The following is a 288,358-nucleotide window of genomic DNA, read 5'->3' as shown; positions in this document are numbered from 1 at the left end:
TCTCAATATTATATCTTTTATTTATTTATTTATTTATAATTATTATAATTTTTCGCATCCGACCTAGTTATGGACGAAAAGGTCCCCTGTCGGTATGCTCCTCCTTTGTAATCCTTTGTAAAATCCTTTGTAAACTTTCTTCTTTCGCACACCCTCTCAAACTCCATCACTGAATGTCTTAACCCCTCCTCTGATCCTGCTACAAGCGCAGTGTCGTCAGCAAACAACAACTGGCTTATCTCATTTTTTTTTTCATTTTCTTTAACCATCTCCAATCCCTGGTCCATTGCCCTTGCGTTTACCTCTCACACCACCCCATCTATGTATAAATTGAATAGCCTGACGAAGTCCCACCTTTACCTCAAACCATTCACATTTTCCATTTCTAATACTAACACAGACTCTACGACTCTCGTAAAAACTCTTGACTGCTCTTAACAGCTTCCCTCCTATCCCATATATATGCATTATTTCTCACAGTTCCTTCCTGTTTGCCCTGTCATAAGTCTTTTCCAAATCCATAAAGGAAAAAAAATCCTTACCTTTTCCTAAAGCTTTCTCACATATCTGCTTTATAAAAAAAAAAAAAAAAAACGATCCACGCAACCCTTACCTGTCCTAAACCCACACTGTTCTTCACCAATTACTCCCTCTGTTGTTCTCCAAATCCTCTCAATCAAAATCCTCCCTTAAGATTTCCTAACTACACTCAACGAACATGTCCCTCTGAAACCACTACACACACCTGTCACATTTTTTTTTATTGTAAAACGGAACTATACAGGCACTCTTCCAGTCCTCCGGCACTCTACCCTCTTTTAGACATACATTAAACAGCCTCACCAACTAGTTCACCATCACTGTACTTCCTTGTTTTAGACACTTCGCATGACACCCATCCAATGCAGGTACCTTACCTGGTCTCTGTATTTTAATAACTGCTTTCACCTCACCTTTCCTTATTTCTCCTCCGTCTGCCTCACTCATCACTGTAATTTTCTTATTGTTTTCCACTGCAACTACCTTTCCCTTCCTATCCTCCTTCACATTTAGTAACTCCCTAAAATGCTCTGACCTTCTTCCTCTTACCACCGTTTCTTCCATTATTATTTCTCCATCTGCACATTTAGCCTTTTCTTCATTACTTGATTTACCGCCTCTTCCTCTCTTAATTTCCTTTCAAAACATATTTTTATTACCTTTAAAATGTTCTGTCATACTCTTACCCCATTTCACATCTGCTCTCCTCTTTGCCTCCTTTATTTTATGTTTTACTTCTCTTTTCTTTGTACCTCTCATATGATTCTCTCGTCCTATTTTGTAACAAATCTATGAGTGCTCGTTTCTTCTCTTTTACAACCTTCTTTGCTTCCTCATCCCATCACTCACTACCCTTCTTTCTATTTCCTCCCGTCCTCCTTATTCCACACACCAAATTTGCACACCTTGTGATTCCCTCCTTGAACCATCCCCATTCCTCCTCTACCCCTAGTTCTACTCTATCCTTCACTCCCTCCCACCCCTCTCTCAGCTTCTTCTTGTACTCCTTTTCTTTCTCGTTGAAGTAGTTTAGCCTAAGCACCTCCCTACCCTCTGTTCTTTTCCTCTTTCTCCATTTATCCTCCATTCTCATCTTATCTTCCACGAAAAAATATCTGATATTGCCTCACCCTTTCCCCAAAGAACATGCACATCCAAAAATCTTCCTACTCTTCTTCTGGTTACCACTATATAGTCCATTAAAACCATATGCACCACCCTTTCCCATGTATACTTAAGCTTGACTTTCTTCCTAAACACTGTATATGATAATTGGAAATCAAGGATACAGATCAAGTTGGAACTGTGCATGAATTTTAATCTAGGTAAGTTAGAAAATTAGAGAATAGCAGACGGGACCCAAAAGGTGTTGTTTTTTCTCTATACTACAATTAAGTAAATGCCCTATTAACTAGAAGGTTATGATTTTGTAGCTCATTCAGTTTTGCGGGGAAACGTCTTATGTCGCAAACGGATAGTTTTATTTATTTAGGGTGGATAATTAAAAATGCTCATTTGTCATACTGAATCCCAGAATGTTTCCTGCTAACCAGTTATTTTTGGAATCTAGATATCTTAAGTTTTCCAATAATACCAAATTTATAGAATTGTTGGAGGAGGGGGGTGGCAATGAACTCTGGCCCATGGCTCACTAAGTCAGGCAACATGTTTCTGATTTGAAGTATGTCAATATTCTTTAAGTTAAATTCTATGTATAGATTTTAATATATATATAAAATTATATTTTGGTTAACATGATGAATGGAATTAAAGAAAATAGGCACGGAAATAAAAAAGAACCACAAAACATGCAAAGTTTTCAAGTTTCTTAACATAAACATTGGACGAAAGCGCGGGAAATTGGTGTGGTCAACTTATTTGTGGTAGGTGGATTACTAAAGAACTTGTGTGTTATGACTCAAGACTTTAGGATTCAAAGAGAAGTGTGAATACTTGAATGTCTTCACTTTCTAATACAGGTATGCTTTGAGGTGCAAGTCAAACGAGAACCTCACTATATTCAATTGTTGTGAATCTCAATCTGTCATGATTTCGGTTCTTTTTTACTTCACTTTTGTGAGTTTATTCTCGACTCCCGCTTCGTCTTTCCGATGTTCTGGGAGTCACACCTTATGTCATCATTCAGATCGTTTATTACACTTTATAGAACTCACTAATTTGCATGTCTTGAGTGTAACTCACCAAATTAAATAGGTACGTTTTCAATTTCTTGAAAGTATCAACAATATTATTACTTTCCTTTATCTAGGTACCCCCACAAAATTTTCAAAAAACAAATAACCCTTGAATTATTGTTGCGTATGAAAGACAACTTTATTAGAAACAAAATGCTTTTTAAATTTTTGAAATAGCTTGAAAAATAAGGGAGATACGATTTTTTAAATTATTTTTTTAGCCCGCATTTTTGGCTAGACTTTACCATAACAAAGTGTTAGAATTAAGGGTGGTATTTTGTAAAGATTTCGGTAAAGAAATACACATTAACTCTAAACCACTGGTCCAATTTAATTAGAATTCGGCATACTTGGGTTTTAAGGGTTAACAAATCACATGAGCATGTCAAAAACAATGTGAGACATCTCCATCATACCATATTTGCCTTTTCATGGCAATCATGAAGCTGTCAATGGTGGGTCTCGCTAAGCGCCGACCGAAGTCAACCAACGCTGACCAAAACGACACAATAACGGTTTTTGCTCAAATGCATAATATATATATAAAAAATAGCATACGGTTGCATTATTTGACCTATTTTCTTTAAAATGTGTGATTTCCATGTAAAATGATCGAAGAGAAGTTACGCTTTTATCCTCTGTAAAATTACCAACCGGCAACCAACGCCGACCAAACCCAACCAATGACGGCTTTTGCATGACAAAAACGTAACTTCTCTTTGATGATTTTACATGGGATTCACACATTTTAAAGTAAATATGTCAAATAATGCAATCATATGCTATTTTTTATATATAAATTATGCATTTGGGCAAAAACCGTCATTGCGTGGTTTTGGCTTTGGTCGACGTTGGTCGGCAGTTGGCGGTTGGTAATTTTGTAGAGGATAAAAACGTAACTTCTCTTTGATGATTTTACATGGAAGTCACACATTTTAAAGAAAATAGGTCAGACAATACAACCATATGCTAATTTTTATTTAAAATTATACATTTGAGCAAAAGCCAGCGTTTTGGTTTGGTCGGCCTTGGTTGCCGGTTAGTAATTTTGCAGAGGATAAAAACGTAACTTCTCTTCGATCATTTTACATGGAAATCACACATTTTGAAGAAAATATGTCAAATAATGCAACCATGTGCTATTTTTTATATATAAATAATGCATTTAAGCAAAAACCGTCATTGTGTGGTTTTGGTCGTCAATGGTGGTGTAAACAAAATCAAATACGAACTGGACGCTTAAGATTCATGGGTGATATGCCTATATGTGCGGACCCTAGGCTCAAACATTAAGTGATCAACGCTCTTAAGCTTCTCATATCCGGGAGAAAATAGGTTGATAAACACGTTTATGTACATTTAAATAATATTTAGTGATACCTTACCTTAATATTTTTACTCGGAAAACTATGTTACCGAGTTTGATAACCAAATTTCCGTTCGAATCGCTGAAGACATTTTCTATTTAAAGAATTGGGCATATACTTGCAAAACAACAAGGTAATTTTAATTATATTGCGCATCCGCTGAACGCGGGAAGCATTCAAATTAACTAAACAGAAGCTGGTGGTCCGCAAGAAATGGCGACGTAAACATTACATGGTCGACAGTGGCGCCGCGCGCGGATTCCGGGGTACCTACATTATCTCTCTGGGAAGTCGGTCCTTGGGGGGCAGATGTCTTAAAGGCCCAAAATCCCATTTGAAGATTACATCTTAGTTCAACCAGCCTAGTGTAGGCCTAGTGTAGGCCTTATGGTCTTTTGCAGTCTCCTTTATTTCTTATGTTCTTATGTTCTTATAAAAGGATCATCACTATTTCTAAGTGTTACAGCTGATCCAGGTTGATGATCTTCCACCGAGTGTTTGCTTTAAGTAATCTGGTTTCTTATGTCTAATTGTCTGGTATACCATAACACAAATTTTGGAATATAATTCTGGCTTTAATATTTTGCATTGGATTGTTGGTTGTGTAAGTAGGTTTTGGTGTTAACGCCATGGCCAGTCTGGAGACGCACCACTCCCACATCTCTGCCCGAGCTTTACGTATTAGAAGAACTGGACTGTGAACAAGTTCCTTGTCATTCCTTATGAAGTTGGGTTATATGAGATTGGAGGTTCATCTGGGAAGCTGTCAAGGAATTTGTTTGGCCTTCTCTTGAAAGCCTCCATGTTGACAGTCATTAGGTCCTTTGTCTCTCTTGGCAGACAGTTGTCGTTGACGAATCTGGGGCCAGCAAAGGTGAAGCAGTATTATTTTAGTTATGCACACCTACGCGATATAGCATTAGAAAATTAAATATTAATTTTGTAAATTATAATACATGAACATATGTGATTTTCTTAGTGGAAATAATTAAAAACCTTACTACAAGCTAATTTACTAATGAACAAAACTGCGAGGATACATACTGCACACCATGTCAGTCCAGGGCCAGTTGAATTGAATTGAATTTTATTCGGATACAATCATACATACAATAAGTACAATACATACAAGACTCAATATTATACACAGTATATACAATTGTACATCCGAGGATGGCACAGAAAGTCAAAAGACTTATTTCCACTGTGGTCACTATCAGACGATGGCTTTCGTTGCAGGTGATGAAGCCTTTCCCATTAGTCTAGGTGATTGATTCCTTCTATGCAGCTGGTGAAGGTTCTTTGTTCAGATTCAAATTTAGTAATGTCCCCCAATATGTAAGGAGATACCACATCCTTCATTAGTTTTTTTTTTTTTTTTTTTTTTTTATAAATAAATGCACACCTGCATGATATAGCATTAGAAAATTAATTATTATTTCTGTTAATTATAATACGTCAATGTAATATACGCTTTTCTTGGCGGAAACCAATAACAAAAAACCTTGTCAAAAGCAAATATGCTACCAAATGAAACTGCGAACATAGCATCAAGACGCCATGTTGTTGTCTGTCCAGTCCAGTCAATATTAGTTAGGTGATGGCTTTCTCATTGTGCACTGGGTGTTCTCCAACTCTAGGTGATATTAATTTGTGCTTTACAAAGACAATAGGGCTTCTATCAAGCTATACAGCAACTCTATTCCCTGCGGTCCAGTCGAGTACTTAATCAGGCCATCAGCATCTGTAACAACGACGATGACCCAGATGATCTTTAGTTAGAATTACAGGTATCACATTATTAAATATAGCTTAGGTTATGTAGGTTAGGTGAGAATAGACAAATTTATCGTCTTTCATTTCTTTGACCTCAGCATCTATCAAAGCAAACATGTATCATTCAGCCACTGTGACTTTGTTCATTTGTAAATCAGTTTGAGCAACTTGTTTGTTATTAATTTCAGCCAAGAAAAATGCATATTACATTGATATAATTTACAAAATTAATTATGAATTTTCTATTGCTATATCATGTAGGTGTGCACTTCTAAAAATTTACCCTTCATTTTGTGATGGGTTTGGTGCTCTGCCTTTCAGGACTTTCCAGACATAAATCACTATATAGCAATCCCTACATTTCTGTAGTGAATAGATTTTAAGGATTTTCAGCCTCTCTCTGTAATTCAGGGATTCCTCTGGACCTGTCAGTTCTTGTATCTTCTTGATTTTGTGGAAACCATAGCTGGCATACATACTCCAGCTTTGACACTACCAGGGTCTTTCACAGAGGTAGCAAATGCTTGGGCTTCCTGGTCTTAAAGGTCTTTCCACCCACTCATTTTAAGAGCAGCACTAGTGGTGTGGGTGGCATTCATCAAAACCCCAAGAAAACTGTTTTGAGAATGCCTGCAAATGGCAGTCCTATAAGGTCCTATGTTTCCAAAAAAGACATACTGAATTTCTGGCATGGCTGTCCTATGGTTACACCTGCTCTAGTCCTGTTCACCAGATAATAGTCTCCCTGCTATCTATATACCAAAGGCTTTCTCCATTCTACTGTATGGGAGGTAGTGGCCAAGGCATGCACCCCACAACCATCCCCCTCCCATTTGTTTCCCTATTATCTAGTTCCTCATGGATGAAGGGTCGACACTGCCTCCTACCCAATGCCCATTTCATCTGCAATGAAACAAGAGAGTGCACCCAGAGCACCTCTTCATTTACATGGCAACCCTCCCTCTTCGTCCCTTCCTTGCTACCACCTTTAAAACTGGAGGTGCATGACACTCAGACCAGGCCCATAATCTCTCTCCATCAACTTTAACTTTATTCTCTTTACCTTGTCACATAAGGAGAGCGGACAATAAGTAACTGCACCCCTCCTACAATTACTACTATAAACCAATGACACAGAAACTGCTTTATACTGATACCACACAAACACCAGTCTAAAGTTTCTTTCTGGAGATACATATGGAAAGGCCCAGAGACCATTTACAGCCATTGTTGTGCTGTGCTATTCCAGGCAATAAAACTCAAGGCAACAATTATTGTCACTGTGGTATCTTTACACATCAGGTTCTAAAAACAAAATACATAGTACTGTTTGCACAAAATGATTTTTCTACATTTCAGACAGAACAGGAAATCAGAATGAAGTGCACAATCCCCGAGATTTCGTGGCACAATCGGGATCCAGTCTATACTGTTGACATACAATGGAATTCACCAGATGGTATCTACAGATTAGCATCTGGAGGAACTGATACACATGTTGTGGTAAGTTTTTTGCCCAATTTGCTGAGTTTTTATTCATTTACAGCATACAAGGATGCTGACATTTGCATCCTTAGGCATGAACAGACACCCACTCACACCTCGTGGTGCCTATATAGGTGTCATCGTATGGAAGAGGTTAACCCCAAGAATACGATGATGCCTGTGTAAGTGTCATGAGGCACAAGTGAGTATATGAGGATGCCAGTGTTGGTGTCCTGATTATATCTATTTTGTAGTTGTAGCTGAGTGAGCCCCGTATTCTGTGAACAGGCTTGATTGCAGATTCTGTGGTTATAAACATTCTGGGTTAAAGATAACGAGTATAACGTCTATAACTTTATATTTTATAATATGCATATTGTGATGCATCATTGTACATCAGGCAGCTAATGTGTGCACTAATATTTGACTTTCATTGAAGAGGTTAATGAAAAAGAAATCACTCTTTTTCCCATTAATTTTCTTTGTTTCTCTTAGCCTAAATTAAACACACTTATTCCAAGTCAGAAGGATAAAACAAGGGGCAGGACACTACCTCAACAGCTGATCTTGAAGTACCACTTCCAGGAGCGACGGCGTCTTCCATTGCTTGTGGGGGGTTGCTGGGCAAGGGGGCAAGAGTAAGAGCCAAGCTCCTCCTGCATGCTGTGTGCTCAAATAAACCTGATATCTGTCTGCCTGCAGGATTTGGCCTTTTTGGTAAGGGAGGTATTCATCAAAATCTGGACAGCCATCACCTCGGAAGCATTGCAGTGATCACTGCTGTCCACAAAGGAAATAAACTTAGCTATACCTTTGTGAACCTCCTTCCATGTCACTCTCTCCTTCTTCCCTTCATCAGAGTCTTGCTCAGGTGGGTGTTGCGGGTCGGGGTATGAAGTCTGCTGACTATGGCCTCATCAGTCATTTCTTCCACAATAGGCTCGTTGACTTCTGCTTGTAACCACTCTTCAATCTCCTCAGTCCCTTCTTGGCTAATAGGATGCAATGGAGAGTTATGACTAGCCAGCTGTCTCAGTTGTTCTGCTTGATGTCCTGAAGCTGAAGGCAAATCAAATCCTTTAAAAGGCCACTTCGTCATTGTCGTTGTCTTCCATCTTGAATACTATTTCTGGCCAAAGCTTATGCCAACACCTCTGAAACTGGGGCACATCAATGTCGGTATTCACAAGCTTGTGAATAAAGTCGTCCCTGTAGAAATGCTTAAAGTTCTGAATGATTCCCTGGTCCATCGGTTGAATAAGCGAAGTCACACTTGGAGGCAGGTAGGCAACAAAGATGTTATCCGAAACAAGTTCGTTGCAGGAGAAGGATAGGCCCTCCAATTGTCCAGTACAAAAAAAAAAATCTTTGGAATCCTCCCTCAACCCCAGCTGATGAAGATACTCCTTCACTTTCACTACAGAGGTGTGGAAGAACCACCACTTGTTAAGTTCCACTGTCATCCATGCATTGCTGTTGCCATTACAATAGACTGGCAAATGGACATTTTTAAATGCCCTGGGTTTCTGAGATTTACCAATTACAAACAAGGTAGGCTTGTGGGTTCCAGTTACATTAGCATATGGAAGAATAGTAATCCAGACATTGTTGCACTTGAATCCAATGGCCTCCTTTTCCTTGAATCCAGCTAGAGTTCAACTGGGCAAACATTGCCAAAAAAAGTGCTGTTTCATGGTCCATATTCGCATTATGTTCATGTATGAGACTAGGGAAAATTTTAGCATAATTTTCAGCTGCCTCATGATAGGCCAAATAATGTTCACCACTGATTTCCAGCTTCCTGATGCCATGACAAGTTTTAAAGTTTTGCAGCCATCCAATGGAGAAGTTACATTGAGTTTCAATCTCCAAATCTGCCAGTAGCTTCTTGGCCTTCTTAATGAGCATAGGCCTGGTGACAGGTTTACCTTCGGAGCGCTGAGTGGTAAACCAAATGTAGATAACCTGATCCGATTCATTATGCTTAGGTCTCTTCAAAAACTTCTGCTTGTCGATTAGCGATGTAAGGGCTTTTGTTTTAGCATCAAAAGATGGGAGCTTATATTTCTGTTTCTTGAGGTCATCAACTTGCTGTGGCTCTCTCCCTTCTTCATCCATTTTATGAACTCGCTCTTCTTTGGGAGCATCAGAACAAAGCACTTCCGCTTCTCCATGGTCTTATTCTGTGGTGGGGCCATGGTGAGATACAGTAGCTAGCACAGACATGCCAATATAAACAGATAAAGAGAAGACTAATGTGTTGGATGCAACAGGTAATATGGCAGCATAGCAGAAGGCTGTTCCCAGTAGTCAAGACAACTGCCACTACAGCTTTGTCGCCCTACCTGTGTAGTTCAGCTGTCGAGAGTGCACACGAAATTCAAATGTCACCATTGCCACATGTTAATATTTATATTTCATTTTATTACTAGGGCTTGTCAAAAGGAACTTGATTGTATATGTATAGTTTACATAAATTAACTTGGGAAATAACTACAGAATGCAAACCAGCTTGAAATTAATTCAGGCTTTAAAAAAGGAAAGCATTTTTCATTTTAGAATTACACAATGATGAATTATCCTTGAGCACAGTTGTAGTTAACATTTATGGTGACCCAGCCAGTTGGCCAGCATATAAAGATCAAGACATAAGAGATTATTTATTGATGAAAGTTCTAATATTCCAGTGAAGGACTTTCTATAAAATAAGAAGGGATTGTTCTTTAAAGCTTCAGTGTATGAGGAAATTTCCAAATGGGGAGTATGTTGAAAGACCATGGATTATGTATTGTCAGTCTGCTGATAGAAGTTATTGCCTTTATTGTAAGATTTGTAGTAAGAACACAACCAGTGCATTAATTATCAGCAAGTGAATTCAACAACTGGTCTAATCTTCATGCAAGGTTGTTTGAGCATGAAAATTCTAAAAATCATTTGGAAGCCACATGGAGTTTCTGGGAGTTACACCAAAGACTAGTTAACAGAAAATTAACAAAGAACTTGAAGTAATCATCAATGAACATGCAAAGCACTGGCAGGAAGTATTCAAAAGGCTAGTATTAATAGCCTAGTTCCTTGCTGAGAGAAATCTAACAATTGTAACAGGAAAGAGTTGGCAATGAGTGTACACAAAGGTCCCTGTTCTTGAAGAACATTTGCAAAAAATCAAAACCCACAAAACTCATAAATGCTATTTAGGAAAGATGCTCAAAATTAACTACAAGACATTATGACTACAGCTGTTTTGAATGAGATGCTGAAACATATAAAAACAGCTAAGTATTACGCCATAATTTTAGACTGCACACCTGCTAAGTCGGCAAGAGTAAATATCTCTTAATGGTCAAATACATGTCTGATGGTAACTTGGCTCCTTCAGGTGTTTATGAACAATTCATAAAGTTTTTGAAAGTTGAAAGCAGCACTGGAGAAGATTTATATAAAACATTATTAAACACTGGAGGAAATTTAGAGGTGAAAGTCATTTGAGGCCAAGGGTATATGACTGGTAGCAACATGAATGGTCACACATCTGGAGTACAAGCATGAAGGATAAGTCAAGAGCTTTCTTTATACCCTGGCCATCCCACAATTATAACCTTTTACTTTGAGATGTAGCCAAGTGTTGTCCAGATCATACATACATATACCAAAGGCTTTTCCCCCCTTACACGGGGGGTAGCCAAAAAAGAAAAGGCATAGAAACAACTCCCACCCATTCCATATCCTATATATCCACCCTCCTCCCTCTCTCTTATCTTGGCACCTCCTGGATAATGGGTCATCCCTGCATCCTGTCCACTGCCCTGGGTCAGAAGCAGTGTTGCAAGACACAGCACATCCACAGCAAGGCCGCTTCATAAATTTTCGGCAGCCCCCCCTCTCCGTCCAGATGATACAACATTTTTTTCTGATCTTGCAAAGGATCTACATATCACCATCAACTGACAGGTGGGCAGTTTTTAACAAACAATGTACCCATGTTATCAGTGAAACCCTTGAGCAATACAAGGTGGGAGACTAGGATTGATAGTGTTAGATCTTTTTGTTATGATGCACTTGTGGAAATACCAGAGAACAGATAGGCCCAAGGTAAAAACAGCTAAATCTTTAGCAAACCAGCTAAAAGACTACAAATTTTAGTTTCTTTAATATTTTGTCATGAAGTACTTTTTAAAGACTATATAAGCTAGTAACTACAAGGTGAAACAAAGGACAATAATGAAGGGATTGAGTCATTTGAAAACTTATTATCATGGCTAAGAATTAATAGAGGGCAGTTTTAATAATATCTTAAAAGATGCATATGAATTGTCTTAAGTTGTTGAATTACCATTGGAGTTTAGACAAAAAATGTAAGAGTGCTTTCATATGGGACAAAATATCAACCTTTAGATGATCCATTTGAAACATACAGACAAAGTTTTTCTAAACTAATTAAAATATATGGTCAACAATTTCACAAGAGACTGAACAATTTGACAATGCTATTAACAGAAAATAACATTACTAAAACCATTGACTTTGACATTATTTTTTATATTTGGCAGGAAAAAATACAGAAAAGTTTTTCAAAAATACCTATGCATGAACTGCAGTTGTCTTGTATTAGAAAATTAAAACTTCTATATGGCCTTTCAATATTTAGCATATCAAGCATATAATGGTTTTTGGCAAAGACTGGCATACTACATGAAAGTAAAATTCAGTTTTTAACTTAGTGAGTAGCAGCATGTTAAATGTAGGGCTACACTACCCCAATAGCAGATATAGCTTAGATTACACATTTTTAGAGAAAACTGGGTATGAGAGACTTGGGAGTTCTAGTGAGTCCTGACCTTAAATCCAGGAAACCATGTGTTAGCACCAGGAATAAAGCTAGCAGAGCATTAGGTTTCATTGCTAGGATGGTTACAAATAGAAGTGCAGAGGCAAACTCTATGTAGTATTAGTTAGATTGACTATGTGGGGCAGTTTTGGTCTCTGTCCTATAAAATGGACATCAATTCACAAGACTCAGTACAGAGGAGAATGGCCAAAATTATACATTTGATACATTGGTTCAGAAATTTACCATATGAAGAGAGGCTTAGGCACCTTAACTTACACTCTCTGGAAAGACACAGTGCAGGGTGATCTAATAGAGGTGCTCAAGTAGATCAAGGGTGACAACAGGGCAGGACTTGCAGTAATAGATTTAAATTGGACAAATTTAGATTTAAGAAGGAAATAGGCAAGAACTGGTGTACTAGTCTTATGGCAGTCCATCGTTGCTGATGACGACACTGTTCTGCACCCGTTTGTGAAGATGAATGGCATAGACTTAGTAACCATGTAGTGAGCACTGAAACAATGGGTTGCTTTAAGAAATGATTAGACAACTTTATGGATGGGGATGACAGGTGGTAATGGACATGGAACTGCCTAGTGTAGGCCTCCTTCATTATTATATTCTTATAATTTTTCTAATTGGAGCCCACAATTCCTAGCACTGGACCTGAGCACAAATCAGCTGCAAAGAAGAATATCTAAACATGCTTAGACAAAGTAGGATAGTGGCTAAGATAAGATAGAATGGAAGCCTCCCAGGCTCGGAAATGATGATGAGTGACATTGCTACCAGAGAAGTATGAATGAATGGGGTGATTCAGAGTGTAGAGATATTATCATGACTGCCTGAATACTTTACTGAAAATATTTTTCAATATTTCATATCAGTAGCACCTCAGGTGATGTACAAAAATATGTCAAAATCTTATTGAAGGGATCATTAAACACTACATTCTTTGTTTTTCCACTAGATTTGGCAGCTGCAAATTCTTGATAACGGTGGCATCAAAGTAGAACCACTGAGTGATCTTACAAGGCATAGTAAAGCAGTCAATGCTGTCCGTTTTTCACCAAATGGAGAATATTTAGCATCAGTTGATGATGGTAAGTGTACTTGTGTCTTAAATTGTTTGTTTATTTGGTCAAGATTCAACTAACACCACAGTCAGAAAAAAAGAAAAAGTTGAATAACCAAGTCTATATATTTCGACTGCCAACTGTACACTTCAGTAGTACAAAGTGCGAGGAAGATGCTCTTTAAAGACAGCATCCTCCCCCCCACTATAGAGTCACTTATTCAGCTCTTTCTTTTTTCCAATTTTGGTGTTAGTCGTGATATATAAGTAGGGTTATGCTAATAAACAATTTAGTCCACCACCAAGGAGAACACATGAATGTTAGACATTGTGCATCTCATGTTCTTTTAATGTAGATTAATTGATCAGTTGTTCAATGATGGTGTGCATCTCATGTTCTTTTAATGTAGATTAATTGATCAGTTGTTCAATGATGGTGTGCATCTCATGTTCTTTTAATGTAGATTAATTGATCAGTTGTTCAATGATGGTGTTGATAATGTATTTAAACATAACAGAGGCAGCCATTATAATTTGGAAGAAGCAAGATTTGGGGAATGACATATTTACTGATGAAGCAGAGAAGGAAAACAAAGAACATTGGACGGTTCACAAAATGCTGAGAGGACATTTGGAAGATATCTATGATGTGTGCTGGTCAAAGTGTTCTCAGTATCTTATAACTGGATCAGTTGACAATTCTGCCATAATGTGGGATGTTGTCAAAGGTAAGAAATATCATGTGTTGATGTTAGTGAATAAATTTGATTTAGTTTTATGTATGTGTATATATCTATACTTATATGTCCATTACAGTGAATTGTATTAGCACTGTAAATCCCACAGTGGGAGTGAAGGATAAGTGAAGAGATGAAAAACCTAAATATTTCAGCTGCCAGCTCCCTTGTCAGTAGGATACTGTTCTACAAAAAGTTCTTAAACTATATGTGCTCCCTCTACCAGCAGGGGGATCAGGAGGGGACCAAGTTGGCCATTAGAACAGACCAGGTGACCTGGATTAAGGGTCATGTGTGTGTGGGGTCAGTAGGGAGATAATTATTAACCAGAAATCTCATTGTCAAACATGATATTGTATCTGGAGAACATTGTCCTTTTGAGATTTTCAATCAGAGCTGATTGCTGACATGGTGAAATACAGCTGGGCTATCTTGTGCATATTTAATGGATTGATCATGTTCAGCCATTCTAGTGTTCAAATCTCTCTTTGGCCTATATAAACAAGCTCACAATCTTGGCAGGATAAACTCCTGGATTGTTGTTCCCTCTCAAATTTTGATGAATGTTTAATATTTGATTGTGTACAATGTTAGGATAGTTGTAAACAAGTTTGTAATGGTGCTTGGGGAAAAAATTGGTGGAAGAGTGAATGGTGTCCCAGTGGTTTGATGGTAATAGAATACATACATATACCAAGGCTTTTTCCCCCTTCCAAGGGAGGTAGCCAAAAAGGGAAAGGCATAAAAACACTCCCACCCATTTCATCCCCAAATACACTCCACACCCCTCCCACCCTTCCTCTCATCTGAGCACCTCCTGGATGACGGGTCATCCCTGCACCCCGCCCACCGCCCTGGGTCAGAAGCAGTGTCACAAGACACAGCACATCCACAGCAAGGCCGCTTCATTTAATCGGCGACCCCCCCTCTCCGTCCCCCTTTGCATATAAGGAGAGGACGGGGAGAAATCCCTTCGGGCTGCGTCAAAATTTACTCACACATACTACCCCACCCCCCACCCCCCCGCCCATTCCTCCTCATGCAATCACAACATCATCCATATACAACCATTCTCCACTCACCTCTGTCTTCCGTCCTCTCCCTTCCTTCCTCAACAGACATTCCCCTCTTCCCCAAAGCCCCCTTCACCCCATCCATCCACCTCATCCTAGGACGTCCCCTCATGTTCACTCCCTCCACATCTGCCTTCCATACCTCTTTTACTAGTCTTTCTTCACTCATTCTTTCCATGTGTCCAAACCATCCTAATATTCTTTCATCAACCCTCTCTCCCAAATCCTTTTTCACCCCTGTTCTCCTCCTCACCTCCTCATTTCTCACTCTATCTAGCCTAGTAACCCCCGCCATACTTCTCAGACACCTCATCTCAAACATATTCAAACTCCTTCTCTCTTCTTCTCTTATGTTCCACGTTTCTGCCCCATACAGTGCTGTTGGCACAATCACTCCTTCATACAGTCTCCTCTTCGCATCCATTCCCAAATGTCTATTTCTCATTACACTCTTTAAACCACCAAGGCATATACATACAATACAAGGTAATAGAATACAATAGAAATATTCCATATTCAAGTTAGCCACTCATTGTCACCTTTCATGGGAAATTTTTCAAATTTTGCTCAGCACATTGTATTACCAAATTACAAAATGAAAATGTACAAATTGTCAGGATGCTTAGTTTGGATATTGTTTGTTCACCAATGTCAATGTTGATGATTATTTGTCATTTTTTGGAATTCAAACTGCAAGCGTTTCAGGACAAACTCCCACTCCCAGTTACCAAAGTTCTCACCAAAGTACATTTACATTATGTGTGTCCTTTATTTTTGTTCCATCATGATTTTTATAAACAGAAGAATGGTTGCAGTATAGGTTCCAAACTTTTGCCTGTTTTGGCCAACTATATGGAAAAATTCAAAAGCATTCTGTTTGTTACCCATCATTAAACCACCTGGGAAAGTATAGTACAGGCATGTTGGGGATATCTTTTCAGCATGGGATGACAGGTGGGGGGCATTTGATTTATATATATATATATATATATAAGTTGAATCAGTTAGTCTCTTACATCGAATTCAAAATAGAATGTGAAGAAAGTCACCAAATTAAATTTTGGGGTATTTCAATGAAAAGGTTTGATTTTTTCTTCTTCTTCAGTATTGAGGTAGTTACTTTATAATTTCAGCCACCACTCAGACAATGTCAAAGGAAGTGTGGCCTCTGGTCTTTATCTGAGGGCTTTCAAGACTTGTAGTCCCCAATTCTTTGCCAGGGAAATCCACTTCATTAAATCCTAATTAATAAAGTTGACTTACCTGGCCTGGTTCTTGGACAAATCCTTCAGCAAAGCCAGAGCCACCCATGTTTAACCCATATATCGTCAGCCCAGTGTATAACTCAGGTACATGCTGGCATCATTACCAGGAGGTGCTAAGATAAGAGGGAGGGTGGAGGGGTGTGGAGTGTATTCAGGGATGGAATGGGTGGGAATGATTTTATGCCTTTTCCTTTTTGGCTACCTCCCTTGTAAGGGGGAAAAAACCTTGGTATATGTATGTATGTATGTATGTACATGCTGGCATCAACCAATTTAAAAAGAAAAAAATTGCATAATTTGTCGTAAGGTGTGTGTATTTTTTTCTTCTTTTTCTTCCCCATTTAAATGACTGCATGGAAATTGTATATTAATATATTAATTTTAGTACAACAGAGGACCTTCCCCTAGTCCTCCTCCTCCTCCTAATTCAATTTTCTTTTCCAGGCAAGAACATCGGAATTTTGAAGGACCACAAAGGTTTTGTTCAGGGTGTGGCTTGGGATCCCCTTGGTCAGTATGTTGCCACCATGAGTTCAGACAGGTTAGTAAGTTTATCAGTATTTAGTTGAAATTTTTTTAACAAACAAACACAAGTCAGGATTAGATTTGTGTATGTATATATCACACAGAGGAACCCACAGTTGAAGTGAAAGAAAAAACAGAATGTTAACTTTATATTTTATCTACTAGCTGTAGCTCTCTTCAGGAAAGTACAAGATAGGCAAAGTGGTAGGACATATATACTCCTCTGTCACAAGGAGGGGGATATAACAGGATCTCAGACAGCCTATATGAAAAGTTGCATTATCAGGAGGGAGATGATTAATTCCAAGGTGACTCACCCCTAAACGTGAATTAATGTATGGAGATCATTGTCCTTTAGAGATGTTGAAATTAGAATTAAGGCATTCTTCAATTAGTACAGACTCAACTATCTTCCTGAAACCACAACTGGACTTGAACATTAGTTTGGCCTTGCTCCAATCAATCCAGTGGTTTTGATGATTGACATGGTGGAAAATAGCTGACCTTGCATGGACATATTTAAGGGATCTCTTATGTTCAATCAGTCTAGTGTTCAAATCTCCCAGTTTGGTCTAGGTATACCAGATCACAATCATGGCAGGGTGAGCTGTAAACTTCAGGAAAGTCAATTCCCCAGAACATTCGGTGTACAATCATAATTTGCTTATGCACTGTGTTAGGATAGTAGTAAGAAAATGCGAGATGGTCCTTAAGAAATTAAGGATATCTGTACACAAAATATTGAATTTTTTTGACAAATTTGCAAAAACTTGTGGAAAAGTCATTGGAAGTATATGCAACATGGTGAAGTAAGTGCGATACGGCATCATTTACTATTTTTTATTAATTTTTTTAATAACTAATTCGAGCAGGCAATGTTCCTATTGAAAGGGACATGGTGTAAGGCTAGGTTTCTATTTGACATTTACATTTGATGGTTTTCTTGTTATATAAACTTTTAGAAAGGTATGTCATACATCTGTCACAATATATTGGCAGTGAGGTGTGAAGGCAAGACACACAAAGTAATAATTCACTGTATATTGATTAAGCGGCCTTGCTGTGGATGTGCTGTGTCTTTTGACACTGCTTCTGACCCAGGACAGTGGACAAGATACAGGGATGACCCGTCATCCAGGAGGTGCCAAGATAAGAGGGAGGGTGGAGGGGAGTGGAATATATAGGAAATGGAATGGGTGGGAGTGGTTTCTATGCCTTTTTCTTTTTGGCTACCCCCCATGTTGGGGAAAAAAGCCTTTGGTATATGTATGTATATTGGTTAAGTGTTGCTGTTGACTAGGGACTATTATGAATGTTGGGAAGTCACTCATCCCTGGTGAAGGGAAACACCAACATGAATCACTGTTTCTGTATTGTCCCAGTAAAATCCTGTAAAAAAAATTGAGATAAAGCAATGTACATACATATACCAAGGGCTTTTTCCCCCTTACAAGGGTGATACCCAAAGTCAAAGGCATAAATCCATTCCCTCTTTTTGTGGCTCCTGGATGACAAGTCATCCCTGCATTTCAGCCACTGCCCTGGGTCAGAAGCAATACAGCAAGACACAGCACATCCACATGAAAGGCACTTGATTTAATTGGCAAACCTCCCCTCCACCCCCATCCCCTCAGACAGAAAAGAAAAGATGGGAGAAATCCCTGCAGGTTGTCAGAATATCATTCATACATACTCTTTTCCATGCATCACAGCATCATCCATACATAACCATTCTCCACTCCTATCTTGTCTTCTCTCTTCCTTCCTCAACAGACATCCCCCTCTTTCCCAATGCCCCTTTTACCCCATCCATCTCATCCTTGGTCACCCCCTCATGTTCACTCCATCCACCTCTACCTTCCACATTTCAGTTATTAATCTTTTTTCACTCATTCTTTCCATGTGTCCAAACCATCCCAATACTCTTAACAACCCTATCTCCCAACTCCTTTTCCACCTCATGCTCTCCTTCTCACCTCTTCACTTCTCACTCTGTCCAGGCATTTAATCTTAAACACATTTAAACTCTTTCTATCTTATGTTCCATGTTTCTGCCCCATACAGTGCTGTCAGCAGAATCATCCCTTCATACAATCGCCTCTTAGCATCTATTCCCAAATGTCTATTTCTCATTACACTTTTTAATCCCCCAAGATATTTACTTGCTTCTCTCAATCTATTACACTCGTACTTGTTCCCTTTTCCCTTGTAGAGCAGAATTATACAGGCACTCCTCCAGCACTGTACCTTCTTTTAGACAAACATTAAACAACTTCATTTGCCAGTCCACCATCACTGTACCTCCATTTTTTATACACTTTGCATAACACCCATCAAACCCAGGTGCCTTACCTGCTCTCATCATCTTAATAACTGCTTTCACCTCATCTTTTCTTATTTCTCCTCCATTTTCCTCATTCATCACTGTCATTTTCATAGCACTTCCCACTGCAGCTTCCTTTCCCTCCCAATCCTCCTTCACATTTAGCATACATACATATATACATGTATGTATGTACATACATACATATACCAAAGGCTTTTTCCACCTACAAGGGGGGTAGCCAAAAAGAAATAGGCATAGAAACCACTCCCATCCATTCCATTTCCCATATATTCCAATCCCCTCCACCCTCCTCCCTCCCTCTTATCTTGGCACCTCCTGGATGACGGGTCATCCCTGCATCACATTTAGCAACTCCTTAAAATCCTGAAAGTCCTCAGAAAAAGACCAGAGGCAATAGTTCTTTTGACTTTAACTGAAGAATGCCCTAATATTAACCATTTCAGTACAAGTCCAATTCTTTCACACAGCATTGGCTGCAATATGTATGCTGCATCACATTACATTACAAAATATGAAGTCACTGCTGTATTACTTGTTCTCTTTTACCATGAGTAATAATAATACATACATATACCAAAGGCTTTTACCCCCTTACAAAAGAGGTAGCCAAAAAACAAAGGCATAAAAACCTCTGCCACCTATTCCATCCACAACATAACTCCACTCCCATCCACCCTCTTCCCTCCCATTTATCTTGGCATCTCCTGGATGACGGGTCATCCCTGTATCTCCCCCACTGCCCTGGATCAGAAGCAGTGTTGCAAGACACAGCATATCCACAGCAAGGCCGTGTCATTAAATTGGCAACCCCCCCTCTCCATCCCCTCATGCAGAAAAGAAGACTGGGAGAAATCCTTTAGGGGTGTGTCAATTTATTTTTCACACGTACTCCCTCATCCCCCTATCCCCCACCCACTCTCCCTCATGTATCACAGCATCATCCATATACAACCATTCTCCATTCACCCCTATCTTCTATCTTCTCTCGTCCTTCCTCAACAGACATTCCCCTCTTCCCCAAAGCCCCTTTTACCCCATCCATCCATCGCGTCCTGGGTCGCCCCCTCATGTTCGCTCCTTCCGCCTCTGCCTTCCACCCCTCATTTTACTAGTCTTTCTTCACTCATTCTTTCCATGTGTCCAAAACATGCCAATACTCATCAATCCTATCTCTCTACTCCCTTTCTGCCCCTGTACTACTCCTCACCTCCTCGTTTCTCACTCTGTCCGGCCTGGTGACCTGTATCATGCTTCTCGGGCACTTCATCTCACATTCAAACTCCTCTCTTATTTTCCATGTTTCTGCCCCATACAGTGCTGTTGGCACAATCACTCCTTCATACAATCTCCTCTTAGCATCCATTCCCAAATGTCTATTTCTCATTACATTTTTTAATCCACCAAGGAATTTACTTCTCTCAATCTACATTCTACCTCCACTTCCACTCCTCCCTTTCCTATTATATATGTATATATTTCAACAACTGTAATTTTGTGTATCTATGTGTGTGTGTTTATATATATATTATATATATATATAATTATAATATATGTGTATATATATATATATATATATTTTACATTATTGTTTATTCATTTACTTACCTTTTATTATATTTACAGAATCTTTAGACTCTATAGTATTTCTACAAAAAAGTTGGTGAGCAAAGTCCATAAGGGAAGTGTTTGCATTCCAGACCAGGATGGCAATATAACTGAAAAGGTAATTTCCAGCCCAACCTTTTTTTGCATTTTGGCTCCACATCATGGTAGAATACTTTACAAATTTCATAGAGCCCAGTGCCATTTTGTTTTATTGAATTCATTTGTAGATGCTGGACTGGAGAGTTGTGATTATTTGAAACCTTCCCCACCCCATCGGTCCACAGTTCTCACTATCGGTGTTGAGGAGAGTCAACATTACTGAGGCCAAATTTTGTAAAGTGTGTTGCCATGTGGGAGGAAGCCAATTATTGATAGGTTACATGGTCTATATGCAGAAAAACTCGTTTAATGTTTTGATGGATGTTGGTAGGGGACACGTGCCTGAAAGTGTATAGTTTTGACCAAAACCATCAGCCACTCCCTGTGTGCTGGAACTGAAGCAGGTAAGTTACAAAGATAGAAGTGGCAGTAAATGGGTTTTAACCACTACATAAAATATAAAGTCTGGATTATTACTCATTCTCTTTTACTCTGAGTAATAATAAACACTGCCCATCTTCCCTTTATTGCCCTCTCTTCCATTATCATCTCTCCATCTGCACCTTTTACCTTTTCTTCTCTACTTGATTCGCCTCCTGTTCCTCTCTTAATTTCTTTCCAAAACATCTTTTTATTACTTTCAAAATTTTCTGTCATACTCTTACCCCATTTCACATCTGCTCTCCTCTTTGCCTCCTTTACCTTGTGCTTTACTTTTCTTTTATTTTCTTTGTACCTCTCATGTGACTCCTTCGTCCTATTTTGTAACCAATCTGTGAAAGCTTGCTTCTTCTCTTCTACAACCTTCTTCGTTTCTTCATTTAAAGAGTTCACTCTAAGCACCACCCTACCTTTTGTCTATTTCCTCTTTCTTTATCTATCCTCCACTCTCAACTTACCATCCACCAAAAAATTATCTGATATTCCCCCACTCTCTCCCCTTCGCACATGTACTTCCTTAACTCTTCCTATTATACTCCTATCTACCACTACATAGTCCATTAATGCTCTACTCATGTACAACTACAAAAAAATATAATCAAGATGCCGACGTCAGCATCCTTGTGTACCCTCTCACGCCTCATGATAGCTGCATAGGCGTCATCCTATCAAAATGGTTAATGCTGTATGTACAAAGTGTGTATGCATGTGCATGTTTATTTACATAATTGTAATGTACAGGAAAGGAGGGACCAAGGACAGGTGCCTGCTTAAGGTGGTCCTGCAAGATGGACAGCAAAGTTTCCCATTTTCAAAACCTGTCAACCCTCTTGCCTCCATCGGAGACTCAGGGCTAGCATTCAGTCTCTGGACTGGGCCCAAGATCTCTCTCTATCAACTTCAACTGTATTTATTTTTTATTTTTATTTATTTATTTATTTTTATTTTCACACATGAGGAGCTGACATCTGGCCATGGCTTTCCTCTCCCTACCATTTTGAGCCAGTAACATAGAAACCATCCCACACTAATACTATACAGACAAAAGTCCGAAGTCTCCTTTCAGAGAGATCTCTGGGAAATTCCAAGGACCATCGCCAGCTACTGTGGGGCTCCAGGTTTTCCATTTGGTGAAACTCAAGGCAACAACAGATTGATTGATTGATACAGGAAAGTAGCAACACTCATGGGGCCCTGTCACTCTCCAACTTTTCATACTTAGCTTCAAATTCATGTATGGTTCCATACATACATACATATACTAAGGCTTTTTCCCCCTTCCAAGGGAGGTAGCCAAAAAGGGAAAGGCATAAAAACACTTCCACCCATTTCATCCCTAGATACACTCCACACCCCTCCCACCCTCCCTCTCATCTGAGCACCTCCTGGATGACGGGTCATCCCTGCACCCTGCCCACCGCCCTGGGTCAGAAGCAGTGTCGCAAGACACAGTACATCCACAGCAAGGCCGCTTCATTTAATCGGCGACCCCCCCTCTCCGTCCCCCTCTGCATATAAGGCGAGGACAGGGAGAAATCCCTTCGGGCTGCGTCAAAATTTACTCACACATACTACCCCGGCCCCCAACCCCCAACCCCCCCCCCCGCCTATTCCTCCTCATGCAGTCACAACATCATCCATATACAACCATTCTCCACTCACCTCTGTCTTCCGTCCTCTCCCTTCCTTCCTCAACAGACATTCCCCTCTTCCCCAAAGCCCCCTTCACCCCATCCATCCACCTCATCCTAGGACGTCCCCTCATGTTCACTCCCTCCACATCTGCCTTCCATACCTCTTTTACTAGTCTTTCTTCACTCATTCTTTCCATGTGTCCAAACCATCCTAATATTCTTTCATCAACCCTATCTCCCAAATCCTTTTTCACCCCTGTTCTCCTCCTCACCTCCTCATTTCTCACTCTATCCAGCCTAGTAACCCCCACCATACTTCTCAGACACCTCATCTCAAACACATTCAAACTCCTTCTCTCTTCTTCTCTTATATTCCACGTTTCTGCCCCATACAGTGCTGTTGGCACAATCACTCCTTCATACAGTCTCCTCTTCGCATCCATTCCCAAATGTCTATTCCTCATTACACTCTTTAAACCACCAAGGCATTTACTCGCTTCTCTCAATCTACATTCTACCTCCACCTTCACTCCACCTTTTCCTGCTACACTTGCACCCAAGTATCTAAAACTATCCACTTCCTCCAGTCGCTCTCCCTTAATGTTCACTTCCAGTCTACTGCCACTTTCACCCCTTGTACATCTCATCACCTTACTTTTACCCACATTTATCTTTAGCTTTCTTCTATCACATACTCTCCCAAACTCTGCCACCAGCTTCCTCAATCCCTCCTCTGACCCTGCCACAAGCGCAGTGTCGTCCGCAAACAACAGCTGGCTCACCTCCCACTTTTCTCCATTTTCTTTAACCATCTCCAATCCCTGACCCACTACCCTAGCATTCACCTCTCGCACCACCCCATCCATGTATAAGTTGAACAGCCAGGGCGACATAACGCATCCTTGACGAAGTCCCACCTTTACTTCAAACCACTCACTCTCTCCATTTCTAATCCTGACACAAGCTCTACTACTCTCATAAAAACTCTTGACAGCTCCCAAAAGCTTTCCTCCTATCCCATAAATCTGCATAACCTCCCACAGTGCCTTTCTGTCTACCTATCATAAGCCTTTTCCAGATCCATAAAAGCCCAAAAAACATCCTTCCCCTTTCCTATAGCTTTCTCACATATCTGTCTTACCACAAAGATCTGATCTACACAACCTCTACCTGTCCTAAATCCACACTGTTCCTCACCAATTACTCCTTCTGTTCCTCTCCTAATCCTCTTAATTAAGATCCTCCCATAAGCCTTCCCTACTACACTTAACAGGCTAATCCCTCTGAAACTACTACATTCACACTTGTCCCCTTTTCCCTTGTAAAGAGGAACTATACAGGCACTTCTCCAGTCCTCCGGTACTCTACCCTCTCTCCAGCAAACATTAAATAACCTCACCAACCAGTCCACCATCACTGAACCTCCCTTTTTCAGACATTCTGCATGGCATCCATCCAGACCAGGTGCCTTACCTACTTTCATCATCTTTACAACTGCCTTCACCTCATCCTTCCCTATTTCTCCTCCATTCTCCTCACTCATCACTCTCATTTTCTTCGCATTTCCCACTGCAACTATCTTTCCTTCCCTATCCTCCTTCACATTTAGCAACTCCCTAAAATATTCTGCCCATCTTCCCCTTACTGCCATCTCTTCCATTATCATCTCTCCATCTGTACCTTTTACCTTTTCTTCCCTACTTGATTCGCCTCCTCTTCCTCTCTTAATTTCTTTCCAAAACATCTTTTTATTACTTTCAAAATTTTCTGTCATACTCCTACCCCATTTCACATCTGCTCTCCTCTTTGCCTCCTTTACCTTTTGCTTTACTTCTCTTTTCTTTTCTTTGTACGTCTCATACGACTCCCACGTCCTCTTTTGTAACCAATCTGTGAATGCTCGCTTCTTCTCTTCTACAACCTTCTTCGTTTCCTCATCCCACCATTCACTACCCTTTCTTCTATTTCCCCCTGCCCTTCTTGTTCCACACACCATCATTGCACACTTTAAGACTCCCTCCTTGAACCATCCCCATTCCTCCTCCACACCCATCTCTGCTCTATCCTTTACTCCCTCCCACTCCTCCTTCAGCTTCTTTTCGTACTCCTTCTCCTTTTCCTTTTCATTCAAGGAGTTCACTCTAAGAACCTCCCTACCTTTTGTCCCTTTCCTCTTTCTCCATCTATCCTCCACTCTCAGCTTACCTTCCACCAAAAAATGATCTGATATTCCCCCACCCTCTCCCCTTAGAACATGTACATCCTTAACTCTTCCTATCATAATCCTATTTACCACTACATTAGCGCTCTATCTACCACCCTTCCCTCCACCACCCTCTCCCATGTGTACTTATGCTTGACTTTCTTCCGAAACACTGTATTTGCTATCATCAACTCTCTTTCTAGACACATTTCCACCATCAACTCTCCACTACGATTCTTTCCTGGAACTCCACACTTCCCAACCACTCCATCGATTGGACCATTTCCCACCCTAGCATTAAGGTCTCCCAGTACTATTACATTGACATTTCTTCCTAAACCCTCTATGCACTCATTTAAATCTATCCAAAAGGCCTCCCTTTCTTCCACGCTCTTCTCACTGCCAGGCCCATATGCACTTACAAAGACCCACATCTCCTTTCCCAGTTTCACCTTCATCCACATTATCCTTGAGGAAACCTCCTTCCACTCCACTACCTCTTTACCTATCTCCTCACTCAATAGAATAGCCACCCCTTCCCTCCCTCGCCCTCTCTTCACTCCTGATAACCTCCCACTTACATTCCCAAACTTACACTCACCCTTCCCTTTCAACTTAGTTTCACTCAAAGCCAACACATCCATCTTTCTTCTCACAAACATACTACCTATCTCTTCCCTTTTACTCTCATCTGTACCACATCCACGCACATTAAAAGACCCAAACCTTAGGGTGCTGGCCCGAGGCCCTCCAGCACCCCTTATGCCTTCACTTTCCAATTTAGGAATTTGCCCCGTGGGGCTACAGGGAGAAGGATGCCTAGTCCCTCTCCCCGTCCCTTTCTTCTCGCCTCTTACGATCCAAGTGGGAAACTTGGTGGCAGTATTCTTTTCCCCGACCACAGGGAATTCCCCCATTACAGAAAGAGAATACTCAGAGAAATGGTACAGGACAGCAACAAGGGGTTGGGGGACAGCATAACGGAGGGACAGTCGTAGTATAAAAGTGTCATCATTTCTCTATGAACAGAATTTCTTCTATCATAGACAAAATGATGTGTGGCTCTGGTCCGTAGGGGCGCCCCATATAGACCCTAAAGTATCGACTGCATGCTACTTTGCCACAATAACAAGCAGCCAATACTCCAGACAGAGTATGGTTCCAACTTGGGCTATATTCTTATTTTTCAGATATCATACTTAGATTTGCATTCATGTATTGTTCCCACTTGAGGTGTATCCAGGTATGTACATCTGTGTGGAAAACTATTTCTTCCTTTAGACATTTAGTCTTATCAATTTTTTCTCGTGACCTTTGAAAGCTCTCCCATCCCCAATCAAGAGATCTCTTCTATCATTGTAGTGTATCCCCTTTAACAACTCAATTTCAGTAATCACCTCTTTCTATTCAGTCTTTCATTGTTGGGAGATCCAGGGTTTTTTGTTTTCTCATATGGTTTAATTGCCAGACAGGGAACTAGTTCGGTTGCTTCCTTTTGTATTCTCTCAATCTTGTTTATAGCCTTCACACTGTGTGTGGACCATACCACTAATGAATATTCTTGTCTTCGTACACATCAGGATTTCTGAGATTTATCTCTTCATCTATATAGTTAAAAGCCACTTTATTCTCCTACAATCCAGTTAATATGTCTTATCAACACTCCCAAATCTTTCTCCTCTCTTTGCTCCTGTAATGTATTACTTCTCAGGTATACTTCAAAGGTGTGTGTGTGTATTTATGTAATTGTATATACAAAAGGAGCTTTGCTCATGGAGTCCCTTCATCTACACTCCAATTTATCATACCTAGCCATGGTCTCTATCTTTAATTTCCAATTATCATATTAAGATTTGAATTCTTGTATTATCCTAGCTTAGGTGCTGGTCCCTTAGGGACCACATCTCTGGGAAGTAAGTTGTTTCAGCTTGTGGATTTCCTGGACATCTCTTGCAAGTTCTCTGCTGGAAGGGAGGCCTTTCTCTTCTCATTGTCTAGAGCAGGGGTTCTCATTAGGGGTGAAATTCACCCCCAGGGGGGAATTTTGGGTTTTCTGGGGGTGATTTATGATCACAGTTTATGCGACAAGGAAAGCAATTATAGGTTTTGGCCTATCTGGCCTGTCACCTGGGCTGGAATTATACTAATATGGAAAAAATATATACTAATTTGGAAAAAATAAAAGGGTTTTTAGTAATATTTGCATATTTATTTAGAATGCACTTTTTGAAACAAGCCATCTTGGAAAGGAGGGGGGAATGACATTCAGACAAATGGTGAAAGAGGTGAATGGGCCAAGTAAGGCTGAGAACCCTTGGTCTAGAGACTCCAGCAATGCAGCTTCTCGCAGGGTAGACACAGCAAGACCACTAACCAATACACAACCAACTGGAGCTATAACCAACACAAGAAAACAATCCACCTACAAATACATCAAAACATACCCTAAGCATTCTAAGAAATACATGGAACTGCTCCACTTCCATACACATTGCATTCATCTCTTCCACCTTTTGGTCATCCACTCAGGTTCACTCCATCCATCTCTGCTTTCCATACACCATTTTGCAAATCTTCACATTCTTTTCATGTCCCTAAACCATCCCAATAATCTTTCATCAGTCCCATCTGTCAGTTCCCTTTCTATCTCCACACTTCTCCTGACCTCATTTCTTACTATCCAACCTTGTAATCCTCACTATACTTCTCAGACATTCATCTCAAACAAAACATCATCTCCTCTCATTTTTTCTCCCATCACAGTAATTTTCCTAGCTCCTTCCCTTACTGCCTTCAAATTTATTAAGATCTGTCTATCTACATGTACCTTTTTCTCTCTACCTGACTCACCCCCCTCATTCTCCTTCATTCTAAAGCCTTTATTCTTTTCAAAACTTTTTAACAAACCCTTTCCATATTTTACATATCTCCACTTTGCCTCCTTTATATTACATTTTGCTTTTCTCTTTTATATTTCTTGTACCTTTCATATCCTTCCCAAGTCCTACTTTGCAGCCAATCTACATATGCTCACTTCTCTTCACCTACTATCTTCACCTCATCCTCCCACCACTCACTAGCCTTCCTTTTATTCCCTTTCATCTTCCATCTTTGCACATTTTGTCATTTCATCTTTGAAATATACCTATTCTTTGTCTACTGCCGTCTCTACTCAATCCTTCACCACATCTCGTACTTCTCTCAGCTTGTTATTCCTTCTCTTCCTTTTCATTCTTATTGTTTATTCAAAGCACTTCTGTACCTTTCACCCTTTATGTATTGGTACAATGTTGGCCTTTTTCCAGTCTTCTGGTGTTTTTCCTTCTTTAAGTGAGTATCTTATATTATTTTGCCTGCCAATTCTTCTTTACACTCTTTTAGTATCTAGTTTGAAATTCCATCCAGGCCATGTGATTTCCTGACATGGTTTGTTGTTTGTCATCATCAAGGTTTGTTATTTGGTCCATTATTTCAATCAATGGAAAATGGTTGTATATGGATGATGCTGTGATGCATGAGGTGGAATGGGTGGGGGGATGGGGGGTGAGGTAGTATGTGTGAGAAAAAATTGACACAGCCCGAAGGGATTTCTCCCCGTCTTCTCCTTTTCTGCACAGGGGGACGGAGAGGGGCGGTCACTGATTTAATGAAGCGGCCTTGCTGTGGATGTGCTGTGTCTTGCGACACTGCCTCTGACCCAGGGCAGTGGACAAGGTGCAGGGATGACCCATCATCCAGGAGGTGCTAAGATAAGAGGGAGGGTGGAGTGTATTTAGGGATGAAATGGGTGGGAATGGCTTTATGCCTTTTCTTTTTGGCTACCTCCCTTGTAAGGGGGGAAAAGCTTTGGTATATGTATGTATATTTTTCTGCTTGTATTGCTATTATTTTGCCCATAGGGGGGATCTCTCTTCTAACCCTTCATCCCAGTGCCATACATTTTTTTCTAGTGAAAACCAACTTGAAATGTTAACTCATGACCTCACCCATTTCTATATCATCTGTGTATTTCATGTTCCCTTGGCGTAGTTTCTCTATTTCTTGCTTGTTTTTCAATTTGCCATTCACATATCTATAGAATAGTTTTGGTTAATCCTTACATTTTTTTTTATTATATCTTTTTCATAATTTCTTTTTTCTTTCCTGCATATTTTTACATATTCATTCCTTTCATTGATATATATTTGCCACCTAGGATTTTGCTCTCTTCATCTTTTCCAAGCTTTATCTCTTCACCTTGCTGCACCTTCTGTTAAACCAGCACTTGATGTACACCTTTTCCTGTTTTTGTCTTGGTACATTTGTCATCTTCATCATATATTTCCATCAGAGTCTGCTATTTTTCTACCACTCGTCTCTTCATTGTAGAATTCTACCCAACTCACTTCTTGAAAAAAATAGATTAAGTTTCACAAAGCCCATTTTTTATATACCAGTCTCTCTTTTCTGTATTTCTTATTTCTCTCCACATATATTTCCTTCTTTAATTCTAACTCAAGTGATATGTGGTCACTCTTCCCAATTGGTGTCTTGTATTCAGTATTGTTTACAATTTCAGGTTCTGACATTGAGAATAAATCTAGTCTCAACAGTTCTTCATTATTTCTATATCTGGTGTTTTCCTTTACCCATTGTGTCATTGTATGTTCCATAGTCATGTCAAGTAATACATTTCCCAATAATTCCTCTCCACCTTTCTCCGTCATCTCCCAACAGATTTCTTTGCAGTTAAAATCTCCCGTAAGTACCACCTTTCTTCCATCTTTCAGCACCCCACTTAATGAAAGCCGTGTATCTTCTAACATTGTAGAATAATCTCTTTCCAAGAACCCATTTTTGGAGGCACATAAATCACCACAAACACATACTTTTTCATGTCATTGCCTTCGACTGTTTATCATAATCATTTCCACACTGTCCCCTCCATTTGTAACTTTCGTCACATTTAATTTTTTCTTAACCAAAAACATGACTCCACCCTGTTTTTCCCCTCTATTTCTAAGCCAGTGATTATATAATCCATTTCCAACACTGGTGACAGTGGACCCCTTAATTTTGTATCTAAAATTCCTATTATGTCTGGCTTTGCTTCTGACAAATAATCATTAAACTTGGTTAATCCTGCAATTAACCACTTCACTCCGGAGCACATCTCACGTCTGGCAGCATTAGCTGCCCGACGTGCGATGTTGCGTCATAATAATCGCATTATGAAAAATAAAGTCGGTGCTCAATTGTTCGTTCTCTTTCACCTGTGTATTTTGATAACCATAGAAAATATGATGAAGCCAGTTTAGAGAGAATGGAGGTTACGTAGGTATGACTACAATAAATATAAGATGCCAACGTTGGCATCATCGAGTACCCACTTGCTCCTCATGCCGCCTACGTAAGCGTCACCGTTTGGAAGTGGTTAATCCGTTTATATTAGTATAGGCCACTTTTAATTTTCTGCACTGGCCATCTTGTTCTTTGTTCCTTTTGTTTCCTTTTCTTGACCATAACATTTTATCAGTCTTATGTCTAACACTCCAAAAGAACTTCTTTTTCTTGGTCTCCATTCTTCTCTCTCTCTCTCTCTCTCTCTCTCTCTTTTTTCTTTCTTTTTTCTACCTCCCATATAAGAGAGAAAAAGCTGTTGATGTATATACATACATATACCAAGGCTTTTTCCCCCTTACAAGGGAGGTAGCCAAAAAGGAAAAGGCATAAAATCATTCCCACCCATTCCATCCCTGAATACACTCCACACCCCTCCACCCTCCCTCTTATCTTAGCACCTCTTGGATGACGGGTCATCCCTGCACCTTGTCCACTGCCAGACGTGCGATGTGCCCCGGAGTGAAAAGGTTAATGCTCACTTCCAGTCTACTGCCACTTTCACCCCTTGTACATCTCATCACCTTACTTTTACCCACATTTATCTTAAGCTTTCTGTCACCAACATCCTCAGTCCCTCCTCCGATCCTGCCACAAGCGCAGTGTCGTCAGCAAACAACAGCTGGCTCACCTCCCACTTTTCTCCATTTTCTTTAACCATCTCCAATCCCTGACCCACTACCCTTGCATTTACCTCTCGCACTACCCCATCCATGTATAAGTTGAACAGCCAGGACGACATAACGCATCCTTGACGAAGTCCCACCTCTACCTCAAACCACTCACTCTCTCCATTTCTAATCCTGAAACAAGCTCTACTACTCTCATATAAACTCTTGACAGCTCCTAGAAGCTTTCCTCCTATCCCATATATCTGCATAACCTCCCACAGTGCCTTTCTGTCTACCCTATCATAAGCCTTTTCCAGATCCATAAAAGCCCAAAAAACATCCTTCCCCTTTCCTATAACTTTCTCACATATTTGTCTTACCACAAAGATCTGATCTACACAACTTCTACCCATCCTAAATCCACACTGTTCCTCACCAATTACTCCCTCTGTTGGTGTATGTATGTATTTTAATATTCTGCAGCAGTTCATGTGACAGGTTGTCTTTTATCAACACTTTGAAATCTTTCTTCTCTTAAGCTTTTGTAATAGGTTCTCTTTCCAGGCAATAGTTTAAGGGTGGAAAAAAAGAGAGAAAATGAAGAAACCCTGCTCTGTCCAAGATTAGAATATGCATCAGTGATGTGGTCCCCAGAGGGTGAAGGATATAAGCAAGATTGAGAGAATACAAAGGGCAGCAACAAAACTGGTTGCCAGCCTGGCAGATTAACTACGTTAGGACTGGATCTGCCAACATTGAAATTTCAAAGAGAGAGAGATGGCTTAAAGTGTTTAGGTTACTAAAGAGGATAGATTACATTGATAGAGGGATGAGAAGGCTTCAAGAGGTATGTGAAGAAATACATATAGAAAGATCAAAGAGAGAGAGATGGCTTAAAGTGTTTAGGTTGCTAAAGAGGATAGATTACATTGATAGAGGGATGAGAAGGCTTCAAGAGGTCGTGAGAACTAAAGTATATGAAGAAATACAGTTTTCCATACAGATGCATAAATCATGGAATAGGTTTTAAAGTTGTATAGACCAAGTGGAAACAATACGTGAATCATCTAATTATGATAATTGTGTTGTCAGCAGAATCAGGAGCATGCTAGTCCCACATTCACCTAATTGTGGGTTTGAATCCTGCATCCCTCTGTGACTCTAAACGATGATCGTTACCAGCCTCAGTAATCCAAACACATAGTATAAAGGTGACTGGTCCAGCCATAGCTACATGCCTCTTGGCATATGCTCCTCGCCACATATGCTGATTGCAAAATAAGGATACAGTACTACATCTCATTAAGGGACGTTAATTAGCTGTGTTTTCAGTGTTTTTGGTGCTGTTGTTTAGTGCTGTGCAATCACTATGCCACCCAAAAATCACTCCAAATCAACGGATTATTCACATCAATGGACACCGTTACCCCCCTTTTAGTCCATTAATGAGAGTTAGTACTGTATAGACCAAGTTGGAACCATCCTTGAGTTTGAAGCTAGGTAGGAATTGGAGAGACAGAACCCCAAAAGTGTTGCTACTTTTCTTTATACTACAATTAGGTACTTAGCCCCCAATAGTTGCTATCTCCATGTTTGTGGGTTCACAAATTCATGGATTGTACATCTCTACTGTACTTACAATGCATGGGTTTATTGGTGTAAGTCACTTGTATGATTAGGTTAAGTACAAACTGTTAGAATCTTGCCAGGTACTGTTATTATGAATATATATTTTTTTTTATCTAGGATGTGGTGAGGCATTGAAAATTATTGAGTTGATTACATGTAGTATTTCATTGCTTATGGCATAAGGGAGCTTTAAATTATTTACAGAAATTCCATATTCACATGGGTCTGTGTCCCTTAACCCCCAAGAAAATTGGGAATTGTTGTATGTCTGTACACCAAGGGCTTCTTCCCTTTTATAAGGGGAGATTAGCCAAGTCAAAGGGATGCACCCAGTTCCACTCCCAACCACCACCTTTGTTTCCCTCTTGTCTTAGCTCTTCATGAATCAAGAGTCATCTCTGTCCCCTTCCTGGGTCTGAAGCAGTGCAGCAAGGTCGCTTCACTTAAATGGTGACTCTGTCTCCGTTCCTTCGTGCGAAAAATAGAGATGGGGAGGAATCCCTTTTGATGCATCAAAGCATCATCCATACACGGCCATTTTCCATTCACCTCTATTCCCATCCTTGCTCAAAGCCCCTTTCAGCCCATCTGTTCATCTCATCATCTGTAGTTCACTCCATCCCCCTCTGCCTTCCACACTGCTGTTGCTACTCTTTCTTCGCTCATTCTCTCCATGTGACTAAACCATTCCAGTACTTTTGTTGGTGTATGTACATGCATACTAAAAGGCTTTGTTTCCTTTGCAAGGATAGGGCTAAATAGGAGTTTATACCCATCCCACACTCATCCTAATCTATTCATTGCCCCTCACATGTTAGCACCTTGTGGATAAATGGTTATCCTCATCCTTTGCCACACTGCTTAAGTATAGTAGGCTAGATATTTATTTAGTAGTTAGTGGTACATCACTTATTAATGTTTTATGTTTTGTTTATAAAAGAAATTGTTGTCATATACTTTATAACATGTACTGTATTATCCTTTGCCAGACAACACACTTGTTCCATGATGATACCCTGAAGAGTTTCTCCAGAAGACTTTGTTTTAGTCCTGATGGAGAGGTAATACTGGTGCCATCAGGAATCATAGAAATAGAAAATGACAAGACCACACATGTAACATACGTCTTCTCAAGACATTGTCCGTCAAAGTGAGTTTTACTATAATTTTGATTTAACTTGTTGTTTGTTGTATCAATTAACTTGGTGATTAACAGTTACGAAGGAAGCGCATGCCAACATGAGGCCTTTTGGTCTGTAACTAGGTAGGATGTGAAAAAATATATATTAATAAAATACATACATATACCATGTATGTTTGTATGTATGTATTTTATTAATATATTTTGATAGTGAGTTGAGGATCAGTTAACTAGGTGATTAACAGTTACGAAGGAAGCGCATGCCGACATGAGGCCTTTTGGTCCGTAACTAGGTTGGATGTGAAAGAAATATATTAATAAAATAGATAATGATAATAATAAAATAGATAATGATAAATAATAAATGAACATAAATGATGATAATTTGTAATAAAAACTGGTAAGTAACTAATGATAAATGAATAAAGTAAATGGCAGGCATTACAGCATATTGCATAGGTGTTTATTTAGATGAATCTTAAAACTTCGAACTGTACTACATTGCACTGCCTCTGCAGGAAGTTTATTCCATTCATTTACTATACTGTTGGTGAAGATGTTTTTCTACCCACTTCCAAATTAAATTTACTTCCTGACAGTTTGAGACCATTGTTGTCTAATTCACATTCACTGTGAAAATTTCATCACTTTTGATGTCAATTTCCTTTAGAATATTAAGACCTCTCAAATCACCCAAGTCAATGCTTTTTTAGGGAAAATAGATTCATATGTTTTAGTCTATTTTTGTATGATATTTGGAATTAGTTTTGTGGCTCACCATTGTACTTTTTCCAATCTGTCAAGGTCGTTAATGAGATTGGGTGACCATATGGATACAGCACAAACCAGATGTGGATGAATGAATGATTTATATAGGTTTTTAATGATAAGCTATCCCCTGTGAGGGGGGAGAATACTGCCACCAAGTCTTCCCAGTTGAGTTGTAAGAGGCAACAAAAAGGGACAGAGATAAAGACTAGGCATCCTTCTCCCTGTAGGCCCAAAGGTGAAATTCCTAAAAAAAAAAAAAATAAAGGCATAAAAAGGTCTAGGAGTTTTCCAACCAGTACCCTAAGGTGGGTCTTTTAATGTGCGTGGATGTGGTACAGATAGAGTAAAAGGGAAGAGGTAGGCAGTATTTTTGTGAGAAGAAAGATGGATTTGTTGGCATTTAATGAAACTAAGTTGAGAGGGAGGGGCAAGCATGAGTTTGGCAGTGTAGTTGGGAGGTTCTCCGGAGTGAAGAGAGGGTGAGGGCTGAGAAGGGGTGGCTATACTAGTAAGTGAAGAGATAGGTAAGCATGTAGTGGAGTGGAAGGAGGTTTCTTCAAGTTAATGTGGATGAAGGTGAAACTGGGAAGGGAGATGTGGGTTTTTGTAAGTGCATATGGACCTGGTAGTGAGAATAGTAGAGGAAAGGGAGGCTTTTTGGATGGATTTAAATGAGTGCATAGAGGGATTAGGGAGAAATATTAATGTAGTGGTATTGGGAGACCTTAATGCTAGGGTAGGAAATAAACCAATAGATGGAGTGGCTGGGAAGTGTGGAGTGCCAGGAAAAAATCATAGTGGAGAGTTGGTGATGTGTCTAGAGAGTTGATAGCAAATACAGTGTTTAGGAAGAAAATCAAGCATAAGTACACATGGGAGAGGGTAGTGGATGGAAGGGTGGTAGTGTTAATGGACTATATAGTGGTAACCAGGAGTATAATAGGAAGAGTTAGGAATGTACATATTCTAAGGGGAGAGAGTGGGGGAATATCAGATAATTTTTTGGTGGAAGGTAAGTTGAGAGTGGAAGATAGATGGAGAAAGAGGAAAAGGACAAAAGGTTGGGAGGTGCCCAGAGTGAATTGCTTAAATGAGAAAGAAAAGGAGTAGAAGCTGAGAGAGGAGTGAAGGATAGAGTAGAGCTAGGAGTGGAGGAGGAATGGGGATAGTTCAAGGAGAGAGTCACAAGGTGTGCAAAGATGGTGTGTGGAACAAGGAGGACAGGAAGAAATAGAAGGAAGGGTAGTGAGTAGGGGATGATGAAACAAAAAAGTTTGTAGAAGAGAAGAAACGAGCATTCACAGATTGGTTACAAAATAGGACAAGGGAATCATATGAGAGGTATAAAGAAAAAAGAAGAGAAGTAAAACAAGATAAAGGAGGCAAAGAGGGTAGAGGAATGAATAGTTCTGCCTTACAAGGGAAAAGTTGATAAAATTGAGTGTAGTATTTTCTGAAGAATCAGTTTGTTAAGTGTAGTTGGGATAGGTTATTGAAGGGTTTTGATTGAGAGGATTAGGAGAGGAACAGAGGGAGTAATTGGTTAGAAACAGTGTGGTTTTGGGAAAGGTAGCGGTTATGTGGATCAGATTTTTGTGGTAAGACAGAATTGTGAGAAAGCTTTAGCAAAGGTAAGGTTTTTTATGTATTTGGAAAAGGCTTATGACAGGGTTGACAGGAAAGAACTGTGGGAGATTTTTCAGATATATGGGATTGGGGTAAAGCTATTTAGGTCAGTTGAGTTTTTACAAGAATAGTAGGCTTAGAAATTGAGTGGTTTGATTTAAAGGTAGAACAATGACAGTGATGTCATGCTGCCATGGCTGTTCAATATGTATATGGATAGGATGGTATGGAAGGTAAATGCAAGGGTCATGGGAAGGGACTGGAGATGGTTAAAAAAAATGGAGAAAAGTGGGAGGTGAGCCAGTCATTGCTGACTACACTACTTGTGGCAGGATTAAGTGACAGAGTTTGAGAAGGTATGAGTGAGGAGAAAGTTGTTGGTGAATATAGGTAAAAGTAAGGTGATGAGATGTACAAGGGGATACCATGGCAGCAATTTGGAAGTGAGTATTAAAGAAAAGAGGCTGAAGTATATGGATAGCTTTAGCTGCTTGGGGTCGCATGTGGCGGGAATAGGATTGGAGGTGGAAGTAGATTGAAGATTGAGAGAAGGAAGTAAGCACCTTGTGGGATTAAAAGTGTAATGAGAAATAGACATTTAGGAATGGATTCTAAGGGGTGATTGTGCCAACAGCACTCAATGGGGCAGACATGGAACGTAAGAGAGGAAGAGTTTAAATGTGTTTGAGATGAAATGTCTGAGAAGTATGGTAGGGGTTACAAGGTTGGATAGAGTGAGAAATGAGGTGGTGAGGAGAGAATAGGGGGTGGAAAAGGAGATGGCAGATAGGGTTGATGAAAGAGTAATGGGAAGGTTTGGACACATGGAAAGAATGAGTGAAGAAAGATTAGTAAAAGAAGTGTGGAAGGCAGAAGTGGATGGAGTGAACATGAGGAGGTGACCTAGGATGAGATTGATGGATGTGGTAAAAGGGGTATTGGGAAAGAGGGGGATATCTGCTGAGGAAGAGAAATAGAAGATAGGGGTAGATGGAGAATGGCTGTGTATGGATGATACTTTGATGGAAGGGAGTGGTTATGATTAAATGATATATAAGAGGCTGGTAGAAAAGAAGGTAGAATATGGATTGTTGCAATTTTCTAAGTAAGTTGTTTATAAATAACAGCCAGAGTGAGCTGTCTGAGTCCTCTTTTCTGTTTTGTGTAGTTAATAGAATACTGTTTGTACATAACAACCCAGGAGCTCGAGTGTATATTTGCATGTTGCTGATATAACATTCCTTTGTAACCAAATTGAGAATTATGCAGAGACCCTAGATTATTCAAATTAAACAATATTGCCATAAAAACTAGAAACAAAAATCTTGATTGGTGAAAGGGTGGAGAAAATTCAATTAGTTCACTAAAACAAGATGAGGCCCTTTTGGGAAGATCTTAAATATAAAGTTAATGATCATTGGACTAAGGAAATCACTGCAAAACTCGTGTAGGATCTTGTATATGTACTCATGTGGGGATTCCTTGGAAGAACTCAGGGAGAGTGTGCTGTGTATGACAGAAGAAAAGAGAAGATTTGATTCACCCAGGCAGAAGATTAAAACTGGAGGAAACGAGTTGCCATATCCATAAGTGAGGGCAACAGGGGCAAAGACAGTGGTGACAGGAATGGAAAGAATGCATGCAAATAAAATGTCTCTGAAGAGAAGCAGAGCATTTTTGTCTCTGTGTCTTTAAACCTGGATTCACCCCTGTACCAAGTTGAGGCATCTCTCAGGAGACAGAGGAAAAGCAGATACTGGTTTCATGGAGTCCCCAGACATAAGCCCCACTAAAAAAAAAAAAAAAACTCCCATATTTGCATTCAGGACACCATCCAGCAGTGAAAAAAAAATACTAGCACATTAGCCCCACATTTGAATCCCCACATCAGTTAAAAACCACACTGCCATACATTCAGGACACCATCCAGCAGTGATAAAATACCAGCACATAAGAGGCCCAGCTATAGATTCAAACTAATCTACAGTTGCTGTAACTACCACACAGGACACAGAGAATCTCATGCTACAGTGTCCCACTCAATCAATCCCAAGACAACAAAACTATACAACTTCCCTTAGTGACATATGGCCCCACCCAGAGGCAATTGTTGGGTATCTGTGGGCTGTGCATCTCCCGCAAGAGACACCAGGGACAACATACCGATTGACTGATGGTGTGAGGACTAGACCCATTAATACACCCACACAAGAACACATTGACATTGAAATCACTAATCAAATTCTTCAAGACAGACCACCAAATGTAACACCCCCCCAGATATCATCCCCATAGAAAAATCCCCGTCAAGAGAAGTAAGAACCATTAGCATGGTTCCATTCAGGATATCATCCAGCTTTAAAACAATATCAACACAGAATCTAACTGTCCTATACACTACCACCACACAGAAGACGTGGAGCACTTCATTCTACAAAACCCTACACCAACAATTCTTGGACAACATTATTGCTTCCCATGGTGATTTTTGGGTCCACTCGATGGCTATAGTTGGTTACCTGGGGGCTCTGGGTCTCTTCCTAGAGAGACCTGTGGCAACAGATTGACAGACACTGATCTATAGATAAGCATCACTACTCTTAGTTTTATTCTGGCTAGAGTACATAATTAGCTTGGAAGAGCCTACTTTCATTAGAGTTAAAGGAAATAAGTAGGCCTATGACTTTAAAACTTATGATGATAAAGAATGTCTTCCATATGCTTTACATTTTAATTGATGTTAAAGTTGAAATAGACCTTGTATGTTTATTTAGTTTATCTTTTAATTTTGTTTCAGGCCTGTGATGTTCCTACCGTCTAATGATAAATATGCAATAGCTTCAAAATATTGTCCAATTCTTTTTGAGTTGAAACCCCTCCCAAAAGAATATGATGAAGAGAGTGTAAGTATGGGCTTTCTTTTGTGACAATATAAAAACTGTTGTGTGGATGGAGTGAACTTCATAGGAAGACCAAGAGTGAGGGGAATGGACAAGGTGAAGGAGGCATTGGATACAAGAGGATTGTCTGTTGAGCAAGGAAGAGAGAGTATAAAAAATAATAGTTAATGGAAAGGGGTTTTAAATGGAGAAAGGAATTAAGTGGACTATAATTTTTCCAGAGCAGCTTAGGTGTGTGTAGTGAGGGGGGTTCCATATAATGATTCCATAGGAGGATTTCTGCATCTTGGGCCCCCCTGTAGAAGTGTTATGCTTCTTATTGAATTGGCAGGGGCAGGTGTAGCTGGGGACTAGGCTGAATATTCATACAGGAAGTAGTTGGAAGATGAAATTGTTTTGGACTGATGTAAGTTAGCAGTATACTTTGAATTGACCACCCATTTGTGAGGATAGAAAGGGCTTTTAGTATATATGTATACCTAGAGTTTCATTGATTCAGAACCCACAGCAGATGGCAACAGTCTTTAAGACCTCTCATGTTTACTTCAGGAAGAAACTGAACTGATTCTCCATTATTTACTAAATTTTATTATATAGGAAAGGAACAATATTTGTTGGGTCCTGTCATCTACTCTCTAATTTATCATACCTAGCTTCTAATTCATGTACAGTACCCTCCTAGTGTATATCCTTGTTTTCCAATTATCATGTTTAGATTTAAATTCAAGTACTGTCCAGCTTAGGACACCTAAGCTATTCTAAGTACAGGAATACCTCGCTATATGACCGAGTGTGGTCACCCAGTACTAAAAAGAATATAAGGAAAATTGAGAGAATCCAGAGAGCAATTACGAAGATGGCCCCAACACTATCAGAATTGTTATATGAAAACAGATTGTCAAAAATAGAATTACCAGCTCTGGAACAAAGGAGAGAAGAGGGTGACTTGTTGAACATCTACAGAATTATGAGAGGTATAGAGGTCCTTGATACACACATATACCAAAGCCTTTTTCCTCCCATACAAGGGAGGTAGCCAAAAAACAAAGGCATAAAAAACACTCCCACCCATTCCATCCCCAACATACTCCACCCTCTTCCCTCCCTCTTATCTTGGCACCTCCTGGATGACAGGTCATCCCTGCATCTTGCCCACTGCCCTGGGTCAGAAGCAGTGTCAAAAGACACAGCACATCCACAGCAAGACTGCTTCATTAAATTGGCACCCACCCCCTTCTCCGTCTCTTCAAGCAAAAAAGGAGAAGAATGGGAGATATCCCTTTGGGCTGTATCAATTTATTTCTCACACATACTCCCCCATCCCCTTCCCACTCCCCCTAATGCATTACAGCATCATCCATACACAACCATTCTCCATTCACCCTTATCTTCTGTCTTCTCCCATCCTTCCATAACAGACTTTCCTCTCTTTCCCAATGCCCCTTTTACTCATCCATCCATCCATCTCATCCTAGCTTGCCCCCTCATGTTCACTCCTTCCTCCTCTGCCTTCCACACCTCTTTTACTAGTCTTCACACATTCTTTCAGTGTGTGTGTCCGAACCATCCCAATACTCTTTCATCAACCCTATCTCCCAACCCTCTTTCCACCCCCATTCTCCTCCTCACCTCCTCATTTCTCATTCTACCCAGCCTAGTAACTCCTGTCATACTTCTCAGGTACTTCATCTCAAACACATTCAAACTCCTCTTCCTTATGTTCCATGTTTCTGTCCCATTCAGTGCTGTTGGCACATTCGTTTCTTCATACAGTCTCCTCATAGCATCCATTCCCAAATGTCTATTTCTCATTACACTTTTTACTCCTCCAAGGCATTTACTCGCTTCTCTCAATCTACATTGTACCTCCAGTCTTCCCTTTCCCACCACATTCTCACCCAAGTATCTAAAACTATCCACTTCCTCCAGTCTCTCTCCCTTAATACTCACTTCCAGTCTGTTGCCACTTTCTCCCCTTGTACATCTTATCACCTTACTTTTACCCACATTTATCTTCAACTTCCTTCTTTTGCACACCTTCCCAAACTCTGTCACTAACTTCCTCACTCCCTCCTCTGATCCTGCTACAAGCATAGTGTCATCAGCAAACAACAACTGGCTTATCTCCCACTTTTCTCCATTTTCTTTAACCATCTTAATCCCTGACCCACCACCCTTGCATTTACCTCTTGCACTACCCCATCCATGTATAAATTAAACAGCCAGGGTGACATAACACATTCTTGACAAAGTCCCACCTTTACCTCAAACAACTCACTCTCTCCATTTCTAATCCTAACACAGGCACTACTACTCTCATAAAAACTCTTGACTGTTCGTAAAAGCTGACCTCCTGTCCCATATATTTGTAATACCTCCCACAGTGCCTTCCTGTCAACCCTGTCATAAGCCTTTTCCAAGTCCAGGTGAGTTAGGGGGCCACACATCAGGCGCAACAAAGTCAAGGAAATCGTCAGAGAGCCATTTCTGAGATTTTCTAGAGGTGTGACATGTTGCAGAGTCCTATTGCCACACACAGGGTCTACCAGCAGCCACTTCCTCTATCCACGGCTTCACATGGGCCTCTAGGATGTCGATGTATACTTCGGTGTTCACCCTGAGACCCGGGGGAAAGAAGAATGGGGAGATGACTTGGCCCTCCCTGCAGACTACCCCAAACACTATGACAGTTGCAGGAAACTTGGTTTTCATGACTCTCGGCACATCCTTGGGACAAACAGCCAACCGCCTGTTATTCTGAGAGTTGTGGGTCAAGTCCTGGCACAAGTTCTTTTCATCTGAAAAGGATCAAACCATGTTCTCCAGAGGGTGCTTCAGTTTGTTGAGAATCTTCTTGCTCTTCTTGAAGTGGTTCTCCTTTTCCGTTAAACATCTGTCCACCCGTGCCTGTTACCATTTCTTCTCTACTTTACTCACCTCCCCTTCCTCTTTTAACTTTCTTCCAAAACATCTTTTTATTACTTTTGTAATTTTATGTCATACTCCTCTGATATTTTACATCTACTCTCCTTTTTGCCTCCTTTATATTTTGTTTTGCTTCTATTCTTGAAGTACATACATACATATACCAAAGGTTTTTTCCCCCTTACACAGGGGGTAGCCAAAAAGAAAAAGGCATAGAAATCACTCCCACTCATTTCATTTCCCATATATTCCACTCCCCTCCACCCTTCTCCCTCTCTCATATCTTGGCACCGCCTGGATGACAGGTCATCCCTGTATCCTGTCCACTGCCCTGGGTCAGAAGCAGTGTCGCAAGACAGAGCACATCCACAGCAAGGCCACTTCATAAATTCGCCGACCCCCCCTCTCCGTCCCCTCATGCAGGAAAGGAGAAAGCAGGGGAGAAATCCCTTCGGGCTGTGTCAATTTTTTTCTCATACATACTTCGTCACCCCCCCATCCCCCACCCACACCCCCTCATGCATCACAGCATCATCTATACACAACCCTTCTCCATTCACTCCTATCTTCTGTCCTCTCCCGTCCTTCCTTTACAGACATTCTTCTCTTTTGTAAAGCCCCTTTCACCCCATCCATCCATCTCATCCTAGGACGCCCCCTCATATTCACTCCTTCCACCTCCGCCTTCCATACTTCTTTTACTAATTTCTTCACTCATTCTTTCCATATGTCCAAACCATCCTAATACTCTTTCATCAACCCTATCTCCCAGCTCCTTTTCCATCCCTGTTCTCCTCCTCACCTCCTCATTTCTCACTCTAGCCTAGTAACCCCTATCATACTTCTCAGACACCTCATCTCAAACACATTCAAACTCTTTCTTCCTCTCTCATGTTCCATGTTTCTGCCCCGTACATTGCTGTTGGCACAATCACTCTTTCATATAACCTCCTCTTAGCATCCATTACCAGATGATTATTTCTCATTACACTTTTTTTTTAAGTAGAGACAGAAAAATAAAAATGCAGTTTTTTTTTTTCTGGAGATTTCTCAGTCAGCATGTGAAGAAACAGTTTTGAAAAAGGCAGGAAGGAGATATAGCACAGTAAACACTACAAAAATAAGTAATATATATATATATACTAATGTAAATGGTTTCCTATCAACAAAGAGATAAATGATTACTTGAGGGTAAATCCTGACCACATGACAAATTTGTTTGTGTGTCTGTCAATCTCAGGATGTTGAAAGTGTGAAAGATGTATATCAAAATAATCTGTTTCATGTCTGCAACAAGAGGAAATTGAGTGGAATGTCATCTCTTAGTGATGAAAGTTAAGAAAATCCCTAGAAAATTAATAGTAAAAAAAGTTTCCTCAAGTCTCACTAAGTGGAAAACCTACAGCCCCACAACAGCTGGAGTAGTCACTGGTTGTCGGTTCTCCATGTGTGAAAAGGTGTAAGAAATACAGTCTGGAAACTGAATGTCAGCTGCTCAGGGCTCCACCTCTAGCTGGAGGTAAGGACACTGACATGTTTTAAAAATAGGCAGCTTTTCTGTATGTCTTGCAGGACCATCACTTCAAAGTGCAACATGTTTATTCTTTTAGAGTTACATTTGTTTGTCTCTTTGTCTACAGGAAGAAACTGAAGAACCTTGGCAAAGATATGCCAACCTGTTTAACCTCCCCTACAGAATGGTGTGTGCAATAGCAACAGAAAATGCAGTTCTCTTCTATGACACCCAGCAGCCCATTCCCTTCGCAAAAATTTCTAATTTCCATTACACAAGACTGAGTGATTTAGCATGGTATGTATGATTTAGAATTTATTGTACTTTGTTCTTTGTCTCTCAATCTACAGTTTAACACCACCCCAACTCTTTCGTTTCCTGCCACATGTGACCCCCAAATGCTTAAAATGGTTCAGTTCCTTGAGCCTCTCTCTATTAAGACTTACCTCCAACTTACTGCCATCCTCTGCCCTTGCATATCTCATCACTTTACCCACATTTACCTTCAACTTTCTCCTATTGCATACCTTTCCAAACTCCTTTCCCCCCTCTGACCCTGCCACAAGCAGTGTCATCCACAAACAACAACCGGCTCACCTCCCACTTCTCTCCATTATCTTTAACAATCTCCAGTCCCCTACCCCACCCTTACATTTACCTCCCATACAACCCCATCCATTGAACATCCCTGATGACATGGTGCAGCCCCTCCTCAAATGTATTGTATTACTGCAACTCTTCGATATAATACATTATCAAGATCATATGTGAGTAGGCTAATGTAAAAGATATATAAACTGCAGTGCATTCAGTAAAGTATAAATATTTGAGTACAGTGCATGTTAGGTGGTTGTCCTCTGCTGAATGAGCTGTGGTTCACAGCGGCTCACTCATAGGCTATCAGTGTACACAACATGAGCTAGACTGCATACCCAAAAGTAGCAACCAAGAGTTACGGATCAGAGCACCAACGGCAGCAGCCAATCAGTGCACAGTACTTGAGTTGGTCAGGCCTCCTTGAGCCTTGTGTGCTGGTATATAAGGGCCAACAGAACCTATCAGGAGTAATTAGCTCAAAACCCAACAAAGAACATATCCACCTCTCCCAGTATCCATCTCCCTCTTGCCACTTCCCCAGAGCCACATTCATCACCTTGGAACTTCTCCATTTCTCCCAGCTGCATGACACATGAACATTTAGCTCAGCAGCCATCTCATTCCACACCTGGAACAACCAGTCACTCCCTTTGGCATCCAACACCTGGTGAATCATCATATTCAAGCCACCATCCCATGGGCCACATATTACTACATACATACATATACCAAAGGCTCCTTCCCCCTTAATACTCCCAGTAATCATCCTGTACTTGCTTGAAAAGTACCAGTGTAGTCCTCACCTGCTCACTTCTGCAACATGTGGAACAGACTCCTAGCCTTTATCTGGATGGTTATAAGGCTTAGGAGGATGGGTTTCTAAATTTGGTCTTTAATCCACAGCATCAGTAATTTCTCCATTTTGTGAATAGGTCCTTGTTTGGTAAGTATCATTAATTTCATTGGTGCTGATCCTATTATAGCTTCCTGTATGCTCTCCTTATCCTTCAGGATTAAGGAAATAGTGGAGTGAGAGATGCAGGTCCTGTGCTATGATGTTCAACTTTTTTACCTTCTTGAAATTGCTTGACAGCCGTCATTTTCAGCTCCAAATGAGTAGTGTTCTTTTTCTTGGTATATCAGGAGAAGCACCAATCTTTTTTACAACATTAAGTGGTAAATGTTGAAACTTGATTGATTGTATAGTGTAAGCACAAGATACACATGGGACCATAGCTGATATAAGAGTACAGCACCATTGGCACTGGCAGGAAATGGTTGATTTAGCAAATTATATTACACTGAGCCAACAGAACTTGTTGAAAATATTTCATAATTTTTTATACTGCATGATAATTTGTTGGCCACCGGCTCTACGCAGGTGGCACCGATCCCCAAGAGGAGCTACGCCTACCTTGGGGAGTACCACTGCATGATAATAACTCAAAGTGGTTGTAAGTCAATAACTAGCTATATTATTTTTTAACCATTACTTTTTTCTTTAACAGCTAATACAGATTTAAGACAATGTATTAGTTTTAATTAATAGTATAATGTTTTGTTGTAATAGCTACGCTCGTGGTGTCCCACCTTTGCATCTTGCCGTGTCTAATTTGCTCTTAAATTCATGAATGTTTTTGCACACACTATTTTTTCATCCAGCTTGTTCCAAGTGTTCACCACTCTGTGTGGAAAACTGTTCTTCTTCAGATCTCTTCTATAACTATGTTTTTTGAGTTTCTTTCCATGTCCTCTTGTGTTTCTCTTGTCCCAATTTAACAAGTCCTCTCTATCAAGTATTTCTGTGCCCTTCATGATTCTATAGATGGTCAGTAGGTCGCCTCTCTCTCTCTCTTCTTTGTTCCAAAGTCTGTAACTCCAATTTAACCAGTCTCTCCTCATATGACAAGTTGGAAAATGCAGGAGCCATTTTTGTGGGTATATCTGGATTCTTTCAATTTTCTCTATATTCTTTTTGGTACTGGTGACCACAATGTCGCTGCATATTCTAGTGTGTGTGTGTATGTATATATATATATGTATATATATATATATCCCTAGTTTACCTAGTTGTATTTTGCAGGAAGGGGGGCTATGCTCATGGTGTCCCGCCTTTGTGTCTCGCAGTGTCTAGTTTGCTTTTAAACTCATGAATGGTTTTTGCACATACTATTTCATTATCCAGATTGTTCCAAGTGTCCAGTACTCTATGTGGAAAACTGTTTTTCTTCAGTTCTCTTCTGTAGCTATGTTTTTTTTTTGCATGTCCTCTTGTGTTTCTCTTGTCCCAGTTTAGTAAGTCCTCTGTGTGTGTGTGTGTGTGTGTATATATATATATATATATATATGTGTGTGTGTGTGTATGTATGTATTTTTTATGTATTGTATTTTCTTCTATTTATTTATTTACTTATTTATTATTTTTCTTCTCATGGGCAACTTAAGCAGTAAGATTGTATTGTCTTTTCAATATTTGCTAGTTAGAAAAATGTGATTAAGGTGGTACTGCCTTTATCAATTTTTCAAAAGCCTGGGGGCTAAAAATGTATACCTACTAATTGTATTAATTCATGAAGATCTCAGAGAGAATCATCTCTGCCATCTTCAAAACATAAAACTACCCACACCTCCATCTATGTGCAACCACAAGGGGCTGACACTTGGTTTCCATATTAGTTCCAAGTTCTCTCTTCCTGCTCATGTAAGCTGGGCTTGATTCAGAGACCAAATGTCAGGGGCTGGGTGTTGATGGATTTTGAAGTAAGATGGCAGGGAAATTATTCTGATATCCACTTTGATAACTACAGGTACCCATTATCTGCCTCTCCCACATGTACATAACAGACAACAATCTGAATCTGAAGGCAACAAATACTATTATTATTTAAGTGTCTTATGCTCTTATATTGCAGGTCAGATGATGGAAGAATACTAGTGGTCTCCTCAACAGATGGTTATTGCTCTCTTATATCATTTGCTGAAGGTGAGCTTGGAACTCCATATAAGGCCAAAACAAGTGAATGTCCAACAGAGAAGGTCATAAAGTTAACAAAATCAACTCCAGATGAAAAACAAGAAGAATCAAGGCTGCCACAAGAGGTGAATTCAGAAAGTAGTTCAGCAGCAACAGCTAAGAGTGAAACTGTGGTCGCTAAACCTATTGCTGTGAAGAGAATAAATGAAAAGTAAGTAAAGATTTATATTGCCATTTATCATGTGAAGGACATATTTGGTTAAGCAAGATTCTTGCTATTTGTTTTTTGATGTCAGTATTAAGTCATCAATATCCCCATCTAGGGTATTGGCTGCATGTTATTGTGGAGTTAAAAGCTGCCAAGTAGCATGCAGCTGATACTTTAGGGTCTATATGGGGCGCCCCTACAGACCATAGCCACACATCATTTTGCCTGTGGTAGAGGAAATCTCTATTCACTGAGAAATGAAGCTACTTTATTATACTGCAACTGTTCTTCCATTATGCTGCCCCCCACTCTTGTTACTGTCCTGTACCATTTCTCTGAATATTCATTTTCTTGTTTTGCCGAATCCTGTGGTGGGGGATAAGAGTACTGCCCCCAAGTCTTTCCACATGAGTCATATGAGGCAACGAAAATGGTACGGGGATAGGACTAGGCATCCTTCTCCTTGTAGCTCCAAAAGGGACATTCCTAAAAAAAAAATAGTAAAGATATAAAAGGATCTGGGAGGAATTCTCCAACCATTACCCTAAGGTTTGGGTCTTTTAATGTATGTGGATGTGGTACAGATGAGAGTAAAAGGGAAGAAATGGCAGTTTGTGAGGAGAAAGATGGATGTGTTGGCATTTAGTAAAACTAAGCTGAAAGGGAGGGGCATGTGTGAGTTTGGAAGTATAGTTGGGAGGTTCTCAGGAGTAGAGGATGAGGGAGAGAAGGGGTGGCTATACTGGTAAGTGAAGAGATAGGTATTCGTGTACTGGAGTGGAAGGAGGTTTCTTCAAGGTTAATGTGGATGAAGGTGAAGCTGGGAAGGGAAATTGGGTTTTTGTAAGTGCATATGGGCCTGGTAGTGACAAGAGTGAAGAGGAGCTTTTTGGATGGATTCAAATGAGTGCATAGAGGGATTAGGGAGAAATGTCAATGTAGTGATATTGGGAGACCTTAACACAAGGATAGGAAATGAACCAATAGATGGAGTTGTTGGGAAGTGTGGAGTTCCAGGAATGAATCATAGTGGAGAGTTGATGGTGGAGATGTGTCTAGAGAGTTGATGTTAGGAAATACAGTGTTAAAAAGTCAAGCATAAGTACACATGGGAGAGGGTGGTGGATGGAAGGGTGGTAGATAGTGTTTTGATGGATTATGTAGTGGTAACCAGGAGTATAATAGGAAGAGTTAAGGATGTACATGTTCTAAGGGGAGAGAGTGGGGGAATATCAGATCATTTTTTGGTGGAAGGTAAGTTGAGAGTGGAGGATTGATGGAGAAAGGGGAAAATGACAGAAGGTAGGGAGTTGCTTAGAGTGAACTGCTTAAATGAGAAAGAAAAGAACAAATACAAGAATAAGCTGAGACAGGAGTGGGAGTGAGTGAAGGACAGAGTAGAACTGGGAGAGGAGAAGGAATGGGGATAGTTCAAGGAGGGAGTCACAAGGTGTGCAAAGATGGTGTGTGTAACAAGGAGGATAGGAGGAAATAGAAGGAAGTGTAGTGAGTGGTGGGATGAGGAAGCAAAGAAGGTTGTAGAAGAGAAGTGAGCTTTCACAGATTGATTACAAAATAGGATGAGAGAATCATATGAGAGGTAGAAAGAAAAGAGGTGTAAAGCATAAGATGAAGGAGGCAAAGAGGAGAGCAAATGTGAAATGGGGTAAGAGTATGACAGAAAATTTTGAAATTAATGAAATGTTCTGGGGAAAAAATTTAAAAGAGGAAGAGGCAAATCAAGTAGAGAAGAAAAGGTAAAAGGTGCAGATGGAGAGATGATAGTGGAAGAGAAGGCAGTGAGAGGAAGGTGGTCAGAGTATTTTAGGGAGGGAAAGGTAGTTGCAGTGGGAAGTGCTAAGAAAATGACCGTGACGAGTGCGGAAAATAGAGGAGAAATAAGGAAAGATGAAGTGAAGGCAATTGTTATGATGAGACCAGCTAAGGCACCTGGGTTGGATGGATGTCATGCAGAATATCAGAGAAAAGGAGGTACAGTGATGGTTGACTGGCTGGTGAGGTTATTTAATGTTTAAGAGAGAGTAGAGTGCTGGAGGACTAGAGGAGTGCCTGTATAGTTTCACTTTATATGGGAAAAGGGGATAAGTGTGAGTGTAGTAGTTTCAGAAGGATCAGCTTGTTTAGTGTAGTTGGGAAGGCTTATGGGAGAGTCTTGATTGAGAGGATTAGGAGAGGAACAGAGGGAGTAATTGGTGAGGAACAGTGTGGGTTTAGGACAAAAAGGGGTTGAGTAGATAAGATTTTTGTGGTAAGAGATATGTGAGACAGCTATAGGAAAAGGTAAGGATGTCTTTTGGGCTTTTATGGATCTGGAAAAGGCTTATGACAGGGTAGACAGGAAGGCACTGTGGGAGGTATTGCAGATATATGGGATAGGAGGGAAGCTGTTAAGGGCAGTCAAGAATTTTTACGAGAGTAGTAGATCTTGTGTTAGGATTAGAATTAGAGAGTGAGTTGTTTGAGGTAAAAGTGGGACATCATCAGGAATGTGTTATGTCACCCTGGCTGTTCAATTTATACATGAATGCAGTGGTGGAAGAGGTAAATGCAAGGGTAATGGGTCAGGAATTTGGAGATGGTTAAAGAAAATAGAGAAAAGTGGGAGATAAGCTAGTTGTTGTTCGTTGACGTTACTGCACTTGTAGCAGGATCAGAGGAGGGATTGAGGAAGTTAGTGACAAAGTTTGGGGAGGTGTGCAAAAGAAGGAAGTTGAAGATAAATGTGTGTAAAAGTAAGGTGATGAGATGTACAAGGGGAGAAAGTGTTTACAGACTGGAAGTAAGTATTAAGGGAGAAAGACTGGAGGAAGTGGGTTGATATAGATACTTGGGTGCAAATTTGGTGGGAAAGGGAGAAGTGGAGGTAGAATGTAGATTGAGAGAAGTAAGTAAATACCTTGGTGGATTAAAAAGTGTAATGAGCAATAGACATTTGGGAATGGATGCTAGGAGGAGATTGTATGAAAGAGCGATTGTGCCAACAGCACTGTATGGGGCAGAAACATGGAACGTAAGAGAGGAAGAGAGGAGTTTGAATGTGTTTGAGATAAGGTGCCTGAGAAATATGATAGGGGTTACTAGGGTGGGTAGAGTGAGAAATGAGGAGGAGAATGGGGGAGGAAATTGAGTTGGGAGATAGGGTTGATGAAAGAGTATTGGGATGGTTTGGATACATGGAAAGAATGAGTGAAGAAAGACTAGTAAAAGAGGTGTGGAAGGAGTGAACATGAGGGGGCAACCTAGGATGAGATGGATGGATGGGGTAAAAGGGGCTTTGGGGAAGAGGGGAATGTCTGTTGAGGAAGGAAGGGAGAGGGCAGAAGATAGTGGTGAATGGAGAATGGTTGTGTGTGGATGATGGTGTGATGCATAATGGGGAGTGCGGGGGTATGTGTGAGAATTAATTGATGCAGCTCGAAGGGATTTCTCCCTGTCCTCTTTTCTGCATCAGGGGACAGAGAGGGGGAGCTGTCACTGATTTAATGAAGCAGCCTTGCTATAGATGTGCTGTGTCATGCAACCCTGCTTCTGACCCAGGGCAGTGGGCAAGATGTAGGGATGACCCCGTCATCCAAGAAATGCCAAGGTAAGAGGAGAGAAGGGGGTGGATGGGAGTGGAGTATGTTGGGGATGGAATGGGTGGGAGTGGTTTTTATGCCTTTGTTTTTTGGCTGCCTCCCTTGTAAGGGGGAAAAAGCCTTTGGTATATGTATGTATATTGCTTACTAGGTCATCCGGATAGACTGCAACTCCGGCAAATTTTTGGCTAGCTGGTCCAAGATTTGCAGGAAATATCTAGTAGCAGACTTGATACTGAATGGTAGCTATTTCCAGAAAAGAACACTTATACTTAGGGTGTATTTGGGCCCAGCTTAATTTGGTTGTACACACTGACAGAGGTGAGTGGAGAATGGTTGTATATGGATGATGTTGTGACTGCATGAGGAGGAATGGGTGGGGGGGTGGGGGTGGGGTAGTATGTGTGAGTAATTTTTGACGCAGCCCGAAGGGATTTCTCCCCGTCCTCGCCTTATATGCAAAGGGGGACGGAGAGGGGGGGGGTCGCCGATTAAATGAAGCGGCCTTGCTGTGGATGTGCTGTGTCTTGCGACACTGCTTCTGACCCAGGGCGGTGGGCAGGGTGCAGGGATGACCCGTCATCCAGGAGGTGCTCAGATGAGAGGAAGGGTGGGAGGGGTGTGGAGTGTATTTAGGGATGAAATGGGTGGGAGTGTTTTTATGCCTTTCCCTTTTTGGCTACCTCCCTTGGAAGGGGGAAAAAGCCTTGGTATATGTATGTATGTATGTACACACTGGCCATATAAATATTTTGTGAAATCATATCCACTTCTCAGCATACACATTAGATCCTTTGGAAGAGTTAGATGCTGGTGATATTCTTTCAGCTGCCATTTCACTGTGAGAGAATAATCACAACAAACACGTATTTGGACTTAATTCTGCCCTGAAAACAGTGTTTTATAAATGGGATTAACTGCCATACCATAATCATTGAACACTGTATGTTCCCATATTTCTTTAGCATTTCCATCCTCATATGCCTTTTCTAACTCTTGCATGGTTAAAGGTACTGGTTTTGGCTTGCAGAACATTAGTGACAACTGGTGATTGAACTCCATTTTGAGTACAAAGTTCTTGAGGCATCCCATTGCTGGCTGCCACAAATTCGACGATTCATCACAAAGTTTGCAGCATTGATCATGCAACTCATTGTCAGTGTTGATATGACTGAACACTACATTGCTTGGCAGTAGATTTAAGTCTGGTATCTGTAATTATGAGGCAAAATTCATTAACAAACAAACCATGCTTGTTGTCCAATTCATATTGACATGGGGGCTCATCCAATGTAGGTTTGTTAATATGAAGTTAGTAGCTGTATGATTTCCATTAGTCATGTCTGACTTTCAGTTTTGATAGGCACCTCCAAACTTGGCATTGCTTTTAATTTAGTATTAATTGGGTTGAGTGTAATGAGAAATAGACATTTGGGAATGGATGCGAAGAGGAGACTGTATGAAGGAGTGATTGTGCCAACAGCACTGTATGGGGCAGAAACGTGGAACATAAGAGAAGAAGAGAGAAGGAGTTTGAATGTGTTTGAGATGAGGTGTCTGAGAAGTATGGTGGGGGTTACTAGGCTAGATAGAGTGAGAAATGAGGAGGTGAGGAGGAGAACAGGGGTGAAAAAGGATTTGGGAGAGAGGGTTGATGAAAGAATATTAGGATGGTTTGGACACATGGAAAGAATGAGTGACGAAAGACTAGTAAAAGAGGTATGGAAGGCAGATGTGGAGGGAGTGAACATGAGGGGACGTCCTAGGATGAGGTGGATGGATGGGGTGAAGGGGGCTTTGGGGAAGAGGGGAATGTCTGTTGAGGAAGGAAGGGAGAGGACGGAAGACAGAGGTGAGTGGAGAATGGTTGTATATGGATGATGTTGTGACGACATGAGGAGGAATAGGCGGGGGGGTGGGGTAGTATGTGTGAGTAAATTTTGACGCAGCCCAAAGGGATTTCTCCCCGTCCTCTCCTTATATGCAAAGGGGGACGGAGAGGGGGGGTCGCCGATTAAATGAAGCGGCCTTGCTGTGGATGTACTGTGTCTTGCGACACTGCTTCTGACCCAGGGCGGTGGGCAGGGTTCAGGGATGACCCGTCATCCAGGAGGTGCTCAGATGAGAGGAAGGGTGGGAGGGGTGTGGAGTGTATTTAGGGATGAAATGGGTGGGAGTGTTTTTATGCCTTTCCTTTTGTGGCTACCTCCCTTGGAAGGGGGAAAAAGCCTTGGTATATGTATGTATGTATTAATTGGGTTGAGGAGACTATGCTTCACATCTTGTTTGGATGGCTTCATCTCCATTGCACTAGATCCTTTCTTACAGCATACGGTTCCTAAGTGACCCTTCACTGTGCTTGCAATAGTTACAAGTGGCACCCTTATAATGTCACTCGTTCACTTAGTTGTTGTTCTTGTTGTCGTTCCCTAGACTGTCTGTCCGAGCAGTCCCGTCTCCCCAAGGAATGCCACAGCCGAAACTGGATTTTCCCACAAAGCCTTTATAGAGTGTATGTTGTGTTGTTTGCATGCATGATTGTGTATAATGCAGTCTTCCATTATGTGTTGTATGGTATGGGGTGAAGTGTTACATCCTGGGCAGCTGTTCACAATGCGGTCATCCAGCCTCTTCTGGTAGCTTAGAAGTGCTGGGTGGTGGCCGCAACGCAGTCATACAAAACAAAGCCCTAAAAACAATTATAGGCTGCACAAATACAACACCTACAGACCATTTACACCATGAAACAAAAGTCCTCAAAGTCAAGGACCATCTCATTCACTTAAATGACTGCTTTGATGTTTAACCATAGACAGTTTCCTTGGTTACTTTGACAGTGTCCTCAGTATTAATAGCAACCTTAAAAGCATAGGCAAAATCCAGCTCATTGTCTTTGATCTTGAACAGATGAAGTGTGTGCATAGTACTTTGTTCTGAGGGTTCCTAACTGATGCAAAGTAGCATGTTACAGTGTCTCAACATATCTGGCCCACAAGTTCTTGAACTTTTTTGCCATTGCATGACACTCCAGAACTTGAAATGTACACAGAAATCACTTGCGGTCAAACTGTTTCTTCATGAACACCCAATTTCATCCAGTAACAGTTCATTGATATCTTTTGTTGGTGACTGATGTGCTGAAAGTTCTACCAATACAGTAGTTTGAAAGTAGTAGCTAACTGTTTTTTCAGAAATATTTCTGCCATTTTCTTGCCTGGAAAGGAATTTTTACCAAGAAATGTGTAGAACCTGGCATAATTGTCCAAAAAATGTGCAGTTGAATTGAATGGTGTGAAGCTTGTACTTGCCGTCGCCACATTTGTTGCAATTGGTGTGGCTGTGCTAGACTTTTATCTGGTAAAATGATCATTCTAAACAAGCAAGGTCCTCCTTTTGTTGGCATTCCATACTTTTAAAAATTTCTTTTAATGTTGCTTTTACTGCTGCATCTGCTGCCATAACAGGTTGATGAGCTCCATAATTTCACCCATTGGTGAAATCTGTGGTCGAAACACTTCTCCATAATACTGACCTACTCATTGTACCAGTAAATCCTGTTGTATTTTCAGGGTATCATAATCACTGTTGAATATATTATCATAGATATAAATACAGTGATAAGTAGAAATGGTCTACACTCCAGATTTTATTCAACACTAGGATAAACAGGACTAGTTTTCTGTCATACAGTGACATCTTTTTGGAATATTCTGTAGTGTCTGTTCATAACCAGGACCTTTTCACATGTAATGGAATATTCAAGAATTGATAATCAGCATAACAATCAAAATAACAATTGATTTTTATCAATAGAATAGTATATGTATGTGGTGACTTGATAACTACATGTGTCTAGTACATCCCATACCAGCAGATCCTCTGTATCTATTGTGTCTAACTTTCTCTGATCTAATTATCACTATTATGTCACTTCTCCTTTTGCAATGTGGCTTGGGATCATCTTGTTTCTTGCATGACTAATAGTTATAAGATTATGAGAAGGACAAAAGAGTGAACAAAGAATTTGTGTGCAAGTTTGGGTTGGAAGTTGATTTTGTGTATTATTGGATATCCTTTTTTATGTTAATTGTAGAGGTATGGAGACTAAGTAAGAGAGAAATTATAATGATAATTTTGTCTCCATCTACAGCAAACAAGGCAAGAGAGTGCAGCTTATCACCCTATCACGTACTGTGTCCGTGAAAGACGAAAACCATTTGGAATCTGGAACATTGAACCATAGGACGCAAACCACAGTTTCTTCAGAAGGGGACAAAAAGGTATGACCAATGTTATTCCTTGACCTCCACCCTCTATAACTTCTCCCTCTCACCTTCTAACTCCCATCTCATGTCATCCTCTTTTCCTATTCATATCTGCTTCCCTTCCTTACCCCTACATCTTCCTTCCCATCTTTCTGTCTTCATTCTCCCTTCCCCCTCCTTTCCTCCTTCCTTCCACTTCTCCTCCCCTATTTTCCTCCTTTCTTATCCTTTCTTTCTTTCCTCTTCTTTTCCTCTTCTTTCTTTCTTCCTTATTTTTTCCTCCCTCCTCCTCCCTCCTTTCCTCCTCACTTCCTCCTCCCTCCTTTCCTCCTCCTCCCTCCTCTCCTCCTCTTGTTCCTCCTCCCTTCTAGCTTCAGGCTTCTCTTATCTTCCTTTCTTCATCCTTCCTTCTTTTTTCATCACTCCTTCCTCCTCACTTCCTCTTTTCTTCCTTTTTCCAACATTCTTCCCTACCTCCCTTTTTTCTCATTTCCTGCATGCCTAACTTTCTTCTTCCTGCTCTTTCTCCCTGTCATCCCTTCTTCCCAGTCCACTCTTTCTCTTCTCTTATAGTCTTTCCATTCTTCAATTCCCCCTTCTATCTTGACTTCCCTCTCTTCCCTCCTTCCCCTCGCTTGTCTTGATTCCCTTCTTCCCAGTCCACACTTTTTCCTTTCTTCCTCCCTGTCTTTCCTTTCCATTCTTCACTGTTCTCATTTCTATTTTCACTTCCCTCTCTTCCCTCCCCTCTTTCAGCCTCACCTCCCTTGTCTTTAGCTATTCCTATATTTTCTGTGCATTTCTTGTTCCCTGGTACAATTTCTCTATTTCTTTCTTGTTTTTCAGTTTGTCATTCACATACAGAATAGTTTTGGTTGATCCTTACATTTTTCTATTATGTATTTTTCATAATTTCTTTTCATAATTTCTTTTTTCTTCCCTGCATATTTTTACATATATATATTTGCCACTTTCTAGGATTTTTCTCTTTTTTCCATCATTTCCTAGCTTTATCTTTGTCTTACTGCACCTTCTGTTAAACCAGCATTTAATATATTCCTTTTCCTGTTTTTGTCTTGGTACATATTTATCCACCCCTTCATTATAGATTTCCATCAGAATCTTCCATTTTTCTTCCACTCATGTCTCTTCATTGTGGAATTTTTCCCAACTCACTTCTTGAAATTTTTTCGTAAGTTTCACTAAGTCAGTTTTACTACACTAGTCACTCTTTTCTGTATTTCTCATTTCTATCTATATATATTTCCTCCTGTAGTTCTAGCTGAAGTAATATGTGGTCACTTCCCAATTGGTGTCTTGTATTCAATTTTATTCACAATTTCAGGTTCTAACATAAAGAATGAATCTAGTCTCAATGGTTCTTCATTATTTCTATATTTGGTGTTTTCCTTTACCCATTGTGTCATTGTATATTCCATAGTCATGTCAAGTAATACATATCCCCATAATTCCTCTCCACCTTTTGCTATCATCTCTTCCCAACAGATTTCTTTGCAGTTAAAATCTCCCATAAATATCATGTTTCCTTCATCTTTCAACACCCTGTTTAATGAAATCCTTGTATCTTAACATTTTAGAGAAATCTCCCTCCAAGAACCTAATTTTGGGGACACATAAATCACCACAAATATTTTTTTTCATGTCCTTATCTTTAACTCTTATCATGATAATTTCTACACTGTTCCCTTCATTTGTAACCTTTGTCACATTTAAATTTTTCTTAGATAAGAACATGACTCCACCCTGTTTTTCCTCTCTGTTTCTAAGTCAGTGATTATATTATCCATTTCCAACACTGTTAGGTGATTGTGGACCCCTTAATTTTGTCTCTACTATTGCCATTATGTCTGGTTTCATTTCTGACAACTATTCATTAAGCTCATTTAATCATGAAATTAAACAATTTATATTAGTATATGCCACTTTTAATTTTCTGCACTCTCCATCCCTTTCCTTGTTCATTTTGTTTCCTTTTCTTGAAGATACCATTTTCTCAATCTCATGTCTAACACACTCCAAAAAGAACTTTTTTCTCAGTCTTTTCTTTTCTCATTTTTTCTTTAGCTTCATTTCTTAATGTCTTCTCTCCCTCTTTCCTCAAGGTTCATATCTCTTTTTATTCATACATCTTTATAGTGCTCAGTATTTCCTAACTTACATATTCTTACTCATATCTCTTCTGCTGCCCTTTGTGACCTTAGTTTGATCTTTATGGGTCAATTTCTTTCTACATACTGTACCATTCTATGCACTTCCTCTGTTTCCTTTTCTAATTCTTGCTCTTTATCTTGTACTATTCTCAAAACATCTTTTGTTGATTCTCTTTGTCACAAATCTGTTTCATTTAGACCAAATACCAGTATACACTTCCTTTTGTCTACTGTAACTCTCACCAAAATTTCCTCTTCTGTGGTTACCTGAATGACTGTTTCCTTAGCACTCCCCTGCATTTGTTGCCAAACAATTTCCTTAAAAAAAAAATACCTTATCTTTTTCATGATCTTTCCATTCCTTCCTACTTTCTCCCAATTTTCTCAGTCATTGCCTTCATTTCTTCATTCACCTCTTTTATGGTCATATTGTTTGAGGTATCTTTGCTTTTCAGTTCCTCATTTTCATGTTTGATCTCAAATTGTTTCAGCATTTGCTTTCCTTAGTTCACTAATCTCTTTGTAATATACATCTTGTTGATCAATGACCCTTGAAACTAATTCTTTCAAAGCTCTCATTTCTTCTCTATATGTCCATAATTCTACTCAAGTTACCTCTTTTATATCATAATCCTGAAAATGGCCTTTCTTCATAGCTATTTAGTATAAAAGCCATAGACTGATCCCTAACAGTTTTCACCCTAATCATACATCTGCAATACCTCTTACCATGCCCTCCTGTCTGTCCTGTCATAAGCCTTTTCCATATTCATAACTTACCTTGTGCCAAAAACTCCTCACAAATCGGCTCTACCACAAAATTCTGATCTACGCATCCTATACCACAGCAATGACAGTTGTTGATCACATCACTTGCAGACAATACACAAGCACATGGATGTGGATAAAACAATACATACATACCAAAGGCTTTTTTCCCCCTCATAAGGGAGGTAGCCAAAAAACAAAGGCATAAAAACCACTCCCACCCATTCCTTCCCTAATACACTCCACACCCCTCCACCCCTCTTCCCTCCCTCTTATCTTGGCACCTCCTGGATAAAACAGTAGTGTATGCAAGAATTATACATGAATTTAAGAGCAAACTAGACACTGCGAGATAGAAAGACGGGACACCACAAGCATAGCTCTCCTTCCCGTAAGATACTAGGTAAATACATACCTACCTGTAACCTCACGCCCATCATCCAACCCCCAACCTGCATTCTTACCCACACCTTTGCCATCCACCACCCTCCTCCCCAACCACTCCAATACCTCCTAATCTTGATCCTAACCCTAATCTATCTTTACCCCAACCCCATATAGTAACCCACATGTACAGAACACATGATGTCAACATCTTACATTGATGGCCAAAAAAAACATGAACTCAAACACTTCCTCAAGCAACACAACATACACATTCCCATCATACAAGAAACAAAAATATAACTCAAAAAACACCTTAATTTCATAATTTCTTCACCATCAGATAAGACCAGACCAATGGCAACAGTGGTAGATTCATCATTGATTCACCAGCCCATCTCCCTCATTGACATAAATACCACTACCAAATCCCTCTCTCCCACAGACAGCACCACTGAAACCCAATCACTCCTAATCCGAACTGGTAACAAATCCACAATCACAATAGTTAACATGTACATCATTGTGTGTTGGAAAAAAAGGATTGTGGTACTCCCCCAGGTAGGCGTAGCTCCTCCTTGGGGATCAGTGCCATCTGCGTAGAGCTGATGGCCAGGGGTAGTTGCTGCTGATTGGCCCCCAACTCTTGGGGTTGGGGGGTGGTCCCACGACGTAGACGTTGCAGCTCCAGGACCTCATCTCTACATCAACAACACTCTAATACCACACACAAACACACCGAAAATTCTTGGTGTAACATACGATACATCCATGTCTTTCAAACAACACCTCACAAACATAAAAAACAAATGCACACCTAGACTTAACGCACTTAAGTCAATCACAGGAACAACATTTGGACAAAACAAAGAAACTAATATAACAATATACAAACAATGCATACGCTCAGTGATGAATTATGCGAGTCCTGCATGGGCTCCTAATCTCAGTGAGACACACCACAACACCCTTCAAATCATACAAAACAAAGCCCTAAAAACAATTACAGGCTGCACAAATACATCACCTACAGACCATTTACACCATGAAACAAAAGTCCTCAAAGTCAAGGACCACCTCGACATGAGAGGCACACAAACACTTGCTGCAGCCACCACAAACACATCACACCCGCTACACTACATAGCAGAACACCCACACACACCAAGAAACATTAAAACTACACCCAAAGACCTTTATTACGCACAGATACTCTCTTCTCTTCCTCCACAACCACCAAATACCAGCCTCCGGAAACATATTCATAATCATATCACTCACCGCTCCATTAACACACTTAAAGACAACACACTGCTGCATGCCAGACCCCCTGATATCCACCCTTCTGAATCCTCTCTCCCACGAAAGGACAGAGTCCACTTGGCCAGACTGCGATGCGGTCACCACCCAGCACTTCTAAGCTACCAGAAGAGGCTGGACGACCGTGTTGTGAACAGCTGCCCAGGATGTAACACTTCACCCCATACCATACAACACATAATGGAAGACTGCATTATACACAATCATGCACACAAACAACACAACATACACTCTATAAAGGATTTGTGGGAAAACCCAGTTTCGGCTGTGGCCTTCCTTGGGGAGACGGGACTGCTCGGACAGACAGTCTAGGGAACGACAACAACAACAACAACAACAACATGTACATCATCCCCAATAGTTCCCAATAACTTCAGGCCTAATGTCAACCAACTTGCCACCATCCCCAGCCTTATCGTGGGTGGTGATTTCAAGTCAAAGTCGTCAGCCTGGTTTGTCAAAAACAATGACATGGTCATAAGGCTTGATCTGCAGATGCAGTTTTTATTGATCATGAACAACACCCATAATCACAAACATATCCCACATCAAGCCCACTACACCCTCACCTCTCCTGACATCACCTTCTGTTCCCCCTGTTTAACCCCAACAACCTCTTGGAAAATAGTCAGAGCCCACAGATCTGACCATATTCCAATCATCACCAAAACATGATACACCCCAGCTGGCTACAGACATATACACCAGTTACAAAAGAACAAACTAGGAAGTTTTCACTGAAGAGACATACGTTTTCAGAGACTGAACAGTACATCAATCACAGACATACACCGCTATGTACACCTTCAGTACAACCATACAAAATGCAGACAAGAAATACATCCCCAGAGACAAAAGAAAATCACACAACCCAAACTTTACATCAGAAATCCAAAGCCTCATCAGTGTTACACACTTAGATACAATACCCCCAACACCTGTCCCTCAGAGCAAAACAGATCAAATATAAGCTCTAAACACTGAGATCAACAAAAGACATGAACAAAAATCACAAAAGTTGCAAACATTTGTCAACACAATCATGAAACACACCAAAAAACAGTACAAGACAACAGCATTACACTATCCAGCAGTAACATAACACACTCTGACACAGCAATAACCACAACAACAGTCAACTTACCCTCAAACAGACAACAAGCAAACACACTCAAAAATCATATTGCAAAGAGAAGCCATCTCACCCCTCCCTGATGACCAATGCATCATTTGATGCAAGAAAGACTTCCCCACAGACCCAGAATAAACACCATACACATCCAGACAAAGCATATAATCCATACTCTCAAGCATTCATCCACCTAAAACACCTTGGACCACATGACATAAAGCACTCACCAACATTGTAAACTGCAGCTATTCACACAACATTATACCCAGCATTTGGAAACATGGGAAAATCATCACAATCCCCAAACCCAACAAAGACCCATAAGTTCCAGCATCACACCACCCAATCTCAGTTCTCTGCACCCCCTACAGAGTAATAGAATGCCTCATACTACAGCTCATCACACTTCATACCCCCTTGCTGATTCACTGTTTTAGACCACTACACTACAAACATTCCATTGATAGATCTTAATTCAGATTAGTCCCCACACAGAACACTTCTCATAACACTAGATATTAGTAAAGCTTTTGATGCCATCCCCCCATCACAATCTCACAAACAAAATATATAACACAGACATGGCACTAATACTAAAAGATGGTTAGCCAATTATCTGGCAGGTAGAAATGTCCATGTGTCATGTAATGGCCAATCATTGCAAACCTGAAATTTTAAGAACTTAATACCATAGGGCTCAGTTCTATGCCCCATGCTCTTTAATCTATACATGCATGACAGACCCACACCTGACACCTCAGAAATACAAATATCTTCTTACATAGACAACATAAGAATTACATGCAAATATTGTAATGCATGCAGAGCTGGAGAAATACTACAAATATACCTCAACACACTCAACACCTGGTTCTCTACAAATACATACATACATACATATACCAAGGCTTTTTCCCCCTTTCAAGGGAGGTAGCCAAAAAGGGAAAGGCATAAAAACACTCCCACCCATTTCATCCCTAAATACACTCCACACCCCTCCCACCCTCCCTCTCATCTGAGCACCTCTCTACAAATAGACTCAAAATAACCCCAACCAAATCTACAATTACACATCTCACCAATTGGATAGTGGAACATATACATACCACACCTCATCAACAACACACTCATACCTCACATACATATACTCAAGATTGTTGGCATAACATACAATACATCCATGTCATTCAAACAACATTTCACAAACATAAGGAACAAGTGTACCCCTAGATTTAACAGGCTGAAATCAATTGCAGGAAAAATATTTGGACAAAACAAAGAAACTTATTACAGTATAAAAACCGTGCATATTCTCAATGATGAACGATGCAAGCCCCCCTTGGGCTCCTAATCACATATAGACACTCCACAACACACTGCAGACTATACAAAACAAAGCCCTAAAGACAATTACAGTAAGGATGATAGTGCTTATTGAGTACATAAAAAAATAAACACTTCAGTATTTGTTTATCAGTTGTATCACATTTTGGCAAACATCAGGTTATCGCCCTTTTAAAATGAGGCTACATCTTGGAGACAGACCACTGATCAGGAAGGAGACATTTGTGATGCAGTCTCATAGAATTACAGTAGATATTTTGGGCATGGACTAAGTAAACATCCTAGTCATTTTCCTTATTTTGGCTAAAGGTGAGTTTCATGTGAATCTTAACTTGTCAGAAGTGATGGCAAGAGAATTTGGACTATAGCAGGTTATTTTATGCTTATTTTCTTTCTTCAAACAATTTAATGAAATGGGTACAAGTAATATAGACTGCCATATATATCTATCATGTGCTGTTTTCTTACAGGTGGCGTCAATGGAAGTGGACAGTGGCACAGCACAGGAATTTGAAGATGCTCATAATAGTCCTGTTAAAGTTATGCCAAAGGAAGATTCATCAGCAAATAGTTTGGTCTCTTCTACAGTATCTAATAAAACACCAAGGAGGGTTCCACTCATTACTCTGTCCAGCCCCAAAAGCAAAAAATTTGGCAATACAGATTCAAGATGAGGTGTTGGATGTAATTTTTTAAGTACTAGTATGTAATTGAATTTATTTGATAAAGTCTTTCTTCTTCCCTCTATATATATGTATATTTATATATATATATATATCTTTATGTCTATATACCAAGAGCTTTTTCCCCCATATAATGGAGGTAGCCAAATCAAAGGTACGTACCTATTCTTACCCATTCCACTCCCATCCACTACCCATTCCCACCTCTCATCTTAGCTATACATGGATGACGAGTCATCCCTATATCCTGCCCATTGCCCTGGGTCGGAAGCAATGCAACAAGATACATTTCATCAACAGCAAAGCTACTTCACTTAACCTGCATTCCCCTCTCCGTCTCCACATGCATATACAGGTAAACGTCGACTTACGATGGCCGCGACTTACGATTGTTCGACTTTACGATGACGACGACGACGACGACGATATGATAATTTAACCCCTTCCATACGGTGCCGCACACGTAGGCGTCATGAGGAGCAAGTGGATTCGCGACGCTGCCATATCGGCGTCTTGATTATATTTATTGTAGTCGCCCCTGTGTTTTTACATTCTCTCAAATGATTCATTCTCTGTGGTTTTCAAAATTCGCGGGTGAAAGAGAGAACGATCGATATAAGCGGTGACTATATTTTATGATGCGAGTATTATTACGTCACGTCGTACGGCTGGCATTGGCTGCTGCCCGCGAGATTTAAGTTTCGTACTGAAAATACATATTATAGTGTTTGAATATGGTAAAAAGGATAAAAATAATTAAATAAACTACTGTACATGTTTAATAGGCTATATTCAGTATCTCTGGTGGTTAATATACAGGTAGGCTAGGTACAGTGACCACGGAACAGAGTGGGGATCGACTTACGATGAGATCGTCTTACGATGGCTCTATCGAAACCTAATGCCATCGTAAGTCGACGTTTACCTGTATATATATATATAGATATATACACACACATACATATACCAAGGGCTTTTTCCCCTCTTACATAGGAGGTAACCAAAATCAAAGGCATAAATCCACTCACACCCATTTCATCCCCACGTACTCCACTCACATTCACCACCCCTCTCTCCCTCTTTTCTTGGCTCCTGGATGACTGGTCATCCCTGCATCTCACCCACTGTCCTGAGACAGAAGCAATGTAACAAGACACAGCACATCCATGATAAGGCTGCTTCATTTAATTGGCAACCTCTCTCTGTCCCCTCATACAGAAAAAGAGAAGACTGGGAGAAATCCCTTAAGGCTGCATCAGAATATCATTCACACACACTCCCTCATCCCTCACCTACTCCCATGCATCACAGCATCATCCATACACAAGCATTCTCCACTCACCCCTATCTTCTGTCTTCTCCCTTCCTCAACAGACATTCACCTCTTTCTCATTGCCCCTTTTACCCCCATCCATCCATTCCATCTTTGGTTGCCCCCTCATGTTCACTACCTCCACTCCACCTGTGCCTTCTACACCTCATTTACTAATCTTTCTTCACTCTCCATTTGTCCAAACCATCCCAATACTCTTTCATCAACCCTATCTCCCAACTTCCTTTTCAGACTCAAAATACCCCCAGCCAAATGTACAGCAACACTTCTCACCAATTGGACAAATGAACACAAATACATACCTCATCTCTATATCAACAACACTATAATACCACACACACACAACAAAAATTCTTGGTGTAACATACAATACATCCATGTCATTCAAACAACACATCACAAACAAAAAATAAATGCACACATAGACTCGACACACTTAAATCAATCACTGGAACAACATTTGGACAAAACAAAGAAACTAATACTACATTATACAAACAGTGCATACACTCAGTGATGAATTATGAGAGTCCAGCATGGGTACCTAATTTCAGTGAAACACACAAAGGATTGCAAAGGTGGAGCATGCTGACAGGAGACCTTTTGGTCCATATCTAGGTCAGATGCAAAAAAAAAAAATAATAATAATAAATTAATAAATAAAAACTATAATAATGTAAATAACAAATGAAATATATAAATAAATGCATAGGTATAGTTAAATAATAAACAAACAGGTAAATAGTAAATAATGATAAATTAATATAGGTATAGTTAGATAATAAACAGGTAAATAGTAAATAATAATAAATTAGCATATAACTAATAATAAATGAAAATCAAACGGACAAATGATGACAAAATAAAAACAAATAATATAAAATAAATTATAATCATTACAGCATCTTGCTTAGGTGTTTATCTAAATGATTCTTTAAGCTTCAAACCGAAGTACATTGCACTGCCTCTGCAGGAAGTTTATTCCACAACACCCTTCAGATCATACAAAACAAAGCCTTAAGAACAATTACAGGTTGCACATGTACAACACCTACAGATCATCTACACTATGAAATAAAAATCCTCAAAGTCAAAGATCACAAACACCTGCTGCAGCCTCCACAAACACAGCACACCTGCAACACTACACAGCAGAACACCCACACACACCAAAAAACATGAAAAAAAACACCCAAATACCTATCTCACACACAAATACTTTCTTCACATGCTCCAAAACCACCAAATACCAGCCTCTGGAAACATATAATCACATCATTCACTGCTCCATTAACACACAAAAAGACAACACATTGCTGCATACCAGACCCCCTGATATACATCCCCCTGAATCCTCTCTCCCATGAAAGGACAGAGTCCACCTGGCCAGACTGTGATACAGCTACCACCCAGCCCTTCTAAGCTACCAGAAAAGACTGGATGACTGCATTGTGTACAAATGCTCAGGATGTAACATTTCACCCCATACTAACACATCATGGAAGACTGCATTATACACAATCATGCATGCAAACAACACAACATACACTCCATAAAGGATTTGTGGGAAAACCCTGTTTCAGTCATGGCATTCCTTGGGGAAATGGGACTGCTCAGACAGACAGTCTAGGGAACAACAACTCCCTTTCCACCCCCAGTTCTCCTCCTCACATCATTTCTCACTCTATCCATCCTAGCAACCCCTATCATACTTCTCAGGCACCTCATCTCAAATACATTCAAACTTCTCTCTTCCTCTGTTATTTTCTGTTTCTAACCCATACAGTGCTGTCAACACAATGACTCCTTCATATGATCTCCTCTTGGCATCTATTCCCAAATGTCTTACTTCGCATTACACTTTTTAATCCCCAAAGCATTTACTTCTCTCAATCTACATTTTACCACTCCTCCCTTTCCTGCCACATTTGCACCAAAGTATCTAAAACTATCCACTTCCTCCAGTCTCTCCTTTAATACTCTTCCAATCTGCTGCCACTTTTTCCCCTTGTCCATCTCACCTTATTTTTACCCATATTTATCTTCAACTTCCTTTTCTCACACCTTCTCAAACTCTGTCACTAACTTACTCAGACCCTTTGATCCTGCCACAAGTGTAGTGTCATCAAGCAGCAACTGGCTTATCTCCCACTTTTCTCCATTTTCTTTAACCATCTCCAATCCCTGACCCATTACCCTTGCATTTACCTCTCTCACTACCCCATCCATGTATAAATTGAACAACCATGGTGACATGACACATCCCAGGCAAAGTCACACCTTTACCCCAAACCACTCACTCTCTCCATTTCCCATTCTAACACAGGTTCTATTCTCATAAAAACTCTTGACTGCTCTTAACAGCTTTCCTCCCATTCCATATATTTGCAATACCTCCCACAGTGCCTTCCTGTCTACCCTGTCATAAGCCTTTTCCAAATCCATAAAGGCCCAAAAAACATCCTTACCTTTTCCTAAAGCTTTCTCACATGTGTCTTACCACAAAAATCTGATCCACACAACCCCTACCTGTCCTAAACCCTCCTTTATCTTATGCTTTACTTCTCTTTTCTTTGTACCTCTCATGATTCGTCCTATTTTGTAACTAATCTGTGAATGCTCATTTCTCTTCTACAACCTTTTTTGCTTCCTCATCCCACCACTCGCCTTCCTTTTATTTCTTCTCCTCCTTGTTCCATACACCATCTTTGCACACCTTGTGACTCCCTCCTAGAACCATCCCCATTCCTCCACTTCTATTTCTACTCTATTCTTCACTCCCACTACTTTTTCAGCTTCTTGTACTCTCCTTTTCCTTCTCATTGAAGCAGTTTACTTAAAGCACCTCCGTATTTTCTGTCCTTTTCCTTTTTCTCCATCTATCCTCCACTCTCAACTTCCTTCCACCAAAAAATTATTTGATATTCCTCCACTCTCTCCCCTTAGAATATATGCACCCAAAACTCTTTCTACTTTTCTCCTGGTTACCACTATGTAGTACATAAGTGCCCTATCCACCACTCTCTCCCATATGTACTTTTGCTTGACTTTCTTCCTAAACACTGTATTTGATATCAACAGCTCTAGACACACCTTCACCATCAACTCTCCACAACAATTTTTTCCTGGAACTCCACACTTCGCAACTATTGGTTCATTTTCTACCCTAGTATTAGGTCTCCCAATAATACTTAATTGACATTCCCCCCTAATCCATCTATGCACTCATTTAAATCTATCCAAAAAGCCTCCCTTTCCTCTACACTCTTCTCACTACCAGGCCTATTTGCACTTACAAAAACCTACATCTCCCTTCCCAGTTTCACCTTCATCCACATTAACCTTGATACCTTCCACTCCACCACATGTTTACCTATCTCTTCACTTACTAGTATAGCCACCCCTTCTCTCCCTCATCCACTCTTCATTCCTGAGACCCTCTCAACTACACTTCCAAACTAAAACTTGCCCTTCCCTTTCAACTTAGTTTCACTCAATGCCAAGACATCCATCTTCTCATCTGTACCATATCCACACACATTAAATAACCCAAACCTTAGGGTTCTGGTTGGAAAACTCCCAGACCCTCTTTTGCCTTTAAATTTTATGGGGGGCTACAAGGAGAAGGATGTCTAGTCCTATCTCCATCCCATTTTTGTTGCCTTTTATGACTCAAGTAGGAATGCTTGGTGGCAGTATTCTTTTCCCCCATCACAGAGTTAGTAATAGATTCCTGTTAACCAGTGTGTTTTTTTTACCAAGTCATTGTGTTCTCAATTGTTATGCTTACAGGACATTTCCCTAAGAATCTACTTTACCGCTTGCTTCCCATTTCTTCCACTTGACCTCACTGCAGTTAAGATCTCCAATAAGGACTAAATTGCTACTTTGTTCAGTAATTTTCTTTAGGAAAATAACTGTGTCCATTTACATATCTTGAGGTTCTGCTTCATTCCAAACTCTTGTTTGTGCCACCATGGAGTCTCTTATTCTGCTTTTTAGTACTAGTTTGACTTTCACTAGACACAAAATATCAGGTTTATATATGTGGCTGATAATAAACCATATTATTTATTTACCTTATTTATTTATACATATATATTTTTTCCTCTCACCTTATGACAAAATAATAATAGTATTTTGGTGTTTTATATTACTGAGCGCCAGTTCTTCAGTTGAATTCACGAGTGCTTGCATTACAGTAAGAATGAATATTGGATCATACAAAAAAAAAAATGTTTTCTATATGCCTCATTTAAAACCTTTCGTGTGGTATTGTATGCTTGAGAAAATAAAAAATCTTTTAAGGTGGGTCTTAAAAGTAGCAAGTGTTGACTGCCGCTTTACTCTAATTGACAGCTTGTTGTAAAGGTGAGAAGCTGCATAAGCAAAAGATCTCTATGCAAAAGCTCTCTCATTTACTGCCTTTGGTTCATAAAGTCTATAAGTGTCTTCACTGCTCTGCTGAGACATCTGTGTTTCAGTCTCAGGTCTGGGTACCATGTCAACAATATACTTAGGTTGTTTGAACATATGGTGTTGTAAAATAACAAGCAACTCTATGCAAGCTGTTACTACAGGGACCCAGTGCAACTCAATCAGGTAATGTGTGGTTGGAGTTCTTGGAGGAAGTGAAAATATCAATGTGGCACACTTATTTAAAATGGTCTGGATTTCCTTCAGAAAGTAATAAGCCAGTCCCAAAAATATAGAATTGCAATAGTCAACATGAGACATAATAAGAGAATGTGCAAGTCCAATGAGAGTATATTTAGATACTTCTTCACAGCATAAAGATTCCTTATATGGTAACTACAAGTTTTAACTAGATTATTTATGTGATATTATCCCAGGTTTTTTACTGGTGGACTGGGATACAGTTGTAGGTCTCCAAGATCCAGGACATCAAACTCCGTCTCAGTGTCAGCTCTAAGACCACCTTTGATAAGAAGAATGTCTTGTTCTCAATTAGCTCGAGTTTTCTCATAAGCATCCAGACTTTTTATACCATGAAGAAGGGCTACTATTTTTTCCTTAATGTCGGCTACATTGTTGATCTGTCATCTGCATAGAAGCGATACTGCACACTATGAGCATCTAACAGGTCTGCCAAACTGCTTGTGTATAAAATGAAAAGTAATGGACCAAAGATAAACCCCTGGGATACACTAAATTGCAAGGGTTTTTGGTTCTGATAGAGACTGTCCAATGACAACACACTGAAAGTGACCTGTTAGGAATGACTACATAAGCAAATATGCTTCACCTCAAATTCCAAAGGAATGGAGGTCACAAAGTAGGAAACCATGATCTGTTGAGTCAAAGGCAACAGATAAAGCTAATACATACATATATCAAAGGCTTTTTCCCCCTTACATGGGGGGTAGCCAAAAAGAAAAAAGCCTAGAAACCACTGTCATCCATTCCATTCCCTTCATATTGCACTATCCTCCACCCTCCTCCCTCCCTCTTATCTTGGCACCTCCTGGATGACGGGTCATCCCTGCATCCTGTCTATTGCCCAGGGTCAGAAGCAGTGTCGCAAGACAGCACATCCATAGCAAGGCCGCTTCATAAATTCAGCGACCCGCTCTCCGTCCCCTTATGCAGAAAAGAAGACGGGGAGAAATCCCTTCGGGCTGCATCAAAATTTTTCTCATACATACTCCCTCACCCCCCATCCCCCACCCACTCCCCCTCATGCATCACAGCCTCATCCATACACAACCCTTCTCCATTCACCCCTATCTTCTGTCCTCTCCCATCCTTCCTCAACAGATATTCTTCTCTTCTGTAATGCCCCTTTTTCCTCATCCATCCATCTCATCCTAGGACACCCTCTCATATTCACTCCTAAATCTAATAGAACCAATAAGAATGTTCTACTAGAGCATGTGGCTACAATAAGGTCATTATGGATCCTACATAAGGCAGTTTCTGTAGAGTGCAGTTCTTTATATGCAGGTCAGTATTTAGTTAAAATTCCAGCTTCCTCAATAAAAGTTTATAGTTGGTCAAATATTATACATTCAACAATTTTAGATAGGAAAGTAAGGTTTAAATTGGACGGGAAAAAAAATTGTACTCATTATCAAGGCCAGCCCTTTTACACTGTGAATGTAGGAGAGAGAATTTTTCAGATTCCACAAAAATACAATCTGCAAAGTATTGATCAAGACCCAAATATAACAGCAGATTCATATGCCCTTACAATTTTTTAAATACAGATAGGATGTGATCAACAAATCTTATTTAGCCTCCCAATACATTCTCTAATGCTCTGTTCATCTACAGGATGAAATTCATAGAATATTACTGGAGGATTTCTGATGGTTGGGGCCAGTATATAAATAAATAAAAATAATGAAGAGGAACAAAGACATGAAAGCTCTTAGAGGAAACCAAAGTAAAAATATATATAAATATGTGCGTAAGTAACCACTGGGAAAAGTAAACTAACGAAGCAGAGCGCTTTCGTATAATTACATCTTCAGTGCAGATACAAAGAAGGAATTATAAGATGAAGAAACAAGGTACAGAATATATGACATAGTGAAGAGGGCATTCGGAGAGGTAGTGGAAGAAGTACACATGACGGACGTTTGGGCCGTCCTGGTAGCCAACAAGTATGGGACGTTTGGGCCGTCCTGGTAACCAACAAGTATGGGACAACTGCTCAGTTGACTGGGATAACGCTAAAGTCATCACATACAACAACAACATAACAGAAAGAAATTTAATTGAATACAGTTTGATCAAATCTAGTAAGGGGATAAATGTTAATCTTCATCAAGGTTTGTACAAATTAGATAGTTTTATTTCTCATGAAATTTCAAAATTGTTTGAATTGTAATATAAATTATGAGCAGTTGTCCCATACTTGTTGGTTACCAGGACGGCCCAAACGTCCCATACTTGTTGGCTACCAGGACGGCCCAAACGTCCGTCACGTGTACTTCTTCCACTACCTCTCCGAATGCCCTCTTCACTATGTCATATATTCTGTACCTTGTTTCTTCATCTTATAATTCCTTCTTTGTATCTGCACTGAAGATGTAATTATACGAAAGCGCTCTGCTTCGTTAGTTTACTTTTCCCAGTGGTTACTTACGCATTTGTGAACACACGCTCCTAGTGTTTTTATTGCATATAAATATGTATATAGGAGGGCATAAAAACTATTCCTAACCATTCAATCCCCACATACTTCACTCCCATCCACCCCTCTCTCTTATCTTGGCTCCTCCTGGATGACAGGTCATTCCTGCATCTCACTCACTGCCCTGGGTCAGAAGCAGTGTCACAAGACACAGCACATCCACAGCAAGGCCGCTTGATTAAATTGGCAACTCCATCCCCTTGTGCAGAAATGGAGAAGATAGGGAGAAAGCCCTTCAGGCTGTCAAATTATTTTTTACACATACTCTCCCCATCTTCCACCCACTCCCTCTCATGCATCACAGCATCATCCATGCACAACCATTCTCCATTCACCCCTATCTTCTGTCCTCTCCCATTGTTCCTCAACAGACATTCCCCTCATTCCTAATGCCCCTTTTACCCCATCCATCCATCTCACTCTTGGTTGCCCCCTCATGTTCACTCCTTTCACCTCTGCCTTCCACACCTTTTACTAATTTTTCTTTTTCAATCAAATGGTGAATATTTTTCGTAGAAAGAAGATCCTATAATTTGTTACTTAGGCTTTCTCTAAGATCTTTTGTCCCTTTGTTCATTCCCCTTCATTAGCATCTTTCCTAATCCAAATATATATTTTACTTTTCCTCTCATGCTCTTCTCCAAGACTTGCTGATTATTTCATTTGCCATGGCTTCAAACTTAAACTTTTTCATCGGACCTGTGCCATCCCTCTTATACTGACCTAACCTACAAATGCTGTCAATCTGGTCTGTTATTGCCATCCCTCTTATACTGACTTAACCTACACATACTGTCAATCTGGTCTGTTGCTGCCATCCCTCTTATACCGACCTAACTTATGCATGCTGTCGATCTGGTCTATTATTGCCATCCCTCTTATACTGACCTAACCTACACATGCTGTCAATCTGGTCTGTTATAGCCATCCCTCTTATACTGACCTAACTTACGCATGCTTTCAATCTGGTCTATTATTGCCATCCCTCTTATATTGACCTAACCTACACATGCTGTCAATCAGGTCTGTTATATCCAAGTGCTTCCCTAGAGACATTCAGGTAATTTCACTAATCTTTTTGCATCTCTTGCTCTTGGCTTAGCTTCCAAAAGGTGACATGTTCTCAGCAACCAAAGAGTAATACATCTAGTCATGTCAATTATATCTCTGACAAGATTCTATATATATAAAACCTTGACTATTCCTTGTAGGGTATCTCTGCCCTGTTGCTCCATGATCTCTTTAAAGGTTACTCTATCCTATCCTCATTTGTTATTGAGCTCTCCATGGTGTTGATTTTTTTTTAATTTGTCAGAGTTTCTTTTTGCCTTTTCAATTTGTTAGTCTGCATTCTGCACCAGTTTTATTCCCTTGTGCAGATTTTTGCTCCAGATCTTGCAATTCATCCTCATGAGAGAGTTTTTTTTTTTTTCCTCTCTCCAGCACTATGATCAAGTTTTTCAATGGACTTACCTTTTTGGGTGTGAAACCTTCAAATTATACCAAGATACAACAACAAAATTGTAATATGTGTGTGTATAATATATATATATACATACATATACCAAGGCTCTTTCCCCCTTCCAAGGGAGGTAGCCAAAAAGGGAAAGGCACAAAAACACTCCCACCCATTTCATCCCTAAATACACTCCACACCCCTCCCACCCTTCCTCTCATCTGAGCACCTCCTGGATGACGGGTCATCCCTGCACCCTGCCCACCGCCCTGGGTCAGAAGCAGTGTCGCAAGACACAGTACATCCACAGCAAGGCCGCTTCATTTAATCGGCGACCCCCCCTCTCCGTCCCCCTTTGCATATAAGGAGAGGACGGGGAGAAATCCCTTTGGGCTGCGTCAAAATTTACTCACACATACTACCCCACCCCCCACCCCCCCGCCCATTCCTCCTCATGCAGTCACAACATCATCCATATACAACCATTCTCCACTCACCTCTGCCTTCCGTCCTCTCCCTTCCTTCCTCAACAGACATTCCCCTCTTCCCCAAAGCCCCCTTCACCCCATCCATCCACCTCATCCTAGGACGTCCCCTCATGTTCACTCCCTCCACATCTGCCTTCCATACCTCTTTTACTAGTCTTTCTTCACTCATTCTTTCCATGTGTCCAAACCATCCTAATATTCTTTCATCAACCCTCTCTCCCAAATCCTTTTTCACCCCTGTTCTCCTCCTCACCTCCTCATTTCTCACTCTATCTAGCCTAGTAACCCCCACCATACTTCTCAGACACCTCATCTCAAACACATTCAAACTCCTTCTCTCTTCTTATGTTCCACGTTTCTGCCCCATACAGTGCTGTTGGCACAATCACTCCTTCATACAGTCTCCTCTTCGCATCCATTCCCAAATGTCTATTTCTCATTACACTCTTTAAACCACCAAGGCATTTACTCGCTTCTCTCAATCTACATTCAACCTCCACCTTCACTCCACCTTTTCCTGCTACACTTGCACCCAAGTATCTAAAACTATCCACTTCCTCCAGTCGCTCTCCCTTAATGTTCACTTCCACTCTACTGCCACTTTCACCCCTTGTACATCTCATCACCTTACTTTTACCCACATTTATCTTTAGCTTTCTTCTATCACATACTCTCCCAAACTCTGCCACCAGCTTCCTCAATCCCTCCTCTGACCCTGCCACAAGCGCAGTGTCGTCCGCAAACAACAGCTGGCTCACCTCCCACTTTTCTCCATTTTCTTTTACCATCTCCAATCCCTGACTCACTACCCTAGCATTCACCTCTCGCACCACCCCATCCATGTATAAGTTGAACAGCCAGGGCGACATAACGCATCCTTGACGAAGTCCCTCCTTTACTTCAAACCACTCACTCTCTCCATTTCCAATCCTAACACATGCTCTACTACTCACATAAAAACTCTTGACAGCTCCCAAAAGCTTTCCTCCTATCCCATAAATCTGCATAACCTCCCACAGTGCCTTTCTGTCTACCCTATCATAAGCCTTTTCCAGATCCATAAAAGCCCAAAAAACATCCTTCCCCTTTCCTATAGCTTTCTCACATATCTGTCTTACCACAAAGATCTGATCTACACAACCTCTACCCGTCCTAAATCCACACTGTTCCTCACCAATTACTCCTTCTGTTCCTCTCCTAATCCTCTCAATTAAGATTCTCCCATAAGCCTTCCCTACTACACTCAACAGGCTAATCCCTCTGAAATTACTACATTCACACTTGTCCCCTTTTCCCTTGTAAAGAGGAACTATACAGGCACTACTCCAGTCCTCCGGTACTCTACCCTCTCTCCAGCAAACATTAAATAATCTCACCAACCAGTCCACCATCACTGAACCTCCCTTTTTCAGACATTCTGCATGACATCCATCCAGACCAGGTGCCTTACCTGCTTTCATCATCTTTACAACTGCCTTCACCTCATCCTTCCTTATTTCTCCTCCATTCTCCTCACTCATCACTCTCATTTTCTTCGTATTTCCCACTGCAGCTATCTTTCCTTCCCTATCCTCCTTCACATTCAGCAACTCCCTAAAATATTCTGCCCATCTATATACATATACACACACAAAGGATTTTTACCCCCTTGCAATAGAGGTAACCAGTGTCAAAGGCATAAAACCACTCCCACCCATTTCATTCCCACACACTCCACACCCATTCACCCCCCTCTCTTCCTTGGATGATCTTGGCTCCTGGATGATAGGTCATCCCTGCATCTTGCCCACCTCCCTAGGTCAGAAGCAATGTAGCAAGACACAGCACATCTACAGCAAGGCTGCCTCATTTAATCACCAACCTTCCCCCTCTACATCCCCTCATGTAGAAAAAGAGAAGACAGGGAGAAATCCCTTCAGGCCACACCAAAACACCACCCACACTCACTCCCCAATCCCCCACCCACTCCCTTCCTTGCATCACAGCAGCATCATCCACACACACAACCACCCACCCACACTCTCTGTTCCCCCATCCATCCATCCCACCCCCAGTCGATCTCCCAATTCCCTTTCCACCCCGGTTTCCCTCCTCACCACCTCGCTTCTCACTCCATCCAACCCAGCAACTCCTCACCACACCTTCCAGGCACCCCACCCTACACTCAAACTCCTCCTCCCCTCCCATGTTCCATGTTTCTGCCCCACACAGTCCTGTCAGCACAATCACACACACACACAACCCCCTCCCAGCACCTACCCCTAAACATCTACATCTTACCACACTTCCCAATCCCACAAGGAACCCACATGCCTCTCCCAATCCACACTCCACCTCCAAACTAAAATGAATTTTGATCTTTTGTTTCCTGTCATCAGCGAGTTCAGAGATGAAAACCACTATTTTCCCTCTCTGATTCTCTCCAAAAGCTGGAATCAGCAATGTTTTGCCTCTACTCAGACCCTGTATAGTTTTGCTTTATTCCTGTCCATACTGTCGGTAAGCATCTAGGAGCTTCACATTGCCCTTGCTGCTGCCATAATGTCATGATTAAAATTACAATTTTTCCTCCCTGACTCATCCAAAGTGTATTTACCTAATTGTAGTATACAGGAAAGGAACAACACTGGTTGGGTCAAGCCTCTTCTTCACTAATTTCTTATCATACCTACCCATTCATGTACAATTCCAACTTAATCTTTACCCTTGATATCAATTATATTTAGATTTGAACTCATGTATTGTTTGAGCTTAGGCTATATCACCTAAGCTATTCCATGTATTTACACACCTATATGGAAAATGTATTTTTTTATCCTTTAGGCATGTAGTTTTTCTTAATTTGCTCCAATGACCTCTTTCTCTTCAATCTTTCAAAGTTGGCAGACCCAGTGCTTTTAGTCTCTCCTCGTTTAGTTTATCTGCCAGGCTGGAGACCAGTTTGGTTACTGCATTTTGAATTCTCGATCTTGCTTATATCCTTCACTCTGTGTGGGGACCATACTACAGATACATATTTCAGTCTTAGACTGATCAGGGTTTATATGAGTTTTTTATTTCATCATCTCTTAATTTATATAGTCAAATGCCACTTTAATCTTCTGCATTAGTCTGTATGTCTTTCCCACAATCCTGCTGATATGTCTGTCACATGACAAGGTCTTTCATCAACCCTCCCAAGTTTTTTTCCTTTTTTGCTTTTTCAATGGGTTCACTTCCCAAGGAGTTTATGAATAGTTTTTTGCCACTATTGCCTATTTCCAGTATCTAATATATTTTTGGTATTGAACATTTTTTTCAATGGTATTGAACTTCATTTCTACATGACAAAACAGAGGTGGGGGTCGCCAATTATGTGAAGTGGCCTTGTTTTGCTGCATTGCTTATGACCCAGAGCAGTGGCTCGCTTGGCCATCGAGCCATAAATTCCATAAATCCAATCCAATCCAGAGCAGTGGCTGGGATACAGGGATGACCCATCATCTGTGAGCTAAGAGTAGAGGGAGGAAATGGTAGTGGAATAGGTGGGTGTGGGTACTTTTGACTTGGTTACCTCCTGTGTAAGGGGGAGGTCCTTAGTATATGGATAGATAGAAATAGAATTCCATTTCCCATTCTTTGCTCCATGCAATTTAGTGTCTAGATATTTGTGCAATAGTCTACCATCCTCCTTGATTTTCACTCTTTCTCTTGATTTTTGCGTCATCTGCAAACATGTTGGCATAGCTTGTTCCTTCCATCATGTCATAGACATAGACAAAAAACATTATTGGTGTGAGCACTGAGCCTTGTGGAACTCCACTTATTAATGCACTCCATCTTGACATCTTATCCTTTACTACTGTCCTCATGTATCTTTACTTCAAAAAGTCTTTCATCTATTCTAGTAGTTTGCCTTGCAGTCCTCCAGTATGCTCCAATTTCCACATAATCCAACTGTGAGGCATTTTATCAAATGCCTGCTCTAGGTCGAGGTACACACAGTCCATCCACCAGTCTCTCTCAATGACTCAAGTAAAAATTTCGTCACTCATGACCATCCAGAACTAAAGCCAAACTTTGTGTGTGTGTACAGAACCAAGGTCATTTGATACAGGCCCTTGCTGTTACCACTTATTCTTTTGGGTAATTAGGTTAGTAGGCAGCAGTTAAGAAAAAAAAAATGTAGTTGAAATGAATGTGAAGGAAAAGGTTTCTATATTATAGCTATTAGATATTTGAAATGGGTGTGAGATGCTTGAAGGCTGGGTGCTTGTTTTGGCTAGCTACTTTATAAAAGGGAAGAAGCCTGGTCTGTAGATAGAAATCTGTTTTCATGGTTGAAACAATCAGGAATGAAAGTAGCAAAGATGCCCTTCTCCCATGCCAAGCCACCTCACTGCTAATAATAATGTTAAATTGAAATGTGCTAATATCTAGTGCATTTCAGAAGGAAGTGACATCCTACGTAGGCATAAGAACAGATAAAGGAAATTTACTTGTTTCCTGTTGAAAATCTTATGGAAGAAACTATTTAGGTACCGCATGAAAATGTTTGTGCCTTAGGATTGAAGTTCAAATTCTTTTCAGAATAAATGTAGAACATTTATTTTAATTATTACTTATATACATACAAGGGTTTTTCACCATTACAAGGGAGGTAGCCAAAAATCAAAGGCATAAAATCCATTTCCACCCATTCCATCCCCACATATTCCACTCGCATCCACCCCCATCCCTTCCTCTTATCTTGGTTCCTCCTGGATGACTGGTCATCCCTGCATCTCACCCACTGCCCTGGGTCAGAAGTTAGTGTCACAAGACACAGCACATCCACAGCAAGGCCGCTTCATTAAATTGGCAACACCCTCTCCATCCTCTCAAGCATAAATGGAGAAGACAGGGAGATATCCCTTGAATTATTAAATTTATTCAAATGAATTTAAGAAAATATAAAAGTATTTATATGTATTAGTATGAAAATTAGGAGAGTGGATGTATAGGTACTTAAAAAAACACCTAAGAAGATGGAACTGCAGTGATTTCATTGATATTGGAGCATGTAGGATTGTGGTATAATAAACAGGTACCTGTTAATGATGGTGGTATTCATAGATGGATGATGTCCACTTTCTTAAGCTTTTAACCCACTCCCCTCCATCGGGAGATGCAGCCTTACAGGTCTTGACACTTGGTCTCCAGGCTTACCCAAAATTCTCTTAGCCTAAACCAGGAGTCACCAAACTACAGCCCACAAGGTCAGTTCATCCACCCCATTGCCAAATGTATATACATACGACCAAGGGCTTTTTCCCCCTTACAAGGAAGGTAGCCAAAGTCAAAAGGCATTATTCCACTCCCGCCTATTTCATTCCCACGCACTTCACTCCCATTCACCATCCCTCCCTCCCTCCCTCTTTTCATGGCTCCTGGATGACAGGTCATCCCTGCATCCTACCCACTGCCTTGGGTCAGAAGCCGTGCAACAAGACACAGCACATCCATAGCAAGGCCACTTCACTTAATCTCTGTCCCCTCATGCAGAAAAAGAGAAGACGGGAAGAAATCCCTTCAGGCTGTGTCAAAATATCGTTTACACATACTCCCTAGCCCCTCATCTCCCACACATCCCTATCTTGTCTTATCCCTTCCTTTCTAAACAGACATCCCCCTTTTTCCCAGCACCCCTTTTACCCCATTCATTCATTTCATCCTCGGTCGCCCCCTCATGTTCACTACATCCACCTCTGCCTTCCATACTTCTTTTACCAATCTTTCTTCATTCATTCTTTCCATGTGTCCAAACCATTCCAATACTCTTTCATCAACCCGATCTCCCAATTCCTTTTCCACCCCCACTCCTCTCCTCACCTTCTGGTTTCTCACTCAGTCTAGCCTAATAACCTCTACTATACTTCTCAGACCGTTCATCTCAAACACATTTAAAATCTTTATCTCTTCCTCTCTTATGTTTCATGTTTCTGCCCCATACAGTGCTGCCAACAGTCTCCTCCTAGCATCCATTCCGAAATGTCTACTTCCCATTACACTTTATCCTCCTTACATATATATATATATATATATATATATATATATATATATATATATATATATTTCATCAACTTTTTGGTAAATAGACATGTTTGTTGTCTTTATTTTCTATGTATTTTCTGAATTGGCAAATGAAAATTCTGGTTGTCTTTATTTTTTGTGTATTCATTGTATTGTATTAAACAAAATGGTTATGTGACCTGTGCTCATCATTCAGTTAACTGGCCCACTGAAAAAAAAAATTGTGACATCTGGTCTAAATAATTTCTTCCAATTTTTTGTGTATAAGCAAACAAACTGTAACTGACCATCCCTCATAAAGGGAAAGGGACCTTTTGGTATAGGTATTGTTATTCAAATAAGGGTAGAGAGCTGGCCGACAGGGTTGATCAAAGAATGCTGAGATAGTTTGGGCATAAGGGAAGAACGAGTGATGAAAGACAAGCAAAAAATGCAGAAAGCAAAAGTGGGTAAAAGGAACTTTTGCAGAAGACTGAGAATTAGGTGGATGGACGGGGTAAAGGCACTGGATGCAGGAGAACTGTTGGGCAAAGAAGGGACTGTTGGCATGATCTTCCTTTGTAAAAGATAAGAGTGGCTGGAGAATAGTTGTAAATGAATGAAGATATGACAGAGCCCAAAGGTTTGACATTCTTTGCTTTGTAAATTTCTGAAGTAGATAAGGTGGGGATTGTCATTGAAGTGGTGTGGATAAACTAGCACCAGCTGATAGACCCTGCTTTGGAGGAACTGTGTCATTGCCTCTGATCCAAGGAACTAAGATAGTAGGGACAATGAATAGGATTATGGTTGGGTAAAGGGTGTTTGCTATAACTCAGCCATCCTTCATATAAGAAGGATAAGGCCTTCCTGTGTATGTATGTATTATTATGTTGGCTTGTTACTTTTGTGTGTGTGTGTGTACCTAATTGTAATATAAAAGAAAGGAGCTACACTTGGGATCCTGTCTCTTTTTTTCCAACTATCATGCAAGCATTTAGTTTTGAATGTGCTTATGGGTTGAGCTTGTCAATACCATATTCTAAGCCAGTCCAGTTGACATGGCTGTATAGGAAACTATTTCTTGAGTTCCATTAGACATAAGGTCCTTATCAATTTGTTCCCGTGGACTCATGATTAATGGCCTAGACCAAGAGGTCTGTTTTATACCTATAATGATCATCAGAACACTGCTATCAAGTCTCCATATTTTCTTCTTTCCTTCAACATTTGTAGGTACAGTGTTTTTTATTTATCATCCACTTTAGGAAGAGACCATATCACCACTACATACTCTTTTTTTTTTTTTTTTTTTTTTTTTTTTTTTTTTTTTTTTTCCTGTCTCATCCTTATAGCAAAAATATATTTTCGGATTTGTCAGTAGTTTTTTTGATTCATTTATTAGTATTTCAGGTTTTGTTGAATGTAGAGGGGGATAGGGAGACTGATTATAGCAGTGGGTGGTTCCAGATAAATAACTGTGATTGGAGCTTGGTTAGATGGTTGTCACATGGAGTGTCTAATGAAGAGAGTAGTGGAACTGTAATGGCAAAGAAGGTTGTTTAATCTATGCCTGAGGGAAGGGTTCCAGTGAACTGGGGTGCATGTATAGTTCAGCAATACAAGGGAAAGGGAAACAAATATGATTGTAGTATTTTTAGATGGATCAGTCTGTTAAAGTGTAAGAACTTTGTAAATTAAAGGTGTCTAATTTTACTGGAATATGTTTTAGTACTTACCAAAGTCAATTGCTGATCCTATCCCCAAATTGTCGTCTACTTCATTCATTCTTTGTGCATCATCATTGTGTTTGATGAATAGTAATTGTGTTGATTGCCCCAAGCTGTTTGATATGAAATTTTAGAATTATAAAAAGGAAGAAACACCTACAGAGGAATGCACAGTTGGGAAGAAAAGAATAGGAGAAAATTGGTGGAGAATAATAATATATTAATAACATATAGATCTCAGAAAGGTAGAAGAAATTTTATGGTAACCACCCAGCAATAATGATATTCACATACAGAACATGCATGGGGAGCTAAAAGATGGGGTGAGATTCTCATAAAATTATACTAAATGGGCTTTTTTAAAACCTTATTCAAAACAAGTGATAGATATTGTTTTTTAATTTTTTATTAAATTTATGTGATAAGCCTTGAAAAATTAAGCCAGGAGAAATAATTAGGAAATAACAAAGAAGTTACACAGAATAAAAAAAAAAAAAAAAAAGAAGATAGGGCATACAGTATAGGAATAAATGCAAAAATACTGTCATTTGCTAGAACAGATTGGTATGTTATTAGTGAAGCTTTCATTTTTATACAGTGTATGAACAATCTAAAATAATGTATCTAACTTGTCAAGTAAAGAATAATTTTATCTCTATACAAATCGCCATAACCTTTTTACTAGTACTTGGGCTGAAATTAAAAAAAATATATACTTTTTTTATGTTGTAGATTTTTTTGTTTATGAAGCTGTCATCTAGGAGGCATGGTGTCAGTGTGCTGCAGTAGAGTATTTTGTGTATAAACATACATATATACATATACCAAGGCTTTTTCCCCCTTTCAAGGGAGGTAGCCAAAAAGGGAAAGGCATAAAAACACTCCCACCCATTTCATCCCTAAATACACTCCACACCCCTCCCACCCTCCCTCTCATCTGAGCACCTCCTGGATGACGGGTCATCTCTGCACCTTGCCCACTGCCCTGGGTCAGAAGCAGTGTCGCAAGACACAGCACATCCACAGCAAGGCCGTTTAATTTAATCGGCGACCCCCCCCTCTCCGTCCCCCCTTGCATACAAGGAGAGGACGGGGAGAAATCCCTTCGGGCATAGCAGAAATATTGAATGTGTCACATACCCTCTTTTTTTGGGGGGAGGGGCGACTGAAGACAATATTTCAGAACCAACATGCACACTGGTAAGTAACACTGATGCACCAATATGAAAACTTCAAAGAGATATTCCAGTTCAAATTTATAGCCCATAACTATGCTGTCTATCCACTCATCTTTCCTGCTGTCAGAAATATCTAGGGAGTAGAGACTTCTCTCAAAAGACAATGAAAAATTCTTAATATTGCTGAAGGAATTGTCATTTTCACTATAGGATGCTTTTCTGTAAATAGTAAACCTTGTATTAGGGTTGAAAAGGATAAGAGAGCATATTTTGTGGTGAAGGTGGGGCTACTTGAGGGTTGTGCAATGTTGCTGTGGCTGTTCAACCTGTACAGGGATGGGGAGGTGAGGTAAGTAAATGCAAGGGTGCTAGACCATTGGAGCTGGTGAAAAGAAATGGGATGTGATCCAGTTGTTGTTTGTGGATGATACTGCACTTCCAGCAGAGCAATAGTGTGATATGTAAAATTGAGGATGGTGGTGGTGATAGTAAAATTAGATTGGAAATGCCTACTTCACTCAACCAACATCAATTTCAGAAGGCCACTACCAGTACACAACAAATGCTGGAATGATAAAAAAAAAGCAATAATGAGAGCCATAATTGGTAGCCTATTAAGTTGGACTAGTAATTGGTTGAATGATCGAAAACAGAGTTGTTCTAAATGGCAAAACTTCTTGATGGAGTTCCGCAGGGTTCCGTTCTTGGGGCACTTCTATTTTTAGTATATATGAATTATATAGACCACGGACTAAAATACATTGTCTCCAAATTTGCTGATGATACAAAAATGTGCGGAGTGGCAAATAATCACTTAAACTGATTAGATATTCAAGAAGATTTGTATAACAGCTATGGTCTGAAAAGTGGCCAATGAAATAACACAAGTAAATGCAAGGTTATGCACATTGATAAAAATAACAGTACAATTACAAGTTAATTGGAAATTTGTTAATAAAAGTGGATAGTGAAAAGTATCTTAGCATAATTATCTTTAATAATCTCAAATCATCTAAGCAGTGTATTTCAGCCTCTGAGAAAGCAAATAAGATTCTAGGACTGATTGCATGATCTTTTGATTTCAAAAGTCCATCTTCCATTAAAAAGCTATATAAATCGTTAGTTCATCCACATTTGGAATATGCTGTTTCCGTATGGTCACCGAATCTCATTAAAGACATTGACAGATTGGAAAAAGTACAACAGCGAGCCACAAAACTGTTACCGAATATCAAAATTCATACAAAAATTTACCAAAACATATGAATCTTTTCCCTAAAAAAGAAAAGACTCAGAGGTGAATTGATACAGGTCTTTAAGATTCCAAAGGAAATTGACAAAATCAAAATTGATCAAATTTTCACATAATCCGACAAGAAACAATGGTCTCAAACTGTCAGGAAGTAGATTTAATTTGGAAGTGGGTAGGAACAAGTTTGCCAACCCTGTAGTTAATGAATGGAATAAACTTTCTGCAGAAGCAGTGCAATGTTGTTCAGTTCGAAGCTTTTAAGATTCGTTTAGAGAAACACCTAAGCAAGAAGTTATAATGCCTGCCATTTATTTTATATTTGTTGTTATTTGTCTTTATTATTATTTACTTGATTTTCACTTTTTACTTACCTGTCAATTTAGTATTATTTGCTATTTATCTGTTTATTATTTAACTATATGCATATATTTTATTTGCCATATTATTTACATTATAATTTTTATCATGTCTTTTTCTCATCTGACCTAACTATGGACTAAAAGGTCTCCTGTTGACATGCTCCTCCTTTGCAATCCTTTGTAAACAATCCAAAATTATAATTGAGACAGACATAACAATGACAATAAGTGGTTAACCAACTTTATGGCAGAGTAACTCAAAACAACCAAATCCTAGTGTAAAGCCAGAAATTATAGATTAATGTTATTTTCGTTTAACTACATTTTTCTAGAAGATTCTATAAGCGAGATCGTTAAGCATTATGGGTACGCTGTAGCTCCATCCCTCCGTGACGTCATTAGAACGCATTCGGATGTTAACGATTAGAAACCTAAGATTTAGGAGAATGAGAAAACTTCCCAACCTCCAATTCAAGATTTCATTAGAGGAATAATATAGGGAATTTATGTAATCTAGATATTCTATCAAGAAACGAGATAACGAAGTCTTGAGTGATAGTGTGAAGGGGTAGTCGGTAGTTTTGTACATGGATACGAACACGTTTGCTAGCCATGTTCTGTATCGTGTACGTAGCTTGAATCAGTCCCAAGCCTAAAGTCTCCTTCGTAACAGGTATGTCAATGTTCTCATTCAAGATATTGAAATATCTGAGAATACATTAATAAATATTAGTACAAGTTATTGAGTGAAGTGAGTCTCAACCCTGGAATCCCCATCATAACAGGGAGAAAATGGGTTGAGGGAGTTGAAAAATTACAAGTGAATGCAAAAACAAACTTGGGGTATTAGAGCATGTGATCGAAAGAATCTATTATGGAAAATGTGAAATCTGTAAAGTGTAATTGTGGCTGAGGGTGTTCTCTCCCAAAGATATTGAAAAGCGTTCAGGGCTGTAGCCAGGAATTATTATTATTATTATTATATATATTTTGGGGGCTGCCGCTGTATTGTGTCCACACACACACACACACACACACATATACGATATATAACATTTGATATGCCTGTAATGATAGTTTCAGTTTTATATTTTATGTTTATAAATCATGTATCACAAATTCATAAATTTAGCTTATTTTTTGTCTGGTTTTCCAGTGTAGTGTATTTATAATACTTGTGAGTAAAAATTAATTTTGTGGCTAATTGGATTTTTTGGTTTAGGTTTGATAGGAAGTAGGTGAAATAAACATTTGGATAAGTGCCCAGAAGGGATCGTAAAAATACATGTTCTAACCACGCCATTAGGCGTTGAATTATGTAACCTAACTACGTCATTAGGCGTCGAATTATATAAAGCTACAAAGTACATCATTGTTTCGAAGATAATCATCCATGATGGGTTTTAGTTCAGGTCAAACAATTTTAAATAAATTGTGACTAATTATTGAATATAAGACCTACATATATTTTTGTTACATTTTAACAACTGATTGAAAACTTGAAATATTCTTTAATTACCCAGCCTGGATACCGCTACTACAGGTAACATCAAAACGGCCTTAAAGGAGGAGAATGGAATAAAATAGTGTTTATTCAAAAAGTACTAGTCAATTTATGTTGTATTGTGGCAGCGTTACTACTAGAATAATTAGACTTAATATATTTCCCAAATCACCATTATAGTTGATTTTTCTCATAGGTGGTGCTCTTGAAGGAACACTGTTTTACAGAGGCGTTATGAACATTTCGTCCACCCATTCATTAATTGAATAAATGCCATTTTGGTGACACCATTGTGGCATTACAATTTTGCGGCAGCTGTGCCATGTTGGGCATTACAGAGTCATTTCATCGAAGAATGCTCAGAGAAGCTATAAACGTCAAATGGTCCAGGGAGATATCAAATGAACGACTGTACAAGGAAACAAATCAACAACAGTGGAGTGACATCATCATGACTCAAAGACTACGACAGTGCGGTCATCTGGAAAAACTGCCCGAAGAGACGCCTGCCAGAATAGTACTAGAAGAGACAAGGCGAACTGTAAAGAAAACAAGAGTGGTTCAAGCAACAACATGGCTGTCAACTATGAAAAAAAAGACCCGAGGAATTTGTCAGTAGATGATGCCAGTCATCTAACCCAGGATCGAAAAGAATGGAGAAAGGTAGTCTAAAGATCGAGAGCGCTGCGTTCACCTGAACTCGATGCGTCACAGTAGTAGTAATTGTTTGACGACTAGTTTGATCAATAAGCTTAGAGAAATAAAACCAAGAGAGATAATAAGTGAATAACAAAGATATTAAATAGAATATCTGTAATACTGGGATTATATATATATATATATAGGTTTAGAGGGTTAGGAGTATATCATGAATCAGGGTACTCGTGGATCTCATTAGACATAGGATGTATCAACCAAGGTCTAAATATACAGGTCAGACCGTTGGAATTCTTCTGCGCAGCTTCTGACGTCATTTGGCTGAGTCCATTTTCTCTTTGTGATACACTGAAGAAAACTGAAACGCCAAGGAAGACAGGAACTATAATATTTTATATATTATATATATATTATATATTCATATATATAGACAGGAACTATAATATTTTATATATATTTATATATATACTTTATATAATATTTGTCAGAATATAACTAATTGCGTGGAGCAGTGCGAGCGAAGGCAACGTCATTTTTGAACGACGGACCAGCTTCAACTGACAGCTATAGGACCCGCTAACCCCACTTTGAGCAGCCAGGTGACGTTCACGGGCCCGCTGCGCCAACTCCCTCGAAATTCGGTCGGAAGTGGTTAGACCTTATATTCTTAGATCTTGGTATCAACCCTGTGCGTCCCCTCCCTTACGTATGGTTATGGGCGCGGGATCGGTTTGTGTGGAAGGGGAAGAATGTCTGTAAGAAAATTAAAAGATAGCAGTGTATGAAAGAGGGCTATTGCCAATAAGCGCTTTTTCGTCGGCGATTAAGGGGCGGTTGATGGTAGTGGCTCGGGAGAAGCGGGCAGGGAACTTGGACGGCGGCGCCGACACCTGCGATTAAAATCACCATAAGTTGAGAAAATGGAAGAAGGCGTAGTAGTAGAGAAAGGTTGAGAAACTGAAAAATCTTTAGTGGAAAGTAAACTGAAATGAGATGTAGTACAAGAGAAAGAAAGGAAGAAAATTTTAGTCGAAAAAGTACATGTAGATGTGCGTGGGGCGTGGTTATGTTAGTGAGAGGTGTGTGTATGTATCTTACGAGAAACCAGGCAGCGCGTTCCTGTTTAACCCCAGGTGAGGTTGAGCGTTCCTGATTAACCCCAGGTAAGGCTGAGCGTTCCTGATTAAACCCAGGTGAGGCTGAGCGTTCCTGATTAACCCCAGGTGAGGCTGAACGTTCCTGATTAACCCCAGATGAGGCAATGGGCGTATGGCCTCTAAGGAGGCAATGGGCGATATCCAAAGCGTATTCAAGAGAGTGGATCCGACGGCAGTGCGAGGGGGCAGGCGGGCGAGTGTTGGTTTATCTCTTTTCTTCCAAGCACAACTCCGAAAGCAGAGAATTACGTGACTTGGGAAACGGGTGTATTTGTCTTAAGTGTAAACCCGCTTGCCAGCGTCAACGAAGAGGTCAGACGTGCGCCGGACCGGTCAGCGACCGGCAGGGCCGTTTCTAGCTTTGTGGGGGCCCTAGGCAAGAGGCAGTTAGGGGCCCTCAAAAGTTAGAGAGCTAGACAGATTGGTATTTCATTTATACCTGTGAAGTTTGCCAAACAGTAATTAAACGATTTCTATATCTTTTGATGGTGTTAAAGGATGCAAGTAACTATTACACCATATTTATTTATTTAAACATTTATTTTAACTTAACATCACAGTCTCTGAATACAAACCACACTTCAAAATATTGGTAACTTAACATCACAGTCTCTGAATACAAACCACACTCCAAAATAGTAGTAACTTAACATCACAGTCTCTGAATACAAACCACCACCAACTGCATTGTATTGGGCTCAAAATCTCTGCTTTCTGGCTTTTTTTTTTACTAGCAAAATCATCAATGATATCTTCATACAACACGTCTTTCCCCACTTCATGGTTGATGCTGATTATTGCAAGACCACTGAGTCGCTCCTGCCCCATAGATGATCTTAAATAGGTCTTGATGAGTTTCAGCTTCGAAAAGCTCCTCTCTGCTGAGGCCACAGTCACAGGCAGAGTACAGGCAATTCTCAGTGCAACCCACAGATTGGGATACAATTCCTCAAAATGTTTTTTGTGGATAAAGGTGAGGAGCTCAAGAGCAGTCATTTCGTCTGAGGGCAAACTTGGTAAGTGTTTAACTTCCATAGCCAGTTCCTTTCCATCAATGTCACTTTCATTTCCAGAGGTTAATGTCTTGCATAGTTTGTCACACTGGTTGTTCAATGACTGATCATCCAGTTTCTGGAAATTGAGCAGCACTCCAAATTGGTCTCTTACTTCACTCAGAGTTTTAAATCTATCAGTTAAGGATTGAATGGTAGTGTCAACAACAACATTAAAGAATGTTATTTCTAGCCTCTTCATTGCAGATCTCATCTGCGGCCTCATAAGCAAAGTGTCTTTTTGTACTTCTTAATCTCTTTTCTTTGAGTACAGCCTCTACATTCATTTCCTCACACATATCTTTAGCAGAGACTTGAGCTGAAGTGAATCCAATTCTTCTGTAGTTAGTCAGAGATGTTTTCGCTTTAGTAAGGAGGTCAACTGCCACATCAAGCTGCATTTTAGGAGACTGCAGGAGCTTACTGACATGGTTCACAATGTGTAGAATGTCATACCATATGACTGTGCAAATGATAAATCGGTATGACCCCACCTCTTCTGCCAGACTTTGGGCTTCAACCTTGGTCAGAGGATCAGACACTTCCCTGACCTTCAACAAAGCTTCCCTTATATTAGAGGCCTGATACCGCACAGCTTCTATGCTATTAATACGGCTCTCCCATCTTGTGTCACTCCAGGTCTTGAGTGCAACAGTGACATAATCTTTTAGGATTGCCCATCTTTGTGGTGAGGCTGAAAATAGGTTGTACAGTTTCTAAACAGTGCCGAAATAGCTAGTGGCATCTATTGAAGCTGTTGCTGCATCAGATATCATCAAGTTTAGGGAATGTGCTCCACATGGAACATAGAGTGCACGAGGGTTCTTCTCAAGAAGTCTGGCTTGAACTCCTTTGTTTCTCCCTTTCATGTTGGCACCATTATCATATGATTGTCCTCTGCAATCTTCAAGGAGAATATTCAGTTCCGTCAGTTTCTTTATAATTAGAGATGACAAACCAAGACCTGTTGTTTCAGAAGCTACAAGGAACCCCATAAAATGTTCCTTAATTTCTGGTTTCTTGTCCATTTTGACAGTCCTTATGACAACTGACATCTGTTCTTGATGGTTTACATCGGGAGTACAGTCCAAAATAATTGAATAATATTTGGACTGTTTAACTTCAGTCACCATTGTGTCCATTATTTTAGTACTGATTGAAGCAATAAGTTCATTTTGGATGATATTTCCAAGGTAGCTGGAATGACTGAACTGGCCACTCTCAACACGCTCAATGTGCTGCTTCATGACAGGATCAAATTTAGCAAGCAGCTCCACCTCTTTTAGAAAATTCCCATTATTCTGCTGGTGTAACGTGTTTGATGAACCTCTAAATGCAAGATTTCTCTCGGCTAAGGATTGGATAATGGCGATTAAGCGAGTCAGGACATCTCTCCAGCGCCTCTTTTCAGCCTCCAATAGTGTTCTTTCAGCTTGGTCTATTGTCTTTCCAGTTTGCAAACGGAGTTGTAAATCTTTCCAGGTTGCCATGTGCGCTATGTGTGCTGGACTGCTTTCATGACTTTTCAAAAGTGTGCCTATGTTTTTCCAGTCTGTCAGTCCTTCTGTCACTAACTTTTGTTCTTTGGTTGAAAATAATTTACAACAAAAGCAATAGAGAGCATTTTTTGTTTTTGAGTAGATAAGCCAAGTCCGCTTCATCTTTTCTCCATTAACCAATGTTCTACAAAAATAATGATAATGGAAACTTCTTCCGTCTTCTTTTTTTGGGAAATGTGAAATCAGAACTAATCTGAAATGGCCCTCTACCTACTGCATCCGTTCTAAATGCATCAGACAGAATGGTTGGCCAGTTAGCAGGATCTAGTGGTTTAGAATAAATGGGAGGCTGCTCAGAAGTAGATGATGCCTTCTGTGGTTCTGGGGAATGTGGTGGTCTTGGTGGCAGTACAGCTTCCTGGACAGATCCTGATGAATGTGATGGCACTGGAGCATCCTGTTCAGGAAGTTCAGAATATTCCTCTGGCTTGCTGTCTGGAGCTCCAATATATTTTAGAATTGATCCTGCAAAATTACAAATTTCCTTAGATGATTAGGCGTTAGTCTAAAATAATACTCACCATTCAGAAAACATAATAAAACCAAACTTTAATATGTTTCTTTAAATTATTAAATAAACGATAATGAATTACCTTTTTCTTTTGACCATTTTTCTTCGTCAAATTTCTTTTTCTTTCGTTTCTCTGCTCCGCTGAGATAAATTCGTTTTGATGCCATTACGGGAATGATGATTGGCGAGTCTTAGAGTCTAATGTAGGCCTAGCACAGAAATCTGTTAAGTGAAAACCTTATAAATACATGGAATCAATTTTACATACACGATATTCGAGTAGAATAAATATGATTATTTTTATCAGTGTAGGCCTAACACAGATATCTGTAAAGTGTAAACCTTTTAAATACCCCTTAATAAAAATAATTCTACATACACGAAATTCGGGTAGACCTGAAAGGTGAACAGATGGGTGACTGTTGAGCCTGTGGTTATCTTAATATTATATACGAACTAGAGAAACGGACCACACGACAAACGGAATAGAATTCATGTATTTCTGTCACTTCCTTTTGAGCTAACCTCGGTCCTGCCATCTAGTGTTTTTTTCATTAGGTAGGTGAAGTGAGAAAATAAATAATCATAATTTTGATAATAAAGAAATAAGCGAATAAATGAATAAGGGATTGGATAACATATCGATACAAAATCAACAAAATTGAACATATGAACATATATGAACATTGAATATTGAAAAAGGTGGAAAAGGTAAACATTCCATAGAATACAAACATTTCCTATTGTGCATACAAATATAATAAAAGGAATTCCAACTTACAGTCACAGAACACACAAACTTACAAATTTACACTATCAGAAGCTAAGCATGAAGCGACCAAAGAGTAAACAAGAACGCTGGTGATGCCAATTCCAGTGACAAATAAAGCCAAACAATTGGACAAAGAATAGTAAGCTAATGGCCAAAAAGAGTTTGTAATCAACAATTAGTAACATCTGTAGCCATAAGCCCTAGCTTAGTGAACACATAAATGAATAAATAAAGCCAATTAATGCTTACCATATTATATCTTTAGATTAAATAAGATATAGGTGATTTTTAACAAGATAGTATTTTTAGCAGACGATCAAAACATTTCAAACAATAACAAACACTGCAAGAGGCGTGTTGTTTATTTGCGTCGGCGAGCGGGAGAGGCACAGGCTCATATTTGACCTTCGGTAGCGTTACCTAGCCATTGGGCCGGCCGGGGGCCCCCTGGTAGGTTGGGGGCCCTAGGCAATCGCCTATACCGCCTATAGCTAGAAACGGCCCTGGCGACCGGCCAGCGAAGATTGATGGGCGCTGTTGAGAGAATTGGAGCGAAGAGCGACGTCTGACCTCTGCTGAGTCGATGTTGGTTATCGTACTGCATACGTGACTCTTCATACGTACAGGCCCACCTTTTCCGCCCTGCCACACCCTTTAGGCTTGATGGGTGACGAGATGTGTCCGTCTTGGTGTGTTTCCATTGTCCGAGTCCATGCATATTGAGCTAGGACTGACTCGTTGACAAAAAAAAAAAAAAAAAAAAAAAAAAAAAATCGCATTCTTAGAGTAACTGGGAAAGTGGGATATTCATATAAAACAGGAATTCTAGATGAATGATGACCCCCGAGGTGAGAAATTGGCTTGGGTAGGAGACGACATATAAGAGTTTAGGAGAACGAAACCAATTCCGGGAGTTAGGAATGGGAGAGCACTCGAGGAGGGTTCGCGCCATAAGAAGCATCGAAGTGTCATTATAAGCTGTGACGCCCTTCATGCAGGTTAGGCCTTATATGTGCTCCTCGCTTAGAGGAATTGTGAAATATTAACGATAAATTGTAATAAGATTAGTAGTCATAGAAGGATTTTGAGAATGGGGGGATTTTGTGCAATGTGGATTAGTGCAATATATAATTATAAGCTGTAACGCCCTCCATGCAGGTTGCCATACAGAATGCCAAGCGTCCCCAACACAACGCAGAACAGTCAAGTTTAGAGTTAGTACAGTTTTAGCCTCTGCTTGCCCACTGGTTAGTGATTAAGATACGAAGTTGTAGGAGTTCCGAGTGTGTGCGTTATATATAAATGATTAGGTTTAGAATTAACACAGTCGTGGTCTCTGGACGCCTACTGATTAGTTGTGGAATAAGATTCGGAGTTGAAGAAGTTCTGTGTGGCATTATATTATATATATATATATATATATATATATATATATATATATATATATATATATATACATATATATATATACGCGTGTGTATGTGTGTGTGTGTGTGTTTCACCATGGTCTTGGATCACGTGTTGGACTCGTGATCGACAGTTATTTCACTCCCGGGAGAGCTCGTATATGACCGATATATGGGTAATGTTGTGACCTTACACGCACACACACACACGCACACACACACACACACCACACACACACACACAACTCCCCGCCCACGAGAGCTGGAGTAACCACTCGCAGCGCAGCGATACTGAAATTGTTTCAGCCCTGGGCGGGATTCGAACCCGGACCTCCTTAGTGGCAGCCGGGAACTCTACCAACCGCGCTATCGAGTCGTGGAGTGTGTGTATAATTTTCTTAAGCACCGGTGGATCACAAATTAGCATAACGACCCACGATGCTCGTGTCCGTGCTTAATTGATTACTCATTTTTCTTATTAGTCATTTACGAGGTATGTCAGAAAAGTTCCAGGACAGGTGTCACAAAAGACTTGTTTCAAGCCCAAACTACAAAATAAGAGTTTTCCCTTTCAAAATAATCCCCCTGGAGTATATAACTGTGATCTCAGTTCTCTGCAGCCATTGAGCTTTTGTCTACATAGTTTTATATACATATCTTCTGTTTCAGGTCGTCAAACAATGAGCACAGAGCAATGAAAATACTTGAAGTTTCTGATCCGGTTGTGGAAAACTCCGTCAGAAGCACTGGGATTGCTGCGGCAAGTGCACGGAGATGAGACGATGTCATGCCCACGTGGTTTTGAGTGGTGCAAAAGATTTAAAGAGGGACGCAAGGATGTGGAAGACGACTCTAGGAGCGGAGGGTCTTCAACGAGCAGGACTGAGGCCGTCAGGCAGATGGTGCATAGCGATCGTCAGCTGACTGATCGCAGATGACTTGGGCATGACTCAGGATGTCCGGAAAATTATCACTGAAAATTTGGACATGCAGAAAGTCTGCGCAAAGATGGTGCTGAAACTGCTGAACGATGACAAGAAGGAACGACGAATGCAAGTGTGTCAGGACATCTTCGAGCGCCTTGAAACCGAACCAGACTTGCTAGGGAGAGTCATCATCGGTGATGAGTCATGGATCTTCGAGTACGACCCGGAGACCAAACACCAGAGCCTACAGTGGAAGAGTCCGACGTCGCCAAGGCCGACAAAAGCAAGACAGTCGAAGTCCAGTCATGTTGATCGCCTTCTTCGTTGTGAGGGGCATCGTTCACTGCGAGTTCTTGCCCCACAGGGCCAGACGATCAACCAGCATGTCTACAAAGAGATACAGTGGCGTTTACTTTGTTCAGTGCGCTAGAATAGGCGAGAGTTGTGGGAGGGCAACTCGTGGCTGATTCATCATGACAACGTGAAAACTCACAATGGCCTGGCCGAGAAGAATATGGCCGTTTTGGAGCAACCTCCCAACTCACCCGACCTGGCTCCGTGTGATTTTTTCCTTCTCTTCCGTAAGCTCAAGGGGACCCATTTTGAAGACGTGGACATCAAAAAGGCTGTGACGACGGAACTGCGGAAGATCCCAGTAGAATCCTTCCAGGACTGCATGCAAGCGTGGGAGAGAAGGATGGAAAAGTACGTTAGACTCCAGGGGCATTGCTTCGAAGGGGAAAAAACTGTAGTTTATAGTTTGGATTTGAAATAAATATTTTGTGACACCAGTCCTGGAACTTTTCCGACACACCTCGTGTACCTCTAAATAGCACGTTTTCAGGCCAGTGTCATATATTCTCGGTCAAGCTACCTACCGAAAGTTTATCCTATCATTGTGTTATAGGTTTACCTGTAATGTTGCGCTTCGCCCCAAATTTCTGTATTTGAAATAATAGAATAAAGGGTAATTCAAAAAGCTAGAAGTTTGTATCTTATTTTAATAATCATGTTATTTATTTGTTTTTGAGCTATCGACTTCGATTCGTTCCGCAACGGCTTGCCGGTGACGAAGTCCAATTGTAGGTCGTCTATGTCTTCTGGGGGGACATAGGACTGGTACCAGCGATCTAGCTCCTCCTGGAAAAAAAAAAAGTCCTGTTCGACTTCTCTGTATTCCAGCGTTGAGGTGTGGGAGGAGATCCACGACTAAAATCGGGACGAGAGCATAACGGTCACTAGTGAGCTAGGGGTCCACCATCCACCGAGCACGACAAGCCATGCACGTTAAGAACTGAGTGAGGACCAGGCGCCCTCCAAAGATGTGAGTGGATATTTCCCAAAGACACCACGTGGGAGCTTGGATGTTTGATTTCCAGCCAATAGCAGCACTCAGCTCTCTACGCAGCCAATCAGAACATCCTAGGATTAGGGGGTTTTGTGCAGATGACTCTGAAGCGACCAATACTGGCGGAACCATCATGGCGCCAAGAAGTCAACAAAGTTGCTCGTACATTTCGTAGCACGAAACCTATATTTTGGAAGGAAGTTGAAGATAAATGTGGGTAAAAGTAAGGTGATGAGATGTGCAAGGGGTGAAAGTGGCAGCAGCCTGGAAGTGAGTATTAAGGGAGAGAGACTGGAGGAAGTGGATAATTTTAGATACTTGGGTGCGAATGTGGCAGGAAAGGGAGGAGTGGAGGTAGAATGTAGATTGAGAGGAGCAAGTAAATGCCTTGGTGGATTAAAAAGTGTAATGAGAAATAGACATTTAAGAATGGGTGCTAAGAGGAGATTGGATGAAGGAGTGATTGTGCCAACAGCACTGTATGGGGCAAACATGGAACATAAGAGAGGAAGAGAGAAGGAGTTTGAATGTGTTTGAGATGAGGTGTCTGAGAGGTATGATAGGGGTTACTAGGCTGTGTAGAGTGAGAAATGAGAACGGGGGTGGAAAGGTGAGTTGGGAGATAGGGTGGATGGAAGAGTATTGGGATGGTTTGGACACATGGAAAGAATGAGTGAAGAAAGACTAATTAGTAAAAGAGGTGTGGAAGGAGTGAACATGAGGGGCGACCTAGGATGAGATGGATGGATGGGGTAAAAGGGGCTTTGGGAAAGAGGGGAATGTCTGTTGAGGAAGGACAGGACAGGACAGAAGACAGAGGTGAGTGGAGAATGGTTGTATATGGATAATGTGATGCATGAGGTGGAGTGGATGAGGGAGTATGTGTGGGAAAAATATAACGCAGCCCGAGGGGATTTCTCCCCCGTCTCCTTTTCTGCATGAGGGGACGGAGAAGGAGGGTCGCCGATTTAATAAAGCGGTCTTGCTGTGGATGTGCTGTGTCTTGCGACACTGCTTCTGACCCAGGGCAGTGGACAAGATGCAGGGATGACCCGTCATCCTGGAAGTGCCAAGATAAGAGGGAAGGAAAAGGGTGGAGGGGAGGGGAGTGTGATAGGGATGGAATGGGTGGGAGTGGTTTTTATACTTTTGTTTTTTGGCTACCTCCCTTATAAGGGGAAAAAAGCCTTTGGTATATGCATGTTTAATTAAAGAGCCAGCTGTTTTGTGTTGCTCATATAAATATGACTCCTTATACTTCCAATTCAACTATTTTCATTGTTGTTATCTATGAAATGTGCAAGCTGGTGTTGTTGGAAAATTTTAAAGGGACTTTTGTTTTTGTGAACATTTAAAGAGCCTTGTTTTGGTGGACATTTACAGGGCAAACTGTTTTGTTTTGATCATTTGAATACGACATCTAATACTACCAAATCAATTTTGGTGTTCCTGTTATCCATGAAAATTGAATGCTGATGTTGTTGGTGGTTATTTTTTAAAAGTACTTTTGTTTTGAGTGACATTTAAATTTGGGTGGACATTTAATGTAGGAATAATAGTGCTTGTGATGATGAATGTTTTGTATTATCTTTTGTTCTTTTACTTACATTACACTTCTCTAGTCCTGGTCCAGCCACAAGCCCTCCCAAATGAGGAGAAGGAAGAGGACTTATCTTCACTTCCCAGGAAGAAATCAAGGGTCTCCAAGAAGGCCCAACACAAGTGGATTTGGAAAAATTAGGATATCACATATCCTCCCCTAGCAGCATTCCATCATCCTCAACACCTCTGTGTCAGCGTTGAGTACATCTGGGAAATGTATGCACAAAAGAGGGGTGTCAGCTCCATCTTCTCCATTGATTGCCATGAACTCCTCATTTTCATTGAGATTATTATCTACATGGACAACACCTCCATGTCAAGCATAGAGAATTACTGGGCAACAGACAGTAGAGTCCCACAGGTGGCAAACTTCATGTGATCGAAGAGGTTTCATTTTATCAAGTCTGTTGCATTTCAACAACAACGATAATGCCCGCTCATCTATAGACTGCTTCTTCAAAGTAAGGCCTCTTTTTGTAGCAATGACTTCGCAGTTCCAGGAAGTAGCAGAGACCCCTCACCAGTCTATAGACGAAGTCATGGTGGCTTATAAAGGCAGGCAGTCTTTGGTAATGCATCAAGAACAAACCAGACAAGTTTGGGTATAAGTTGTTCTGCCGATGGATTCATCATTCACGTTCTTCTCTACCAAGGGAAATCGACATTCACAATCCATCACACCAAATTGACTGAAGAAGAGAAGCTATTGCCAATTAGCACCTGGGTTGCTGTTAAACTTGCCAAGATTTTGAAGAGACCCAATGAGTCTGCCATTTATGCAGACAACTGGCTTACCAACATAGACTTGGTGAAGTACCTGAGGGACAAATTTGGCACTCGGTATGTTGGTACTGCCAGGATCAACAGGATTGTAAATGCACCACTCCTATCTGTCAAGGAGATGGAGAAGACACAGAGGGGTTCCTATGAGTTCCTTTCAACCGATGGTATTCTGTCCACAGATGTTGGTGTGGAACCCATGAAAACAGCCAAACAGTATTACAAGACTCAGAAGGAGGTACCAATCCCTCGTCCTGATGTCATCAAGGACTACAATGGAAGCCATTGACAAGTCAGATATGCTGACATTTGTACAAGGCATTAATGAGGGTACAATGGTGATACATAAAGCTATTTGGCTATACTCTGGATCTCTGCATCTGCAATGCCTGGTTGCACTACAAGAGAGACTGCAAAGCCGGGAAGAAGAAGGACATGCCTCTGAAGCCCTTCAGGATGGAGATCTCCAAGTTTGCCAGGAGTCAGAAGAGCCTTGTCCAAAGAGTGACATGCCTCTCTTCAGACCAGCTGCCTGCAGTGGTGCCACTAGAGAAGGGCCAGAAAGCACAACTACCACATGAGAATATCCGGATAGGCTATGAGGGAGCCACATATGCCGGTGTATGTTAGTAATAGGCAGACCTGCAAGCACTGCTCAAAGAAGGATGAGAGTCACCGATCACGCAGGATGTGTACTGTGTGCCAGGTAACCTTGTGTTTGTCGGATACCAATAACTGCTTTCAGAGTTTCCATTGTGTGCCCTCTGCCAGTCTCAGCACACCACTTACTCCTGGGCCGAACCTCTTCTAGCATCTCCAGCCACTCTCCCACTACATCCTCCTGATGAGGGCCACAAGTGCCAATACACTCCATTCTCTATGGTCTTGTTTTCCAGCCCTTCCTACCGGTTCTTCAGCAATGGATATAAGTTGGTTGCATTTCATGTTTGCGATTCGTCCCTATTCATTATTGCATTTCTTATATATATATATATATATATGAATATATATATATATATATATATATATGTATATATATACATATATACATATATAGTAATTTTCCATAGTCATTGCATTGTCGTTGTAAATATATATCTACATTTTTGCATTTTTGTATAATAAATAGTACATATTTACGTTCCTCAGTATTTCTGTGGTTGCTTAAAAGGTTTTACATGTAGTGTTGATGAAGGTACAAATGGTTAAGAATTACAATCCTAAAAATTTTCTGAGTTGCAAAACATGAATCCCAACTGGCAAGGTATCCCTTACAGGCTTCTTATGGTTACTGGAAATCCGGTACGTCGATAGAACCCATACGGGATTAGCGTGATTGCCCGCGTTGCGCCGAGGTATCCTTATAGGCCACAACTCTGATGGAACATTGCACCACTTTAGTACACTCAAATGAAAAATTGTCAAATATAAAAGTACCTTAGAATTACTTTAAAAATAACATACTATTTTTTTCAAATTCCAAGTATTTCTATGGGTGCTTGAAAAAGTTAACATTGAAGAACAGTGAATAAGGCTTACAATTGATCAATTTCTGGTTATCTAACAAAAGAGAGAACACCTATGATAATGCGGACGCTACTTCGCGTCATCATTCATGGTGACCTCCAACCTGCCCGAGTCGTGTGCTCCCCCGCCGCTGGTTTGTAAGTCTTCCTGCAACTGGGACATTCTCGTGAGAAAAAAGCCTAACTCACGTCTTTATCTTATTATTTAATTTAAGAAAACTACTAATTAGTTGAATTTAACAAGCCGATATGTTTGTTTATTATTGTTTGCTTGATTTTCATTTATTATTAGTTAGATGTTAATTCATTTTTACTATTTACCTGTTTGTATACTATCTAACTATACCTATGCATTTATTTATTTATTTGTTTATTTATTTATCATTATTTATATTATAATTTTATTTATTTATTTATTTATTTATCATTATCATAATTTTTTTCGCATCTGACCTTTGTAATCCTTTGGCACCATATTCGCGTCTCTGTGTGTCAGTGACGCGTCATGGAACATGACAACCGCAGTTTTATAACCATTTCAGCACGAGTCAAATTCTCGCGCGCAGCATTGGCTGCTATATAGGCCTATACGATGCATCACACTACTCGCATTATAAAATATAAAGTCACTGCTATATTCTTTATTCTCTTTTACTCCAAGAATACAGAAAACGTAATCAAACCAGTTCACAGAATTTAGGGGTAACTACAAAATACATCTACAAAAATATATATATATAACTAGACGCCGACTCCGGAATGCTTGTGTACCCACTCGCTTCTCATGATACCTACACAGGCGTCATCGTACCGAAGAGGTTAATGAATAGTGTCAGTGGTCTTCTACAAATGAATATAAAAAATCACTAGAGTCAGCAACAGGATTAACTACAGAATAAGTTACAGAGCACATTTTAGTACATACATACATACATATACCAAGGCTTTTTTCCCCCTTCCAAGGGAGGTAGCCAAAAAGGGAAAGGCATAAAAACACTCCCACCCATTTCATCCCTAAACACACTCCACACCCCTCCCACCCTTCCTCTCATCTGAGCACCTCCTGGATGACGGGTCATCCCTGCACCCTGCCCACCGCCCTGGGTCAGAAGCAGTGTCGCAAGACACAGTACATCCACAGCAAGGCCGCTTCATTTAATCGGCGACCCCCCTCTCCGTCCCCCTTTGCATATAAAGCGAGGACGGGGAGAAATCCCTTCGGGCTGCGTCAAAATTTACTCACACATACTACCCCACCCCCCACCCCCCCGCCCATTCCTCCTCATGCAGTCACAACATCATCCATATACAACCATTCTCCACTCACCTCTGTCTTCCGTCCTCTCCCTTCCTTCCTCAACAGACATTCCCCTATTCACCAAAGCCCCCTTCACCCCATCCATCCACCTCATCCTAGGAAGTCCCCTCATGTTCACTCCCTCCACATCTGCCTTCCATACCTCTTTTACTAGTCTTTCTTCACTCATTCTTTCCATGTGTCCAAACCATCCTAATATTTTTTCATCAACCCTATCTCCCAAATCCTTTTTCACCCCTGTTCTCCTCCTCACCTCCTCATTTCTCACTCTATCCAGCCTAGTAACCCCCACCATACTTCTCAGACACCTCATCTCAAACACATTCAAACTCCTTCTCTCTTCTTCTCTTATGTTCCACGTTTCTGCCCCATACAGTGCTGTTGGCACACAAAAAAAAATATACAGAAAAGGGAGTGCATTGAAAATGTTCCAAATACAGATGACCCAAAAAAAAAAAATGCAATACTCGATAGAGCTATTAATTCTTGATCAGAGAAATTGAACAGTTACAAAGTTTCAATAACACATGTGGATAGGAGCAGGGCCCCGACATGGAGAAGTGCCGCCCCGGGGCAAGTCGAAAAATGCACCCCCCACGCACACACACACTACCACTACCACCACCATCCACATCTGATGGTCAATAGCACGATTCACATGTAACTTCATCCACAAAACAACGTTTATGTACGTATCATTCATACACACAACTCATGATAGATAATTCATGCATTAAAAGTACATAGGGGGAATTTGTTTTACCTTATTTTCGTCAAAAGTGCTGTCACGGCGAACAGTGACAGAAATTTTTTGTTGTTGTATATAGATCAACAATTCATATGCTACAGATGGCCACCCATATTCGGGATGTAGCAAGCGTTATTCCGCTACTCCTTGACTGCCAATGACACAAACCGAAGGATGAGGAGTCGTACTGTGCTGCAGGTTAGTCGTCTGGTAGAACATGGGACCTGTGGGTATATGGGTCCTACTCCAGCTTTCCATTCTTGGTTGAAAGGAAACTCGACCTTCTTGGTTCATTTATTCTTTCATCATTCTTCCAAAAGCTTCCCAAACCGGGGAAGGGAGGGAATTGAGAACTTGCGTCCCATCCGGTCTTCCAGACCGGTTCACTGGTTTTCAAGACCAGTTCCGAGACTAGTTCTGGTTTCCCATACTGGTTCCCTGTAAATTTACAACTTATTCAGAAAAAATACCACATCAATGTGAAAATGGAGTAGGGTATCTGAAAGATTCGTGAGGCAGAAGAAATCCTTACAAGACTAAAGCGAGGTAACATGAGGTTAATATGCCTCTTCCTGTAATATAACATAGGATAGGCCTCTTCAGAAATCTTTAAATGATCCTACTTACGGTTTACAAACGATTTTAGGCTATGCTATGGTAGGTTAGGTGTAGGCTAACCCCCTATACAGCAGCCATTTCGTGACACCCTAATGCCTAAAAAAATATATATAAATGAGAACTTTTGGCACAATTTTACTTTTCATAAAACAGAGTAACCTAGTTATGAGAACGTAAAGGGTTATCCAAACACATAGCAACAACACAAGGCATGGGTTATTGCCAACATCCGTGTAACTTGCATTCCTCTTTTACGTCTCATTTCCTTTCTCTATATCGGACGTGGGATCTTTATTTAAATTATAAAACTGGTTCTGACTTTAACTCTTACCTTTTAAAAGGGACAATTTGAAGAAATCATTAATATCTTTGTTAGGCCGTCTGACAGTGTTTACGTGGCATCTCTCTCTCTCAGACCACGTGAGTCTGATCAAAACATCGAAAACGTTTTTGATCCCTTCTTTCCGATAGAGAGTAGGAATATAAGTGACATAGTAACATTTTTACATGTGTTTGTTGACGAATACAGTCCTTTTTATGGATTTCATTATAATTAATTTTAATTATTACAATAGTAATTTAAAGATATTAGAGCTGGATGATGAATCAATTTCTAAATATATCCAAAATTATTAGAGGGATAGCTATTCACTCTGACAGTGCCGCCACGCAAAACGTGCCGCCCCGGGGCATCCCCCCCCCCCTACCCCTACTCTTGTCGGGGTCCTGGATAGGAGGGGAAGCAACACTATTTAGGGTCATAGTGGAGGCAATATATTACTGGTTCCAACTTTGGGAGAGAGTTAGGGAGGTAAAGTAGTTATTTTTCGTCTCCAAAATCGCTCATGATAAGAAACAAAAGATCAAATTTAATTTTAGTTTGTTTGCATTACATTCTTTTTACACTGATGATGGCAAAAACTGAAGGTTTCTAACCTACAGAGATGAATAATTCAAATGAAGAATTTGATCAATATAGTACAGGGAATAGATTAGATAAAATATATAGGTTTCAAATTGGATGCTCTTCCATGGAATCTAGCCTCTTATGAGGCTAGATTACATGATCTAGATCGAAAACTTGAGCAAGAAAAGGAAGGAAAACTGGCTCAAAGAGCAGAGATTGATAACTAAGCTAAGAAGGGGAAATTAAACTTTGACAAATGAGAGGAAATTTCCTTAACACCATGGGAAAAAGCGAGGATAGGCCAACAGCAAATGAGGATAAACAATATACGTACAGTAACATTTAAATAGATCATGGAGTAACAGAGAAGTGATGGCCTACAAGAAGGTATTGTGAAGGTTAAAAGAGAGAGAGGGAAAATCACCTCTTTTGTTAGAAATATAGTCGACAATTACTACTGCAGATGTGTCATACTCTTTGGTTGAGGAGAAAACCACATCACCTCATGGAAGTTACGCCAGAAACAGGAGATGCAAAAGGTCAGGAAAATTACCTATATGATTTTAGGGGAGGACTTGGACGTAACACACCAGATTGATAGTATGTTTAGATTAATTCAGTATAACAGAAATGACATGCGTCCAATGAAAATAAAACTCAAGTTTAAACCCATGGCAAACGAGATAATCGGCAAGTCTTGGAAGTTAGCACGAGAGGAAAAGTCTAAAAGTGTTTGAATTAAGAAAGATGCTAATAACGAGAAACGAGCAAAGACATGAAAGCTCTCAGAGGAAGCCAAGGCCATGGTAAAAGGAGAACGAAAGAAAAATATATTTATACATTTATTATTTATATATTTATTAATTTTTGAGAGAGAAACTTGTCGCCAGAATGTGAGGAAATTGTTTCTAAAAAAAGAAAAAAAAAAGTAAAGCAGTATTGCAAGAGAAACAATACAAGGAAACTTGGAGTAGTGTATACTAATGCTGATGGCTTACTACTGTCTAGGTTGGAGATAAATGACTATCTAAGGATAGACAAGCCAGATATTTTGTGTTTAGTGGAAACCAAACTCCATTTTTTTTCTATTTCTAAAGTTGTGGAACAATAGATAGTTTATAGCTTTAGGGAAGATACAGAAAAGATAAAATAGGTGGACAGGTATTGTTTGTTGTGAGAAGTTACATAAAGATGGAAGAAGCAATCTTGAGTGAAGGCAAGTCTGATGCAATCCAACTGAAAATTAGATCCAAAGGACAGAATAAAAGAGAATTCATAGTGTCATATGTTCCCCTTCCCCCAAAGAAAAGAGCTTGGAATAAAACTTAATATCAAGAAATGTTACTGGATACAACTCTTCTAAAGAAAAGTATCGAACAAATTAGCAAGTCAGTCCTTATTGGATATTTTAATTGCAGTGAGGTCATCAAACAAATTAGCAAGTCAGTTCTTACTGGATATTTTTATTGCAGTGAGGTCAACTGGGAGGAATGGGAAGCAAGTTGCAAAGCAGATTCATGGGGAAATACCCTGTTAGATATAGCAATGGAGAACACTATGACCCAGTGGGTAAAGGAAGTGACTCAGATAAAAGGATATGAAATTCCCACAAGAATACTCGTAGATCTGCTACTAACCAAAGAGCCAAACATCATCAGCTCCTTAAACTACCTTTGCCCCAAAGGAAAAAGTGACCATGTAACAATTGAATTTCAGATGGAGGGTGAGGAAATAGAGTCAAGGAATAAGTCACACAGGCAAGGTAAAACTCAATTTTGGGAAACCTTAGGGTTGAAAAAATCTTTGAGGAAGCAAACTGGGAGGAATTCATGAATGCAACGAGGAGGAAATATGAAATCTTCCTTGATATTTACAACCTGAGAGCAAACAAACATGTGCCAAAGATTAGTCGAAGTAAAAAGCAGAAACAGGACTAGTTCAACGAAAGGTCTGAGATTGTAGGAACGTGGCTTGTGGAAAATAAGGGATAAGAGGAAGCAATAATACAAAAAAAAGCTCACAAACAAGCTAGAAATGACTGTACAAGGATTCGTAGGAAGAGAGCAATTTTGAAAATTGTTTTGTAGATTAGAAAAATAGTAATAATTTAATCATATTAAGCTAAACTCGATGAAAACTAGATAACATTAGGGGCTAGAAACTCACCATCAGTTTGTTCCGTTTCTGTATTGATATGAATGCCTAGTTGTTGTTTTTTTTCTAATTCGCGTGATTTAGTCTTGTACCATTAATACAGTTTGTCAGTATTCACCACTAGCTACACGACTCGACGGGACAGTGGTAGCGCTCACAACCGCCACTCCAGCGGCCCGAGTTAGAATCCCGCCTAGTACAGAAATAATTTCAGTATCGCTGCGCTACGAGCCGGTACTCCAACTCTCGTGGGAGGGGAGTTTGGGTGTGTGTGTTTGTGTAAGGTCACAGCATTACCCATAGATTGGTCATATATGAGTTTTGAGCTCCCATCCGGAAGGGTAATAGCTGTCGATCACGAGTTCAACTCGTGATCCAAGAGCATGGTGAATCATAATGAGTTTATTTCTAGATTTATTCATAGATAAATGTAAGCTGGGATGCAACTTAATCCAAAGCATACGATGACGCCGACATCGACGTCATGAGGCGCAAGTGTGTATACGAGGATGCCGGGTTCGGAGTCAAGATTATATTTATTTTGTAGTTGTAGCTCAGTAGCCTCCATATTCTGTGAACGGGATCAATCGCATTTTCTGTTGATAACAACATTCATCTGTAACTTTATATTTTACAGTAAGTGTATTATGATGCATCATCGAATCCTTATACATCACTCAGCTTAACATTGCGCCCGAGAATTCGAATTGTATTGAAAAGGTACCGAAGAACTGAGGCTTCTGTACCTTACACTGTTCTGGAGAGGCACACAGATATCAAGAAGATCAACGGCATCCCTCAAATTTTTACTCAACCATTCTCCACTGAAGTGTTTATTAGTAACGTGTGATGCTGTGTTTGAACTTGTTTTGACTTATATATTGTAATAAACTCTTTTTTCTACATTTTTATTTTTTCTCCTTGTGTAATTAAAAATATGTACCAAGGGTGCCAAAGTTCAGTTTGTCCGGGGCGCCTATAGATAAACAGCTCCGCTAATTTTTCACTTTTCCCTAGCTTTCACGTAACTTATAACTAACTCAGGGCCCTCATATGGTGGGGGGGTGCATATGCCCTGGGTGGGCACATTTAGGGGGCAGCAATTCTAGTCTGGACATGCCGCCCACGAGGCTGACAAAATATTATAAAAAAGTGTCAAAGGAGCCCTGAATATTTTACCGTAATATACGAATTTTGAGTTAGAATCAACAGAATATAAAATATTTCCCTTATCCTTTCTGCAATAGGGACATTATTATTTCTTATTTTCTTTTTACATATGTATAATTATTCCGCAAGCCAATAGCCAAAATAGGCAGTAGAAGGTGGAGATAGGAAGTGGTGATGGGGGAGGGGGGAACGTCACCGAGAACTTTGCCCCGGGGCGGCACTTAGGCATGTATAAGGGCTTTGATCTAACTTCATTGATTTCTTCTGAATTTGTCTCAGCTAAATATTTCAATTCACAAAAGATATTCTTAGCCCTTGTAGCATCATACAACAATGCTAGTAAATCCAAGGTGTGCTTAGAATATTATTTGTTTTTACTTCTTTCAGGAATACAGTTTAAATGACGCCATCTTTCATGAAGTACGCATCCAGTCCACTTTGACACATTTACTGTAAAGTATCGTAACACTCTAAATACAAACTACCCACCCGCGTAGAACAGACAAAAACTAAAGCACTGCTTGGACATGTCTGCAGAAGTTATTGAAGACTTTTTCGGCCTCGATATCCTTTGGTCCAACACTAAATTTACCTGGTACTTCTAACATGATGTTGCCATACATGGTTATTATATTTTTCTATAAGCCTTTATGAGTACCTTCAAAAATATTTAGATACCCCTGCACTGAGGCACTCCTAGGGTTCTAATTTTCTCCACGACCACATTGAAACAAGGATACATCACCGGAAATCCTATGATAATGAGGCGAGAATATCAAGTTATAAAGAGTAGCCTACCTACATTGTTTGTTCCTTACATTTCATAGAATTAAATCAGTTTGTGAACAAGAAAGAAAATGTGTTAAACCGCTGGTACCACTGGCCTCGTAGTCACGGGGTCAGCAGATCGAGCCCCGTCCGGGCCTGTGAGCTTAGGCTGTTTATTGTTGAGGTTACTGCACGTGGCTGAGCACCACGGTAAAGGGTTGAGGCTTGCCTCGGCTGACGTTCTGAGGAGAGTCTTTAAGACTGATATCGAACATGAAACCCGGCAACTTTAACTTTATGTCCACTCCCATGTTATCTTGTCGTTCGAAAATCGCGGTCTCCTAAACAGCTGCAGCAGCAGGCCCAACATAAACAAGATCTCGTAGTCATCCACAGTCCACACTACCATCGCCACCGGGAAACGGCAAATGGCGGGTAGGCTGTGGCTCATTTTAGGCAAAATAAAAGAAGCAATAATTTGGAGTTGGAGTTATTTGTGGGCACTCTGGTTCATACTAGTTATCTGTGTCATATACTACCTCCGGGGACCCCTCAAAATTACGGATAACCTCGGAATGGGTGAGCTACTAACTGCATATTTCTTGTTGTTTACATTTGTTATGTCAATGTTTGATGACATAATATCATCGTGTACTTAGTCAGTGTTTACAGTTATGGTAGCGGAGTTCATGAAGAGTGCGAATTACATATTTGTGATGGTTCCCATCAAAGTTTTCTCGATAATAAATGGCATTTTGAAATCCAAAGTGATATCTTGCAAGTTTCAGTTGGGGTGCTTATATACTAACTGTTGAGTCTGATGCAAGACTATCAAGTTATTATTAAGTTATAAAGTAATTCATTTGAGAGTATTCACTTTCCTGTTACATAGTTTGACTTGCACATAGTATTTTTATGTTCAGGGAATTCAGTAAGGGGAAAAAGTGAACTTTCTGCAGAGGGCCACCCCTTTTCCCAATAAAAAAAAAGTCAAATTTTCTACAGTGTGATTCATGTAAACCTGATATATTGAATATTGATTTCTACTGCAAATAAATTTCCTTGTTTTAGTTTTTGCCCACTCCCTGGATTAGCCTGAAAATGAGTGAGTTTTAGTTGAAATAACACCATATTGTGTTTGTTGTGATAGTAATTTAATTTACTGTGTTTAGCACGGGGGGTTGCGAGAGCAAATTCTGTTACCAGAACACACAATCAATTTCTAGAATGATAAACAATACTTTCCTTTGTATTTTTCATAAGTGCACACCTATGTGATATAGCATTTGAAAATTAAATAATTATTATAATACATTAATGTAATATACATTTTTCTTGGCAGAAATCAATAACAGAAAATTTTGCTAAAAGCAATTCATAGACAAAAGGAGCCGTGGCAACTCCTTGAGACATAATTTTTGTTTTCATGGATTCAGAGGTTGAAGGTGACGACCCTCTAGAGCGGGGTTCCCAAAGTGGTCGATATCGACCCCCAGGGGTCGATGAGACCACCCAAGGGGTCAAAAGAGGGTCAGTAGATTACTAGGGGGTCGATGAAACCATCCCTGGGGTCGAAAGGGGGTCAGTAGATTGCTAAGGGGTCAGTAAATTACTATGGGGCCGAAAGGCAGTCTTTAGAATTAAATGGTTAGCATAAAATGATCCTGTTCTTTTCCCGTACTGAAAGAGTGAGAATAGTCAACCAAATAATATCTAAACTTGAAGAAAAACTGTGTCAGCTCACTCTGAGTCGAAAATCCTCCCCACTCTGTGCATGTAGGGAGAATCTCACATACACATAACCACATCGTGAATGAACATTAAGATGACGAACTTGTGTAATATTATTGGCTTGAATATTACTTATAATAATATAATAGAAAATATATGATACGACTCTTAAAGCTATTGGTAAATTATAAGTATAAAACTTGTGTTTATGTATATCTGAAAGTGTGTATCATTATTGGAATGCTGTTGCTTTGATGAATGTTGCCATTTGGCCCTTTTTTAATGGATGAAAATATAAATAAATAAAAATAAATTAATAGAATAAGTAAAATCCACAAACACGAAAATTGTGACTATGGTACTTTAGAATTACCATAAGTGACTTATGAGACCAAACAAGAACTACATTAAAGAATTAAAACAATAATAACAACAAAAATGATGATCATAGTGATGATGATAACACCATTGATAACTAAAATTATAATAATAATAATGATAATAGTAATAATAATAATAATAATAAAAATAATAATGATAATAATAATAATAATAATAACTAATAGTAAATAATAATAATAAATAATAATAATGATAACAATAATATTACTAGCATTAATAACAATAACAACACCAATAATATTAGTAAACTGACATAATTCAGGAATTAATAGTTTGGGGATCTATAGAAATTCTTAAACTTTACTAGGGGGTCAATGAGCTGAAAAGTTTGGGAATCCCTGCTCTAGAGTTACAGGTACTGCATTACTAAATATAAGTTAGGTTAAAGTAGACATTTACCATACTTTAATTTCTTCGACTTCCACATCAATCAAAACAAATATGGCATCGCAAGCAATCAATGTGGCTCCATTCATTTGCGTATCACTTTTAGCAGCTTTTTCTATTATTGATTTTGGTATTTTTTTTAGAAGTGCACACCTATGTGATATAGCCTTAGAAAATTAATTAGGGCTACCTCCTGTGGTAGGGGGAAAAAAGCCTTAGGTATATGTATATATATGTATTATTTTAGTTGTGCACACCTACACAATATAGCATTAGAAAATAAAATTAAAATTTTGTAAATTATAATACATGAAGGTAATAGGAGATTTTCTTGGTGGAAATAAAAAACAAAAAACCATGCTACAAGCATATTTACTAACAAAGCCACTAGGATATGGTACGGACGCCATGCCATTCCAGTCACTATCAGATGATGAATTTCACGTTGTGGACTGGGCATTCCCTAACTCCAAGTGATGTTAATAAGTGCTGTTACAAAGACAATAGGGCTTCCTTGGACTTTATGAGAGAACACAGGGTTCTGCCATCATCTGTTAATTGCCCGAGGGACAATAATAATCAGGCCATCAGCATCCGTGATGTCGACCCGGATGATCTTTAGAATTTGAGGTACCGAATTACTAAACATTGGTTAGATTACTTATGTAGGTAGGTTAGGTTAGGTAAGAATAGACTAATTCATCAGACTTTCATTTCTTCAACCTCAGCACCTATCAAAACAAACATGGCAAATCATTCAACTGCCATGACTTCGTTCATTAGAAAATAGGTTTTAGCAACTTTTTTGTCATTGATTTCCACCAAGAAAATTGCATATTACATTGATCTATTATTTACAAAATTAATTGATTTTCTATTGCTATATCGCGTAGGTGTGCACAACTAAAACTGTACCAATTGATTATTAATTTTCTGAATTATAATACAACATAATATATGTTTTTCTTGGTGGATATCAATAACAGAAAACCTTGCTAAAAGCAAATATACTACTGAACAAAGCTGCAAGCATAGCATTGAGACACCATGTTGTCGTCTGTTCAGTCCAGTCAATGTCTGTGCACATGGTGTTCTCCAACTCCAGTTGATATTAATAAGTGGTGTTACAAAGATAATAGGGCTTCCTTCAAGATATGCAACAATTCTATTCCCTGCAGTCCGATTTAGAAGTTAATCAGGCCATCAGCATGCATGACAATGACCTGAATCTTTAGAATTACAGGTACCACATTACTAGATACAGCTAAGGTTATGTAGTTAGGTAGGTAGGTAGGTTAGGTTAGATTAGAATAGATGAATTTATCATTCTTTCATTTCTTCAACCTCAGCATCTATGAAAATGAACAAGGTGTATCATTCACCCACCTCAACTTTATTCATTAGTAATTCGGTTTTAGCAACTTTTTTGTTATCAACTTCTGCCAAGAAAAACACATATTACATTGATGTATTATAATTTATAAAATGAATTAATTTTCTATTGCTATATTGCGTTGGTGTTCACTTCTAAAAAATGACCATAATTTCTGCTAAGAAAAATGTATATTACATTGATGTATTATAATTTACAAAATTAATATTTAGTTTTGTAATACTATATCATGTAGATGTGCACTTCTGAAAATTTACCCTTTCATTCCTCTTTATTCCTCTATCATTGTTTACATGAATGACCAAGGGAAGCAGGTATACTTTATGTACATTCAATTATAAAGCCAAAGAAGATTTATGTATTGAAAACCATACATTCCTTGAATATCTTCATTTAAAAATGTTTGGCCCATAGAGATTTATCATCTTCTAGTTTTGCATGAGGAGACAAGGAGGGAGGGTCACTATTTGAATGAAGTGGCTGGCCCTGCTATGGATGTATTCACCTAATTGTAGTATAGAGGAGCATGACCAAAATTACTCTTCTCTAGATCAATGGTTAACTTAATTTGGTCAGCTCTCTTAAAGAACTCGTGTAAATTTGCTACATGTTGTTCCTAAGTACAGGTAAACGTCGACTTACGATGGCATTAGGTTTCGATAGAGCCATCGTAAGACGATCTCATCGTAAGTCGATCCCCACTCTGTTCCGTGGTCACTGTACCTAGCCTACCTGTATATTCACCACCAGAGATACTGAATATAGCCTATTAAACATGTACAGTAGTTTATTTAATTATTTTTATCCTTTTTACCATATTCAAACACTATAATATGTATTTTCAGTACGGAACTTAAATCTCGCGGGCAGCAGCCAATGCCAGCCGTACGACGTGACGTAATAATACTCGCATCATAAAATATAGTCACCGCTTATATCGATCGTTCTCTCTTTCACCCGCGAATTTTGAAAACCACAGAGAATGGGATTTAGGGCACATTTGAGAGAATGTAAAAACACAGGGGCGACTACAATAAATATAATCAAGACGCCGATATGGCAACGTCGCGAATCTACTTGCTCCTCATGACGCCTATGTGTGCCGCACCGTATGGAAGGGGTTAAATTATCATATCGTCGTCGTCGTCATCGTAAAGTCGAACAATCGTAAGTCGCGGCCATCGTAAGTCGACGTTTACCTGTATTGCTATAAGTCACCACATTGTCTAAATATGACTTTATTTCGGGCAAAATGAATATTGATTTATTTCTAATTCTTTGAAAGGTAGCAGGGTCATTTCATAAACCAAAGAGAAGGATTTTGAATTGGCACAAACCTTCTGGAGTAACAAAAGCTGTTTTCTCTTGATCATCTGGGTGTATAGGTACATACATACCAATGGCTTTTTCACCCTTACAAGGGAGGTAGCCAAAGTCAAGGGCATAATCTTCTCCTGGTTACCACTATATAGTCCATTAAAGCCCAATCTGTCACCTTCTTCCATGTGTACTTATGTTGGACTTTCTTCCAAAACACTGTGTTTGCTATCATCAACTCTCTAGACACATCACCATCAACTCTCACTACAATATTTATGTGGATTAAATTTCATATACCAGTTTTCAGACCATTGCTTTAGTTGATCGAAATCTTTTTAAATATTTAATTGATTCAAGTAATCATTTGCTATTACACACAGCTTTGTATCATCAGCCGTATTGGAGACAGTAGATCCCAGTCCATTGTCTATATTGTGCCAAGGGAAGAGGGTAGAGGGGAGTGGAGTATGTAGGGGATGCAATGGGTGGGAGTGGTTTCTATACCTTTGTTTTTTGACTAGCTCTCTTGTAAGGGGGAAAAAGCCTTTAGTATGTATTTACCTAGTTGTATTTTTCGGGAAAGGGAGCTATGCTCATCGTGTCCTGTCTTTATATCTCGTTTTATCTAGACTATTTTTAAATTTGTGTATCGTTTTTGCACACACCACTTTCTCATCTAACTTGTTCCAAATGTCTATTACCCTGGGGGGAAAGCTGTTCTTTTTTAGGTCTCTTCTATAACTGCCTTGATTTTCTTTCCATGTCCTCTTGTATATCTGCCATTTCTATTTCCTCTGTGTATTCAACTCCTCCTTGTTGTAGTTTCTCTAATTCTTGTTTGTTTTTCTATTGTTTACAAATCTGTAAAATAGTTTTGGTTGATCTTTACATTTCTCTATGGCATCTTTTTCATATTTTCTCTTTTCTTCTCTGCACACTTGTACATATTCATTTCTATAACTAGTATATATTTTCCATTTTTCAGGTCTTTTGTCTTTTTTTTCCATTTTATCCAAGCTTTATCCCTTTTGTCTTTCAACTCCCTACATCTTTTGTTGTACCAACACTTTGCATATCCTTTTTCTTGTTTTTGTCTTGGAACATATTTTTCCACTCCTTTATAAATTTTTGTTAAACTATTCCATTTCTCTTCTACTGTTGTTTCCTCCTTGTGTATCCTTTCCCAGTCTGCTTTTTGAAAGAATTCTCTTATTTTATAAAAAAAAAATCCATACATCCATCTTCCCTTTCTATATTGTTCGTTTTTTTCCATGTATTTTTCCTCATTTAGCTCCAGTTCAACCAATATGTGGTCACTTTTACTTATTGGTATCTTATCAATCTTGTCCACTATTTCAGGGTCTGATGTGATTATTAGGTCCAGTCTCGATGGTTCTTCCTCTATTCTATACCTAGTATTCTCTTGTATCCATTGCGTCATTGTATGTTCTATACTCGTAATCATATCAAGTAGTACATTTCCCCATAGGTTGTCTCCACCCTTCACTGTTATCTCTTCCCAGCAGATTTCTTTACAATTAAAGTCACCCATTATAACTATTCTTCCCCTATCTTCCATTATCTTATTTAGTGTTATCCTCGTGTCTTCTAACATATTTTTCTGTTCTCTCTCTTCCCAAGAAGCTGTTTTAGGAGGCACTTAACTTACTACAAACTTCCTGCTCTTCCCATCCCTGTCCTCCACTTCCATCATAATCATCTCTACTCTATTCTTTCCATATGTGACATTCCTGACATTTATATCCTTCTTAGTCAGGAACATAATTCCACCCCCTTATTTTACCTGTTTCTAATCCAATAATTATATGCACCATGTCCTACACTGTTGGGTGGTAGTGGACCTTTAAATTTTGTCGCTACAATTCCCATTATGTCCAGTTCTTTTTCCTTCAGGTACTCATTCAGTTCGTTCAAGCCTGTTATTAAGCCATCTATGTTTGTGTAAGACACTTTTAATTTTCTGCTACTTCCATTGTGTTTTCTGTTTCCTTTCCGTTTTTCTCTGTTATGAACCATTTCCTCACTTTCATATTCACTACTCTCCAATAGAATTTATCTTTTTCTGTCTGTTTTTTCTCATTTTTTCTTTAGCTTCTAGTATTTTTGTTTTCTCATCCTCTCTTTCCTCTTTATTCATTTCTCTTTTTATCCATACCTGTTTATATTGATCACTGCTAGTTTTCCTGTTTTTGCTAAGATATTCTCTGCTGTCATTTGTGACCTGAATTTGATCTTAATTGGTCTGGTCTTATCTGTATTATATTTCCCTAGTCTATATAATTCTTCAATTTCTTTCCCTGTTTCTTGTCCATCCTCTTGAACTACTTCTAATATTTTGTTTACCTTTTCCTTTTCCTCTTTTACTCCTGTGGTCCTATTTGGATTATACTTCTCTTCCATCCTTAATATAATTATACGTTTCTTTTTGTCCGCTAAGTTTCTTACTATATTCTCCTTTTCTCTCATCACTTTAATAAATGTGTCCTTAGTTCTTTCATCTATTGTGTCACTATATCTCTTTAGAGACATTTTAGTTGCGTGTGTTCTTTCCCACGCTGCCATCACCACTGTAGCCCTCACTTTTAGATATGGCAACTCACTTCCTCCAGTTGTTAACTTCTGTCTAGGAGAATCAAACTCCCAAATTCTTCAGTATCTTTCTTCTGTTCAGATACAGAATACACTGCACTCTCTGAAGTTCTATCAAGGAATCCCCCCCAGAGCATGTATACAAGATCCTATGTGTGCTTTGCAGTGATGTAGTGATTTCTTAAGTCCAATGATCTTTAACCCCTTCCATACGGTGCCGCATACGTAGGCGGCACGAGGAGCAAGTGGATACACGAGGCTGCCATATCGGCGTCTTGCCTCCCCCTATCTCACATCCCTTTTCTTGCACTTAGAATGAGCTATCATTATTGGTGCCCAACATTCATGTCTAAATAAACAAATATTCTCTCCATCAGAGTTTGCCTTCAAACCAGCTTAACATTTGGCTGCCCAGTTTGGGGCAAGACTACCAGCTTAACAAAGGGATTGTTGATAGCAGTGGAATCTGCTAAGAAAATGACATGATGGGAGAGGAAAATGGAGAAATAAAAATAATGAGGTATCAGGAGTTTTGAAAATTATGAGAGCAGGTAAGGCACCTGGATTAGATGGATGTCATGCAATGTCTGAAAAAGGGAGGTACAATTTTAGTGGACTGGAGCCAGTTGTTTGTAGATGACACTGTACTGGTGGCAGGGACAGAGGGGGATTAAGGCAGTTAGTGACACTGGGAAGGTCTAATAGAATTGAAGGCAAATGTGGGTAAAACTAAGGTAATGAGATGTAAAAGGGGAGAAGATGGCAGAGAGTTGGAACTAAGTGTTAAAGGAGAGGGGCTGGAGGTATTGGAGGGTTTTAACCCCTTCAATACGATGACGCCTACGTAGGCGTCATGAGGAGCAAGTGGGTACGCGAGGATGCCGATGTCGGCGTCTTGATTATATTTTTTGTAGTCGTACCTGCATGACCCCCATACTCTGTAAACTGGCTTCATCATATTTTCTATGGTTATCAAAATTCACGGGTGAAAGAGAACGAGCTATATAAGTGGTAACTTTATTTTTTATAATGTGAGTATTATGATGCAACATCGCACATCTGGCAGCTAATGCTGCCCGCGAGATTTTGGCACGTAGTGAAGGGGTTAAGTATTTGGAGTCGCTTGTGGCAGGAAAGGGAGGAGTAGAGGTAAAGGTAAATTGTAGATAGGAGCAAGTAAATGCCTTGGGGGATTAAATAAGTGTCATGAGAAATAAGCATTTGGGAATGGATGGAAAGATATCACATGAAGGGGTGATTATATCAATATCACTGTAAGGGGAGGAAACTTGAGATTTCAATGAGGCAGAGAGAAGTTTAAATGTACTTGATATAAAGTGTGAGAAGTATGGTAGGGGTTACAAGTTTGGATAGAGTGAGAAACAAAGTGAGGAGAGCAGGGGTGGAAAAGGAGATGGCAGACAGGACTGATGAAAGAGTATTGGGATGGTTTGGAAAGAAAGAGTGAAGAAAGTTAAGTAAAAGAAGCGTGGAAGGCAGAGGTGGAGGGTGTAAACTTCAGGGGATGACTGAGGATGAGATGGATGGGTAAAGGGGCCTTGAGCAAGAGGGGAATGTCTATTAAGCAAGGATAGGAGAAGGCAATGGATAGGGGTGGATGGAAAATGACTGTATAAATGATACTGTGATGCAAGGAAGGGAGGGGACTAGGGAATTGTTATGTGTGAATGTTATTTTGACACAGCCTAAAGGTATTTCTCCTTGTCTTCTCTATATTCCATATGGGGGGATAGAGGTGGGTTACTGATTAAGTAAAGCATCCTTGCTGTGGATGTACTGTGTCTTGCTGCATTGCTTCTGACCCAGGGCAGTGGGCAGGAGACTGGGATGACCATTCATCCAAGAGGAACTAAGATGAGAGGGAGGAAAGGGTGGTGCATGAGAGAGGAATGGGTGGGATTGGGTATATGCCTTTTGAATATATATATATATATATATATATATATATATATATATATATATATATATATATATATATATATATATATATACTCATATATACCGGTAGATGGTTTCAAGGAATGTCAGCAAGGGTTTCATTCTCTCTCTATTGTTATTCCTTCTTGTAGGCTCTGGCAGGTAAGTGTTTAGTGTTGTAATGGTTCTCAATGGTTCTATTTTATAGGTGGTAGCTTAACAATCTCGAAAGCTTTGTTCTTGTCATCCCAATGTATGAATAAGATTTCGTCCTCATTGCTACAGTTGTGTTGGTAGATATGATTGTCTTGTAGAGGTGATAACAGTAGGAGGGACGATTTCTCAGTAAAGTTGTGACATGTTTCAGTTCTTGTAGTATGTGATAAATAATATGTTGTAGTATGTCATAAATGATATGCTGTTATCTGGGTCAGTGGTCTTGACATTTTTTTGGAGGTTGGCTAAAGATATCACTTGATACCCAAGCCATTGATACCATTTTTTTCTTGATAAGTATCAGCTGGTTTCAATTTTATGTATTAATTTTTTTTATTCTATTTTTATATGCACCTTGTTTCATCATACTTATTGGAAATATATTCAAGTCATTTAAAAACAAAGACTATATGTACAGCAGTGACATAGCTTGCTGAAGTGCTGCCCAGGTTGAGAGTCATATTGCTGCCCACTGGCTATCATTGTTTGATCACTTGTATTATATTTACCATCTATACATAATGTATCATGCCTTCATAATGATTTCCCCACATGAACTGAGTGGAATTTCCACACATGGCTCTGTGAGGAGAGGTGTAAGATATGGGTAAATCCAAATATAAATGTATCACTTGTTTACTTATGGAAATATAAAAATTTCCATTAGTAGAAAATCTATCAATAATTAAAACAGTCTATAGAGAAAGGAATCAGTCGATAATGAAGGTCTACTGTACACAGTGATATTTTCTTGTGTATGTTGGGCAGGTTTGCTAGAGTACCAGTTGTTTATAGCATGCTATGTTGCTTCATTAGTTAAATTATTGCTCTTATCTGTTGTTAATAAGGACCTGGGTTAATGTTTCCAGTTTAGTATGTATGTCTTTTCAAGTGGAGCACTTGGATATGGCATGGGATATGTAAGCATTAATAGTGGAGTTTAAATAGCATTGAGGAGATTCACTTTTGCTGTTGAGACAGTTTTTTAATGGTAAGTTATACATTAGGTCCTCGTGATACGGTACATATGCGTTCCTGAAAACCTTACCGCAAATTGAAATTACCATTTACTGAACCCATTATAACATGTAATAATAGGATATAACACACATACCTTCTCCCTGCTCTTTCCTCTTCAAAATATCTAGCAGATACTGTATCTGTGAATTTTTCTTACCGTAGATAGAATCGAGGGTGGTAATTACCAAATACCGTAACTGTGAATTTACCAGATAAAGAATTACTGTATAAGGAGGACTCACTGTACATATACAGAAATAGCATAATTCTTGTTGTTGTCATTCCCTAGACCAGCGATTCTCAAACTATGGGTCGCAACCCAAACATGGGTCACGAAGAGTTCAAGAATAGGTCGCGAGACCTTGTCAGAAAAAAAATATTTGTACCATTGTATTTTCATTTCATTGTGTTTTCAATAATAGAAGACTTTCGAAATTGCTTTTTGATGCTTGGGTCACCACATCTTCACCAGATCTGGATTTGGGTCGCGGCCAAAAAAAAGTTTGGGAACCACTGCCCTAGACTGTCTTGCTGAGCAATCCCATCTCCCTAAGGAACACAATAGCTGGAATAGGGTTTTCCCACATATGCCTTTAAGAGTATATATTATGGTGTTGGCATGCATGATTGTGTACAATGCAGTCTTCCATAATGTGTCATATAGTATGGGGTGAAGTGTTACACCCTGGACAGTTGTCTGTGATGCAGTCATCCAGCCTCTTTTGGTAACTTAGAAGGGTTGGATGGTGGTTGCACTCTGTCCTCTTGGGGGAGACCACCTTCCAAGATGTTGGGGTTAAACAGGTGGAACAGATGTTGATGTCAGGAGAGGAGTGGGTGTAAAGGGCTTGGTGGGAGATATGTGTGGCATGCAGCAATGTATTGTCTTTCAGTTTGTTGATGGAGCAGCGCAAAATATGATTGTTATATGCTTCTGGAGGCTGGTGTTTGGTGGTTGTGCAGGAAGGGAAAGAGTATTTGGGTGTGATATAAGGATGTGGGTGTTGTTTTGATGTTTCTTGGCATATGTGGGTGTTCTGCTATGTAGTGTAGTGGGTGGGCTGTGTTTGTGGAGGCCACAACAAGTGTGTTTGTGCCTCTTATGTCAAGGTGATCCTTGACTTTGAGGACTATCATTTCATGGTGTAGATGATCTGTAGGTGTTGTATTTGTACATACATACATATACCAAGGCTTTTTCCCCCTTTCAAGGGAGGTAGCCAAAAAGGGAAAGGCACAAAAACACTCCCACCCATTTCATCCCTAAATACACTCCACACCCCTCCCACCCTCCCTCTCATCTGAGCACCTCCTGGATGACGGGTCATCCCTGCACCTTGCCCACTGCCCTGGGTCAGAAGCAGTGTCGCAAAACACAGCACATCCACAGCAAGGCCGCTTCATTTAATCGGCGACCCCCCCTCTCCGTCCCCCCTGGGGTATTGGCTGCTTGTTATTGTGGCAAAGTAGCATGCAGTCGATACTTTAGGGTCTATATGGGGCGTCCCTACGGACCAGAGCCATGCATCATTTTGTCTATGATAGAAGAAAACTCTGTTCATAGAGAAATGATGACACTTTTATACTACGACTGTCCCTCCGTTATGCTGTCCCCCAACCCCTTGTTGCTGTCCTGTACCATTTCTCTGAGTATTCTCTTTCTGTGATGGGGGAATTCCCTGTGGTGGGGGAAAAGAATACTGCCACCAAGTATCCCACTTGGATCGTAAGAAGCGAGAAGAAAGGGACGGGGAGTGGGACTAGGCATCCTTCTCCCTGTAGCCCCACGGGGCATATATCCTAAAAACAAAAGTTGTATTTGTACACCCTGTAATTGTCTTTAGGGCTTTATTCTGTATAGGGAGTTGTGGTGTCTTAGTGAGATTAGGGGCCCATGCAGGGCTCATATAATTCATCACTGAGGGGTATATATTGTTTGTATACTGTACTGGTAGTTTCTTTGTTTTGTCAGAATGTTCTGCCTGTAAGTGATTTAAATGTGTTGGCCCTATGTGTGCATTTTGTCTTTATGTTTGTTAGGTGTTGTTTGAATGACATGGATGCATTGAATATTATGCCAAGAATCTTGGGTGTGTGTGTGTGTTGTGCGGGTGTTGTTGATAAAGAGGTGTATGTATTTGTTCTGGTGTCCAGTTGGTGAAAAGTGTGGCTGTGGATTTTTTTTGGGACTATTTTAAGTTTGTAGTGAACCAGATGTTGAACTTATTAAGGTATGGCTGTAGTATTTCTGTGGCTCTGTCTGCATTATAATGTGTAATGTGTGCATGTTATTATATTGTGTGCATGAAAAGAGAATTGTATTTCTGGGTTATGGGTATAGAGTGCATGTATAGGTTAAAGAGTGTGGGGGATAGGACAGCCCTGAGATACTCCATCTTAGAGTTTCTTGGTGTGTGATGATTGACCATTATATGACACTTAAGCATTTCTACCTGCCAAATAATTGGCCAGCCATCTTTTGTTATTATTGTGCATGTCTATGTTGGATATTTTGTTGGTGAGATTGTGATGGGGGATGGCATTAAAAGCTTTACTAATGTTTAGTGTTATAAAATGTTCTGTTTAGGGGCTTATCTGAATTGATGCCCTTGAAAACCCTTGGTGTGAGATCTGTTGGAACTGTTTGTGGAGTGTAATGGTCTTAAACAATGTTGTGATTTGGAAAGGGGGATATGTGGTGTGATGAGTTGTAGTATAAGGTATTCTGTGACATTGGAGGGGATGTAGAGAAGTGTGATTGGGCAGTGTGATGCTGGAACTGTTAGGTTTTTGTTATATTTGGAGGTTATGATGATTTTACCATGCTTCCAGATGTCAGGTATAGTGTTGTATGAATAGCTGTAGTTCGCAATGTTGGTGAGTGTGTGTGTAAGCCATGTGGTCTGAAGTATTTTAAGTGGATGTTACTTATGTTGTCAGGACCATAAGCAGAGTGCTTGAGGTTATGGATAATATGCTTCATCTGACTGTCTTTGAATTGTATGTAATCTAGGTCTATGGGGAAGTCTGTTTTACATTGGATGGTTCATTGGTCATCACTCATCAGGATGAGGGGAGAGATGTCTTGTCCATGCAAAATGATATACGAGTGCTTGTTGTCTGAGGGTAGGGTAACTGTTGTGGTTATTGCTGTGTGAAAGTGTGTTGTGTTACTGTTGGATAGTATAATGCTGTTGAGTGTCTTGTACAATTGTTTGGTGTTTGTTTTGTGATTGTGTTTACAAAAGTTTGCAGATTTAGTGTTTTTTGTTCATGCATTTTATTGTTGATCTCAGTATTAAATGCTTGTATTTGGTTTGTTATGTTCTGAGGGATAGGTGTGGGGGTGGCATGTTTTAATGTTTTGCAATTTCTGATGAGGCCTTGAATTTCTGGTGTGAAATTTGGCTCATATGATTTTCTGTTGTCTCTGGGGATATATTTCTTGTCTGTGTTTTATATGGTTATGTTGAAGGTGTGCACAGCAGTGTCAATGTCTGTGATTGGTGTACTGTTCAGTGTCCCAGTGTTGTTCTGTCTTTTCAGTGAAAGCTTCCCAGTTTGCTCTTTTGTAATTGGTGTATGTGTGTCTGTGGCCAACTGGGGTGTATTGTGTTTTGGTGGTGATGATGATTGGAAGGTGGTCAGATCCAAGGGCTCTGACCACCTTCCAAGATGTTTAGATTAAACAGGGGGAACAGAAGGTGATGTCAGGAGAGAGGGGTGTAAAGGGTTTGATGGGGGATATGTGTGTGATTATGGGTGTTGTTCATGATTGGTAGTGAGTCAAGTTGTGTCTGTAAATCAAGCCCTCTGTCCATGTTGGAGTTGTTGACATACCAGGCAAATGAATTGGCATTGAAGTCACCGCCCAGGATAAAGTTGGAGAAGGTGGTGAGTTGGTTGAGGTTAGGTCCAAAGCTGTTGGGAACTGGGGGATGATTTTGGATTTGTTACCTATTCAAATTTGGATTGATTGGGTTTCAGTGGTGCTGTCAGTGGGAGGGAGGAGCATTTGGTGGTAGTACTTTTGTCCATAAAGCAGATGGATTGGGGGATCAGGGTGATGTGTCCACTGTGAATGGCATTGGTCTGGTCTTGTCTAATAGCAGTGAAATTATCAAATGAGGGTGTTTTTTGTGAGTGTCAGTTTTGTTTCTTTTATGGTGGCAACATGTATGTTGTGTAGATTGAGGAAGTGTAATTTTCTTCTTATTATTATTTTTTTATGTGTGTTTTGTACATACTGTAGGTTCCTATATGGGGTTGGGATATGGGTGTGGGAGGGTTAGGGTTAGGGTTAGGAGGAGGAGGGGAAGTGGATAGGGGTAAAGGGGAGGGCAAGGGTCAGGGTGTGGGTGAGGATGCAGGCTGGGGATGGGAAGGTGAGGGTGAGGTTGTGAGTGGGGATGAGGAACAGGTCCAGGTGTTTGTGGAATGTTTTATGTCAGCAAGTGTTGTGGAAGTGAGTTGGGCCCAGTTTTTGCATAAATTGCATTGAATTGAGCCCTTTATCTCATGGCTTTAGGTGGTGGGTTTGGAGCATGTCTAACAAGTGTAATTTGTGATGGATCCAGGGTTGCTCTCTATATCTCTACCTAATAGGAGGAGGAAAGGGATTATCACTGGAGAATCACCCCTTGGTGTTGAAAAAATGTGAAGGTGTGCTTTTGGGTTATTTGTGCAACCCACAGGGGTTGCAAGGGTTTTTTGTGGCAGTCTGGCATGTGGCTGGTTACTAGGACATTAAGGAAGGGTTAGTGACCATTGTTCAACTCTTCACATGTGAAGTTAAGACCAGAAGCATTTATAAGGTGTTCTCTGAGCCTTTGGAGTTCATGAATATCTTTGGATCTGATGAAAACTTCATATATATATAGTGGCAATAGATGGAGGGATGGTTGGTGGTGAATGTGTTTTTCTCAATTGTTCCCATAAAAAAGTTTACGATAAGGAGAGCTAGGGGGCTGCCCATGGCAACTCCATTGATCTGTTTGTACATATTTCTGTGAGGGCATGTGAAGGTGCAAACTTTAGTATAGAGTTCTAATAGTGTGCGTAAGGCAGCTTCTGGGATGTTCAGGATTTCTATGAGGGCATGTGAAGCTGCTTTCTTTAGAGTTCTAATAGTGTGCATAAGGCAGCTTCTGGGATGTACAGGGTCAGCATTTCATCACATCTGTAGATTCTGTCTAGGATAAATTGTATTGTCCTATAGACATCTTAATTAGTAAATAAAATTTCTACATCCAACAATGTGATTTTCTGCAGGAGGAGCATTTGCTAGGATCACTGGGAATTCTTGTGTTGATGTTTGGGTGAAATCCTTAGGTATGTAGGGGTGAGAATTTCGTTCAGTCTATTAGGCACTGAATAAGTCACTGTGGAAATCAGAGATGATGGGCCAAAGGGGGTTGTTGGCAGGATTGGGTCCAAGTATTTGTACTTGTACTTGGAGTTTGGAAATTCAGTGGTACTTGTACTTATATCCAAAGTACTTGAAAATACTAAGTACAGTTACAAAAGTATTTACTCAAAAGTTATATACTGCATATAGATATTAGCAAACCTTATGATAATACTATTGCATAAATGCACTTATCTGTTATTCTTAATTATAAAACTACCAGGTACAGTATATTATTAATATAGAACAAGTTGCAAGTTTTAATGCCCTGATATACCTTTATATTCTGCATCAAAATTAGTTTTATTACTTGATATGAGAAGTATATGGATAGTCTTTTGCATTTGCAGCATGAGAATATTACTTATTCAAGTTATTCATAAAGTATTCTTGTTTTGAAATTCTGTGATAAAAGCAGTGATGTGCCAAAATAAAAGTAAATTTTTTCATTTACTTTTTTATATTGAATCCCACCTTTTAATAAGTGTACTCATCAGTGTGTGATATAACTCCAGACAGACATGTCAACAAATTAGTCAGTGAAACTTAATAAGTTAAGATCCATGAAAGTAGCCTTTGACTACATGGATGAAGAAATGGTAAAGAAATTACTAGTTACACTGATTTCTCCCCGTCCTCTCCTTACATGCAAGGGGGGACGGAGGGGGGGGTCGCCGATTAAATGAAGCGGCCTTGCTGTGGATGTGCTGTGTCTTGCGACACTGCTTCGGACCCAGGGCGGTGGGCAAGGTGCAGGGATGACCCGTCATCCAGGAGGTGCTCAGATGAGAGGGAGGGTGGGAAGGGTGTGGAGTGTATTTAGGGATGAAATGGGTGGGAGTGTTTTTATGCCTTTCCCTTTTTGGCTACCTCCCTTGAAAGGGGGAAAAAGCCTTGGTATATGTATGTATGTACACTGATAAGACCAAAATTGGAATACACAATGTCACTATGGACACCTAATACCTAAAAAACATAAACTAGAAAGAATTCAAAGAGCAACGACAAAGATGGCACCAATACTTTGCAATTTGACATATGAACAAAGATTGGATAAACTAAATTTACCAACCCTGGAACAAAGAAGAGAAAGAGGTGATTTGCTAACCATATACAGAATTAAGAAAGGGATGGAAATTCTTGATAGGGATGACCTGCTAAAATGGGATAGAAGAAATACAGGGTGTTGTCACTTGTGGAAAAGGTCAAGGGGATGGCGGTTCGAATTCTGCCACTGGCGAAGTTGAACCAAGGGCATGGTTCATTAAATTCCACGCTACAAAGTCCTCTGTGTGGGGCACCGTCCTAGCCTTCCAAGAGGGGGAGTTTGTGACGTTAAACCACATCATATGTATTATGTATACAGTAATTCCTTAGTTTTTATGGTAGTTACATTCTTATAACCCCTGCAAAACGCCAAATCTCCAAATACCTGTTTAACAACTGAATGTTGTTGAAAGCATGTCAACCTTGCTACTTTTCACTCCCAGAGTTGTATGCATCTGGCACTGCTTACAAGAGAAAAGTACACATAAAAAAAGCATAGAAGATAGAGAACAATGTAACAACCTAGACAATTATTTCTACATTTATTCATAACACAATAGACAAGTGAGGGAATACTGCAAGAAAAGTCTAAGGTATTGTCCCACCATGTTTCCACACAAAATTACACAAAAAGTCATTGTACACTGCATGAAGGCGTGCAACTTATCCAGTATCTGAAATATTCAGTTCTGACTATGGTGGGGTTTAGTTTTTTTTTTTTTTTTATGAAGATATTATGAAAAAGTTTGTAGGAACCCTGTATAACTTGCTTAACAGTCAGAAACATCTAACACTTACCGAAGGGCACAAAAGTGCACAATATATCCAATATCTGAAATATTCAGCTCTGAATTAGGCAGGGTGCAGTGTATCATTGAAATTTTTTAAATTTCAAATCCTTTGTTTTTTCTTTTATTTATAATATATGGGTGAATTTATTTATGCCAAAAATCCATAATGGGGCAAAAACCATGGATATATTACAAAAAATAAGGGATTACTGCTTGTATATATATGTATAAACACACACACACACACACACTTTCAACGAACGGACGGCTTGAAGAACGTTCTGAAGAAAAGTACAGATTGTGGATCCCAACGCAAAGAGAAGTGCCTTTTTGTATTTGCAGGGTGGGGGGAAATTGCTCGTGGGGTAGTGGGAAAGTAAGGAAAGAGGAGAGGGGGAGGGATTGCTGGGGAAATGGAAGGTAATGAGGAGGTGGAGGAATTGGCCCTAACGGGCCGCCGAAAGGTGGACAAGCGACCGCAAGACGAGCTGGAGGATGACGACATGTCTAATAGGAATGTGAAGATTAGAAGTATAGATAGGAGCAATACAGTAGAAAGTGATGAGAATATTTTCAAGGGATTTAAAGAGGGTGTGTCCCCCCCCCCCCGACTGACAAGACTAGAAGAGAAGGTCGATAAGATGAACGAGGACTTGGAGCGTAGGTTCGGTAATGTTGACAGTATGATACGAAGAATTGAAAAATTGGAAGAACTAGAGAGGGCGAACAAAAACTTAACTAAGGAAATTGAAGAATTAAAACAACAGTTAAAAGAAGTAAAAGATGAAAATAGCAAGGTTGCATTCACTGACATAATCAGACAGCAAATGAATGAACAAACTGAAAACTCAGTTATTAAAGTGATGAGACAGAAGGAGAATATAGTAAGAGACTTAGCAGACAAAAAGAAATGTATAATTATATTAGGAATGGAAGAGAAACATAACCCAGATAGAACCACAAGAATCAAAGAGGAAAATGAAAAAGTAAGAAATTTACTAGAATTAGTTCAGGAAGATGAACCAGAAATAATGAAACAAATCGAAGAGAAATTCAGGCTAGGGAAATATAGTACAGACAAGACCAGACCAATCAAGATTAAATTCAGGTCACAAACTATGGCTGAGAATATCTTATCCAAAACAGGGAAACTAGCAACAAGTGAACAATATAAAAAGGTATGGATAAAAAGGGAAATGAATAAAGAGGAAAGAGAGGAAGAAAAACAGAAAAGACTTGAAGCAAAGGAAAAAAACGAGATAAGAACGGAGTCAGAAAAAGAGAGATTCTATTGGAGAGTAGTGAATATGAAACTGAAGAAAGTCGACATACAAGAGAAAAACAAAAGGGAAACAGAGAACACAATGGAAGTGGCAGAAAACTAAGAGTGTCTTACACAAATATAGATGGATTAATAACAGGATTGAATGAACTGAATGATTACTTGAAAGAAAAAGAACCAGACATAATGGGAATTGTAGAAACAAAATTAAAAGGTCCACTACCACCCAACAGTGTAGGACATGATGCATATAATTATTGGATTAGAAACAGAGTGAAAAAGGAAGGGGGTGGAGTTATGTTCCTAACTAAGAAGGATATAAACGTGAAGAGTGTCACATATGGAAAGAATACAGTAGAAATGATAATGATGGAAGTAGAAGACAGAGATAAGAAGAACAGAAAGTTTGTGATATATTATGTGCCCCCAAAAACAACCTCATGGGAGGAGAGTGAACATAAAAGTATGTTAGAGGACACAAAGATAACATTAAACAAGATAATGGAAGAGGGAGGAAAAATAGTTATGATGGGCGACTTTAATTGCAAAGAAATCTGCTGGGAAGAAATGACAGTAAAGGGTGGAGACGGCTCATGGGGTAACGCTCTACTCGAGATGGTTACTGACCATACAATGACACAATGGATACAGGAGAACACTAGGTATAGAAATGAAGAAGAGCCATCGAAACTAGACCTAGTAATTACATCCGAACCTAGAATAGTGGACAAAATTGAATATAAAACACCAATAAGTAAAAGTGACCACATACTGATTGAACTGGAACTTAATGAAGAAAAATATATGAAAAGAAATGAACAATACAGAAAAGGAAGAATGATGTATGAAAAAACAAACTTTGATAAAATAAGAGAATTCTTTCAAAAGGAAAACTGGGAAGAAATATACAAAGAAGAAACAACAGTAGAAGAGAAATGGAATATTTTGACAAAAATTTACAAAAAAGGAGTGGAAAAGTATGTCCCAAGACAAAAACAAGAAAAAGAATATGTAAAATGCTGGTACAACAAAAGCTGTAGGGAGTTAAAAGACAATAGAGACAAAGCCTGGACCAGATGGAAAAAAGACAGAAGACCTGAAAAATGGAAAATATATACCTGCTATAGAAATGAATATGTACAAATGTGCAGAGAAGAAAAGAGAAAATATGAAAAAGATATCATAGAAAAGTGTAAAGATCAAACGAAACTATTCTACAGATTTGTAAACAATAAACTGAAAAACAAACAAGACTTGGAGAAATTAAGACAGGAGGTAGTTGAATACACTGAGGAAATGGAAATGGCGGAAATTATGAACAAACATTTTAAATCAGTGTTTACAAGGGAGAACATACAACCTGAAGAGAACGAATGGAAAGAGAAAGTCCCCCCTATGGAAGAAATAAAAGTAACAAAGAATGAAATATTAACACACTTGAGTAACCATGATGTCAGAAAATCGCATGGACCAGATGAAATAGCAAACTGGATACTAAAAGAATGCAGGAATGAACTGGCAGACAAAATACATAGCATACTAAATAGTTCCTTGAAAGAAGGAAAAGTTCCAGAAGATTGGAAAAAAGCAAACATAGTACCTATATACAAAGGAGGAAATAAAGAAGAACCTACCAACTATAGACCAGTCTCTCTAACAAGTACAATAGCAAAACTTTGTGAAAGAATTATCAAAAGTAGATGGGTAAAATATTTAGAAAAAAACAAAGTGTTAAATCCAAGGCAATTTGGATTCAGACAAGGACGATCATGCGTCACCAATTTAATATGTTTCTATTCAAGACTAATAGATATAATACAGGAAAGAGATGGATGGGCAGACTGTGCATTTTTAGATCTAAAGAAAGCTTTTGACAAAGTACCACATAAGAAGTTGCTTAAGAAATTAGAAACTGAAGGAGGAATACAGGGCAAGCTACTCAATTGGATGGAGGACTTTTTGCAAGAAAGAAAAATGAGAGTAGTGATAAGAAACCAGCACTCAAAATGGGATGAAGTAATAAGCGGTGTTCCGCAGGGAACAGTTCTGGCCCCAATAATGTTTGCTATATATATTAATGATATGGATGAAGGAATAGAAAGCTATATGAGCTTCTTTGCAGATGATGCAAAACTACTGAAAAGAGTGAAAACTGAAGAGGATTGTGAATCACTACAGAGAGATCTAAATAAAGTACAAGAATGGAGTAGGAAATGGGAGATGGAGTTCAATACAAAAAAGTGTAGTATAATGGAATTTGGAAAAAGCAAAAACAGAATAACAGGAGCATATAAATTGGGAGAAGAAGGAATAAAAAAAGTAGAAAATGAGAAGGACCTGGGAGTCATTGTTATGAATAATATGTCACCTGAGAAACATATAAATAAGATTTTCGGAGAGACTTATAATCTAATAAGAACGATCAAAGTTGCATTTACATACCTGGATGAAGAAATGGTGAAGAAAATCCTAATCACCCTGATAAGACCAAGATTGGAATATGCAGCAACGATATGGTCACCAAGTACAAAAAAATGTATAAAAAAAACTTGAAAGAATACAAAGAGCAATTACAAAACTGGCACCAACACTCTCAAAACTATCATATGAAGAGAGACTAGAAAAACTTGAACTACAGACACTAGAGCAAAGAAGAGAGAGAGGAGATTTGATAGCTATTTACAGAATCATGAAAGGCATAGAAATTACTGATAGAGAGAATCTGATAAAATGGGATGACAGAAATACAAGAGGACACGGAAAGAAAATAAAAAAAGACAGCTATAGAAGAGATTTGAAAAAGAACAGCTTTCCTCACAGAGTAATAGACAGTTGGAACAAGTTAGATGAGAAAGTGGTGTGTGCAAAAACAATACATGAATTTAAAAATAGTTTAGATAAAATGAGATATGAAGACGGGACCCCACGAGCATAGCTCTCCTTCCCGTAAAATACAACTAGGTAAATACATATATATATATATATATATATATATATATATATATATATATGTATTTTTTTATAGTTAGATATACAGGTAAACGTCGACTTACGATGGCATTAGGTTTCGATAGAGCCATCGTAAGATGATTTCATCATAAGTGGATCCCCAATTTGTGTATCACTCTGTTCCGTGGTCACTGTACCTAGCCTACCTGTATATTAACCACCAGAGATACTGAATATAGCCTATTAAACATGTACAGTAGTTTATTTAATTATTTTTATCCTTTTTACCATATTCAAACACTATAATATGTATTTTCAGTACGGAACTTAAATCTCGCGGGCAGCAGCCAATGCCAGCCGTACGACGTGACGTAATAATACTGGCATAAAATATAGTCACCGCTTATATCGATCGTTCTCTCTTTCACCCGCGAATTTTGAAAACCACAGAGAATGGGATTCAGGGTACATTTGAGAGAATGTAAAAACACAGGGGCGACTACAATAAATATAATCAAGACGCCGATATGGCAGCGTCGCGAATCCACTTGCTCCTCATGACGCCTACGTGTGCGGCACCGTATGGAAGGGGTTAAATTATCATATTGTTGTCGTCGTCATCGTAAAGTCGAACAATCGTAAGTCGCGGCCATCGTAAGTCGACGTTTACCTGTATACACACACACACACACACACATATATATATATATATATATATATATATAAATATATATATTCAATATACTAAGGGCATTTTACCCTTTACCAGGGAGGTAGCTATCTACATCCCCCACCTATTTCATCCTCACCCATTCCACTCCCATCACCCTTTCCTCTCCCTGCCCTGGGTCAGAAGCAAGACACAGCACATCCACAACAAGGCAGCTTCACTTAATCGGTGCCCCCTCTCTCTACCTCCTCATGCAGAAAAATAGCAGATGGGGGAGAAATCCCTTCAGGCTGCATCAAAATATCATTCACACATAACCATTCCCTAGCGCCCCATACCCCACCCACTCCCTTGCATCACAGTATCATCTATATACAGCCATTTGCCTTTCACCCTGATCTTCTGCCTTCTCCCTTCCCTGCTCAACAGGCATCCCACTCCAGCTCAACGCTCCAGTCACAACATCCATCTCTTCAGTTGCTCCCTCATGTTCACTCCATCCCCTTCTGCTCTCCACACTTCTTTTACTAATCTTTCTTTACTCATTCTTTCAAGTGTCCAAACCATCTCAAAATTCATCAATCCTATCTGCCATCTCCTTTTCCACCCTCACTCTCCACATTGCCTCCTCATTTCTCACTCTTATCCAACCTTGTATCCTTTATCATACTTCTAAGACATTTCACCTCAAACATATTTGAACTTTTCTCTCCCTCTCTTAAATTCCATGCTTTTGCCCTATACAGTGCTGTTAGCACAATCGCCCCTTCATATGATCTCTCTGCATCCGTTCCTAAATGCCCCAAGGCACTTAGTTGTTTCTCTCAATCTACAGTTTACCTCCACCTCCACTCCCCCCTCCTTTCCAGCCACATGTACCCCCAAGTACCTAAAGCTATCTACATCCTCCAACCTCTTTCCTTTAAAACTTCCAGTTTGTTGCCATCCTCTCCTCTTGTATATCTCACCACCCTACTTTTACCTACATTTATCTCTAACTTTCTTCTATTGCATACCTTCCCAAACTCCACAGTTCCCTTAATCCCCCTCTGACCTTGCCAAATCGCAGTGTCTTCAGCAAACAACAACTGGATCACCTCTCCCTTTCCACCATTTTCTTTAACCGTCTCCAATTCCCTGCCCATTACTCTCGCATTTAGCTCCTGCACCATCCCCATCCATGTACATATTGAACAGCCATGGTGACATAACACGTCTCGCCTGTACTGCAAATCACTCGCTCTCTACATTTCTAATTCTAACATAGGCTCTACTGCCTTTAACAGCTTTCCCCCAATCCCATCTATCTACAAAACCTCCCACAGTGCCTTCCTGTCCACCCTGTCATAAGCCTTTTCCAAATCCATAAAAGCTCAAAAAACTTTCTTACCTTTTACTAAAGCTTTTACACATGTCTTACCACAGAAATCTGATCCATGCAACCACTACGTTTCCTAAACCCACACTGCTCATCACCAGTTACTTCTAATCCTCTTAGTTAAAACCCTCCCGTATGCCTTCCCAACTACACTCAACAAACTGATCCCACTGAAATTACAATACTCACATTTGTCCCCTTCCCCCCTGTAAAGTAGAACTATACAGGCACTCGTCCAGTCCTGCCAGATAGTCATTTAATTCATTCAGTCCTGAAATCATGCCGTCTATGTTCGTATCATATGCTATTTTTAATATTTTCCTTTCTTGTACTTTTCTGTCTTTTATGTTTCCTTTTTTATCTATTTATTATTATTATTATTATTATCTTTATAAAACATTTTCTCAGCCTCAGGTCCAGCACTCTCAAATAAAACAAAAATAGATAAAAATAAATAAAATAAAATAAACTCATTCTATTCAGTCTCCATTCTTTTTTAATTTTTTTTTCATTTGCTTCATTACTAAGTGCCTTTTATCTTTGTCCTCATCACTCATTTCTTTTCTTATCCATACATTTTTGTAATTTTCACTATTTACTAGTTTTGTTGTTTTAGACAGTATTTCTGCCATCATTTGAGACCTCAGTTTTATTTTTAATGGCCTATATTTCCTTTAGAGTATTTTCCCATCCTATGCACTTCCTCAATTTCTTTGTCCATAGCCTGTCCCTCTTCTTGTATCTCCAGAATTGCTTTAGCAATTTCTTTCATTTTTTTTCTTTTTGATATTTAGGTATATTATGTTTTTCTTTAATACCATAATCTATAATGCACTCTTTTTATCCACTGTGTCTCTGACTCAATTTTCTTTTTCCTTAATTACTTCGATTACCATTTCTTTGGCATTTTCTTCCACTTGTACTATTTCTTAGAAAGTTAACTTTTGATTTTCTTGTTCCACTTTCCACTGATCTTTTTTCTTATTTCTTGGTGATCAGTCTCCTTGATTGTTTCTCCCACTTTCTCAGTCACTGCCTGAATTTGCTCTCTCACTTCTTTTTTTTAAGGCCTCGTTTTTGTATATATCCTCATTTTTCATTCTCTCGTTCTCATTTCTGATCATATTTAATTCTTTTTCAGATTATCACGCTCCTTGTTGGTCTCTTCATTAGTTCTTCGTATAAGTTTAGTTATATTTTTGTGCATTGCCCTGTGCTCGTTTTTCAATTCTATTAGTTCACCCAACAACTCAGTAATATCCCTATTTCATAAAGGTTTTTTGTAACTAGGTTCTCTATCCAAATCCACACCTCTACCTAAAATTCCACCTTCTCCTGTAAACCCAGAAAAAGTATAATTATCCAACCTTTGTATGAAGGAGTGATTGTACCAACAGCACTGGGGCAGAAACATGGAACATAGAAGAGGAAGTATGATAGGGGTTACTAGGCTGGATAGAGTGAGAAATGAGGAGAATGGGGGTGGAAAGGGAGTTGGGAGATAGGGTTGATGAAAGAGTATTGGGATGGTTTGGACACATGGAAAGAATGAGTGAAGAAAGATTAGTAAAAGAGGTGTGGAAGGCAGAGGTGGGTGGTATGAACATGAGGGGGTGACCAAGGATGAGATGGATGGATGGGGTAAAAAGGAACATTGGGAAAGGGGAATATTTGTTGAGGAAGGAAGAAGACATGATAGGGGTGGGTGGATAATGGCTGTGTATGGATGATACTGTGATGCATGGGAGTGGGTGGGTGATAGGGGAGGGGTTAGGGAGTGATTACAGGTATGTGTGAATGATATTCTGATGCAGCCCAAAGGGATTTCTCCCCATCTTCTGTTTTTCTGCATGAGGGGACGGAGGCAGGGGGGGGTCACCTATAAAATGAAATGGCCTTACTGTGGATGTGCTGTGTCTTACTCCATTGCTTCTGACCCAGGCCAATGGGTGAAATGCAAGGATGAGATGATCCATTATCCAGGAGGAGTCAGGAAAAGAGGGAGGGTGGGTTGGTGAATGGGAGTGGAGTTTGTGGGGATGAAATAGATGGAAGTGGGTTTATGCCTTTGATTTTAGCTACCTCCCTTGTAAAGGGGAAAAAGCCCATGGTATGTATGTATGTATGTATGTATATCAGGGAATAATATTTTTCCAAAACTTTGCATAGTAGAACTGCTATACAAAATAATTTTTGCATAATTTTTTTTTTTTTTGTAATTGCAGTGCAAATTCGCACAGAATGACAACATGAATGTATACTAAGGTGGGTGTAATAGTACTGTACTCACATTTAGTCATTAAAGGGATATGGCAACTTCCTGCTATCTTGATAGGTTTGCACATTTGGTATGTGAGATGTGCTGAAGAAATTCTTGACAGCACATTGTGGATTAAACAAATGGCAGGTGGTCCCTTGATGCTGATCCTCATAAGATGATCTAAGAGTGCGAGCACTTAATCTACACCACTGGTCTGTCTTAATTTGGCATATTGTACTGAATCCCCTCTCCACCTTGGCATTGATGATAAGAAAGGTAAGACCCTGATGAGAAGACCATGGTTGGGTTGCTAGCATGTTGAAACCTTGACAAATGCTCTCCAAACATCAGAGCTATGCAAGTCCATCAGAACTGAGTTCCAGTATGATTTGAAGGAGTTTCATTCAGTCTGAATGGACTTGCTGGACTTCCTGAATCAAAATTCTTGAAATGCTAAAATACTGTATTTACCTAGTTGTATTATACAGGAAGGGAGCTATGCTCGTAGTGACCGTCTTTGTATCTTTCAGCATCAGGTTTGTTTTTAACCTCTCAAATATTATTTGCACACACTGTTACCTCATCTAATTTATTCCAGATATCCACCACTCTGTTTGGAAAGCTATTCTTTTTCAGATTTCTTCTATAACTATCCTTTTTGAGTTTCTTTTCATGTCCTTGTTTTTTTCTTGTCCCACTTTAATAAATCATCTCTATCTAGGACTTCCATTCCTTTCATAATTCTGTTAATAGTCAGTAGATCTCCTCTTTCTCTTATTTGTTCCAGAGTTGGTAGTTCCAATTTGGACAATGTTTGTATGTCAATTTGGAGTGTGTTAGTGCCATCTTTGTTGTTGTTCTTTGTATTTTTTTCTAATTTCTTTATATTCTTTTTAATACTAGGTGTCCATAGTGTCCCAGCATACTGCAATCTTTGTCTTATCAGTGTAATATTTTCTTTACCATTTCCTCATCCAAATAGTCAAAAGCCACTTTCATCGACCTTAGTAAATCAAAGGTTTCTCCAACTAAGCTCCTTTTGACCAAACTGGTCAAGTGAAACCTTGGCCAGGTATTAGCATCCAGCACCTTAAATGCTTGAAAAGCCTGTGAATTGAAGTTAGAGAATCTTGTATCAACACATTCTCTGATCTTCTTCATATATGTCTTTCTAGAGATGTGGAAAGCAGTCAAAACTTAGCTCTTTGCATTGATCAACTTGACATTCTTGTATTCCACTTCAGACTTGCCATCTTCAAAGGTGATGTCACAGAGGAACTTTGACAGTTCTGAGACATCCTCTGTGTCCTCATGCAGTGATTCAATGTTTTCTGTGGAAGCATGGAGTGACTCAAGACCGCCCATGGCAAACATAAGGTCCACTGATTCTCTATGAAGATTGCAGGAAAGTACTGCCAATGGCTACAATAGAACATAAAGTAGCAGCATGTGCAACACAGACTTGAAACTGGTCAAGACTGCTGCTAATCTCACTTGCCATAGATTCAAGATGGGCAACAATAACTGAATATGACCGCAGAAGGGAGGTAAATGCCCTGGACTTATGCTGTAGCCATCTTGTCCCATGAGCCCTCCTTGACTTAGTGACAACTTCTTCCATGACCTCACCCAAAGTCCTCAACTCTCGCTGGGGTTTTGGTCTCTTCTCATACACATGATATAAGGACAAAAGTATGTCATTTATCCCATCCATGTATGCATTCTCAAAGGTATTTTTAGCTCCCAGTTCCAGTACGTGGTTGAGACAGTGTATCCCAATTAACCAGGGCATTTCATCATTCCATAGAAGAGTAACCAAACCTTTTTTTGCTCTGTGACCCATGTTCACTGCAGCCCCATCAGCACAAATACAGACTAACTTTCCCTTCAGTGACATCTACATCAGTGTATACTTCCTCCAGCCCATCTTTCAAACCTTGTGCTGTAGCATGCTTAACATGAGAAAGGCAAAAGAAGTTTGACTAGACCTCACCAGTTTTATCATTCACAAAATGAACATAGACAAGTTCTTTCTCAGTCACACTGGCATCAGTAGAACCATCAACCATGATGGAAAAATACTTAGCTTCCTTCAATGTAACCAGCATTTCACACCAATAAACTCACTACATTTTGTTTCGTGTGTGTATATGTATATTACAGAGCCTAAAAGAATACCATGTTGCTTCTCTAACTCGATAAAAACAGGGTACTTTGTAAAAGGCAGTTCTTCCTTAGCAATAGTTTATGTGATGTCAAAGAGTTTACTTGTTTCTCTTCCTCACCTGATGCTCCAGCCAATGCTTCTCCTATTGGTATTTTCTTGAAGATTGCATTGAGTGTCAGTTTAGGCTTTAAAGGAAAAGTGCCTGATTGAAATTAAGTTGTGATCTCAGTCTTGCTTGATGTGCCACACACATCTTGCACCTAATTTTATTTAATCTCCCAGCACTTTCTTTATACTTGATCCATTACCTGTTCTGGTCTGTCTCCTTAATCAAACCTTCCACAGTAACTACACAAATTGATGACAGTTTTGACACTGACAGAGTCAAATAATGAATTCAGAGTCTACATAATTACAGATACAGTTATTCCACAATAAATCCACATAGGGTAAAATTTAAATCACATGTAAACATCAGTGAATACAAAGTCACAATAAGTCCAATGTCTCACTAAAATCCACAAAAAAAATTGGAATATTCCCACATCCACAGCATTGAATGATCAATGATCAGGTCATGAGTAGTAAATAACAACACAGTGCATGTGCAAGGATATAATTAGTTAACCACATGGATGCATACATCATCATATCACTGCACTGCATCAAAACAGTACTCGTGATGGTCAAAGTATAGCCACTAGCATGATGTGTACATGTGTGTAGAACTGTGTATCAACTTCACGGTTAGCAGGCAGAACAGAACAGTGCATGCTGGGAGCATGCATGTAGTGTGTGGCTCAGCAGTCTTTACAAGTGCATGTATGTACATTATAGGCATGTCCTGTTTTCATATCAGCACTTCACAGGCACAGCTAGCTTAGTAAGTCATATTACAGGGCCAGCTGAGTGTGAATGATATCACCCATAAACTTGTATGTTTCCATTTGCATTGCAGCAACTCTAATTCATAAAAAAAATATACATAGCAAATGGCCGAAAACACACTGCTAATTACCATGTGATACCAGGGAAATTATTCCCTGTATTTACCTAATTGTAGTATACAGGAAAGGAGCAATGCCCATTGGGTCCTCTCTCCTATTCTCTAATTTCCTAACATACTTAGACTCAAATTCATGTATGGTTCCAACTTAATCTATATAATTTCCAGTTACATTTAGATTTGAACTCGTGGATTGTTTGAGTTTAAGCTGTATCACCTATGCTATTCCACAATCTTACAACTTGCTAAGATCAATAAAGGTGGTTTTTACTTAGACAAAGAAGTGGTTAAAAAAGTACTAGTCACACTAATAAGGCCTAGACTGGAGTATAATGCAGCATTATGATTCAGTACCAAAAATAATATAAAGAAAATTGAAAAATCTAGAGAGCAGCCATGAAAATACCCCTAACACTTTCAAAACTGTCATATGAGGAGACTGGCTAAATTGAAATTACAGACTTTGGAACAAAGAAGAGAAAGAGGAGACCTGCTGATCATTTACAGAATCATGAAAGGCATGGACGTCCTTGATAGAGAGGACTTACTAAATTGGGATAAGAGAAATACAAGGGGACATAAAAAGAAGCTCGAAAAGGATAGTTATAGAAAAGACCTGAACAAAAAAGTTTTCCACACAGTGGTGGATATCTGGAACAAACTGGATAAAACAATAGTGTGTGCAAAAACTATACATGAATTTAAGAGCAAACTAGACACTGAAATACAAGACAGGACACCACAAGCATAGTTTCCTTTCCCGTAAGATACTAGGTAAAATATATATATTTCTAATGGAAAATTTTATTTCTTCACATCCTTTCAACATTTGGTCTTTCTTAATTTACTTCCATGACCCTCTTAAAGCCCTCCCATCTTTAATCTGGATTTACATGTGTGTGTGTATGTGTAAACAGGGATTGACTAAAGTACTGTTCACCTGGGGTGAGGTGGACAGTACATACATATACTAAGGCTTTTTCCCCCTTACAAGGGAGGTAGCCAAAAAGAAAAGGCATAAAATCATTCCCACCCATTCTATCCCTAAATACACTCCACTCCCCTCCACCCTCCCTCCCATCTTAGCACCTCCTGGATGACGGTTCATCCCTGCACCTTGTCCACAACCCTGGGTCAGAGGCAGTGTCGCAAGGCACAGCACATCCACAGCAAGGCCGCTTTATTAAATCAGTGACCCCCCCTCTCCGTCCCCCCATATTTAAAAGGAGAAGACAGGGAGAAATCCCTTCGGGCTGAGTCAAATTTTGCTCACACATTCTACTTCCCCCCCCCCCCGTCCCCCCACCCATTACACCTCACACATCACAACATCATCCATATACAACCATTCTCCATTCACCCCTGTCTTATGTCCTCTCCTGTCCTTCCTCAACAGACATTCCCCTCTCCCCCAAACCCCCCTTCACCCCATCCATCCATCTCATCCTAGGACATCCCCTCATGTTCACTCCCTCCATATCTGCCTTCCATACCTCTTTTACTAGTCTTTCTTCACTCATTCTTTCCATGCGTCTAAACCATCCTAATACTCTTTCATCAACCCTATCTCCCAACTCCCTTTCCACCCCTGTTCTCCTCCTCACCTCCTCATTTCTCACTCTATCTAGTCTAGTAACCCCCATCATACTTCTCAGACACCTCATCTCAAACACATTCAAACTCCTTCTCTCTTCCTCTCTTATGTTCCATGTTTCTGTCCCATACAGTGCTGTTGGCACAATCACTCCTTCATACAGTCTCCTCTTAGCATCCATTCCCAAATGTCTATTCTTCACTACACTATTTAATCCACCAAGTCATTTACTCACTTCTCTCAATCTACATTCTACCTCCACCTCCACTCCACCTTTTCCTGCCACATTTGCACCCAAGTATCTAAAACTATCCACTTCCTCCAGTCGCTCTCCCTTAATGCTCACTTCCAGTCTGCTGCCACTTTCACCCCTTGTACATCTCATCACCTTACTTTTACCCACATTTATCTTCAGCTTTCTTCTTTCACACATTCTCCCAAACTCTGTCACCAACTTCCTCAATCCCTCCTCCGATCCTGCCACAAGTGCAGTGTCTTCTGCAAACAACAGGTGGCTTACCTCCCACTTTTCTCCAATTTCTTTAACCATCTCCAATCCCTGACCCACCACCCTTGCACTTACCTCTCGCACCACCCCATCCATGTACAAATTGAACAGCCAGGGTGACAACGCATCCCTGATGAAGTCCCACCTTTACCTTGAACCACTCACTCTTTCCATTTCCAATCCTGACACAATCTCTACTACTCTCGTAAAAACTCTTGACAGCTCCTAGAAGCTTTCCTCCTATCCGTATATCCACAAGACCTCCCACAGTGCCTTCCTCTCTACCCTGTCGTAAGCCTTTTCCAGATCCATAAAAGCCCAAAAAACATCCTTCCCCTTTCCTATAGCTTTCTCACATATTTGTCTTACCACAAAAATCTGATCTACACAACCTCTACCCATCCTAAATCCACACTGTTCCTCACCAATTACTCCCTCTGTTCCTCTCCTAATCCTCTCAATCAAGATCCTCCCATAAGCCTTCCCAACTACACTTAACAAGCTAATCCCTCTGAAACTACTACACTCACACTTGTCCCCTTTTCCCTTGTAAAGTGGAACTATACAGGCACTCCTCCAGTCCTCCGGCACTCTACCCTCTCTCCAACAAACATTGAATAACCTCACCAGCCAGTCCACCATCACTGTACCTCCTTTTTTTAGACATTCTGCATGGCATCCATCCAGACCAGGTGCCTTACCTGCTTTCATCATCTTAACCACTGCCTTCATTTCATCCTTCCTTATTTCTCCTCCATTATCCTCACTCATCACGGTCATTTTCTTAGCATTTTCCCACTGCAACTATCCTTGAATTTGTTTATTCAACACGTTAAGTTTTTCATAGATATCTGCTAAGTAATCCACAAATGCTGTACCATCAATCGTTAGCAGGTGCTTCATTTCAGGCTTTTCACTTAAAAAGTCACTAAGGACATCAAATAGATCCATGAGAGAATACAAAGGGCAGCAACCAAACTGGTCCCCAGCTTGGAAGATAACCATATGAGAAAAGACTAAATGCACTGTGTATGCCAACATTGAAAGATTGAAGAGAGAAGTGATATGATGACAACCATATGCAACCATTCTCCATTCACCTCTGTCTTCTGTCCTCTCCCATCCTTCCTCATCAGACATTCCCCTCTTTCCCAAAACCCCTTTTACCTCATCCATCATCTCATCCTAGGATGTCCCCTCATGTTCACTCCTTCCGCACCTCTTTTACTAGTCTTTCTTCACTCATTCTTTCCATGTATCCAAATCACCCCAATACTCTTTCATCAACCCTATCTTCCAACTCCCTTTTTACCCCCATTCTCCTCTTCACCTCCTCATTTCTCACTCTACCCAGCCTAGTAACCTCTATTATACTTCTCAGACACCTCATCTCAAACACATTCAAACTCCTCTCTTATGTTCCATATTTCTGCCCCATACAGTGTTGTCAGCACAATCACTCCATACAATTTCCTTTTAGTATCCATTCCTAAATGTCTATTTCTCATTACACTTTTTAATCCCCCAAGGCATTTACTCGCTTCTCTCAATCTACATTTATACCATTCCGGAAATCCTCCATCCAATTTAGTAGGTTACCTTGTATCGCTCCTATGTTTTCCAATTCTTTAAATAGTATTTTGTCTGGTACTTTGTTGAAGGCTTTTAGTAAGTCAAAGAAAGCACAATCAGCCCTTTCTTGTATTATATCTATTAGTCTTGAGTAGAAACAGATTAAATTTGTAGCACATGATCTTCCCTGTCTGAATCCAGATTGTCTCAAGTTTATTATATTGTTTTCTTCCAGGTGTTTTATCCATCTTTTCTGGATCATTTTTTCACAAATTTTGGCTACAGTGCTTTAAGGGAGACTGGTCTGTAATTAGTTGGTTCTTTGTTTCCTCCTTTATATATTGGTACAATGTTGGTATTTTTCCAGTCTTTTAGTATTTTTCCTTTTTTGAGTGAGCAACTTATGTTGTATATTTTGTCCATTAGTTCTTTACATTCTTTTAGTATCCAGTTTGCAATTTTGTCCATGCCATGTGATTTCCTAATGTCATGGTTCATTAATTAATCCATTCTTTTTGTGTTATTGTTGTTTCCCTCATGGGGATAAGATGTTAGGATGGAGAGCAATAACCAACTGAGTTCTTTAAGGTTCACTGCTTGCACCAATAACATTTCTTACTATGTCAGGGACATGATGAAAGATACAACAAACAGATGATGCAAAAATCATGAGAGGAAGAAAAAATGAGAACAACTGTAGAATATTGCAAAAAGATCTAAACACTATTTTCACATGGATCCAAGAATGGAAAATTAGTTACAATACCAAAAAATGCAAAGTACTGGAAATGGGTTGCAGGTCCTAAAGACCATCTTTAATCTATTCTTTGGGAAGTGAATCCATTACAAAAGCAAATGAGGAGATAGATCCGAGTGTGTTGATAAAAGACAACCTGTCATCTGACAAACATATCAGCAAGATTGTGGGAGAGACATACAGACTGCTGCGGGAGATTAAAGTGGCTTTTTAATATACAGATAAAGACTTGATGAAAAAACTCGTAGAAACCTTGATCTATCCAAGACTGGAATATGTGCCAGTGGTACGGTCCCCACCTAGAGTGAGGGATATAAGCAAGATTGAGAGAATATAAAAGGCAGCAACAACAATGGTTATCAGCATATAAGGAGAAACTTGGAGCACTGTGTCTGCCAACTCTGTAAGACTGAAGAGGAAAAGGGGATATAATTACAATATTCAGATTGCTAGAGGGTTACATTGACTACATTACAAAGACTACATAGACAGAAGAGATCCATTGATTAGGGATAGCGGGGGGCTTTAAGAGGTAATGAGGACAAATTAAGGAAGATTACGTATCTAAACAATGTGATGAATACAAAATTTCGTGTAAATGCAAAAATACTAGGAGTGGCCTAGAAGATATAGCCCAAACTGGAACAATAAATGAATTAAGATGTGAATATGATAAATAGAAATCAAAGATATAGATTAAGTTGGAACTGCACATGGATTTTAGGATAGGTATGATTAATTGGAGAGTAGATGGGACCCAGTGAGCATTGCACCTTCCCTGTATACTACAATTAGGTGAATGCATACACACCAACTCTACCCCAAGTTTAGCAATCAGAGTTCGAGTACCTCCCAACATTGAATAAATTCAGCAACCATGCACTGCGAGCTGGCAATCCAACTCTGGTGGGCAGGTTGTGTATTTGTATGTATAAGGTTACAACATAAACCATTTATCGGGTTGAATATGAGTTGTGAGCTCTCATCCGGGAGAGTAATAGCTGTCGGTCACAAGTCTAACACGTGATTCAAGACTGGTGGTATATCTCTCTCTCACAGTGGCTCATATCATATGGATTATGTGTTCAAAACCGTGCGTGCGTGCGTAGATATTTGAGTTTGGTTTTTGATGGCGGTGGCGTATGTTGTTGTGTGTGTGCGTGCGTGCGTGCGTGCATGTTTACTACACGTGGTGGCGCGCGTGGGAGAGCAGACTCGCGCAGATCAATAGTGCGGATGCTGCGCGTCGTCTTCATCTCGGAGAGTTGCCGATGATGCCATACATGGAGCCTAAGTTTCCTCCTCCTCCTCCATCTCCTCCTCAATCTCCTCCTCCTCATCATCATCCCTCCTCCTCATCATCATCATTCCTCCTCCTCCCCCTCCTCCTTCACCTCCCCTTTTTTTCGCCTTCCTTCTCTTCCTCTCCCTCGCCACCGTCGTCATCCCCTTCTCCCTCTTCCCGTCCTTCCTCCCCCACATCCTGTTTCCCCTCCATCCTCCCCTCCCTCTACTCTTCCCTCCTCTCCCTCTCTTCCATCCTTCTCTCCCTCTCTTCCATCCTTCTCTCCTCTTTCCTCCACCTCGCTTCACCCTCTCTCTCTCTCTCTCTCTCTCTCTCTCTCTCTCTCTCTCTCTCTCTCTCTCTCTCTCTCTCTCTCTCTCTCTCTCTCTCTCTCTCTCTCTCTCTCTCTCCCTCTCTCTCCCCCTCTCTCCCCCCACCTTTCCTCCTCGCCCTCCTCTCTTCCTCCCTTCCCTATCCTCGTCCTTTCACCCCCTCCCCCCGCCTTTCCTTCCTATTCCCTCTACTTCTTCCCCTCCTCCTCCTCCTCCTCCTCTCCCCCTTCTCCCTCCCTCATGCTCCCTCTTCCATGTCCATCACTTACCACCACCGCCATCGTCGTCGTCGTCGTCGTCTGTGATTCCTTTTCCCTCTCTGTTTCTGTCGTCCTTCTCCCCCGTCCCGTCTCCGTTTCATCCCCCCCCCCCCGTTCATCCTCTTCCCTTCGCTTATACCTCCATTCTCTTACCTCCTCTTTCCTCCTCCTCCTCCTCCTCTTCCTATTCGTTCTCTCCTCCCTTCCATTCTCCCCTATTCCTCTCCTTTCCCTTACATTTTTCTCTCCTCTCCCCCCTTTCCCCTATTATTCACCCTACGTCCTCTCCCCCCCCCCCATCTTGATCTCGTTCTTCTCTTAACTCGTGTCCCATTTGCTCTCACTCTCCTCCCCTTCCCTGTCCCGACTGTTATCGCTATAGCAACATTCGCTCTCTGGTGGTCGGCTGGGACGAGGTGGGGGTGGGGGGTGGGGGTTGGGAGGTTCAAAACCTTGTTCGTCCAGACTGTCGTCGTCCCACAAATAGATGGCGGCGACAACAATAATGACAGCTCTGGAAAAATCTAAATCTATAGGTTTGAGGGGCTCATGAAGTGCGATTCTCTTCCACAGCCGCTATACTTCAGACCTTGTTTCACCTCCACCACCTCCACCAACGTTAACGTTGTCATCACCTTTGGTATGCCTGAGGTCCTTTTATACCCACTACCCTTGGAAAAGCCTTGGATCTCGAACACAGTCTTTCTTGCATGAACGGTATCGTTGCTGACCCTCAGCTGCCCATCTACCCTCCCTCCTCTTCCACCTCTTCTTCCTCCTCCTTTTTTCACCTCGTCTCCATCATCTCATTCTCGTATTTCTCCCCATAGTTTTCCTCCCCATTTTCTCCTCTCCCTCTTCCTCCCCATTTTCTCCTCTCCCTCTTCCTCCTCCCACTTCCTCCTCTCCCTCTCCCTCTTCCTCTCCCTTTTCTTCGTCTCCCTCATCATCACCCTCCTCCTTTCATCATCTTCCTTGTATCCTCTTCTTCCTCATTTCCTCTTCTTCCTACTTTTCTCCTCCTCTCCTTCCTCTACATTTCCTCTTCGTCCTCATTCCCTCTTCTTCCTCCTTTCCTCATCGTCCTTTCCTCTTCCTCGTCATTTCCTCTTCCTCCTCCTTTTCTCTTCGTCCTTTCCTCTTCCTCCCTCCTTTCCTCCTCCACCTACTCCTCCTCCCCCTCGTCGTCGCCGTCATTGTCGTCATCATCATCATCATCATCCGTTTCCTCTTACATTCCTCTTTTTCCTCCACCTACTCCTCCTCCCCCTCCCCCTCCCCCTCCCCCTCGTCGTCGCCGTCATTGTCGTCATCATCATCATCATCCGTTTCCTCTTCCATTCCTCTTTTTCCTCCACCTACTCCTCCTCCCCCTTCCCCTCCCCCTCGTCGTCGCCGTCATTGTCGTCATCATCATCATCCGTTTCCTCTTCCATTCCTCTTTTTCCTCCACCTGCATTCCCCGTCCTCCCCGTGCATCCCCTTTTCTGCTCATTCACCTCGTTTCTCTCCATTTACATATTTTTCGTCTTTCTCCTCTTCTACTTGTTTTCCTCTCTCTTCGCCTCCTTCTACTCTTTTTTCACCACCACCTTCATGTCCCTCTTTCTCCTCTTCTTCCCATCCCTCCTCCTCCTCCTCCTCCTCCTCCTCCTCCTCCTCCCTCTCCCTCTTCCTTCTCCCCCACCTCCTTCGCCTTGTCCGCCGTGACTGCCGCGGTTGTTAGTAGTTCTCGAACCACGAACGGAGAACCGTCGTCGAGGCGCGCGACGGGTGACAGGAAGGAAAAAAGGGGCAGCGGCAGAGATCGGTGTTGGTGTTGTGCCCCGAGTTACTCTGTGATCGGAATTGGACGACGACGACGTCGGCAGTGAGAGTGGAGGCCCTCGGTCTCGATGCTCAGGCCCTCTGCGGCCCCAGGAGGAGGAGGCGTCGGACTTGGTAGCCACGGGAGATAAGACACAGCAGCATCTGCGTTTGGATTTCCAGTGCCAAGAGAGGAGTTTGTGTGTGCTTACGTGCGTGTGCAGGTGCGTGGGTGTGGGTGGGTGGTTGGGTGGGTATATTCGCTCGTGTGTACCACAGACGGCTGTATATGGGTGGTGTTGATGGGTATCCTCACGTACCAGCTGGTACTCGACACCAGCGCTGCAGTCACTACGAGGAACTACTGTTGCTGCTGCTGCTGGTGCTGCTGCTTCCCTTCCCCCAGTGTTCGAAGGGCGCCGGGTTCCCCTTTGAGTGCCTCAGCGCTCCCTGCGGCGCCCAGGCCGGCGGGCATAGGCAACGTGGACGCTGCTGCTTAGGGCCAGGGGCATGCCCCCCACAGACTGACCTCGCCAAGAGACGTTCCTGCAGTAGCACCAGCAGAAAGTGCCAAGAGGAGGTAGCGGTCTCCTCTCTCCCGCCGCCATCACACCCTTGCCGTCACCGCAGTCGCAAACATTTTCGCCGCAAGCTTATTCGCCATGCTGGACTGTAAGTTGCTGCTGCTGTTGCTGCTGCTGCTGAAGGAGGAGGAGGGAGAGCTCTCGTCTATGTTTATGTAACCTCTGATTTCCTGCTCTCGGAACGACTCCTCTGGGTCGTGCCAGAGTCTTTGCCCGAATGTAGGTTCTGGTGCTAAGACACGCATGCATATCCACGCGCACACACACACACACGATAACGGGTCACTACGAGCATAGCTCTCGTCCCGTAAAATACAACTAGGTAAATACACACACACACAGGAAGACTGTGAATCACTACAGAAAGACCTGGATAAAGTCTGGGAATGGAGTCAAAAGTGGGAAGTGAACTTCAACATCAAGAAATGTAGTATAATGGAATTTGGGAAAAGTAGAAATAGAATATCAGGGCAATACAAAATTGGTACAAAGGAAATAAAAAAAGTTAGCTCAGAAAGGGACTTAGGAGTAATTATCAGCAAAGACATGTCACCAGACAAGCATATCAACAAAATAGTCGGAGAAACCTTCAATTTACTAAGATCAATGAAAGTGGCATTTAACTACTTGGATGAGGAAATGGTAAAGAAAATATTAGTCACACTAATAAGACAAAGATTGGAGTATGCTGCGACACTAGGCATCCAGTACAAAAAAGAATATAAAGAAATTAGAAAGAATCCAAAGAGGAACGACAAAGATGGCACCAACACTCTCTAAATTGACATACAAACAAAGATTGTCCAAACTGGAACTACCAACCCTGGAACAAAGAAGAGAAAGAGGAGATCTACTGGCCATTTACAGAATTATGAAAGGGATGGAAGTCCTCGATAGAGAAGATCTATTAAAGTGGGATAAAAGAAAAACAAGAGGACATGAAAAGAAACTCAAAAAGGATAGTTATAGAAGAGATCTGAAAAAGAGTATTTTCCCGCACAGTGATAGATGCCTGAAACAAATTGGATGAGGCAACAGTGTGTGCAAAAACTATACAAGAATTAAGAAAAAACTAGATGCTGAAAGATACAAAGATGGGTCACTATAAGCATAGTTCTCTTCCCGTATAATACAACTAGGTAAATACTCACACAAAACTGGGGAGTGAACAGACATGTACCAAAGACTGGTGGAAGGAAGAGGCAGAAACAGAACTGATTTAACAAAAAGTGTGAGATTATGAAAAAGGCCAGGGATATGGCTTGGGAAAAATGGAGGAATAGAAGAAGGAACAAAACAAAAGAAGATTACAAACAAGCTAGGAATGACTATACAAGAATTCGCTGGGAGGAAGAAAGCAATTTTGAAAGGTGTAGTAGATAAATGCAAAGATGAACTGAAACTGTTTTACAGGTTTATAAATGGTAAATTGAGACACAGGGAAGTAATCACCAAGTTAATAGTGGGTGGTGAGGTCTTTGAAGAAGCCTCAGCTCAGGCAGAAATAATGAATGAAAGTTTCCAATTGGTCTTCACAAAAGAGAGCACTTTTTTGGAGGAAAGTGAGGGGAGCAAAAAACCAGGTTTAGAAGATATAAATGTAGAAGTGAGGGAAGTGGTCAATCTCCTGGTATCATTGGATGTGACAAAAGCTTCAGGATCTGACAGGATCTCAGACTGGATACTTAAACAATATAGGGAACAACTAGTGGACAAGATTCACAGTCTTGTTACATGTTCATCAAAAGAAGGCACTGTGCTGCTTGATCAGAAAAGGTCAAATGTGGTGTGAATTCATAAAGGTGGAAATAAGGAGACACCACAAACTTATAGGCCAGCACAATAGTGAAATTATTGTAAAGGATTGTGAAAGATTGATGGACCAAATATCTTGAAAAGATGAACAATTTGACAAACATTCAGTTTGGCTTCAAATCTGGAAGGGCATGTGTGAGAGAGATAGGGGTAGGTGGACTGTGTGTACCTCAACCTAGAGAAGGCATTTGATAAAGTACCTCATAGTCAACTGTTATGGAAATTGGAGCTTATTGAGGAGCAAACTACTCAATTGGATGAAATTTTTTTTGAAAGATATATGAGGACAGTAGTAAAGGATAAGATGTCAAGCTTGAGAGCAGTAATGAGTGGAGTTCCACCAATGTTGTTTCTTGTCTATATCATTGATATGATGGAAGGAACAACAAGCTATGCCAACATGTTTGCAAATGATGCAAAAATCATGAGAAGTGAAAAATGAGGCAGGTGGTAGACTATTGCAAAAAGATCTAGACACTATTTTGGCATGGAGCCAAGAGAGGGAAATACAGTTCAATACAAAAAAACACAAAGTAGTGGAAATTGGCAATAGTGTCAAAAGACCAACCTTAAACTGCACCTTGGGAAGTGAACCCATTTCAAAAGCAAAACAAGAAATATTTGGAAGTGTTGATAAAAGACCACATATCACCGAACAGACATATCAGCAAGATTGTGGAGAGACACGTAGACTACTGCAGGAGATCGAAGTGGATATCTCATTATATGGACGAAGAGATGATGAAAAAACTGATTAAACCCTTGATCCGTACAAGACTGGAATATGCGTCAGTGGTATGGTCCCCACACAGAGTGAAGGATATAAGCAAGATCAAGAGAATACAAAGGGCTGCAACCAAACTAGCCCCCAGTCTGGCAAATACCGTATTTTCCGGCTTAGAATGCGCATCGGGTTATAGTGCCCACCCATGCACTTCGTTATCTCAGTACACAGATAGCGCGCACCGACATATAATGTGCATGCCAGGAAAAGTCACTGGTGGCTAAAGCTCGTGAACTGCATGTATGCGACTCCTGCTTGCGTTGGTCCATTGTTTTGTGGGAAATTTGAGCCATGAAAAGTTTATTGAATACAAAATGTACATGAAAAATTTCGGATTTTTACAGAAAAATTGTAATTTACTATCCCAAGGGAATAATTCATCGTACAAGTTTTTATCACCATGTTCAAGTTTTTATCACCGTGTACAAGTTTTTATCGCCATGCAGCAACTATGTTTCGGTTCATAAGTGTACTCAAGTGACGTTTAGTTTAACAAACTCTCGCAGGAGGGTGTTTAGTGTAGGCTAGATTGGCAATAGAACTGTCAGTCTCGGCCCTGATCTCGCGTATTCCGGGTGAGCTAAAACGGCCAACGTTCATGATGTTGGTGCCAGTGCTGTTTTACGGATCCCAAATATTTGCATAGACTACGATAATTAATGTTAGTAAAAATAAACCAATGAAATAACGGCGATTAGTTACCTAGTATCATGTGAACGAGGTTACATGGAGACGTATTTTTCATTGGCTAGGGCCACCGCTGGGAAATCTGTTGATTTGTCACTAAATTAAGTGTCAGTTTAGGCATCAATCAGCACAACTAAGAAAAAGTCGGAACTACATGTACCGGTATATGACTCATGTTGTGCGTTGGTCCCTTATTACTTTGTAGTTTAAATAGTTTGTAGGAAATATGATCTAAAAAAGTCTATTGAAAGTAAAATATACAGAAAAATTTCGGGATTTTTACAGAAAATGTTCATTTTATATCTTGAGGAAATAATTCATCTTTACCATTTTTTTCTATTTAATACTGAAACAAACTACAGACTGTTTCATTTTAGCTTTGAACCTGCAATGACAGTGATGAAATAGGACAGTCTCTCATCGAGGTGACGTTTGGTTAATATAACTCCTGGAGTGTTGTAGTCAGGTGTTTGACACGAGTTTATGAACGGCCGCAACGGAATTTGTACCATACCTAAAGTGAAGCAACAAAGCCAACATAAAAATTCAAACTAGGATGCTGTGAACATGGGCAAATATCATGAATATTGATCATGTTTCATGGTGTTTAGGCCTATTTAAACATGAAAAATAAGATTCGATAGATACCTACCTATACCAAATATTTATATAGCCCATGCTGGCATATTCTTTCATGTCACCATGGCTGTTCTTCTTGTTCTCACGGAACGTCACGGAGAAGTGTGCCGTCCCGACTTTGTGACGGCCAACATCGTCACGTTGTTGTGAAAAAAAATTACACACACAGCCGCAGAATTTTTATCGTAGGCCGTAGATAATGCGCACCACCGGATAACGCGCACCCCCCATTTTTAGGCCCTTCCAACGGAAAAAAGTCGCGCACTATACGCCGGAAAATATGGTAAACCATATGAGAAAAGACTAAAAACACTGGATCTGCCAACTTTGAAGGACTGAAGAGAAAGATATGATTACAAATTCAGGTCACTAAAGGGATCAATTGCATTGACAGAATAGACCTCCTGATTAAAGATGGGAAGGATTTTAGAGGTCCTGGTAACAAATCAAGAAAGACCACATGTCTAAAGGGTATAAAGAAATAGTTTTCCATGTTGATACATACTCACTTGGAATAGCTCAGAAAGTGATATAGCCGAAGCTCAAACAACACACGAGTTCAAATCTAAATATGATAATTGGAAATCAAGGATATAGATTAAGTTGGAACTATACATGAACTTGAGGCTTGGTATGATAAAATATTAGAGAATAGGAAATGGGACCCAATGAGCATTGCTCCTTTCCTGTATACTACAATTAGATGAATAAAAAAAAATATATAAGATTAGAAAGAATACAAAGAGCAACAACAAAGTTGGTCCCAACAGTTGCAAACCTAATATATGAACAAAGACGGGCCAAACTGGAATTACCAACCCTGGAACAAAGAAGAGAACAAGGGGACATAATAACCATCTACAGAATTATGAAAGGAAAAGAATGCCTTGATAGAGAGGACCTATTAAAACAGAACAGGAAAAACAAGAGGACATGCAATGAAACTCAAGAAGGATAACTACAGAAGAGACCTGAAAAAGAACAGCTTCCCACATAGAGTGATAGATGTATGGAACAAATTGGATGAAGAAATAGTGTGTGCAAACACAATACAACAATTTAAGAACAAACTTGATCTTGCAAGGTACAAAAACGGGTCACCACGAACATAGCTCCCCTTCCCGTATAATACAACTAGGTAAATACTCACAAAGTACTGGAAGTGGGCAGTAGTGGCAAAAGACAATCCTTAGATTACTCCTTGGGAAGAGAACCCATTACAAAAGCAAAAGAGAGAGAAAGATCTGGGAGTGTTGACAAAAGACAACCTGTCATCTGACAGGTATATGAGCAGGGTTGTGGGATAAACATATGGACTGCTGCAGAAAATTAAAGTGGTTTCTCACTATGTGGATGTGGAGATAATGAAAAAACTCATTGAAACCCTTATTTGTACAAGACTGAATTATGGCTCAGTGGTATGGTTCCCACAGAGTGAAGGATACAAGCAAGATTGAGAGAATACAAAGTGCAGCAACCAAACTGGTCCCCAGCCTGGCAGATAAACCATTTAAGGAAAGACTAAAAGCACTGGGTCTGCGAACTTTGAAAGGTTGAAGATTATTCAGGTCACTGAAGGAGAGGTGCCAAGATAAGAGGGAGGGAGGAGGGTGTAGGGGAGTGGAATATATAGGAAATGGAATGGGTGGGAGTGGTTTCTATGCCTTTTTCTTTTTGGCTACTCCCCCCCCATGTAGGGGGAAAATGCCTATGGTATATGTATATATGTACTAAAGGAGAGTGTATTGAGAGAAGAGGTCTCTTGATTAAGGATGAGAGCATTTTAAAAGGTCATGGTAACAAATTGAGAAAGACTACATATCTAAAGGATATGAAGAAACGAGGTTTCCATTTGGATGCATAAATACTTGGAATAGCTAGAGGGTGATGCAGCCCAAGCTGGAACAGTACATGAATTCAGATCTAGATATGGTAACTGGAAATCAAGGATATAGAATAAGTTGGAACTGTACATGAATCTGAAGCTAGGTGTGATAAATTGGAGAGTAGGGGACCCAACGAGTACTCCCTTCCTGTTTACAAAGCTCAAAATATCAGGCTCATTTATTCTCATTCCAAAACCGAACAAAGACCCAACAATCCCAACATCGCACCGCCCAATCACACTTCTCTGCACCCCCTCTAAAGTCATTGAACGCCTAATACTTAAACTTGTCACACCACATAATCCCCTTGCTGACTCACAACACAGTTTTAGGCCACTACACTCCACAAACACTCTTCTGATAAACCTCACACAAAGAATTTTAGATGGCATCAATTCAGATAGGCCCCACCACAGAACACTTCTTATAACATTAGACATTAGTAAAGCTTTTGATGCTATCCCCCGCCACAACCTAACAAATAAAATATATAACACAGACATGCACAATAACACCAAAAGATGGCTGGCCAATTATCTGGCAGGTAGGAATGCTTATGTGTCATATAATGGCCAATCATCGCACATCAGAAACATTAAGAATGGAGTACCACAGGGCTCTGTTCTATCCCCCATGCTCTTTAATCTATACATGCATGACTTACCCACACCAGACACCTCAGAAATACAAATCTCTTCCTACGCAGATGACATAACAATCACATGCACACATCGTAACACAGACAAAGCTGCAGAAATAATCCAGCCATACCTTGATACACTCGACACATGGTTCATCACAAACAGACTCAAAATAGCTCCAACCAAATCTACAGCAACACTTCTCACCAACTGGACAATAGAGGGATCGGTGCCATCTGCGTAGAGCTGATGGCCAGGGGTGGTTGCTGCTGATTGGCAAAGACCTTTATTACGCACAGATACTCTCTTCTCTTCCTCCACAACCACCAAATACCAGCCTCCGGAAACATATTCATAATCATATCACTCACCGCTCCATTAACACACTGAAAGACAACACACTGCTGCATGCCAGACACCCTGATATCCACCCTTCTGAATCCTCTCTCTCCCACGAAAGGACAGAGTCCACTTGGCCAGACTGCGATGCGGTCACCACCCAGCACTTCTAAGCTACCAGAAGAGGCTGGACGACCGTGTTGTGAACAGCTGCCCAGGATGTAACACTTCACCCCATACCATACAACACATAATGGAAGACTGCATTATACACAATCATGCTCGCAAACAACACAACATACACTCTATAAAGGATTTGTGGGAAAACCCAGTTTCGGCTGTGGCCTTCCTTGGGGAGACGGGACTGCTCGGACAGACAGTCTAGGGAACGACAACAACAACAACTGGACAAAAGAACACAAATACATACCTCATCTCTACATCAACAACACTCTAATACCACACACAAACACACCGAAAATTCTTGGTGTAACATATGATACATCCATGTCTTTCAAACAACACATCACAAACATAAAAAACAAATGCACACCTAGACTTAATGCACTTAAGTCAATCGCTGGAACAACATTTGGACAAAACAAAGAAACTAATATAACAATATACAAACAATGCATATGCTCAGTGATGAATTATGCGAGTCCTGCATGGGCTCCTAATCTCAGTGAGACACACCACAACACCCTTCAAATCATACAAAACAAAGCCCTAAAAACAATTATAGGCTGCACAAATACAACACCTACAGACCATTTACACCATGAAACAAAAGTCCTCAAAGTCAAGGACCACCTCAACATGAGAGGCACACAAACACTTGCCGCAGCCACCACAAACACATCACACCTGCTACACTACATGGCAGAACACCCACACACACCAAGAAACATTAAAACAACACCCAAAGACCTGTATCACACACAGTCTCTTCTCTTCCTCCACAACCATCAAATACCAGCCTCCGGAAACATATTCATAATCATGTCACTCACCGCTCCATTAACACACTGAAAGACAACACACTGCTGCATGGCAGACCCCCTGATATCCACCCTTCTGAATCCTCTCTCCCACGAAAGGACAGAGTCCACCTGGCCAGACTGCGGTGCGGCAACCACCCAGCACTTCTAAGCTACCAGAAGAGGCTGGATGACCGCATTGTGAACAGCTGCCCAGGATGTAACACTTCACCCCATACCATACAACACATAATGGAAGACTGCATTATACACAATCATGCACGCAAACAATACAACATACACTCTATAAAGGATTTGTGGGAAAACCCAGTTTCGGGTGTGGCATTCCTTGGGGAGACAGGACTGCTCGGACAGTCTAGGGAACGACAACAACAACAACTCTCAAGTAATCATTTATCTCCAACTGAGGTCAAAGTTCCTGTCAGCAGAGTTTCAATTGCCATCACTTCAACCTCTGTTGCTAGTGGCAACATTCTAACCCACTTGGCAAGTGAGCACCTATTTTGATTGATAACTTTCCAAAAAAATCTGGAAACAGAATAGAGGAGGGATAGTTGTAATAAAAAAGTAGCATCATTCCTCAAGGAGTAGAGATTTTACTCTAACATTGACAAATAACATGTGGCACTAGACCATAGGGTCACTCCAAAAGTCCTGAAAGCATTGGTTGCATGCTAGTGTGCAACTGATACTGCACAATAACATGCAGTCAATACCCCAGTACAGGGTACATTATGACTTGCAATTTAGATGTTATTTTCATTGGACACAAGTCATTTCTCTTGTTATGATCTATACATTTTATCTTTACAATCCATTCATTAGATCTGAGTTGTTTCCTAAACTCATAGAGGTAATGACCTTAGCTCTTAGCATCTTATGCTCCTGAAATACCTTCCATGAATTGATATGGTCTTACTGCCAGCCAAAGAGTATGATACATCTGGTGTTATCAACTACATCTATAAAATGGACATGGGGTAATAGATTGAATATTTTGCATGTTCATAATAAAATAATGTGAAATTTGAATAAATTTTGTTGTTACTTTTTTGAAGGAGTTTGATATTTGTTCAATCTGTAATTGTTTTTACTTTTAGGGATCTTGAATTATACATTTTTCTACAGGAGTAATATCCAAGAATGGAACCCCAAAATATTACAAATTATGGAGAATGGTTGTACATGGATGATGATGTGATCCATGAGGTGGAATGGGTGGGGGATGAGGGGTGAGGGAGTATGTGTGAGCAAAATTTGACGCAGCCTGAATGGATTTCTCCCTGTTTTCTCCTTTTCTGCATGAAGGGACAGAGAGGGGGTCGCTGATTTAATGAAGTGGCCTTGCTGTGGATGTGCTGTGTCTTGTGACACTGCTTCTGACCCAGGGCAGTGGACAAGATGCAGGGATGACCCGTTATCCACAAGGTGCCAAGATAAGAGGGAGGGAAGAGGGTGGAGGGGAGTGGAGTGTGATAGGGATGGAGTGGGTGGGAGTGGTTTTGCTTTTGTTTTTTGGTTACCTCCCATATAAAGGGGTAAAAAGTCTTTGGTATATGTATGTATGTTTTGAACAAATTCAGCATGAGCAGTTTCTGCTCAAAATATTACAGATAGCCGTTGACTTACGACCTATCCGACATACAACTGTTCAACTTTATGGCTGTCACCACCCGTCTGTATAATATATATACCGGTATATAATATGTACTTATTAGTTCATATTTTCATGCGCCACCCTCCCGCCTGCCTCTCCATTTCTCAATGCACAATAGTGATGCTGCTCACTCTTTCAGTGTCTCATTCATGCTTTGTTCATCACAGTGCTAACATCCTATGTATCCACTGAAAAGTTTTATTACAAATTACCCCCAAGATTTCTCCCAAGAGGAAATTACCTTTGTCCATTCCCAAGTCTGCCAAGAAGGAAAGAAAAGACATTGATCTGGACCAAAAAGTGAATGTGATTAAACAGTTTGAAAGAGGAAAAAAAGTGAATGCAATCGCACGTGATATGCAGTTATCACATTCAACCGTGTTGATGGTCTTGAAAGACAAAGAAAAATTTGTGAAGTGTTTGGATGGAAGACCAAATTCAGAAAAGGACACCATTAAGCCTGTTTACCATATAGACAAAGGCAAAAAGTCTGTTTGAGACTTTGAAGGAACGTGCCAGAGATGAATACACGCAAGATTTTGTTGCAAGTACTGGATGGTTTGAAATTTTTTAGAAAAGATTTCAACTCCATAGTGTTCGTGTGACTGGAGAAGCAGTGAATGCAGATAAAGAAGGAGCTAAAAAGTTTGTGGAAATGCTTGATGAAATTATTATACATGATGGCTATCTTCCACAGCAAATAATTAATGGAGATGAATCAGGATTGTATTGGAAGTGAATGCCAGAATGCACATATATCCATAAAGAAGCTAAAACAATGCCAGAATTTAAAGCTTACAAGGATAGGCTTACTCTTCTGCTTGGCGGGAATATTGCAGGAATCAAACTGAAGCCGTTCTTAATTTACCATTCAGAAAATCCACGTGTGTTCAAGCATGTAAACAACCACACTTTGCCTTCTTGCTTTCGATCAAATTATAAGGCATGGATGACTCAGCCACTTTTTGAAGACTGGTTTGTGAATTGCTTCTTAACTCAAGTGCGTGAATATTTGTTAGAAAAAGGAATTGCTTTTAATGTTTTACTTCTGTTGGATAATGCACTTGGACATCCACCTCATTTGGGTGATCTTCATCCCAATGTGAAAGTTGTTTATTTGCCACCTAACACAACATCAATTCTTCAACCTATGGACCAAGGTTTGATTGCAACATTCAAAGCAAACTATTTGAGAATCATTTTTGCCCAAGCAATAGCTGCTATAGATGCTGATTCAGAACTAAGCCTACGTCAATTTTGGAAACAATACAATGTTCTTATGTGCATCAAGAATCTATCTGCTGCATGGGAGGCTGTCACTGAAAAGTGTATGAATGGAATTTAGAAAAAGTGTCTCAAAGGTTATGTGCATGATTTTGCTGGATTTGACGGTGAAGAACTCAGTGAGATACATAAAAAGTATTGAAATTGTCAAAAGAACTTTCATTGGAATGTGAATTAGATGTGGAAGAATTATTAGATCAAGAATCTGGTGAACTAACAAATGAAGAACTCATCGAATTGGAAGAGGAATGAATGGCTAAAGAGGAGAGAAGACAGGCAGAGGAAGAAGAAGAGTTGCCAGTAAAGAAATTCACCACTAAGGGATTATCAAAAACCTTTGCTACAATGAATAAATTCCTTAAACAGTTGGAAGAAATGGACCCTAACTTTGAATGCTTTACAAGGATTGAGAGGACGATAAACAATGCAGTGCATCCATATCATGAATATTATTATAGAAAAAAAAAGCAATCCAAACAAAGCTTACTATGTTCATGAAACGAACAACTTCACCAATCACTCCTGCCATTGCCCCTGCTGCCACCTTACTGAGCGTTACCCCACCTCCTACAACACCGACTGTTACCCCTCCTCCCACCACACCAACAGTTGACCCGGATGATCCACAGCCCAGCACCAGCTATCCGAGCAGCGACTAAGTTTTGTTTGTGTCTTTGTTTTACATTGTCTTTTTGTATTTCCACAAATGTTTTCTGTTTTTTTTTTTCAACATCTTCTGTACATAATTGTATTTTTCAACATTACTGTATTATTTTCATTTTCAATATTAAACCAATTGTAGTAACCCTAATATTCTGTGTGTGATTTAAACCTAACTAAACAATATGAAATGGTATGATGTTTAAAGAAATGTGTTGTAGAGACACATGTTCAGAGTACTAAATACATGTATGACTTAAATATGACTATATATATATATATATATATATATATATATATATATATATATATATATATATATATATATATATATAATGTATATATAAGAAAATGTAGGTAAATCATGACTTTAAGAGTCTACTATTCCTATGGGAATTTAACGTGTCTGACATACGACCAAATCAAGTTATGACCGGTCAGTCAACTCAGTCGGAACCAATTACAGTTGTAAGTCGATGACTACCTTTATTTGTGTAAAGAGTTAAATCAAGCACAAATGATGGGTCTGTTTCATAGCCTCTTACACGTGCTTTATGATTTCTGTACATTTCCTATAAAGAAAAAAAATACATAGTTTTCTTCATCAGTAAATATGCACTACCATGTATATTTTTAAAGATTTTAATAGTGTGATTGAAACTATAGTAAATAATGACTCTAGAACTAATTACCTTGTTTTTGATATTTATTTTCTCTCTTTTCAGCCACGGTGTTCTTGTCCACATTAACACCAAAGTTTTATGTGGCTCTGACAGGAACTTCATCTCTCATATCTGGCCTCATTCTTGTAAGTGTGCATGATTTTCACATTGTACATCCAGGCTTATATTTTTTTCAGAGATGGTACATTCATGTGAAGAAAAATTTATACAGTAAAATCTGTTTTTTATTTTGATGCATAATCTGTAATGCAAGAAGGACTGGTCAACCCACTCTTATACTTTTAGTTCAGAATTTATTACTGACATTCCTTGACATCCAGTTCAGCCACTTAATTAGGGCAAATAATTATTCCCATGTGATGCCCATTTTCCTCCCCCCCAAAAAAAAACAACATTATCAGATGTGATGTTCTTAAGTAATAAATGTCTGAATTTTATGAATATAGCACTAATTTTCATGTAAAGTAGAAATAGAAATTTTCATGGATACTTTTTTTTTTTTTTTTACATGAGAAAATGGGTACATTTGCTTTTGTAATTTACAGATACACTGCTTATCTGTACCCAGTGTATTTCAAAACACATGTACCTTCTTGTATGAATGTATAAAGTTTGTGAAAGCTAGTATTCAATGGTTAATATCACAAAAAATGTGCATACAAAAATATGCATAAAATAGTTTTCCTTTGGGATCCATGTAAATAGTACATATACAACTTTGTAATCACACCCCTACACCTTATTGGTTTGTGGCAAACTACAAAGAAAACAGAAGCAACTTTGCCCATGCAGCAAAGTATCTAAAGAGGGAGATTGGAGTACTCCCAAAAAATAACATCAAGTAATATAGTAAAGGAATGTTAATCCAGTCTAAAGACTTAGCACAGGCAATGATGCTCTTATATCTACCTTGCCCTTCAAATGTAATTTTTTAATCAAACCACATTGAACATTCAGTTACTGCAAAATGCATATCTACAACCAGGAATTGTATGAATCCCAAAAAATATCCTTCAATTATGCCCAATGAGCTACAAAAATCTAAGGAAATACAGTTGAACCTCGAAAGCCCGGACTATTTGGGGGGAAGGGTGGTCCGGTCATGCCAAATGTCCGGTCATCGAAAATATCGCCCTAACAACCGTAGATTTTCATAGGGGTATACGTATGGATAATGTATGATATGGCATAGCAACACATAAGAATAATACTCTAACACTGTAATAATAACAATATTGTAATAATAATGCTATAATACTAATAATTCTGTAATAACTGTAATACAGGCATGTAAATGTACTGTATATACAGTGTACTGTACTGTATTTTTTATTACGCACACTGTAAATATCGGGAGGTATGCACGTGGGACAGTGGTGGCGGCCAGGGTTGCCGCATTTTCTACACTGCCGTGTAGAATGGGAGTGTTGCCATACCGGGGCATACATTTTTCACAGGCGTGTGCAGACTTTCATAGCAAGATATACTTGTCAAACTTTGACAAAATGGTGGTTCTAGTTTTTTTATTCTTGAATGTATATAAGGCCCCCATGCCCTAACATATTCAGTAAGATATAAAAATAATTTTTTATATATTATTATCGCTAAAAGAAAGCTGAAACTTTAGCGTAATTTTTTTTCTACATGGTAAAAACGTATCTTTTGGGGTATAATATCTTATAAGTAACACAATTACCAATAAAAGTCATATTTTGATGTACCATTTATTATTTGATAACTAGTTCTATGATTTTTAAACAAAAGTTTGAGTTTTTGAACGTTTTTAACAGCCCGCTAATATGTAGAAAAAATTTCCTCGTGTCCTTGTGCAGTTGCCACATGCCGCTATTTTACTAAGTTTTGGTACAAAATTCTACGAAACGGCAGCCCTAGTGGCGGCTTGACTGGGCCGGGTTTGAGTACACGTGTACAGCCGTCGCTGCCACCTACCGGACAAATAGGGAACTTTGCTTGAAAAGTCCGCCCTTTGTTCATTTCGACCGGTCATACGAGGGTCCGGGCATTCAGGGTCCGGGCTTTCAAGGTTCGACTGTAGTAACACGATCATGCTCAGGTTTTATGGTTCATATCTCCCCAAATGAATGAATATTGGTCCTATTTCTATCCCAGTAAAACCTTTTGTCATGACTCACCTATGAATCAGGCTAGTCAACATACATACATACATATACCAAGGGTTTTTCCCCCTTACAAGGGAGGTAGCCAAAAAGGAAAAGGCATAAAATCATTCCCACCCATTCCATCCCTGAATACACTCCACACCCCTCCACCCTCCTTCTCTTCTTAGCACCTGAAAAAGAAAAAAGTTAGGGCTGTGTGCAATTCAGACAGATAACAGAGTTCAGGCAGGATAATTAAATTCTTCGTTAAAACTAGATATTATTACAAGAACAAAAATAAAACATACAGCATAAAGGGGTATAGAATAGTATCAGTATATCAAAGCATATGACAGGAAATAGATCAGGTAAATTACCAAGTAATTGTTGAGTGCTTATGTTTGCAACATGTAAGTCCAGGTGGGTGAAACGAAGTCTTAATTATGGTGTAGACAAGTCTTGATACTGGTTGCTGAGGTCACACCAATGGTCTTGGGGGACAAATAGGTAGTTTGAGGTGAAGATTATAGATGATAACTTCTGGTAGGGGAAGCTTCTGGTATTTCATCTGGTAGAAGGTTCTGGTAGTCGGGAACAAGTAAGATAGTGGATGATGTTTCATAAATAGAGAAAATAACAGTGTCATGTCACTTGTAGTCAAACAGCAATCTGGAGAATGTCCAATACTATTCAGAAAATATACAAATGCTTTGCACTTTGCTCGGAGACGGGCTGTAGTTATGGTCCAAAGGACTTGTTTAGCGTAGTTATCATAATAGATGAAAGTAGAAGAAATTTTACATAAATTCAGATGTGCCCTGGACATCTGCTTCGTTTCTTTTCTTGTTCTGGATCTGCTTCTCTTCTTAATGTCACTGTGTGGTCTCCCTCTGTTCTCTGTCTAGTCTCTGTTCTCTCTGTTTCTCCTCTCTATTGACTCTGGTCTCTGTTGGGTCACTTCTGCTTGACCTTTTATACTCTGTGTATAAGTGCTTATGTTTCCAGGATGCAGGAACATTTCCTAAGTAGATAGTTTAAAGATCTTCAGCCTATGTGAAAGCCGGGTGAGCTTTTCCCCCCAAATCATGTTATGTTCCTCAGCTTGTCATTTCCTAATAATATGTAATGGGTGTGCTCCAATAGATGGGTATTGTGCAATGCACAACATTTCAAGAAATATACATTATAGAATATAATACAATATAAAACATACATTACGTATATTCACACAAGGCATGCCTTAAAACTACAAACAGGAAACTTTATTCACACAAGGGCATGACACAACACAACCACTCATGTTAAGGATGTGATACCTTTCATGAACCATCTATTACAGTGTTACCAATGCTATAATTTTCATCATGGAAAGAAGAATTGTACAAATGATCTCTGATTCAACCATGACTCACCCATTGATTCACACACTACCCCTGAATATGAATCAAAACCTTATGGCTTCCACTGCAGAGAAGCTCACCCAGTATATTCTCAACAATGCGAGAGAGTCTTGAACACGGTATTCTTCAAATGGCTAATTCCCAGTTTACTAGTCTTGTTAGTGCCAGATGAGGACTTCAATTTTGACAAAAAAGATGGTGGAGCAAAGACATATACTGTACCTCCTCCCTCCACTCCAGTTCTTCCACGCCATCAAATACAATCAAGGCACCGTCCCACCTCTTTCAACCACCAATTATTTCATCCTGCTCCTGCTGTTATAGTCCAAAACATGTTTCATGTTTTGGAAAATTGCACAGACTAACTTCCTCTGAATCTTTAGCAAACTTCACAATATTCAGTATATTTGGCAAAAATTGAAATATATATTCAGAGAAGTGGTACAGTACAGCAAAGTGATACTGACCTATAATTTAGTGGTGTCTCCCTTTGGTCAATTGGTACTACATTTGCCCTCTTCCAATCAAGTAGTACTGTGCCTTCTTTCAATGAACATATAAGAAGATTGTGAATCTTGTCTGCTAGTTGTCCCTTACATTCTTTAAAATATCTCATTTGTGATCCTGGTGTATAGGGTTCTGGCATAAGATTGTTTTCTTGTTGTTTTCATGTGATGTTTTTGTTTACCTTGCTTCCCCATATGCTCAGTTGTCTGTGGTGGTTGGCCTGTCAATTGGGAGATGATGGGCAAATCTTCTCCAGCTACAGCTATCGTGGCATTGATATTTTACCTCTGTGCTTATGTTCTTTTTGCAACACTTTTGATATTCCATCTAACAATCTTTTTTGGGTGTCTTCCTTGTTATTTTTTCTCAATTGGTTTGTAGTCCATGAGTTCTTTTGTTCTATTGTCTGGCCCTCTTCTTCTCACATGTACCATCACACTTTTTTTTTTTTTTTTTTTTTCTCAATGATTAGAATAAAAAAATCAACTCTTGATGTGGTCCATATGCCAATATTCCTTTGGTGGTCAAATCTTGTTTAATGGAATCACTGAACCTTGTGGAACTCTGCTGATTGCTGCTCTTCATCCTGACATTCTTTACTACCATCATCATGTATCATCCCTTCAAAATATCTTTTATGCATTTGAGTAGTTTACTTTTTAGTCTCTCATTAGGTTCCAATTTCGACATATTGATCATTAGGTACTTTATCAAAAACTTTCTCTAGGTCAAGGTACGCACAGTCCACCCACCCCTGTCTTACAACATATCAGTTACTCATGAGTAAAAGCTTTAATGGGTTAACACACTTCCAGATCTGAAGACAAATTGACTGTCTGCCAGAATGTTCATCTCTAAGATATTTGATCCATCAATTTTTCACAATCCTTTTACATAATTTCACTATTGTGCTAGTTAATGATACCAGCTGTAAATTATTAGTATCTCCTTCTACTTTTGTGAATTTGTACTGAAGCCCTTTTCTAATTGTGCAGCACTATGCCTTTTTTTTAATGAACATGCAATAAGACTGAATCTTGTCAGCTAGTTGTTTTTTTACATGTCCAGTTTGAGATCCTATCAGGTTCCAAACCTTTTGTCACATCCAATAATCCCAAAACATCGAGCACTTCCCTCACTTCTGCATTCATATCTTCTAAATTTGAATTCTTGGTTCCTTCCCACCTTGCCATGGTGGGGCTTGTGTGTAAGGGGCTTGGTGAGTGAAGCTAGAGAGGGCTTGAGCCCCAGCTCTGCTCTATTTAGGGAAAAATTTTACCCATGCTAGCAAGGTTGCCAGTCAGGGACCAGACATAAGGCTCCCAGAGCTAGGTTCCCCACATGGGCCAGTGGTGCTGCCCACCAGAGAGATCACCTTGTGGAGTCATCCTGGGTGTCTGAGCTGGGATGAGTCATGAGGGAGGTTTTACCTCCATTGTGCACAAACCTTCCAATCAAGAGGAGCTGCATTTTAAAATGAGTGGCCCCCATGGGGACGAGGTACTAGATATCCATGGCAACCAGTGCTTGCTCTCATTATAATACCATTAGCCAGTTGCCCTTGGGCCCTGGAGCCAAATTAATCTTCTCAGGCTTTCTGAATACAAACCATAACCCCAGTCCTTGAGGAGTAGTTGACCAGACCATCAAGACATCACTTTCTTGTCGTAATGGATATAATACATGTTAGCAGACTGGAGCTTGCACTCTTCCACCACTGTTTCTCATCCTGGAAGACCCTGTAAATCACCTGTTGAGTCCTTTCTTGACACAGGGAAGTTAATGAATGTCTATGCATCCTTATAATTCCATGCTATCCACTGCTTTCAAGCCTACTGGAACAGTTCTACACATCAATCTCAAATATGATGGTGATTATTTTTCCAATCGGTACTGTGTGACATTTACATCTGACAGTGCTGCCAAAATTGCATATGAGGCAATAAATTCCCTATGTCTTGGATATGGCAACCTGATTGCTGAGGTTATGTGATCAAGCAATGTAGCTGACAGTAAGAGTTTTATTGTATGAGATTATTGTCCCATCCTCTTCGATGATGCAAAAGAAAGTGCTTCCAAAGTTCACCACATCCCTACACCTTACTGGTTTGTGGCATACTGTAAAGAAAATGAAGATAAATTTATCCACTCTATTAAGTATCTAGAGAGAAAGATTGGAGTGTTCCCTAAAAATAACCTCAAGAAACATGGCAAAGGTATGGTGATCTGAGCTAAGGATTTACCACTGACCATGATGCTCCCTCATCTACATGCCCATCAGATAGAATTTTCAAATCAATCAAACCACACCGAACATTTAACTATTGCAGAGGGCATATCTACAACCAAGACCTATCTATATGAATTCTTAAAAAATGACATCCTTCTGTTATGCCCAGATAATTTTCATTGAGCGACAAAAATCAGATCAGAGGAAATAGTAATATCATGCTCATGTTTTATGGTTCCAAAGGAGTAAAAGTTGGTCCTCTATCTCTATCAGTTAAAGCTTTCAACAACTGTCCTTTACACAATGTTACCAGTGTTGTGGGTTCAGTCACATAAGAAAGAACTGTACATATGGTCCCTGATGCAGTGACTGCTCTGCCCTTGACTTGCACCTTACTCATGAATGTGAAACAGAACTTTATTGCTTCCACTGCTGAGAAGCTCAGCCAATACATTCTCAACAATGCAAGAAGTGCCATCTTGAACAAGACATTCTTCAACTGGCTAATTCCCATTTCATCATTCTTGGTAGTGCCAGGTAAGAACCTCATTTTAGACTGAAGGATGGTGGGGCAAAGACATAGGCCTCCTCCCTCCAATCCAGTTTTTCTACTCCATCAAATACAATTAGGGCATCTTCCCATCTATCTCAACAATTGATTATTCTCCCCTGCTCCTATGAGAATCCTGTTCCTGCTATTACTGTCCAAAACAAATTCTCTATTTTGGAAAATCACACAAATAAACTTTCCACTCTATCTTCAAGAAAATCCTCCACCATATCTTCAACAAAGCTTTCCACTGCATCTTCAACAAAACCCTCTTCTACATCATCAGCAAAGCCCTCCAAAGTATCCTCAGCAACAGCATCACAGACTCCCACAACAGAAGCCCATAGTGCTGAAGTCCAAGTTCATATGGATTCCTAATCAAGAACCTATACCAAGGATATTGAACCAAAACAAACATTCTTCAAGAACAAAATCTCCCATAGTTGTTTCTCAGTTACACCAAAAATGTTCCCTAGGATATGCTGAGTCCCTTGACTTAACAGACATCCCTCGAAGAAAGATTCCTTTTGGAGCCTCGGACAGCCCTGAGCCAGGCATTAAAACTGATGTGCAGATTCCTAAAACTACATCATGCCCCCAATCTTGGATTACTGACCCCATAAGCAACTCCAGCTCCAGACAAGACAAACCTCACCAGTCAAGAACAATACAGTGTCAGGTTGACAAAGGGAAACTCCTCCCTGGGGCTTCTCTCAAACCACCCTCAATAACCAAATTTAAATTCCTCCATTGGAATTGTCACAGTCTGTATGCCTCTTGGGAAGAGTTGAGTTCCTCCTGCTCCCACAAGATATTTTGCATGCATGCTTATATTCTGACTTTAATTTAGAACAGGACTACCACAGCGGCACTGCAATACTGATTAGTAATGATGTCCCCCAAATTGTTCTTGAACTGCAAACTCCACTACAGGCTGTTACAGTCAAAATATTTTTAAACCACTCGTATATGGTATAGAATCTATCTTCCACCCAGTGTTCTTGTCAAGAGGGATGATCTTATCTGCCTGGTGCGAGACCTTCCCTCTCCTTTTCTTTTACTAGGAGATCTTGATTGTTGCCACCCACTGTGGGGAGACAGCACCAGTAAACCCAGAGATGTTTTACTTCTTTTATAGAAGATGAGGAGGTAGGGATTTTGAATTCAGAGGAAACAATGCAATTCCATAGTCAAACTGGTACTTTGACAACCATTGATATTTCTCTCAGCTCTCCTAATGCTCTTTTATATCTTATTTGGCAAGTTTTACTAGATATTGTATGGTGGCAACCACTTTCTTACAGTATTAGAATCAGCAAGATCTAAACTAAAATCTTGTACTTCCTGGTGGTGTCTAGACAGGGCTGATTGTTAGCCATTTATGAAACTTGCTTCACCTGATCATTCATTGGCCAATTGTGATAGCTCTGAAGAGGCCACAACATATTTGACTGATAAATTACATTTTGCAGCACCAATCCATAAAAAAACAAAAACAAAAAAAAACAAAAATCTGGCTGTTTTTCCAAATATCTGGCCCCTTGATGGAACAGTGATTGCACTGCTGCTGTGTGGACAAAATATGGTGCTCTCTCTTGTCTTCACAGATATTGTAGGGATCTCCAGTGCATGGATTTCCAATGAGCATGAACTTAGGCTCAACGAATCATAAAGAATACACAACAAACATCTTGGAAAGACTATTTCAGCTATTACAGCTTATACTGTATTTATGGAAGTATGGAACAAATTTCCCTGTTTTTACATGATCACATTTTAGATACATAACCATCTTTGCCATCTTTAGAAATTTGTAAATGGTGCCATATAACCAAGATGTTGTAGTGCTATAACCAACAAATATATCAATCATTATTTTTGCCCAAGCTGAGGCCTCTTTAGAGGCCTAACCACCCACTATTAGCTTGGTGACTACTTCTCTGTCTCAATTTACTATTGAAAAACTCAGAAAACAGTTTTGATTCAGCTTTGCATTTATCTACAACACTTTCAAAATTACTTTCTTCCTGCAGAGTTTTTTATAGGTAGTTCTTAATTTATGTGATATGTAGGGACTGAGAGGCATTGTGTAAATATATATGTATATATATATTTTTTTTTAGATTAAATTGGAGGGAAGGGTAGAAGGGTACCAAGGTATCTACCACATAAAGCTGTTTTTTGTGCTCCAGTTAAAATGTTATTATATCAAATCAAGAACAATTGAAATTTTCTATCCATGAATGTAAAAAAAAGGAAAGTGTTATTATAGTATAATTAAAAATTATTATTATTTTATCAGTCACATTCCAAATTCATACATACATACATATACCAAGGCTTTTTTCCCCTTTCAAGGGAGGTAGCCAAAAAGGGAAAGGCATAAAAACACTCCCACCCATTTCATCCCTAAATACATTCCACACCCCTCCCACCCTCCCTCTCATCTGAGCACCTGGATGACGGGTCATCCCTGCACCTTGCCCACCGCCCTGGGTCAGAAGCAGTGTCGCAAGACACAGCACATCCACAGCAACATTCCAAATTCACATATCCACAGCAACATTCCAAATTCACACAAGATAAACTTGTGTAAATTAACCCTTTTTTGGGCACCCATAGAAATACTTGGAATTTGAAAAAAAAAATCTTTTAGTATGTTATTTTTCAATCCATTCTAAGTTACTTTTGTATATGACCATTTTTCATTTGAGTGCACTAGAATGGTGCAATGTTGCACCAAAGTTGTGGCCTGTAAGGATATTTTGGCCGTAACATGGACAATCATGATACTTCCGTAAGGGGTACATTGCCAGTAGGGGCTCATGTTTTGCAACTCAGAAAAGTTTTAAGATTCTGATTCATAACCATTTCTACCTTTGTCAAGACTGCATGTAAACCATTTAAGCAAACAAAGAAATATTGAACATGTACTATTTATTGTACAAAAATGCAAAAATATAGATGTATTTACAATGAGAAATGCAATGACTGGAAAACTACTCAAAATAATAAAAATATACATGAGAACTGCAATGATAAATAGGGAGAAATCACAAACATGAAATACAACCAACTTATATCCATTGGTGAAGAACTAGTAGAAGAGTTTGGAAAATAATTCCATAGAGAATGGAGTGCATTAACACTTTTGGCACTCATCAGGAGGATGGAGTGGGAGAGTGGCTAGAGGTGCTGGTAGAAGGCACACAATGGAAGCTCTTAACCACTTCACTCCAGGCCAAAATCTCGCGGGCAGCATTAGCTGCCAGACGTACGATGTTGCGTCATAATACTTGCATTATAAAAAATAGTCACCGCTGATTGTTCTCTCTTTCACCTGTGAATTTTGATAATCATAGAAAATATGATGAAGCCAGTTTACAGAGTATGGGGGTCACGCAGGTACAACTACAATAGATATAATCAAGACACGGACATCGGCATCCTCGCGTACCCACTTGCTCCTCATGATGCCTACGTAGGTGTCACCGTATGGAAGGGGTTAAAGCAGTTCCTGGTATCCAACAAACACAAGGCTACCTGGTGCACAGTACAGATCCAGCATGACTGGTGAATGACATCCTTCTTTGAGCAGTACTTGCAGGTCTAGCAATTACTAATGTACACCAGTATGTGTAGCTCCCTCATATTATACCAGATACTCTCATATGGCAGTTGTGCTTACTGGCCCTTCATAGTGGCACCACTGTCGGCAGCTGGTCTGAAGAGAGGCATGTTACTCTTTGGGTAAGGCTCTTCTGACTCCTGGCAAACTTGGAGATTTCCATCCTGAAGGCCTTCAGAGGTATGACCTTCTCCTTCAATGCCTTGCAGTCTCTCTTGTAGAGCAACCAGGCATTGCAGATACAGGGATCCAGAGCATAGCCAGATAGCTTCGTGTACCATTGTCGTGCCCTCATTGATGTCTTGTACAAATGTGTCAGCATATCTGACTTGTCAATGCCATCCATCCTCCCATTGTAATCCTTGATGACATCAGGACAAGGATTGGTACCTTCTTCTTTTGGGTCTTGTCATAATATTTGGCTGTCTTCATGGGTTCCACACCAACATGTGGACAGCAGTGTTACCTTGTTGTTTCTCCACCACAAGGCCAGAAAACCATCAGTTGAAAGAAACTCACAGGAACCCCTCTGTGTCTTCTTCTCTATCTCCTTGACAGCAGCGGTGCATTTCCAGGCCTGTTGATCCTGGCAGTACCAGTATACTGAGTGCCAAACTTGTCCTTCAGATACTTCACCAAGTCATTGCTAATATACCAATTGTCTGCATAAATGGCAGACTCCTTTGGCCTCTTCAAAGTCTTGGCAAGTGTAACAATAACCCAGGTGCTAACTGGCAACAGCTGTTTTTCTTCAGTCAGTTCTATGTGATTGCTTGTGAATTTCGATTCCTCTGGGTAGAGAAGAATGTCATGGATGAATCCATTGACACTTCCATGACAGAATAACTTGTACCCCCACTTGTCATGTTTATTTTTTATGTGTTGCTGAAGACTGCCTCCCCTTGTGCCCATATAAGCCACCATGACTTTGTCTATAGATTGGTAAGGGGTCTCTGCTACTTTCTGGAACTGCCAGAAAGGGAGTTGATGAAAAGCAGTGTTTTAAGAGGCCTTACTTTGAAGAAGCTGTCTGTAACCACTAACAGTGATAATACATCACCTATTTAATCACAGTCACTAATTTCATAATGAAATAATGTTATTATTTTTCAATGTAACAAAATCTGGCTGTGTGACCCAACCAGTACTAGCATGGCTGCTGGGAGCAGCGACACCTATTCTGCACAGAAAAACAGATATGTATCACTCACTTTTTCTCTAACTTCTAATAAATTCACACACTTCACATTACATCATAAAGTACAATCACTTAGCTATATTTTGAGAAAGATTCAAAAACTTACCTTCCAAAATATAAGTTTTGTGTTATGAAATGTACATAAAATTTTGTTGACTTCTTGATGCTATGATGATTCTGACAATATTGGTCACTTCAGAGTTCTCTGCACAACACCCCCCTTGTCCTAAGATGTTCTGATTGGCTGTATAGAGAGCTGAGGAGTGCTGCTATTGGCTGGAAATCAAATATCCAAGTTTCCATGTGGTGTCTTTGTGAAATATCCATTGGAAAATGTGTGATACTGTATCCTCTAAGGGATACACACTAAAAAAAAAAAGGGTTAACCTACTTCTATAGTCATTTGTAGCTTATTTGTAAGATTCTTTCATTTTATTGCTTCTTCTCTTCCTCTATATTCCTCAAGCCATGTCCCTGTTTTTTTTCCCACCTCATACCTTTTGTTGAACCAGTCTTTTTTTCTGCTTCATCCTTCCACTAATCTTTAGCACATGTTTGTTCATCCCTTAGATGTAAATGTCAGAGATTTCCCAGTTCCTCATTTTTCTTGTGGCATTCATGAATTCCTTCCAGTCTACTTTTTCAAAGAATTTCTTCAACCCTGAATAATCTGCTATCCTAAAACTGAGTCTGCCTTGCCTGTGCAAGTCTTTCCTAATCCAGATATCTTTAAACTTCTCATATTAAATTCCAAGATTTGCTGATTACTTCATTTGCTATGGCTTGCAATTTATATCTTATTTCCAGCAGATGCAAGCCATTCCTCTTGTACTGACCTTACCTAAAGATGTCATCAATCTGATGTGTTACAACTGAGAAATTTCCCAGAATACCATAAGTGATTTTCCTAGCCTTTTGGATCTGGCATACCTTCCATGAAGTGATTTGGTTTTCTTGCCACCCAAAGAGTATAACACAACTAGTGTTGTCAGTTACATCTCTGCATTTTTTTTTCATCATAATTCCTTCTAGCCTACCAAATTATTTTCACTGCTGCTCCATAATCTCTTTAAAGGTTACTGTATCCCTCTTACCCACAGTTGTATGTGTGTTTATGTTAAAAACCTAGGGTTTTCACTTAATGAACATACTTTACAAAAATAATTTCTTTGTTATTCTTAATCTCTCTGACATATATTTCATTGCTTTCAGATATTTGAGTGGTGGTATTTTCGAAAATATGGGACTTCCTTCATAGAACAGGTTTCATTGAATCATCTAAGCCCCTGGATAGGTGGAGGTGATGCTGCAACTCCAGAAAACAACACAAGCAACTCTAACAACAACAATAATCAGCAGACTGTACCAGGTTGGTGTAGAACTTTGTTTAAACCAAACCCCATGCACGATAACATGCAACAAGTACTTTAGGGACTGTTTTGGGGATCCCCTATAGACCAAAGCTATACATCATTCATCTATCTTTACTCGTAAAGGAATGATGACACTTTTGTACTACAGCTGTCCCTCCTTAATGTTGACTACTAGAACTTGTCCTGTACTGCATCTGTAGCTCAAACTCTTCTGGATCCACCAGTTGTGGAGGGAAAAGAATTCAATCACAATGTTCCAATGCATGTGGACTAGGGATCTTTACTCTGTTCCTCCTGTAAAAAGTCAAGGGCATAAAATGGTCAGGGAAGCTGATTTTCACCAGAGACATTATAATTGGATCATTAAATGTGCATGATTGTGGTACATGTAAGAGTAAAAGGGAAGCAACTGGAAGCTTGTGAGGGAAGATGGATTTCTTACCATCAAGCAAAACTAAGTTGAAGGGTAAGAACCAGTTTGAGTTTTGGAGTGATGAAGGGACAAGGGAGCAAAGGAGTGGCTCTTCTGGAAAGTTATAAGATAGTAAAATGGATGGTAGAGTGGAGGGCATTGGCTGATTATGATGGATAAAGGTGAAACTATGATGGAATATGTGGATTTTTGTGAGTGCACATGGTTCAAATTGTGAGAAAAGTGGGTGTTTAAGAGAATCTTAGGGGGAGTGTGAATATAGAGGTATTAGGGGATCTCAATGCTGGATAAGGTTAACCAAAAGATGGAGTAGTAGGAAAGTTCAAGTACCAGGTAAGAATCCTAGTGGAGAGATTATGTTGTAAATCTATTTAGAAAGGGAATTGATGATAGCTTAGTGTTTAAGAAGAGGGCCAAGCATATGCATATTTGGGCAGGGGTGGTAGACAGAAGGGTGGTTGATGGGGCATAAAAGGACTATGTAGTAGTATCAAAAGGAAATACAGGAAGAGTTCTGGACATTCTTGGTTTTAGGGAAAAGAATGGGGAGTGTCACATAATTTTTTGGTAGAAGGGAAATTGGAAATGGAGGAAAAATGCAGGAGGAAAAAAGTGGGAGGTATAGAGGTGCTGAGATTTAGCAAACTGAATCAGAAAGAAAAGAAGGAATACCAGATGCTGAGAGATGTATGTGAGGTGGTGAGGTAGAGAGGGGAGGTGATGAGGTAGATAGGGAGGTTGGAGGAAAAGAAGAATGGATGTTTCAAGGAGGAAGTGACCAAATGTGCAAAGATAGTACTTAGGTTGAGGAAGGGAATAGAAGGAAAGGTAGTGAATGTTTGGACAAAGAGGTGAAGTCGGTAGTAGATAAGAAAATTAGAGCATATGTGGATTAGTTGCAAGGTAGGACTTGGGAAGCATATGAGAGGCACAAGAAGAAAAGAGAAGCAAAATATAAGGTGAGGAAGTCAAAGAAGAGAGTAGATGTAAAATGGGGTAGGAGTATAACAGTTCCATCTGCATCACAGCAACTGCAATTCATAAAAAGATGTGTGTAGTAAATGGCTGAGAATGCATTGCAAACTGGAATGCAATACTGGAAAAATCGTTCTTTGTACCGTATTAATACTGAATGGTATTGAGTCCAGACATGCTAGTTTGGTTCTTGAATGGTATGGCAGTATCAGGGGGTTATATGATTACTCATGTAAACTTGAGTTATGGAACAGTGATCAATTGTATAATAAGTTATATAAGTTTGTGTGCCTGTAATTGTAATATTGGGTTCAGGGACACTTTATGCTGAGATAAAATGGGGAAACTGCAACCATGTACAACACTGTCTACATGCATGTTGACATTGATGTACAGTATATGTTTGTAGTCCCCCATTTCATCTCCTCACAGGCCACTACTAAGTGATATCATAAATAAGTAATTTTAAGTCTTAGCTCTCTTTTCTTTCATTGTTTCTGCTATTGTATCTCTTGCCTTAATTCCCTCTGCTTTCATCTGGTTCTTAAGATAATTCATAGACATTGCCCATTATAAAGCAACGTAAAAATCTTTTGTATTTATATACAATTTCCTGGAAATTGCAGAATGCAAAGTATGGAGGAATCCATTGAATTTGTTTCGAGGTTCAGAGTACCAGCGGTTAACATGGTCAACCAAGAAGGAACCTCTAACATATTATGACATGAACCTTTCTGCTCAAGACCACCAGACCTTCTTTACATGTGAAACAGATGCAGGAAAACAAGAATATGAAAGTAAGTGTTAATATATTATTGGCTCAGAAACATGTGATTATTTCAACAACTACCAAATAGTTCATTTTGTCTTTACAGCTCTTGATAAAGCATATATATGTATAATAATGGCTCTTTCCCTTTATAAAAAGGATATTTAGGTCAAGGCAAACATCCACATCAGAAACAAAAATCCATACAACCTCTTCTTCTATCTCAGCACCTTGGGGTTGAAGGGTGAAGGGTCACCCCTTCCCTTGCCATACTACTTGGGTTAAAAGCAGTACAGCAAGACAAAACTTTCCTATGGTAGGGACAACAGCCAAAGCTGGTTTCCTATCTGCCTCACCATACAAGACCCCACCTCCCCCCACCTCATCAGTCATTATAAAGTAAATGAGAACATCCCTTCAAGCTGTATTATCCCATCATCCATTTACATTTATCCTCCATTCACTCCTTTTTCTTCAGTGCTAAACAAGACATACAATCAACCACTGCCAAATGTTAGTTATTCCAGGTATTCATGCATCTGTATGGAAAATTCTTTCCTTGCATCCTTTAGACGGGCCTTTTCAGTTTGTGCTCATAATCTCTTAAAGCCCTGCCTTCCCAGATGGTATTTACCTAATTGTACATACATACATACATATACCAAAGGCTTTTTCCCCCTACATGGGGGGTAGCCAAAAAGAAAAAGGCATAGAAACCACTCCCACCCATTCCATCTCTTGTATATTCCATTCCCCTCCACCCTCCCTCTTATCTTGGCACCTCCTGGATGACCTAATCGTAGAATGCAGAAAGATAGCAATATTTGTGGTCCACCATTTGCGGATTCTACTATTTGCAGATTTTCAGGGATAGTGCCAGCTCCTGTTCTTGCAGGTTTCATCATACATAAATTTGTTCATACATATACAGAGAGCAACAACAAAGTTGGCACCAGCTCTTTCCAATTTAACATACGAACAAAGACTATCGAAATTGGAACTACCAACACTAGAGCAGAGAAGAGAAAGAGGTGATCTACTGACTATATAGAATCATGAAAGGAATGGAAATCCTTGACAGGAATGATTTACTAAAAAATGACAATGGAAAAGCAAGAGGTCATGAAAAGAAACTCAAAAAGGATAACTATAAAAGATATCAGAAAAAGAATAGCTTCACACACTGAGTGCTGGATATATGGAATAACTTAGATAAAGAAACAGTGTGTGCAAATACTACTCAAGATTTTAAGAAAAAACTTGATGCTGAAAGATACAAAGACGGGTCACTACAAGCATAGCTCCCTTCCCGTACAATACAACTAGGTAAATAAATATGTACCATACCTAGCCTCACCAGAGAGAGAAAGAGAGACCCTTCTTCATCCCATATTGGCTCACATAAACAGGGTCAAATTTAGTCACTCACCCAATTTGTAAGCATCCCAGTGATAATTTTAAAAGTATTAACTTAGGGCTGAATTACATGAACATTTTGGTAATTATACATCATGATAGAATGTCAGTTTAATGTGAAATAAGATTCTCAAGATTTTGCTTTAAATTTATTTTACACTGAAAGTATTGTTTTAACCCCTTCACTCCGGGCCAACATCGCACGTCTGGCAGCATTAGCTGCCAGACGTGCGTTGCTCGTTCTCTTTCACCCGTGAATTTTGATAACCATAGAGAATATGATGAAGCCAGTATACAGAGTATGGGGGTCATGCAGGTACAACTACAATATATATAATCAAGACACCGACATCGGCATCCTCACGCACCCACTTGCTCCTCATGACGCCTACGTAGGCATCATCATATGGAAGGGGTTAATGGAAAGGTGCACATTGCTTAAGTCTGAGAACAGGAAGCACTATTCATTACCATGGACAGTGAATCACTCCAGTTAGTGTTTAATAAATATTAAGAAAAAGAAAAACTGTTAGCATTGTGCTGAAAAACTTTCATTAAATTATAAGGTACAAAATTGTGTGATTACAAGCAGTTGTGCAAAACTGCATGTTTACAAATGATCAGATGACTGTATTTCCAAATGTTTATACATTTGGTGACAAATAGGAAGTTGAAACACATGGTGCCGAACAATGTCCCCAGACAAACAGATAAACAAAATAGTCAGAGAAACCTACAATTTGTTAAGATCAATAAAGCTGGCTTTCAATTACTTGGATGAAGAAATGGTAAAGAAAATATTAGTCATACTGATAAGACCAAGACTGGAGTACGCAGTGACACTGTGGACACCCAGTACTAAAAAGAATATAAGGAAAATAGAAAGAATCCAAAGAGCAACAACAAAGATGGCTCCAACAGTTTCAAAACTGACATATAAGCAAAGATTGAACTGGAACTACCAACCCTGGAATGAAGAGAAAGAGGTGATCTGGTGGCCATTTATAGAATTATGAAAGGCATGGAAGTCCTTGATAGAGAAGACTTATTAAATTGGGATAGAAGAAAAATAAGGGGACATGAAAAGAAACTCAAAAAGGACAGTTACAGAAGAGATCTGAAAAAACGGCTTTCCACACAGAGTAGTAGATGTGTGGAACAAATTGGATGAAACAGTAGTGTGTGCAAACACCATACATGAATTTAAGAACAAACTAGATGTTGTGAGATACAAAGACAGGACACCACAAGGATAGCTCACTGTCCTGTAGAATACAACTAGGTAAATGTCTGGGAATAAGATACTTGCCTAATTCAGCTTGCATAAAATTGATCTAATTCACTTTGAATAGATTTACAGTCCAAAATCTAAGTATTGCCTCTAGTTTCAGTAAGTGAAAAACCTACAGCCCTACAATGGCTGGCAATGGTTGTAGGTCCCTCCTATAGATCTGTTTGGAAAGAGACTTCAAACTGTTGTCTGTGTTGTATTGGTGTAGGACTGTTTCTATGGCGCTGACTGAAAGTGGTAGGGGAAGAAGAGCAATCACTGTATCAGCTCTCCATGTGTGAAAAAGTCTAAGAAATATGGGGACTGAGTGTTTGCACCTCAGGGCTGCACCTCATGATGGAAGTTAAGGAGTTGACAGGTTTTGAAAATTGGCAGTTTTGCTTTCCATCTTGTAGGACTATCACATTTAGGTACCCTTCATTGGCCTCAATGGTCCCAAATGTAGGTGCCATCTTAAATTTATTTGTATTAGATTGATGTTTTACTGTATAGTAATTGGTATATATATATATATATATATATATATATATATATATATATATATATATATATATATATATATATATATATATATATATATACCATACAAAGGGCTTTTTCCCCCTTACAAGAGAGGTAGCCAAAGTCAAAAGGCACAAATCCACTGTCACTCATTTCATCCCCACATACTCCACTCCCATTCACCACCCCTCTTTTCTTGGCTCCTCTTGGATGACAGGTCATCCCTGCATCTCACCCACTGCCCTGGGTCAGAAGCAATGCAACAAGACATAGCAAGGCCACTTCATTTGATTGGTGATCCACCCTCTTCATCCCTCATGCAGAAAAAGAGGAGACTGGCAGAAATCCCTTCAGGCTGCATCAAATTATCATTCACACCCACTATCTCACATCTCTACCCCCACCCACCCCCTTCTATACATTATAGCATCATCCATACACAACCATTCTCCACTCACTCCTATCTTCTGTCTTCTCCATTCCTTCCTCAGCAGATATTCCCCTCTTTCCCCATGCTCCTTTTACCCCATCTATCCATCTCATCCTTGGTCGCCCCCTCATGTTCACTCCTTCCACCCCTGCCTTCCACACTTCTTTTACCAATCTTTCTTCACTCGTTCTTTCCATGTGTCCAAACCATCCCAATGCTCTTTCATCAACCCTATCTCCCAACTCCCTTTCCATCCCTGTTCTCCTCTTCACCTCCTCATTTCTCACTCTGTCCAGCCTAGTAACCCCTACCATACTTCTTGGGCATTTCATATTGAACATATTTAAATTCTTCCTCTTTTATGTTCCATGTTTCTGCCCCATACAGTGCTGTTGGCACAATCACCCCTTCAATCTCCTCTTAGTATCCATTCCCAAATGTCTATTTCTCATTTCACTTTTTAATCCCCCAAAGCATTTACTTGCTCCTCTCAATCTACATTCTACCTCCATGTACACTTCTCCCTTTTCTGCCACATTCACACCCAAGTATCTAATTAGAACTATCCACTTCCTCCAGTCTCCCTTAGTACTCACTTCCAATTTGCTGCCATCCTCTCCCCTTATACATCTCATCACGTTACTTTTACACACATTTGTCTTCAATTTGTTTCTTTTGCGCACCTTTCCAAACTTCGTCACTAACTTCCTTAATCCCTCCTCTGATCCTGCTACAGGTGCAGTGTCGTCGGCAAAGAACAACTGGCTTATCTTCCATTTTTCTCCATTTTCTTTAACCCTCTCCAATCCCCAGCCCATTACCCTTGTATTTACCACTGACATCACCCCATTCATGTGTAAATTGAACAGCCATGTGTGATACATCCCTGGGGGAAAATGCCTTTGGTATATGTATGTATGTAGTGTGGACTTTGAATGTATATGAGAAATGTTTTAGGATTTTATATTTCCATTTTAACATGGATGTATTTTAAGGTGCTATTCAGTTACAGATTCATTAAAAGCCCTGTCAGGAAGGTCACCACTTAACTATTTGAATAGAATTATATGGCATTAACATTGTTATTTTACTTTCAGTAATGCAGTCTGCATGGAGGGAAAGAAATCCAGATGTCAGAATCAAATCAGCAAGATCAGCCCTTGACCTCAACTCAGAGTGTGCTTCAGCATATATACTTCTTGCTGAGGAGGAATGCACAACTATTGTGGATGCAGAGAAGATGCTCAAAACCGCATTGAAGCATGCTGAAGCAAATTATAGAAAATCACAACTTACTCAGCATCAAAGTTCTCTCATGGAGGCCTTACATAGTAAGGATACTATTAAACATTGAATTTTCCTATTTATATTTACCATTTATTATTTTAGTGGTTTTATTTACTTGGTAATGGAGATGATTTTAAAGGATGAGAGTCTGGAGGAAGTGGAGAGCCTTTTTAGTGTTTTAGGTTGCATGTAGCAGGGAATGGAGGAATGAGGGTGGAGGTGAAACATAAAGTAAGTGAAGTGAGTAAATGTCGGGAGAGGGGGTTGAAAGTGTCAAGAAATAGGTATCTAAGGGTGAACACAAAGAAGAGACTGTGAGAGGGAGTATTACAGTCATATACCGAGGCTTTCTTCCCCTTACAAGGGAGGTAGCCAAAAAGGAAAAGGCATAAAATCATTGCCACCCATTCCATCCCTAAATACACTCCACACCCCCTCCACCCTCCCACTTATCTTAGCACCTCCTGGATGACAGGTCATCCCTGCACCTTGTCCACTGCCCTGGGTCAGAAGCAGTGTCGCAAGACACAGCACATCCACAGCAAGGCCGCTTCATTAAATTGGCGACCCTCCCCCCTCTCTGTCCCCCCATTGCATAAAAGGAGAAGACGGGGAGAAATCCCTTCGGGCTGCGTCAAATTTTGCTCACACATACTACCTCATCCCCCAACCCCCCCACCCATTCCACCTCATGCATCACAACATCATCCATATACAACCATTCTCCATTCACCCCTGTCTTCTGTCCTCTCCAGTCCTTCCTCAACAGACATTCCCCTCTTCCCCAAAGCCCCCTTCACCCCATCCATCCACCTCATCCTAGGACGTCCCCTCATGTTCACTCCCTCCACATCTGCCTTCCATACCTCTTTTACTAGTCTTTCTTCACTCATTCTTTCCATGTGTCCAAACCATCCTAATACTCTTTCATCAACCCTATCTCCCAACTCCCTTTCCACCCCTGTTCTCCTCCTCACCTCCTCATTTCTCACTCTATCTAGCCTAGTAACCCCCATCATACTTCTCAGACACCTCATCTCAAACACATTCAAACTCCTTCTCTCTTCCTCTCTTATGTTCCATGTTTCTGCCCCATACAGTGCTGGAGTGAAGGTGGAGGTAGAATGTAGATTGAGAGAAGCAAGTAAATGCCTTGGTGGATTGAAGAGTGTAATGAGGAATAGACATTTGGGAATGGATGCTAAGAGGAGACTATGTGAAGGAGAGGGAGTATTAACCTAAGTATAGTGTGCTCATAAGGTCCTATTTCTTTTCCTCTGTCAAACCATGCCTTAAATTCATTTATTGTGTTGGCTTGGATTGTATTCTCATCCAATGTGTTCCACAAATCCATTCTTCTGTGTGGAAAACTATACTTCCTGATGTCTTTCAGATATATTTGCTTTGTCAGATTCTTACTATGACCACTTGTTCTTTCATTTTGTACCAGTAATACTTTCTATTATTTCTGTATATATTTTTTTCTTTCTTTTGTGTGGTGACTGTATCACTGCTGCATATTCCAGTCTGGAACAGATCAGGCTTTCACTGATTTTCTTTTGTCACTTCCTCATTTCATACAGTGAAATGCCATCCATGTATTTTTCAGCAAATCAAATGTCTTTCTTGTTGTTTTCTTAAAGTGAGATTCAGGTGATAGATCATCTTGAATTACATTTTGTAGTTGTTCATTACCCCCCACTTTTTTATTTTCTGTGTTTATAGAAGATGGGCAAAGTATTTTAGAGAGTTGCTAAATGTGAAGGAGGATGGGGGGGAGAAGTACTTGCAGTGGGAAGCACTAAGAAAATGATTGTGATGAGTGAGAAAAATGGAGGAGAAATAAGGAAAGATGAGGTGAAAACAATTATTAGAATGATGAGAGCAGGTAAGGCACCTGGGTTAGGTGGGTCTCATGCAAAGTGTCTAAAAAAGGAGGTACAGTGATGGTGGACTGGCTGGTGAGGTTGTTTAATATTTATTTAAAAGAGGGTAGAGTGCTGGAGGACTGGGGGAGTGCCTGTATAATTCTATTTTATAAAGGAAAAGGAGAGAAGTGTGAGTGTAGTAGTTTCAGAGGAATCCGTTTGTTGAGTGTAGTTGGAAAGATTTATGGGAATGTTTTAATTGAGAGGATTAGGAGAGGAACAGAAGGAGTAATTGCTGAGGTATATTGTGAGTTTAGGAAAGGTAGGGGTTGCATGGATCAGATTTTGTGGTAAGACAGATATTTGTATTTGAGAAGGCTTTAGGAAAAGGTAAGGATGTATTTTGGGTCTTTATGGATTTGGGAAAGGATTATGACAGGGTAGACAGGAAAGCATTGTGGGAGGTATTGCAGATATATGGGATAGGAGGAAAGCTGTTAAGAGCAGTCAAAAGTTTTTACAAGGGTAGTAGAATTAGAATGGAAAATGGAGAGAGTTAGTGATTTGAGGTAAAGGTGTGACTTTGCCTGGGATGTGTCATGTTGCCATGGTTGTACAATTTATATGTGGATGGGGTGGTACATACATACATATACCAAGGCTTCTTCCCCCTTACCGGGGAGGTAGCCAAAAAGGACAAGGCACAAAATCACTCCCACCCATTCCACCCCCGAAAACACTCCACACCCCTCCACCCTCCATCCTCCACCTTCCACCCTCCCTCTTATCTTAGCACCTCCTGGATGACGGGTCATCCCTGCACCTTGTCCTCTGCCCTGGGTCAGAGGCAGTGTTGCAAGACACAGCACATCCACAGCAAGGCCGCTTCATTAAATCAGCAACCCCCCTCTCTGTCCCCCCATGCAGAAAAGGAGAAGACAGGGAGAAATCTCTTCGGGCTGTGTCAAATTTTGCTCACACATACTACCTCACCCCCCATCCCCCCACCTATTCCACCTCATGCATCACAACATCATCCATATACAACCATTCTCCATTCACCCCTGTCTTCTGTCCTCTCCCATCCTTCCTCAACAGACATTCCCCTCTTCCCCAAAGCCCCCTTCACCCCATCCATCCATCTCATCCTAGGACCCCCCTCATGTTCACTCCCTCCACATCTGCCTTCCATACCTCTTTTACTAGTCTTCACTCATTCTTTCCATGTGTCCAAACCATCCTAATACTCTTTCATCAACCCTATCTCCCAACTCCCTTACCACCCCTGTTCTCACCTCTTCCTTTCTCACTCTATCTAGCCTATTAATCCCCATCATACTTCTCAGACACCTCATCTCAAACACATTCAAACTCCTTCTCTCTTCCTCTCTTATGTTCCATGTGCTGTTGGCACAATCACTCCTTCATACAGTCTCCTCTTAGCATCCATTCCCAAAGTATCTATTCCTCATTACACTTTTTAATCCACCAAGGCATTTACTCACTTCTCTCAATCTACATTCTACCTCCACCTCCACTCCTCCCTTTCCTGCCACATTTGCACCCAAGTATCTAAAACTATCCACTTCCTCTAGTTGTTCTCCCTTAATGCTCACTTCCAGTCTGCTGCCACATTCACCCCTTGTACATCTCATGACCTTACTTTTACCCACATTTATCATCAATTTTCTTCTTTCACACACTCTACCAAACTCTGTTACCAACCTCCTCAAATCCCTCCTCTGATCCTGCTACAAGCACAGTGTCGTCCGCAAACAAGAGCTGGCTCACCTTCCACTTTTCTCCATTTTCTTTAAACATTTCCAATTCCTAACCCACCACCCTTGGATTTACCTCTCACACCACTCCATCCATGTTTAAGTTGAACAGTCAGGGTGACATAACACATCCCTGATGAAGTCCCACCTTTACCTCAAACCACTCACTCTCTCCATGTCTAATCCTGACACATGCTCTACTACTGTCGTAAAAACTCTTGACAGCTCCTAAAAACTTTCCTCTTATCACGTATATCTGCAAAACCTCCCACAGTGCCTTCCTGTCTACCCTGTCATAAGCCTTTTCCAGATCCATAAAAGCCCAAAAAACATCCTTACCTTTTGCTATAGCTTTCTCACATATCTGATCTACGCAACCTCTGCCTGTCCTAAATCCACACTGTTCCTCACCAATTACTCCCTCTGTTCCTCTCCTAATCCTCTCATTCAAGATCCTCCCATAAGCCTTCCTAACTACACTTGACAAGCTAATCCCTTTGAATCTACTACACTCACACTTGTCCCCTTTTCCCTTGTAAAGTGGAACTATACACACACTCCTCCAGTCCTCCGGCACTCTACCCTCTCTCCAGCAAACATTAAATAACCTCATCAGCCAGTCCACCATCACTGTACCTCCGTTTTTTTTTTTAGACATTCTGCATGGCATCCATCCAACCCAGGTGCCTTACCTGCTCTCATCATCTTAACAACTGCCTTCACTTCATCCTTCCTTATTTCTCCTCCATTTTCCTCACTCATCACAGTCATTTTCTTGGCACTTCCCACTACAATTATCTTTCCCTCCCTATCCTCCTTCACATTTAGCAACTCCCTAAAATACTCTGCCCATCTTCCCCTTACTGCCTTCTCTTCCATTATCATCTCTCCATCTGCACCTTTTACCTTTTCTTCTCTACTTGATTCGCCTCCTCTTCCTTGGCTTAATTTCTTTCCAAAACATCTTTTTATTACTTTCAAAATTTTCTATCATACTCTTACCCCATTTCACATCTGCTCTCCTCTTTGCCTCCTTTACCTTGTGCTTTACTTCTCTTTTCTTTTCTTTGTACCTCTCATATGACTCCCTCGTCCTATTTTGTAACCAATCTGTGAAAGCTCGCATCTTCTTTTCTACAACCTTCTTTGTTTCCTCATCCTACCATTCACTACCCTTCCTTCTATTTCCTCCTGTCCTTCTTGTTCCACACACCATCTTTGCACACTTTGTGACTCCCTCCTTGAACCATCCCCATTCCTCCTCCACTCCTAGCTCTACTCTATCCTTCACTCTCTCCCACTCCTCCCTCAGCTTCTTCTTGTACTCCTCCTTTTCCTTTTCATTTAAAGAGTTCACTCTAAGCACCTCCCTACCTTTTGTCCTTTTCCTCTTTCTCCATCTATCCTCCACTCTCAACTTACCTTCCACTAAAAATGATCTGATACTCCCCCATTCTCTCCCCTTAACCACTTCAGTACGGGACTTAAATCTCGCGGGCAGCAGCCAATGCCAGCCGTATGATGTGTCGTAATAATACTCGCATCATAAAATATAGTCACCGCTTATATCGATCGTTCTCTCTTTCACCCGCAAATTTTGAAAACCACAGAGAATGGGATTCAGGGCGCATTTGGGAGAATGTAAAAACACAGGGGCGACTACAATAAATATAATCAAGACGCCGATATGGCAGCGTCGCGAATCCACTTGCTCCTCATGACGCCTACGTGTGCGGCATCGTATGGAAGGGGTTAACACATGTACATCCTTAACTCTTCTATTATACTCCCATCTACCACTACATAGTCCATTAAGGCCCTATCAATCGCCCTTCCATCCACCACCCTCTCCCATGTGTACTTATGCTTGACTTTCTTCCGAAACACTGTATTTGCTATCATCAACTCTTTCTAGACTCATCTCCACCATCGAGTCTCCACTACGATTATTTCCTGGAACTCCACATTTCCCAACCACTCCATTTATTGGTTCATTTCCTACCCTAGCATTAAGGTCTCCCAGTACTACTACATTGACGTTCCTCCCTAATCCCTCTATGCACTCATTTAAATCTATCCAAAAAGCCTCCCTTCCTTCTACAATAATCTCACTACCAGGCCCATATGCACTTACAAAGACCCACATCTCCTTTCCCAGTTTCACCTTCATCTACATTATCCTTGAGGAAACCTTCCACTCCACTACACGTTTACCTATCTCTTCACTTACTGGTATAGCCACCCCTTCTCTCCCTCACCCTCTCTTCACTCCTGATAACCTCCCAATTACATTCCCAAACTCACACTCGCCCTTCCCTCTCAACTTAGTCTCACTCAAAGCCAACACATCCATCTTTCTTCTCACAAACATACTACCTATATCTTCCCTTTTACTCTCATCTGTACCACATTCACGCATATTAAAAGACCTAAACCTTAGGGTGCTGGTTGGAAAACCCCTAGACCTTCTTATGCCTTCACTTTTTGTAGGAATGTCCCCTGTGGGGCTACAGGGAGAAGGATACCTGGTCCCGATCCCCATCCCGTTTTTCTCGCCTCTTACGATCTAAGTGGGAATACTTGGTGGTAGTATTCTTTTTCCCCCACCACAGGGTAGGCAAAACAAGGAAATGAAATTCAGAGGAATGGTACAGGACAGCAACAAGGGTTGGGGGACAGCATAAAAGAGGGACAGTAGCAGTAAGAAAAGTTTCATCATTTCTCTACGAGCAGAGTCCTCCTCTATCACAGACAAAATGATGTGTGGATCAAGTCTATAGGGGTGCCCCATATACAGTGCTCAACAAGGAAGTACAAATGGTTAGTGAGAATGAGTGATCAGGAGAATGAATGAGTCATAAATCAATAAACAAAAGCTCACTTTGTACCTCTAATACTTTGATGGGTGGCCTTTACATGCAATGATCTCACGAAGGCGGTTTGGAATGGAAGTGGAGTACTTGACAAGATGTGCGGGGGTTATACTTGTCCAGGATTGGCGAATGGCTGCTTCGAGCTTGGGCACAGAGCTCGTATCTTTACCCTGCAGGTCTTGTTTAATGTGGTTCCACAGGTTTTCTATTGGGTTTATGTCAGGACTATTGCCTGGCCAGTCTGCTATGTAAGGTGTATGACAGTCTTTAAGCCACTGAGTAACACTACGAGCAGTGTGGGCTGGGGTATGATCTTATTGAAAGATGTGAGCACCTGAGCTATTAAAAGAATCCTCCAGGTGGTCATTTAAGAGTTCATAATAAAGATATTGGTTCACTTTTACATTTTTCGGTAGTACAACAAGGCTCCCAAGTCCTCTTCCACTAAAACTTGGTTTACTAATAGGGTGGTCGATGAATGGAATAAACTTAGTAACCATGTAGTAAGCGCTGAAACTATCAGTTGTTTTAAAAAACTATTAGACAACTTTATGGATGGGGATGACAGGTGGTGATGGATACAGAGCTGCCTAGTGTAGGCCTTATGGTCTTTTGCAGTCTCCTTTATTCTTATGTTCTTATGGGTCATCCCTGTATTCCTCCCACTGCCCTGGGTCAGAGGCAATGTAGCAAGACAGAGTACATCCACAGCAAGGCTGCTTCATTTAATTGGCAACCCCCCTCTCTGTCCCCTCATGCAGAAAAAGAGATGGGGAGAAATCCCTTTGGGCTGCATCAATATATCATTCACACATAAGCACCACTAGATGCCCCTTTCTCATAACACTTTAATCCCCCAAGGCATTTACTTGCTTCTCTCCATCTACAATTTACCTCCACTTCCACTCCGTTTCCTGCCACATGCAACCCAAAATAACTAAAGCTATCCACTTCCTCCACCCACTCCTTTTAGATTTACTTCCAACTCACTGCTATCCTCTCCCCTTGTACATCTCATCACTTTAGTTTTACCCACATTTATCTTCAACTTTCTTTTGTCACATACTTTCCCAACTCTGTCACACTCTCCTAATCCTTCCTGACCCTAGTTGTATTTACCTAGTTGTATTATATAGAAAGAGAGCTATGCTCGTGGTGACCCATCTTTGTATTTCTCAGCATCAAGTTTTTTCTTAAAATCTTGTATAGTGTTTGCATGTATCTATCACTCTGTGTGGGAAGCTGTTCCTTTTTAAATTTCTTCTGTAACTATCTTTTTTTTTAGTTTCTTTTCATGTCCTCTCATTTTACTATTGTCTCATATTAACAAGTCATCCCTATCAAAAACTTCCATTCCTTTCATTATTCTGTAGATAGTCAGCAGGTCACTTCTTTCTCTTCTCTGTTCCAAAGTTGGTAGTTCTAATTTGGACAGTCTTTGCTCATATGTTAGTTCGGAAAGAGTTGGTGCTAGTTTAGTTGTTGCTCTTTATAACCTTTCTAGTTTTTTAATATTCTTATTGGTATTGGGTGTCCAGAGTGCTGCTGCGTACTCGAGTTTTGGTCTTATTAGTGTAGTTAGGATTTTCTTTATCATTTCTTCATCCAAATAGGCAAACACCACTTTGATTGATCTCAATAAATTGTAGGTTTCTCTGAATAATTTGTTAATATGCTTATCTGGTGTCATGTCCTTGCCAATCATCACTCCAAGATCTTTCTCTGAGTTTACTTTTTTCACCTTTTCTTCACCAATTTTGTAATCTATTGATATTCTGTTTTTACTCTTTCCAAATTCCATTATACTACATTTCTTTATATTGAATTTTACTTCCCATTTTTGGGTCCAATTCCAGATCTTGTCCAAATCTTGTTGCAATGAGTTGCAGTCTTCCTCCGTTTTTACCTTCTTTAGTATCTTTGCATCATCTGCAAAGAAATTCATATAACACTCTACACTCTCATCCATGTCATTGATGTATATGGCAAACATGATCAGGGCCACTCACTACCCTGCCATAAGTGTAGTGTCATCAGCAAACAATACCTGGTTTACCTTCCACTTTTTTTCATTTTCTTTAACCATCTCTAGTCCCCTGCCCATTACCCTCATCTTTACCTCCTGCACCACACCATCCATGTACACATTGAACAGCCATGGTGAGATGACACATACCTGATGCAGACCCACCGTAACCTCTGACCACTCACTCTCTCCATTTCCTGTTCAAACACAGGCTCTACTACTCTTATAAAAAATCTTGATTGCTCTTAACAGATTTCCCCAATCCCATATATCTGTAAAACCTCCCACAGTGCCTTCCTGTGTACCCTGTCATAAGCCATTTCCAAATCCATAAAGGCCCCAGTAAAAACCTTACCTCTTCCTAGAGCTTTCTCACATATCTGCCTTACCACAAAAGGTTGATCCATGCAAGCCCTACTTTTCCCAAACACACTGTTCTTCATCAAGTATTTCCTCTGTTTTTCTCCTAATCCTCTAAGTTAAAGCCCTCTCATAAACCTTCTCAACTACACTCAACAAATTAATCCCTCAGAAATTACTACACTCACACTTGTCCCCTTTTCCCTTGTAAAGAGGAAATATACAGGCACTCCTCCAGTCCTCTGGCATTGTCCTCCCTTAGACACATATTAAACAACCTTACAAGCCAGTCCACTAATACTGTACATCTCTTCTTCAGACACTCCACATGACATTCATCTAATCCAGGTGCCTTACCTGCTCTCATCATTTTCAGAGCTACTTGCACCTCATTGTTTCTTATTTCTCCTCCATTTTTCTCTCCCATCATTGTCATTTTCTTAGCTCCTCCCTCTGCTACCACCAATCCCTCCCTATCCTCCTCCACATTCAACAGCTCTCTAAGATACTCCACCCATCTTCCCTTTAATGCCTCCTCTTTTTTTAAGATGTGTCCATCTGCACCTCTTACTTTTGCTTCTATACTTGACTCTCCTCTCCTTCCTCTTTTGGTTTCCTTCCAAAACATCTTTTTATTGCTTTCAAAATTTTCTATCATACTCCTACCCCACTTTACATCTGCTCTCCTTTTTGCCTCCTTTATCTTATGTTTTGCTTCTCTTATTTTTTCTTTATACCACCTACATTTTTATCTCATCCTACTTTGCAACCAGTTCTTGAATGCTTGCTTCTCTTCTACTACCTTCTTCACTTCATCATCCCACCACTCACTACCCTTCTTTCTGTTCCCTCCCATCCTACTTGTTCCACATACCATCTTTTTACATCTTGTCACCTCATCCTTGAAAACCCCCCCATTTCTCTTCCACACCTACTTTTATTCTATCCTGCACCACCTCCAACACTTCTCTCTGTTTCTCCCTATACTTCTGCTCCTTTTCCTTCTTATTTAAACAGTTTGCTCTGAGCACCTATCTACCTCGCTACCTTTCACTACCTTTAGTATTTCAGAAATTTGTTGAATGTGGAGGACGATAAGGAGAGACCTGATTATGGCAGTGGGAGGCACTTGGAAGATAATTGTGATACTAGAAGGAAATGATAGGGCAGTAGGAAAAGATAAAGTACAAAGGGTATTGGAAGTGATGAATGCACCTGGGTTAAATGGGTGTCACATGGATTGGCTAGTAAAGTTGTTATAGGCATGTCTAAGGGAGGGAAATGTGCTAGAGGTCTGGATAAGTGTATAATTCCAATACAAAGGAAAAGGTAGCAAAATTAATGTAGTAGTTTTAGGGGGATAAATCTGCTAAGTTTAGATAGTAAGACATATGGGAGGGTGTTACTTGAGAGGATTTGGAGGGGAACAGAGAGTAATTGTGGAAAAGTAGTGTATATTTCAGAAAGGATGCATAGATCAAATTTTTGTTGTAGATATGCAAAAGCTTTTAGGTAAAAGGTAAGGATCTCTTTAAGACTTTTATGGATCTGGAGAAGGCACATGACAGTGTTGAAAGAAAGCATTGTAGGATGTGTTGCAGATATATGGGAATGGGGGTTGGAAGTGGAGAGAGCGAGTTGTTTAAAGGTTGAAGTAGGGCTGCACTAGTGTAATGTATATAATGTTATCAAGGCTGTAAGACTTAATGCAAGGGTGATGGATAAGGGTCTGGAGATAGTAAGTGAGAATAGAAGGAAATGAGAAGTGAACCAGCTGTTATTTGCAGGTGACACTTTGTGGTTAGGTCACCAGGATCTAAGAATGTTTCGCAGAATATGTGAAAGGAGGAAGCTGAAAGTAAATATAGGTAAAAGTAACGTGATGAGATGTATAAGGGAAAGGGTGGCAGTGAATTGGATTCGAGCCTTAAAGGGGTGGCTGATGGAAGTGAAAAGTTTTAAGTATGGAGGGTCACATGTATCAGGGAAGAGAGGAGTGAGAGTAGAGGTAAATTAGAGTGAGGGGAGCAAGTTAATGTCTGCAGAATGAAAAGTGTCATGAGAAATAGTTATCTGGGCATGAACATGAAGAGAAGACTATATGAAGGGGGCTTGTGCCTATGACACTATAGGTCAGAGACTTGAAATTTAATGGAGGTAGAAAGGAGTTTAATATTTTTGAGATGGTGTTTAAAAATATGATGGAATTATGAGGATAGATAGAGGGAAAAATAAAGGTGTGAAACAGAAAGTAGGGATAAAAAGAGAACTGGCAGACCAGGTTTATCAAATACTGGAATAGTTTGGGCATATGGAAAGAATGAGTGAAGTGAAACTAGCCAAAAGAGTGTGTAAGGCTGAGGTGGGTGGAGTGAACTTAAGGGGAAGACTGAGAATTAAATGAATGGATAGGGTGAAGAGGTGCATTAGGTAAGGGGAATGCCTATTGAGTATGGAAGGGACAGGGCAAGAGATAGGTGTGAGTGGTGAGTGTGTGTGTATGGTTGATAATTGACATATCCTGAAGGGATTTATTGTTTTCTCTGTATTTTCTTGTGTGGGTGAGGGAGAGGGGCACCTTGTAATGAAGAAGTGGGGGTAAACCAGGTTCTGTTGGGCTCTGCTGTGGAGCTGCTTTGTCTTTCTCCATTGCTTATGACTCAGGCAATGGACTGGGAACAGGATTGGCCTTTCATCCATAAGGAGCCAAGATAAATGGGATAAGAAATAGGTGCTGGATGACTGTAGGATGTGTGAATACCTTGTGCATACCTTGGGTGTTCAACTGACTTGTAAAGGGGGAAGGGCCATTTGGTATATGGATATGTGTATGTTGCTTTAACATAGTTGTATCTTTGTTATATGTATATTTTGTCTATTTCTGTCATTTCCACTTTGTAAATTTAAGAATCATGTGATCATTTTAATATATTAATTCAATGTTTTAAGAATGATCTGTTCCACAGTTGATTATGTAGCAAATTATGATGAACATATTTTATTTACTCAATTAAGTTTTGTTTCTACATTTTTTCTCTGTATTACATATGACTCATCTCATTAACAATATTATAATAAGAGTATATTCAGATGGCATTTGATTTGTTTGGTCAGCTTCATATATTTTTTCTTGAACTTAGCATAATTTGATTAACAGTGTATTTTTCCAGCCCAAATAATCACTTGTAGAATTAGGTGGAATGCATAGTAATTATGTATTTTTATTTTTATTTATTTTTTTATCATCTGTGATAGACTTGATTTTTTGTATGATTTCATGTCAGGCAGATGCTTATGAATTTTTTTCATTATTATTAGTAATTCTATGTCAACACATTTTTAAAATTCTGCTTTGTATCATGATGGAAAAAAATTGCAGGGAGAGACACAAATGTGCTAATTTACATCAAGAGACGGCTAGCCATGTGTGCAAGAAAGCTGGGCAAGATGAAGGAGGCCATCAAAATGTTTAGAGATGTAAGTGAAACAGTAAATTAATGGATAAGGCCATTTCATTATAGAGCTGATATTTTTAAGGTTTGTGTATGTGTGTATATTTACCTAATTTACTAACCTAATTGTAGTGTACAGGAAAGGAGCAGTGCTCATTGGGTTCTCCATCTCTCCATTTTATCATACATAGCTCAAATTCATGTACAGTTCCAATTTAATGTATATCCTTGATTTCCAATTAACATATTTAGATTTGAATTCATGTATTGTTCCAGCTTGGGATATATGTCCTAAGCCATTCCAAGTATACATGCATCTTTGTGGAAAATTGTATTACATCATCTTTTAGATATGTTCTTCTTTAATTTATTCTCATGATGTCTTAATGTCCTTCTACCCTTTATCAAAAAATCTCTTCTGTCAATGCAATATATCCCCTTTAGTGACCTGAATACTATAATCATATCATCTCTTTCTCTTTGATCTTTCCAAGTTTTGTAGACCAAATGTTTTAGGCTTTCCTCACATGTTTTATCTGTCAGGCAGGGGACCACTTTGGTTGCTGCCCTTTTTATTCTCTTGATCTTGCTTATATCCATCACTCTGTGTAGGGATCATACCACTGATGCCTATTCTGGTCTTGGATGTATCAAGGTTTTGATGAGTTTTTTCATTATCTCTTCATTCACAATCTGTATGTCTCTTCCACAATCCTGCTGATATGTCTGTCAGGTGACAGGTTGCCTTATATCAACACTCCCAAATCTTCTTTTGCAATGGGCTCACTTCCTAAGGCATAATTTAAAGACTCTTTTGCCTCCATTGCTCATTTCCAGTACTTTGCATTCTTTTAAATTGAAATTCATTTCCTATCCTTAGCTACATGGAAAAATAGTGTCTAGATAATTTTGCAATATCCTACAGTCCTCGTCTTTCGCTGTTGTTATGATTTTGCATAATCTACAAACCTGTTGGTATAGCTACATGTTCTGTCCATCATGTCATTGCCATAGGTAAGAAACATCATTGGTCTAAGCACTGAACCTTGTGGAACTCCACTTGTTACTGCTTTCCATCTTGATATCATATCCTTTACTTCTGTCTTCATGTATCTTCAAAAAAATCTTTCATCCATTTAAGTAGTTTGCCTCTTAGTCTTTGAATATGTTCCAATTTCCACACAACTGTGAGGTATTTTATCAAAAACCTTCTCTAGGTTGAGATATACACAGTCCACCCATCCCCTTATCTCTTGGAGCACATCAATCACTCTTTAGTAAAAGCTTTAAAGGTTAAGCACACATGATTTTCCAGATCTCAAACCAAACTGACTGTTTGTCTGAATGTTCATATCTTCAAGGAATTTGGTCCATCATTCTTTTACAATCCTTTCACATAGTTTCATTATTGTGCTGGTCAATGATACCAGCCTATAATTTAGTGGTGTCTCCTTATATCCACTTTTGTGAATATGAACCATGTTAGCCCCTTTTCCAATCAAACTGGGGACATGAAAAGAAACTTAAAAAGGATAGTTATGGAAGAGATCTGAAAAAAAAGAAGAAACTGTTTTCCTACACAGAGTGGTGGATGTCTGGAATAAATTGGATGAAACAATAGTATTTGCAAACACCATACAAGAATTTAAGAACAAACTAGATGTTGTGAGATACAAAGGCAGGTCACTACAAGCATAGCTCCCCTTCCTGTATAATACAGCTAGGTAAATACATAAGTATATGCACTAATGCAAACATTTACATAAAAATGGTTAACCATGTATACTCAATCATAGTTACATGTATTGATGAATCCTTACACCCACATGAAAAAAGACATGTGCTTGAAAGCAAATGCCTGTACACATGTGCATGTAGATTTTGATCAGGAAGGGTGCATCAGGACACAGTGTATCAAAGGAAATTAATTGCTGAGAGGGGTGTTATGTTGAACATGACTTATTTTGTTTAATAGTGTTAGATCATATAATGAAGGTGGCTTTCAGACATTCTCAGTAAGTTGTTTCCATATGTAGCACCCTGATGGACCCTCCTTGATCACACTCTACAAGAACATGTGCACAGGCATTTGCTTTGAAATGTGTCTTTTTTTATATGGGTGTATATATTTGCATATATGTGATGATGATTTGGTTTAATGTCACAAAACTTACCCCTGTCAGTAGGCTAGGATGATGCCCCTTACAGAGGACTTTGTAGCATGGAATTTAATGAACCATGCCCTTAGTTCAACTTGCCAGTGGCAGGGTTGGAACCACCATCACTGACCTCCATTGCAATTTGTGACACCCTAACCTTATTGTGTTTACGTAATTGTAGTATGCAGGAAAGTATCAACACCTGTTAGGTCCCTTCTGCTACTCTCCAATTTATCATACTTAGCCTCAAATTCATGAACAGTACTGACTGAATCCTTGATTTCCAATTATCATAATTAGGTTTGAATTCATGTATTGTTCCAGCTTAAGCTTTATCTCCTAAGGTATTCCGAGTATTTATGTATCTATATGAAAAGCAGTATTTCTTCACATCCTTTAAGCATGTGATTTTTCTTAAAGTGTAACAACTTTGAAAATGAAAGGTGCCTAAATTTACCAGAATATGTTTTTAGTACATATGAAAGTCAATGATAGCTAGATAAATTACACTAAAACTTTCATTTTGTATTCATTGGAATTTGAAATTAGGTTGTCTGCTTCAAAACACTGCTTCAGTCGTTCTCTTAAAACCTTCCCATGGCACCATCTGTTTCTCAGTGATGTCATAGATTTTGGTTATTCTTAATGCATTGTGATTGTGTCAAGTGCCACATCTATGAATGCTTGCTTCTTCTGTCAATGCAATCTATCTTGTTTAGTGACCTGAATATTGTAATCATATCACCTCTTCAATCTTTCAAAATTGGTAGACCCAGCACTTTTACTCTCTCCTCATACAATTTATCTGCCAGGCTGGGGACCAGATTGGTTGCTGCTCAATATATTCTCTTGATCTTGCTTATATCCTTCACTCTGTGTGGTGACTATACCACTGATGCATATTCCAGTCTTGGATGAATCAAGGTTTTATATATGTATATGTGTACATATTTGTATATGTATGTCTTCATAAACCCCATATTGGAGTTGTGTCCTCAGTCTCGGAATCGGAATCGGAATCGGAAGAAAAAATGAGTGAGGAGTTTAACAATTATTTTCTATCGGTATTTACTGATGAGAGGTTAGATAAAGTACCTGACTGCGATCCGATTTTCAGAGGGGATGAAGAAAGTAGTCTAACTAATATCAGCATTAGTAAAGAGGAAGTAGTCAAGCAGATTGACAGACTTAAAGCTACAAAATCTCCGGGTCCAGACGAAATTTTTCCAAGAATGCTTAAAGAGTGTAAATTTGAAATCTGCGACCAGTTAACTGAAATATTCAATAAATCGGTAGATACTGGTTCTGTTCCAACTGCTTGGAGGCAGGCAAACGTTGTTCCTGTTTTTAAGAAGGGAGATAGATCGTCTATATGCAACTACAGGCCAATCAGTTTGACATCGGTTATAGGAAAAATGCTTGAATCAATAATAGTAAATAGACTCAGAGAACACATTGAAGGGCATAATTTAATTCGTGTTTCACAGCATGGTTTCTCCAAGGGTAAGTCATGTGTGACTAATCTTCTATCCTTTTACACTAAGGTATATAAGGCGGCAGACAACAATGAAAATTACGATGTTATTTACCTTGACTTTAGCAAAGCGTTCGACAAAGTGCCACACCAGAGACTACTAAATAAAATCAAAGCCCATGGCATAGGAGGAAAAGTGTTAGAATGGATTAGAGCTTGGATTAGTAACAGAAAGCAACGGGTCACCATAAATGGAATAAAATCTAGGTGGGGCAATGTTACTAGCGGGGTTCCCCAGGGCTCGGTTTTGGGTCCCTTGTTGTTCATTATGTATATAAACGACTTGGACGAAGGGTTAAATAGTGATGTTAGTAAGTTTGCGGACGACACTAAAATAGGACGCCTAATTAGGTCAGGAGACGACGCCCAGATTTTGCAGGATGACCTTAATAAGCTGTTAACATGGTCGGTGAAGTGGCAAATGAACTTCAATATCTCTAAGTGTAGCGTGTTAAACGTAGGGCTCCACAACCCCGAAAATAGATACAACTTAGATAACACGTTTTTAGAAAAATCTGAGTGCGAGAGGGACTTGGGAGTTCTGGTGAGTCCGGACCTTAAAACCAGGAAGCAGTGTATTAGCGCCAGAAATAAAGCTAACAGAGCATTAGGTTTCATTGCTAGGACGGTAACGAATAGAAGTGCAGAGGTAATTATTAAACTCTACCTAGCGATAGTTAGACCCATCCTTGACTATGCGGTACAGTTTTGGTCTCCGTCCTACAGAATGGACGTAAATTCATTAGAATCAGTACAGAGAAGAATGACCAAAATGATACAAGGACTCGGAAATTTGCCTTACGAAGAGAGGCTTAGGCACCTAAACTTACACTCTCTGGAAAGACGCAGAGTGCGGGGTGATCTAATAGAAGTGTTCAAGTGGATCAAAGGCTATAACAAGGGTGATGCAAACAAGGTCATCATAATAAAACAACAGGGCAGGACTCGCAGTAATGGGTACAAACTGGACAAATTTAGATTTAAGAAGGAAATAGGCAAGAATTGGTTTACTAATAGGGTGGTCGATGAATGGAATAAACTTAGTAACCATGTAGTAAGCGCTGAAACTATCAGTTGTTTTAAAAAACGATTAGACAACTTTATGGATGGGGATGACAGGTGGTGATGGATACGGAGCTGCCTAGTGTAGGCCTTATGGTCTTTTGCAGTCTCCTTTATTTCTTATGTTCTTATGTTCTTATGTCTGTTCCTGAGAGAGAAAAATCCCATGCTCATGAATAGATATATTTATATTGTATATATATATATATATATGTATATATATATATATATATATATATATATATATATATATATATGTGTGTGTGTGTGTGTGTGTGTATAAAATGAGAACATACAATATTGTAATTAGACCAACAGTGTTATATGGTTGTGAGAATTGGACATTAACCAAACAAAGAAAAAGAAAACTTGAAGTCTTTGAAAATGCCATTATTAGAAGAATTCTGGGCCCAGTGTATGATGCGGAATCAGGAGAATGGAGGCAAAGACACAGTAGGGAAATTAGAGAACAGACAGGACAACAAATGCTGCATAATATCACAAGTGAGAGAAGGGCAAGGTGGAATGGTCACTGTGCCAGGATGGAGCCAACAAGATGGCCAAAAATGGTGATGGAGGGAAGTATAAGGGGTAGATACCCCCTGGGAAGACCTAGGCACCAGTGGAGTGATGGAGTGGCGAATGACGTGGCCAGCATTAACCCTGACCTACAAAATTGGAAGGAAACAGTGGAGGACAGATTGGTCTGGAGAGGCATAGTGAAAGCGGTGAAGGGACTGCAGTCCTGATAGCCATTGGAGTAAGAGTAAGTATATATATTAGGGTGGCACTGAACATGGGGGTAATTTTTAAAAGTTGGAATTTTCATACGGCCCTTTGTGGGATCATAGGTATTCATACGAAAATAAGTTACGTAAATTTTCAGCTTAATCGGTGCATATTAAGAACTGCCACATCGAAAACAAGCAATCGGGGTGCTGTTCATCTGGTAGAAGCAACTGTCTCCAGTCTGGGACATGATAAAGCAACACTCGCACTGAATCGAGAGTCTATCCGTCGATCCCAAAGGTCCCATCGAGCTTTGTTGGCAGAAGAGATAAAAAAGAACTTCTCTCCAGACACTCCACTGATTGTCCACTGGGACGGAAAAATCGTTCCACATGTCACTGGCGGAGTTGTGGATCGCTTAGCCACCTTGGTCTCGGGAGATGGAGTGGACAAGCTTCTTGGTGTACCTATGCTCCCGTCTGGAACCGGAAAAGCCCAGGCTGACGCTGTGATGGAAGCTTTACAGGACTGGGGCCTTGAAGACCGTGTAATTGGGCTCGGCTTCGATACCACGGCTTCGAACACGGGGATCATTGGAGGGACGTGCATCCTTCTAGAGCAAGCGCTTGGACGACAGCTTCTCAATCTTGCGTGCCGACATCACATGCATGAACTCGTTGCAATGAAAGCCTTCACAGAATGTATGGGACCGTCGACGGGACCTGAGATAGTTCTATTCTCAAGATTCAAGAACCAATGGATGTTCCTGGCAACGACATCAGAAGACGTTCGCCCTCTTCTCGACGAGGAGATTGTTGCCCCTCTTCTCGAAAAGCGAAAGGAATTTCTGGAGCTCTTTGGTCGACATCTCACCAAAAGTCAACCGCGTGATGACTACAAGGAACTGCTGGAACTCTCTATCATCACTTTGGGAGGCTTGCCTCCTCGAGGGGTACATCTTCGTCGCCCTGGAGCGTTACACCGAGCCAGATGGATGGCGACGCTGATCTACGGAATGAAGATTTGGGTTCTGAGGGACCAGTTCCAGCTCACTAGTTCAGAAAGAAAAGGACTAAAAAGATTCATCAACTTCGTGCTGTTTCTGTATGTGCCAGCATGGTACTCGGCTGTAGAGGCTACGGCAGCTCCAGCAAGAGACCTTCGATTTTACCAGTCTCTCGTGAAGTATGAGGATGTTGACAAAGGGCTTTCAAAAGCCGTTGTTGGAACCTTTGGAAGGCACCTTTGGTACCTCAGCGAGCACCTTGTGGGCCTGGCTCTCTTTGATTTTGAAACGCCAGAGACGGTTCTTGAAGAACTTGCAAAAGCCATGAAGGAAGTTGGTGCGGAAGGAGGAAAGCAACCCCCTAAACGAATCAAGTTGAACCCTTCTGGAGCAACGTCCAAGAGGCTCTCAGACTTTGCAACGCCTGCGAGTTCCCTTCTTCTCGATCGACTTGGATGTGGTCGAAAGTTCCTGGAACTCCCGGTGGAAGACTGGAAAAATGATACGCAATACCTTCTTGGTCAACGACGTGCCAAAGCTCTTGGAGTCATCAATGATCGTGCCGAGAGAGGTGTCGCTTTGATGCAGGATTTCAATTTGCAGTTGACCCGAGATGAGTCTCAGCATCAGTTCATCCTTCAAGTAGTTGAGCAACATCGGAAGGAAAATCCCTCCAAGTGAAGTGCTGATTGATCAATGATGAGACTTTCTTCTGTTTTTTGTTCTGTATTTGTTCTGTTTTTGAAGAGAAATTGACCGTTTCAGTTAGTTCAAATTTTCTATCCGATGTTTTCTCTTTTTCTTTCCTTATAACCAATTCTCGAAACTTCAACATCGATGCGGCAGTTCTAAATATTAACCGATTTCACTCAAATTTTGCAAGAAATATTTTTTCAACTATACAAACAACTTGGTTAAAGGCAGCAAGAAAAATCGAAAATAATTTTTTCAGTGCCACCCTAATATATATATATATATATATATATATATATGCAAGGTTGACCACGAAGAAAAACTATTAAAGCAGAGCGCTTTCGTGTATTCACATCTTCAGTGCAAATAATACATAGTGAAAGATACAAAGGTGCAGAATATATAGGTGGGAAACAAAGGGAACGTGGAGAGATCCAGGTGAGAGAGTAGAGGTAGTACCCATGGACTAAGTGTCCGTCCGCGTTTATGTCACGCAGTTAGTCCATGGGTACTACCTCTCCTCTCTCACCAGGATGTGTTCACGGTCCCTTTGTTTCCCACCTATATATTCTGCACCTTTGTATCTTTCATTATGTATTATTTGCACTGAAGGTGTGAATACACGAAATTGCTCTGCTTTAGTAGTTTTTCCTCGTGGTCAACCTTGCATTTTCAAGAACACATGCTCCCAGTGTTTTTCCTGCATATATATATATATATATATATATATATAATATATAAATATATATATATTTATATATATATATAAATATATATATGTATATATATATATATATTCTGACTTCTCTAAAGATGAATAAGATATATGGTCAGAGAAGTGATAAAGGGTAGTTTCAAGGGAAAGGCTTAAAGGAGGGAGAATTGTAATACAAAAGCAGCATCACTATGCTCTCCAACAGAGACAACCAGTGTGCAACTCCAGTTTGTAGAGCAATTCAAAATGGTCCCTAAAGCAGCATGCTGTCATGCAATCACTTCTGCATGATAGTATGCAGTCAATACTCCAGTACAAAGCAACTGCTTGTCAACCAGGAGGAGCTAAGATGAGAGGGAAACAAATGGGTGAGGTATGGGAGTGGAATTGGGTGGGGATGGGTGGATGCCTTGGTTGGCTACCTCCTTTATAAATATAGAATAAACATGTATTAGTTCAATTCTGTCTTCCTACATCCTGGACCAGTGAAGGGCTTATGTTCTCTTTGTGATAATATCCCCATTCACAAAATCCCCACTAAAGCAAACATCCTCTTTCCCGTCCCTCTGTAGCCTGCTGTATTTATTCTTAGAGTTTTTGTAGCTCCATCTTATGTATTTGATATAGCTCATATAAGTGAAACTCTGTACCATTAACCTCTTCAGTACAAGTCAAATATTAGTGTACTCATCAGGTTGCCTGATGTACAGTGATGCATCACAATACACACATTACAAATATAAAGTTACTGCTGTTATACTCTTTCACCCTGAATAAGAACAACATCACAGAAAATGTAAGCAAGCCTGTTCACAGAATATGGGGGTCACGCAGCTACGACAAAATTGATATAATCAGGAAGCCAACACCAGCGTTCTCAACATGGAAAGTTGTCAATCAGAGGGTGAGGAAATGGTTTCTAAGAAAACAAGAAGGCAGTACTGTAAAGGAAACTTAGAATAGCATATGCTGATATTGATGGTTTACTATCAGCTAGGTTGGAGACAGATGATTATTTAAGAATAAATGAGCCTGATATATGGTGTCTAGTAGAGACTAAACTCACCCAAAAAGTTGATATACAGTTGGGAACAACAGATACACCTGGAGAAGAGAGAAGGTAGAAAGGCTGGAGGAGTAATGTTTGTGGTGAGATGTGATGTAAAGATGGAAGAAGCAAACCTGAGTGAAAGGAGGGCTGAAGCAATTCACCCAAAGATCAGTACTAAAGGACACAATAAAAAAGACTTCATGGTGGCATATGTTCCCCCTCAAAACAAGAGCTTAGGATGAAACTGAATATCAAGAAATATCAAAGGATACTTTTTTTTTTTTTTTTTTTTTCTAAAGAAAAATATTTAACAAAGTAGTAACAGTCCTTGTTGGAGATTTTAATTGTGGTGACATCAACTGGGAGGAATGGGAAGCAAGTGGCAGAGCAGATTCCTGGGGAAATACACTGTTGAGTATAGCAATAGAGAATGCAATGACCCAGTGGGTAAAGGAAGTGACCCAGGTAAGAGGGGACATCATCTTGAACTACCATTGCCCACTAGGAAAAAATGACCATGTTACAATTGAATTTCAGCAGGAGGGTGAGGAAATAGAGCCAAGCAATGAATCACACAGGCAAGGGAGATGCAATTTTAGGAAAGCAGATTACTTAGGGTTGAGAAAATATTTTGAAGAAACAAACCAGAGGGAATTCATGAATACCATAGGAATAAGGAGGAAATGGGAAATCTTGACATGTACAACCTAGGAGTGAACAAACATGTGCCAAAGACTATAGAAGGGAAGAAACAAAAACAGGATTGGTTTAATAAAGAGTGTGAGATTGTGAAAAAGGACAGAAATGTGGTTTGGGGAAAGTGGAGAAAGAAAAGAAGCAATAAAACAAAAGAAGCTTACCAACAAGCTAGGAATGACTATACCAGAATTCACTGGGAGGGAAGAAGCAGTTTTGAAAGATGTGTAATAAAAAAATGGAAAGATGAACCAAAACTATTTTACAGGTTCATAGACGGTAAATTGAGACACAGGTAAGAAATCATTAAGTTAATAGTAGATGGTGAGGTCTTTGAAGAAGCCTCAGCTGTGGCAGAAGTAATTAATGAAAGTTTCCAATCGGTCTTTGCAAAATAGTGCAACTTTTTGGATAAAAGCAGGGGGGGAGCAAAAAACCAGGTTTAGTAGATATAAATGTAGAAGTGAGGGAGGTGCTCAATCTCCTGGTATCATTGGGTGTGACAAAAGCCTCAGGACCTGATGGGATCTCAAACTGGATACTTGAAGAATGTAGGGAACCAGAGGGGGGGGTGCAGGGGGTGCCCGAGCACCTGCCCCTTTGCCCTGTGCCCCAAAAATGCCCTTCACAAAAATATATAAAAATGAATGAAAAATTATTTCTCACAGGCTTTTTTCCATTTTCTTACCATTCAGAAATTATAATATTGAAAATGGTGTTGCACCCTACCGGATAGTTGCCAAATACGAATAATACAAAAGAGTGAAGTGCCTAATTTCCAGCCCAAAGCACCTGCCCCTTACAGTGTCTGTGCACATTACTGTAGGGAACAACTAGTGGACAAGATCCACAGTCTTATTACATGTTCATGAAAAAAAGGCATTGTGCCACTTGATTGGAAAAGGGCAAATGTGGTGCCACTTCACAAAGGTGCAAACAAGGAAACACCACTAAATTATAGACCAATATCACTAGCCAGCACAATAGGATTGTGAAAGATTGATGGACCAAATATCATGAAAAGATGAACATTCTGACAGTTTGGCTTCAGATCTGTAAGGTCATGTGTGTTGAACTTTTTAAGCTTTTACTTGAGAGTGATTGATGTAGTGCGAGAGAGAGAGGGGTGGGTGAACTGTGTATACTTGGACCTAGAGAAAGCATTTGATAAAGTACCTCACAGTTGACTTATGTGGAAATTGGAGCATGTTGGAAAACTGAGAGGCAAACTACTAGAATGGATTAAAGACTATTTGAAGGAAAGATAAATGATAACAGTAGTAAAGGATAAGATGTCGAGCTAGAGAGCAGTAATGAGTGGAGTACCACAAGGTTCAGTGCTTGCACCAATAATGTTTATGTTAATGACATGTTTGCAAATGATTGAAAAATTATGAGGAGTAAAAAATGAGGAGGATGGTAGAATATTGCAAAATGATCTAGATACTATTTTTGCATGAGCCAAAACTGGGAAATGAAGTTCAATACCAAAAAAATGCAAAGTATTGAAAATGAACAATAGTGGCAAAAGACCATCCTTAAATTCCTTGGGAAGCGAACACATTACAAAAACAAAAGAAGAGAAAGACTTGGGAGTGTTAATAAAAGATAACCTGTCACCTGACAGGTATATCAGCAGGATTGTGGGAAAGACATATGGACTACTGCAAAAGATTAAAGTGCCATTCCATTATGTGGATGAAGAGATGATGAAAAAACTCATTGAAACTGATACGTCCAAGACTGGAATATGTAGCAGTATTATGGTCCTCACACAGAGTGAGGGATATAAGAAAGATTGAAAGAATACAAAGGGCAGCAACCAAACTGGTCCCCCACCTGGCAGATAAACCATATGAGGAAAGACTAAAGGTACTGGGTCTGCCATCTTTGAAAGATTGAAGAGAAAGAGGTGACATGATTACAGCATTCAGGTCATTAAAGGGTATAGATTGCATTGATAGAAGAGATCTGATTAAAGATGGGAGGGCTTTAAGAGGTCATAGAAGTAAATTAAGAAAGACCACATGTTGAAAGAATGTGAAAAAATACAGTTTTCTATATAGATGTACATGTGGAATAGGTTATAAGGTGGTAAGGCCCAAGCTCAAACAATACATAAGTTCAAATCTAAATATGGTAATTGGAAATCAAAAGGTATAGACTAAGTTGGAACTGTACATGAATTTAAGTCTAGGTGTGTTAGAAATCTAGAGAATAGGACACAGGATACAACAAGCATTGCTCCTTTTCTGTATACTTAAATTAGGTAAGTACATAGGCATCATCATATTCAAGAGGTTAAAAACTTTGTCCTCACATGTTGCCTCACCAGACTTCCTTGTTGGCAGTTGCCCTTCTCTTTCAATTTTTTTTTTTTTTTTTTTTTTTACTTTTTCAGTTTATTTATTTTTATTTTTATTCAGGAAAGTTATATCTAATTTGTAGTTGGATTTACTCTTTTCTTGTAGCCTTAGGAAATATTTTTTCTTGTTTTCTAGATGATCGCTGCAATTTTGTCTAACAGTGTGTATTTACTTCATTGTATGTAGTATATAAGTTTAGAGTTGTGCTTATGGAATCGTTTCTTTGCTTTCATGAATTAAACTGTCCCTTAAATTATGGTAGTAGTATGGATTATATTGTTATTCAACTTGTTCCATAACCATAAGTCTACAGGTGTATGGAAAGCTATACTTCAAGGTTTGGGAGGAGATTTCCAACCAGAGCCCAAAAATTCAGGTTTTTAAATGTGCATGGATGTAGTATAAATAAGTATTAACCCCTTCACTACGGGCCAAAATCTCGCAGGCGGCATTAGCTGCCAGACGTACGATGTTTCGTCATAATATTCACATAAAAAATAGTCACCGCTTATATCAATCGTTCTCTCTTTCACCCGTAAATTTTGATAACCATAGAAAATGTGATGAAGACAGTTTAGAGAGTATGTCATTACGCAGGGGCAACTACAATAAATATAATCAAGACGCCGATATGGCAGCCTCGCGTATCCACTTGCTCCTCATGCCGCCTACGTAGGCAGCACCGTATGGAAGAGGTTAAAGGGAAGAGATAGGCAGTATGTTTGTGAGAAGGAAGATGGATATGTTGGCATGAAATGAAACTAAAGCACCAGTCACACATATATGACTCAAATGAGTTTGTTTGAATAGAAAAAACTTTGTTTACAATTTCTTATTTTTCAAATCTCCAAAGGTCATATTACCTTTGTGTCATATATTGAGAAGCTGAATGATGAACTAAGAGAAGTTAAACCAATACGAATATTAAACACATTGTTGAATTGGTCTTAGTGAAGTCTAGAATACCAAAAGCAAAGTTGCCCTGCAGCTTTTCAAATTAACATTTGACAAGAATTGTGATGTGTGGCTGGGTCCTAAGTTGAAAGAGGGGGAGGTTATGAGTTTGGGAGTATAGTGGGGAGGGTGTTAGGAATGAGGAGGGGGGGCAAGGGAGAGGATGGCTGTGCTAGTAAGTGATGAGATAGGAAATCATGTGGTGGAGTGGAAAGAACTATCTTCAAGATTAATGAGGGTGAAGGTAAAACTGGGATGGGAAAACCTTGAAAGCACTTATTGGCATGGTAGTGAGAAGAGTGTAGTAGGTAGGTTTTTTGGGTAGATTTAAATGGGTGTCTAGAGAATTTTGGGAGGAATGTTGATGTAATAATATTGGGAGATTACAATGCCAGAGTAGGTGATAAACCAATATATGGAGTGGTTAGGAAATTTGGAGTGCCAGGTAAGAATTATAGTGGAGAGTTGGTGGTGATGTGTATAGAGTTGATGATAGCTAAAACTAAGAAAAAAGTAAAGCACAAGTATACATGGGAAAGGGTGGTGGAAGGGAGGTTGGTTGATAGTCATTATTGGACCATGTAATGGTATCCAAAGGAAGGATAGGAAGAGTTCTAGATATCCATGTTCTTAGGGAGAGAAGGGGGGCAATATCAGATAATTTTTTGGTGGAAGGAAAGTTGAGAGTTGAGGATAGCTGGAGCAAGAAGAAAAGGATGTAATGTAGAGATGCTCAGAGTGAACTTTTTAAATGAGAAGGAAAATGAGCAGAAGTACAAGATGACAAAGGGGTGGGAGATGGTGAAGGGTAGAGTAGAGGTAGAAATGGAAGAGGAATGAAAATGTTTCATGGAGGAAGTGACATGGTGTGCAAAGACATGTGGAATAAGGAGGATGGGAGGGAATACATGTAAAGGTAGTGAGTGGTGGGATGATAAAGTGAAGATGATAGTAGAAAAGAAGCAAACATTTAGGGATTGGTTGCAAAGTTGGACTGGAAACATATGAGAGGTACAAAAAAAAAAAAAAAAAAAGAATAAAGCAAGCAGAGGAGAACAGATGTAAAATGGGGGAGGAGTGTGACAGAAAAAAATTGAAAGTAGTAAAAAATGTTTTGGAAGGAAGTTAACCTCTTCACTCCGGGGCACATCGCATGTCTGGCAGCAGTAGCTGCCCGACGTGCGATGTTGTGTCATAATAATGGCATAAAGAATAAAGTCAGTGCTCAATCGTTCGTTCTCTTTCACCCGTGTATTTTAATAACCATAGAAAATTGATGAAGCCAGTTTAGAGAGAATGGAAATTACGTAGGTACGACTACAATAAATATAATCAAGATGCCGACGTCGGCATCATCGAGTACCCACTTGCTCCTCATGCCGCCTACGTAGGCGTCACCGTATGGAAGTGGTTAACCACTTCACTCTGGGCCAAAATCTCGCGGGCAGCATTAGCTGCCAGACGTACGATGTTGCGTCATAATACTCGCATCATAAAAAATAGTCACCGCTTATATCAATCGTTCTCTCTTTCACCTGTGAATTTTGATAACCATAGAAAATGTGATGAAGACAGTTTAGAGAGTATGTCATTACGCAGGGGCAACTACAATAAATATAATCAAGACGCCGATATGGCAGCCTCGCGTATCCACTTGCTCCTCATGCCGCCTACGTAGGCGGCACCGTATGGAAGAGGTTAAGGGAAGATGTTGAGGTGAGTCAGGCATAAAAGAGAAGATAAAAGGTGCAGATGGACAGATGTTCATAGAAGTGGAGGAAGTAAGGGGAAGATAGGTAGAGCATTTTAGAGAACTGTTAAATGTTGAGAAGGATAAGGAGGAATTGATTGTGGCAGTGGAAGGTACTAAGAAAATGATGGTGATTGGAGAGGAAAATGGAAGAAATAGAAAAGATGCAGTACAAGGAACTTTTGAAAATGATAATAGCAGGTAAGATACCTGGGTTGGATGGGAGTCATGCATAGTGTCTGAAGAAGTGAGGTATAGTAATAGTGGACTGGCTAGTAAGATTGTTTAATACACGTTTAAAGTAGGGAAGAATGCCAGACAACTGGAGGAGTGCCTGCATAGTTCTACTATACAAAGGAAAAAGGGACAAATGTTATTGTGGTAGTTTCAGAGGGATCTTTGTTGAGTGTAGTAGGGAAAGCTTATGGGCTTTTAATTGAGAGAAATAAGACAGGAACAGAGGGAGTAATTGGTAAGGAACCCTGTGGCTTTAGGAAAGGTAGAGAATGTTCACTGGCTGAGCGGGTTAGGGCATCGTTACTTGCAGCGAAGGTCAATGTGAGGGCAGTTCGAATCCTGCCACTGGTGAAGTTGAACCAAGGGCATGGTTCATTAAATTCCATGCTACAAAGCCCTCTGTGAGGGGCACCGCCCTATCCTCCCGATAGGGGGGGGGGGAGTGTGTGACGTTAAACCAAATCACATATCACATCAGATAGTCATTTAGTTCATAGATTCCAGAGATCATGCCATCGATATTTGTGTATGCCACCTTTAGTTTCATATTATCCTTCCTTTTTTGGTTTAAGCTTCCATTTTTTTGATGTACCATTTTTTCAGTCTCAACTCCAGCAGTCTACGATTTTTTTTTTTTTTTTTCCGTCTGTTTTTTTCTCATTTATGTTTAGGAAGGTATATGATAGGAAAAAATTGAAGGTAAAGGTAGGTAAAAGTAAGATGAAGAGATGTACAAGGGGAAGAGGATGGCAGCAAGTTGGAAGACTTCGAGGAGAGAGGCTAGAGTAAATGGATGATTTTAATTGTTTGGAGTTGCATGTGGAGGAAATGGACCCACTCCTCCATTTGCATAGAGATAAATTGTAGATGGAGAGAAGCAAGTAAATCCCTTGGGGGATTAAAGAGTGTCATGAGAGAGAGGTATCTGGGAATAGATGCAAAGAAAAGGTTATATAAATGGGTGATTGTACTGATGACACTGTAGGGACTTGGAAGTTAAGAGGCAGAAAGGAGAAGTTTAGATGTATTTACCTAGTATTATATGGGAAGGGGAGCTATGCTCGTGGTGACCCGTCTTTGTGTCTCTCAGCATCTAGTTTGTTCTTAAAAATTCTTGTATGGTGTTTGCATGTAATTATTTTGTCCAATTTGTTCCAGACATCCACCACCTTTTTTTTAGAACTCTTCTATACCTATCCTTTTTGAGTTTTTCATGTCCTCTTGTTTTTCTTTTAACCCATACTAATAAATCTTCTCTGTCAAGGACTTCCATGCCTTTCATGGTTCTGTAAATGGCCAATAGATCGCCTCTCTCTTCTCTTTGTTCCAGGGTTGGTAGTTCTAGTTTAGACAATCTTTGTATGACAATTTTGAAAGTGTTGGGGCCATCTTTGTCATTGCTCCTTGGACTCTCTAATTTCTTTATATTGTTTTTTGTACTGGGTGTCCATAGTGTCACAGTTTACTCCAATCTTGGTCTTATCAGTGTGACTAATATGATAAGGGTTACAAGGTTGAATAGCATGAAAGATAAGGAGGTAAGGAGGAGAGTGGATGGAAAAAGCTGACAGGTAGGGCTGATGAAAGAGTATTTGGATTGACATTAGAACTGTTGCTCTATGGAGTTAGATTCCCACTAAATGTTAGTAAATTCATTATCCCTTCTAATAATGTAGAAAACATGCAAAGTTAATGCAGTCTGCCTGTTGAGACCACAATATAATGGTAAGACAGGATTAAGAATAAGGTTTGTCGCTCCTGATTGCATAGATGCCAAAATAGCAAAAATTGCATTTTTGGAGTTAATGCATTCTGCCTCTTTATAACATGAATGTTCATTGAGTCCTATCTCCTACTCTCCAATTCATACCTAGCCTCAAATTTGTGTACAGTTTCTTACATATACCAATGGCTTTTTCCCCCTTACAAGGGAGGTAGCCAAAAAACAAAGACATAAAATCCACTCCCACCCATTCCATCCCCACGTACTCCACTCCCATCCACCCCCTCCCTCCCTCTTATCTTGGCTCCTCCTTGATGGTGGGTCATCCCTGCACCCTGGGTCAGAGGCAGTGTAGCAAGATACAGCACAGCAAGGCTGCCTCATTTAATCTGTGACCACCCCCCTCCATCCCCTCATGCAGAAAAAGAGAAGGCGGGGAGAAATCCCTTCAGGCTGCATCAAAAATATCATTCAGACATACTCCCTCCCCATCCCCCATCCACTCCCATGCATCACATCCATACACAACCATTCTCCATTCACCCCTATTTTCTGTCTTCTCCCTTCCTTCCTCAACAGACATTCCCTTCTTTCCCAATGCCCCTTTTACTCCATCCATCCATCTCATCTTTGGTCCCCCCCTCATGCTCACTTCTTCCACCTATGCCTTCCACACCTCTCTTACTAATCTTTCTTCACTCATTCTTTCCATGTGTCCAAACCACCCCAATACTCTTTTATCAACCGTATCTCCCAACTCCCTTTCCACCCCCACTCTCCTCCTCACTTAGTTTCTTACTTTATCCAACCTAGTAAATCCTACCATACTTCTCAGGCATTCTATCTCAAAACACATTTAAACTCTTCCTCTCCTCTCTTATGTTCCATGTTTCTGTCCCATACAGTGCTGTCAGCACAATCACTCCTTCATACAATCTCCTCTTAGCATTTATTCCCAAATGTCTATTTCTCATTATCCTTTTTAATCCCCAAGGCATTTACTTGCTTCTCTCACTCTACATTCTACCTCCTCCACTCCTCCTTTTCCTGCCACATATGTGTATCTAAAGCTATCTACTTCCTCCAGTCTCTCTCCCTTAATACTCGCTTCCAATTTGCTACCATCCTCTCCCCTTGTACGTCTCATCACCTTACTTTACCTACATTTATCTTCAACATTTTTTTTTTCACACCATCCCAAACTTCATCACTAACTTCCATAATCCCTCCTCAGATCCTGCCACAAACGCAGTGTTGTCAGCAAACAACAACTGCCTTATCTCCCACTTTTCTCCATTTTCTTTAATAATCTCCAATCCCCAACCCATTACCCTTGCATTTACCTCTTGCATAACCCTATCTATATATACATGGAACAGCCAAGGTGACATAAAACATCTCTGGCAAAGTCCCACCATTACCTCAAACCATTCACTCTCTCCATTTCTGATTTTAATAGTCTTTATTACTCTCGCAAAAACTCTTGACTGCTCTTAACAGCTTTCCTTCTATCCCATATTTCTGCAGTACCTCTCACAATGCCTTCCTTTCTACCCTGTCATAAGCCTTTTCCAAATCCACAAAAGCCCAAACAACATTCTTGCCTTTTTCTAAAGCTTTCTCACATATCTGCTTTACCACAAAAATCTGATCCACGCAACCCCTACCTGTCCTAAAGCCACACTGTTCCTCACCAATTACTCCATCTGTTCCTCACCTAATCCTCTCAAAACCCTCCCATAAGGCTTGCCAACTACACTCAACAAACTGATCCCTGTAAAACTACTACACTCACATTTGTTCCCCTTTCCCTTGTAAAGTGGAACTATACAGGCACTTCTCCAGTCCTCTGGCACTATACCCTCTCTTAAACAAACATTGAATAACCTCACCAGCCAGTCCAGTAAAGTGGAACTATAAAGGCACTCCTTCAGTTCTGCGGCACTCTACTTTTTTTAGATGATTATTAAACCACCTCACCAGCCAGTCCACCATCACTGTACCTCCCTTTTTTTAGACACTCCACATGACACCCATCCAACCCAGGTGCCTTGCTCTCATAATTTTAACCTCTTCACTCCGGGGCACATCGCACGTCTGGCAGCATTAGCTGCCCGACGTGCGATGTTGCGTCATAATAATCGCATTATAAAAAATAAAGTCAGTGCTCAATCGTTCGTTCTCTTTCACCCGTGGATTTTAATAAACATAGAAAATATGATGAAGCCAGTTTAGAGAGAATGGAGGTTACGTAGGTACGACTACAATAGATATAATCAAGATGCCGACGTCGGCATCATCGCGTACCCACTTGCTCCTCATGACGCCTACGTAGGCGTCACCGTATGGAAGTGGTTAATAACTGCTTTCACAATGTCTTTCCATATTTCTCCTCCATTTTCCTCATTCATCACTGTCATTTTCTTAGCACTTCTCACTGCAACTACCTTTCCCTCCCTATCCTCCTTCACATTTAGCAACTCCCTCAAATGCTCTACCTATCTTCCTCTTACTGCTATCTTTTCTGTTATTGTATCTCCATCTGCACCTTTTACCTTCTCTACTTGATTCACCTCCTTTTCCTCTCTTAATTTCCTTTCAAAACATCTTTTTATTACTTTAAAAATGTTCTTACCCCATTTCACATCTACTCTCCTCTTTGCCTCCTTTATCTTTCTCTTTTCTTTGTATCTCATATGATTCATCCTATTTTGTAATCAATCTGTGAATACTCGTTTCTTCTCTTCCACAACCTTCTTTGCTTCATCCCACCACTCACTACCCTTTTTTCTATTTCCTCCCATCCTCCTTGTTCCACACACCAATTTTGTACACCTTGTGACTCCTTCCTTGAAACATCCCCATTCCTCCTCCACTCCTAGTTCTACTCTATCTTTCACTCCTTCCGACTCTTCTCTCAGCTTCTTTGTGTACCCCTCCTTTTCTTTCTTATTTAAGCAGTTCACTCTAAGCACGTCCTTACCTTATGTCCTTTTCTTCTTTCTTCATCAATCCTCCACTCTCAATTTACCTTCCACTAAATAATTAATATTCCCCCACTCTCTCCCTGTAGAACATGTACATCCAAAAATCTCCCTATTCTTCTTCTTGTTACAACTGTATAGTTCATGAAAGCCCTATCTACCACCCTTCCATCCACCACCCTCTCCCATGTATACTTATGCCTGACTTTCTTCCTAAACACTGTATTTGCTATCATCAACTCACTTTGTAGACATATCTCCATTTCTCCACTATGATTTTTTCCTGGAACTCCACACTTCCCAAGCACTCTGTTTATTGGTTCATCTCCTACCCTAGCATTGAGATCTTCCAATACCACTACATTAAAAGACCCAATCCTTAGGTTTGTGGTTGGAAAATTATTTAGAGATAATAATCAGACACAATCGGTCACCAGAAGGTCAATTAAAGAAAACAATAGACTTTTAATTTGCTGAAACAGGACCCCATGAGCACAACCCTAACCCAATGTACAATGATCAAGTAAATACACACTGGTAAATGAAATTGCAATAACCATCTTGAAGAGAAGAAGATATATTTCGTAAGGCTACATGAAAAAATTCAACCCACTACAAACAAGAGAGAGCTTTTCTGAAGAAAAAAAATAATAATAATAAAATTAAATAAAACAAACAAGGCCTAATTGAAAGAGAAAAGCAACTGCCAACAAGAAGTCAGGAGAAGCAACATTTGCAGACAAGTCGGGAGAGGCAGCATGTGTAGACAAAGTCTTACAAGTTTCATTAATATGAGCTTTATCTCTATCAAGTAAATAGATGGAATTATATAAACATAGGAATCAGGGAAGATATCTACATTAGTAGGGATTTTATACATTTCTCTCTTCTTGCAACTTTAACCACTCCTGCCATTGTTGATATCGGATACCATCTTAATATTTCGTAACCTTCTCATTATTTTGTTTCACTTTGTCCTCCAATTTTCTCAATTTTCAAGTTAGCATTTTTGCCCTTTATCCTCTCAATTTCTGATTTATACAATTCTTTTTTCAATGTCTCTTATCAAATTCTTATTTAGATAATCTATTTTGCCTGCTTGATCAAGCACTTGTTCCTTAAGTGCTTTTATTATATGTTTGTTTTTAGTCATATCCTCACCAATTAAAGTATCTCATTGTTGTCATTCTTGTTATGGGTTGTTCTAGATTACCAAGCTCTGTTATAATTCTTTTCACAATCACAACCCTGCTTGTTAAACATGCAGTCAACAAACAATACCCATACACTTGCATGGTTATACATGAATACTTTTTATCTATATGTTTTGTATCTACATGAGCTATGTGTGTGTCCATGTACTTTCTCCTCTGCATATTCTATAATTATCTCTAATTGTTTATTATACACTTATAGTATGGACACAATATAGTAATGTATATTGACATAAGTATGAAGAAATATTCTTTCTAAATATATTTCAAAACATGAGAAAATAAAAACAAAGGATTATTTTTTTAATTTTTATGTATTTTGTCTGATTGCAGCTCACAAAAGAGGTTCCTCCAATCATGAATGTTTTAAACCTTCATGAAAACCTTTTAGAAGCTCTGTTGGAGGTGGGTGCCTATGCAGATGCCCAGGCAGTGTTAGCAAAATATGACGATATTGCCCTTCCCAAGAGTGCCACTATTTGCTATACTGCAGCACTACTTAAAGCCAGAGCAGTGGCAGACAAGTAAGTGGCTTATCACTATTATCATATATTATTGATTGAAAATAGTAAGAATGATATATCCTATTTCCTGCTTGATTCCTTTGCAGGGGTAATGCCTCTTACAAATGTCATTTTGGCTCTATGATAATTATGTATACCTCATATATATATATATATATATATATATATATATATATATATATATGCATATATATATATATGAATATATATAAATATATATATGTGAATATATATGCATATATATATATATATATATATATATATATATATACACACTGTATATATATATTATATATATATATATATATATATATATATATACACACTGTATATATTTTATATATATATATATATATATATATATATATATATATATATATATATATATATATGCATTTTAAAGTCGACAGCATTAAGGAGGTTGTTAATCTTCGTATGGTTATTCTCCAGCTTTCTAACCAATACTCTGCCATTTGGATTTTGGGCATAAACCAAGTTGCTAAAATGATTCATTTATTCAACGTTTCGTCTGCAAAGAGATATCTTCAGGAAAATCTGTAACATAAATATTACCAACATACAGAAGTAAAGAAAAAAGGTGTTAACCTAAACAAAAATTCACAATTATGGAAATAGATATCAATAAATCAGCAATAATTCAAATCCTATCTCGATACATGGACTGTTGGGGACCACTACTTACAAAAATTAAAGGTCCAAAGAAATGACAAAGGAAATCATCGGTTGGTGACTTATATATACGAACCTAGCCGGCTTGGGTGGTGGAAGGGGTAGTGGGGAAAGGATTAGTCATATATATATATATATATATATATATATATATATATATATATATATATATATATATATATATATATATATATATATATATATATATATATGATATGTATTTAGGTACCTTTGAAGATGTCTTAAATAGATGAAAATGTTTGGTACCCATTTCTTTTTTCAATTTCCCAGTGGCTTCTGCAAAAATAGTTTGTCACGTGTGTTTTGTGATTTCTATATATATATAATATATATATATATATGTATATATATATATATAATATATATATATATATATACACATATGTATATACACACACACACAATGTATCATTTATTTTTATTTATTTATTTATTTTGTTCTTTTTTCTTAAATTGGTATTGTTCCTTTCACAGATTTTCACCTGACCTGGCAAGTAAAAGAGGGCTGACTACAGCAGAAATGGCTGCAGTTGAAGCCATACACAGAGCTGTGGAGTTTAACCCTCATGTACCAAAGGTAAGCTTTTTATATATTTGTCTTTATCTTTTGTGACAAAAATTATCTGATATACAGATGACAGTGTTTAATATGTACAATTTTATTAGTAAGGTGTTAATGAATCTTCCTTTTCAGTATTTATTGGAAATGAAGCCCCTCATCCTTCCACCAGAGCACATTCTCAAAAGAGGAGACTCTGAAGCAATTGCTTATGCCTTTTTTCATCTTCCACATTGGAAGAGAGTAAGTATAGATATCTGTTGTCTTAATACTTCTGACCCACTTTCGTAGAAGAATAAGCAAAAGTAGAAAGATCAATATATTCCGATCACTAATTGATCCTCTTCAGCAGATGTGAATTACAGTTAGTGATCGAAATATACGGATCTTTTTACTTTTGCTTATTATTCTCCGAAAGTGGGTCATAAGTATTATTGTACCAATGTGCTACGACATTACTTTGTTGTGATCTGTTGTCTTGTTTAGATTTTGCTTTATGGAATTGATGAGGAATAGATAAATGATGTATTGAGATAAAATGGGAGGAATAAAAACAAGAACACTGACAACACATGTAACTGATAAAATGCAGAATTTTTTGATGAGCTTAGGATAGTATGGTTGATTTAAATGCTGGCATATATAGTAAACTTCTCCCTTCTGCCTTGCCAAAATTTTAATTCTCTGCTCCATACAGTATCATAGGGACAGTCACCTCTTCACATAATCTTGTCCATGTATCCATTCTCAGATATCTATTTTTCATGACACTTTTCAATCTCCCAAGACATTACTTGCTTCACTTACTCTATAATTTACCACCCCCCTCCACTTTTCCATTTCGTGACATGCAACTCCAAGTACTATCCACTTCCTCCAGCCTCTCTCTCCTTAAAGACTTCCTTCCAACTTGCTTCCACCCTCTCCCCTTGAACATCTTGTCACCTTTCTTTTACTCACATTAACTTCCAAATTCCTCTGTTTGCATACCTTCCCAAACTCCATCACCAGCTTCTTTAGATCCTCCTCTGACCCTGCCACAAGTGTACTGTCATCCACAAACACTGGCTCATCTCCCACTTCACTATCTTTAACTAGCTCCAATCTGACATAATCTGTGACCTATATACATGTACCATACATATAACAAAGGCCTTTTCCCCCTTACAAGGGAGATAGCCAAAAAACAAAGGCATAAAATCCACTCCCACCCATTCTACCCCCATATACTCCACTCCCATCCACCTCCTCCCTCCCTCTTACCTTGGCTCCTCCCGGATGACGGGTCATCCCTGCATCTCGCCCACTGCCCTGGATCAGAAGCAGTGTCGCAGGACACAGCACATCCATAGCAAGGCCACTTCATTAAATCAGTAACCCCCCCCCCTTGCTGTCCCCTGGTGCAGAAATGAAGAAGACAGGGAGAAATCCCTTTAGGCTGCATCAATTTCTTTCTCACCCACTCTCCCTCATGCATCACAGCATCATCCATATGCAACCATTCTCCATTCAACCCTATCTTATATCTTCTCATGTCCTTCCAGAACAGACATTCCCCTCTTCCCCAATGACATAGCTCATAATAATATCTAGTGTTTGCTGGTGACACTGCACTTGTAGAGGAGGAATTAAGGAAGTTAGTGATGGAGATTTGGAAGGTGTGCAAAAGAAGGAAGTTGAAGATGAATGTGGGTAAAAGTAAGGTAATGAGATGTACAAGGGGAGAATGTGGCAGCAAATTGGAAGTGAGTATTAAGGGAAAGAAACTGGAGGAAATGGATAGTTTTAGGTACTGGGATGCGAATGTGGTGGGAAACAGAGGAGTGGAAGTAGAGGTACAATGTAGATTGAGAGAAGCAAGTAAATGCCTTTGGGGATTAAAAAGTGTAATGAGAAATAGACATTTGGGAATGGATGTTAAGACAAGATTGTATGAAGGAGTATTTGTGCCGACAGCACTGTATGGCACAGAAACATGGAACATAAGGGAGGAAGAATTTAAATGTGTTTGAGATGAAATACCTGAAGTATGGTAGGGGTTACTAGGCTAGATAGAGGGAGAAATGAGGAAGTGAGGAGGAGAGCAGGGGTTGAAAGGGAATTAGGAGATAGGGTTGATGAAAGAGTATTGTGATGGTTTGGACACAAGGAAAGAATGAGTGAAGAAAGATTAGTGAAAGAGGTGTGGAAGGCAGAGGTGGATGGAGTGAACATGAGGGGGCAACCATGGGTGAGATGGAGGGATGGATGGAGTAAAAGTGTCATTAGGAAAGAGGAAGACAGAAGATAGGTGTGAGTTGAGAATGGTTATGTATGGATGATGCTAAGATGCATGAAAGGGTGTGGGTAGAGGGTGGGGGCTGAGGGAGTATGTGTAAATGATATTTTGATGCAGCCTGAAGGGATTTCTCCCTGTCTTCTCTTATTCTGCATGAGGGGACAGAAAGGGGAGTGGTCACCAATTAAATGAAGTGGCCTTGCTATGGATGTGCAGTGTCTTCCTACATTGCTTCTGACCCAGAGTAGTGGGCGAGATGGAGGGATGACCTTCTCATCCAGGAGGAGCCAAAAAAAGAGGGAGGGAGGAGTGGCAAATGGGAGTGGAGTATGTGGGGATGAAATAGGTGGGAGTGGATTTATGCCTTTGACTTTGGCCACCTTTCCCCATCTTCTTTTTTGCATGAGGGGACGGAGAGGGGGGTTGCTGATTGTGGGGGATGAAATGGGTGGGAGTGGATTTATGCCTTTGACTTTTGCTACCTTTCCCCATATCCTTTTTTGTAGAGGGGACGGAGAGGGGGGCTGTTAATTTAATGTAGTGGCATTGATGTGGATGTGCTGTGTCTTGTGACACTGATTCTGACCCAGGACAGTGGGCAAGATGCAGGGATGACCTGTTATCCAGGAGGAGCCAAGATAAGAGGGAGTGAGGGGGGTGAATGAGAGCAGAGTATTTGGGGATGGAATGGGTGGGAGTGGATTTTATGCCTTTGTTTTTTGGCTGCCTCCCTTATAAGGGGGAAAAAGCATTTGGTATATGTATGTATGTACTCTTATAATATTTATGACATGTTCCAACAGGTGGAAGGTGCCCTAAACCTATTGCACTGCACATGGGAAGGTACATTTCGCATCATCCCATATCCTCTAGAGAAGGGGCATCTTTTTTATCCCTACCCTACATGCACAGAATGTGCTGACCGGGAACTGCTGCCTTGTAAGTCCAATATGTTTCCTTGTGTGTAAGTTTGACTGTCCACTAATTTTACTCTAACCTCATGATAAGTACTATTACTTCTTATTGACTGGAAATAATCTACTTTTCTCTAAACCCTTTGATGTCAACAGGGTTTCCATGTGCTGATATAGATTGCCAAAAAGTATCTAAAATAAACAAGAACCAAATTTCAATTTCAATCTGTTAATCAAGACTGATTCAGTTGCTGTCTTCAAGGATTTTGTTCAGTTGAATAAGATTACCAGATGACAGCCAGATTAAACTCACTAGTCAAATATAGACACCAAAGGGTTAAGTTGTCTGAACTATGTATTAAGTATTATTGTTTCTTGTTATTGATTGTATTAGAAAAAAATATATAATTTTCACTTATTGACAGTCAAGATTCAGACTAGACTCTGTTCAGATTAACTTTGCAGAGAGTGGATGAAACTGATGAAATTAGATATTTGAGTAATGTTGAATAATAAATTGTGAACTTACATTAATGAGCTATGAGAATTATAAATTCATATGATAGTGTATTTTTACCATTTTAATTTCTTCAATACATAGTCCTGTCCTAAGTTGAATAATAATGTCAGTTGTTACCCAGAACAAAATTTGTAATGTCATCATAATGAAGGGTATAACTAAATCCCAATTTAGCACAGGGCTACTGCCCTAAGTGACCCAGTCTGAACAAAATTGTCAACCATTAGCTAGAATTAAGTTATAAGAATAGGGGTTGATAGAGTACATGACTACTACATTCAATTTATCAGTCTATCTCCTTTTCTTTTGCAGCCTTTCATGAGGTATCTGTTTACCCCAAGAAGGAGTTGCCTTTCTTCATTGTGTTCACTGCTGGCCTGTGCTCCTTCACTGCCCTCCTTGCTCTGCTAACTCATCAGTATCCAGAACCTATGGGTGCCCTTGCCAAAACGGTAAGGTATTTGGGATCATGGCAGAAGCAGTTGGGAGAAATGAGTTCTGGTTTGCAAACAGGGTAAGAAAGTCCAATTAGGAGTTTGAGATAGAGATGAGAAATAAAGACAGAAAGATTATCAAAGAAAAGGAAGAATTTAAAGGATTCTGAAAAGATGATTTTAAAAAGTTTGTGAACTGAAGCGCAAACAGAAGGTAGAATTGACAGTAGTGGAGTAGAAAGTTATAGTTACGTTTAAACCGAGCTCCAATCTTCTAGGTGCTGAAAAACATCTGACTTCAGACCTTTGTATTATCAGCTACATATGATATGTGTCAAAAGTCACAAATACAGATGTAGATCAAAAGTCAACTATGGAAATATATGTCAAAAAAAAGCATATGGGTATTTATATCAAGAAGAATATGGATATATAGGTCAAAAGTCACACATGGAGATGTATTTCAAAAGTTGCATAAAGAGTTGTAGGTCAAAAGTCGCAAATGGAGATTTTACATAAATGTATTTACCTGATTGTAGTACAGTACTACCTCTCATTAACGGACTAAAAGGGGGGTAACGGTGTCCGTTGATGTGAATAATCCATTGATTTGGAGTGGTTTTTGGGTGGCATAGTGATTGCACAGCACTAAACAACAGCACCAAAAACACCGCAAATACAGCTAATTAACATCCATTAATGAGAGGTAGTACTGTATACAGGAAAGGAACAGCATTCATTGGGTCCTGTCTCCTATTCCCTTAATTTTCTAACATACCTAGACACAAATTCATTTACTGTTCCAACTTAATTGATTTCCAGTTATATTTAGATTTGAATTCATGTATTGTTTGAGCTTGGGCTATAGCACCTTCAAAGCTATTCCACAAATTTATGTATCTATAAGGAAAACTCTATTTCTTCACATCTTTTAGACATACATACATACATATACCAAGGCTTTTTTCCCCTTCCAAGGGAGGTAGCCACAAAGGGAAAGGCATAAAAACACTCCCACCCATTTCATCCCTAAATACACTCCACACCCCTCCCACCCTTCCTCTCATCTGAGCACCTCCTGGATGACGGGTCATCCCTGAACCCTGCCCACCGCCCTGGGTCAGAAGCAGTGTCGCAAGACACAGTACATCCACAGCAAGGCCGCTTCATTTAATCGGCGACCCCCCCTCTCCGTCCCCCTTTGCATATAAAGGGAGGACGGGGAGAAATCCCTTCGGGCTGCGTCAAAATTTACTCACACATACTACCCCCCCCACCCCTCCGCCCATTCCTCCTCATGCAGTCACAACATCATCCATATACAACCATTCTCCACTCACCTCTGTCTTCCGTCCTCTCCCTTCCTTCCTCAACAGACATTCCCCTCTTCCCCAAAGCCCCCTTCACCCCATCCATCCACCTCATCCTAGGACGTCCCCTCATGTTCACTCCCTCCACATCTGCCTTCCATACCTCTTTTACTAGTCTTTCTTCACTCATTCTTTCCATGTGTCCAAACCATCCTAATATTCTTTCATCAACCCTCTCTCCCAAATCCTTTTTCACCCCTGTTCTCCTCCTCACCTCCTCATTTCTCACTCTATCTAGCCTAGTAACCCCCACCATACTTCTCAGACACCTCATCTCAAACACATTCAAACTCCTTCTCTCTTCTTCTCTTATGTTCCACGTTTCTGCCCCATACAGTGCTGTTGGCACAATCACTCCTTCATACAGTCTCCTCTTCGCATCCATTCCCAAATGTCTATTTCTCATTACACTCTTTAAACCACCAAGGCATTTACTCGCTTCTCTCAATCTACATTCTACCTCCACCTTCACTCCACCTTTTCCTGCTACACTTGCACCCAAGTATCTAAAACTATCCACTTCCTCCAGTCGCTCTCCCTTAATGTTCACTTCCAGTCTACTGCCACTTTCACCCCTTGTACATCTCATCACCTTACTTTTACCCACATTTATCTTTAGCTTTCTTCTATCACATACTCTCCCAAACTCTGCCACCAGCTTCCTCAATCCCTCCTCTGACCCTGCCACAAGCGCAGTGTCGTCCGCAAACAACAGCTGGCTCACCTCCCACTTTTCTCCATTTTCTTTAACCATCTCCAATCCCTGACTCACTACCCTAGCATTCACCTCTCGCACCACCCCATCCATGTATAAGTTGAACAGCCAGGGCGACATAACGCATCCTTGACGAAGTCCCACCTTTACTTCAAACCACTCACTCTCTCCATTTCCAATCCTAACACATGCTCTACTACTCACATAAAAACTCTTGACAGCTCCCAAAAGCTTTCCTCCTATCCCATAAATCTGCATAACCTCCCACAGTGCCTTTCTGTCTACCCTATCATAAGCCTTTTCCAGATCCATAAAAGCCCAAAAAACATCCTTCCCCTTTCCTATAGCTTTCTCACATATCTGTCTTACCACAAAGATCTGATCTACACAACCTCTACCCGTCCTAAATCCACACTGTTCCTCACCAATTACTCCTTCTGTTCCTCTCCTAATCCTCTCAATTAAGATTCTCCCATAAGCCTTCCCTACTACACTCAACAGGCTAATCCCTCTGAAATTACTACATTCACACTTGTCCCCTTTTCCCTTGTAAAGAGGAACTATACAGGCACTACTCCAGTCCTCCGGTACTCTACCCTCTCTCCAGCAAACATTAAATAATCTCACCAACCAGTCCACCATCACTGAACCTCCCTTTTTCAGACATTCTGCATGACATCCATCCAGACCAGGTGCCTTACCTGCTTTCATCATCTTTACAACTGCCTTCACCTCATCCTTCCTTATTTCTCCTTCATTCTCCTCACTCATCACTTTCATTTTTTTCGTATTTCCCACTGCAGCTATCTTTCCTTCCCTATCCTCCTTCACATTCAGCAACTCCCTAAAATATTCTGCCCATCTTCCCCTCACTGCCATCTCTTCCATTATCAACTCTCCATCTGTACCTTTTACCTTTTCTTCCCTACTTGATTCGCCTCCTCTTCCTCTCTTAATTTCTTTCCAAAACATCTTTTTATTACTTTCAAAATTTTCTGTCATACTCCTACCCCATTTCACATCTGCTCTCCTCTTTGCCTCCTTTACCTTTTGCTTTACTTCTCTTTTCTTTTCTTTGTACGTCTCATATGACTCCCCTGTCCTCTTTTGTAACCAATCTGTGAATGCTCGCTTCTTCTCTTCTACAACCTTCTTTGTTTCCTCATCCCACCATTCACTACCCTTTCTTCTATTTCCCCCTGTCCTTCTTGTTCCACACACCATCCTTGCACACTTTAAGACTCCCTCCTTGAACCATCCCCATTCCTCCTCCACACCCATCTCTGCTCTATCCTTTACTCCCTCCCACTCCTCCTTCAGCTTCCTTTCGTACTCCTTCTCCTTTTCCTTTTCATTCAAGGAGTTCACTCTAAGAACCTCCCTACCTTTTGTCCCTTTCCTCCTTCTCCATCTATCCTCCACTCTCAACTTACCTTCCACCAAAAAATGATCTGATATTCCCCCACCCTCTCCCCTTAGCACATGTACATCCTTAACTCTTCCTATCATAATCCTATTTACCACTACATAATCCATTAGCGCTCTATCTACCACCCTTCCCTCCACCACCCTCTCCCATGTGTACTTATGCTTGACTTTCTTCCGAAACACTGTATTTGCTATCATCAACTCTCTTTCTAGACACATTTCCACCATCAACTCTCCACTACGATTCTTTCCTGGAACTCCACACTTCCCAACCACTCCATCGATTGGACCATTTCCCACTCTAGCATTAAGGTCTCCCAGTACTATTACATTGACATTTCCTCCTAAACCCTCTATGCACTCATTTAAATCTATCCAAAAGGCCTCCCTTTCTTCCATGCTCTTCTCACTGCCCGGCCCATATGCACTTACAAAGACCCACATCTCCTTTCCCAGTTTCACCTTCATCCACATTATCCTTGAGGAAACCTCCTTCCACTCCACTACCCCTTTACCTATCTCCTCACTTACTAGAATAGCCACCCCTTCCCTCCCTCGCCCTCTCTTCACTCCTGATAACCTCCCACTTACACTCCCAAACATACACTCACCCTTCCCTTTCAACTTAGTTTCACTCAAAGCCAACACATCCAACTTTCTTCTCACAAACATACTACCTATCTCTTCCCTTTTACTCTCATCTGTACCACATCCACGCACATTAAAAGACCCAAACCTTAGGGTGCTGGCCCGAGGCCCGCCAGCACCCCTTATGCCTTCACTTTTGTCTTTAGGATGTGTGCCCCGTGGGGCTACAGGGAGAAGGATGCCTAGTCCCTCTCCCCTAGTCCCTCTCCTCTTTTAGACAGTCTTTCTTAATTTACTCTCATGACCTCATAATGCCCTCCCATCTTTAATCAGGATAACTCTTCTGACAATGTAATCTATTCCCATTAGTGTCCTGAACACCTCTTTCTCTTCAATCTTTCAAAGTTGGCAGACCCAGTACTTTTAGTCTCTTCTCGTATTGTTTATCTGCCAGGCTGGGGACCAATTTGGTTGCTGCCTTTTGTACTCTCTCAATCTAAAATATCTCTCACTGTGTGTGGGAACCATACTACTGACACATATTCCAGTCTTGGATGCATCAGGGTGTTGATGAATTTTTTCATCATCTCTTCATTCATATAGTGAAATACTACTTTAATCTTCTGCAGTAGTCCATATGCCTCTCCCACAATCCTGTTGATATGTCTGTCAGGTGATAGGTCATTTATCAACACTCCCAAGTCTCTCTCTTTTACTTTTGTAATGTGTTCACTTCCCAAGGAATAGTTTAAGGATAGTTTTACTGCTATTACCAATATCCAATACTTTGCATTTTTTTGGTATTGAACTTCATTTCCCATTCTTGGCTCCATGCAAAAATAGCATCTAGATCTTTTTGCAATAGTTTACCATCTTCCTAATTTTTCACTCTTCTCATGATTTTTGCATCATCTGCAAACATGTTGGCATAGTTTGTTGTTCCTTCCATCATGTAATTGACATATCCAAGAAACATTATTGTTGCAAGTACTGAACCTTGTGGAACTCTTCTTCTAACTGCTCTCCAGCTTGACATTGTATCCTTTACTACTGTCCTCGGGTATCTTTCTTTCAAAAAGTCTTTAATCCATTCTAGTAGTTTGCCATTCAGTCCTACAACATCCTCCAAATTCCACATAAGTCAACTGTGAGGTACTTTAACAAATGCCTTCTCTAGGTCAAAGTACACACACTCTACCCACCCCTCTCTCTTACAGCACATCAATCACTCTCAAGTAAAAGCTTAAAAGATTCAACACATATGACCTTCCAGATCTGAAGCCAAACTAACTGTCAGAATGTTCATCTTTCAAGATCTTTGGTCCATTTATCTTTCACAATCCTTTCATATAATTTCACTTTTGTGCTGTTTAGCGATACTGGCCTATAATTTAGTGGTGTCTCCTCATTTCCACCTTTGTGAATTGGCACCACATTTGCCCTTTTCCAGTCAAGTGGCACAGTACCTTCATTCAATGAACATGTAATAAGACTGGATTTTGTCTGCTAGTTGTTCTTTACATTTTTTAAGTATCCTGTTTAAGACCTCGTCAGGTCCTGAAGCTTTTGTCACATCCAATGATCCCAAGAGACTGAGCACTTCCCTCACTTCTACATTTATATCTGCTGAACCTGGTTTTTTTGCTCCCCTCACTTTGATATATGTATGTACATTTTTAAAGAATTTTCTGAGTTTCTCAAAATCCGTTTTGTTGTACATTAGTCTTCCTTTTCTTTGTTTCTCGTTTCTTCTCAAATTTGTTCTTTTAGTTCAAACCCTATTAGTATATGGCCTGTCTTCCCAATTGGTGTCTTGTATTCCATTTTATCCACAATTTCAGGCTCTGACATAAGTAATAAACTAGTCTCAGTGGTTCTTCTTATTTCTATATCTGGTATTTTCCTTTACCCATTGAGTCATTCTGTATTCAATAGTCATTTCTTCCCAACATATTTTAAGTTAAAGTTACCCATAATTACTATGTTTCCTCCTTTCATTAATAAGGTTTATGCATTCTCTGTGTCTTCCAACATTTTGGAATGATCACTAACCAAGACTGTGTTTTTGGGGAGCACATATATTACTACAAATTTGTCTGTGTGTGTGTGTATATATATATATATATATATATATATATAATATTGATGTACATATATACAGTGCTCAACAAAAGAAGTGCCTACCCCCTTCCACCCACACAAAAAAATGTAAATAATAAATTAGAATAAAGGTAATTCATAACTCTTAGTACATTTGATATTTGGTAGGGAGGGCTTTTCTCTTATCTGTGATCTGGAAATGCTTTGGTAGAATAGGGCAAGATTTTCAAGGTGCTGGGGGTTCAGATTGTCCCAGGATTCTTGGATGGCTGCCTGTTGCTTGGGTACAGAGCTGATGTCCTTCCCTAGGAGGTTGCTCTTGATGAGGTACCAGAGATTTTCTATTGAGTTTAAATCAGGACTGTTACCCAGAAGGTCTTTTATAAAAAGGTACCTGGCACTTGTTAAGCCACTGATACACAGTGTGAGCCTTTGGTAAGTGTTCCCACAGTAGCTCCAGATAATTGTATGGTTAATTTTTGTTGAGCACTGTATGTATGTATATATATATATATATATATATAATATACATATACATGTATATATTTTTTTCCTTCTCCCAAGTTCTTGACCAAATTATGCTTCTGTTAACAGTTGCTGAGTTGGTGGTACGTTCCAATCCAGTATGTTTTGGATAAATTGGAAGCAGTCCTTCCATCAAATCTTCTCCATCATTTATCCAGAATATGACTCTGTCCTTCTAGGTAAGTTTTACAAGTTTTGATATTCTACTTTATCAATGTTGTTCCAAGACTTGCTCTGTGGTGAAAAATATTTAAATCTGCATAAAGATAATTATGAAGTCGTCTGAACCTTAAGGAATAATTCTTGCTGAATGCTGTTTAACATATTCCCTACATGGGTAGTTTCTGGCATATGTAATGTGGGAGGAATGGGAAGCAAGCGGCAAAGCAAATAGGTTGTGAGGGAGTGTGTATGAGAAATAAATTGATCCAGCCCAAAGGAATTTCTCCCCATCTTTTCTGGATGAGGGGACCGAGAGGGGGGGGGTCGCCGAATCAATGAAGCGGCCTTGCTGTGGATGTGCTATGTCTTGCGACACTGCTTCTGACCCAGGGCAGTGGACAAGATGCAGGGATGACCCGTCATCCAGGAGGTGCCAAGATATGAGGGAGGGAAGAAGGTAGAGGGGAATGGAGTATGTAGGGGATGGAATGGGTGGGAGTGGTTTCTATGTCTTGTCTTTTGGCTACCTCCCATGTAAGGGGGGAAAAAGCCTTGGTATATGTATGTATACATATTTGCAACATAGAAAGTACTGTAGGCAGTAATTACAGCAAGAATTATTAATGGCTAAGAATGGCACAAAGTTGTCAGGGAATTTTTGAATTTGTACATATCTTGAGTATATTAGTATGAGAGGGAAATATAATGTACTGAATATTTTACCCTTCTCATTTCAGATGGATACTACAGACCTCTTTAGGCACAGTCATCACCACATCTTCATGGCACAAAAAATGAAAGCACATTACGCCCTCATTTTTTGCTCTCTATCATTTTGCATTACAGTACATCAAAGTATTTAAGAAAAGGTTATAATTATGTTTTTACCAAAGGAGGATCTGAATATGTTGAAAAAACAAAAAAAAAGAATAATGAAAGGTTTGTTTTCATGCACATACATTATGTGTATGATCATGACAAGTTATTTAATAAATTAATTTTGCATTAAATTGGATTTTAGTATCAACCCCCAGAAGTAAATTTGTGGTATAATTCATGTGTTCCTTGACCATTTCATTTTTATGTATTCATTCCACATACTATAAATGGGACACAAATATAGTTAAAAGGGATATTAGTTTTTCATATAATATATATATATATAGTTATTATTATTATTATTTATTCTATATATATATATATATTATGATGGAAACCTATTCAAGACAGAAGCCAGATGTGTGCTGCAAGAACATAAAGTATTGGAGGAAACTATGAACAAGTGCAAAAATGGGAATGTAGAAAGTGCCACAAAATTAATAGTTATTTAGTAGATTAATCTTTTATCAGATTGGACGTTGGTATTAATCTCCAGAGGTAAATTTGTGACAGAACCTGTATTGATCCCTTCATATACTTTATTTATTAATGTATTTATATATACATTTTATGTAGCTACAAAGTAATGTCGTAACACATTCATAAATTTCAACAAGAACCCACATGTTCCTTCTTCTTTCTCTGTATATAAGACATGCCTTTTGCTACACTACTCTGTATTCCACTGAAGAGGATCACAGTCCGTGATTGAAATATATGGATATCATCTATTTCATTTCTTCATATCCAGCACAGTGGGTTCTTGTTGAAATACATTTTATGTATTCATCACCACTTGTACCACTTCTCTGAATATTCATTTCCTTTTTTGCTGAACCCTGTGGTAGGGGAGAAGAATACTGCCACTGAGTGTTCCCACTTGAGTTATAGAAGGTGACTAGAACAGGATGGGGATAGGACTAGGCATCCTTTTCTCTGTAGCCCGAAAGGAGACATTCCTAAAAAAAGCAAAGGCATTAGAGGAACTGGGAGGAGTTTTCCAACCAGAACTCTAAGGTGTGGGTCTTTTAATGTGTGTGGATGTGGTACAGATGATAGTAAAAGGGGAGAGATAAGTATGTTTGTGAGAAGAAAGATGGATGTGTTGGCAGTGAGTGAAACATAGTTGAAAGGAAGGTGTGAGTTTGAGTTTGGAGGGTGTCAGGAGTGAAGAGAGGATGAGGGAGAGAAGGTTAGCTATACTAGTAAGTGAAGAAATAGGTAAATGTATGGTGGAGTGGAAGGAGGTTTTTTCAAGGTTAATGTGGATGAAGGTGAAACTGGGAAGGGAGAGGTGGGTTTTTGAAAGTGTATATGGGCCTGGTAGTGAGAAGGGTGTAGAGGAAAGGGAGGCTTTTTGGATAGATTTAAGTGACCACATAGAGGGTTTAGGGAGAAATGTCAATGTAGTGGTGGTGGGAGACCTTAATACCAGGGTAGGAGATGAACCAATAGACAGATTGGTTGGAAAGTGTGGAGTTCCAGAAAAAATTTGTAGTGGAGAGATGGTGGTGGAGATATGTCTAGAAAAAGAATTAATAGCAAATACAGTGTTTAGGAAGAACAACAAGCATAAGTACACATGGGAGGGGGTGATGGATGGAAGGGTGGTAGATGGGAGGGGGTGATGGATGTAAGGGTGGTAGATGGGAGGGGGTGATGGATGGAAGGGTGGTAGATGGGAGGGGGTGATGGATGGAAGGGTGGTAGATAGGGCTTTAACGGACTACATAGTGGTAACCAGGAGAAGAGTAGGAAGAGTTTTGGATGTATATGTTCTAAGAAGAGAGAGTGGGGGAATATCAGATAATTTTTTGGTGGAAGGTAAGTTGAGAGTGGAGGATAGATGGAGAAAGTGGAAAAGGGCAGAAGGTAGGGAGGTGCTAGTAAACTGTTTAAATGAGGAAGGAGAAGGAGTACAAGAAGAAGCTGAAAGGGGAGTGGGAGGGATTGAAGGATAGAGTAGAACTAGGAGTGGAGGAATGAAGATAGTGTAAAAAGGGATTCACAAGGTGTCCAAAGATGATGTGTGGAACAAAGAGGATGGAAGGAAATAGAAGGAAGGGTAGTGAGTGGTGTGATGAAGCAAAGAAAGTTGTAGAAGATAAAAAACAAGCATTCACAGATTGGTTACAAAATAGCATGAATCATATGAGAGGTACAAAGAAAAGAGAAGAGAAGTAAAGCATAAGATAAAGGAGGCAAAGATGAGAGCAGATGTGAAATGGGGTAAGATTATGACAGAAATATTCTAAAATAATAAAAAAAATTATTTGCAAGGAAATTATGAGAGGAAGGACGAGATGAATCAAGCAGAGAAGAAAAGGTAAAAGGTGCAGATGGAGAAATAATAATGGAAGAGACAGCAGTATGAGGAAGATGGGCAGAGTATTTTAGGGAATTGCTAAATGTGAAGGAGGATAGGCAGGGAAAGGTAATTGCAATGGGAAATGCTAGAAAGTTATAGTGATAAATGAGGAAAATGAAGAGAAATAAGGAAAGATGAGGTGAAAGCTCGTATTAAAATGATGAGAGCAAGGCACCTGGGTAAGATGGGTGTCATACGGAGTGTCTAAAAAAAGGGAGGCACAGTGATGGTGGACTGGCTGGTGAGGTTGTTTAATGTTTGTATAAAAGAGGATAGAGGATTGGAGGAATGCCTGTATAATTCCACTTTATAAGTGAAAAGGGGACAAGTTTGAGTGTAGTAGTTTCAAAGGGTTCAGTTTGTTGAGTGTAGTTGGGAAGCCTTATGGGAGGGTTTTAATTGAGAGGATTAGAATAACAGAGGGAATAATTGGTGAGAAACTGTGGGGGTTTAGGACAGGTAGGTGTTGCGTGTATCAGATTTTTGTGGTAACACAAATATGTGAGAAAGCTGTAGAAAAAGGTAAAGATGTTTTTTGGGCCTTTATAGATTTGAAAAAGGCTTATGACAGGGTAGACAGGAAGGCAATGTGGGAGGTATTGCAGATCTATGGGATAGGAGAGAGTGAGTGGTTTGAGGTAAATGTTGGACTTTGTCAGGGATGTGTTATGTCACCCTGGCTATTCAATTTATATATGGATGGGGTGGTGCAAGAGGTTAATGCAAGGGTAATGGATCGGGAATTAGCGATGGTTAAAGAAAATGGAGAGAAGTGGGAGATAAGCCAGTTGTTGTTTGCTAACAGTTACTGCATTTGTAGCAGGATCAGAGGACGGATTGAGAAAGTTAATGATGGAGTTGGGGAAGGTGTGCAAAAAAAGGAAGTTGAAGATAAATGTGGGTAAAAGTAAGGTGATGAGATGTACAAGGGGAGAATATGGCAGCAAACTGGAAGTGAGTATTAAGGGAGAGAGACTGGAGGAAGTGGATAGCTTTAGATACTTGGGTGCAAATGTGGTAGAAAAGGGAGGAGTGGAGATGGAGATAGAATGTAGGTTAAGAAAAGCAAATGCCTTGGGGGGTTTAAAAAGTGTAATAAAAAATAAATTAAGGGATTATGCCAACTGCACTGTATAGGGCAGAAACATGGAACATAAGGGAGGAATAGAGGAAGAGTTTGAATGTGTTTAAGATCAGGTGCCAGAGAAGTATGGTAGGGGTTACTAGGCTGGATAGAGTGAGAAATGAGGAGGTGAGGAAGAGAGTGGGAGTGGAAAAGGGGTTGGGAGATAGGGTTGATAAAAGATTATTGGGATGGTTTGGACACAGGGAAAGAATGAGTAAAATAAGATTAGTACAATAGGTGTGGAAGGCAGAGGTGAAAAGATTGAACATGAGGGGGTGACCAAAGATGAGATGGATGGATGGGGTAAAAGGGGCATTGGGAAAGAGAAGAATGTCTGTTAAGGAAGGGAGAAGACAGAACATAGGAGTGAGTTGAGAATGGTTGTGTATGGATGATGCTGTGGTGCATGAAAGGGAGTGGGTGAGGGAGTATGTATTTTACCTAGTTGTATTTTACAGGAAGGGGAGCTATGTTCATGGTGACCTGTTTTTGTATCTCACAAGATCAAGTTTGTTCTTAAATTCTTGTATGGTGTTTGCACACAATATTTTTTCATCCAGTTTGTTCCAGATGTCTATCACTCTGTATGGGAAGCTGTTCTTTTTCAGGTCTCTTCTGTAGCTGTCCTATTTGAGTTTCATTGCATGTCCTCTTGTGTTTCCTCTGTCCCACTTTAATAAGTCCTCTCTATCAAGGCATTCCTTGTCTTTTATAATCCTGTAGATGACAATTAGGTCCCCTCATTCTCTTCTTTGTTCCAGGGTCGGCAATTCCAGTTCAGCCAATCTTTGTTCATATGTCAAGTTTGAAAGTGTTGGGACCATCTTTGTCGTTGCTCTTTGTATTCTAATTTTTTTATATTGTTTTTTGTACTGGGTGACCATATCAGGGCTGCATATTCCAGTTTTGGCCTTATCAGTGTTTGTAATATTTTTTTTATCATTTCCTTATCCAGGTATTTAAAGGCCACTTTTATTGATCTCAACAAATTGTATGTTTCCCCAACTATTTTATTTATATGTTTATCTGGAGACATACCTTTGGTGATGATTACTCCTCATTGCACTTTTTATTGTACCAGAATTTTATATATACCCTTTCTTGTTTTTGTGTAGGTACATACTTGTCCACTCCTTCATTATAGATTTCCTTCCAAATTGCCTATTTCTCTTCCACCTTTGTTTCTTCATTATCAATTTTTTCCTAATTTGCTTCTTGAAAGAATTTTCTAAGTTTCCTAAAATCTGTTTTGTTATACATCAGTCTTCCTTTTCTGTGTTTTCATTTATTTCTATAGTTGTTTCTTCATTTAATTCTAGTTCTGGTAGTAGGTGATCACTTTTTCCAATTGGCATCTTGTGTTCAATTTTATCCACAATTTTGGGTTCTGATGTGAATATCAAATCCAATCTCAACGGTTCATCGTTAATTCTATACAGTATTTGGTATTTTCCTTGACCCATTGTGTCAATGTGTAATTGTGGTAAGTGCCAAACACGCAGTATTTTGGTAGGAGTTTATTGCGGAGGTCTACACACAAGTATGGCAGGAAGTGATCTGTCACAAGTGAATGCTTGGGGGCCTAGCTTGGGCATTAAGACATGCCCGTGGCCTACTTTCTGATACATTGTTGCTAGGCGGGAAAAAGATTGGGCAAAACAATACATACTAACATATCTAGGTATATACATAAGAATGTACAGAAACAAGAGAACAATCACATATAATGATGAATATGCATGCAACATGGTTAAGGGTAACATATATTTAGTACCTTAATGCTATGACGTGTACAATTGGCATAGACGCATATGCGTTTAGCATACACCCAATGACGTATATATATTCGGTTATATAATTATGTATAGGCACTTATATAATGTAATGACTACATAGGCTTACTTATACAAAACATTTACAATAGATATATGTTGATATTAAGTACTCATGTATAATAAAGAAGTGTTACATACACAATAAAGGAGATACATATACAATAAATATATACAATAATTAAGTAAGGAAGGGCTTGGCTACAGTACTCCCCCCTTGAGAGTGTAGCGTCAGTGAAGAAAGTCTTTAGTAGTAGTAAAAATCAGATTTATCGTGAAACCTGACTTTTCTGCCTGCGCGAGTTGTGTATGGGAGAGCGGAAGTATGAGGGTGGGAGGGAGGGAAAGAGGTGATAGGGTGGCCAAGGTCATTGGCATCAGCTGTGGGTGGTATGGGACTTGGTGGGATGACACTGGAAGTGTCAGAAGTGGACGAAGTAGGAACAGGAGGAGTGGAAGGTGTTGAGGGTATGTCTGGGGTTACATGGAGACGGGGTTTAGGGCAAGGAGAAACTGGGAGGAAAGCTGGTTTCAAACGATCAATGGAAACTGAGGCTTCGCCTTGAGGTAGGTTAAGGATGAAGTACTTAGGTTCACGTCGAATGACATCATAAGGACCAGAGTACGGAGCCTCCAAACTCTTACGAATTCTGTCGACTCGTAACCAAACTTTAGAGCAAGAGTGAAGGCCATGAGGGAGATAGGGTGGAGGTGGTGTATGTCAGTCACCGGATGCGAGGTCTTGGAAATTGACAGACTGCATTTCCTTGATAAGACGAAGGATGGTTGTGTCATCCGAGGAGGGGATGTGTTCCTGAGTAATGGCAACAGAAGGGCATAACATATGAGCGCCAGTAACGGCGGTGAATGGGGAAAATTTGGTGACGTGAGGTGTCATGCGATAGCCAAGAAGGACGATAGGTAAGGAGTAAAACCAGTTATCTTGCCTAGCGCGAAGAGCTGATTTCAGAGAACGGTGGAAACGTTCAATCATGCCATTAGCTTGGGGGTGATAACTAGTAGTACGCATAGGCACTCAACCACGTAATGTGTATGACCCTAAATCACTTAGGTATGGAGCACTGGGTATTAGGGTCACTTGGGCACTGTCACTCTGGGGTCACCACTGTGGTAAGTGCCAAACACACAGTATTTTGGTAGGAGTTTATTACGGAGGTCTACACACAAGTATGGCAGGAAGTGATCTGTCACAAGCGAATGCTTGGGGGCCTAGCTTGGGCATTAAGATACGCCCGTGGCCTACTTTCTGATACATTGTTGCTAGGCGGGAAAAAGATTGGGCAAAACAATACATACTAACATATCTAGGTATATACATAAGAATGTACATAAACAAGAGAACAATCACATATAATAATGAATATGCATGCAACATGGTTAAGGGTAACAAACATTTAGTACCTTAATGCTATGACATGTACAATTGGCATAGACGCATACACGTTTAGCGTACGCCTAATAACATATATATTCGGTTATATAATTATGTATAGGCACTTATATAATGTAATGACTACATAGGCTTACTTATACAAAATATTTACAATAGATATATGTTGATATTAAGTACTCATGTATAATAAAGAAGTGTTACACAATAAAGGAGATACATATACAATAAATATATACAATAATTAAGTAAGAAAGGTCTTGGCTACATAATCAATGGTCATTTCCAGTAATATGTTTCCCCAGTGATCTCCACCTTTCACAGTCATTTCTTCCCAACATGTTTCTTTTGAGTTAAAATCACCCATAATTACCAGATTTCCTTCTTTCTTTAGCGTCTCTTTTAGTGTTTTTCACGTGTCTTCCAGCATTTTGGAGTGTTTACTTTCATTCCATGTGTAAGTTTTAGGTGGGACATAAATCACTGCATACTTTCTATTTTTCATTCTCTGTCCTCAACTCTTATCATAATCAACTCTACATTGTTCTTTCCTGTGATTTTTGTCGCATTTAGGTTTTTCTTGGTTAGCAACATGACTCCACCCTGCTTTGTTTCTCTATTTCTGATCCAACAATTGTATAAGCCTTGGCCTATACTATTTGGTGGTAATAATCCTTTCAATTTTGTCTCTACAATCCCCATTATATCTGGTTTTTCTTGTTCTAGGTAGTCATTCAGTTCATCTATTCCTGATATCAATCCGTCTATGATGGTATATGTTACCTTTATTTTTATTTTTTTCCTTCTTTTTTTGCCTTTTCTTCTTGTTCCTGCATTTCCTTTTCCCTTATGTACCATTTCCTCAGTCTCAAGTCCATCACTCTCCAAAAAATACTCCTTCCTTTCATTCTCTGTTCTTTTTTTTTTTTTTGCTTTCCTTAGCTTCCCCTTTTAGTGTTTTTTCTTTCTCTTTTTCCTCATCACTCAGTTCCTTTTTTATCCATAAATTTTTGTAATTCTTACTTTTTGCTAGTCCTGCGTTTATATTTCTTCCATTATCCTCTGTGAATTTTGTTTTACTTTGAGAGGTCTATTCTTCTCTTAAGAATATTTTCCCACTCTATATATTTCCTCTCCTTTTCAAATTCTTGTCCCTTCTCCTGTATTTCTTTTAGTATTTCCCTCACTATATTCTTCTCCTCTTTTTCCCTTTGAAACCTGATTAGTCTATGTTTTTCTATAATACCATAAATTACAATACATTTTTTCTTGTCTATTATTGTGTCTCTTACCCAATCTCTTTTTTTTCCTTTATTACTTTTATCACAATGTCCTTTGTATTTACCTAGTATTTTACAGGACAAGAGCTATGCTCATAGTGACCCACTTTTGCATCTCTCCACATCCAGTTTGTTCTTAAAATCTTGCATAGTTTTGGTACTCACTGTTTCTCCATTTAGTTTGTTGGAGACATCAATCACTCTGTGTGGGAAGCTATTCTTTTTCAAATCTCTTCTGTAACTGTCCTTCTTTAGCTTCTTGTGTCCTTATGTTTCTCTGTCCCATTTTGATAAGTCATCTCTATCAAGAACTTCCATCCCTTTCATAATTCTGTAGGTAGTCCTTATGTTTGTGATATGTTGTTTGAATGACATGGACGTATCGTATGTTATGCCAAGAATCATGAGTGTGTGTGTGGTATAAGTGTTGTTGATATAGAGGCATGGTATTTGTCACTGACCAATTAGTGAGAAGTATAGCTGTAGATTTGGTTTTGTCTGTTTGGAGTCTATTTGTAGTGAACCAGGTATTGAGTGTATTGAGGTATACTGTACTTGTATTTCTACAGCTTTGTGTTATGGTGTATGCACGTAATTGCTATGTCATCTAGGTAAGAAGAGATATGTATTTCTGAGGTATGGGTATATCATGCATGTATAGATTAGATGCACAATATAAAGAGTGCATAGAGGGTTTAGGGAGAAATTTAAATATAGTGGTATTGGGAGATCTTAATACTAGAGTAGGTGATGAAACAATAAACAGGGTGGTTGGGAAGTGTGGAGTGCTAGGAAAAAATTGCAGTGGAGATGTGTCTAGAAAGAGTTGATGATAGCTAACATAGTGTTTAGGAAAAAAGTCCAGCACAAGTACACATGGGAGAGGATGGTGAATGGAAGGGTGGTAGATTGAGCTTTAATGGAGTAGAAAGAATTTTTGATGTACAAGTTATTATGGGAGAGAGTGGGGGGAATATCTGATCATTTTTTGGTAGAAGGTAAGTTGAGAGAAGAGGATAGATGGAGAAAGAGGAAAAGGATAGAAGGCAGGGAAGTGCCTAGAGCAAACTGCTTAAATACATACATATACATACATACCAAGGCTTATTCCCCCTTACAAGGGAGGTAGCCAAAAAGGAAAAGGCATAAAATCATTCCCACCCATTCCATCCCTAAATACACTCCACACCCCTCCACCCTCCCTCTTATCTTAGCACCTCCTGGATGACGGGTCATCCCTGCACCTTGTCCACTGCCCTGGGTCAGAAGCAGTGTCACAAGACACAGCAAATCCACAGCAAGGCCGCTTCATTAAATCGGCGACCCCCCTCTCCGTCCCCCCATGCATAAAAGGAGAAGACGGGGAGAAATCCCTTCAGGCTGCGTTAAATTTTGCTCACACATACTACCTCACCCCCCAAGTAAAAACTGCTTAAATAAGAAGGAAAAGGAGCAGGAGTACAAGAAGCCGAGAGAAGTGTGGGAGGTGGTGAAGGATATAGTGGAGGTAGGTGTGGAAGAGATACCGAGATGGGAGGAGGGTGGAGGGAAGTGGAATGTATGGGAAATGGAATGGGTGGGAGTGGTTTCTATGCCTTTTTCTTTTTGGCTACCCCCCCATGTAGGGGGAAAAAGCCTTTGGTATATTTATCTAGTTGTATTTTGCGGAAAGGGGAGCTATGCTCGTGGTGTATGTATGTAGGTGTGGAAGAGGAATGGGTGTGTTTCAAGGGGGAACTGACAAGGTGTGCAAAGATTGTGGAACAGGAAGGATGAGAGGGAATAGAAAGAAGGGTAGTGAGTGGTGGGATGATGAAATGAAGAAGGTAGTATAAAAGAAGCAAACATTCAGGGACTGGTTACAAAGTAGGGTGAGAGAAAATTATGAAAAACATCAAGGAAAAAGAAAAGAAGCAAAACAAAAGATAAAGGAAGCAAAAAGGAGAGCAGTGTAGAGGAGTATGACAGAAAAAATTGAAAGCAATAAAAGGACATTTTAGAAGGAAATCAAGAGAGCAAGGGGAGGTGAGTCAAGTAGAGAAGAAAAGGTAAAAGCGTAGATGAACAGATCTTAAAGGTCAACTGAGAATATTTTGGATTTCTTTATTTTTTGTTATTTCATGTATAAAAATATAACTTAGAAGAACACAAAAATGCACGTTTCTAGCATTTTATAGTTTTGATTTTACCTAAATAGCATGATTTTAAAAGTTACATTTTCCACTGCTAGGGCAACTGATGATATAACGACTGGTGTTTACTTTCTTCAACATGGCCAGCACACAATACGAAAGTGACTCCACATCAAGTGAAGAAGATTTATTAGATTTGGATGCCCTTTTGTGTTCCAATGTGGGTCAAGTCAAGCCTAACCATGCTTGTTAACAATTGTCAGTGACAGCGTAGATAACACAGGCCTACCTATACATATGATCAGGGCCCTCACAAGGGGGGGGGAGGTGCATATGCCTTGGGGTGGCAATTCTACTCTGGACATTCCGCCCACAAGGCTGACAAAGTAATTATAATAAAAAAAGGTCAAAGGAGCCCTGAATATTTTACTGTACATACCAAAGGCTTTTTCACCCTTATAAGGGAGGTAGCCAAAAAAACAAAGGCAGAAAAAAACACACCCAACCCATTCCATCCCTAACATACTTCACTCCCCTCCCCCTCTTATCTTGGCACCTCCTGAACAACGGGTCATACCTGCATCTTGCCCACTGCCCTGGGACAGAAGCAGTGCTGCAAGACACAGCACATCCACAGCAAGAAGGCTTCATTAAATTGGCAACCCCCACTCTCCGTCCCCTCATGCAGAAAAGGAGAAGACAGGGAGAAATCCTTTAAGGCTGCATCAATTTATTTCTCATACATCCTCACCCCCATCCCCCACCCACTCCACCTCATGCATCACAGCATCATCCATACACAATCATTCTCCATTCACCCCTATCTTCTGTCTTCTCCTGTCCTTCCTCAACTGACATTCCCCTTTTTCCCAATGCCCCTTTTACCCCATCCATCCATCTCATCCTAGGTCGACCCCTCATATTCACTCCTTCCACATCTGCCTTCCACACCTCTTTTACTAATCATTCTTCACTCATTCTGTCCATGTGTTCAAACCATCCCAATACTCTTTCATCAACCTTATCTCCCAACTCCCCTTCCACCCCCACTCTCTTCCTCACTCCTCATTTCTCACTCTATCCAGCCTGTTAATCCCTATCATACTTCTCAGGCACCTCATCTCAAACACATTCAGACTCCTCTCTTCCTCTCTTATGTTCCATGTTTCTGCTGTGCACAGTGCTGTTGGTACAATTACTCCTTCTTACAATCTCCTATTAGCATCCATTCCCAAATGTCTGTTTCTCTACACTTTTTAACCCCCCAAGGCATTTACTTGCTTCTTTCAATCTACATTCTACCTCCACATCCACTCCTCTTTTTCCCACCACATTTGCCCCAAAGTATCTAAAATTATTCACTTCCTCCAGTCTCGCCCCTTAATACTCACTTCCAGTCTGCTGCCAATTTCTACCCTTGTACATCTTATCATCTTACTTTTACCTACATTTACCTTCTACTTTCTCCTTTCACTCACCTTCCTAAACTCTGTCACTTCCTCAATCCCTCCTCTGATCCTGCTACAAGCACAGTGTCATCTGCAAACAACAGCTGGCTTATCTCCCATTTTTCTCCATTTTCTTTAACCATCTCCAATCCCTGACCCACTACCCTTGCATTTACCTCTCACACCACCCCATCCATGTATAAATTGAACAGCCAGGGCAACATAACACATCCCTGATGAAGTCCCACCTTTACCTCAAACCACTCACTCTCTCCATTTCTAATCCTAACACATGCTCTACTACTCTTGTAAAAACTCTTGACTGTTCTTAACAGCTTTCCTCCTATCCCATATATCTGCAATACCTCCCACAGTGCCTTCCTGTCTACCCTGTCATAAGCCTTTTCCAAATCCATAAAGGCCCAAAAAACATCCTTACCTTTTCCTATAGCTTTCTCACATATCTGTCTTACCACAAAAATCTGGATCTACACAAACACTACCTCTTCTCCCACACTGTTCCTCACCAATTACTCCCTCTGTTCCTCTCCTAATTATCTCAATCAAGACCCTCCTATAAGCCTTCCCAACTACACTTAACAGAACAATCCCTCTGAAACTACTACACTCACACTTGCCCCCTTTTCCCTTGTAAAGTGCAACTATACAAGCATTCCTCCAGTCCTCTGGCACTCTACCTTCTCTTAATGTTAAATAACTACACCAGCCATTCCACCATTTTTTTTTTTTTTAAGACATTCTGCATGACATCCATCCAACCCAGGTGCCTTACCTGCTCTCATCATCTTAATAACTGGTTTCACTTCATCCTTCCTTATTTCTCCTCCATTTTCCTCACTCATCATGGTAATTTTCTTAGCACTTCCCACTGGAACTACCTTTCCCTCCGTATCCTCTTTCACATGTAGCAACTCCCTAAAATACTCTGCCCATCTTCCTTTTACTGCCTTCTCTTCCATTATCATCTCTCCATCTGCACCTTTTACCTTTTCATCTCTACATGATTCACCTCCTCTTCCTCTTTTAATTTCTTTCCAAAACATTTTTTATTACTTTCAAGATTTTATGTCATACTCTAACTCCATTTCACATCTCTCCTCTTTGCCTCCTTTATCTTATGCTTTACTTCTTTTTTCTTTGTACCTCTCATATGATTCCCTCATCCTATTTTGTAACCAATCTGTGAATACTTCACTTCTCTTCTACAACCTTCTTTACTTCCTCATCCCACCACTCATTTTACTGTAATATACAAATTTTGCATTAGAATTAACAGAATATGAAATATTTTCCCTTATCCTTTCTGCAATAGGATTATTGAATAACATTTTTAAAATCAGTGTAATTATTTTGCAAGCCAATAGCTAAAACAGGCTGTAAGAAATGGTGGGGATGGGAAGTAGTGATGGAGGAGGGAGGGCCAACACTGAGAACTGCCCCAGAGCAGCACTTAGGCATGTAAGGGCTCTGTACATGATACATACTGATATGCCTACCTCCAGGTGTTGTCTTTTTTCAATAGCAATGCTCCTTCAATGACATTTGCTTGCCAAACCTGGGGTCTTGTCGATGACAAATTGTCACTGTTGCATCTTTTAGAATGGTCTTCATGCTAATTCTTAGTGACTTGGCAAGGCCAAGGTCCCGAGTGTACTGGTTTTTTCTGAAATGTTTTGAACAGTTTTGCTTTTAATCCAGGCTTCCATGACTCATGCCATCTGCACCAAATGATCCAGTCCTTTTTGCGAACAGGATCTTTTGGAAAAGAATAAAAATCAAGTCCATCTGCAGCAGAAGGTTTTGTTGAAACAGTTGCAATTTGCAGTGACACATTAAAAAAAATTTGAACTAAATGCTTGATGAAACCTTGCTAACACATGAAATATGACAGATCACTGGTCAAGTTGACAGTACAGCATGGCATTTTATAGTGCTTGCATATAGCATGCATCAGAATGTAAACAACAGTATTGATGTCACAGCTGATAGAACCTTACAAGAACAGCCAAAGGTCAGTAAAGGAAAACTTCATCTCCTACCAATATCTTTATAGGCCTTTTTTTATCACATTGCATAATAATTAGGATTTATTTTTGTGTTATTTCATCAAAAAGTGACCAAGCCATACATCTAGCAAATATTCACCACCTCTCTTAAAACCTTCCTAGTTGACCTTTAATGGAAGTTAATCTCCTAACATTATTTTGATTGGCCTTTTTTTATCACATTGCATAATAATTTGGATTTATTTTTGCATTATCTTATCAAAAATAGACTAAGCCATACATCTAGCAAATATTCACCACCTCTTTTAAAACCTTCTCAGTTGATCTTTAATGGAAGAGCTGTTGAATGTGGAGGAGGATAGGGAGGGATTGGTGGTAGCAGTGGGAGATGCTAAGAAAATTATGGTGATAGAGGAAAATGGAGGAGAAATAAGAAAAGATGATGCACATGTAGCTCTGAAAATGATGAGAACAGGATTAGATGGGTGTCGTGCAGAACGTGCGGCAGACGAGTGGGGCGTCTATAATTGTGGATGTGAGGGCGGTGTACATGCAGGTCCATGTAGCAGAGAAGCTGTGGCGATACCAACTAGTGAAATATGGGGTGAAAACATATTGTTCAACCAGACTGGGATTTGGGCTATGTTCAGCCCCGCGGATCATGACGAAAATCTTGAAGACAGTGCTGAAGAAGGATGAAGTGATTGAGAAGGGCACGGATTCATATATTGACTATATAGTAATGGACGACACCGTCGTGCCAGCGCCAGAAGTAGTAAAAGACATAGCACGATTTGTGTCGAAGGAGCCGGGACCGATGGACAGAGGAACGGTGTTGGGACTACGAGTAGAGCGAAATGAAAGAGAAACTTCATGTTCAGGAGAGGCAATGATGTCCCGGATGCAACGGACGAGATGAGCAGGAAAGAGCTCTTCTTCTTAGGTGGCTAATTCGTCAGCTACTACCCGATAGCAGGATGGCTCGGTGTGGCATGCAGCTATATTAAGAGAAGGTTGGGAGGAGGAGCGTGGGGGAGACAAAATTGATGAGAGAACACTTGCAATGGTTCGCGACGTTGTACAGCGAATGAGATGCGACGATCCAGTGAAAGAACAACGGAGTGTTCCGCAATTTGATAAAGGGGTGATGTGGTGTGACGCAAACAGCATAGCCACCGGCGTGGTTCTGGGGATAGGAGGCGTGGCCGTTGAAGACGGAGCTTGGCAGCGAAAGAAGGACGATTACCATCACACTGACGTGTCAGAGTTGGATGCGGTTGTAAAAGGGGTCAACCTGGCATTGAAATGGAGACTGCGAGAAGTTAGAATCAGGACTGATTCAGCCACAGTGGCGAGATGGATCGACACGATGCTGACCGCAGAGAAAAGAGTGCGGCGACTGGAGATCTTGAAGGAGTTGGCAGACGAACTCGGTTTGAAGGTGAACAGAGTTATAGTGGCATCAGGAGAGCACAAAACGAACGGTTCACGAAATAATCACCCGTATGACATTTCACAAAAGGATTCAACTCCCTGAAGTCAAGGATGGGGCGAACCTTACTCTTTGTCGGGTGCGCTACCGCCATTAGCGGCAAAATTCCGTTCTCCACCGGCTCCCTTCAAGGCCTCAGGATGCTTGCTTCAATCCACCGCTGCACTTCCTTATCAATGTCTTCTCGCACTCCCTCTCTCAGGTAATGTTCATAGCAACTGACTCTGTTGCTCAACGTAGGCACTCCTCCCTTTAGATGCCACTTCACCTTCTTGCTGACCCCATCGAATAGAGCGAAGAAGTCTCCATCCTCAATCGTACAAGGTGCAGCTCTATCCACTTTGTCGCACGCCTCCCACGCAGGCGTTTCTCATCATGGTCATGCTCTACAGTAACACAGCTCTCTTCCGTCCCCGCCGTCATTCTTATGCCCCTTGCTGACGCTCGGCGATTCCTGTTCCTTCGGCCATTTTCCCAATCAAGCTTCACTTGGCTATCAATAAACTTAATATCGCCCAGCTCTCTGATTGCATCCATCCCTACCGCCACTTCAATTCCGTCCATAATCGCTCTGAGGACAAATACTCTCAGTCTTAACGGGGTGTTCCCCACCACCAGTTCGACTTCCTGAGAACCTTCGCATCTCGCTTCCTTTCCATCAACTGTCACTAGACGTATCTCTTCGCTTCTAAATCCTTCAACTAAGTAGGCCGTTACAATCGTGGTCGAGCAGCCGGTATCCAATAACCCGCTTGCTCGTCTTCCACTCGGACCTCCACGATTGGTATATCAGAGAATGCCTTTTCTACATCATGGGGTCGACCGCCGGCGCAACAGCCTCCCCGCGTCCGTTTCCCTGGTCACAATGTTTTGTAATGTGTCCCAGTTCACCACATTTATAACATAGTGTCTGTTCTGGCATCTTCCCACACTCCCTTACAAAGTGGCTCCTCCGCCCACAGTTGAGATATCTCATCGTCATGGGCACCTCCCTGATTCTGCTAGAGTCACCCTTGAACCCTCGAGGTTTTCTGTCTTCTGTCAAGCATATCGCGCCAACAATGTTGTTCAAAGTTGTCAGCCGATCGTATGGCTGTAGCTACTGCCAGGCGTTCAGCTGTAGTTGCAACCAGGTGCCTGCTTCTTCCAGCACTTGTCAGAATCCGGACGTCCTTCTTTCCTATGAATAGATGCCAGCTTTCTCTCCACGCACCTAATAACTACGTGCTATGCTACCTACACCTCAAACATTGCAAACACACACCCTAACTTCCTAATTGTATATCCTTCCGCACACGTCTTCTTTCACTCCCTCCTACCCGAGCACTGACGTCTGACTCCCCCCTACCGTCCCACGCTCCCGTGATCATTGATGCCAACAGTCTCCCCCTTGTCTCACACATACCGTACATTCGCACATCACACTAGCACAGGCTCTACTACCGTAAAAACTCTTGACTGTCCTTAACAGCTTTCCTCCAATATCATTTATCTGCAAAAACCCCTACAGTGCCATCCTGTCTAACCTGGCGTAAGCCTCTCCCAAACACATAAAGGCCCCCAAAATAGTACCTTACGTTTTGCTAAAGCTTTTTCACATATTTGTCTTACCACAAAATTCAGATCTACGCAACCCCTACCTTTCCTAGACCCACACTGTTCCTCACAAATTACTACCTCTGTTTCTCTCCTAACTCGTTTCAATTATAACTCTCCCATAAGTTTTCCCTACTACACTCAACAAACTGATCCCTCTGAAACTACTACACCCACACTTGTCCCCTTTTCCCTTGTAAAGTGGAAATATACAGGCACTCATCCAGTCCTCCGGTACTCTACCCTCCCTTAGTTAAACTGTAGTGACGTGATGAATCCTACGACCCGTCACACACTGATCAAAGAAATCTTCGGAACTAGCCTTTCCAAGTTCCTGTAGTTGGCAAGCGTAGTTCGCAAGGGTGTCCCTGCCAGCCAGCGGTCAGCCAATCAGGAACTTAAAGGTCGGCATTTCACCGAGATGGGCAGAACAGTACCGACCAGACCGACCAGCGCACAAACTACATCTCCTCGTCCAGTCTTCTAGCTGTCCCATCGAGCCTCGCCGTCATCATCTGCTACCGCCTCGCTGACGTTAGGCTCCACGTCCAGCTACGACCATAAGCTCCACTATGCTGTGGCCTTAGTCCGAGCTTCACCTATATTTCTCATGTGACACTTCTAGTGTCGCACCTTGTGGCTAATTACCAAAAGAAAGAGATTAGATATTTTGTGTTGATTTTCATTTGTCCTGCCGTTGTTCCGAACTAAAACTACTACAAAACATTAAACAACCTCACCAGCCAGTCAACTATTACTGTACATCCCTTCTTCAGACACTCCGCATGACACCCGTCTAACCCAGGTGCCTTACCTACTCTCATCATTTTAATTACTACTTGCACCTCATCTTTCCTTATTTCCCTCGCCCATTACTGTAATTTTCTAAGCGACACCCACTGCTACTATAATGATTGGTTTTGAAACACCTTTATTAATTTTCAATTTTATTTATTCTATGATACTATATATTTATATTCCTTATCTAGTACATGTGAATATAACTGTAGACAACAAAATTATCTCGGACCAGAGTCCACCTATTACTAATACATTAACATATGAAAATAATTCTGGTAGCATGACATGAATTAAGAAATATGGGAGGAGTCATCTGACTCGTATCTTTGGATAAGACGCGTAGGTTATCCATTTAGGAAACCCACCAGCCATACACAAAAAGACATAGATATCGTATAGCACTGTTATCACGATAGAACTAAGGGTCCCTTGTATGGATGGGCACCACGAGGCCTCAACCTTTTTCCCTACAATTAATTTTTAACCTCAGCGTACAGTGAGCAGCGTTGGCCACACTGCGCTTTTCCTCTTAAGGGGTGAGTCTGGACGCCTTGGGTTGGCGATTTTATTCAGGGAGACGGTCGACCCTGTCGAATCCGATATCTTAAGCTTAGTCTTAATTGTCCTACACATTTCTCTAGTTTTATTTATATCACAATTATCCAAGCTACTCTTGTTTCATTATTTCAACATTTAGGGGGAGAAAAAAAAAGGGGGGGGGGTGAGAGCGACGAAGAGTGACCAACCTGTCGGATCCGATGTCCTAAACTTAGCGGCGCCTCACTCCACTCCAAGAGTGATGTTCCCGCGCCCTCGATCGACCTCCGATTAGCCCTTCTGATCGCAGCTTCCCACTCCTAAACCTCTTTACATTTTCCTACCTAGCTCGACCTCACCTATTTGGGCTACTCCTGGGCTTGTATATAAATCCTATATCATGGAACCTACAAGGTCTTCTCTTCCCTTTGTTTTGTATGCGGGATTTTTGTAGACAACCTAAGGCGGGAAACAGTCTTCTCGGGTTCGGACAATTCTACTAACCGCGCAGATGGGTACGTTTTGGCGCAAATGAGGGGCGATTGGTTGTGCTTTTTGCTAACCGCGAACTGCGCGTTTGTTACATATTGATCTCCGGATATCGCAGATAAACATAATTACGAACCATACAAACACACACACACACACACACACATATATATATATATATACATATACACGCAAGGTAACCATTAATAAAAAAAACAACAACCGTAGCAGAGCGCTTTCGTGTATTACATGCACTAGATGTAATGCACGAAAGCGCTCTACTCCGGTCCTTTCTTATCATTAGTGGTTGCCTTGCTTCTGTGCAACACACGTTTCTAGTTTTTTTATTGTATGTATGTATGTATATATATATATATATATATATATATATATATATATATATATATATATATAATTAAATTTGACCGATGCTTGTGCAAGAATAAGCTTCTTGTTAGAGGTTTCAACCTTTCTAATAGTGCTTCTTTGTTCTTCATTAAGTCGGAATAAAAGATTGCCGAAGTTCATATTGTATATTATACGACGTTTCGCCCTTCTTAGAGCATTTTCAAATACATCTAAATGGTAATAGAAACAATTTATATATATGACAACAGGTGAACTGGGAAAGCTTATACAAAATAGTGAAGAAAGATCAAAGATCTTATGTGGGAATTATGTCCGTGGCGCTCCGTGGGGTGCTGGGAGGGCCAGTTGTCCACCCAGTGAAGCTAGAGCCACGGAGGTTGTACCTCCCTGTACATTTATGGATGGAGCCTTCTCTCGAATATGGAGGGCCTCCAGGATCTCCAGACGATGAAAGTTGTGTGCGGAGTCGATGATCTTTGTATTTTCCACCAGGATCTTTCTAGTCAGGGAGGAGTTGTGTTTTTCCGAAAAATGTTTCTTCGGGGCACCAGCTTGTAGATGGCACGTTAATCTTCTGGAGAGAGAAGTCGTCGTCATTCCTATGTAAGACACAGGACGAAGCTTACAGTCTTCGTGCGGGCAGATGAACTCATAGATGACATTACTCCTCCGTAGTGGGTTGAGGTTACGGGTCGGGTTATTTCGCAGGATGAGGTTTGACGTTTTAAAATTCTTATAATAAACCCGAAGCTCCAGCTTTTCTCCAGGGTCGGGTGGTTGTACACCGCGTTCAACAATTTCCCTGAGGATTCTTTCGTCCGTTCGGTAAGCCGTACTCATGAAAGATCTGTAATTGAGAATAATTGAGGGGCGTTTCTCAGGAGGGATGGTGTCATGCTTTAGGTAGTTCTCCATTTTTCGTCGGATGACTTCTTGTACGTCCTTATTGGGGAATCCATTGTTAACAAGGACTTGCTGCAAGCGTTGAAGCTCTTGATGTAAAAGAGGCCATGTGGAGCAGTGCGTGAATGCCCTGTTCACGTATGAACGTATGACGCTTTTCTTGTAGGCTGCAGGGCATTCTCCATTTGCATTTAAACATCTACCCTCATTCGTGCTTTTAACGTATACAGTGGTGGTAAATCTATTTACGTCGGGTTTTACAGAGATATCTAAAAAGGGCAAAGAACCATCAGCATGGTGTTCACTTGTGAAGTTGAGACAAGAGTTATTAGCGAATGCCTCACATAGTTCTTGTAGATGTGTATGGTCTCTTGCTTCAACGAATATATCGTCCACATATCTACCATAGGAGTGTGGGCGAATTATAGGATCTGAAAAAACTCATCTTTCCACTAAACCCATGTAGAAGTTGGCGAAAAGGACCCCGAGAAGGGACCCCATCGCCACACCATCTACCTGTCTATACAACTTACCGTCCGGTCCGCGGAACGGGGATTCAGTCGTGCACGCTTCTAGAAGTTTACGAAGCAAAGTTTCCGGACTATCCAAGGGAACATGATTGGAGTGATAAACCTCATCTAAGATGAAGTTTATGGTCTCATTCACGGGGGCATTCGTGAAGAGACTCTCAGCGTCTAACGAGGCAATAAGACCTGTAGGGGCCTTGTTGTGAAGAAGGTCAATAAATTCTTGAGGGGACTTCAGCAACCAGGAACTAGGTACATATGGGATAAGGAGTTCGTGGAGTCTCTTGGCTAAACCATAGGTCGGGGTGGGAATTTGGCTGATAATTGGTCTAAGGGGGTTATGGGGCTTGTGTGTTTTTACATTTCCAGCTTTACCGAAATCGGGTATTTTAGAAACACAAGTATCTATTCTGAAATGTTTTAGTAGTTTGAATCTAACTAAATTGTGATCGCTATTTGCAACAGTTTCATTGACTCCTACATCGATTATCATGCTTTCGCGGCTAGTGATCAATAGATCGAGTAAGTTTCCATGTCTTGTGGGCTCTTTTACATGCTGAACTAAGTAATTGTCACCGAGAAAATCAATCAAGCGACTACCTATATGGCCATGTTCAAGGGTCATCCAATCAATATCAATGAAATTGAAATCACCCATTATCAATAAATCCCGGTTGCAGAAACTAGACAGTTCTTGAAATAACAGTTTGTCGTCTGTTAATGATAATGTCTTTGGCCTATATATTACACCTACATTCACTTTTTGTCTCTAAAAAAAGGGCATGGACATTGTTTTAACGCACAATAGAAGACCCCCACCTTTCTTGTAGTTTCTATCCTGATGAAAGTGTTTAAACCCGCAATGTTAAATTCAGCTTCAAACTCTTTACCATTTAACCATGTCTCGGTTATTCCTATCATATCGAGATTTTCGCTTTTGACATACGCCTGTATTTCTTGGAATTTGTTCTTAATACTACGAGCATTAAAGTACATGGTTTTAAGAGACTCGTGATTATTTCTTTTTGACACGTTTTGAGTTTCAATATCATGCCTTACATTATAATTTTGTTTTTTATTGACACCTTGCTCTATATTGATATTTGGTCCTTCATTGACATTCAATGCCTCATTAACATTTCTCCCATCAAAATTAACATTTCCCCCATCACGGACATCTGGTCGCTCACGGTCATCCGATCTCTTTTGTACACTTTGTCCCCCTACGTCACCGCGTTTAACACCGGCCTCCCCTCGTTCATTGACATTCTGTCCGGCATCCCTTCCTAAAATTATATTTTGTCCCCCAGTGACATTATATCCTACCGTGATATTTTGTCCTCCACTATCATTACATCCCATCGTGATCTTTTGTCCTCCACTGTCATTATATCCCATCGTGATATTTTGTCCTTCATTGACATTCTGTCCGGCATCCCTTCCTAAAATTATATTTTGTCCTCCACTGACATATCCTACCATGATATTTTGTCCTCCACTATCACTACATCCCATCGTGATTTTTTGTGCTCCAAAGTCCTTACATCCCATCGTGACATCTTGTCCTTTGACATTACATCCCATCGTGACATTTTGTCCTTTGACATTACATCCTAATGTAACATCTCGTCCTCTACTGACATTATATCCTAAAATTATATTTTGTCCTAAACTGGCATATTGCTCTACATTAATGCTACACTCTACTCTGTTTTCCCCCAGTACACTCTATTTCCCCTTCCCTTTAGGTTTCTACCACAAAAAAGGAACTAGTTCATTACAAACTCCCACGATGAGGTTTGTAAGAACATCTTTGCCTCTGCGGGTAAGGTGGATCCCATCAGAAGGGTAAAGGTCATGACGCCTGGAAAAGAGATACCAAGGATCAAGAAAGTGCTATCCCAGTTGCGTGCACAACCGTGATATCATCTCATTAATCCCTATAGCTCTACTGTTCCAACATGAGCCTGCGTAGATCCTCGGGAGGACCCCATAGACTACGTGACGGCTCCCACGTTCCTTCATCACCTGAAGAAGGACCTTGTAATTCCGAACAAGTTCCTCTGATCTCACCCTACCTACATCGTTATTTCCCGTATGAACAATCGTAACTGTGTTCGTCCGTCTTTGCTCCTTGATGGTCTGGGTACAATCGGCGATCCCACTGCCCGGTTGACATACAAGCTTGCAACGTCGTTTGGTCTTCCGCTACAGGATGTCGTCATAGCCTCGCACCATGGAGTTCCCCACCACCAAGAACTCTTGATTTTCAGCCACTTCATCCTCCAGCAGAGCAAAACGATTGGCTAGAGCCAGCGGTTGCTCCGCATGGCACCCGCTTGCCGAACGCGGGCTCGACAAACGGGACCCCACGGAGCGCCACTCGCTCACGGCAGTGACAGAAGGGGAAAAAATTGGAACGCTCTTTGGGTTGTGGGGAGGATTCACTCTTCTCACAGAGCGCACTCTTGAGAAGACGAATTTCCTCCTCACACATCCTGAGACGATCCTCCAGGTTCACACAACCTTCACAAGCCATTTTGCTCGTCCTTCAGCAATACAAACGGCAAAGAGAAAATACAAACCAACAAAAGAAACCAAAGAGGTCTCTAAATGTACTAAATACACGAAGCTTACACTGCACACCTTATACTATTACTCTTACCTTTGGAGTACAGTAACAGAATACTGTTTTAACTTTAAGTTAATAGAGCACTACACTTTATCTTATATCTGTAACTGTATACAAATGTAACGTATACAATTACAAAAACACAACACAATCATTTGTCACTATTCGGAGATAATAAATTTCACAGGTATTCGCTAGCTGGTGTCTGTGCAGAAAACGAGCTCTCTAGCTGAGGTCACGAAGCAGACTGAGCTCTCTAGCTGAGGTCACGAAGCAGACTGAGCTCTCTAGCTGAGGTCACGAAGCAGACTGAGCTCTCTAGCTGAGGTCACGAAGCAGACTGAGCTCTCTAGCTGAGGTCACGAAGCAGACTGAGCTCTCTAGCTGAGGTCACGAAGCAGACTGAGCTCTCTAGCTGAGGTCACGAAGCAGACTGAGCTCTCTAGCTGAGGTCACGAAGCAAACTGGAAGCTGAGGTCACGTTATCATCTTTCCATTTGAAGCTTTTACCAGTATTATTAACTTTTCTACTATACTTGATTTGCCTCCTCTCCCTCTCTAAACTTCCTTCCAGAACATATTTTCATTACTTTCAAAAGTTTCTGTCATCTCTCCTCCTCCACACCTGCCGTTCTATTATATTATGTTCTGCTTCTCTCTCTCTCTTTTCCCTTGGTACCTCTTATGTTTCTCTCATTCTACTTTGCAATCAGTCCGTAAATGCTCGCTTCTTAAAACAAATACTTCAGTTAAGTCACCCCACATTCAACATTGGATAAGCTTAATAAATTGGGTGCCTGTTTAGTATGTGGCCTACGAATTTTTTTTCTCTGGTATAGTATGTGGCCTACCATTCAACGCACCGAGGAACGCACCCAGCTCTGCAGGTTAGGTTAGGTTAGGGTTAAATGAAAAAAATAAAGTATTGTTGTTTGTTTTAAACATTTCCTGAGGTAGGACACATTCAAAAAGGGTAGGCCATATACTAAACCAGTTTCAAAAGGATAGCCCACATACTAAACCGGCACCATAAATTGAATTCATATACATGCTCTTCATGTTTTTTTTTAAGTAAAAAATACTTCCAATTTTCCATAACACCTTTAATCACGAGGAATATATGAAAACATACGACAGATTTTTTGTAGACACCATACTATTACCCGATTCATGGATTATTTTGTTTATTGTTCCTGTGAAAAACGTTTTTAGCGATTCAAATTTATGGTTAATTACAATATTTCCTATTTTGTAGATTTTTGTATAGAATCATAAAATAAGAATGTAGCCTGAGTAAAAATAATAATTAACTAAGGTATTTATTGCCATTATGTAATCCATAATTTCTACTATTTAGGATCGCTCTGTTTATAGTCTGGACTGTCAGATTGTCGGCCTAGAAAAATTTGTCTAAAGATTACCATAATTTTTTTATTTATTAATGAATACCTAGACACTGTGCAACAATGATAAAGGCAATTTTAGTCTTTAATAATAATGGAAAACCTCGACTCAGCAAATTCTATCAGTACTATGTAAGTAAAACTAAGTATTTGTGGATGAAAATAGGGGCGTGCAATGATGTCCTGTGGAATGGTCATGGATGTTTGTATCATGAAATAATTGCGTTCAGCAAAGGCTAATGAGAACAACACGATTACATCTTGTTGACTAGTTAATATTAAAGCTTTAGAATTACTTAAGAACAAAATTAAGTAGGGAAAATTTTGATTATTAGAGCTGATATCGTACCATTACCAGGCAGACATTAAAATCGGAAATATAGATTTGAAATCAAGCAGGTGAATTACCATTGGCCAACTTAATATTGAGTTATGGGTAGGTTTTACTCAAGTATCTTCCAAACACATTTTCAGGTATTTATTAAGTTGATAAATTTATAGTTGTGCATACCTAATCCTATGCAATATTGAATATAGCAATTGAAAATTAATTAATTTTGTTAATTATAATACAACGTAATATGCGATTTTATTGGCGGAAATCAATCAAAAAGTTGCTAAACCAATATACAAATGGTGGAATGATATGCCATGTTTTTGATATATGCCAAGGTCAAAGAAATGAAAGGATGATAAATTTGTCTATTCTAACCTAACTAACCTACATAACCTAACCCATATCTTGTAATTTGGTACCTCAAAATCTAAAGATTATCTGGGTTGTCGTCATCGTCACGGATGCTGACTGCCTGATTAATATTGCACCTTGGGCTATTAACAGATGATGGCAGAACCCGTGTTCTCTCATAAAGTCCAAGGAAGCCCTATTGTCTTTGTAACAGTGCTTATTACCGTCACCTGTAGTTGGAGAATACCCGGTCCACAACGTGAAAGCCATCATCTAACTGACAGTGACTGGACTGGACAGATGACTGCATGGTATCTGCACTGAATCGTAGCGGGGTCGTTCGTTAGTAAATATGCTTGTAGTAAAAAATTGTTTTGTTATTTATTTCCGCCAAGAAAATTGTATACTACGTTTATGTATTATCATTTACAAAACTAATATTTAATTTTCTAATACTATATTACATAGGTGTGCACAACTAAAGTAATACCTAGTTGTTTGCCAGTCTTACATGCAATTATGTATATGAGGAGGTGCCAAGATAAGAGGGTAAAGGGGAGCGGAGTATGTAGGGAACAGAATGGTTGGGAGTGGTTTCTATGCCATTGATTTTTGGCTACCTCCCTTGTAAAGGGGAAAAAGCATATGTTTATATGTATCTTTAGATCTTATCATTCTGAGTATTTTGGCTTGCTAGCCAGCTAGTCCCATTGTCAATTTGAGCCTTTGCCTAACCTAACCGTGGTGGTCCGACTTACTCGAGAAGATGTGCCAAGTTGGTGATGGGCAGAGTTGACCCTACACCATATTTTGAACCCTATAAATGATAACCACAAATTAATAGTGATGTCAGTAGCAATTTTTTAAACTTTGTTTTTCTTTTTCCTAATTTTTTCTTTTTTAAGTGCAAAGTAGCACACCTGCACATGAAAGATGTTGTAGAGTGGGTAAAGTGGACTGAGATATGAGGTTCCTCTTTCAGTATTTGGAAAGATACTTATTCATTGATGCCCTCAAAGAGGAAAAGTTTGTCCATGTTTTGTTCACCTGGGTGGCATAGTTATCCCTCACTGGGTAATCAGCATTGTCAGCCATGTGGAGTACTTCCACTTGATGCTCCAAGTGAGAGGGAAGCTGGCAAAGAATAGGTTAGTTGTGGTTGCTTTATTCGATACTGCAGCCCCTACTGAAAAAAAAAAAAAAAAAAAAAATTAGAAGTGAACTCCTAAATGATATAGCAATAGAAAATTTATTAGTAATTTTGTAAATTATAATACATCAATGTAATATAAATACATTTCTCATGGCAGAAATCAATAACAGAAAAAGTTGCTAAAAGTAATACACTACCAAATGGAGTCACAATAAGTGCTTGAGACGCCGTCTTTATTTTGATAGATATGGAAGTCAGAGAAATTAAAGTATGATGAATTGGTCTAACATAACCTGTAATTAGTATTGCAGTACCTGTACTGCTAGGGGTCACCAGGGTCGTTGTCATTGTCAGGGATGTTGATGGCCAGGACTGGACAGATGACAATATGGTGTCTCGAACCTATTGTTGCAGTTAGTTTGGAAATGTATTTGCTTTTAACAAAGTTCTTTATTATTGATTTCTGCAAAAAAAAAAAAAAAAAAAATCCATTGATGTATTTTTATTTATGAAATTAATATTGATTATTTATATGTTACATAGGTGTGCACTTCTAAAAATAAATCCCCCCAAAACACTAGATTTTTAAGAATCACTACTGACATAGATGTATGAAGGAGTGATTGTGCCAACAGCACTGTATGGGGGAGAAACATGGAACATTGAGGAAGAGAGAAGGAGTTTGAATGTGTTGAGATAAGGTGTGTGAGAAGTATGATAGGGGTTACTAGGCTAGATAGAGTGAGAAATGAGGAGGTGAGGAGGAGAACAGGGGTGGAAAGGGAGTTGGGAGATAGGGTTGATGAAATAGTATTAGGATGGTTTGGACACTTGGAAAGAATGAGTGAAGAAAGACTAGTAAAAGAGGTATGGAAGGCAGATGTGGAGGGAGTGAACATGAGGGGACGTCCTAGGATGAGGTGGATGGATGGGGTGAAGGGGGCTTTGGGGAAGAGGATAATGTCTGTTGAGGAAGGACAGAAGACAGGGTTGAATGGAGAATGGTTGTATATGGATGATGCTGTGATGCATGAGGTGGAATGGATGGGGGGATGGGGGGTTAGGTAGGATGTGTGAGCAAAATTTGACGCAGCCCGAAGGGATTTCTCCCCATCTTCTCCTTTTATGCAGTGGGGGGATGGAGAGGGGGGTCGCCGATTTAATGAAGCGGCCTTGCTGTGGATGTGCTGTGTCTTGCAACACTGCTTCTGACCCAGGGCAGTGGACAAGGTGCAGGGATGACCCGTCATCCAGGAGGTTCTAAGAAAAGAGGGTGGAGGGATATGGAGTGTATTCAGGGATGGAATGGATGGGAATGATTTTATGCCTTTTCCTTTTTGGCTACCTCCCTTGTAAGGGGGAAAAAGCCCTGGTATATGTATGTATGTACTACTGACATAACTATTAAATTGTGGTATTCATGGGGGCTCAGAATACTCAGAATGATAAGACCTATCCAATGATATAGATATTTATTTACCTAGTTGTATTAGACGGGAAGGGAGCTATGCTCATGGTGACCCATCTTTGTATCATTCAGTATGAAGTTTTTTCTTAAAATCTTGAATAGTATTTACACACACTATTTCTTTAAGTTATTCCATATATCTAGCACTCTGTGTGGGAAGCTATTCTTTTTCTGACCCCTTTGTAGTTATCCTTTTTGAGTTTCTTTTCATGACCACTTGTTTTTCCATTGTCATTTTTTAGTAAATCATTCCTATCAAGGATTTCCATTCCTTTCATGATTGTAAATATAGTCAGTAGATCACCTCTTTCTCTTCTCTGCTCTAGTGTTGGTAGTTCCAGTTTTGATAATCTTTGTTCGTTTGTTAACTTGGAAAGAGCTGGTGCCAACTTTGTGCATTCTTTCTAGTTTCCTTATATTCTTTTTAGTACTGGGTGTCCATAGTGTCGCTGCGTATTCCTGTTTTGGTCTAATCAATGTAACTAATATTCTTTTAATCATTTCTTCATCCAAGTAATCCAATGCCACTTTCATTGGTTGAAGGTTTCTCTGACTATTTTGTTAATATTTTTATCCAGTGTCATGTCTTTGCTAGTTATTACTCCTAGGTCCCTTTCCGAGGGCCCTTTTTTTGATTTCTTCTTCAACAATTTTATAATTTTTTGAAATTCTGTTTTTACTTTTTCCAAACTCCATTATGCTACACTTCTTGATATTGAAGTTCACTTCCCACTTTTGAGTCCATTTTCAGATTTTGTCCAGGTCTGATTGTAATGAATCACAGTCCTCTTCTGTTCTTACTTTCTTCAATATTTTTGCGTCATCTGCAAAGAAATTCATATAACATTCAACTCCTTCATCCATGTCATTTATGTATATGGCAAACATGATTGGAGCCAGCACCAACCCTTGTAGAACACCACTTATCATTTCTTCCCATTTCAAGTATTTGTCTCTAATTACTACCCTCATTTTTCTCCCAGTCAGGAAGTCTTCCAACCATTCTAATAATTTACGTGCGATGCCACCTATTAATTCTAATTTTCTTATGTGGTAATTTGTCAAATGCCTTTTGTAGGTCTAGATAGGCCCATCCATCCCTTTCTTGTATTATAACTATTAGTTTTGAGTAGAAGCGGCCTTGCTGTGGATGTGCTGTGTCTTGCGACACTGCTTCTGACCCAGGGCGGTGGGCAGGGTGCAGGGATGACCCGTCATCCAGGAGGTGCTCAGATGAGAGGAAGGGTGGGAGGGGTGTGGAGGGTATTTAGGGATGAAATGGGTGGGAGTGTTTTTATGCCTTTCCCTTTTTGGCTACCTCCCTTGGAAGGGGGAAAAAGCCTTGGTATATGTATGTATGTATGTATGGTTTGGGTTTAGTATAGATTTTTCTTCCAGGTGTTTAACTCATCTACTTTTGATCACTTTTTCACATATTTTAGCTACTGTGCTTGTTAGGGAGACCAGTCTGTAGTTAGTTGGATAGTCCTTGTTTCCTCCTTTATATATTGGTACAGTGTTTGCATTTTTCCAGTCTTGTGGTACCTTTCCTTCTTTGAGCGAGCATTTGATTATAGTGTGCAATTGAAAAATAAGGATAGATCCCAGTTGGAACCATGCATGAATTTAAAGTGAGGTATGATAGATTGAATAGTAAGAGACAGGACCCCCATGGGCATTGCTTATTATTTTTCATTTTACATACATACATATTCCAAGGCTTTTTCCCCCTTCCAAGGGAGGTAGCCAAAAAGGGAAAGGCATAAAAACACTCCCACCCATTTCATCCCTAAATACACTCCACACCCCTCCCACCCTTCCTCTCATCTGAGCACCTCCTGGATGACGGGTCATCCCTGCACCCTGCCCACCGCCCTGGGTCAGAAGCAGTGTCGCAGGACACAGCACATCCACAGCAAGGCCGCTTCATTTAATCGGCGACCCCCCCTCTCCGTCCCCCCTTGCATATAAGGAGAGGACGGGGAGAAATCCCTTCGGGCTGCGTCAAAACTCACTCACACACACTACCCCACCCCTCACCCCCCCGCCCATTTCTCCCCATGCAGTCACAACATCATCCATATACAACCATTCTCCACTCACCTCTGTCTTCCGTCCTCTCCCTTCCTTCCTCAACAGACATTCCCCTCTTCCCCAAAGCCCCCTTCACCCCATCCATCCACCTCATCCTAGGACGTCCCCTCATGTTCACTCCCTCCACATCTGCCTTCCATACCTCTTTTACTAGTCTTTCTTCACTCATTCTTTCCATGTGTCCAAACCATCCTAATATTCTTTCATCAACCCTATCTCCCAGCTCCTTTTTTACCCCTGTTCTCCTCCTCACCTCCTCATTTCTCACTCTATCTAGCCTAGTAACCCCCACCATACTTCTCAGACACCTCATCTCAAACACATTCAAACTCCTTCTCTCTTCTTCTCTTATGTTCCACGTTTCTGCCCCATACAGTGCTGTTGGCACAATCACTCCTTCATACAGTCTCCTCTTCGCATCCATTCCCAAATGTCTATTTCTCATTACACTCTTTAAACCACCAAGGCATTTACTCGCTTCTCTCAATCTACATTCTACCTCCACCTTCACTCCACCTTTTCCTGCTACACTTGCACCCAAGTATCTAAAACTATCCACTTCCTCCAGTCGCTCTCCCTTAATGTTCACTTCCAGTCTACTGCCACTTTCACCCCTTGTACATCTCATCACCTTACTTTTACCCACATTTATCTTTAGCTTTCTTCTATCACATACTCTCCCAAACTCTGCCACCAGCTTCCTCAATCCCTCCTCTGACCCTGCCACAAGCGCAGTGTCGTCCGCAAACAACAGCTGGCTCACCTCCCACTTTTCTCCATTTTCTTTAACCATCTCCAATCCCTGACTCACTACCCTAGCATTCACCTCTCGCACCACCCCATCCATGTATAAGTTGAACAGCCAGGGCGACATAACGCATCCTTGACGAAGTCCCACCTTTACTTCAAACCACTCACTCTCTCCATTTCCAATCCTAACACATGCTCTACTACTCACATAAAAACTCTTGACAGCTCCCAAAAGCTTTCCTCCTATCCCATAAATCTGCATAACCTCCCACAGTGCCTTTCTGTCTACCCTATCATAAGCCTTTTCCAGATCCATAAAAGCCCAAAAAACATCCTTCCCCTTTCCTATAACTTTCTCACATATCTGTCTTACCACAAAGATCTGATCTACACAACCTCTACCCGTCCTAAATCCACACTGTTCCTCACCAATTACTCCTTCTGTTCCTCTCCTAATCCTCTCAATTAAGATTCTCCCATAAGCCTTCCCTACTACACTCAACAGGCTAATCCCTCTGAAATTACTACATTCACACTTGTCCCCTTTTCCCTTGTAAAGAGGAACTATACAGGCACTACTCCAGTCCTCCGGTACTCTACCCTCTCTCCAGCAAACATTAAATAATCTCACCAACCAGTCCACCATCACTGAACCTCCCTTTTTCAGACATTCTGCATGACATTCATCCAGACCAGGTGCCTTACCTGCTTTCATCATCTTTACAACTGCCTTCACCTCATCCTTCCTTATTTCTCCTCCATTCTCCTCACTCATCACTCTCATTTTCTTCGTATTTCCCACTGCAGCTATCTTTCCTTCCCTATCCTCCTTCACATTCAGCAACTCCCTAAAATATTCTGCCCATCTTCCCCTCACTGCCTTCTCTTCCATTATCAACTCTCCATCTGTACCTTTTACCTTTTCTTCCCTACTTGATTCGCCTCCTCTTCCTCTCTTAATTTCTTTCCAAAACATCTTTTTATTACTTTCAAAATTTTCTGTCATACTCCTACCCCATTTCACATCTGCTCTCCTCTTTGCCTCCTTTACCTTTTGCTTTACTTCTCTTTTCTTTTCTTTGTACGTCTCATATGACTCCCCTGTCCTCTTTTGTAACCAATCTGTGAATGCTCGCTTCTTCTCTTCACTGACATAGTACAGATAACAATCCAAAGTTTCTTTCCTGAGAGGAGGGCCTGAGTATGCTGGCCACATAGGGTTGTGGGTTTCCAATACTAAAGCCTGTGGCAGCAAGTTTTATTTGTGAATGTTTGTCTCATCTATATACTGTTCAGTCAGAAGTAATAAAGATATTCTTCATTATTGTCAGTGAAAACAGGTTATGTTCTTGAAAAATAATAAAAAAAGATGATAATGATAGTGTATTACACGTGTTGATGATGTATATGTAAATCTTGCAGAATGAGGAATTACAACAGCAGATCATTAAAGAAACTTTCCAGCTGGTGTCCAAAAGAGATGATAATGTGTGCAATTTTCTGGAAGGAGGAAGGTAAATGCTTTGTATGTTTGGTTTTTCTGTACACGGAGGCCAATCATAGTTGAATATTTACATATCCATTTGTTTATTTGTTTTCATACATAGTAAACTAAATTAATTTTTATATCAGTTAGCCTCAGTAAAAGTTTTCTGAGTGTAGCATCTGAAGATGTAAATATTAATATTTTTATTCATTTCAGTTTGATTGGGGGAGCAGACTACAAGCTCATATACCGCCATTATGCAACACTCTACTTTGTTTTCTGTGTAGACTCCTCAGAAAGTGAGCTTGGGATTTTAGATCTGATTCAGGTGTTTGTTGAAACACTTGACAAATGCTTTGAAAATGTATGTGAATTGGATCTCATCTTTCATGTTGATAAGGTAACTAAAAATGTCTTAGTTGTTAACCTTTCATTAAAGAACTAAGATTAAAAAAAAGGAAAACAAAAAAAATAAGAGTTGTAAAGGCCTAATCAAACAAGGTTTAAGGGTATTAACAAAGCTAGATATGGAAAAAATTGAGTAATGTACCAAGCTAATATGCACAAGTATAAAATGCTTGGACAAGTTATGCTTAAAAGAGATAGAAGGAAACTAGTCCAAGTATAATTTTTGTTTTCTCCCAGGTCAAAGATAATGAACCCAGGAGTCTGATCCACGGCCTGTGGGCCACACAAACCCTTGGTTAGTCTCGTGGGTCTCAACCCACACCCCACTTTATGTAACTAGGAAGTCATTAGGACAGGACCTGCTTGGAGCTCCTGTATAACCATTATAAAGAGCAGCCATATTGACCCTCCAGGTGGACTATATCAATCATGAAATCTCATTTCAAGATCCTGCAACCTTACCACAACTCCCTGTTATGGTGAGGATAGCAGGCTCTTGATGCAAAACTAAAGGACAAGACATCTGGAAGAGGATGATGAACGGCTGCATCACCACTTCTACATAGTGCTCCATGGGATGTGCTCCCATCTTGGGGTTGCCAAGAGTAAGACGGTGACTGAGATTGATAGGATATTCAGTCACTATCAAACTTCTCCCTCATCAATAAACAATAACTTTATCATTTCACTTCACCATAAAAGATGATCCAGTTATATGTGATGATGGGGGACAGGAGAGAGTGATCCCTGGAAAACCTCAGTTACACCCCACACAAGAAGTGCAGCTCCACTGGTCACTGATCAAAGATTACCTTAGGACTAGAAGAGAAAATACAGCCTATATACAAGAGAACACCTAGAGTTAATGCACTTAAATCAACTGCATTGGTCAAAACAAAGAAACTGTTACCACAGTATACAAACAATGCATGCACTCTGTGATGAATTATGTGAACCCTACATGGGCCCCTAATCTCACTAAGACATACCACAACACCCTACAGACAGTTACAGACTGCACAAATACAACACCTACAGACTACTTACACCATGAAACAAAAGTCCTCAAGGTCAAGGATTACCTTCACATGAGAAACACACAAAGGTTAAAGAAATGGACAGGTACTAATGGAAGTGAAACCAGAAAGGGGGGATATTAGTAAAGTATTTCAGGGATTTGTTAATTGTGGCAGTGAGAGATACTGAAAAAATTACTGTGATAGGAGAATTTTATGGTTATAGGAAAAGAGGAGCCATGTGGTAGCCCAGTGGATTCAGTGTTGAGCTCATGAGCTGGTGGTTACAAGTTCAGTTCCTGGGACCTGCCATGAGCTACGTTACGTTGGTTCCCAACAGCCCTGGCCAGGCTGTGAGACAATCCAACACCATCTTATAAAATCCGGTGGCTTGCCACAACTGACAGGGCTCTACCAGGGGTTTTTCACTTCCCACTGCATGGGAGTGGGATGGTGAGTTAGGAAAAGAGATACAAATAGTGTTGAGATTGATCTTTACAAAAGTCTTTTCCATAGATTTAACATTAAATTTGCTCACACAGGTACATTACATCCTGAATGAATTGGTTATGGGAGGAATGGTACTGGAGACCAATATGACCGAGATTATTACTCGAATAGAGGATCAGAATAAATTAGAAAAGCAAGAGGTAAGTCATCCCCACCTTATTTTCTTATCTTTTCTTTTTTCTTTTTCTCAGAGCATTTAGGAAGGTTATTTAAAATAATTTTGGGTATTATTTGTTAGAAAATAAAATGCTATGCTTGTTTTGTTTCCCTGTTATTGTTTTGTATTTTATTTAGCTTGGTTTGTGCAGGGCTTAATATTGTTCATAACAGTTTTCTTTCTTCAAATCTCAATATACACAAGGTGGTAGGCTGATGTATAACAACAATGTTGTACAGTTATGACAACTATTTTCATTAGACTTCAGGCCAGCTTCATATAATTCTGTTTTAATTTTATTTACTTTGCATACACTAATATTGCAAGTATTGGTTGGTTGCTTGTAATTATGTTTAATCCTCTTTAGTATCTTTCAAGTATTTGATAAAATGTGAAAAGGTTTGACCATTGCAGTCATTAGTTGATATCTGTGGTTAGGGTTATGGTGTACAATTGTGTGATTGTCACTTTCATGTGTTCTATGGGGAGGATTTTGGATTCTGTATGCAGGTGTCCAATTTGGAGTGGTTCTTGTGAATCCTTTTATTACTCTCATAGCCTTATTCTTTAAAGTTTGTAAATTGTGTTCATCTTGCTGACTGTTGAGAACAATGCCATGGAGGTGTACAAAGTTAGTGCTTGCAGTGAATATGAGTAGGTTTTATTTCTTGTAGATTTTTGCAGTCCTATGGGCTGAAAGTCATATGTGTATCAAACATAAGGCTTAGAATTTTAGGGTTCTTTTCCAGTGGAATAATTTGGCCATTTGATTTTACTTTAAGGTGATTTTTTTTTTTTTTTTTTTTTTTTTTCTATTTATTTATTTATTTATTTATTTATTTTTATTCTTTTTTTTTATTAATTAATTTATTTATTTTTATTCATTTATTTATTTTTAATAATTTATTTATTTTTATTAATTCATTATTTTTTTCTATTTATTTATTTATTTATTTATTTATTTATTTATTTAAGATTAATGTAATATTATTGATTTCTGGGATGAAGTTTCTCCTCAGTAAGGGCATTGTAACATTGGCTTAAAGCCATTGTTCAAGTTGGTATGGGTGTTCTTTACTGATATTTTCATCTAGGAGGTGCCAAGATAAGAGGGAGGGAAGAGGGTGAAGAGGATTTGAGTATGTTGGGGATGGAATGGATGGGAGTGGATTTATGCCTTTGTTTTTGGCTACCCCCCTTGTAAGGGAGAAAAGCCATCATCATCATATTTTCATCGATATATTGAAAATCTACTTTAATCTTATACAGTCCGTACATTTTTCCAACAATCCTGTTGGATTCACTTCCCAAAGAATAGTTTAAAGACGGTCTTTTGCAGCTATTGACAAGTGGGCGTTAATCCCACCACTGTTATACCGAATATATATAGTGTCACACTCGGCAACTACAATAGATTTATCAATGAATGGATGGGTGAGATGTATAGTACTCCTTCATGAAATAGTGTTTAATCAAAGGCACCACGTATGATGAGGAAAGATAGTATTTGATGGAAACCATTCTCCTGAGCAAATTTACAACGCTGATGAGATGGCTTTGTACTGGCGGCTCTATGTTCCGAGAAAAACACTAGCAACAGCAGATGAGACAGTACCAGCAGGAATTAAGGATGCTGAGGAAAGGTTAATTATACTTGACTGTGCCTGTGCAGCAGGCACACACAAGGTGAAGTTGACAGTGATTGGAAAAAGCCAACATCTGAGATGTCTGAAAGGGGTATACAATTTACCTCTACATTATTATGCATACAAGAAAGCATGGGTAACCCGAGAAATGTTTTCTTACTGGTTTAATAACCATTTCGTACCTAGCAGCATGAGCTCATTGCAGGCAAGATGGACTGGAAGAAAACTGTAAAATTCTGTTGTTCCTGGACAGCTGCTCAACACATCCCCCTGCTGAACATCTGGTGAAAAGTAATGTTTTTGGCATTTACTTGCCTCCCAATGTGACATCTATCTTACAGCCTTGTGATCAAGGAATTTTATGCTCCTTGAAGAGCAAGTATAAAGATCATTTTATAAACTGTGTGCTTGATGCAGTCAACAGAGGAGTAAAAATGCAAGACTACCTGAAACAGTTCAGTGTTAAGGATGCCATGTACACAGTTGCTAATGCGTGGAATGATGTTGATAAATCAACATTAACAAATGCGTGGCAAAGGTTTTGGCCTGTGACAATGCTTGATGATGGTGATGATGATCCTACAGATAATGAATTTGAGGGATGTTGTGTCACTAATGAGAAGTTGATATCAAACCTCGTAACTTACGCTAAAAGTTTATCGGACGAAAGTGTAAATAAGCTAGAGGAAGCTGACATTGAAGAAATGTTAAACATTGACAATGATGCACCTGTTGTGCATTCCTTGAGTGATGGGGAAATTGCTGAAATGGTGTTAGATACAGATAAGAATGAAGAGAGTAGTGATGATGATGATGACATAGTGAACACAGGCAAGAAAATTCCTCTAGATGATATGGTGAAAATGTGTGATCAAAATTTTGCTCACACACACTACCTCACCTCCCATCCCCCCGTCCATTCCACCTCATGCATCACAACATCTTCCATATACAACCATTCTCCATTCACCCCTGTCTTCTGTCCTCTCCCGTCCTTCCTCAACAGACATTCCCCTCTTCCCCAAAGCCCCCTTCACCCCATCCATCCATCTCATCCTAGGATGTGCCCTCATATTCACTCCCTCCACATCTGCCTTCCATACCTCTTTTACTAGTCTTTCTTCACTCATTCTTTCCAAGTGTCCAAACCATCTAATACTCTTTCATCAACCTTATCTCCCAACTCCCTTTCCACCCCTGTTCTCCTCCTCATCTCCTCATTTCTCACTCTATCTAGCCTAGTAACCCCCATCATACTTCTCAGACACTTCATCTCAAACACATTCAAGCTCCTTCTCTCTTCCTCTCTTATGTTCCATGTTTCTTCTCCATACAGTGCTGTTGGCACAATCACTCCTTCATACAGTCTCCTCTTAGCATTCATTCCCAAATTTCTATTCCTCATTACACTTTTTAATCCACCAAGGCATTTACTCGCTTCTCTCAATCTACATTCTACCTCCACCTTTACTCCACCTTTTCCTGCCACATTTGCACCCAAGTATCTAAAACTATCCACTTCCTCCAGTTGCTCTCCCTTAATGCCTCATGTATTTACCTAGTTGTATTTTACGGGACGGGAGCTATGCTCGTTGTGACCCATTTTCGTATCTCTCCACGTCCAGTTTAGTTTTAAACTCATGTATAGTTCTGGCATTTACTGTTTCACTGTTCAGCCCATTCCAGACATCGATCACTCTGTGCGGGAAACCGTTCCTTTTCAGGTCTCTTCTGTAACTGTCTTTCTTTAATGTCTTTGCATGTCCTTTTGTTTCTCTTTTGTTCAATTTTAATAGGTTATCTCTATCGAGAACTTCCATCTCTTTCATAATTCTGAAAATGGTCAACAAGTCGCTTCTTTCCCTTCTCTGCTCTAATGATGACAGCTGTAATTTTTCCAGTCTTTGTTCATATGTCAAATTTGATAGTGTGTGTGTGTACATATATATATATATATATATATATATATATATATATATATATATATATATATATATATATATATATATACTGCACTTGTAGCAGGATCAGAGGAGGGATTGAGGAAGTTGGTGACAGAGTTTGGGAGAGTGTATGAAAGAAGAACGCTGAAGATAAATGTGGGTAAAAGTAAGGTGATGAGATGTACAATGGGTGAAAGTGCCAGCAGACTGGAAGTGAGCATTAAGGGAGAGTGGCTGGAGGAAGTGGATAGTTTTAAATACTTGGGTGCGAATGTGGCAGGAAAGGACAGAGTGAAGGTGGAGGTAGAACGTAGATTGAGAGAAGCGAGTAAATGCCTTGGTGGTTTGAAAAGTGTAATGAGGAATAGACATTTGGGAATGGATGCTAAGAGGAGATTGTATGAAGGAGTGATTTTGCTAACAGCACTATATGGGGCAGAAATATCGAACATTAGAGAGTAGGAGTTTGAATATGTTTGAGATGAGGTGTCTGAGAAGTATGATAGGGGTTACTAGGCTAGATAGAGTGAGGAATGAGGAGGTGAGGAGGAGAGCAGGGATGGTAAGGGAGTTGAGAGATAGGGTGGATGAAAGAGTATTAGGATGGTTTGGACACATGGAAAGAATGAGTGAAGAAAGACTAGTAAAAGAGGTATGTGAAGGGAGTGAACATGAGGGAGCGACCTAGGATGAGATGGATGGATGGGGTGAAAGGGGCTTTGGGGAAGAGGATAATGTCTGTTGAGGAAGGAAGGGAGAGGAAAGAAGACAGGGGTGAATGGAGAATGGTTGTATATGGATGATGTTGTGATGCATGAGGTGGAATGGGTGGGGGGATGGGGGATGAGGTAGTATGTGAGAAAAATTTGACACAGCCTGAAGGAATTTCTCCCCATCTTCTCCTTTTCGGCATGAAGGGATGGAAAGGAGGGTTGCTGATTTAATGAAGTGGCCTTGCTGTGGATGTGCTGTGTCTTGCAGCACTGCCTCTGACCAGGGCAGTGGACAGGATGCAGGGATGACCTGTCATCCAAGAAGTGCCAAGATAAGAGGAAGGGTGGAAGGTAGATAGGAATGGAGTGTATTAGGGATGGAGTGGGTGGGAATGGTTTTTATGCCTTTTTCTTTTTGGCTACCCCCCTTGTAAGGGAGGTATATGTATATAATATATATATATATATATATATATATATATATATTATATATGGATGGAAGGGAGGTATATATATATATATATATATATATATATATATATATATATATACATATATATATATATATATATATACATACATACATACATACATTGGCTAAACTGGAGTTACCAACACTGGAGCAAAGAAGAGAGAGAGGTGACCTATTGACCATCTACAGAATCATGAAAGGCACAGAGGTACTCGATAGAGAGAACTTACTTAACTGGGACAAAAGAAACACAAGAGGACATGGAAAGAAAATATAAAAACATAGCTATAGAAGAGAACTGAAGAAAAACAGTTTTCCTCATAGAGTTTTGGACACTTGGAACAAACTGGACAATGGAATAGTATGCGCAAAAACCATTCATGAGTTTAAAAACAAACTAGACACTGCAAGATACAAAGGCGGGACATCACGAGCATAGCTCCCCTTCCCGCAAAATACAACTAGGTAAATACATATATATATATATACATATATATATATACATATATATACATACATATATATACATGTATATATATGTACTTATACGTATACATATACAGTACATTTTTTTAATATTCAGCTATCATGGAACTTTTCAACTGCCACCAAAAAATCAAATATGACGTTGTTTTAGGATCATACCCTTTAAAAAAGCATAAAACCACCTAAAATCCACTTAATTTCCTGCCTAAATCTTGCTAATAACTTAAACAAAAAGCAAACTACAGTTGTATAAAATAGTGATAATCAACAAATGAACCTTCCTTGGAACCTATCTTATTTTTCCAAATGAACCTACAATTAAATTAACACTTTTAATGAAAAAGAAATCACTAACACACAACCTTTGTTCTATATATTCTGTTTTATGAATTTTTTGCATTCTTTTTTATTGTCTTAGCATAGCCCTACAAACAAATGAACACACTTTTAATGAACAAAAAATCTCTTGCACACAACTTTTTTTTAACATTTTCTGCTTTATAATTTTTTGTATATTCTTTATTTCTCTTTGCCTAAACCATACAGACTTATTCTGAGTCAGGAGATTAAGCAAGGGATGGGACACTGCCTCATCAGCTGATCTTGAAGTGCTGGTTTCAAGGGCATCATCGTCTTCCATTGCTTGTGGGGGGGGGTTGCTGGCCAAGGGGAAGAAGTAGGAGCCATGCTTTTCCTGCGTGCTGTGCGCTCAAACAACTTCCTGAACTCTCTCTGCTTGCCGGATTTGGCCTTTTTGGGAAGAAAGGTGTTCATCAAAATGTGAACAGCCACCACCTCAGAAGCACTGTAGTGATCACTGCCCTCCACAAAGGAAACAAACTTAGCTAGATCTTTGTGAGCCTCCTTTCTTGTCACTCTCTCCTTCTCTTTCTCTTTGTCAGACTCTTGCTATTAGTAAACCAATTCTTGCCTATTTCCTTCTTAAATCTAAATTTGTCCAGTTTAAAACCATTACCTCTTCATCATCATTATTATCATCTTGTTCCTCGAATACCATTTCTGGCCAAAGCTTATGTTAACATCTCCATATGGTAGACTGCTTCACATTCTTCCATACAAGCATAGCAGCAAATACAGCATCCTTGATGTTGAAGTCCTTTTGAAACAGGCACCTCAGTGTTGGTATTCACAATCTTGCAAATAAAGTCGCCCCTGTAGAAATGCTTAAAATTCTGAATGATTCCATGGTCCATTGGCTGAATGAGTGAAGTCACATTTGGAGGCAGGTAGGCAACAAAGATGTTACCTGAAACAAGTTTATGTGCAGGAAGAGGAACCTTGCAATTGTCCAGTACGAGAAGATCTTTGGAATCCTTAGTCAACCCCTGATGACGAAGCTGCTCCTTCACTTCCACTACAAAGGCATGGAAGAACCACCACTTGTAAAGTTCCACTGTCATCCATGTATTGCTGTTGCCATTACAATGGACTTGCAAATGATGGACATTTTTAAATAGCCTGGGTTTCTTAAATTTGCCAATCACAAACAAGGTAAGCTTGTGGGTTCCAGTCACATTAGCACATGGAAGAATAGTAATCCAGTCCTTGTTGTGCTTGAATCTGATGGCCTCCTTTTCCTTGAATCCAGCTAGAGTTGAGCTGGGCAAACATTGCCAAAAAAGTGCTGTTTCTCGGGTGTTATAAACCAGGTTGAGGTTCACATTATGCTCATGTATGAGGCGTAGGGAAAATTTCAGCACATAATTTTCAGCTGCCTCATGATCAGCTGAACAACATTCACTGATTTCCAGCTTCCAGGTGCCATGACGAGTCTTAGAGTTGCGCAGCCATTTGATGGAGAAGTTACATTCAGGTTCAATCTCCAGATCTGCCCATAGCTTCTTGGCCTTTTCAATGAGCACAGGCCTGGTGACAGGTTTACCTTCAGAGGTTTGAGCAGTAAACCAAATGTAGAGAGCCTGATCCAGTTTGTTAAACTTAGGTCTCTTCAATAACTTCCTCTTGTCAATTAGTGATGTAGGGGCTTCTGTGTAAGCAACAAAAGACAGGAGCTTGTCTTTCTGTTTCTTGAGGTCATACAGCATTGATGAACTCTCACCAAATTCTGCCATCAACTTGCTGCAGCTCTCCCTTCTCCATCAGTTTTACAAGCTCAATCTTCTTTGGGAGCATCAGAACAAAGCGCTTCCTCTTCTCCATGGTCTTATTCTGCAGTGGGGCCATGGTAAGATATAGTAGCTAGCATAGATGTGCCAACATAAATAGGTAAAGAGGCGACTTACACGGCAGGTGCATCAAGTTATATGGTGGCAAAACAGAAGGTTGTTCCCAGTAGTTTGTATGACTGCTGCTAGAATCTTGTCGCTCTACCCGTGTAGTTTGGCTGCTGAGAGTACACATGAAATTAAAATATTGGCATTACCACAAATTAATATTTACATTTCATTTCATTAATAGGGCTCGTCAAAAGGTACCATTATATTGTGATTACATACATATATATAACAAAGGCTTTTTCCCCCTTAGATGGGGGGTAGCCAAAAAGAAAAAGGCATAGAAACCATTCCCACCCATTCCATTCCCTACATATTCCACTCCCCTTCACCCTCCTCCCTCCCTCTTAGCACCTTCTGGATGGCGGGTCATCCCTCCCTCCTGTCCACTGCCCTGGGCCAGAAGCAGTGTCGCAAGACACCGCACATCCACAGCAAGGCTGCTTCATAAATTCGGCAACCCTCCCTCTCCGTCCCCTTATGCAGAAAAGGAGAAGATGGGGAGAAATTTTATTCTCATACATACTTCCTCACCCCCCATCCCCCACCCACTCCCCCTCATGCATCACAGCATCATCCATACACAAGCCTTCTCCATTCACCCCTATCTTCTGTCCTCTCCTGTCCTTCCTCAACAGACATTCCTCTCTTGTGTAATGCACCTTTCACCCCATCCATCCATCTCATCCTAGGACGCCCCCTCATATTCACTTCTTCCACCTCTGCCTTTCACACCTCTTTTACTACTCTTTCTTCACTCATTCTTTCCATGTGTCCAAACCATCCTAATACTCTTTCATCCACCCTATCTCCCAGTCCCCTTTCCACCCCCGTTCTTCTCCTCACCTCCTCATTCCTCACTCTATCTAGCCTAGTAACCCCTATCATACTTCTCAGACATTTCATCTCAAACACATACAAACTCTTCTCTTCCTCTCTTATGTTCCATGTTTCTGCCCCATACAGTGCTGTTGGCGCAATCACTCCTTCATATAACCTCCTCTTAGCATCCATTCCCAGATGTCTATTTCTCATTACACTTTTTAATCCACCAAGGCATTTACTTACTTCTCTCAATCTGTATTCTACCTCCACCCCCACTTCTCCCTTTCCTGCCACATTCACACCCAAGTATCTAAAACTATCCACTTCCTCCAGTCTCTCACCCTTAATGCTCACTTCCAGCCTGCTGTCACTCTCTCCCCTTGAATATCTCATTTTCTTACATTTACCCACATTTATCCTCAGTTTCCTTCTTTCACACACCTTCTCAAACTCGGTCACAAACTTCCTCAATCCCTCCTCTGATCCTGCTACAAGCGCAGTGTCATCAGCAAATAACAACTGGATTATTTCCCACTTTTCTCCATTTTCTTTAACCATCTCCAACCCCTGACCTACTACCCTTGCATTCACCTCTCGCCAGGGCGACATAACACATCCCTGACGAAGTCCCACCTTTACCTCAAACCATTCACTCTCTCCATTTCTAATCCTAACACAAGTTGTACTACTCTCGTAAAAACTCTTGACTGCTCTTAACAGCTTTCCTCCTATCCCATATATCTGCAGTACCTCCTACAATGCCTTCCTGTCTACACTGTCATAAACCTTTTTGAAATCTATAAAGGCCCAAAAAACATCCTTACCTTTTCCTATAGCTTTCTCACATATCTGTCTTACCACAAAATTTTTATCTACACAACCCCTACCTGTCCTAAACCCACACTGTTCCTCACCAATTACTCCCTCTGTTCCTCTCCTAATCCTCTCAGTCAAGATCCTCCCATAAGCCTTCGCAACTACACTCAACAAGCTGATCCATCTGAAACTACTACACTCACGTTTGTCCCCCTTTCCCTTGTAAAGTGGAACTATATAGGCACTCCTCCAGTCCTAGGGCACTCTACCCTCTCTTAAACAAACATTACCATTATTATATTGGACACCGGATAATTGGAATTTCACTGTTCGGGGAAGTGTGCACCTGCTGGGGGAGTAAGTGTGAATACACAATTTTTATCCATATGTCAGTTGACACTGTTTTGTGTTCATCAGTATACCTGCTATACATTCAAACTGAAAAGAAAAGAAAAAATATATCATACCTGTTTTTGACAATTAAAAAAAAAATAAACCACTTAGGTGCACACTTATCCCCAGCAGGGGTACACTTCCCCCAGCCTATATATCCACTTAATGATATGGATTATTTTATGTGTTTAATTGGAGTGGGATTCTCTCTCTCTCTCTCTCTTTCTCTTTCTTTCTTTTTCTCTTTCCCCCAATTCAGTTGTTATGTTGAGTTTCACTAGTATTCCTTGGTCCCTCCCACATATCTCTTTGAAAAGAAATTTTACCCTGTTGACCATTTTGCATTAGTGTATTTACCCCGTCTGGGGTATTAGTTGCTTGTTGTTATGGCAAAGTAGCATGCAGTTGATACTTTAGGGTCTATATGGGGCACCCCTACAGACCAGAACCACACATCATTTTGTCTGTGATAGAGGAGGACTCTGCTCACAGAGAAATGATGAAACTTTTATTATACTGCAACTGTCCCTCGTTATGGTGTCCCCCAACCCCTTGTTGCTGTCCTGTACCATTTCTCTGAATTTCATTTCCTTGTTTCACCTACCCTGTGGTGGGGGAAAAGAATGCTGCCACCAAGTATTCCCACTTGGATCATAAGAGGCGAGAAAAACAGGATGGGGATTGGGACCAGGCATCCTTCTCCCTGTAGCCCCACAGGGGACATTCCTAAAAGAAATAAAGACATAAGAGGGTCTAGGAGTTTTCCAACCAGCACCCTAAGGTTTTGGTCTTTTAATGTGCATGGATGTGGTACAGATGAGAGTAAAAGGGAAGAGATAAGTAGTATGTTTGTGAGAAGAAAGATGGATGTGTTGGCTTTGAGTGAAACTAAGTTGAGAGGGAAGGGCGAGTGTGAGTTTGGGAGTGTAATTGGGAGGATCTCAGGAGTGAAGAGAGGGAAAGGAAGAGAAGGGGTGGCTAAACTAGTAAGTGAAGAGATAGGTAAGCGTGTAGTGGAGTGGAAGGAGGTTTCCTCAAGGATAATGTGGATGAAGGTGAAACTGGGAAAGGAGATGTGGGTTTTTGTAAGTGCATATGGGCCTCGTAGTGAGAAGAGTGTAGAAGAAAGCAAGGCTTTTTGGATAGATTTATATGAGTGCATAGAGGGATTAGGGAGGAATGTCAGTGTAGTAGTACTGGGAGACCTTAATGCTAAGGTAGGAAATGAACCAATTGATGGAGTGGTTGGGAAATGTGGAGTTCCAGGAAAGAATCGTAGTGGAGAGTTAATGGTTGAGATGTGTCTAGAGAGTTGATGATAGCAAATACAGTGTTTTGGAAGAAAGTCAAGCATAAGTACACATGGGAGAGAGTGGTGGATAGAAGGGTGGTAGATAGAGCATTAATGGACTATGTATTGGCAAATAGGAGTATAATAGGAAGAGTTAAGGATGTACATGTGCTAATGGGAGAGAGTGGGGGAATATCAGATCATTTTTTGGTGGAAGGTAAGTTGAGAGTAGAGGATAGATGGAGAAAGAGGAAAAGGACAAAAGATAGGGAGGTGCTTAGAATGAACTCTTTAAATGAAAAGGAAAAGGAGGAGTACAGGAAGAAGCTGAGAGAGGAGTGGGAGGGAGTGAAGGCTAGAGTAGAACTAGGAGTGGAGGAGGAATGGGGATGGTTCAAGGAGGGAGTCACAAAGTGTGCAAAGATGGTGAGTGGAACAAGAAGGACAGGAGGAAGTAGAAGGAAGGGTAGTGAATGGTGAGATGAGGAAACAAAGAAGGTTGTAGAAGAGAAGAAGCGAGATTTCACAGATTGGTGACAAAATAGGACGAGGGAGTCATATGAGAGGTACAAAGGAAAGAAAAGAGAAGTAAAGCAAAAGGTAAAGGAGGCAAAGAGGAGATCAGATGTAAAATGGGGTAAGAGTATAACAGAAAATTTTGAAAGTAATAAAAAGATGTTTTGGAAAGAAATTAAGAGAGGAAGAGGAGGCGAATCAAGTAGAGAAGAAAAGGTAAAAGGTGCAGATGGAGAGATGATAATGGAAGAGAAGGTAGTAAGGGGAAGATGGGCAGAGTATTTTAGGGAGTTGCTAAATGTGAAGGAGGATAGGGAGGGACACATAGTTGCAGTGGGAAATGCTAAGAAAATGACTGTGATGAGTAAGGAAAACAGAGGAGAAATAAGGAAGGATGAAGTGAAGGCAGTTGTTAAGATGATGAGAGCAGGTAAGGCACCTGGTCTGGATGGATGCCATGCAGAATGTCTAAAAAAAGGAGGTACAGTGATGGTGGACTGGCTGGTGAGGTTATTTAATGTTTGCTGGAGAGAGGGTAGAGTGCCAGAGGACTGGAGGAGTGCCTATATAGTTCCACTTTACAAGGGAAAAGGGGACAAGTGTGAGTGTAGTAGTTTCAGAGGGATCAGCTTGTTGAGTGTAGTTGGGAAGGATTAGGAGAGGAACAGAGGGAGTAATTGGTGAGGAACAGTGTGGTTTTAGGACAGGTAGGGGTTGTGTAGATCAGATTTTTGTGGTAAGACAGATATGTGCAAAAGCTATAGGAAAAGGTAATGATTTTTTTTATCTTTTATGGATCTGGAAAAGGCTTATGACAGGGTAGATAGGAAGGCACTGTGGGAGGTTTTGCAGATATACGGGATAGGAGGAAAGCTTCTAGGAGCCATCAAGAGTTTCTACGAGAGTAGTAGAGCTTGTGTTAGGATTAGAAATGGAGAGAGTGAATGGTTTGAGGTAAAGGTGGGACTTTGTCTGGGATGTGTTATGTTGCCCTGGCTGTTCAACTTATACAATGGATGGGGTAGTGCGAGAGGTAAATGCAAGGGTGGTGGGTCAGGGATTGGAGATGTTTAAAGAAAATGGAGAAAAGTGGGAGGTGAGCCAGCTGTTGTTTGTGGATGACACTGCACTTGTAGTAGGATCAGAGGAGGGATTGAGGAAGTTGGTGACAGTTTGGGAGAGTGTGTGAAAGAAGAAAGTTGAAGATAAATGTGGGTAAAAGTAAGGTGATGAGATGTACAAGGGGTGAAGGTGGCAGCAGACTGGAAGTGAACATTAAGGGAGAGCGACTGGAGGAAGTGGATAGTTTTAGATACTTGGGTGCGAATGTGGCAGGAAAAGGTGGAGTGGAGGTGGAGGTAGAATGCAGATCGAGAGAAGTGGGTAAATGCCTTGGTGGATTAAAAAGTGTATTGAGGAATAGACATCTGGGAATGGAGGCTAAGAGGAGATTGTGATTGTGCCAACAGCACTGTATGGGGCAGAAACATGGAACATAAGAGATGAAGAGAGGAGTTTGAATCTGTTTGAGATGAGGTGTCTGAGAAGTATGATGGGGATTACTAGGCTGAATAGAGTGAGAAATGAGGAGGTGAGGAGGAGAACAGGGGTGGTAAGGGAGCTGGGAGATAGGGTGGATGAAAGAGTATTGGGATGGTTTGGACACATGGAAAGAATGAGTGAAGAAAGACTAGTAAAAGAGGTATGGAAGGCAGATGTGGAGGGAGTGAACATGAGGGGATGACCTAGGATGAGATGGATGGATGGGGTGAAGGGGGCTTTGGGGAAGAGGGGAATGTCTGTTGAGGAAGGATGGGAGAGGACAGAAGACAGGGGTGAATGGAGAATGGTTGTATATGGATGATGTTATGATGCTTGAGATGGAATGGGTGGGGGGATGGGGGGTGAGGTAGTATGTGTGAGAAAAATTTGACGCAGCCCAAAGGAATTTCTCCACATCTTCTCCTTTTCTGCATGAGGGGATGGAGAAGGGGGGTTGCCAATTTAATGAAGCGGCCTTGCTGTGGATGTGCTGTGTCTTGTGACACTGCCTCTGACCCAGGGCAGTGGACAAGATTCAGGGATGACCTGTCATCCAGGAGGTGCTAAGATGAGAGGGAGGGTAGAGGGTGGAGGGGAGTGGAGTGTATTTAGGGATGGAATGGGTGGGAATGGTTTTTATGCCTTTGTTTTTTGGCTACCTCTCATGTAAGGGGGAAAAAGCCTTGGTATATGTATGTATGCATGTACTTTTTGGCTACCTCTCTTGTAAGGGGGAAAAAGCCTTTGGTGTATGTATGTATTTACCTAATTGTATTCTATGGGAAGGGGAGCTACGCTCATTGGGTCTCGCCTTTGTATCTTGCAGTGTCTAGTTTGCTCTTAAATTCATGTATTGTTTTTGCACACACTATTGTTTTGTCCAGTTTGTTCCAAGTGTCCACCACTCTATGTGGAAAACTGTTTTTCTTCAGATCTCTTCTATAACTATCCTTTTTGAATTTCTTTCCATGTCCTCTTGTGTTTCTCTTGTCCCAATTTAGTAATTCCTCTCTATGAAGTATTTCTGTGCCTTTCATAATTCTATAGATGGTCAGTAGGTCACCTCTCTTCTTTGTTCCAAAGTCAGTAACTTCAATTTAGCCAGTCTCTCTTCATATGACAAGTTTGATTGCTCTCTGGATTCTTTCAATTTTCTTCATATTCTTTTTGGTACTGGGTGACCATAATGTCACAGCATACTCCAGTCTAGGCCGTATTAATGTGACTAATATTTTTTTTAATAATTTCTTCATGCAAATCGGTAAAATCCACTTTTATTGATCTTAACAAGTTGTAGGATTCTCAAAAAGTTTTTTTTATTTGTTTATCAGAGGACAAGTCATTTGAGATAATTACTCCCAGGTCTTTTTCAGATCCCACTTTCTTTACCTCCTTAGTTCCAATTGTATATTGTCCTGATATTCTTTTTTTACTTTTACCAAACTCCATTATGCTACATTTCTTAATGTTGAAGTCCACTTCCCACTTCTGACTCCATTTCCAAACCTTGTTCAGGTCTCTCTGTAGTGATTTGCAGTCCATTTCGGTTTTCACTTTCCTCAACAATTTAGCATCATCTGCAAAGAAGCTCATGTAACATTCCACATCATCATCCATGTCATTCACATAAATAGTGAACATTATTGGAGCCAATACAGATCCTTGTGGGACTCCACTAATCACCTCCTTCCAACCTGAATACTTTTCTCTGAGTACTACTCTCATTTTTCTACCATGTAGGAAATCTTCCATCCAGTTTAGTAGGTTGCCTTGTATCCCTCCAATGTTTTCAATTTTTTTTTTATATAATTTTTTGCGTTGTACTTTGTCTAAGGTGTTTTGCAAGTCTAAGAAAGCACAATCAGCCCATCCATCCATTTTTTGTGTTATATCTATTAGTCTTGAGTAAAAACAAGTTGAATTTGTGGTACATGATCTTCCCTGTCTGAATCCAAATTGTCTTGGGTTTATTATATTGTTTTCTTCCAGGTGCTTTACCCATCTATTCTTGATAATTTTCTCACAAATTTTGGCTGCAGTACTTGTTAGGGAGACAGGTCTGTAATTAGTTGGTTCTTCCTTGTTTCCTCCTTTATATATTGGTACAATGTTGGCATTTTTTCCAGTCCTATGGTATTTTTCCTTCTTTGAGTGAGCAACTTATTATGTTATATATTTTGCCCATCAGTACTTCTTTGCATTCTTTTAGTATCCAATTTGCAATTCCGTCCGGGTCATGCGATTTCCTAATGTCAAGGTTCGTTAATTGCTCCATTATTTCTTTTTGTGTTATCATTTCCCTCATGGGGGGAGATCGTACTTCATGTCCTTCATCCCAATGCTGTACTTTTTCTCTAGTGAAAACCAACTTGAAGTGATTGTTCATGACTTTAGCCATTTCTAGATCTTCTGTGAGACTGTTTCTATGTCACCAGCTGAAAATGATAGGAAAAAGGGAGCAGTGTCTGGTTTTCAGCTCCCCAGGTATGAAAAAGTGTAAGAAATAGAGCTGAAATTGAGAGATCCTGGGCCTAATCCAGTGACTGAATATCAGCCTTTCAGGGCTGCACCCCAACTGGAGGTGAGGGGATTTATGAGTTTTGAAAATATGCAGCTTCACTCTCCGTCTTGCAAGTAGCAGTCATTGGTCCTAGAGTTTTTTTTTTTTTTTTCATCACCAGCTGAAATTAGTAGGTGGGGTGCAGTCACCAGTTGTCAGCTCTCCATCTTTGGAAAAGGAAATACAGTTGAAGTTGACTAGAAGAGATCTTGGGACAAGTCTGCAGACTGTGTCAAACCCTCAGGGCTGTATCTCTTGATGGAGGTGATAGTTTTATCTTGCAGAGCCACCACAAGCAGGTGCCTGTCATTGGGCATTTATAGTTTGTTTTTGCAGAATGAAATGGATATTATAATCATTGTTATCTCTATTTTGATGAATCAAGTTGCAATGGAATGAGCTATCTTCATAAAATTGGCCAACTTTAGAGCTTATGTTTTGGCTAACACCAGCTTTTTATTCTGAAGAGGGTGACTAGCACAGATTGCCTTTTGTTCTTTTTTTAAGATATAACATATGAAATGGTCTCACATTAGTCAGAACAAAGTCTGTATAGTCTAATATGCCACTGTATTGAGTGGGGTTTAGTATAATTGCAAGCTTGACCACCTAACTAGCATAGCTTTAAACTTTTGCTACAATTTACTTCCAGGCAGGGTTACCTACTGAACTCCTCAAACATATCACTGGGCAAAAAATGATCTAAGATGTGGCAAAACAGTAAGATTGCAAAAGCAGAAGCATTGAATGTGCTGTCTGGTGATTAACACCTGTAAATAGGCTTTTTGCTGCTTAACTTGACACTAATGTTTATTTGAATTGATTTTGGTGCTTACATTATCTTTTGCATGAAAGCTTCAAGGGCTTGGTACAGATTGAAACATTTTGGGTGGAATAGAATTATATGCTTGTTTGAAAATATTTGGTGCTCATAGTTGGCTATGGTTAGTGATATTTTTTTTACACCTTTCCTGAAATTCTTTCAAGACAGCTACACATCTTTCCATAACAACCTGACATTCCCTTGACCAGGAAAATCATTGTTCCATTTAAGTAGAGAAAGTTAGTACAGGTATCAAGTGACAGTAGTTGAGGATGGATCCAGGATCGATTTGTGGGTGTTACCCAACCATTTACTTCAGAACACTTATTGCAAGAATAGATATCCAAGTTAAGCCCAAATTATTGCACACCTGCCCTAGAATATATTTCACTCAAAATTATGATAAACTTATTTACCTGGAAAAAATCAGACTTATTATTTAATGTTTATTGAACTGATTCAATTTTTTATTTTCATTTTATTTTTTTTATTTATTCTTTATCTTTTATTTATTTATTTATTTTTTTAGATTTTGTTTAACGTCATAAACTCCCCCTATCAGGAAGCTAGGACAATGCCCATTACAGTGGACTTTGTAGCATGGAATTTAATGAACCATGATGCCCTTTGTTCAGCTCGCCCCGTGCAGGATTCGAGTTGTCATCATCTTGACCTTTGCATCAAATAATGATGCCATAACCCACTTGGCCAACAAGCTAGTTGGATTAAATAAATGAATAAATAGATGAATAAAATGAAATAAAATCCATCACAGCATCTAGTATCAAACATTTCTTCATCATATATTTCCCCCACAGAAATTAGGAATTTTAATAATTAAGATATGAAATAAAAAAAAAAAACATAATTCATCAAAATTTTGTTGTGTTCACAAAATAATATTAGTTGTAGTCAGTACTGGAAGAAAGACTATTGTTTAACATTTTCTTAACAAAGCACCAGTGCTTCTGAACCTTTGGAAGTGATATGCATGCCCTTGTTCAAAGTTGTGTGCCATATCAGTGAACTAATATCAAATTTTGAATATGTTATGTACGTAATCATTGCAAAATGTAAATATTACTTTACTTGTAGCCAAATCTCAATGTTTATTTACAGGCAGGTTTGGCAGCAGCTCCAGCTCGTGCTGTTTCAGCTGTGAAGAACATGAATTTGCCTCAACAAATCAAAGACATCAAACTTCCAGATTTGCCCGCAGCCATTAAAGATCTCAAGTTCTGACGAGAGGGAAGGCGAGAGGTGTCTGTAGATGAGGTGATAATGTTGAGGTATCAGTAGAAAGAAACAACTGAAAGTTGTTCAAGAAGAATACAGAAATTTAACTGATGAAAATTATCATTCAGAATAGGCAGGGGGAAGAATTAAATTATGTAAAATATATTATGGGGCTCATTTCTATACTTATACTGTGATTAATTTCTGGGTTAAAAAACAAAATTGTCATAATTTAAGGGATTTTAAGATTATAGAAGCATATGGTTATGTATGGATGATGATGTAATGCACAAAAGGGAGTGAGTGGGGGATGGGGGTGAGGGAGTTAAGTGTGAAAAATAAATTAATGCAGCCCGAAGGTATTTCTCCCCATCTTCTCCATTTCTGTATGAGGGGATGGAGAGGTGGGGGGGTTGCCGATTAAATGAAAAGGCCTTGCTGTGGATGTGCTGTGTCTTGCGACACTGCTTCTGACCCAGGGCAGTGAGTGAGATGCAGGGATGACCCGTCATCCAGGAGGAGCCAAGATAAGAAGGATGGAGGGGGGTGGATTTTATCCCTTTGTTTTTTTTGACTACCTGCCGTGTAAGGGGAAAAAATCCTTTGGTATATGTATATGAGCATACAGTGATTATAATGAGATTGTTATTATTATTATTATGTGTATACACTCTTAGTTATGTTTATGTTTCATTGACTTCCAAAATAGGTGTGGGTCATTCCATACCTTAATGAATGTTAATTATGAATATAAATAATGAAAAAATCAGTTTTGGTTATTTTGGGATTCTTCATAGATGATTCAACCATTTTTGATCAGTTAAGCCAGTTTTGTCATAAATACTAGAAAAGGGTACTGAATAATAGTTTAGGTGTACATAGAAATGATGAATTGTACATACCTAAATGTATTGCATGAAAAGAAATATTTATCATGATGCCACTTTTCATACCATTGACATATGTCAGCTATTTTTGTACCTAATCATGAACTCTCTGTGCATGCCAGTTTCTCTAATAATCATTAAAAACCAAATGTTCCAGTTGATGCATTCTACAGAAATAGGGCAGATTAGATGGTGTACATTCCAGTATAAATCTAGGTCATTGGATGAATGGTGTATCATTATGAAAACAAGTTGTAGATGTAGATCATGGGAAAAAGCACTTTCAACACTGACATTTCATAACTTCTTGTCTCATTGTTTCCTTGCATTTGAAAGTAAAGATACCGATGTTTGTTGATTTTGTCTTTTATTATAAAACCTGCATTAGATGCACTGTTCAAATCAAACTAAGGGAGCAATTCTCTGCTAGTACAGTAATTCTTCTCTTGGAGAAGCAGAGTATAAACATGTTCTTTGATTTAACAGGCTACCTTCTTTTTGTGTCCCTTTTAAAACAATGCATGCTAATGACTTCTAGGATAATTTTACAGAGAGCAGGATACCCAGTCCCATCACTCCATCACACGTTGTCACTTTTTATGATTAGTATGGGAAACATGTTAGCAGATTTCTTTCCTCTCGACCATGGGAAGGAAGGAGGGTCAGTAAGTGGTAGGATGATGAAGTGAAAAGGGCAATAGAAGAAAAGAAGCAAGCATTTAGGGATTGGCTGCAAAGGAGGACTAGAAGCAAGTAAGAGGTATAAGGAAAAAAGAAGAGAAGCAAAATATAAGATATGGGAGGCAAAGAGGAGAGCAGATGTAAAATGGGGGTAGGAGTAAGACAGAAAACCTTGGGTAAAAATTGGAAAGAAGTTGAGGGAGGGAGGGGGGTGAGTTAGACAAAGGAAAAAGTAAAAGGTGCAGATGGACAGATGTTAATGGAAGTGGAGGCATTGAGGGGAAGATGGGTAGAGTATTTTAGAGCTGTTAAATGTGGAGGAGCATAGGAAGGGATTGATAGTGATAGTGGAAGGCATTTAGAAAATGACAGTGATGTGTACATGCATATCCCAAGGGCTTTTTCCCCATACAAGGGAGGTAGCCAAAGTCAAAAGGTATAATTCCACTCCCACCCATGTCATCCCTACCCACTCCACTTCCATTCACCACCCCTCCCCACCTCTTTTCTTGGCTCCTCTTGGATGATGGATCATCCCTGCATCTCCCCCATCGCCCTGGGTCAGAAGCAATACACCAAAACAGACTGCGTCAAAATATTATTCAGACATAACCAGTCTCTAACTCCTCCATCCCCCACCCACTCCCTTCCATGCATCACAGCATCATCCATATACAACCATTCCCCACTCACCCATATCTTCTGTCTTCTCCCTTCCTCAACAGACATTCCCCTCTTTCTCAACACCCCTTTTACCCATCCATCCATCTCATCCTTGGTCACCCCTCCTGTTTACTCCACCGGGATAATTTAACAGGGAGCAGGATATCTGTGATGGGAGAGGAAAATGGAAGAGATAAAAGAAAAGATGACGTAAAAGGAGCTTTGAAAATGATGAGAGCAGGTAAGGCACCTTGGTTGGATGGGTGTCATGTGGAGAGTCTGAAGAAAGGAGGTACAGTTGTAGTGGACTGGCTAGTGAGGTTATTTAATGTATGTACAATGAAGGGAGGGTGCAGGACTGAATAGTTCCACTTTACAAAGGAAAAGGGGACAAATGTGATTGTAGTAGTTTTAGTGGGATAAGTTTGTTGAGTGTAGTGGGAAAGGCTTATGGGAAGGTTTTCATTGAGAGGATTAAAAGAGACGGAGCAATTGGTGAGGAGTAGTGTGGGTTTAGGAAAGAGGATGCATGGATCATCAAATATTTGAGGTAAGGCAGACATGGGTTTGGCAAAAAGTAAGGATGTTTTTTGGGCCTTTATGGATTTGGAAAAAGTTTATGACAGGATAAACAGGAAGTCAATTTGGGAGGTATTGCAAATGTATGGGATTGGAGGAAATCTATTAAGGGCAGTCAATATTCTAGGATTGAATGAGAATAGAGAAAAAATATTAGATTTATTTAAGTTTATGGTTATTTACATGAATGTTAAAATCAATATACACAAAACTATTTGGAAAGCAGATTAAAAGATTTATGATGCTTAGTGTTAAAGCCAAAAACAAAATACAACAGGTTTAAGTCTGGCCACCACACAAACAGCAAGTACAAAAGGTAACATGTACAACACTTAAACACTGGGAAACTTAACTTACATAAGCAGTAGCCCCATCATGTGGAAGGAAAAAAAAAGGGGCTTCTGACCTGCCTTTACATAGTACACAGAGCATGAGGGTTGCCAAAAACCGCTATGGCATAGGACTGGCAACCTAAGGTCTCTAGTTAAGAATCAGATATACATAACCAGTACGTACTAATCTTAAATCTATTCAGAGCTCATTGCATAACTCATGGGTCTCACATCTTAACCTAAAATGACAATTACATTTAAATTTAAGAAAAAAAAAAAAGAGATTGTGATCTGGCAGTCAACTTGGATCGCTGGAGGAACTAAAATCTTTTTAATTCTGGTATGTGGAGCAAAGCAAGTTGACCTTAAACTAAAATACATAAATTAGAGTTTTAAAGACCTTTAATCCACACCATACATAAAATCAATGACATACATATTCCATATATATAGCAATGGCCTTTTCCCCTTACAAGGGAGGTATCCAAAGTCAAAGGCATAAAGCCACTCCCACCATTTCATCCCTACATACTCCACTCCCATTCACCACCCTTCCATCCCTCTTTTCTTGGCTCCTGGGTGAAGGGTCATCCCTGTATCTTGCCCACTGCCCTGGGTCAGAGGCAATGTAGCAAGTCACAGCACATCCACAGCAAGGCCGCTTTATTTAACTGGCAACCACCTCTGTCTGTCCCCTCATGCAGAAAAAGAGAAGACTGGGAGAAATCCTCTTGGGCTGCATCAAAATATCATTCACACATACTCCCTCACTCCCCCATCCCCCACCCACTCCTATGCATCACAGCATCATCCACACATGACCATTCTCCACTCACCCCATCATCTGTCTTACCCCTTCCTTCCTCAACAGACATTCCCCTCTTTCCAAATGCCCCTTTTACCCCATCCATCCATCTCGTCCTTGGTCGCCCCCTCATGTTCACTCCTTCCACCTCTGCCTTCCACATCTCTTTTATTAATCTTTCTTCACTCATTCTTTCCATGTGTCCAAACCATCCCAATATTCTTTCATCAACCCTATCCCAACTCCCATTCCACCTCGTTTCTCTCTCTCTCCATCCTAGTAACCCCTACCATGCTTCTCAGGCTTTTCATCTCAAGCACATTTAAACTCTTCCTCTCTTCCTCTTCTGTGTTCCATGTCTCTATCCCATACAGTGCTGTTGGTACAATCACTCCTTCATACAATCTCCTCTTGGCATTCATTCCTAAATGTCTATTTCTCGTTACATTTCTTAATCCCCCAAAGCATTTACATGCTTTTCTCAATCTATATTCTATCTCCACTTTCACTCCTCCATTTCCAAGAGGGCCCTTCGGTAAGCAGCGGAGACGACCAGCTGTTCCGCAGCTGCCCATATTTTAACCCCAAGAATAATGCTGTTGGCTTGGAGATTGGTCCGGAAACCTAAGTCTGTTTTGCTCGTAATTGTATGTAAAATCATATATAATTCAAATATAATTCAAATCATAAATTCGCACTAAAAAAGTATTTATCCAAGGAGAATCAAACTCGAAATGAGTGTAACATACTCGGGGCGTTGGGGGGGTGGGGGGGGTGGGGCTTGTATCCGCGCCTGGCTCCCGGCATCTACAGTGGCAAAGCTTCACCACTTGTCCAGTTCTACCACAGTAGGAGCACTGGAGTGCTCGCCATTTCTTACCTGGGGTGTAAATTGTGCATTATCTTGGTCCTGCGAAGGAGGACCGTCCGGTTTCTTGGGCACCGACGTCTCCTTCGACTGAGCTTGATTAACCGACCCACTAGATGGGTGGGGCAAATGTACGTCCTTTCGGACTAGGACAAATTTACCGGCCATAATGGCAGCCTCTTCTAACGTGTTGAAATCCCTATCTGATAGGTGTATGTCTACCTCTTTCGATACGGTAAAACAAAAATCCTCTATAAGGATGAACTCAACGAGCCTCTCAAAATCCTCCGCGGCCGAAACTCTCATCCACTTTAAAAACGCTTCTCGCTCATAACAAACCAGCTTTAAGTGGCTCTCAGGCGTCTTCTTCCGTGAAATCTCTGCCTGTAAGTTTCAGGTAATAACCAGGGGAAAAAAATACTTTTTTTTTTTTCCAGAGCCATTTTTCATTTTTTTTTTATTCACCAGAGCCATTTCTTTTAATTACCAGAGCCATTTTTTATACTTCCAGAGCCATGTTTTTGCAGGTTCGATTTCCTTCAAACTATTGGAAGGCTAACTCATTACTCATGTCGGAGCGAGTTTGCATATGTACAGTGTACGTATGCATGCGGTGATGTGGTATTGGGTATGGTGCATTGTACATGTAGTCAGCGAGTTGATTGGGCAGCTAGCTGCATGCAACCAATGAACTTCCCTGCATACATCATATACATGTACCATGCAATTCGCAACTAGCGACATTATGTAGCACGATAGTCGTGTACTGATATACGCGCGCATGCAGCTGATACGAAGCTAGGCTAGGTAAGCCATTGATTTCTAGCAGCTATACCGCGTACACATATGTACGTACATCAACAAATTAAAGTTGATTAATGCGTTGCGTTTATGATATCGATCGATAATGCAATGATTGGTCACGGGTAAGTTGTGTTTGCTCTGATCCTTTCATCAATGGTGATGGGATTCAGGGATTGCCAAATGATGGATAATGCATGAAAAACGTTGAATCTTGCCGCGGGAGCGATTCTCTTGTGGGGGATCGCTCCCGCTATTGGAACTTTCCCGAGCGAAATCGCTTGTCGCTCCCGTGTATTTTTTTTCGCTGGTAATAACGAATGCGCATCTAACACCTGACGCTTTACTACCTCATGATTCTTGGCCTATTCTTCAGGAATGGCCATGTAGGCTTTCAACGCCTTCTAAAAGTTTATTGCAACAGCAAATTCCAATACGGGTGATGCCACTCGAGACGTGTGGCCAGCCTTTCAAAACTAGCGAAAAACTCGTCTAGGTGGTTTTCTGAAAAAGCAGGAACTAACCTCACTGCCTTATCTATTTCAAAGGTGGATTAAGAATACCTACTGTCACTGTTACTCACCTCCTCTAACCGTATCTGTGCTTGCGTGAGGTGAAGTTGGAGCTGTAATTGGCGTATCGTAAAATCCTGCTCCTGAGCGAGGTTTTCCGCCCGCTCCTCCCTCACTCTTCCTGGGTCCTGTACTCCTTATCGGCATCCTGGCCTCGTTCAAAAATCCCTCAACGGGTTCTAACTGCTGGAAGACTAGGTCAACTAACACTGGTTTCGTTAGGTTATATGTTGCGTTATGCCCTTGAAAAGTAGCTGGAATCCGTAGTTCGTGAACGTTAAGCTTATTCACAGCTTCGGCTGAGGCCCGGTGTGTTAAAAACACTTCCGCGTCGGCATCACTAAAAATTCTCGCCTTCTTGACGAAAAAATCTTAAAATCACAATTTAAAAAAGTAAAATCATATAGTAAAACACTAAAAAACACTAATAAAACACTAGTAAAATCACTAGTAAAAACGGGCTTTAACAAAGTACGTGAATTAATTCTGGCAAAAGATCACCACTGTTGACGCAAATTCCTGGACAGTGGAAGAAGGTGGTAGATGAGGTGGTGTGGGTAACACGTACCTTAAGTGATTGATGAAGGGAGGGGGAAGATAGCTGCAGTTGGGGAACCGAAGTCCAGGTGATTTTTATCACATCTCGGGACCACTCGCCTTCCCTCCAAGGCAAGTGTGAGTAAATCAAAGAGGGGTGTGGGGACAACTCATAAAGAGAACCGTCCTAGGCTAATGAAACCCAGAACTCCTATTGTGAGTTTTAATGAATTGGAAAATTAGACACTGAAATTAAGCTACTTGACATTAAATAAGGGTTTTAACAGTTGGGTTCACATACATACATACATCCTATCTATTCCCTGCGCGCGTTCCTAGCTTAAGAAATTGTTGGTTAATGTGTACTTATTATTGTCTTGCTTGTGGAGACGTCTTCAATTAGCCTGATCTCCTGCTGAGCTACGATCGGCGCCACTTCGTTTGGTGGGGGCGGGGAGTGGACGGCCTGGGTGGCTGCAGTGGGGGTTGAAAGTCACTTCGTCGGCGTACCTTTCCCGTTCATCGCACTACACTCAGTTTTTGCTTGAGGGGTTTATACCCAAATAATCGTCACTCGATTTATTCCCGAGGATATAAATCCCCAACAGTCACTTGAGGGAGGAAAGGACGCGCTTAATATTCCGAGATAGAGCGGTCTGACCTCCTTTTTCGAACTCGATGCTTAGACTGCCCCTGTCCTGCGACAGGTCAGGTCACGATGTCCGCTAGCCGGCTTCCGACGTTGCCAATAGTACTATGTCTCCGTCCCTAGTTGCGAAGGGTACTACGAATAATGTTCATGCTGGAGGGTGACACAATTCCAAGTGTTCTTTGAGGTAGACACTGTTCACGAGCGGGTTAAACACAGTCCTAATAATTCTAATTGCCTAGCTTAATCAAATATGTGGCAGCGCGCAGGGGGGGGGGGAGGGGGTGTGTTTGAGTGCTTTGTGTGGGTAACACCGTTGAGCATGGCTCCGAGAACACAAATCAAAAGGGGGGGGGGGGTGTTTCTAGATATTAGAAGTCTCTCCCTTCGTTAAGGCATTGAATTGGTTGTCAAAAATGACATGACAAATAAAGAGGATATCGAGGAGGAGAAAAGATGCAGCTACTAGAAGTCTTAAGGACTGGAAATTCCCCCGACTATGGGGAATGAAGGGCTGATACGGAGAGAAAACAGACGAGAAAATGGGAAGGGAGACAACGAGCAGGGTGTCACAATTTAAAAAATTGTGACACAGGTTATGAACCAAAAAAGAGGGGGGGCGGTGGGTGGACGGCCTGGTCATTCATCAAGAGTGAAAGAACCAGTTTCTGGCTTGCTAGGCGGCCGTTCTTCTTGGTCGCGCTCTTGTTAATGGAGCCGCTGCTGGCTCGTTGAGTGACGTGGCTGAAGCTCTCGTTGTGACGTCGGTCATCGAGGCCGTGCGTGGTTGTAGCGTAGGTGGCGTGGTGAGGTACTCGTGTTCACAGGCGATTTCAGTCGGGTCGTTCGCCGCCGGAGAGGTTCCGTCGTCTACGGTGTCCGCTTCGCCTTCCCCCGCGGGGGGAAGGTGCTCCGCGGTCGGTTCGTGACGGTCCGCGTGGGAATGAGGGGGCGTGTCCGCGCTCAGATTGATCTCTCGAGGGATGATTCGTATGACAGACCGCTCGTATTCTCCTTTAAGAGTGCGGACTCCTACGGAGCTGTTGACATCGTCTTCTCTGGGGACCGTAGCAGTGGTTCCAGGATCGAATGGTGTAATGTGGGGACCTCGAGCGTCTTTATCAATTGGTGTAGTCCCAACGATGATCGGGACTCCTTCCGGTTCTGGATGTGAAATGTCATCTGGTGCCGTGTAAGTGCGGATTGCAGCTTGCGGGACGGGAGCCGCGTGCATTGAAGAGGGGGTGTAGGTGACTTCCGGGGCGTGGCCTACTGGGGGCGTGGCACAGGAGCCGTCATGTTGAGAGCTGACAGCCGTGGATGAAGTAGATGCATAGGTGGCATCTTGAGTAATTTCTATGAGGACTGGTACTGGTTCCGGGTCCTGATATAAGGTGGCATCTGGTGCCGTGTAAGTGCGGATTGCAGCTTGCGGGACGGGAGCCGCGTGCATTGAAGAGGGGGTGGAGGTGGTTTCCGGGGCGTGGCCTACTGGGGGCGTGGCACAGGAGCCGTCACGTTGAGAGCTGACAGCCGTGGATGAAGTAGAAGCATAGGTGGCATCTTGAGTAATTTCTATGAGGACTGGTACTGGTTCCGGGTCCTGATATAAGGTGGCATCTGGTGCCGTGTAAGTGCGGATTGCAGCTTGCGGGACGGGAGCCGCGTGCATTGAAGAGGGGGTGCAGGCGACTTCCGGGGCGTGGCCTTTTGGGGGCGTGGCACAGGAGCTGTCGAGGCGAGCGCTAGTAGACGTTGAAGTAGTAGAGGTGCTCTGAGAGCTTGGGGCGTCAGTGGCAACTTGTATATTATCAATGAGGACTGGTACTGGTTCCGGGTCCTGAGATAAAGTGGCATCTGGTGCCGTGGAAGTGCTGACTGAAGTTGGTAAGATGGGAGCCGAGTGCGATGAAGAGGGGGTGCAGGTGGCTTCCGGGGTGTGACCTACTGGGGGCGTGGCACAGGAGCTGTCGTGGTGAGAGCTGACAGACGTTGATGTGGTGGGAGCAGAGGTGCTCTGAGAGCTTGGAGTGTCAGTGGCAACTTGTGCATTCTCAATGACGAGGACTGGTGCTGGTTCCGGTTCCTGATGCAAGGTGATATCAGGTACAGCGGAAGTTTGAACCGACGTGGTGATGGGGACTGTGGTCGTCAGAGGGTACTCAAGCACTGCTTCAGTGGGTGCTGAAGAGGATTCCAAGACGGTTGGAGTTACTAGGATGGGAGCCATGTAGATTGAAGAGGGAGCACTGGTGGAAGCAGGGGCGTGGGTTACCTCTGGCGGTGCTCTGAGGGCGTCGTGGGAGCTGGTAGATGTTGATGGTGTGGGAGTTGAGGTGCCATCTTGTATTGCTCTCGTGCCAAGTGGCGCTGGTTGCGACGGAGGATGGTAGGGGGACTGGTGATGTGGGGGGTAGGCCCCCGGATACTGATAGAAGGGGGGGTAATACGGATGGTATCCTGGAGCTTGTGGGTAACCAGCAGGAGGCTGAGATGAAGCCGCGCTGTAGGGGGGAGTGGGGGCGTGGCTTATCGGAGCCTGGTTCCAGAGGTGAGGAGGAACTGCATTCTGTGTAGGGGACACGATGATGCCGTTGCTTGTTATGCTGATGGCTTGAGGGCATAGGGGGGCCTTGTGGCGCTGGCCACATTTCATACAGCCTGCCTGGAAGTCGCAGCGGTTCTTCAGATGCCTGTTCGAGTAGCAGATGGTACACTTGTTTAGTGCTAAAAGTCTGTCGGTGCGGGTGGAGATGTCCGGGTACGTGGTACAGTGTGACGGCCTATGTGGGCCGCCGCAAAACAAACAGTTGGCGCGGTGCTGTGCTTCGTCGGGGACCGCAGATGCCGGTTGTGGGGGCGTGGGTACAGGCCGTCCAGTGCTGTGCCTTGACGTATGACCTTGACTCCTCGGTGGCGTCGGAGCCCACGTCAATGTCTGTCGAGGCTGACGTGTTGATGATTGAGTAGGAACGGGTGTGGGGGTAGCTGCGGCAACTGGGCGTACCAACACCGGGGTATGGAGCCGACTGCCCGTGATGGCACCCGAGTAAACTTTGAGTGCTGATTGAAGTTCTGGTGCACTTAGTTCAGAAGTGCCTTTGAACAGGTATATTGATGAAAGAACCTGTCGGGGTAGTTTCGGCACTAGGACATCCTCTACAAATTCATCGGAGAGGGCTTGTCCTACTGCGTTTCTGTACCTTTCGCCCAACTCATCCCAATCGGCGAGGAACCTCGACAAGTCCTCACATTCGTCCGTAGGTGCGGGAATGGCGACGAGGCGTTCCTTCAGACTTCTCCGTACTGCCAAGGGCTTGTCATAGGCATCATGCAGCCGTCGGATGGTGTGTTCATACGCGGTGTTGTTGAACACGGGGTATCCCACAAGACGCTTGGCACGCCCCGTTAGAGAGCGCATGAGAGCGCTGAACTTTTCTCCCTCTGTGTACCTATTGCTTTCGTGAACATTTGTCTTGAAAATACTCCACCAGCTGGAGAACATTTCCAGATCCCCATCGAAAGAGGGGGTATGATTTTCTTCCCTTATGTATGTGACCAGTGGGCTTTGATTAAGCTGGCTGTTTGACGCTTGAACGGCGGTATTTGCGCCGTTCACTCGCGCATCTGCTCGGACTTTTAGGTTTAATAGTACCTTCTTGTGGGGTCTTAGTTCCTGTTTCAGTTTTGTGAGCCGATCCTCGTGAGGATGGCGTGCCCACGCGGGCTCCAATAACCGCCATGTTTGGTGATGGTCTTGACCTTCTTGAAGAATTTCCGTAGCCGCACTGGGACTCAGGCTCTCAACGTTGATAGCCCCGTAGGCTTCAGAATATTCCGTGACAGCGTCAAGGAAATTCTGCGTGATGGCAATGAGCTCGGTCAGTGTTGCGTTCGTAATTGCGTCTTCGTTAGGGCTGTAATAAGACATGGTGGCCGCCGTCTGAGTATGCTTGCGGTCACTGAATCATAAGCCGAGAGGGGGGGGTGTCCGCTCTCCCTCTAAAGAACGATGCAGAGTCGAGCGAAAGAATCGCACGACGAAAATGGAGAATCGAAGGGGGTGACTATAGAAGATTGTGCTGTCATACGAGCTGGTCTGACAAAGGAGGGGGGAGTGAGGATACTCGCGTGAAACCGCGAAAGTTTAAAAATAAGGCCGCTTGAATCCGGGCCGATGCGAGCCGTTAGCGTCAGGTCATCCGTAACGGTAACGGCTAGGCTTAACACAAGGACGTGGTGGCGGATGGCGCCAAAAGGGGGGGTATTTGCGCCGCTTTGGAAGGCTGGGCCGAGCCGAAACTAAATTAAGCCGAAAATGGCTGAACTTAAAATTACGATGTGCGGCTGAGGATGCCGCTGAATGATGAGGCCGGGCGGAATTACCCGTGAAAAAGGGACCAGTGTAATTTCAGCACAATCTAATTCTACTTAGGGGGCGAAATGTTGCACAAGAGAAAGGTAAAAGTAGGAAGGGTAAATTAATGTGACATAAAATTACTATATCATGGTTGACCTAGTGCGTGCCTTAACGAGCAGGAGTGACTCCTGTACAGTGCATTGAGTTGCTAACCTATGCGCAGGGAAACATGTTGTGATCTACTTCATGAGTTGTCATACTGATTATTGAACTAGTGAAGTCGCATTAATTTACGAGTTCTGTACATAGGTAATGGAATGAATATCCGGTTCGAAGGACCACTAGTTAGCACGTGACGCAAATTCCTGGACAGTGGAAGAAGGTGGTAGATGAGGTGGTGTGGGTAACACGTACCTTAAGTGATTGATGAAGGGAGGGGGAAGATAGCTGCAGTTGGGGAACCGAAGTCCAGGTGATTTTTATCACATCTCGGGACCACTCGCCTTCCCTCCAAGGCAAGTGTGAGTAAATCAAAGAGGGGTGTGGGGACAACTCATAAAGAGAACCGTCCTAGGCTAATGAAACCCAGAACTCCTATTGTGAGT

The 288,358-nt window shown here is 40.3% G+C and overlaps 4 protein-coding genes across 11 annotated transcripts; 3 read left to right on the top strand and 1 right to left on the bottom strand.

The window, feature by feature from the left end:
• Positions 1-2,363: 2,363 nt before the first annotated feature.
• Caf1-105 (chromatin assembly factor 1, p105 subunit) lies at positions 2,364-94,588 on the top strand. Of its 3 annotated transcripts, XM_076198929.1 has the most exons (13): positions 2,364-2,423; positions 7,238-7,381; positions 13,165-13,297; positions 13,788-13,997; positions 16,789-16,885; positions 20,840-20,939; positions 33,807-33,967; positions 39,153-39,258; positions 43,821-43,990; positions 47,203-47,475; positions 55,222-55,351; positions 62,926-63,157; positions 93,411-94,588. In XM_076198929.1, exons 2-12 carry the CDS (start codon positions 7,256-7,258, stop codon positions 63,127-63,129), a joined length of 1,710 nt encoding a protein of 569 aa, XP_076055044.1. In that variant the 5' UTR covers positions 2,364-2,423; positions 7,238-7,255; the 3' UTR covers positions 63,130-63,157; positions 93,411-94,588. The 3 variants fall into 3 exon arrangements, with proteins under 3 accessions (XP_076055044.1, XP_076055042.1, XP_076055043.1); XM_076198927.1 differs by lacking the exon at positions 93,411-94,588 and having other exon boundaries at positions 62,926-63,487; XM_076198928.1 differs by lacking the exon at positions 93,411-94,588 and having other exon boundaries at positions 2,386-2,519; positions 62,926-63,487.
• On the bottom strand, positions 87,963-91,833 carry LOC143033457 (zinc finger MYM-type protein 1-like). 2 transcript variants are annotated; one of them, XM_076198926.1, is made up of 3 exons: positions 91,585-91,833; positions 90,646-90,785; positions 87,963-90,517 (listed from the first exon to the last, which is right to left on the bottom strand). In XM_076198926.1, the coding sequence occupies exon 3, from the start codon at positions 90,152-90,154 to the stop codon at positions 89,210-89,212; it is 945 nt and encodes a 314-aa protein (XP_076055041.1). In that variant the 5' UTR covers positions 90,155-90,517; positions 90,646-90,785; positions 91,585-91,833; the 3' UTR covers positions 87,963-89,209. The 2 variants fall into 2 exon arrangements, with proteins under 2 accessions (XP_076055041.1, XP_076055040.1); XM_076198925.1 differs by lacking the exon at positions 91,585-91,833 and having other exon boundaries at positions 90,646-91,528.
• Positions 94,589-106,827: 12,239 nt separating the features above from the next.
• On the top strand, positions 106,828-224,530 carry LOC143033456 (protein ST7 homolog). Of its 4 annotated transcripts, none has more exons than XM_076198921.1 (13): positions 106,828-107,185; positions 157,397-157,479; positions 170,200-170,356; positions 172,395-172,565; positions 177,273-177,506; positions 189,747-189,844; positions 211,026-211,216; positions 212,402-212,504; positions 212,622-212,729; positions 215,568-215,703; positions 216,511-216,650; positions 223,428-223,537; positions 224,258-224,530. In XM_076198921.1, exons 1-12 carry the CDS (start codon positions 107,035-107,037, stop codon positions 223,521-223,523), a joined length of 1,668 nt encoding a protein of 555 aa, XP_076055036.1. In that variant the 5' UTR covers positions 106,828-107,034; the 3' UTR covers positions 223,524-223,537; positions 224,258-224,530. The 4 variants fall into 4 exon arrangements, with proteins under 4 accessions (XP_076055036.1, XP_076055039.1, XP_076055038.1 ...); XM_076198924.1 differs by having other exon boundaries at positions 107,020-107,041; XM_076198923.1 differs by lacking the exon at positions 106,828-107,185 and adding an exon at positions 114,976-115,000.
• A 24,187-nt stretch (positions 224,531-248,717) lies between these two features.
• On the top strand, positions 248,718-276,303 carry or (AP-3 complex subunit sigma-2 or). 2 transcript variants are annotated; one of them, XM_076198920.1, is made up of 6 exons: positions 248,718-248,904; positions 256,348-256,439; positions 256,628-256,811; positions 258,378-258,485; positions 274,613-274,680; positions 275,903-276,303. In XM_076198920.1, the coding sequence occupies exons 1-5, from the start codon at positions 248,836-248,838 to the stop codon at positions 274,664-274,666; spliced, it is 507 nt and encodes a 168-aa protein (XP_076055035.1). In that variant the 5' UTR covers positions 248,718-248,835; the 3' UTR covers positions 274,667-274,680; positions 275,903-276,303. The 2 variants fall into 2 exon arrangements, with proteins under 2 accessions (XP_076055035.1, XP_076055033.1); XM_076198918.1 differs by lacking the exon at positions 274,613-274,680 and having other exon boundaries at positions 248,719-248,904.
• The last annotated feature ends 12,055 nt before the right edge of the window (positions 276,304-288,358 follow it).

Source organism: Oratosquilla oratoria, chromosome 15, assembly GCF_046742065.1.
Source record: "Oratosquilla oratoria isolate Oo_2021 chromosome 15, ASM4674206v1, whole genome shotgun sequence".
In the NCBI taxonomy this organism is placed as follows: domain Eukaryota; kingdom Metazoa; phylum Arthropoda; class Malacostraca; order Stomatopoda; family Squillidae; genus Oratosquilla; species Oratosquilla oratoria.
This window is presented reverse-complemented; position numbering and strand designations above follow the sequence as displayed.

Excerpts from the sequence above, each read along its gene's own strand:
- or (XM_076198918.1), top strand. The coding sequence starts at position 248,836 with ATGATAAAGGCAATTTTAGTCTTTAATAATAATGGAAAACCTCGACTC. Across the intron at positions 248,905-256,347 it reads GCAAATTCTATCAGTACTAT|AATGAGGAATTACAACAGCA; the intron begins GTAAGTAAAACT and ends TAAATCTTGCAG. Across the intron at positions 258,486-275,902 it reads ATAAATTAGAAAAGCAAGAG|GCAGGTTTGGCAGCAGCTCC; the intron begins GTAAGTCATCCC and ends GTTTATTTACAG.
- LOC143033456 (XM_076198921.1), top strand. The coding sequence starts at position 107,035 with ATGGCGGGTAGGCTGTGGCTCATTTTAGGCAAAATAAAAGAAGCAATA. Across the intron at positions 170,357-172,394 it reads TAATCAGCAGACTGTACCAG|AATGCAAAGTATGGAGGAAT; the intron begins GTTGGTGTAGAA and ends TGGAAATTGCAG. Across the intron at positions 215,704-216,510 it reads TGACCGGGAACTGCTGCCTT|CCTTTCATGAGGTATCTGTT; the intron begins GTAAGTCCAATA and ends TTTCTTTTGCAG.
- Caf1-105 (XM_076198929.1), top strand. The coding sequence starts at position 7,256 with ATGAAGTGCACAATCCCCGAGATTTCGTGGCACAATCGGGATCCAGTC. Across the intron at positions 16,886-20,839 it reads GCCACCATGAGTTCAGACAG|AATCTTTAGACTCTATAGTA; the intron begins GTTAGTAAGTTT and ends TTATATTTACAG. Across the intron at positions 33,968-39,152 it reads TCAAGACATTGTCCGTCAAA|GCCTGTGATGTTCCTACCGT; the intron begins GTGAGTTTTACT and ends ATTTTGTTTCAG.
- LOC143033457 (XM_076198926.1), bottom strand. The coding sequence starts at position 90,154 with ATGAAGCGGACTTGGCTTATCTACTCAAAAACAAAAAATGCTCTCTAT.